The following is a 284,997-nucleotide window of genomic DNA, read 5'->3' on the forward strand; positions in this document are numbered from 1 at the left end:
TACCTAGGAATAAACCTACCTAAGCAGACAAAAGACCTGTATGCAGAAAACTATAAGACACTTAATTATAAGAAATTAGAAGAAATTAAAGATGATATCAACAGATGTAGAGATATACCATGTTCTTGGATTGGAAAATCAATATTGTGAAAATGACTATACTACCCAAAGCAATCTACAGATTCAATGCAATCCCTATCAGATTACCAATGGCATTTTCTACAGAACTAAAACAAAAAATCTTAAAATTTGTATGGAGACACAAAAGACTCCAAATAGCCAAAGCAGTCTTGAGGGAAAAAAACAGAGCTAGAGGAATCAGATTCCCTGACTTCAGATTATACTACAAAGGTACCTTAATCAAGACAATATGGTATTGGCACAAAAACAGAAATATAGATCAATGAAACAGGACGGAAAGCCCAGAGATAAACCCACGCACCTACAGTCAACTAATCTATGACAAAGGAAGCAAGGATATACAATGCAGAAAAGACAGTCTCTTCAATAAGTGGTGCTGGGAAAACTGGACAGCTACATGTAAAAGAATGAAATTAGGACACTCCCTAACACCATACACAAAAATAAACTCAAAATGGATTAAAGACCTAAATGTAAGACCAGACACTATAAAACTCTTTAGAGGAAAACATAGGAAGAACACTCTATGATATAAATCACAGCAAGATATTTTTTGATCCACCTCCTGGAGTAATGGAAATAAAAACAAAAATAAACGAATGGGACCTAATGAAACTTAAGAGCTTTTGCAAAGCAAAGGAAACTACAAACAAGACGAAAAGACAACCCTCAGAATGGGAGAAAATATTTGCAAATGAAGCTACGGACAAAGGATTAATCTCCAAAATATATAAACAGCTCATGCAGCTCGATATTAAAAAAACAAACAACCCAATCAAAAAATGGGCACAAGACCTAAATAGACATTTCTCCAAAGAAGACATACAGATGGCCAAGAAGCACATGAAAAGCTGCTCAACGTCACTAATTATTAGAGAAATGCAAATCAAAACTACAATGAGGTATCACCTCATGCCAGTTAGAATAGACATCATCAGAAAATCTACAAACAACAAATGCTGGCAAGGGTGTGGAGAAAAGGGAACCCTCAAGCACTGTTGGTGGGAATGTAAATTGATACAGCCACTATGGAGAACAGTATGGAGGTTCCTTAAAAACTAAAAATAGTGGACTTCCTTGGTGGCATGGTGGTTGGGAGTCTGCCTGCCAATGCAGGGGACACGGGTTCTAAGCCCTGGCCTGGGAAGATCCCACATGCCCTGGCAACGAACAGTAGCTTCTGCTTTCCGCGGCTAGAGAAAGCCCGCATGCAGCAGGGAAGGCCCAGCACAGCCATAAATAAATAAATAAATAAATAAAAAATACTAAAAATAGAATTACCATATGACCCAGCAATCCCACTACTGGGCATATACCCAGAGAAAACCGTAATTCAAAAAGAGACATGAGGGGGCTTCCCTGGTGGTGCAGTGGTTGAGAGTCCGCCTGCCGATGCAGGGGACACAGGTTCGTGCCCCGGTCTGGGAAGATCCCACATGCCGCGGAGCGGCTGGGCCTGTGAGCCATGGCTGCTGAGCCTGCGCGTCTGGAGCCTGTGCTCCTTAACGGGAGAGGCCACAACAGTGAGAGGCCCGCGTACAGAAAAAAAAAAAAAAGACACATGCACCCCAATGTTCATTGCAGCACTATTTACAATAGCCAGGTCATGGAAGCAACCTAAATGCCCATAGACAGACGAATGGATAAAGAAGATGTGGTACATATATACAATGGAATATTACTCAGCCATAAAAAGAAATGAAATTGGGTCATTTGTAGAAACATGGATGAATCTAGAGATTGTCATACAGAGTGAAGTAAGTCAGAAAGAGAAAAACAAATATCACATATTAATGCATATATGTGGAACCTAGAAAAATGGTACAGATGAACCAGTTTGCAGGGCAGAAATTGAGACACAGATGTAGAGAACAAACGTATGGACACCAAGGGGGGAAAGCGGCAAGGGGGTGGGGGTGGTGTGATGAATTGGGAGATTGGGATTGACATGTATACACTGATGTGTATAAAATGGATGACTGATAAGAACCTGCTGTATAAAAAAAAAAATAAAATTCAAAAAAAAACCCCAAATGGATTAAAGACCTAGATGTAAGCCTAGAAATCATACAACTCCTAGAAGAAAACACAGGCAGAACACTATTTGACATAAATGGTAGCAATATTGTTTTGGACCTGTCTCCTAAGGCAAAAGAAACAAAGCAAATTAAACAAATGGTACCTAATTAAGCTTAAAAGCTTTTTCACAGCAAAGGAAATCATAGACAAAACAAAAAGACAACCTCCTGAATGGGAGAAAATATTTGCAAATGATATGACCAATAAGGGGTTAATATCCAAAATACATAAACAGCTCATACAACTTAGCATCAGAAAACAAGCAAAAAACCAAACAACCTAATTAAAAAATGGGCAGAAGACCTGAATAGACATTTTTTCCAAAGAAGATATACAGACGGCCAACAGGCACGTGAAAAAATGTTCAACATTGCTAATCATCAGAGAAGTGCAAATCAAAACCACAGTGAGATATCACCTCACACCTATCAAAATGGCTGTCATCAAAAAGTCTACAAAGAACAAATGTTGGCAAGGATGTAGAGAAAAGGGAACCCTAGTACACTGTCAGTGGGATTGTAAATTGGTGCAGCCACTACTGAAAACAATATGAAGGTTCCTCAAAAAACAGAAAATAGAAATACCATATGATCCGGTAATTCTACTCCTGGGTATGTATCTGAAGAAAACGAAAACACTAATTTGCAAAGATACATGACCCCAATGTTCACAGTAGAATTACTTACAATAGCCAAGATATGGAAGCATCCTAAGTGTTCATCAATAGATGAATGGATAAAGAATATGTAATGTACACACATATATTACTCAGCCATAAAAAAGAATGAAATTCTGCCATTCGCAACAGTGTGGATAGACCTAGAGAGTATTTATGCTTAGTGAAATAAGTCAGACAGAGAAAGACAAATACTGTATGTTATATTACTGTATGTTATCACTTATATGTGGAATCTAAAAGATAAAACAAACGAATTTCTGAAGAGCTGATTTCTCATCAGAAACTACAGAGGTAAGAAGATAGTAGGAAAATACTGAAAAAAGTGCTGAAAGAAAGAACTACCAACCAAGAATTCTATATCTGGCAAAACTATCCTTCAAAAATGAAGATGGAATTAAGATATTCCCAGCTAAGGAATGAGGGAGTTCATCACTAGTAGACTTTCAGTACATGAAATGCTTAAAAATAAATAAATAAATCCTCAGGCTGGAATGAAAGGTAACTCAAAGACTTATGAACCCCAGTAAAGGTAAGTACATAGGTAAACATAAAACCACTGTTACCGTGGTTCTGGTCTGTTAACTCCTCTTTTTGTTTCCTATATGATTTAAAAGAATAATGCATAAAATAGTAATTATAAGTCTAGGTTAAAGGGCATACAATGTATCAAGACATAATTTGCAGCAATAACAACATAAAGGAGCGAAGCTATACAGGAACAGAGTTTTTCTATGTCAGTGAAGCTATGTTGGTATCAATTCCAACTTCACTTGACATGGGGGTTCAACAACATGGGGGTTATGGGCACAGTTGAAAATCCATGTATAACTTTACAGTGGGCCCTCTGTATCTGAGGTTCCACACCTGCGGATTCAACCAACCACGGATCATGTATTATTATAGTCGTGCTTATTGAAAAAAAAAAAACACATACAAATGGACCCATGCAGTTCAATCCCATGTTATTCAAGGGTCAACTGTACATTGCTATAAACTTAGGATGCTAAATGTAAACTTCATGGTAACCACTGAGAAATTATAATTTGTTGCCACATAATTCTTCACAGTATTCTCTTATTCATAGTTCTGTCAAATTGGTAGTAAGGTCCCCACTTTCACTTTTGATTCTAGCTATTTGCTTCTTCTCTTTTTCTTGTCAGTCTAGCTAAAGGCTGGTCAATTCTGTTGATATTTTCAAAGAGCCAACTTTTGGTTTTGTTGATTCTCTCTGTCGTTTAACTATTTGCCTATTATGTTTATCTCTGCTATAATATTTATTATTTATTTCCTTCTGCTAGCCTTTGGTTTAGTTTGGTCATTTTTCAGTTCCTTAACTCATAAAGTTAGGCTATGGACATACAGGGAAATATTAAGAGAGAACATGATCTTCTAAAAAAGTGGGTAGGAGAGGGAAAGGAGGAAGAAGGGGCATTATACTAATTTCACTATTGTTCCTTTCTGAGCATTAAATGAAACCATCTAAAGAAATGACCGAATTATATAAATATGCAGTTATAAAGGCTACTAATTGAAGAAAAATTAAAATTTCTAGGTTATATGATGAAATACATTGGAAAACAAATAGGGCCATAGTGAAAGATATTTTAAGATATTAACTGGAAAGCACGATGTAAAATAACAATATTAAATCCAATTACATGTAAACTATCAATAAATGTAAATGTGTTAAACTGCCCTATTAAAAGAAAAAGAAATTCTGATTACATCCTAATGCAAAGACTGCTTTTCTGCAGTTAACAGGTGACACACCTAACAGAAAGTGATTCAGAAAAGTAGGAAATTAAAAGAGTGGGTAGAAGTACATCAAAATGTTGCAACTGAACAAAAACAACAATAATAACAATAATAAAAACCAGAATCATGATTTCAATAACAGACAAGGTTGGCCTGAGGACACAATTACGACCAATTCATAATGATAAAGACACAGCTATGAGCATCTATGCATCAAATAATGAAGCCTCAACGACAAAAGAGATAGAAGAAATAGAAACATATCAGGAGTGGGAAATATTAATTGACCTCTTGAAATCCATAAGACATAGAGAGGGGGGAAATATAAAAAGCTTAAATGACATTATTACTAAGGTAGTACAATAGATACATCAGACCTGCTGCCCTGAACACAGAAACCATACCTTCTTTTCAAATACTCATGGAACATTCCCCAAAAGGAACGATGTATTACGCTTCAAAGAAAACCTAAGAAAAATCTCCAAACTAAAAATAGTACAAAAACATACTCTGACCAGGGAAAAATTCTTAAATACCCAAATAAAGAAAGAAGGAATGAAATAAGCATCAAATGTAAGAAGTTAGGAAAAATGAGACATAACTAATAAGCATAGGGTTTCTTTTGGGGGCGACTAAAGTCCAAAATTAGACTGTAGTGATGGCTGCACAACTCTGAATATAACAAAAAACAGTGAACTGTGAACTTTAAATGGATTAACTGTGTAGTATGTGAATTATATCTCAAGCTGATAAAAAAGGATTTAAGAATCATACAATTAGGAAGAAGGAACTGGGTTTAAAAGAGCCAATAAAATAGATTAACCATTAGGTAATATAATCATGAGAAAATAAAGTCCAAATAACACAACATAAGAAATAAAGGTAACATCCTACAGAAACAGAGCTACCCGCTCCTGCAAAAAACAACCCCACTAGGTCTGGATGTTTCCTTAAGGGAAACAGAAAATTAATTTCAATTTTACCTACTTAAGAACATAGAAAAGGAAACTTTCTATGTTTCTTTAAAAAAAATGAGTATAAGATTATACTAAAACTCAAAAAAGTTTATGAAATGTTTAAGATCTTTTTAAAGAACACCTTTTGAAATTTTTAATAAAAATAGAATGAGGGATATGTCTGAATGGAAGACAACTTTGTATGTCAGTCATCCCCCCTAAATTCATCTGAAGAGTAATTAAACAGTCAAAGAAAAATTTTAAACAAACTTTCTCTAATAGTTATCTAAGAGAGCTACTGTAGAGAAACCTGAAATGAACTCCCATTTTTGTGGGAATTTAGAATGTGATAAGGGTGCAATTTCAAATCAGGGTGGAAAGGACGACTTAAAAATTAATAAATACTGTTGGGTCAGTTGGGAAGAATTGAAATTAAGCAATTTACACATACAAGAATAAGTTTCAGCTGGATTAGGGGTATAAATATAAAAATTACACCTGTAAGAAAATTAGGAAAAAATTATAGGGAGTAGATTCAAAATCAAGGTGTGAGGGTATTCCCAAGCCATATAAAAATAATAGATCTCATTGCCTGAAAATTTTAACTTCAGCAAAGTGAAACAGGTTAAAAGACAAATGAGAAAAATAGATGTCACACATAAACGAAACCAAGGAAACGATAAAGACATGGAGAGAGGAAGTAGGTGGAATGTTTAGGAACATAGTTTACTGTCACCCACGTAAACGAAACATGGCTTGCCATGTCAAGTCCCAGAAATGGGTTAAGTGATGGGATGTGGGTGATTATTTTCTTCTCTATGTTTTCCTGAAATTCTCCTTTTGTTTTTTTTAACAATGATTGCGTGTTGTTTGTAATTAATTTTTTAAAAAATTGTTTAACAACGAAAAAGTCTGGCCTGCCTTACATTGTTCACTGGCGTGTCAGCGTTCCACCAGCTTTATTTCAGTTTTATGACGGGGAGGCACGGGGACTTTTGCTTACTTTGTGTCACCACGATACCTATTACAGACTGAGTCCTTACAGATATTAAAAAAGAAATGCTCACGTATTGGATAAATAACGTTGGTCCTGTAGGTGTGGGAGACCTGCGTGCCAGCACCTGAGGGCCTTGCACTTCCTCATTACAGACGTCTCCCCATCCTCTACCCCACTTCCAGCCACATACCTCACTCCATCCGGCCGGTACAAATGACAGGCAGGAATTCATTCCTGGCGCGCGCGTCAGCGTGACTCCCGCGTCTCCACGTCTGTCGCTCGCCTGGGAACGCCCCCGCCCCGCCCCGTCGCTTGTTGTGTTGTCATCACGTGGCCGGGGCGGGTCCTGACGTCAGGGCCAGGGGAGGGACTGCGCAGGCGCAGAAAAGGGGGCGGGGGACTCGGCTTGTTGTGTTGCTGCCCAAGAACCAGAGACGGTCCTGCTGCGGTCGCACCTCTTCCAGCCGCCCGACAATGTCGTCTCACTTAGTAGAGCAGCCGCCGCCCCCGCACAACAACAACAACAACTGTGAGGAAGGTGAACAGTCTCTTCCCCCACCAGCCGGCCTCAACAGTGAGTACTGGGCCGGCGGGCTCGGTAAAGGGGATGGGGGAGGAGGAGCTGCTCGGGCCGCTGCCGCCAGCTCCGCGCGGGGAGCGGGAGGAGAAAGCAGCCCATTGGTCAAGGCCTAGGATGTGCGGATGACTGACAGCTCCCGTCACCTGTCAGGAGGAGTTGCTCCTGTCTTCCTCCAGACCTGGCTCAGCTCCTTCCTGGGGTCTTGGGTGGGGGGCTGCTTGGGTTCGCCGTTGGGAAGGGTAGGTGGGTGGAAAGACGAGGGCGTCGAGCGGATCCCACCTGTGGTGGGCCCCTGAGCGGAGCCAATCGGGGCGTGGAGGGGCGGGCCTTGGGGCGCGGGGAGGGAGGGTGGGCGGAGCGGGCCGCCAAGTGGACGTGGGCAGGGATGGGGACGTGCGGCGGGGACGCCAGGGGATGGACGCGGGCGGCGGACTGAGAGGAGGGGGCGGGCGAGGGACGGGCGGGAGGTCAAGTGTGCGGCAGGCCTTGGGCCAAGCCCGGCTGACCCCACCTCACTGGGTCGGCCTTCCCCCAGGGCTCAAAATGTGAGACCTCTGGTTGCGTTCCTTTGTTAGCACGAGCTGGCCAGGAGAATTATTTGGTAATTTAGTGGTTACTTGTATCACGTGACGGGGGGGTGGGTGTGAGGAGGCTATACTACTTTTTTTTAAAAATGTTTCAGAGTTGCTCAAGTAATTTTTTTTTTTTTTTTTTTTTTAACATTGGGGTTGTGTGTCCTGTAAACCTGCTTACGAACAGCTTCTTGAACCATCCAAGATTGCACAGATCACGGAGTCTGGGGCAATGAATTTTCAGAAACGGGATTAAAAATACATTGGTACACTGGGGCGGTTGAAAGTTAATGGCAGTATCGAATTACGACCAACTACAGTTGCTTTTGCTAACATTCTGGTGCTTAGACATCTTGTTCTAAGGTGATTCCCTGTTGTCTTTAAAGCTCGCTGGAAGCCTTGGAAAGGTTCTTGCCTTAACCTTCCTGTAATTTACCTTTTGAAAGAGGTGGTTGGGACAGTTAGCGTATGGCCAGATGAAGTCGTTTAAAAATCAGTTGGATGCTTAAATGACATTTAAAGGCACTCTAAGATCTTTCATCAGAGGGAGGTGTTCCAGCGTGGCCTAACAATTATTTTAGGGAAGAGAGTTCCTGTCCGCACAAGATGTTTTCATTGCTTATTCTTTTTGCTCCATCTTTTGATTAGGTGATTCTTTAAATGTTGACTTTTAAAAACTTTTAAGTGTCTTATGTTCTAGAATGTAAGATTTAGATATTATTTCCCACAGTAAATTAAGATTAATTTCTGTGTGTTTTAATGTTCTTTGCTTCACATATTAATATGCATTTTAAAATTAATTACCTGTATTTAGAACCATGTGATTTTAGAACGGGAAGAAACTTTAGCGATAACTGTCCACTTTTATTTACTGGTAGAGAAACAGGTCTATTTAGAATGGATAAAAAACAAGGTTCTACTGTATAGCACAGGGAACTATAGCCAATCTCCTGGGATAAACCATAATGGAAAAGATACAGAAAAAAAGAATGGGTATATGTGTATAACTGAGTCACTTTGCTCTACAGCAGGAATTAGCACAACATTGTAAATTAACTCTACTTCAATAGAAAAAACAAACAGGTCTAGAGTGAAGTGTGTTGTCCAAGTTCATGGCAGGCTAGGTCCTAGAGCTGAGGTTTTACTTTCACCCGACTAGTGTTGCTTTCAGGACACTTCTTTTCATTGGCCCACAATCCCCTGATTATGCGTGTTTCTTATTCTCTCAGTGTATGCCACCTAATGTATAGAGGTGACCTGCCTATTGATCTCTTTTTAATGTACTGTTTCTTAATTGTATTCCAGTTTTCTGTGATACTTACAAGTTGGCTGTTTGGTTACTATGTGTACCCGACTTCACAGAAAGCAAAGGAATTTTTCTTTTCCTTTGACCATGTAACAGAAAAATGGGGTTGAGCTCTGTGTGATGGTTTTCCTCCGTGTCCTGACAGACCTCTGAGGTCTTTGATGTCCTTGGCCAATCAGGTACTGCTACGTTTGTATTAGCTCTTACAGAAGTGCAAGAATGCTCAGCCTGTGTGTGATATCAAAATGTTGCTTTGGGAAATCTGCTAGATAGAAAGTATTTTATTTGAGCGAGGGTGAGCTGCTTTTAAATGTTACTGAAAAGCTTTCAGATAAGTGCCATGTTTCATTACGCTCCTTTCGCCTTTTACTCTTTTTTAGCTCATTATACAACACTGGACTGAACAAAACAAGAAGTCTTATTGATTCCTTCAAGTGATTTTTGGGCACTGAGCAAAACAACTTATTCGGGCATCTAATACTATCCAAATTGCTGATAAGTTGAAGTTGTTTGTTGCATAAAGTTGCACAACTCTGAAAAACAGGAGATGAACTCATTGTACAGATTATCTCTGGCTTGGGATTTTATCTTTAGTTCAGGGGTCAAAGTTTTAATAGAAAATTATTGAAATATTTGGAATAATGAAACCGTTCTCTGATTTTTTTTTTAAGTTTATCCTTGTATGGGGACTGTTTGCTTTCATTACAAATTAGTGGACAAATATCTGAACTACTTCCAAAGTTAAAAGGATATTTTCCAGTTGATAGTTTTATTCTAGAGAAAACTATCAAGTTACTTAAGAATATTGGACATTTATGTCATAAAATTCAGTAGGTAATATGAGGAAAATTATGGTAGTAATAAAATTCTTGTTATTGTTTCATGTAGGAAGTGCAGCCTTTTTTTTTCTTTTTCTTTTTTTTTAGTACAGCCTTTTTTATCTTTTTAAATATCTACAGCTATGATGTACTTGCTTCCTCAGTTATGGCAAGAAGGCTTTTAAGGCTATGACACGTGAAACTCCAATGCCTTATAATACTGTTTTTTTTTTAGAAAAATGTTAGTGAATGTTCTCAGTCTGGATTCCAGCATCAGGTACTTGAAATAAAATACATGTTTTGAGGAAAGAAAATAAGACATGATGAAATGTGTTAGCCCCGGTTACGATGAGTTACACATGGAATTGAAAAGTTGGGGAAAGAATGAGAAATACTCTTTTTCCTTTTCTCTCTTCCCCCATTCCCTCACTGTCCTTGCAAGAGGATTAAACTGGTGATTATAAAATTATAAAGAGTAAATACAGCATACAGTCATGAATGCAAATCACAATTATTGGACCAACCTTCACGAAGAACTGTATTACAGAATGTAGAAGCATGCATCTCTGAATCCTCTTAGCAGTTCTCAGACTTAAACTAGAAAATAGCTCCTGTAGTGTGTATATGTATCACCTGGCTTAAGAGAACGATTGTTAGTTTGTAAGTAGTCTTTTAATATAATGGAGCCTCCAGTTTTTAATTTTAAAGGCTTAATTATTAGGAAGGGAATTCACTCAGATTTTTTTCCTGCATTGTATTGCTTGGACAGCACAGTCCTCATGTCTTATTTCCTTTCCAAGTAAAAAGGGACTTCGTGAGGATTGGTAGTGTTAGAACGTCAAGAAATTCTGAGGCTATAAATCAGGAATGAACTAGGAGATGAGAAAAAGGTATGTGCAGTTCAACTATTGAGAAAGATAAGTTTGATTTTTTCCACTTTACTCAAAAGATAAAGCTAGTATATACACATTTTTTTTTCAGATCTAAATTTTTTTTAATTCTTTATTGGAGTATAATTGCTTTAAGTATGTAAACATTTAATGGATATCTATGTCCTGACTTTCTCTGCAGAACTGATTGTTTCCATAGATGATATTACTGGAACAGAATTAAGAGTTAAAGGAAATCTACCATTTTAAGGCTTTTAATGGGTATTGCCAGATTACCCAGCAGAATGTTCATGGAAGTCCTGGTTGTAATAACAGAATATTAGAAGCAATCATTTGGGTGATGATTAACCATTGCCATGGTATATCTTTATGATGGGATGCAGTGCAGTTCCAAAGAACAAAGTAAGGCAATATATATTGACATTGAAAGACATCAACGAGTTGTTAGGTAAGAAACACTATTTACAGAAAAATATATACAGTACAATTCCATTGTTTTTATTTGTAATAACAAAAGCAAAACACAAAAGTATTCTCTGGAAGTCTACATATGAAACTGTTAAAAGCAGTTTCCTTTAGGAGTAGGAATGAGAGGTTGGGAGGAGAGGTATCAATTTTTTTCCTTCACATACTGATGTTTACATTTTCAAGGAATGCATTAATTTTGTAGTAAGAAATGTTTTTAAAAGATACTGAGTATAATTATAATAGTAACTAACACATAGCACTTGTTATGTACTCGGAACTTTTCGTTGTGTTTTATTCCTGTCATCCTCCCAACAGCCCTATGAGGTAGATGTGGTGTTTTGTGGTTTTTTTCCCACTATGTGCAGGCAACCATTCAGTGTGTGTTTTTTTTAAATTGAGGTGTGACATATAACATTAGTTTCAGGTGTACAAAATAATGATTTTATTTATTTTTTCATTCATTTTGAAATGACCACCACAGTAAGCCTAGTTAACATTCATCACCACACAGTTACGAAAAAATTTTTTTCTTATGATGAGAACTTCTAAGATCTACTCTTTTCTTTCAAATATACAATACAGTTATTAACTGTAGTCACCATGCTGTAAATTACATACATCCCCAGGACTTATTTCTCTCCTGACTGGAAGTTTGTACCTTTTGATCACCTTCAGGTAGACACAGTTATTATCCCTATTTTACAGATGAGAAAACTGGAACACAGAGAGGTTACTGGAACACAGAGAGGTTAAGTGACCTGTCTAGGCTGTGACAATCTGATGTGATAGAAGGGGAGTCTGGGACAACTGGACATGATAGAAGGTAGAAGGAGAGTCTGGCTTCAGTCTGTGGTCTGAGCCACTATGCTAATACATGCCCGATAGGTACTGTCTGCCTTGAGTAGAGGTGCCTTCAGTTATGTTACAGAGTAAGGCAATTACAGGTCCTTTTCACTAAGCTTTTCTGGGTGGGTCTCCTCAAGTTCCTACATTGTGATTACTTACATATATTTAATGTAGAAGGTAGAATTTAGATATGGGTTTGGAAGTCCTTCAAAAAAGCAAGGTTTTGAAAACCTGACATTGTTACAGCCTTTTTTCTCTCTGATCAGCTGCTTCAAGTGAATGTTAATTGTCTTTTAGAGAAGACTGGCTTCCACGGAGACCCATCTAGAACTCCTGGTTCCTTAGTTCTGCTTCTGCCAGAGCACCTGCAGCCTTTTATTTTTTTCACTTTGGGCTTCTGTACAAGAACTGGTCCCATTGGTGTAGAATAAATTGGACAGTCCTAGAAAGAGTGGGAGTAGGAAAAAAACAGTTTGTTCATCATATACCTCTCTCTCTGTCGCTCTTTTCAGTTAAAATATTTTGTAGAGCTCTAAATTTAGGGATGCTCGTGGTATATTTCTTATGCATTCCAGAGGCACTCCACAAGTATTTAGTTAAATGACCTTCAGTGTTAGATCTATCTTATTAGCTTTGCTAGTTGAATTTCTTCATCCATTTTGAATACTGCCTAGCCTGTGTCCATTTTTGTGTGTGGACGGAATGAGACCGTGGAGATGTCATGGAGTTGTGTTGTTTGGCAGTACAGTCCCAAAGAATGGGGGGTGATGATGGGACTCTGACAGCCACTGGGACCACCTTGGAGGGGAAGGAGGGAAAGGGTAACTTCACTTCTATGGAGCAAATGCTGTTCTAAGTACATTACAAATATCAACTCTTTTAACTAGTGTATTGATGAGTATCTCCTGTTTACTAGGCATTTTACCTGTGTTACTCTATTTAATCATCACAGCAACCCTGGGGGGAAGGTACTATGTAATCATCTCTGTTTTACAAATGAGGAAACTGAAGCTCAGAATGTCATAGTAAGTGGGAGAGTCAGATTTCCAACCAGGGCTACCTTTGAGCTTTTCCTTTGTAGACGGGTGATGTTGAGTTCACTTCTGGGTCTGGATTAGCGGTAATCTCATTTTAGGGTTTGGGCCTGTTATTCTGATTTACGGATGGAAGACTGTTCTGCCACAGAACTCTCTCTAACACTTCTGCTTGGAGTTTAGAGAAATGGCTCCACCAACCTGCTTGGTTATGTTTTCTAAAACAAAATTTGTTGTAAGGAATGGAAATTAGAAAAAACATACACCACTCTCTTTTTGTTATGAAGTTGTTTTATTGGCTACTGTTGTCAATGCTTATTAGAATGAAAGGACCTTCATGTAGTCAGCAAACTCATGGAGCCAGTATTTTCAAGACCAGTCCAAATTACCAGGGCCCCATCCTTTCCTGTGGCTCCACCCTCTTTGACTGTTCGCCTGAGGCAACGTCAGTGTTGCCCATAGCAGATGCCTGGTTTTCTGCCCCAAACCAACGAGGCTTCATGAAAACCCTAGAAAGTGTGAACTTGTGGGAGAGAAGAGAGAAAAGGCCAGCTTGCAAGGTATGTTTAGTGCATAGAGAAAGGAGAAGTAGAAAGAGGGAGGCATAAAGGAAGGGAAGAAGCTAATGTGTGGGATAGGGATAAAGCTTTTTTTAGGGTTTTTAAGCATTCTCACCTGATTTAGTTAAGAGCCAGCTGCATTCATTTTATGCTCCAGACTTGCACACAAACTGAAATGTTGATGATTGGATTTAAGTTCCCGCTCCAGGAACCTCTCAATTGTTTGTGCTAATTAAGGCACAGTTGTTAACATACTTAGATGACCTTTACGACGTTTCTAAATACAGGTGGAGAGGACACAACTAAATAGCTGAGGTAGATGGAGAAGATACAACTAAATAGCTGAGGTAGACTGGAAAAATATATATATGTAATTAAAATATTAAACGTAAGTACCCTGTCTGGTAATAAAGTAGCTGTTTATTTTTTGAAAAGCAACCAAAAATTTTCAGTAAAGTATTTATTGTATGTAAATTAAGTTTTAACCAGAGAGGAAACTGGCTGAAAGACACATCTTCTAAGATACTCATTTTAGAGGTCCAGCTTCTTCTAAATCAGTTGATTGCACGAGCTCCTTCAGGAACAGCACTATATAGCTTTTCAGACTTTTATTGCTCCTTGTTTATTTTCTTCAGAATACTTTGGCATTTGCTTTGAGGCGAGCCAGAATTCTTATCTGAATTCACCATATTCACATGCTGTGTGCACACGAGAGACTCCTGTTCTGCTGTGGTTAACTGCAGTTATCTGACTTGTCCAACAGGTTCCTGGGTGGAGCTCCCCATGAATAGCAGCAATGGCAATGATAATGGCAATGGGAAAAATGGGGGTCTAGAACACGTACCCTCCTCATCCTCTATCCACAATGGAGACATGGAGAAGATTCTTTTGGATGCACAACATGAATCCGGACAGAGCAGTTCAAGAGGCAGTTCTCACTGCGACAGGTAAGTGAGATCCACGTTTTGGTGGAATTCTGGAAATGGAAGGGTTGCAAGGTTACTTCCCACTAGAAAAAATAAATTGCTTACATCTTCATGTGACAAAATTTACAACTCCCTTGCAAGGTTACTTCCCACTAGAAAAAATAAATTGCTTACATCTTCATGTGACAAAATTTACAACTCCCTTGCAAGGTTACTTCCCACTAGAAAAAATAAATTGCTTACATCTTCATGTGACAAAATTTACAACTCCCGATTTCTTGCAGCATGTGTGTTTAAATCAGATAGCCAATTGACAAGGACATGAGTGCCCACTTTCTCCTCAGATTAAATCAGTTTCCTTAGATTGTGTCGTTTTCAGATGTTTACTAGTTTAAAAGTCAGCGGTATAAATGTTTACTTACAGAATTAATCTAACTTTCTCCCGTTTTCCTTTGTCCTTTCACAGCTCTCTTTCTGCCTCCAATACAGTTACCTCTGTAATCTCTGTCCTCCCTTCTAGATTGTGAGGCTTTAGAAGGCAGGGATCCTGTTTCATCTCCTCTGTACCCTTGACAGTCATGATGCTGGCATACAGTAGACATTCAGGAAATGTTTGAGTCGCAGGAGGTACAAGTTGATTCAGCTTGTTGTATAGCAGTATTTGCACGGTGGAAGCACCAACTAAGGTCTGTAAAGATAGTTAATTTTGAAGGCGGCCATTGCGTTTCCTTAGAGCTCAGAGGAAGTTTTGTTTCAGACCTCGTTTTTCTATATTTGGCTTGGGGAGACATTCTTCAATTAAGGCCTGCATGTGGTGAAAGAGTTAAGGATACAGACACGTATGAGGAGAATGAAACTGCGTTGTTAGTTTATATTTCAGTACAAGCATCTCTTTTTCCAGAGGGACTAGGTATTACATGACATAGTGGTATATTGAACATTCTTAGACCAGTGACAGCCATAGTATTAGCATTCTGGGGTACTGGATGATCTTCTGGCTAGTTAAGAGTTCACTGTTATTGGCCATGTAGAAAATGCAGATACACAGGAAGTAGACTAAGGGGACATCTAAAAATGTAAACAGTGATTATCTCTAGGGGATGGAATGATGGCCATTTTTCTTCTTCCAAATTTTTATACTTGGTAAAAATTGTGTGTGTGGTACATATTATTTCTCATCAGAAAAAGCAGAAAAGGAGAACCAAGAGTTAAATCATGTTCGAAGTGCCTGCGTGACTTATGATCCACCGTTGTCACCAGGGCCGCAGAGGACGGGTCTGACGGCTCTCTGGCACACCCACCTCCCAGTCACATCACTCACGTGTCCCTGTGCTTCGGAAGAGCCGGGATGGCTCTTGTCATGAGCAGAAGCAGAGCAGATGGCTCTTCTCTGAGCAGCTTGCCAGCAATTCTGGGAGCTACGACATCAGTCTGTTTTTTGAGAATCACGTTTATATTATGTTACATTTATGTTATGAGGCTCACGGGTGGGTTTTCTGAAGTTTTCTGCTGCTTATGGGCTTGTTGATAAGCCTTTTATTACATGTTCAAGTACTGGTGAGTCCCTTAACCTGCCGTTCACTTGGTGCTGTCATTGAGCAGAGATAAGATCACCTGCCCGGCCTTCTGGTCATCTTATGTCATTTCTGGTTGCAGTTATACTTGTGGTCGAACACGAATTCATCTTCCCGTGATCACGTTTCAGTTAGGTTTCTGAACATGTAAATCGAGATGTGGCGGGTGCCCTGGGACACTTTCCTGTTCTCCACTTACACATCTTCAGGCTCTGGGTCACTGGTCACGTCTCAAGGGAGGCCTGGAACTCTAGCTCAGTAATGCTCTCCTGGGATGCCTAACACTTGAACATTTAAGAATGTCTTCACAGTTCATGTCATCTGAATTGCCAGCATCTCTAGATTTGAGGTTGTTAAGCAGTGCTTCTTGTAGGCGGAAATGGTTTAGGATTGTTGGCTATTCGTCCCCAAGCTAATTTATGTATATTTTCATACATATTTAAAAATTTAAAAATTATTCCACCAGTATATTTTTGTCACTGTGGTGGTTGTTAGAAGAGATGCCCCTATGTGTTTTGCTTTGTGCTCCAGCCTATTGTAGGAGTTTCCAACCTATTGTAGGAGTTTCCAACCTACACACTATATTCCCACAGGGAGCTTTTAAAAATACCAGTACACAGACCCCATCCCTAGAGAATCTCGTTCTGTTGTCGAGACATGAGAAAATTTTTTTTTTTAAAGAAGATGTTGGGGTAGGAGGTTTTATTTATTTATTTATTTATTTATTTTTGCTGTGTTGAGTCTTCGTTTCTGTGCGAGGGCTTTCTCTAGTTGCGGCAAGCGGGGGCCACTCTTCATCGTGGTGCGCGGGCCTCTCACTGTCGTGGCCTCTCTTGTTGCGGAGCACAGGCTCCAGACGCGCAGGCTCAGTAGTTGTGGCTCACGGGCCTAGTTGCTCCGCGGCATTTAGGATCCTCCCAGACCAGGGCTCGAACCCGTGTGCCCTGCATTAGCAGGCAGATTCTCAACCACTGCGCCACCAGGGAAGCCCAACGTGAGAAAATTGTAAAAGCTCCCCAGCGGATCCTAACATGAGCCAGGATGATAATGCATCCCAAATGGATCAGTCTACCAGTGAGATGTTGAGTATTTGTCTAAGCGAGCTTGGTGCCAGTGGTAAGAAGAGTGTAAAGCAGAGCTGTGCTTCTCTTGGCTTTTTGACTTGGTCATTCTGCTGCCTTGACCTGGTCATGGTTCTGTAAGGCTGGTCCTTAACTTGACCTCTGGCTGTGAATCCAACAGTGTTATGAGCATAATAACAGTATACTGAGGACAACCAGAGTCCCTCGTTCTACTTGGTTCCTGTGCTATAGCCTGAGATTTCTCGTTGAAGACAAAAATTTTCTAAATACAATAATATGGTGGTTTGGTATGGAACCAGTTTTTCACTTTTCCTTCCCCCACTTCAGAATCTCCTACATCAGTTATAATCGTCAAAGACTGGTGATCTTACTTACTTTCCAGTCAGTCTCACCAGCATCTCTATGTATTACCATTGGACACATGCTCTTGACAGCGTTGATAGTTAATATCTATTCCTTTGAGCAGGTTAAGCCTGGAGCATCCTTCATGCCCACTTGAGTTTACATTTGGGGAGCTGGGGTGTGTAGTGAAAGGTCTAGTGACTCGCTGTGGTTACACAAGGAATCATTGATAAAGCTAAGAATAGCACTTAGCACATTGTATTCATCTCTTGTATCAAGTACAGCTTGTGACCATGTATCTTTGTCTAAAACTGTATCTGTAAATTTTTATAGTTCTGGGAATATATCTTGTACTTGTGAAAGGTTATCACTTGCTATAAGTTTATATAATTCACTCTGAAATATCTCAAAGTCAGTATTTCAAAAGTAAGTAAAATAGTGGTTCTCAAACTGTTTGGGCCCAGTACTCCTTTACACTTGTAGTAAGTATTGGGGACCCCAAAGATCTTTTGTTTATGTGGGTTATATATTTTGATATTTACTATATTAGAAATTAAAACGGAGAACATTAAAAAGATTTGTATTCCTTCATTCAACAAGAAGCCTATTACATGTTAACATAAGTAACTTTTTTAAACAAAATTTACCTGTTGTCCATAACCAAAAAAATTAGTAAGAATAGTGGCATTGTCTTACGTTTATGCAAATCTCTTTAATATCTGGCTTAATAGAAAACAGCTGGACTCTCACCTGCTTTTACATTCTTTCTATGTGTATATGCTATTACACAAAATTTAGCCTTTGGAAATTTTCACTGTACACACATGGCAAAATGAGAATGAAAAAGGCAAATAAATCCTGATAGTATTATGAAAACAATTTTAACCTCAAAGACCCTTTGAAAGAGTCGTTAAGAGCCGCTTTCACACTTTGAAGATAGCTGGTGAATTGTTTAACGATGAAAGAACTTTGAGAAAAAGAACCCCAAACTAGAGTTTCTGAATTTGAAGATCATTTTACATTTATTGGAAAAAGAGTAAAAATAAGAAAATATGACAGTCTTGTGTCTTTAGGTAGTATTTCCGTTGCAGATTTATCATTGCAAAGGAATTTATCACCACTGAAAAATTCTAGAACATTTGGGAGTAAGGGTGCTCAATTTCATTTTTTCTTACATGGGGTTGTGGTATACTTTCTGATTTGCTGCTTTTTCAAAGACATACCACTATAACTTTTAATTTTCTAATTTCCAGTAGAGGCTAATTTATTTGACAAAATGAGAATTAAAACTAATGGCTATAAATGTGTCTTTTTCTTCTAGCCCTTCCCCACAAGAAGATGGGCAGATCATGTTTGATGTGGAAATGCACACCAGCAGGGACCATAGCTCTCAGGTGTGTGTGTATGTTTGTTTATTTTTCTGATTTGCATTAGATAATTAGGAAAAATGCAAATCTCTAAGTCTGTTTTGCTGAAATATAGTAAAGAATATGAAGACTTTAAAAAATTGTTTGAACAATGGAATATTACTCAGCCGTAAAAAAGAACGAAATAATGTCATTTGTAGCAACGTAGACGGACCTAGACATTGTCATACTGAGTGAAGTAAGTCAGAGAAAGACAAATATATGATATTGTTTATTTGTGGAATCTAAAAAAATGGTATAAATGAACTTATTTACAAAACAGAAATAGAGTCACAGATGTAGAAAACAAACTTATGGTTACCAGGGGGAAAGGGATAAATTGGGAGATTGGGATTGAGATATACACACAACTGTATATAAAATAGATAACTAATAAGGACCTACTGTAGAGCACAGGGAACTCTTCTCGGTACTCTACAATGACCTATATGGGAAAAGAATCTAAAAAAGAGTGGATACATGTTTATGTATAACTGATTCATTTTGCTGTACACCTGAAACTAACACAACATTCACAACATTTTAAATCAACTATACTCCAATAAAAAATTTAGAAAAATACTTTGAAGCCATTTTAAGTTATTCAGTTTCTGATGTTGGAATTTATGCTGCTGTGGTCGTCGTCATGCTCCTTTACAACTAAGAATTTGGGGTCCTAAAAGAATTGGGAAATTCTTGTCTATAATGTGTCATTCCAATATTCCAGGCTAGTTTCTTGAGTTTATAAATAGAAAACTGAGGCGCATGTCTTATTTAAGGTCACAGAATAAATGAAACGGAAGGTTGTTGTAGAACCAGGTGTGAAAGCTTTTTTGCGTCTGAAATCAAATCAAGCTAGAGACAAAATTCACCTAAATTATGCAGGATTCCTTAAGGTAAAGAAGTTAAATATAGTTTCACAAGGAGTTGACATGTTGGAAATATAGATGGATATAGTATTGAAAGCTTACAAAGGTTTTTATTGTAAAACTTGGGATAAATAAATAATTGTCGTTAATGATTTAGAATGTTCATAGCCAGCCCTTGACTTTATTGATCTGTCAGATCACCTACAAGTGTCAGAGTGCAAATTTTTTTTATATATAAATTTATTTTATTTATTTATTTTTGGCTGTGTTGGGTCTTCGTTGCTGCGCCCGGGCTTTCCCTAGTTGTGGCGAGCGGGGGCTACTCTTCGTTGCGGTGCGCGGGCTTCTCATTGCAGTGGCTTCTCTTGTTGTGGAGCCCATACTGGCTCTAGGCATGCGGGCTTCAGTAGTTGTGGCATGTGGCCTCAGTAGTTGTGGCTTGCGGGCTCTAGAGCGCAGGCTCAGTAGTTGTGGCGCACGGGCTTAGTTGCTCCGCGGCATGTGGGATCTTCCCGGACCAGGGCTCGAACCCGTGTCCTCTGCATTGGCAGGCAGATTCTTAACCACTGAGCCACCAGGGAAGCCCAAGAATGCAAATTCTTGAGAACAGGAGGCGTTGTTTTTTTCTCCCATGTTGAGGTACTTGAAGAATATATGTTGAGTGAATGTTTGAATGAATGCTAACAAAAACTTTGTTTTGCGGAGTTCTCACTGTGCAGTGTCCTGGCTCCCTTTGCACTGGAAATATTTTGCATGTTACCTTGGTTCCACCCAGTATTCTTTCTGTTTAGGAAGCTGCACACTTTCTCCCTACGTTGACTGTGCTTTATTTGTGCTGTTTTCTGAAACCTAGAAACACTATGGGACGGAATACTAATTTATTTTATGATGAACTTTATACCGTAGAGAAACTTGTAGTAGCAAGGCTACTACAGTCAATTTAAACCAGGTTACGTTTTTGAAAAGGCAATCTAACTCCTATAAGAAAAACATTTATATCCTGTAGAGTAAGACTTTTAGTAAGAGAGAAATCAATAGGAATAATATACTTGAACTTCCAAAAAGCCTTTTGCATTGCTTGTTTCTAATTGAAGAAATGCTAATTCAAAAATTAGTTACTTTAGGGTTTGGGAAGGTGGATTTCTTTTTCATGAATTAGAAGGAAGCTTAGGGTTAGGAAACAGTTAAAGTTAATAAAGGACTTAATGGTACTTACTCTTATTGAATTTTTTAGATTGTCTACATGAGGAATATATGACATTTTTAGCCTTTTTAAGAGGAGGAAGGAAAGAAGCTAATATTTACTAGATACATTCCAGGTGCAAAATTTTTTTTTTTTAATTTTTTCCCACTGTAATGTTCTCAGCCCAGTGAAAGAGGTGACATAATGCCCATGAATGAATTGGAAAAAATGAAGCTGTGTCTTAATTAAGTTACTTACCTAAGATCAAAAGCAAGTAAGTGATAGAGTCAGGACTGAAACCAGGGCTGTCTGGGCCTGTGGCCCCTGTTCTACTAAAATAAGTCGATGAATGGGATTGATTTCAGAAGAGCTCACAAGGTCGTGAGAATGAACTAAAGCACATGTCTGGTGAGTCATGGTACAAGGAAGCCTAAGGTGTAATGCCTTTAGGAAAAAGTTGTTCAAACTGGACTTTTAGGATAATGGTCCTCAAGAGTCAGTTTTGTAGCAGAAAATAGACGGTAGATTGTCTCTCAGAGGCGTTTTTCAGTGTGTTTCTGGGACCAAATAGGCCAGCACAGGGTCGGGTGTCATTGGAAGATGATACAAAGTGAAAATGTCTTCCTTTTCCCTCCTGTAAAACTGTGGTTTATCTGTTCTGTGCTATGTAGTTTAATATCCACATTTAGAGACCTAAGAGAGCTTGAGGTGCGGCAGAGAAGGAAAATGTAAGTGATTAGAAGGTAAGGGACTGCCCATGATAATAGGCTGAAATGATCAGAATCTTCTGTCTGAATAGTTGTAGCTGTGGAGCGAGGGTTATTGATTTGGATAAAGGCATGAATATTACTTCATTAGACTAAGTGCATTTTTACCATATTCTGAAATTCCAAGAATCAGAAGGCAATTTAAAGCCTAAAGCTGGCAAATGTAAGATTAATAAAAGGAAGCACAGGGCAGTAGTGAATGAGGAGAGCTTACAATCCTTATTCTTAAGGTAAGCATTCTAAACTGATCTGGGAAGTTTTTGTGTTTTTTTTTTTTTAATAATAGCCCAAAGATCATCATCTTTAAAAATTAGAATAAAATCTTATTATATTTTCATTCTTTTGGAAAGTATGAAATACTAGCTTGTTCACACATTTAAACCTGAATCTTTGAGCAGTTTTAGAAGCGACATTTAAGACCAATGTTGGAAACTGAACAGAAGTGACCTGCAGTGTGTTGAATGAGGTATTGTGTGGCACAGGCTGATCTATAAGTAAATTGTAACAATTTATCGTTTTTGATTTAGGGTATTTTCAGATTTACTCCAGAGAGCCAACTCATGATTCTGAGTAATCTTAATACTCAGTGGAACAAGCTTAATCCTAAAGGCTACATTATGTCATTCAGTGGTATTTGCCAAGTCCAGCAGAACTAAATAAGAATGATAGTACCAGAGTAGCAAAAATCCACAGGGATTTTACTTTCTGTTTGATAGCAAAAGGGACCATCTATGTCTAGAGATTCTCTGAAGCTACCTTCCTGGAGCAGCTGTTTCATAGAGAATTTTCATAACTACCTACAAAAAAGAATGAAAGTTTGAATTCTATCCAAACAAAGTAACAAATCAAAATAATGCTTAGCTTTGAGACCCTTTGGTTTGAGGTCATAGCATTATATTCCTTAAAACTGAATAAATAATGCTGTGTCATTTTTTAGGAATTTCTCGTCCCTGTGGGGTCTGGAAAGAGAAGCTATTGGAAATTTTGATTGATCTTAGCCTGAAACTTTAGGTTATTATCATTAGCAAGGAGAAGGACTTTTTAAATTTATTTGATGTGAAAGATTTCCAGTTCTTACTCTGTATTAAATAAATTACTCTTAAAACTTTTCGCTTAAGTAGTTTTGTTTGTTTGTTTGTTTGTGGTACACGGGCCTCTCACTGCTGTGGCCTCTCCCGTTGCGGAGCACAGGCTCCGGACGCGCAGGCTCAGCGGCCATGGCTCACGGGCCCAGCCACTCCGCGGCATGTGGAATCTTCCCGGACCGGGGCACGAACCCGTATCCTCTGCATCGGCAGGCAGACTCTCAACCACTGCGCCACCAGGGAAGCCCTGGCTTAAGTAGTTTTGAATAAACCTTGGAAAATGTTTGGATAGCAATTTGTCTAAAAATCTCCTTCTAGGGAGTAAAACCTAATGCCTAAGAGTAGGGGGTATAGAGACCATTTGCCTGGATTTGAATAGTGGCCCTGCTACTTACCGCATATAGAAACTTGGGCAGTCACTTAATTTATGTCTCGGATTCCTCATCTGTAGAATGGAATAGTAATAGTTCCTTTTCTTACAGGATTGTTGTAAGGTAAAGGTTAATGCATGTAAAGTGCATAGACTGATGCTTGTCTCTTGATAAATGCTTAATAAATACTAGTTATTTTAAGTTATTATAAATTATTTACTTTCTCAGCCCAACTCCCAGTTATTTTATTTTCTCATTACTTTATATTTGTTAGCATATACTTTTTGATGTTCCCCTTTGTTTTTAATTATGAAAAATTTTGAATGCATACAAAAGTAAAGAGGATATTACAATGGCCCTTCATACACGTATCACCCAGATTCAATGATTATCAATGTTTTCCACACTTCAGTTACACTGTATCCCCAAATATACTTTTTTCAGATTCATATTCTTTTTTTTTTAATTGAGGAATAATTCAAATCTCAGGTTTATATGCTGTGTTTAGACATAACAGTGAAACTCACTCAAGTTTTTTTTAAGACGTTAAATACTCTGATCTTAGATCATTTTGTCAACCTTTTTGGAAAAATGACATCTTTTTACATAAAAATTATTGATGCACAAGCTTACGATTTTTGTATATTTTCTGTCTAGATTTGTCTTCTGTAGTAGGAAGGATCAGTCTTCTTTTTCTCCTTTTTTAAAATGTGAATTCTCCTTTACAGTCAGAAGAAGAAGTTGCAGAAGGAGAGAAAGAAGTGGATGCTTTGAAGAAAAGTGTAGACTGGGTGTCCGACTGGTCCAGTAGACCTGAAAACATTCCACCTAAGTAAGTCAGTACATGGTTCTTTTCAGTGGACACAGTGCATGTAGTGTGGGCCTGCTAATTCCTGAGATATTTTCAGCAAATGCATTTCTGACACCTGCCTCTGCATTTCTTCCCCCAGGGAGTTCCACTTCAGACACCCTAAACGTTCCGTTTCCTTAAGCATGAGAAAAAGTGGAGCCATGAAGAAAGGGGGGATTTTCTCTGCAGAATTTCTTAAGGTGTTCATTCCATCTCTCTTCCTTTCCCATGTTTTGGCTTTGGGGCTAGGGTAAGTATTGGTCAGTGCCTGAAGTTTCTTCCATTCATTTTATTCACAGATTTTATTTCCAGCTGTAAGAAATATACGTGAAAGCAGTTTGTGTTGTTGTCCTTTTCATGTTTCAGCACAAGTGGGATGAACTCAAAAGAATTATTGAAGTCGATTCACTTTTGGTGTATAGGGTTCCCCCGCTCTCTGAAAGTAGAGCATGTCTATGAAACCTTCCGTAAGCTGAAATGGTGTAAAGCGAAGAAGCAATTACCTTAGGACACATCTTGCTAACTGATGCACAACATACATCGAGATAAAGCACAGATGCTCACAGATGCAGTTCAAAGCTATGGGAGCTGGATGCTGAGGTGCTGAGTGTGATTCCTGGGAAGGACGCGCTCTCACTGCTCCGAGTGCGCTTCCTCTGTAACAGCTCACTGCAGAACCATCGCTGAACACTGTTCACTTTTTGCCTTTTTTTATAAAAGTGAAAATCCTCTTCGAATTCCTTTCAGTTATCGAAAACAGGTACTAACATAGGTCTAACCTACATAGCGAAGTAATGAAAAGCAAACTTTCGAAAAGCGGGGGATACCTATCCAATAAGCATTTTTAAGAGTAGAGTTTTTTCTTATTTGAAAATAAGTTGTTCATATGATTTACTACTCTAAAGGTTCATTTTAAAGTGAGCTCTTCTATATTTGATTTTTCTTTTTGGGTCTTGTTGTTGTTGTTTATAAATTTCTCAAGATAAGCTGAGTTTTAAAGTAAATTAATCATTAGTGTATAAAGTTGGCATTGATGTGGGCATTTCTCTTTCCCAAATGGGAAAATACACCATTTTATCGAGTAGTCCTTGAGTGCAACTGGAAAGCTGGTTGGGGTTACTACTGTTTTCTCTTTGTATTGACAGCATTTTTCTTTCCTTCTAAAATTGACCCCACATTTACCTGCAATTCATTAATTTTTCAGGGATTTCTTTTTTTTTTAAATAGATCTTTATTGGAGTATAATTGCTTCACAGTACTGTGTTAGTTTTGGTTGTACAACAAAGCGCATCAGCCATATGCATACATATGTCCCCATATCCCCTCCCTCTTGAGCCTCCCTCCCACCCTCCCTATCCTACGCCTCTAGGTCATCGCAAAGCACGGATCCTGTCTCCCTGTGCTGTGCTGCTGCTTCCCACCAACCAACTATTTTACATTCGGTAGTGTATATATGTCGACGCTACTCTCACTTTGCCCCAGCTTCGCCCTCCCACCCCATGTCCTCAAGTGCATTTTCTATGTCTGCCTCCTTATTCTGCCCTGCAACTAGGTTCATCAGTAACATTTTCTTTTTTTTTACATTCCATATACATGCGTTAGCATACGGTATTTGTTTTTCTCTTTCTGATGTACTTCACTCTTCAGACTCTCAGGTCCATCCACCTCATTACAAATAACTCAATTTCATTTCTTTTTATGGCTGAGTAATATTCCATTGTATATATGTGCCACATCCTCTTTATCCATTCATCCGATGATGGACACTTAGGTTGTTTCCATCTCCAGGCTATTGTAAATAGAGCTGCAATGAACATTTTGGTACATGACTCTTTTTGAATTATGGTTTTCTCACAGTATATGTCCAGCAGTGAGATTGCTGGGTCATATGGTAGTTCTATTTTTAGTTTTCTAAGGAACCTCCATACTGTTTTCCATAGTGATTGTATCAATTTACATTCCCACCAACAGTGCAGGAGGGTTCCCTTTTCTCCACACGCTCTCCAGCATTTATTGTTTGTAAATTTTTTGATGGTGGCTATTCTGACTGGCGTGAGGTGATACCTCATTGTAGTTTTGATTTGCATTTCTCTAATAATTAGTGATGTTGAGCATCTTTTCATGTGCCTCTTGGCTATCTGTTTGTCTTCCTTGGTGAAATGTCTGTTTAGGTCTTCCACCCATTTTTTAACTAGATTGTTTCTTTTTTTGATATTGAGCTCCATGAGCTGTTTGTATATTTTAGAGATTAATCCTTGTCTGTTGTTTCATTTGCAAGTATTTTCTCCCATTTTCAGGGTTGTCTTTTTGTCTTGTTTATGGTTTCCTTTGCTGTAGGAAAGCTTTCAAGTTTAAGTAAGTCCCACTTGTTTATTTTTGTTTTTATTTCTGTTACTCTAGGAGGTGGGTCCAAAAAAATCTTGTTGTGATTTATGTCTAAGAGTGTTTTTCCTCTGTTTTCCTCTTAAGAGTTTTATAGTGTCTGGTCTTACATTTAGGTCTTTAATCCATTTGGAGTTTATTTTTGTGTATCGTGTTAGGTAGGGTTCTAATTTCATTCTTTTGCATGTAGCTGTAGCTGTCCAGTTTTCCCAGCACTGAAGAGGCTGTCTTTTCTCCATTGTATGTTCTTGCTTCCTTTGTCATAAATTAGGTGCCCATATGTGCGTGGGTTTATCTCTGGGCATTCTGTCCTGTACCATTGATCTATATTTCTGTTTTTGTGCCAGTACCGTACTGTCTTGATTACTGTAGCTTTGTGGTGTAGTTTGAAGTTGGGGAGCCTCATTCCTCCAACTCCATTTTTCTTTCTCAAGATTGCTTTGGCTGTTCGGGGTCTTTTGTGTTTCCATACGAATTGTAAGATTTTTTCGTTCTAATTCTGTGAAGAATGCCATTGGTAGTTTGATAGGGATTGCATTGAATCTGTAGATTGCTTTGGGTAGTATAGTCACTTTCACAATATTGATTCGTCCAATCCAAGAACATGGTATATTTCTCCATTTGTTTATGTCATCTTTGATTTCTTTCATCAGTGTTTTATAGTTTTCTGAGTAAAAGTCTTTCACCTCCTTAGGCAGGTTTATTCCTAGGTATTTTATTCTTCTTGTTGCAGTGGTAAATGGGAGTGTTTTCGTAATTTCTCTTTCTGATTTTTTGTTGTTGGTGTATAGGAAAGCCAGAGACTTCTGTGCATTAATTTTGTATTCTGCAACCTTACCAAATTCATTGATTAGTTCTAGTAGTTTTCTGGTGGCATCTTTAGGATTTTCTATGTATAGTATCATGTCATCAGCAAACAGTGACAGCTTTACTTCTTCTTTTCCAATTTTGTATTCTTTTTATTTCTTTTTCTTCTTTGATTGCCGTGGCTAGGACTTCCAAAACTATGTTGAATAAGAGTGGCGAGAGGGATATCCTTCTCTTGTTCCTGATCTTAGTGGAAATGCTTTCAGTTTTTCACTATTGAGTATGATGCTTGCTGTGGGTTTGTCATATATGGCCTTTATTATGTTGAGGTAGGTTCCCTCTATGCCCATTTTCTGAAGAGCTTCTATCATAAATGGGTGTTGAATTTTGTCAAACGCTTTTTCTGCATCTATTGAGATGATCATATGGTTTTTATTCCTTAATTTGTTAATGTGATGTATCACGTTGATTGATTTGCATATACTGAAGAATCCTTGCATTTCTGGGGTAAATCCCACTTGATCATTGTGTATGATCCTCTTAATGTGCTGTTGGATTCTGTTTGCTAGTATTTTGTTCAGGATTTTTGCATCTATGTTCATCAGTGATATTGGTCTGTAATTTTCTTTTTTTGTGATATCTTTTTCTGGTTTTGGTATCAGGGTGATGGTCACTTCGTAGAATGAATTTGGGAGTGTTTCTCCCACTGCAATTTTTTGGCAGAGTTTGAGAAGGATCGGTGTTAGCTCTTCTCTAAATGTTTGATAGTATTCGCCTGTGAAGCCATCTGATCCTGGACTTCTGTTTCTTGGAAGATTTTTAATTATGGTTTCAATGTCATTACTTTTGATAGGTCTGTTTGTGTTTTCTAATTCTTCCTGATTCGGTCTTGGAAAATTGTACCTTTCCAAGAATTTGTCCATTTCTTTATGGTTGTCCATTTTATTGGCATAGAGTTGTTTGTAGTAGTCTCTTATAATCCTTTGTATTTCTGCAGTGTCAGTTGTGATTTCTCCTTTTTCATTTCTAATTTTATTGATTTGCATCCTCTCCCTTTTTTTCTTGATGAGTCTGGCTAAGGGTTTATCAGTTTCATTCATCTTCTCAAAGAACCATCTTTTCGTTTTATTGATCTTTGCTATTGTTTTCTTCATTTCTGTTTATTTCTGCTCTGATCTTTATGATTTCTTTCCTTCTACAGACTTCGGGTTTTCTTTGTTCTTTCGCTAGTTGTTTTAAGTGTAGGGTTAGGTTGTTTATTTGAGATTTTTCTTGTTTCTTGAGGTGAGATTGTATTGCTATAAACTTCCCTCTTAGAACTGCTTTTGCTGCTTCCCATAGGTTTTGGGTCGTTGTGTTTTCATTGTCATTTGTTTCTATGTATTTTTAAATTTTCTCTTTGATTTCTTCAGTGGTGTCTTGGTTATTTACTAGCACACTGTTTAGCCTCCATGTATTTGTATTTTTTACAGTTTTTTTCCTGTAATTGATTTCCAGTCTCATAGCGTTGTGGTCAGAAAAGATGCTTGATATGATTTCAATTTTCTTAAATTTTCTGAGGCTTGATTAGTGACCCAAGGTGTGATCTATCCTGGAGAATGTTCCATGTGCACTTGAGAAGAAAGTGTATTCTGCCACTTTTGGGTGGAATGTTCTATAAATATCAATTAGATCTGTCTGGTCTGTTGTGTCATTTAAAGCTTGTGTTTCTGTATTTTCTGCTTGGATGATCTGTCCATTGGTGTAAGTGGGGTGTTAAAGTCCCCTACTATTATTGTGTTACTGTCAATTTCTCCTTTCATGGTTGTTAGCATTTGCCTTATGTATTGAGGTGCTCCTGTGTTGCGTGCATAAACATTTATACTTGTTATATCTTCTTGGATTGATCCCTTGATCATTATGTAGTGTCCTTCCTTGTCTCTTGTAACAGTCTTTATTTTAAAGTCTTATTTTATCTGATACGAGTGTTGCTACTCCAGCTTTCTTTTGATTTCCATTTGCATGGAATATCTTTTTCCATCCCTTCACTTTCAGTCTTTATGTGTTCTTAGGTCTGAAGTGGGTCTCCTGTAGACAGCATATATATGGGTCTTGTTTTTGTATCCATTCAGCCAGTCTGTGTCTTTTGATTGGGCCATTTAATCCATTTACATTCAAGGTTATTATCGATATGTATGTTCCTTTTACCATTTTCTTAATTGCTTTGGGTTTCTTTTTGTGGGTCTTTTTCTTTTTTGTGTGTTTCTCGCTTAGAGAAGTTTCTTTAGCATTTGTTGTAAAGCTGGTTTGGTGGTGCTGAATTCTCTTAGCTTTTGCTTGTCTGAAAAGCTTTTGACTTCTCCATCGAATCTGAATGAGATCCTTGCTGGGTAGAGTAATCTTGGTTGTAGGTTTTTCTCTTTCATCACTTTAAGTATATCCTGCCACTACCTTCTGGCCTGCAGAGTTTCCACTGAAAAATCAGCTGATAACATTATGGGGATTCCAACATTATGGGGATTCCTTTGTATGTTATTTTTTGTTTTTCCCTTGCTGCTTTTAATATTTTTTCTTTGGATTTAATTTTTGTTAGTTTGATTAATATGTGTCTTGGTGTGTTTTTCCTAGGGTTTATCCTGTATGGGATTCTCTGTGCTTCCTTGACTTGGGTGACTATTTCCTTTCCCGTGTTAGGGAAGTTTTCAACTATAATCTCTTCAAATATTTTCGCAGACCCTCTCTTTTTCTCTTCTTCTTCTGGGACCCCTGTAATTCAAACGTTGGTGAGTTTAGTGTTGTCCCAGAGGTCTCTGAGACTGTCTTCAATTCCTTTCATTCTTTTTTCTTTATTCTGCTCCTCAGCAGTTATTTCCACCATTTTGTCTTCCAGCTCACTTATTCGTTCTTCTGCCTCAGTTATTCTGTTATTGATTCCTTCTAGTGTATTTTTCATTTCAGTTATTGTGTTGTTCATCTCTGTTTGTTTGTTCTTTAGTTCTTCTAGATCTTTGTTAAACATTTCTTGAATTTTCTCAATCCATGCCTCCATTCTATTTCTGAGATTCTGGATGATCTTAACTATCATTACTCTGAATTCTTTTTTCAGGTAGATTGCCTATTTCCTCTTCATTTATTTGGTCTTGTAGGTTTTTACCTTGCTCCTTCATCTGTGACATATTTTTTTGCCATCTCATTTTTTTTTTTTTTTTTTTTTTTTTTTTTTTAATGAATGGGATTGTGTTCCTGTCTTACTGGTTGTTTGACCTGAGGCTTCCAACACTGGAGTTTGTAGGCTGTTGGGTAGAGCTGGGTCTTGGTGCTGAGATGAGGAACTCCATGAGACCTCACTCCGATGACTATTCCCTGGGGTCTGAGGTTCTCTGTTAGTTCAGTGGTTTGGACTCGGATCTCCCACCACAAGAGCTTCGGCCTGACCCCAGGCTCGTGAACCAAGATCCCGCAAGCCGCCGGTTCACTTTGTGCTTCTCCTGTCTCCTTGAGCATCAGAGTCCCCCACCAGCGGCCGGCAGGCGCCCTAGTTGGGGGGAGACTCTAACTCCGCATCTTCCCACACCACCATCTTGACTCCTCCAGGGATGTCTTTTAAATTCTTCTTTTTTTTCTGGATTTGAACAATTGAGGAAATACACTTTTGAAATATTTTAGGAGTTAAACACTTGTGGTTAAATATTTTTAAGACATATCTGCTCTGCTCTTTGAGTATGCCCAGTGGGTCCTCTTCTGTATATAATGTGCAGAAGAAGTACAGCATCTCTTATCTTTCCTCTAAGGAGCTCAGCATATGGGAGAGATGTTCACGGTAATGAACTTGGAAACATATGTGACTTTCCCACACACACCTCCTGCCTTTCTGGGTGCCTGATCTGCTTTTGTGAGGGTGAGCACAGTGATGGCACGCAGCAGAACGGGGGGTATGTGAGAATGCTGTATGGGGTAGGAGTTCACATTCCCCGGCAGCACTGACTGCACACTAGTTCATCTGCCCTCAACAGGTTGGCCGGCTTTTGTACCTTGGAGGAACTCTTCCTTTTATGAATCTTCAGACTGTTTCTCTTGCTGGTGTAACAGTTGTTATAGACGAATGTAGAAAACAAAAGGATTCTAAAAAGTAAAGTTGGTTTTCTTACGTTGGGGTGTGAGGCTGGTTCCATCTTTTCCTTAACTTCCCTTCTGCTTCTGTTATATAAGGGTCAAACACTTGCTTGGCATGGGAAAGTAATATAAGGCCCTAATCCTTAAGAGTTAAACTGTTAATAAGAGCATTTTAAAGCACTGGCAGCTTTGTAATTTGGTATATTACTGTATTTTGTGTCTGAAATATCAGTAGAATTTTTTCTCCACCACAGCGGACCGTCTCAAAGGAGGTTAGCTCTGCTTTACTCTTTGAAGGGATCTGTTCTCTCTGGCTTTGCTTTGTCTAATCACTGCCCCAGTGATGTCCAGTCCTGCCCAATGAGTAAACATAATCATATAAAACCAGTTTAGCTGGCTGATGACTAGCTTTAAGTAAGTCAGTGATGATTTCAGGGTGTTAGGGAGCTGTACACACGAACCTTTAGAGCCTTGTACAATGGCTGAAAATTCTCATTTGTAAGTACAGTTCAGCCTGTGGGCAAGTTGGTATAGAGCTGTTGAAACAGATGAAACATGATATACTGTGTTTCCTTTCAGCATCTACATTGGAAAACGACTCAGCACGCCTTCTGCCAGCACCTACTAAGGGAAAAGAAGAGCCCCTGGGAAAGCGTGTGACTTGTGAAGTGGTGTATTGTCACAGTAGTTTATTTGAACTTGAGACCATTGTAAGCATGACCCAACCTACACCCTATTTTTACATATCCAAGTTCCAGTAACTCTCAAATCCAGTATTTTATTCAAACTCTGTTGAGGCATTTTACTAACCTCATTCCCTTTTTGGCCTGTAAAACACTTTAGAATTTCCTAACAGAGTTTACTGTTGTTTAGAAATTTGCAAGGGCTTCTTTTCTGCAAATGCCACCAGCAGATTATAATTTTGTCAACAATGCTGTTGTCTCCTTTTAGGTACCACCAGACTTAGACCTGCATCATTCATGGTATAAATTTTACTCTTGCAAGATAACTCCCATCTTTCTCTTAAAGCAAGACCAGGTTAGCAAATGATATAAAAGCTTTGTTGTTGGTTTTTTTTTTTTTTTTTTCAAGACAAAGGCAAGCTTCCCTAAGCTTGAATTTATAGTTATTAAAAAAGAAAAAAAACAAACAAAATAGGACACAAGAAAAAAAAATATCCTGGGCAATAAAAACTTATTTTAAACCAGCTTTGGAGCCACTTTTTGTCTAAGCCTCTTAATGGCGCCTTTTAATTTGTAGGAGGCAAGCTATGTAAATGATAGGTATAAAATAGAAGAACTCGAATACATCAGCAGATTTTAATACTAGTATGTTATAATGCTGTCTTTTCTATGGTGTAGAACCTTTATTTCTGGTAAGGAATGTCTCAGGCCTAGAAATCTATGAAATTGCTTTGGGGACTTCTGTGTGCGTGTTTGGTATTTTTATGTTTATTAGCTGCATGTGAATTTTTCGTGGCTTTGATTTTTCTTTTTTCTTTTTTTCTTTTTTCCTAAGAGGCTTTGGAGTGAGTTCCAATTTGTGGTATAAATACAGGCTTCTTGTTTTAGGAAGCATCACTTACACTCTGAAGCCTTTAAACTCTGAAGATAACTGTTTCAGAGTTATTTCAAGCACTTGGGCAACTTTGAAAACCAGACTTGGGTTGTGGGAACAGTTGACAGAGTTCTGAAGAGATGCCATTGGTTTTCTTCTGCTCTCTCCCTTTCTCATGTTTACTGTACAACCTGCCCAAGGCGATTCCTGTGATTGTGCAGGCGCCAGCCATTTCCTTCTCCTGTAGCCATCTTTTCAGTTATGTTCAACTCCTGAAGTTCCAGAACACTCAACAACTTCCTCTAATGATATACCTTTTGGTTCCTTTCTCAAATGTGAAGCTTTAGGACCAAATTGTTAGAAAGCAACAGATTTACCCGTCATTTCAAGTAGGTTTATTGACTTTCTGAACACACAGCATGATTCTGAAGGATACTATTATATGTTTTATATATAAATAATTACTGTTTATGGTATAGGCATTGAATATTTAGAGAACCATTGTTAATTTGAAGGCTAGCAATCTATTCAGTAAATAAGGAGCATCAGGTTGACTTGAATAAAAGCACTCTGACCAGCAGGTTTGCTAGTTTGCAGAAACTACCTGAGTCTTTTCTCTCTCACATGAAGTTTTGTAAAGTTGATGTGTTATAGTGGAAAATAACATACAGATTAAACAAAAAATTAATTTCTGACTCTCGTTTTTTAAGAATGTAGCTGGCTGTCTTTAAGAAAGATGAGATATCCAGATAGTCTTCTGAATTCTTTGACTTTGTTTTTCTTTCTAGATTTTGGTGTCTAAATAATTTTGGACATTTTTTTATTATTCCTTGTTTCTATCTTATTCACACATCTGATAACGTTTGATTTGCCTTCTGTAACCTATTTATTTCAAGTCTTCATATTTCTTTGGGAAGAAAGTAAATCTGCTGGCCCGCTGACTTTGAAAAGTCTGAATAAAATTGGAAAGGCCGGTAAAGTTAGGAGAACTAAAGAGCTAAACAGTTCTAATATACAATTTGTATTACAGTTGGTATCATGGGAGGAAAAAGTAAAATTATACTTAAAGAAAAGCAGCTTTTTACAGGCAACACATTACTCTCTTTTGAAATTCAGTAGTGATCTTGTCAGGTGTGTGGCTGAATTTGGGTATATTTGTGGGGTTTTTCCAACATTGAAAATAAATTTAGTCCTGCCCTTTTTCTTAAAATAGCTCTGAAATTTTGGACTATTACTTAAAACATGAATACATGATCACAGTAGAACTTAATCGTAAGATGAAATCATGCAGTATTTATTGATAACCCTAACATCTGGGATAAATGTTTATGCTCCTACCCAGATTTGTGTTGAATGGAAACAGATTGTGTGATTGGAAAGGAGAATTCGACAACTAACAGTTGACATTTTTAAGATTAATGTTTAGAAAGCTTTACACCTGTTTACAATTTGAGGACGAAAAGGCAGTCTTCATTTTTCTTATGTTTGATGAAAACTGGCTTAAGATATTTGTAAATATAATCAAGAGCAAAACTGCACAAACTTGCACATGGAAAAGTGTGGCAAGTTCCTTTGATTGCAGTAAAAACATCTACTGTTCTAAAACATGAAAACTGAAGACTTAGATGATGAATTTTCAAGTGAACCAGTTGTTGAAATTATCGGAATTAACTGAGCCAAAGTGATTATGCATTCTTCATCTATTTAGTTAGCACTTTGTATCATTATATACAGTTTACAATCCATGTATAACTTGTAGCTACAAACATTTTGTGCCATTAAAGCTCTCACAGAACTCTTTCTGTCAGTACGTTATTTTATGTCCCGTGTGTTGCCTGGGAGTTCAGGGGAAAGGAGGCCTTACCTGTCTACATACACGTTTTCCATAGTTGAGTTCCTCAAATCCTAGAGGGACTGCCAGTGTGCCGATCACGTAGGAGCGGACGATATTCCTGCCCTCCTGAGGCCGCTACACTCGGGAGACAGCCACCACGTGATGTAATTATTTATCATGTATGAGGTACAATGGGGCCATGACCGTCAGAGCATTTGTTCTGCCAGAGGGCCTCAGGGCTCACAGAGGAGGGGGTCTATTGTAGGATGAGTTAAGTGTTCAACAAATGCAAAAGGGAATTACAAGCAGGCCTGCGGCTGACACACGTGAAAATACATTCCGGAAATAACGAAGCTCACTGTGGCTGGAAAACGTGGTGGGTAGAAGGACACTGAAAATGTAGTGAAGTGTCGAACCAAACTGAAGTTTACGTGCCCTCGGTGGTTGAACTTATTTGGTTAGTCATTGGGTTACTTTTGAGGGGTTTATTTAAAGCAGGGAAATGCTTGAAGACTTAAGTTGTAGATGGTTATGAAAGTGAAGCAAAGAGAACCAGAGGCCAGGAGACCTGTGAGTTCTCTGAGGAAGGAATAGGAGCCTGCCCTCAGCTGTAACCCTAGGGATGGGAAAGGTGGGCTGGGGTAGATTCGGGAGACAAAGCCGAGTCAGTGGTAAGGAGATGGTTGAGAAAGGAAGAAGGCATGTGACATCAATGTGACGGTGCCATTAACTGAGAAAGTGAGGACCAGAGGAGGAATGGTGTGGTAGGGGGAGAGAAAGATGATTTCAACTTTGAATACATTTGACCTGGTTTGAACATAACCAGCAGACACTTCTTATATAGAACTAGAACTCAGGAGAAAAGTCTGGAATGGAAATGGAAACACACGCTGAGACACGCATGTGTATGTTTGAAGATTTGGCCATGAGAACAGATGAGAGAAGTTGGCAAAGTCGTGGGGAAGGGCAGCATTTGAAGACTGAGCAGAAGAGAGTGATGTAAATAGGTGAGTGATGTAAATAGTGTGGTAGGAGAACCACCCCTCGCCAAAAAGAGGTGGTAACCAAGCCTGTCCAATTTAGTGGTTAAAGAGGGTGAACTGAAGGGTAGCTCTTGAACTGGGCAGTTGAATCACTGCTGATCTTTGCAAGAGCATTTCTGTCGGAGCAAAAGACGGGTCCCAGGTTAAACTGAATTGGGTCAATGAATGAATAGCAACTAAGGAGTGTTGACTTTTCTTAGTCAATTTGGAGATGAAGAAAGTGAAGGGGAAGATTTCCCAGAGGAGACCGGATGGTAGGATTGTTTGCTTAGGTTGGGATATAGAGAGAGGAGGAATGAGTTTGTAGGCTAAGGAGGAAGTGCAAAGGGAAATATTGAAGACGCGGGGGAGCCGATAAAAAAGTCCTGGAGGGAGTCGGCAGGATATGTTAAGGACTCAGAGGGGAGATTTACCTTGGAAAGGGGGAGAGGGACTTTTGGAATCACTCAAAATTCACAAGACCCAAATACTTAGAATAGGAAATAAAGAGGTAGGTGAGAAGAGGTGGAGATCTGTGAAGAGGTGAAGGAGCAGTAAATTGAGGGAATCCACATCTGACGGGCTCCGTTCTCTCCATGAACACTAGGTCTTTGAAGATGAGGATGGTGGTGGAGGCTGAAGGGGGATGGAACTGTTTTCCATCAATATCTCCTGATCTGAAAGGAGCCGGAACTAAAGCTGAGACTCCTGGAGCCTTTGAATTGCTCTTGGCATCTTTCCCCAGTGTACCTTGATGTTGAGCAGGCTGGAAGCCCAGACCGGGCTCTGCCACCTTTCAGCCTAGTCAGGGCTTTTGAGATTTCAGCTGTCTTGGATTAAACTAAATGATCTCTTGGGACTTTTTAATCCTATAATTGCTGTCAGTAAATTACAGTTCAGTCTAAAAAGCAGGATTGAGAATGGCTGAATGACGAATAGGCATTAGGAACATCTTATAAGTGTTACTTTATATTAGTGGAACAAGAAAGCGTGTTTTTCTGAGCGTCTCCTTTATGCCTCTTGGTAAATGGACAAGATAACAAACCAGAATGCAGAGGAAAAGCTATGAATTCTGGGTGCAGATGAGTGAGGATTCCAAATCCCAAATGATTTACATCTTTAATCAGTAAGCCCCATTCCTGACATTTAAACTTCCATGTATTAGCCCTGGGATGATTTATTGTACCTCTGCTCTACGAGGGGTATGAAGTTCAAAGTCATAATCACTTTTCTAGATTAATTATAAAATTTAATGAAGTTTTTGGAGTGGGGAGAAAAATTTGTAAAGATTACCATGTCATCGACTTCATTTATTATTATTTCTCACTTAGAAACACAAATATAAAGGTCATGAAATGAGCCAGTTTATAAATTCAAATCAAGGGAAAAATAGTTTCCGACAAAGGCCTCATTTCTCCGGCTAAGACAGAAAGCGCTCAGCCATAAGTCAATGGACAGGGCTTCCCTGGTGGTGCAGTGGTTAGGAATCTGCCTGCCAACGCAGGGGACAAGGGTTCGAGCCCTGGTCTGGGAAGATCCCACATGCTGCGGAGCAACTAAGCCTGTGCATCACAACTACTGAGCCTGCGCTCTAGAGCCTGTGAGCCACAGCTACTGAGTCTGCGAGCCACAACTACTGAAGCCCGCGTGCCTAGAGCCTGTGCTCCACAATGAGAGGAGCCACCACAATGAGAAGCCGGAGCACCGCAACGAAGAGTAGCCCCCGCTCGCCGCAGCTAGAGAAAGCCGCGCGCAGCAACAAAGATCCAACACAGCCAAAAATAAGTAAATTAAATAAATTAAAAAAAAAGAAGTCAGTGGACAATGACGAGTCCTATAAATAACTGGAAAGAGCTTTTGAGCTGTTTTCAAGGGTTTTGAATAAGAGCTAATGGATGGTGAAGCTGCTGACCTATTCTTAGATTTTGAAATGCAAATTTGAAGTTTGCCTAAGTGAAATGAGGCTGGAAACTTGGGGTGAGGGGAGAAGGGTTACAGATTACATCAGAAAATATTTGCTTACCACTTAGTAAAAGATACACCCCTGCAGTTCCTAGCATTTTTTGAAATGCTCAACGAACAAAAACGTCTTTACTTCCTCAACCTCGATGAATTTGACTTCCACTTAATATCCTGTCCTCTACTTTCACTACTAGCATGAATATGGAAAAACTGTGGATATATTGAATAAGGAAAGAAACCACAGGTTTTTTTTAAAAAGAGCTCCAAAAGTGATTCTGCTGCACGGCCAAGATGTGGACTCACTGACCCACAGGTACATGGGAAGGATGCCCACAGCTGCAGATCTCTACTGGACTTCAGGCCTATGTATCCAGCTACCACGGGCATTTTAAACTTATGTCCTAAACTCATCTTACCCATCTTTCCTGCTGTGTACCCATCTTCTTAGGTTGTCTGGGAATCACACGAGTATCCCTTCAGTTGCCCAAACCAGAAACTTGCCAATTATTTTCCTTCCCCACTTCGCCAGTCATTCACCATGGCCTGTTAATTCCACCTTCAAAATAGCCCCACCTACTCCTCCCCACTTTCCCCTACCTTAATCCAGGCCTCCCCCCAACCCCCTTTGTTGGGCCACTGCAAGAGCTTCCTGACTGGTCTCCATGGCAGCCAGAGTAATTGTTCTAAAATACAAATCCGATCAGACCACGGTGTCACCCTTAAATGGTTCCCCGTTGTCTTGAGGGCAAAGTTAAAGTTCTCTAAGGTTGCTGCCAGGCCCTTCTTCATCAGGCTCTGCCCGTCTCAGCCTCACGTCTCCCTTGGCTGTACTCCACTCCCTCCCCCAACACAGGTCAGACTGAACAGATCTTCACGCTTTTCTAACTCCTGGCCTTTGTGAGTACGGTTTCCTCTGCCAGGATAGCCCTTTCCCCACCCCTCCCTCTCACGCTTCATTTTTCAGGGCAGCTCAGCGTTCATTTCCTCTGAGAAATCTTCTTTGACGCCTGTCACACACACTCCACAGCCAAGTGGACTGAGTGCCTCTCCTGTAACCTTCCAGAACAGTTGGCATTTACCTCCATTGTGGCACAGTTCACCCTGAAATATGATCGTCTTTTTCCATGTCTTCTGCCCTCATAGACCTTGAGGCCAAGTTAAGCCCTGTATCTGGCTTGTTTTCCACCATGTCCCAGAACTGACGGTGCTTGTCGCCGCATGCATGCTAAACATAGTGAAAATTACCGAATTTTGTTTTCAACACACACACACAGCTAGTTTCAGGCTAGTTTTATTGAATTTACCTGAAGTGGAATAGCAAGTATTTGGAGATAACTTAAGAATTCGGAAGGATTGTACCCTAGGGAAGTTGCATAGAATGGCAGCAGATTTTTGAAAAACTTCATTTTGGAGAGAGAAGAGGAAAATGTTTAAAAAACACTTAAGGGAAAGAGCAGAGCTTGTGGAAACCTGAAATCTGAAGCAACAGGGGTCCAACTGATTATTTAAACATCTGGTTAAACCTAGAATCTTCTCTTGTATCCTAGCTAGGTTGCCTTGTGAGTTCTGTGTTAGAACTGTCACATGCAAAAGCAGCTCCGTGTCATCACTGGTTTTAAAAATGGGATTAGAGCTACCACAGGGTTGGCTTGCGTCATGTTAAACGTGAGACTTACTACTTTTCACCTTGTAACATTGTTTATGGCTTGGGATTGCATTAGATGGCTTGAAATGAGATGGCTGGCCATTGGAGGTGTTCGGACTAAAATTCAGCCTACAGAAAATGGTGTGGCAAGTTTGAGACTTTTTTTTTGTAAAGGTTGTACTCCATTTATAGTTATTATAAAATATTGTCTATATTCCCCGTGTTGTACCATATATCCTTGTAGCTTATTTTGTACATAATAGTTTGTACCTCTTCCTCCCCTACCCCTATGTTGCCCCTCCCCTGCCACTGGTACCCACTAGTTTGTCCTCTCTCTCTGTGAGTCTCTTTCTTTTCTGTTATATTCACTAGTTCGTTGTATTATTTAGATTCCACATATGAGTGATATCGTACAGTATTTGTCTCTCTCTGTTTGACTTATTTCACTTAGCATAATGCCCTCCAAGTCCATCCATGTTGCTGCAGATGGCAAAATTTCTCAAGACTTTTAAAAAAATCAGTGTTTCTAACAAGTTATCTCCACTGCCTGTTGAGGAAAACTGCATCTGGTAAGGATTTTCTTTTTGCTGAGCATTGCGGTTGCTGTTACTTCATAGAGTCCTATAATAGATGATTTTATAGATGAAGGAACCAGGGCTCAGAGGTCTTAGATAATTCACCCATATCACACCATTGATAAATTACAACACTGAGATGCCAATTTAAAGCAAAATCACTTTCCAGGGCTCTTTTTAAATCAAGCATCTGGGGTTTCTTAGTTTTTCTGAAATAATTCTGAAGTGTCCATTTATATCCTGAAAATCACAGCTTCTAACCAAAACATTAGACTTCTGCAATAATTAAATTTTCTTGAAAATACTTGTCAACGGTTCTAATGGTAGATCTAGGAAATAACAGAATCAGATCAAACCCTGGGCAGTATTATCAGAGTGAGTGGCATATTTTGTTATATTTGGCAGCACTAACAATCCTTGTGCAAAGATAGATTTTAAGCTTCAAGCCATCCATTGGGGCACCACCAAGTTCTGCTTCATGAATAAATCTGAAAAAAGAAACCCATACCCATTTCAACCATTTCTGAAAGTTAATTTTCATATCATCTGTGCCTTTATCCATGTTATTATGTTCCTGCCAAAGAATCTATATTTTGGGTGGGTTGTAATTCAGGCTGAGAACAGTGTGAAGAAAGATGGGTGGGATGGGGGAGATGGGGGGGGAGGTCCAAGAGGGAAGGGATATATATGTATGCATATAGCTGATTCACTTCGTTGTATAGCAGAAACTAACACAACATTGTAAAGCAGCTATACTCCAAAAGAAAGAAAGAAAGAAGCTCAGTATCACTGGCTTCTGAAACATGGCCGTGTTAGCTATGTGATTTCATATACAAATCACTGTTTGGGGTGAGTAGTAAGGGGCAAGGGAAGGATAGGTTGGAAGGAAATATGAAAACTTTGGGGGAGCATTTAGCAAGGGCCAGAAATGGAATCTTGAGCTCTTACATTCTTTAATCCTCACAACAGCTCATTTGTTGTTCTTGTGATCTTACAGAAGAAAAAATCTAGGTTCAATAAATGACCCAGATCTCACCTACGTTTTTGCTCATAGAACAACTGCTGAATCCCTTTGGGTTTTAGTCTCTAGCCTGGTGACCCTTAGCTCCAGGTGAACTGTCCTTCCCATAATGCACACTCCCCGGTTGCTGAGTCAACTTTTTATCCTTTGGTGGATGTGATTTTTTTTTTTTTTCTAGTGGGAAAATCAGGTATTCATGCGGTGAGCACAGTCGTAAAGGAATTTCCAATATCAACAAATGCAGTGTTTTCCAAACTTTGGTTTAACCTTGGTGATTTTTGCCATTTAAATGTAAGGTGAATGTGAATTTTAAAAATCATTCTCTGTAAGAATAAAGGCTCTTCAGTCCACAAAGGCACCTATGACCCTTTTATTTCATGCATTCTTTTAACCAGAGAATATTCATGGTGTACATGCTCCGTGCCAAGGACTGCTCTGGGACGCCAGATTAATAGCTGCTGCATTCATTAATGACCTCTGACTAGTGGATGCTGGTATAGTCTGATGCACATGGCGTCTATTAACAAGCTCATTACAAGTGACAGAATCATTGAGAGGACTGGAGAGCCACTCCTCTGAACTAATGAAACTGCTGAACCCCCAGGCACTACATTTTTCTTTTGTTTTCTTTTTAACGGATGGTCATTTATTTTATTTTTTACGATTTTTATTGGAGTATAGTTGATTTACAATGTTGTATTTGTTTCTGTTGTACAGCAGAGACATTTTTCTTTCTTTTTCTTTTTTTTTTCCCAGCCACGCCCCCATGATATTCGGGATCCTAGTTCCCCAACCAGGGATTCAACCTGCACCCCGTGTAGTGGAAGCGCAGAGTCAAACACTGGACCGCCAGGGAAGTCCCTATAGTGGCTTAAAACAAAATCTGTGGTTGTGGAGATGGGGGAAAAGTGGATTTGAGGAATATCCAGGAAGTAAAATCAATAGGTTGGAATGCATGATGGGCTATGTCACCCAAAGATGAAAAGGGTTACTCTTAGGTTGCTACCAGGTGATGGTTCCATTTCCTTAGGGACAGCAAGGCTAGTGGTTCAGAATGGGATTGAGGGCTTGTCAGATAACCCAGCAGACATGTGCACGAGGTCACTGGATAGATGAGTCTGGAACTCAGAGGAAAGAGCTGGGCTGCGGACACAGAGTTTGGTCTTAAACAGCAAAAGGATGGTAGATGGAGCCGTGGAGTAGGTGCTATGATCTAGAGGGATAGAGTGAAAGAGAAGAAGGAAGGTCTAGAAAGAGCCCCAGAAAATGGCAACACTGAAAGATTTGGACAGAGGAGAAGCTAAAAAAGAGGTTGAGGGGCTTCCCTGGTGGCGCAGTGGTTGAGAGTCCGCCTGCCGACGCAGGGGACACGGGTTCGTGCCCTGGTCCGGGAAGATTCCACATGCCGCGGAGCGGCTGGGCCCGTGAGCCATGGCCGCTGAGCCTGCACGTCCGGAGCCTGTGCTCCGCAACGGGAGAGGCCACAGCAGTGAGAGGCCCGCGTACCGCAAAAAAAAAAAAACGAGGTTGAAAAGGAAGAGCCAGGGAGGAGGAGGAAAGCCAGGAGTGGGAACCGAGAGGGGCGCGTACTTATAGAGCCGCGATGCCAAATGTTGTTTCAAGGTCTATTTACATGAGGGACTGCAGAGCATTTGCTGGTTTCATCAACATGGAAACATTGATTGGATCCACAGCCCCACTGGAAGATGGCTGGTGTTGGGGGCTGGACTAGAGAGCTTTGCAGAGCAGGAGGAGGAATGGGGACAGCCCTTTAGGGGACACGTGGCCACGGAGGAGAAGAAAGAGATGGGATGATGACTGGGGGATAGGGACTTGAGGGAGGTTTTTTTTTTTTTTAAGCTGAACAGGTTTGAGCATATTTAAATAGTAAGAGAAGGATGGAGTAGAAAAAGAAGTGGAAGGTGAAGGAGAGATACAAGTGGGCAGGGTTTTGCTCTAGTCTCTTTTTGCTCCATTAAGATCAATGGCCCTGAAAAGGAGGAAGCTGCCTCGGAAGGTCTCCCTGAGACCCTCTCCTCCAAGCCCCTATCGCATAAGGCCAACGTGTTCCCCGCCTTGGGGGGTGGGGCACTTTTCCTGAGCCCAGTGATGCGCTTACCTTCAACACCATTAAACCAACAAATATTACTTGTAAAGCGATTTTTGGGGGGAGGTCGCACCTTGCAGCATGTGAGCGTGGAGCCCTAACCACTGGACCGCCAGGGAAGTCCCTAAAGCGATTTTTTCAAGGCATGTGTGAAACTACATCCAACCTTGCAATCACACCTGGTGTGTAAGTTTGAGAGCACAAGGCAGAAAACTAAACTGGTCTTCATAATCCAGGCAGAGGAATTTGGGGTGAGTGTAGAGGTCAGATCCCTAGGGGATGGAGGAGGAGGAAAGAGGCCACAGATATTCTCTAGCTGAGAGGGACTTTGGAATGTAAATCTCTTTTTCCCAAACAAAATCTCCAGTGAAGTCTGCCCTGCTTGTTCCAGAGACTAAGTGGATTATTTGGGGGGGCACTCAAAGAGATGTTGTATTTCACAACTAGGTCAAAATTGTAATTCAGAGAAAGCTGTACTTACCGGATAACTTGTTTTTCTCCATTAAAAAAAATTAGGCTTCATTTACATAAAGTAAAACTTTTTAGTATACGGTTCTTCGAGTTTTGACAAATGCACAGTCATATAACTCCCATCATAACCAAGATACCCGACAGTTCCATCACCCATCCCCCAAATTCACACATCCTCATACTATTCATATTATCCTCATGTTAAGAACAAATCCTGATTGGAAAACTGGAAACGCCCTCAGTCAATGGTAGTTCTGATTGCTTATCCCCAAAATGATGGGAACAGGCAAAGAAAGTTAACACGGATTTAAAAGTTATACTGGGGTAATTGCAAGTGTTGAATGGAGTTGCAAACATGCCTTTAAAAATCACTTTACAAGCAATATTTATTGGCTTAAGTGATATTATAAGGAGCTCTTTCCAACCTGTTCTAAGCAAATCAAATAGATTTTTTTTTTTTTTTTAAAGAAAGGAAAGCTATATCCACTCTCAAAACAGGATAACATACAGAGACCCATGCAGAGGTGGAAACTGCGGGGCCTTCTGGGCTCTAGTTCAAAAGCAGGCAGTGGAGCTGGAGATGGGGAGTCGCAACCCTCACAGGGGGTGCATGCAGGGCCAAGGTCAGCCAGCTCTGGAAAGCTGGTGTCTGCGGGGCAGAGAACGCAGAGGACGGCCCCTGCGGACACTGCATCATCAGCCCCGGCTGGTAGGAAGCTGAGGCCGTGGGAGGAGGAGCCAGCCTCACAGCCGAGCTGCAGCAGAGGGAGCCGAGCGGGCACCGCCAAGGTCACAGTGGAGGAGACTCCGCAAAACACGCAGGCGCGGAGGCCCCTGTGCTGCGTGCCCAGTAAAGACCTCCGGCCTTGCGGGAGCCTCCAGACCGTGCAAAACGCCAAGATACCTAACGCTAAAATCACGGGGCCAACACAGGCAGCCCTCAGATGATGGGTTCCAGAGGGAATGCAAATGAAAGACAGTGTTTTAAGAACTGCGGTTAAATATACATTAATTTTAAGTGCACATTTCAGTGGCATTAAATGCATTCACATTGCTGTGCAACCATCACCCCCATCCATCTCCAGAACTTTTCCATCTTCCCAAACTGAAACTCCGTACCCATCAAACACTAACTTCCCATTCTCACCTCCCTGTCCCTCCCCCTACCAACCACTATTCTACTTTCTATCTCTATTGATTTGATAATATTTGTCATATGTCACTTAGCATGTTTTTAGGTTTATCCATGGCGTAGCATGTGTCAATTTCCTTCCTTTTCAAGACTGAATAGTATTCCATTGTTTGTTGACGGATGCTTGGGTTGCTTCCACCTTTTGGCCCTTGGATAATACTGCTATGAACATGGGTGTACAAATCTCTGTAAACAGCAGGGTTTTGTTTGTTTGTTTGTTTTTAAAGCGGCAGCATAGCGTAATGATTACAAGCCAGACTGGAGCCAGACAGCTTGGGTTTGATACATGTTATCTGTGGACCTCTCTTCCTGTGCCTGGGTCCCCTCACCTGTACAATAGGGTGATAACGATATCTTCCTTAGAGGGTTGTTGTAATTACATGAGATTTTATAGATACTTAAAATGCTTAGAACAATGCCTGGCACACAGGGCCATGTAAGTATTTATGAGTTTACCTTGAATTACTTATGTTTAGGATCCCCAAGGAGATAAATGAAGGAATAACAGCCATTAAAAATTCTAAAATAAAATATGCAGAAATGAAACAAAATCAAATGGATATGAGAAAAAAACACTTTGAGAGTGAATTACACAGTCACTGAAAAAAGACACGGGATGAATGATAAACTAGAATTAAGGAGAGAATTACTAAGTTGGAAGATGCTGCTATAATATTCACCACAATGCATCACTAAGCGTCAGAGAGCTTTCTCTGTGATGCTCAAATATCTCTTATTTAAAGGCGGGGAGAATTTCACATCTCCTTTCAGCCTTCCTTTACAGCACACATCCTTGGAAAAGTGGAACAGTTTTTCACTTCCTCTCTTTTGCTCTTAAACTCCCTCGGTCAGGCTTCTCCATCACCCCAGCAAAACATCCCTTGTCAAGGTCACCTATGACCTCCATGGTGCCAGATTCAATAGTCCCTGCTCAGTCCTTGTCCCCTGTAACGTCTGATCAGCACTTGATGCTGTGGATCACACATTTTCATCTCTTGGCTTCCAGGATCTTGCCTTCTTGTGTTTTCCCCTCCTACATCCCGGGAGCAGCTTCTCAGGCTTCCTCGCTGGACGCCCCTCCTCTCTTGCCTCTTAATTCCAGCGCACCCTAGAGTAATCCCTGGACATGAGCACCCAGCATCTCATGGCATCTAGTTACTGAAGACTCCCAAGTTATGTCTGTAGCTGCGATCTGGCCCCTGGACTCCAGGTTCATACATCCGTCTGCTTCCCACTTCCACTTGGACAGCTATTAGGCATCTCAAATTTATTGTGTCCAAAATACATTTCCGCTCCACACACAGACACAGACCACTCATTTCTCCTGCATTTTCTTCCATCTGATTAAATGGCAACGTGGTCCATTCAGTGGCTTAGGTCACCTCGTCCTCCCTCTCCGCCCATGTCTCTGTAACACCCCCATATTCAACCCATCAGCAAATCTTAGCCTCTGCGTTCAAAATACATCCCAAATCTAACTTCCACCACTACCACCTTAGTCCAAGGCTCCAAACAGTCATTGCTCTGCTCACTGCCCCACCTTCTCCCAGCAGTGACTTCTTATTTCCTTCTGGATAAAATTTAGAAGTCCTGACCATGACCTCGCAGGTCCTACCTTGCTACCGTGATGCAATGCTCCCCTCCTACGTGCTCACTGCAGCCCACACTCACTGACCATGACATGCGTCCTGCAAGCTGGCTCCCACCTCTCGACCTTCTCATCATGGGTTCCCGGGACTGTGTTGGGAGTAAAATGATTCTTTTCACTGTTGCCTCTCCTTTCTCCACTGGGCCACACATTCCTCACCATCTTGGGCAGGTTCCATAACTTCACACTGGCCTTGGCGATTAGAAGTCCAATCTGATCCCCTTGAAAAACGCCCATCTCGGGGAATTCCCTGGCAGTCCGGTGGTTAGGACTCCACGCTTTCACTGCCAAGTGAAAACTCTTTTTATTGTTGTTGTTTGACAGTAGCCGTCCTAAATGGGTGTAAGGTGATCATGACTTAAATTTTCAATTTTTATCTGGAAATGATTTACGTTAAGTTAGATATATACAACATAGTTAACAATCACTTGTATGTGTGTGTGTGTGACGGGGAGAGAGAGAGAGAGAGAGACTGCATAGGTATAAACTGCCTATTTTTGCTAATTAGCACAGAGAATACAATTGGAATTATTTGAGAAGGAAGGATTCAGTGTCACGTGGTAGCCAAAGCCCAGGCAGTGGAGACGGGAATTCTTGTCTTTTTGCCATTGACTTGGGTTTCGTGAGAGATCATGTAAGTTCTCTGGGTCTCAGTCTCTTCATAGTGAGGATTAAAAGAAATATACATGTAAAAGAACAGGGGCTGACACGTATCAAACAGTTAATCACGAGGCCATCTAGAATAAACAAAGGGAAACAACCAAAAGGTACTGGGCTAGATAACAGCCAAGTTCAGCCCATAGCTGAGTTCTTCACATTATAGATATTGCTGGAAATGGATGGTTTTCTCTATTTTGAAATACAGATAAAATTCACTTTATACATGGGACTTCCCTGGTGGTCCAGTGGTTAAGACTCTGTGCTCCCACTGCAGGGGGCAGGGGTTTGATCTCTGTTTGAGGAACTAAGTATCCTGCATGCTGCATGGCCAAAAAAAACTTCACTTTACACTGCAGACATGTTGAAGAGATACTGTGCCTATCGGGAATTGTTGTTTAATAAAGCAAATGAAAATGTAAATATTTTCAGAGAACTCTACATGAAGGAGTCCCATGGTGAAGTTAAATGTACTTTGGTAATGTAAATAATTAAACATCAGAGAGCTTAGTACGATTGCTAAGTACATATTTTGGGAGAACTGTCTCTCCCTCTCTTTTCCATTTCTTTCTCTTCTTCATTCTTTTCTTTCCCACCCCCTTTCAAAAAGGACTCGATATGCCATTATCAAAGATGAGTATAAGATTAAAAGATGGGACTTCCCTGGTGGCACAATGGTTAAGAATCCGCCTGCCAATGCAGGGGACACAGGTTCGAGCCCTGGTCCGGGAAGACCCCACATGCTGCAGAGCAACTAAGCCCGTGAGCCACAACTACTGAGCCCATGTGCCACAGCTACTGAAGCCCGCGCGCCTAGAACCTCTGCTCCTCAACAAGAGAAGCCACCGCAATGAGATGCCCGCGCACCACAACGAAAAGTAGACCTTGCTCCACACAACTAGAGAAAGCCCACGCACAGCAATGAAGACCCAATGCAGCCAAAAATAAATAAATTAGTTAATTAATTTTGATAAATTGGAAGGAAGATAAAGAAAAGAAAGGAGAAAAATTTAAAGTCAGAGCAAATATTAATTCCCCAAACACATGCTTTGTGAAGATATACTTTTTATTAAAGGAAGTGTGAAAAAAAAATTGGATCTGAGCATCCTAGCACCCAGTGTAAAGGGGGAAACATAATCCAATACGTCACGCACGGTCCAAGAAATTAAAACAAGCCCATCGTGTAATTCTGATTACTGAGGCCTGAAAGACCTTTCCCCCCGGGAAGTATTAAAAAAGGACACAGTGTCCTATCAATACCTGCATACTCAACAGTTATCTCCAGAATAAATACAATACTGAATTTTAAAAAATCAACGAAGCAGCAAACCATAGCCTGGCTTGTGTCGAAGAGCCCTTTCCTTAGATATTGCTGATCTTGTCTTTGTGAGCTCTTAGTTTTTTAATAATCTTCAGAACTGACTCATAAGAAACAAAGGAAAAAGGCTGTGTTGAACTTTTGGAGCCCCAGACTTAACCTCAAAAATCCTAAGGAAAATATTTGATGACTTAAAGTTGATCATCGAAAACATGTAAACTTGTGTATTAAAAATACCATAAACAAAGTCAGCAGATAAATGAGAAACCTGGAAAAGGCTGTTCAACAAATATGACAAAAAGAAAAATTGCCTCTTCTTCTAAGGCAGCCCCCCTCCCCTGTTCCCATTTACATGTAAGTGGATACAGTGGGGAGAAGGGAGGAGCCAGGATTGGGGAAGGGCCATTAAGGAAGATGCTGTATGATAAAGTTTGTAGTTCACAAAATCTTTGTGAAACCCTTCTCTCAGAATCAGCCTTGTGCGGGGACAGTGCTCAGCTTCCATGGTGTTTCTCCATCATGCAACCTGTAACACCCCCCAGGTTCTGGCAGCCCCCTGACCCTGCCTGGCTTTCTTGCTTGAGGACCCTAGAGGTTGGGGATGGGTGGACAGGTCTTGGGTAGTCTTTTTCTTTTTTTTAATATTTATTTATTTATTTAGGCTGCGCTGGGTCTTAGTTGCAGCACACGGGATCTTCGTTGCAGCATACGAAATCTTTTAGTCATGGCATTCGGACTCTTAGTTGCGGCATGCACGCGAGATCTATTTCCCTGACCAGGGTTCGAACCTGGGCCCCCTGCATTGGGAGCCCAGAGTGTTACCCACTGGACACCAGGGAAGTCCCAGTCCTGAGTAGTCTTCACACCCATACCTGGGTGATCTCATCCCAACTATAGGTTTTGGTTTCCAGTTTGACTTTATGTATATAATATCTTTATATGTACTGCCTCCTGGGACTTCTCCATGCGGAGATCTCCTAGTACTTCAAATCCAACATGTCGTGGGCTTCCCCGGTGGCGCAGTGGTTGAGAGTCCACCTGCCGATGCAGGGGACACGGGTTCGTGCCCCGGTCTGGGAAGATCTCACATGCCGCGGAGCGGCTAGGCCCGTGAGCCATGGCCGCTGAGCCTGCGCGTCCGGAGCCTATGCTCCACAATGGGAGAGGCCACAACAGTGAGAGGCCCGCGTACTGCAAAAAACTTAATTAATTAATTAAAAAATGAGCAGAAGACCTAAATAGACATTTCTCCAAAGAAGACATACAGATGGCCAACAAACACATGAAAGAATGCTCAACATCACTAATTATTAGAGAAATGCAAATCAAAACTACAATGAGGTATCACCTCACACCAGTTAGGATGGGCATCACCAGAAAATCTACAAACAACAAATGCTGGAGAGGGTATGGAGAAAAGGGAACCCTCTTGCACTGTTGGTGGGAATGTAAATTGATACAGCCACTATGGAGAAGAGTATGGAGGTTCCTTAGAAAACTAAAAATAGAACTACCATATGACCCAGCAATCCCACTACTGGGCATATATCCAGAGAAAACCATAATTCAAAAAGACACATGCACCCCAATGTTCATTGCAGCACTATTTACAACAGCCAGGTCATGGAAGCAACCTAAATGCCCATTGACAGACGAATGGATAAAGAAGATGTGGCACATATATACAATGGAATATTAGCCATAGAAAGGAACGAAATTGGGTCATTTGTTGAGATGTGATATGGACCTAGAGACTGTCATACAGAGTGAAGTAAGTCAGAAAGAGAAAAACAAATATCGTATGTTAACGCACATATGTGGAACCTAGAAAAATGGTACAGATGAACCGGTTTGCAGGGCAGAAATAGAGACACAGATGTAGAGAACAAACATATGGACACCAAGAGGGGAAAGCGGCAGTGGGGCGGGGGGGAGTTGGGATGAACTGGGAGATTGTGATTGACGTGTATACACTGCTGTGTATAAAATTGATGACTAATAAGAACCTGCTGTATAAAAAAAAATAAAACAAAATTCAAAAAATAAAAAAGTAAATAAATTTAAAAAATAAACAAACAGGGCTTCCCTGGTGGCGCAGTGGTTGGGAGTCCGCCTGCCGATGCAGTGGACACGGGTTCGTGCCCCGGTCTGGGAAGATCCCACGTGCTGTGGAGCGGCTGGGCCCGTGAGCCGTGGCCGCTGGGCCTGCGTGTCCGGAGCCTTGCTCCGCAGCGGGAGAGGCCGCAACAGTGAGAGGCCCGCGTACCACAAAAAAATAAATAAATAAAATAAACCAACAGATGTTTAAATAAATTGTATTAAAAAGGCCATTTTACGTAACAATAAGTGCAACAGGAAAAGAAAGCAGAGTGATGCACTAGATGTGAACGTAGATGTTGGTAGAGGTGTGATTTGGGGAGGAAGATGACATTGGTGTTGATCTTGGTCTATGAGGGACAGGGTAATCGGGCACCTCCCCTCCCTACTCTTCCACGTCTTTGAAGGCACCGTGTTTCCTGACTTCTAGGCCTTCACACAAACTGTTATCTCTGCCTCATTTGCTCCCTTCTCCCCCTTCACTTGACTAAGACCTACCTTTCAGATCACTTCTTTAAGGAAGTCTGCTCACCCTTCAGAACACTGTACTTTGCAAAGTACGTCATGCTAAGCTGCTTTGCAGAAGCTGTGTTCCAAGTACACCCTCACGAGCAAGACATCGAAGGGCAAGTTCCCTGTGTCCACACGCCTACAGGTGGCCATTGTCTATTCTTCTTAATCTTAGCCATTTTGCTATTGTCCATTCTTTTTAACCTTGGCTGTCTTGATAGGCAAATGATAGTATCTCCTTGTTGTCTTAATTTGTGTTTCTTTGATTCTAGTGAGATCAGACATATTTTTATGTGTTTACTGTCCGTTTGAGTTTTTCTTTTCGATTTTCCAGTTTATCTCCTTCGTTTGTTTTTCATTGCCATTCTTATAGTTTTATCATTCACGCAACAGCACATTTGTTGCATGCCTATTCTACGTTATGGGCTGAATTTTGTCCTCTTAAAATCCACATGTTGAAGCCTCCAGTACCTCAGAAATGGACTGTATTTGAAGATAGGCCCTTTAAAGAAACAATTAAGGTAAAATGAAGTTGTGTGGATGGGCCCTAATCCAACATCACTGGTGTCCTTATAAGAAGAAGGGACCGGAGCACAGACACACACAAAGGGAAGACCGTGTGAGGACTCAGGGGAAGATGGTATCTACAAGGAAAGAAAACAGGCCTCAGAAGAAACCAACCCTGCCAACACCTTGATCTTGGGCTTCCAGCCTCCAGAACTGTGAGAAAATATATATCCACGGTTTAAGCCCCCCAGTCTGTGGTATTTTGTTGTGGTAGCCCTAGGAAACTAACACAGCAGTGCTCTGGGCCCTGGCATTTAAGCATTTGAATAAGACAAAGTCCTTGCTCGTACGAATTAGAGCAGGAAGAAATAAATAAGATACATAAATTTATTGTATATCATCTTTTATTGTATATGTGTCTTGTTATAACTGCCGTATAAGCTAAATAAATAACATTTAGTGCTATGAAGAAAATAAATAGGGTGATGTAATAACAAGTGATGAGGGCCTATCAGGAAAGGCTGTAGGAGTTGGAGAAGGTCTCTCGGAGGAACTAAGACCTAAACTGTGCTGAGACCTGAAGACGGGAAAGAGCTGGCCACACACAGGTCAGATGGAGAGGGTCAGCACATGCAGTGCAAAGGCTCAGAGGCACCATGAGTTTGGCTTGCACATTAGTTTCCTGTGGCTGATGTAACAACTCCCCACACATTTAAAGGCTTAAAACCACAGAAACATATCGTCTCCCAGTTCTGGAGTCTGAAATCACATTGCTGGCAGGGCAGTGCACCCTCCATTAGCTGCAGGAGAGGAGCCCTCCTTGCCTCTTCCAGTTTCTGGAAGTTCCAGGCATTCACAGGTCCTCTCCCCCATGTGTGCACCTACCTAATCTCCCCCGATTCTCTCTTATCAGGACACTCGTGGTAGCCTCTAGGGCCCACTGGGTAATCCAAGACAAGCGCCTCATCTCAAAATTCTTAACCACGTCTGCCAAGACCCTTTAGTAGGTAACGTTGACAAGTTCCAGGGCTTAGGATCTTGTATCTTTGGGTGGTGGTTAGTTAGCCTACTATGGCTTGATTGAGGACAAGGGAGAAGGTCTGCTCTGCCCCAGGGAGTGAGGTCTATTGTAAGGACCATGGGACCCAATGGCAGGTTCTAGCTGGGGAGGGAATGAACCGATTTAAGTCTGAAGGCCATCACCCTAGCTGCTGTGGGAAGAATGCATCACTCAGGGGAAAGAAGGGAAGCAGGAGGATGAGTTAGGAGGTTATTGTAGTCGTCCTGGAAGGAGATGGTGATAGAGATGGAGAATGGAGTCATTTGGGATGCACTTTGGAGACAGAGCCAGCAAGACATACTGATGGGTTTAACATGCGTGTTGAGTGGAAGGAGGAATCAAAGATAACTTCTAGGTTTCCAGCTTGAGCCAGAGTGCATAGTGGTCCCGCTTACTGAGGGAGAAGTCTGGGCAAAGAGCAAATAAGGCGGCTGTGGGAAGGGAAGTTCTTTTTTTCTTAATATTTATTTAGTTTATGTATAAGTATTTGTGAGTATTTATAAGTATAGTTGATGTTGTACATTATATATATTATATAATATGTGTTGTATATTATGTACATGTATATTATGTAAGTTACAGGTGTACAATATAGTGATTCACAATATTTAAAGGTTATACTCCATTTATAATTATAATTATTACAAAATATTGGCTATACTCCCCGTGTTGTACAATATATCCTTGTAGCTTATTTTATACATAATAGTTTGTACCTCTTACTCCCCTACCCCTATCTTACCCCTCCCCCCTTCCCATTCCCCCTGGTTTGTTCTCTATATCTGTGAGTCTGTTTCTTTTTTGTTATATTCACTTATTTGTTGTATTTTTTAAATTCCACATATAAGTGATATCATATAGTATTTGTCTTTGTCTGACTTATTTCACTTAGCGTGATACCCTCTAAGTCCATCCATCTTGTTGCAAATGGCATTATTTCATTCATTTTTATGGCTGAGTCGTATTCCATTGTGTGTGTGTGTGTATATATATCTCTCACATCTTATTTATCCGTTCATCTGATGGACACTTACGTTGCTTCCATATCTTGGCAACTGTACACAATGATACTATGAACATTGGGGTGGAGAAGTTCTTTTTGGACTGTTTGGAACTTGAAATGCCCATTGGACATCCAGTGGAGAAGTCAACAAGTGGTTGAAAATACAGGTCTGGAGATGTAAATCTGGGAGTCATCTATGGCAGATGGTACGTACAGCTGTTGCTCTGGTTGAGGTGCCCTCCCTAGAGACCGTGGCTTAAGAAGAGAAGGGGGCCCGGGTTTGGACCCTCAGATGTTCCAAAACTTAGCCAACAGCCAAAGAGATGGACCACTGTCACCAACACACGTCTGTCCTGTTTGAGGGACTGCCCGGTAAGCGCTCATACAAGAACCAGTCAAAGCAAGTAGTTTAACTTACACTCAGATACGGGTAGAGAAGAACCTGGAACGTCCAACCTCTGGAGGAGATTTTGTCATGTCAGTCTGGGGTTCTGGAAGCCTATGGTAGGAGGGGTGTGGAGTCAGAGAATACGGGGGGCATGGGAGGCCCTAGGCATCCTTCCTCTGGTCAGTAGAGCCAGGCTTTGTAACCTTCTAGGTGTGGTTGTATCAGAACGTAAGAGTCACGGGTGAGAGGCAATGCAGTGTGGCGGCCAAGAGCTTGGATACCGGAGTCGGTCTGCTTGGGGAGAATCCTTGTTCTGACACTGAGCTGCGTAGACGTAGGCAAGATAAGTAATCTTTCTGCACCCGATGTATTCTTCTTTAAAAGGGAATAATATCAATCGATTCCACTTCTGGTTATATGTCCTAAAGAACTGCAAGAAGGGACTCAAAGAGATATTTGTACATTCATGTTCACAGCGGCATTATTCCCTATAGCCGAAAGGCAGAAGCAACCCAAGCATTCATCAAAAGATGAATGAATTAAAAAATGTGATATATATATATAACAAAATATCGTTCAGCCTTGAAAAGAAAGGAAATTCTGACATGGGGTACAACATGGATGAACCTTCTAGACATTATGTTAAGTGGGATAAACCAGCCACAAAAGGACAAATACCGTATGATTCCACTGATATGAGGGCCTAGAGTAGTCAAACTCATGGAGACAGAAGGTAGATGGTGGTTGCCAGGGGCAACCTGCGGGCAGGAGAAAAGGGGATTTGTTGTTTAATGGGAACAGAATGTGTATAGAATGTGAACGTCGTGCCACATGGGTACACTCAAAAATGGTTATGTGTACACTTTAAAATGTACATTTAAAAATGGTTAAAATGGTAAAATTTGTTATGTCTACTTTACTGCAGTGGAAAAACAAGGAAGGGGGATAATAATATGTGCCTGGTAGGTTTACTGGGAGGCCTAGCTGAGCTGATACACATAAAGACCATGGAGCAGGGCCCAATGAATGGCAGTTACTGTAACTTTGTGAATACATTCACCTTAAAAAGATGATCATTTTATGGACAGCTGTTCTCAAGAGTCCACCCTCTGGGCACATCCCCTGCATGACCCGTATGTGGCCCTCCAATTGCCACCGTAAATACTGCTGAAGTGTCTCTCATTTTTCTCGGGAAAATGGACAGAATTGTTTAACTAGATCTCAGCAGTTTTTAACCTTAGTTATAAATCCATCCGTTTTGTTGACAAAACTTGAGCCAGGACACAGCTGACAACACTTAGAAGTGCCCCAGCCCCTTGTTTATTGTATGGTCCAGGGAAGCTGGGTCATCCAGGTCTCCCTGGACGTCAGGGGACACATCCCAGCTGGCCTGGAGAGGGCGGAGCCTGGGAGGCACACTCCAGCTTCAAGGCCTGCTGGGTCTGTGTGGTACCCCTCCTCCTGGCTCTCAGATCCTCTTGTAAGGATCCCAGTGGTGGTGTTTATCAGATCATCACAGACACACTCAGAGTCACGTTTAACCAACTATCCGGGCACCCTGTGGCCCAATCAAGTTGACGCACAAAGTCATCCATCACGAATCTCACATGAATCAGCGAGAACAATGTCCTGGTTTACAAACACAGTTCAGGACCTGGAAAGGGAACCAGGCTGAGCTCCATTTTAGGTCCAGAAAGGACTTCAGGGGGCATCCTATAGAACCTAGTGTTTAAGAGCTCGAAGCGCTGAAGTGTTTTGCTCGGATACGCAGAGCTACTTAGTGGTGGAGACCCAGGTGCCCTCAAATGAATGAGCCGTGGCTTATTATGCTAATAACAAGTTAACACATACGGAACCTCACCGTTTTCTGTTCATCTCCTGTATTAATGCATTTAATAACACATGAGCCCTGAATTTGACGGATGGGGATGCTAAGGTCGGGCCACTAAGGGGCAGAGCCAGGAATCAAACACATGCATTCTGGTTCCAGACCGTGTGCCCTTAGCCACCGTGCTAGAAGATCTGGCTGATCTGCCTGAGAGCAGTGCATGGGTCCAGGAAAACTTTTTATGAGGCATGAGCTCAGTTGGAACTTGAGTGGCCACTGTGGGCTGTGTGAGTTTGGCCAGTTTGGGCCTCTATGAACTTTTTGAATTGGATTCCACAGATCCGTCTGTTCTCTAAAAGGAAAAGGAGCGCATTTGCTATTGGAGTTTCATTAAAAGGAGTTTCTGGCCCCTTTACTGTACCGTCAAAAGAGGATATGCTTTCTTGCATGAGTCAACACTGCTGCTTTTCAAGAACATGGGACCGATGCTTATTCTGAAAGCTGTCAGCCGCCCTGTGATGTAGGAAATGAATCAGGCGAAATAGGATTTCAATAACAGGGAAACTACTCAGTTTACTGCCCTCCAGGGACAAACAGGAAGCTCTGCTTCCTTCCCCTACAAACAGACTCACGTAGCCTTTTCTTTTTCCCTTTTTAAAATGAATCTGGAGTTTCCTTCCCACATTCCCGTATATGTTTTGCCCCCATTCATGTTTTACCCATCAATGGTATTTTACTTTTATTCATTAAAAGCACACTGTTTTAGATCAAGTCCCCAGAAGCAGGACCTGAGAGAGAGATTTTTGGGAAAGTGATTTATTAAGAGAGTGCTCTCCAGAAAAAAACCTAAGGGAGAGAGGGAAGCGGGATGGAGAGGGGGAAAGGCTGGGACCCAGCCAGGATGCAGTCTCAAGTCAAGTGTAGGTTTGGCTTAATCCACAGGGTGAAGGTTCTAGAATATAAACCACACTGCAGAGCTGACTCACCTTGAGACAAGGGGTCAGCTGTGTACACAGTATCACTCAGTTCGTGGCCTTGGGGGACTCCCCTCCGTGTCAGCGAAGGGTCATTCTCCAGACCCTGGGGGCTCTGGCTGGCGGTGGTTCTGGCTTGGGCTCCGCTTCACACATGTGGTTTCATTGCTCAGCATCCAGCACCATTTCCCCATAACTTCCCTCCTCCTCCGCTTCCTCCTGTGCATCACACAGCAGTTACCAAATCAGCACGGGCAGAAGCGTGGAGGGGTTGGCAAGACAGGGGAGGTGGCGGCTGCTAGGGAACCAACTCCCAGTGGCCATTTGCTCTGTTCCTAACTCACCGTGCACCTGGCCTGGTGTTCAGTCTGCAGATGTGAAAAATCAGAGTGGGGCAGCAGGAAGGGAAGTTGGAAAACATCTGGTCTGCAGGTGGACAGACCTTGTGGGTGCCATGCTTGTGGTGTGCGTCGAATGCGTGACAAAATCGAGGCTGGGACTCAGGTCTCCTGACTTGAGGATGGGGCTGTTTTCCCAACAGCCCGCTGCCTGTGCTGCCTTCTCAGACCGGCTTCCTATGCTGTCTGCCCCGCCCACCTCCCCCCTCTCCCAGAGATACTATTTGCTGAGTGACAACCCTGGAGAGAGTCCCTTAGTGCACGCTTGGTGTCATCAAAGTATGGGGCACAGGGACTTCCCTGGCGGTCCAGTGGTTAAGACTCTGTGTTTCCAATGCAGGGGGTATGGGTTCGATCCCTGGTCGGGGAACTAAGATTTCACATGACGAATGGTGTGGCCAAAAAACAAACAAACAGACAAAAAAAAAAAAACAACACAAACAAATACATGCAGGTCATTTCATTAAAAAAACAAAGGGATGGGGCACATGGCAAGGGAATGAGAATAGACAGGACAGAGATAAGTTGACATGAGATTCTTCAGATTCTCCGATCACATGTGATAGAGCTTTCTGTAGGGCCTGGGTAACCAATGGAGAGTTTTAACAAGAGGAAAGATGGAATCGGTTGGTTTGGGGGGAAAGTGGCAGTATGGAATATGAACCAAGAGAGAAAAAGACGGCAGACAATTTTTAGCAAGTTAGGCAAGATATGGTTAGGGCCTACACTAAGATGTCTTTCAGCATAGGTGCTGGGGGGAGAGTGGAGCAGGAGAGCCAAAAAGCCAGGGATCTGATGCAAACAACTCCTCAAACTGCATCTTTAGGTCAAATAGGGGGTACCACCGAGAGCGCTTCCTCAAAGTCTCCTGCATGTGTTTCTCAGAAGGAAGGGGTAGGTGATTCCATGGCCAACACCATCAGCGAGGGGTTGTATTAGGTTCGTAGGGCTGCTGTAACAGAGCACCACCAACCGGATGGCTCGAAACAACAGAAATTTATCTCCCAGCGTTCTGGAAACTAGAAGGTCAAAATTCAGGTGTCAGCGGGGTTGGCTTCTTCTGGAGTTTCTGAGAGAGAATCTGAGGGAATTTCCACACCTCTCTCTGAGCTCCTGGTGGCTCCTGGCATGCCTTGGCTTGTGGATGCATCACTCCAATCTCTACCTCCATCACTACACGGTGTTACCTCCTGTGTGTGTCTTCGTCCTCAGCCTAATCTAATGGGGCCTCATCTTAGCCTGATCACATCTGCAAAGACCCTAACTCCAAATAAGGTCACACTCACAGGTACCAGAGGTTGGGACTTGGACACGTCTTTCTGGGAGACACACTTCAATCCACACAGGTGTGTTATGCATACTCCAGTTGAAAGTTTCAGACAACCTCTGGCTTAAGGGGAAGAAAGGGACTTGACCTACTTGCGTAATTTGAAGAACAAGGGCATGGCTCTGCCGTCCTTAGTGCTGCTTCATTGTCTAGAAGGATCTCTCCTGTGGGTGGCTAAGATTACCCTCCACCCACCCTGACCACATCCAGATGTACAAAGGTAATCTCGGAAAAAAGGTCTCCCCGCTAAATCCATGGCCATCTTTCCACAGGAGTTATCCTTGGAGGCAACTTGCCCAAATCATAACAACTGAAGCGGATTATCATGGAATGTGTGTGTGAGGGGGAACTCCCCAAAGTGCTGCTGGGCAACGTTCTTTCTCTGCCTCTGCCCAAGTGAGGGCAAGGGGAGAGCCCCAGGTGTAAATACCAGCTGCTCCCTGGCCATCTTGATTTTGTGGGCAACCTACATGATGGATAGACATTGCATCTGTTGACTTCTGTTCATCTGGCTCTGATGGACGCATCTCTGTCCAGCCTTAAATCTGATCAGGAATCTGGCATTTGTCCCCGTTTCCTCACCTGCCTGCAAGAGATAAGAGCCAGTGGGAGAGGTTGCCTAATGAATGAGCTGAGCTCAGTACCTAGAGGCTGTCTGCTGTCAGTGCCTCTAGGGCCATGACACTGGAGGTGGCTGGCCACTGTTCCTTGCATCATGTCCTTTGGGACTGCCCACCACCCATCACGTTCTCCCTTCACAGGCCTCCTGGGGGTGCGGGGAACCGAGTCTGCTCCCAACTGGCCAGCTCCTACCTCTCTCAGCACAAGCAAGCAAGAAGCTAACAACATCTTGAGGTCCATACCTGGGTCACGGCTCCATACACATCCTGCTACCAACACCGCCATCGCGCTCAGCATCTGAGCTGGAAAACTGCCCTGCTTCCCTCCAGCTGGCTTTTCTTCTATGCTGCTCAGCCTAAGAGTTCCCTGACCATAGGCCAACAGAACTAGGAAAAGCCTCAGGGACAACTAGTCCAGGCCCCTCCAGGTATGGACGGTGGCGAGATGTTCATTTTCACCCTCGTTCGCCTGCGGGGCGATGGAGGAAGGGAAGCCTTGCCGTGCCTTGACCAGCACGGGCCTCCTGGACCGGGATGACCCGCGGCCCCCCTAGATGCCTGTCTTCCTTTTGTCCCAGGTGAAGCAGCCCTCCTCCCCTCGCCCTGCCACTTGGCACTCGCTTTTCCACCATGAATATAAATAAAGGAGACCTCCTTAAAATGGAATCGGGCAGCTCTGAAAGGGGAGCTCTCACACACTCAGCCTAGGTCACCAGCAGGGAGAACAAAACATGAGAATTATTCTGACAAGGGAGGGCATTTTCCACCCGGGGATTTTATCTCCTGTTTTTAAGAATAAGAAGGAAGAGCCCTCCCTGCTCCAGCAACAGCGCTCCAGCCACCACTGGCAGCTGGTGAGAAACTGCCAACAGCCTTGAACTCTCGTTCTCCTCCGATAAACTTTTGCTTAAAACAACCCTCCCCAGTTTCCTCTTGTAACCTTAATGAAAGCTGACCTTCCCTTTGTCTTTTTTGACTTGCCCGTGGGTCACCATAGCTTCCTTGTCCTTCATGGCAATTCCCCCGTTCTTCCCGAATGAACTTCATTTTGCTTTTTCTAATTTGTCAATTTTTTTTTTTTTAAGGTTGATACCACTCACGTTCTCCTCTTTAGGACCTCCCATAGGGTGAAACAAAATATGAATATTCTCACGAACAATATCATCGTTCACAAAATAATAATAATAATAATATGCATCCCCACGTGCCAAGCCCTGTATTTAGTCCTGTAATTTATCTCCACTATTCAGGTGAACACACTGAAGTTCAGAGAGAGGTTGAGTAACAGGTCCATGTGCACAGACCTAGGGTGTGAAAGGACTGTCAGACTTGAACTCCGAGGGGATGGCCTCAGGCCACACAGGTGGTGGGAAAGAGGTGAATATGACTACGGCTCCTTTTCTGTCTTCTCCTGGGCATTACCTGCATTTGTCCCGTTCCTGGCCATCTCCTATAGGCATTTTTCTTAATTAGAAAAAAAAAAAATTATTTTTTCATTGGTTCACTGCTTTTTAATTTTTGAAATATTAATTTTTACCTTCTCGTCCTTAATTTCTTCCTTTTGATTCCCTTAAGTTTCTTTCTCAAATGTAAATGTTCTCAGTGTTATTTTCTAAAGAATCTATCATTGCAGCTTGAGTTTCTCTTTGACCCAAGAGTTAAAGAGAGGGCTCTTAAGATTTCCAAATGGTTAACCTTTCCTGACTAATGACTAGTTGTTTTTGTTTGTTTTTTTCTTTGCGTACGCGGGCCTCTCACCATTGTGGCCTCTCCCGTTGCGGAGCACAGGCTCCGGACGCGCAGGCTCAGCGGCCATGGCTCACGGGCCCAGCCGCTCCGCGGCATGTGGGATCTTCCCGGACCGGGGCACAAACCCGTGTCCCCTGCATCGGCAGGCGGACTCTCAACCACTGCGCCACCAGGAAAGCCCGACTAGTTTTTTTTTGTTTGTGTGTTTTGATGGTGGGATGGGGGTGGGCGGGAAGGTTATTTGTGTAAGTGTGTTTGTGTGTGTTTAGGCGAAACTTGTTTATTTGACCTGCATTAATTGACATCAGCTGTGTGAGGGCATATGTTGAACTCCACAGGAAACACAGAGGCAGGTAAGGCAACTCTCATAGAGAATCAAGTCTCGATTACTTGCATCAGCTTCCAAGGCTTTTTGTTTTCTTTTTTTTTGTTTGTTTTCATTTTTTTAATTGAGATATAATTGACATATAACATCGTACTAGTTTTAGGTGTATAACGTGATTTGATATATGTATATATTGTGAAATGATTACTGCAGTACCTTTAGCTAACATTCTTCACCTCACATAGTTACAAATCTTTTCTTGTGATGAGAACTTTTTTTTTTTTTTTTTTTTTTTACGGTGTGCGGGCCTCTCACTGTTGTGGCCTCTCCCGTTGCGGAGCACAGGCTCCGGACGCTCAGGCTCAGCGGCCATGGCACACGGGCCCAGCCGCTCCGCGGCATGTGGGATCTTCCCGGACCGAGGCACGAACCCTTGTCCCCTGCATTGGCAGGCGGACTCTCAACCACTGCGCCACCGGGGAAGCCCGTGATGAGAACTTTTAAGATCTAGTCTCTGAGCAACTTTCAAATATACAATTACTAGTGTATTAACTACTAGTTTTTATTGCATTGCTGTTAGACATTGTGACCTGTACAATTTCTACTTTTGAAATGCATAAAGCTTTTTAAAAAGAATATATATTCTCTGTAAAAGTAAATAGAAAGCTCTTAAAACTATTAAACTCGACATAGAAAACAAACTTATGGTACCAAAGGGGAAGGGGGGGAGGGATAAATTTGGAATTTGGGATTAACAGACACACATTACTAAATATAAAATAGATAAACAACAAGGACCTACTGTACAGGACAGGGAACAGTATTCAATATGTTGTAATAACTTATAATGGAAAAGAATCTGAAAAAGAATAAATATATATGTATCTATAACTGAATCACTTTGCTATACACCTGAAACAGTGTAAATCAACTATACTTCAATAAAAATGTGGGTACAAAAAAATTTTAGATTAGAGCCTAAAAATAATGAACTATAATACTCTTGAGAAGAAAACATAGGGAAAAAGCTTCATGACATGGGATTTGCCAATGATTTCTTGGGTATGACACCAAAAGCACAGATAACAGAAGGAAAATTAGATAAATCAGACCTCATCAACATTACACACTTTTGTGCCTCAAAGGACAGTATCAACAAAATGAAAAGGCAACCTACAAAATGGGAGAAAATATTTGCAAATCATATATCTGATAAGGAATTAATATCTAGAACATGTAACAGACTCCTACAACTCAACAACAAAAAAACAAACAATACAATTCAAAAATGGGCAAACCATCATCAAAAAATCTAGAAACAATAAATGCTGGAGAGGGTGTGGAGAAAAGGGAACCCTCTTGCACTGCTGGTGGGAATGTAAATAGATACAGCCACCGTGGAGAACAGCATGGAGGTTCCTTTAAAAACTACAAATAGAACTACCATATGACCCAGCAATGCCACTACTGGGCATATACCCTGAGAAAACCATAATTCAGAAATAGTCACGTACTAAAATGTTCCTCGCAGCTCTATTTACAATAGCCAGGAGATGGAAACAACCTAAGTGTCCATCATCAGATGAACCGATAAAGAAGATGTGGCACATATATACAATGGAATATTACTCAGCCATAAAAAGAAACGAAATTGAGTTATTTGTAATGAGGTGGATGGACCTAGAGTCTGTCATACACAGTGAAGTAAGTCAGAAAGAGAAAGACAAATACTGTATGCTAACACATATATATGGAATCTAAGAAAAAAAAATGTCATGAAGAACCTAGGGGTAAGACAGGAATAAAGACCCAGACCTACTAGAGAATGGACTTGAGGATATGGGGAGGGGGAAGGGTAAGCTGTGACAAAGTGAGAGAGTGCATGGACATATATACACTACCAAACATAAAATAGATAGCTAGTGGGAAGCAGCCATATAGCACAGGGAGATCAGCTCGGTGCTGTGACCGCCTGGAGGGGTGGGATAGGGAGGGTGGGAGGGAGGGAGACGCAAGAGGGAAGAGATATGGGAACATATGTATATGTATAACTGATTCACTTTGTTGTAAAGCAGAAACTAACACACCATTGTAAGGCAATTATACTGCAATAAAGATGAAAAAAAATGGGCAAAGGACTTGAATAGACATTTCTCCACAGAAGATATACAAATGGCCAAAAAGCATGTGAAAAAATGCTTATCATCACTAATCATTAGGAAAATGCAAATCAAAACCACAATGAGACACAGCTTCACACCCAAAAGTATGGCTATTATAAAAAGAAAGAAAGAAAGAAAATAACAAGTTTAGACAAGGATATAGACAAATTGGAATCCTTGTGCATTGCATGTGGGAAATGATACAGCTGCTGTGGGAAACAGTATGGTGGTTCCTCAAAAAATTAAACAAGGAATGGTCCATATGACTCAGCAATTCCACTTCTGGGTATATACCTAGAGGAACTGAAAGCAGGGACTTGAACAGATATTTGTACACCCATGTTCATAACAGCATTATCATAGTAGCCAAAAGGTGGAAACAACCCAAGTGTCCACCCACAAATGAATAGATAAACAAAATGGGATATATACATAAAATTGAATATTATTCAATTTTAACTAGGAAGGACATTCTGACATGTGCTACAACACGGATGAGCCTTGAGAACATTATGCTAAGTGAAATAAGCCAGACACAGAAGGACAAATATTGTAGATTCCACTTAAGTGAGGTAGGTAGAGTAATCAAATTCAGAGGCAGAAATTAGGTTATGGGTTGCCTGGGGCTGGGGGGAAGGAGGAAATGGGAGTTACAGTTTAGTGGGTACAGAGTTGCAGTTGGAGAAGATGAAAAATTTCTGTGGCTGGATCGTCGTGATGGTTGCATAGCAATGTGAACATACATAATGTCATCGAACCATACATATAAAAATGGCTAAAATGCTAAATTTAATGTTATGTATATTTTGCCACAATAAAAAAGTAAATACAGGGCTTCCCTGGTGGCGCAGTGGTTGAGAGTCCGCCTGCTGATGCAGGGGACACAGGTTCGTGCCCCGGTCCGGGAAGATCCCACATGCCGCGGAGCGGCTGGGCCCGTGAGCCATGGCCGCTGAGCCTGCGCGTCCGGAGCCTGTGCTCCGCAACGGGAGAGGCCACAGCAGTGAGAGGCCCACGTACCGCAAAAAAAAAAAAAAAAAAGTAAATACAGACCTCTGATATCAAGTTAATGTTTTTTTCAGTTCTTCTATGTCACCATTTTCCTATGAGATGTGACCAAGACAGAACGAGTTAAAGTTTCTAAACTCAACGTGATATTTGCGATTTTCCTTGTTCTTTGGATGGTTTTTACTTTAAATAAGTATATCATACTACTCAAGACCTAAGGGTCTGTGACTGTTATTTCCTCCCATTTTTAAAATAAATACAAAAAAATGTATTTTTTCCCCATTTCCTTTGTTCCTTTTATAGTTTTCACCTTGAATTCCAGTTCGTATGACATTGGATTTATCATCTTTTGGCTTATATTTCATTCACTCCTTCCTTCCTTCAATAAATAACCATGTTCGCCGACTGTGTGTCAGGTTCCAGGTGCTGAGGTAGAGCAGGCAACAAAATAAACCAAATCTTAACCCTCCTGGAACTTACCTTCTAGTGCAGGGTGAAAGAACGTAAAGCGAGATAAATATGAAAACTACGGTCTAGTGTTTTAGGTCCTTGCTATGTAAAGGGTCGCCCACAGATCCAGAGGCACAAGGTGGGAACGGGTTAGAAACGTGGGAACCCACCTTGGATCAACTGAATGTGCATCAGTGTTGTAACAAGTTTCCCAGGTGGATGCATCGGCACATTCCGGATGGAGAAGCACTGCTTACACCCTGATAAATGCGAGGGAGAAAAAGTAGACAGTGAAAGGGGTCGGGAGGCCTCGCTGGGAAGGGGGCCTTGTTGTAGAGGACGTGAGCTCCGCAGATACGCGGAGGAAGAAGCTGCAGCAAACTGTAAGGCAGAGCTAGCAGGTGCAGGAGGCTCCCGAAGAAGCCGACTCGTCCTCACTCGGCCTTGATCCCAGGCCTTTTGTTTTGGGTGTGCCCTGGCGGCGCTGTTTGAGCGCGGCGATTTGGGCGGCGCTGCAAGATCTCCCGGCGCTGGGATGCTAGGAGCGCCGTGCGCTGTGCTAACTCGGGGGCACTGGCGAGTAAAGCTTGCTTGCCCAGGGTTTCTGTCTCTCTATAAGAGCTCTCAAGACTTTCTCTTTAAAATGCAACCCCGCCCCGCCCCTCCCCTTACACTAGCCAGGCTAGTAACGGGAGAAATACCAAAGCAACCCTTCGGGTTTACCCTTTTCTCTCGGCTTCCTCTACCTAAACGTCCCGCCCTAAGTTCCTCCTCTCATCCCTGCTATCTTCCCCTGTTTTTCCACGCCTGTACCATCGAAACTCTTAGAAGAGTCGTCCAGGCAAGTGGATCTCAAACGGGGCAGAGCGAGAGAATCACCTGTGCCTCCACTGGCCCTCAGTTTCGGAGCAGGAAGACGTGGAGTCCGGCCTGGATCCGCGTCTGACCGAGCCGGGCTCCGCCGCCCAGCCTGGGACCTTGGAGCAGTTACTTGGTCTCGCCACCCTGTCCATTCCTCCGCTGTGAGAAGGAGATAACATCCGCCTCACCGGGTTGTTTTGAAGACTGAGAGAGAACATTTGTAGGAAAGCATTTTGTAAGTGACAGACTGCTAAACACACTGGACTAACTTCAGCTCGCGGATTGCGGCTAAATGATTGATGTCTGGACGCCCCCCTGCCCCCAGCCGTCTTCCTGTTTCTTCTGCACTTGGAATTGCCCTCTCGCCAGGTTATTGCACACGACGTACTCGATTCTGCATCTGCGGCCACAGGTTTCCCCGGGTAGGGCAGGCCTGGTGCGGAGGAGAGGACTGATTGGCTGGGCGGGAGGTGGGACGAGCGATGACGCGCGGAGCCCGGGAGACTGCGCCGCGGGTGCGCGGGATGCCGGGGCCGCGGAGAGGGCGGGGCGGAAAGGGAGCGGACTGGTCGCGGGGCTGGGCGGGGTGGGGGGGAAGAGGGGGACAGGGACAGGATGGAGAGGAGGGGGAGAGGGGCGGAAGGAAGAGGGGAGAGGGTGGGGTGGGGCGGGGAGGAGGAGAGGAGGGAGAGAGTGACGGGGTGGGAGGGGCGGGGTGGGAAGAGGGCGGAGGGCCTGGATGGGGAGGGGAGTATGGGGGATGGGGGATGGGGGGCGCCTTGCTGCGGCCTGGTCAGGGCCGGGTCGCCGCGTCCCACTGAGGACAGTGTCCCTGGTGAATCCTCTCTGGTCCAGTAGGGGAAGAGGCAGAGCCTGAGGTGCAGGAGGAGGGGGCGCGGGAGAGGGAAGGGCCCGCGGGGGCGCCAGGCCGGGGGCGGGTTTGCAGCCGCCCGCAGAGCTTTGGCGCCTTGCGTCGCCGCGCCAGGAGGTTTCCGGTCACACCACGTATCTGGGCATGTGGCTTCTTCCCGGGCCGGCTGTTCTCACAGCCGCCGCCCTTCCCTCCCTTGGCTGCTGCCCCGCGTGGGAGGCGAGGGACGTCGGGGTCGTGTCCCCGGCGCTAGTTGGCGGGGCGGAGAGGTGGGGTTTCTCAGTGACCCACAGCGGGACCTCCCGTGGGCGTGGTGCGGGTTTGTGGGCTGTGGAACTGGAGTACAAGGTCACCATGAGGACCCCGGGAGAGGGGTCCCCCTCTCAAAGGGCAGAGGCCCCTTGAAGGGGGTCTGACCTCGGGGTTTGCGAGGGTCAGGGCGGAGGAGGCGTGAGCCTTGAAAGACGGGGGCGATCTGGCCAGTGGAGATGTGGGTGCTCCAGGCCGAGCGAATGCGATGATGGGGGCACGGGCCTGCTGGGGTCGAGGGCTGGAGGAGTGCGAGGCGAGCCGGAAAGGTCCCGGCCCGTCCAGTGCCTGCGGAGTGACCCGCGGAGGTAGCCCTTCCCTTCTGGGCCTTCAAGTCCTCATCTGTAGGTGAGACAGTAGCTCACTGTTGTGAAGATTTATAATGTATGTGAAACTAGAGCAGTTCCCAGCATGGCTCTGCTTAATAAACTTAGTCCTTTTCCCTCCTGGAAGGAGAAGAAAGTGAACTTGTGAGGCTTTGCTGGACATGTTACAAACACAGCTAGGAGCCAAATAGAGTTCAACAGAATAGATGTCTTAAGAGTCAAAAGGATAGGCGCCTGGCCTGAGCCACCGTCTGCTTCTGAGATGCACACCCCTTAGGACTATGGTCTCAACTTGCTTAGGCTTCGTGGGGGATCCTTACCTAGCACGACAGAGGGCGTTTACGGGTACTGATTGTATTAGAATGGACAGACACACACAGCTGGTGACTTTCTCTCTCTCAAAGGGATATAGAACCATCCAGATTATCTTCAGCCAGAATTCCTTGATTTGCAAGTCTATGCTGGGTTCAGGATTCAACGTCATAGATCTGAGAGGCGGGGGATCCCAGAGCTGTCACTGCTGAGCCCTGGGCCAAACCTCTGGCACCAGCCAGGCCCCGTGTCCATGATAAAGCCAGGGCTGGGTGACTGGCCTTTGTGCCTTGGGCTTTGTGGAATTTTGACCTCGCTGAGTCGCGGAGGAGTTGAGAAGGCCTTGGCCAGGAGTTTCCATGACTCAGTTTCTCCACCTGTATCCCGGGAGTGAGAATACCGGCTGTTTAGCTTCCCTTAGGTTAGGTGCCATCTTAAATAGCTCCTCCCACGACAAGGCAGTGGTGGGTGGGACGGTCATTTTTGTGGCATGGGAGTGGGTGCAGCCTCCCAGTGAGATCAGTGCTCTGGCATGGCTGAAGCAACATGGAAGGGCCTGGTGGGGAGGGTGGAAGAGCCCAAAGGGAGGGGAGGAGGAAGGTACAGAGGTGTGGCGGACTTGGCAGGGAGAGATGTCATGACACTCCCATGACAGGGGCAGGGTGGGCTGTGTGAATGCCCTGGACAATGGCCAGGACAGGTGAAGCTTCCCCTTGTGGGACTGTGATTTAGGAAGTAGCTTGAGTAATGGGACAGTCAGGGCTGAGCCACAGAATGTGGCCATAAATGCAAATAAGTGCACCTTCTTTCCTCTCTCCTACGAGCAGTAGTCAACCCAACGCTCCTGAACCTGGCTCCCACCTTCGTTTCCTTCTCCAGGTGGGCTCTGCTTTGATGACAGGCTCATTCTTGGAGGTAAGCTCTTTCCGCAGAGATTTACATAATGGGAGGCTGAGCAGTCAGCTCTTGATGTCGCTGAAATACCCAGTGAAACCTAGTGGCAACTCTGAGTGCGGCCCCTCTTCATTGTGGCCAGGCCATTGTCTCCTGCCCACCGTCCTTCTTAGCATTACCTCTGCCCCTCTCTTCAGCAAGCTCATTTATATCTTTATACCTGCTCTCAGGATACCCCCCTCCCCATGCACACACCTAGAATATTCTCTCCCACTGCAGTCAATCCTTCTCATCCTCAGGGTTTAGTGCAGCCCCACCTCCATCTCCAGTCCTTCCCTGACAGGTCCAGCCTTGCTTGTTCTGTGAGCTCAAATAGCATTCAGAGTCATTTCACGTGTTTATATATGATCATGAGTGCCTGCCACTGTTTTATGTTTCTGAACCTTAGCTCCTTATCTGAAATGTGAGTTTCCTGGTGGCAGAGATGCTACCAGGTATATCTGCATTTATGTCCTTTTGAAATGTTCCCATCAACCTTTAAGCATTTCCTTACTTCTTGTAAGAATAGTATAAGAATATTCTAGGCACATTTTGTACTCTGAGCCATTTGTCCTAGCAGCACCAATTCTTTTTAGCAGAGAATGATTTAGAAACCAAGATTAGGGTGGTAGGTGTGCTTGTTACAGTTGGAGTGTTGCAACTCCCGTGCTTTCTCAGTGGACAGAGCTAGGGATATACACGAGGATACATTTGTATATTTGCATCTGTACATATATATTTATTTCTGTATTGAAAGGTACTGGTGAAAAGAATGAGCTCACACCAATACCTCCAGTTCCAGTCTGGCATCAAAAGATTCATTCTAGTTTTCTCCCTTTCTTTATTTGTAACTCTTTTCTCCAACAGGGAGAAATCTGGTTTACATTATCTGTAATATGGCTACTTACTGATCACCCCCTTTTTATGTAACTGATTCCCATTGCCACAGGTACCCCTTCCCTCTATGGATGGCATCCTCACCCCCTTGAACTCCAGCACCTCACTCACACACAGTTGCCTTCCTCACCCTTTTCAGGATCTGATACTCTGTGCCACACCCCCTCCTTCCTGCTTGGACTCTGTCCTCCACATGCTTGGGTTTTAACATCCCACACTGGGGCACTCCTTAATACCCCCGTGGGTTCTCCCACCCTCCTCAGTGTCTGGGACCTCACACTGTCACCCCCTGAACCTGAAGTCAAATCCAGCCTCTGTACCCCAACACCAAATTGAATCTCGGAGTTTTGGGTGAAGTAGAAAAGAATAGCTTTATTGCTTTGTCAGGCAAAGGGGGCCGCAGTGGGCTAATGCCCTCAAAACCATGTGTCCTGACCTGGAGGGGGTAGTGAGGAGATTTACAGTAATGGTTCAAAGAGGGCATGATCAGCTCATGGACACTTTTCTGATTGGTTGGTGGGGAGGTAAGTGGGAGTCGGCATCATAAACCTTCTGGTTCCAACTGGGTCTGGGGTCTACATGCTTGTGGGCAGCATACCATTGTCAACCGTTAACTTCTCCACTTAGTTGGGGTTTCAGTATCTGCAAAACAGCTCAAAGATATTGTTATGTGTATTCCTTGATGGGGAACCAGGACCCTGCCCCGAGGCTGCACTATTGTTTCTCTTGACTGTTCCTCCCTTGTCTCCCAACCCCTCCCTTCCCTGATCAACAACTGTTTGAACCTGCCTATTGGAACTCAGGGAAAGTCATGGAGGCTGAGTGAAGCAAATGCCTGTAATCAAAGAAATGGGGGACAAGAAGGGCTTTTGTGCCCAGGAGCCCCACAGGGTCTTGCTCAGTATCAAACTTAGCTGCCCTTCTAGCCTCATGCAGATGTCCTTTCCACCTGCTTGGGGTGAAGTGGAGGCCCGACATCCCAGTCTAAACCCCTCCAACCCCCATGTGGACACCTGTTTTTCTAGGCTTCACCCAATGGCTTTAGGACCAAGTTATTCAGGAATGAAAAGGTAAGAGGAAGAGGCACATGCTAAATTTTTAGTCTCAGATTCCTCATCACTAAAATGAACTTAATGTGCCCATCTAATACAGTTCTGCTACAGTGAGAACTACATGAGATAACATACAGAAGTGCTTCCTCAGCACAGAGCTTGCCAGCACTCAGTGTCAAAGGCCATCATTATTACTACAAATTAACGTCCCCCTTGTTTTGCATCATTTGGCAGGAATACAATGGAGACCTATAGAAGAGAATTAAGCAGGAGGAATGGGTGCCAATGGCAGATGTATCAAGACGGGGGGACTGTTGCCTCTTTCTTAAGAGAATGAAGACAGTCATCATATCAGCTAAATTCAAGTATGTAAGTAAGGAGAAGAAATGGGGAGGAAACATCCAATATGTTGAGTGGTTATCTTTTTGGTGGGATTATTTGACTTAACTTTTTTTTTTTTTTGCGGTACGCGGGCCTCTCACTGTTGTGGCCTCTCCCGTTGCGGAGCACAGGCTCCGGACGCGCAGGCTCAGCGGCCATGGCTCACGGGCCCAGCCGCTCTGCGGCATGTGGAATCTTCCCGGTCCGGGGCACGAACCCGTGTCCCCTGCATCAGCAGGTGGACTCCCAACCACTGCGCCACCAGGGAAGCCCTGACTTAACATTTTTTAATGTGTTTTCCAAAATGTATTCGATAAATATTATTCAGGCTTAGAGAGAAACATTTTAGAGGGACTCTGCTTAACTTCAACATAACTAAATGAAAACTGCTCTCAGCCTGAGTGGTTGGTTGTGCCTTTTTCTTCTGCCTGGTAGGTTCTGGAGTCAAGAGTGCCTGGATTCAAACTCTGGCTCTGCCATTTACTAGCTGGGTGACCATGGGCAAGTTAATGAACTTGTCTGCGCTTTTGCTTTTTGTTTTGTGAAGTGAGGAGTCTTACAGTGCCTAATTCAGGGTTACTTGACAATGAAATGAGTTAACGCTTCTAAAGCACCGGCCCAGGGTAAGCACACAAAAATGTTAGCTTTTAATGTCATTATTATTCCATGGGACAGAATGTAGTGAGTAGTTCCTCAGATGTCTCAGAGGAAAGAATAGCCTCAGCTATGCCTCCCCCCGAGTGAGTATCTTGTGACTAACCCAGAGACCTCAGGCAGCTGAGCCTCCCGTGGGACATCAAGCAGAGGCAAGGGTGACAAATTAAAGCCGGGGAAGTGTTTTCCTCCCTTCTTGGATGGGACCCAAAGAGATCAGTTTCTTAACTGATGCAGCATCCTGACATTAGGACACTGGGACTGGCACCCACAGGACAAATGACACAGCTCTGTCTGAGTTGATGTCCAATTTGGGATTCACTCATGCATTCGCTTGTCTAGCTGTCAATTTCATATATATTTATTAAATGCTTGCTGTGTGTCAGGCACTGTTGTAGGCAATGTAGTATACAACCATTAAAATGCAATTAATTAAAATTACATTTAAAAATTAAAAATGCAATTAATAAGGGATTCAGACATCTGTATACCCATGTTCATAGCAGCGTTATTCACAATAGTCAAAAAGCGGAAGCAAACCCAAGTGGTCACTGATGGGTGAATAGATAAACAAAACGTGGTATATACATACAAAAGAATATTATTCAGCCTTGAAAAGGGGGAAATGCTGTCACGTCTACAACATGGATGAACTTGAAGACGTTATGCTAAGTGAAGTAAGTCAGTCACAAAAGGACAAGTGTTGTCTGATTCATTTGAGGTGCCCAGGGTAGTCAAGTTCATAGAGACAGAAAGCAGAATGTTGGTTGCCAGGGGCTGGGAGGAGTGGGGAGAAACGAGGAGTTAGTTTTTAATGGGTAGGGGGTTTCAATTTGGGATGATGAAAAAAGTTCTGGAGACGGATGGTGGTGATGGTTGCACGACAATGTGGATGTACTTAATGCCACTGAACTGTACACTTAAAAACAGTTAAAGTGGTAAATTTTATGTTGTGTATATTTTACCACAATTTCTTTTTTTGCGGTACGCGGGCCTCTCCCTGTTGTGGCCTCTCCCGTTGCGGAGCACAGGCTCCGGACGCGCAGGCTCAGCGGCCATGGCTCACGGGCCCAGCCGCTCCGCGGCATGTGGGATCTTCCCGGACTGGGGCACGAACCCGTGTCCCCTGCATCGGCAGGCGGACTCTCAACCACGGCCCCACCAGGGAAGCCCTACCACAATTTTTAAATGTGAAAAATTATAGATATTCCACTTTAAATAGTGGAGTAAAGAGTAGAAATTACGTTCATGAAAAGATTTCCCTAACAGGTTTAGTTTTTACAATTTGTTTTCTTTTAAAATTTCTTGGAGACTTCACCAAACAAGCTGTGTGGATGGCAAATAAGCACGTGAAAAGATGCTCAGCATCATTAATCATTAGGAAAATGCAACTTAAAACCACAATAAGAGATACCATCATACACCTATTCCAATGGCTAGAATTAAAAGGATTGACCGTACCAAGTATTGACAAGAATGTAGAGCGATTGGAACTCTCATACTTTACTGGTGAGAATGTAAAATGATACAACCCCTTTTGGAAAACAGTTTGACAGTTTGTTAAAAAAGTTGAACATATTCTGCCATATAATACAGCCATTGCACTTCTACATATTTACCCAGGAGAAATGAAAGCATACACTCATACAGACAGGAAACAACACAAATGTCCATCAGCAGATAAATGGATAAACAGACTGTATTATATGCATACAGTAGAATACTGCTCAACAATAAAAAAAGGACGTACTACTGCTGTTACATGGATGAATCTCAAAATAATTACACCGGGTAAAAAAAGCCAGGGAAAAGAGATCATATAGTGTATGATTACATTTATATAAAATTCTAGAAAATGCTAACTAATATATGGTGACAGAGCCAATCGGTGGTTGCCTGAAAATGAGAGAAGGGTTGGAGAGGGCAGGAGGAAGAGATTATCAGAGGACAACAAAGAAATCTGAGGGGCTGATAGATAAATTTATTATCATTTTTTAAAGATTTATTTATTTATTTTTTGGCTGCATTGGGTCTTAGTTGCGGCACACGGGATCTTCATTGAGGCGTGCGTGCTCTTCATTGCTTCTCTCTAGTTGTGGTGCGCGAGTTTTCTCTTCTCTAGTTGTGGTGCACAGGCTCCAGGGCACGAAGGCTCTGTAGTTCATGGCAAGCAGACTCTGTAGTTGAGGCGCGCAAGCTCAGTCGTTGTGGCGCTCAGGCTTAGTTGCCCCGTGACATGTGGGACCTTAGTTCCCTGACCAGGGATTGAACCTGCGTCCCCTGCATTGTAAGGCGTATTCTTTACCACTGGACCACCAGGGAAGTCCCTAAATTTATTATCTTGAGTGTGGTGATTCTTTCACGGGTGTGTCCATGTCAGAGCTAATCAAATTGTATACTTAAATGTGTGCAGTTTATTGTATGTCAATTATACATTAATGAAACTGGTAAAGCCAGTTTAAAAAAAAATTGTAATGCACACAAAAAATGCAATAATGGGCAGGACGATGAAAATCATAGAGTTCTATGGGGCTGTGCATGCAAGCGGTAGAGGCCGGGTGGGGCTTCACAGAAGTGACCTGAGGACAAGTAAGTGTTGTCAGGCAAAGCGTGGGATTGCGGATGGTGTTTCACATGGAGGAAGAAATGGGTGCGATGACCCACAGGCAGGAGAGAGCCTGAGCTGAAACTCCGTGTGGCTAGAACTCAGGCCGTAGGGGGCAGTAGAGAAATATGAGGCCAGAGAGCACAGCAGGGGACCAACTATGAGTGTAGATTTTCTCCTGGAGTCAATGCAGAATGACTCCAGGCAAGCAGAGGGTTATCACTTGTGCAGTTTAGAAAGATGCTCTGGCTGCAGTCTGGGAATTGAGCTGGGGAGGAAGCAGAGTGCAGGCAGGAAATCAGGTATTAGGTAAGGAGGGCTGAGGACGTTTGACTGGCGGGGAATGACCCCAGACTAGAGCTGCTGGGATATGCCACTTCCCTTCAACTTTTCAACAGCCCTGAGAGTTAGGAAATTTTATCTCAGCTTTGCAGAAGAGGAAACAGACTTGAAGCAGTTAAGTAACTTGGTTACGGTCACACAACTCCCGAGAAGGAGATCTGGGGTTTCCGGTCTGATGGGTTCTGAGTCCAAAGTCCCTAATGCTTACAGGCTTCTCTCTAATTTTAATAAAAGGCATCTGGGATGACTCTCCCCTCTCTTACTGCCTACTTTTCTCACCCTCACCCTCACTGTGGTTTGTTCCATGAATGTCTTCCCCTGGGAGGAGGCAGGGTGCCACGGGAACATGTAACAGAGGATGTAATGTCATCCGGGCAGTCAGGAGAGGGAGGCTTCCTGGAGGAAGGGACATGGCAGCTGAGCCCTGAAGAATTGGAAAGAGAGGGAAGAGCTAGTAAAGGAACATGCTGGGGGAGTGGGGCATGAGAAGGACAAGGTGTTCTAGAATGGAGAGAAGAGCATGTGGGAATAAACTCCAGCATGGCATGCTGGAATAACTGAGCTTTAGAGCACCTGAGTGATGGCGTGAGAGGGAGAGAGGCACATCCGACAGATTTTTAGCTCTCTGTGTAGCAATTTAGAGAATGGAGCGGATGGGAGGGAGACCAGTAAGGTGAACCCTGTTGCTTTGATGGTGAAATCCTGCTCGCCAGGCATCTGCTTGTTGTGGTTACCATGGAAACATCAGACCGCAGACCCAGAAGCCTCTAGTCAGCCCCACTTATTAAAGATGATGAGACTAAGTCCCTCAAGATGGAGAAGAGGTTTGTTTGCCAGCTTTCCTACTGGCAGCATGGAAACCTTTTTTTAATTTTTAATTTTATTTTTAAAATATTTATTTTACTTATTTATTTTTGGCTGCGATGGGTCTACGTTGCTGAGCTCAGGCTTTCTCTAGTTGCAGCGAGTGGGGTCTACTCTTCGTTGCGGTGCGCGGGCTTCTCATCATGGTGGTTTCTCTTGTTGTGGAACATGGGCTCTAGGTGCACGGGCTTCAGTAGTTGTGACACGCGGGCTCAGTATTTGTGGCTCGCGGGCTCCAGAGCACAGGCTCAGTAGTTGTGGCGCACGGGCTCAGCCGCTCCGCGGCATGTGGGATCTTCCCGGACCAGGGCTCGAACCCGCGTCCCCTGCATTGGCAGGCGGATTCTTAACCACTGTGCCACCAGGGAAGCCTGAAACCTTTTTTTAAAAATATGTATGTATAGTGATAAAATATACAACACATAAAATGTATCATTTTAGTCATTTTAAGTATATGGTTCAGTGGTAGTACATACGTTCACAATATCCATCACCACCATTTATCTCCCGAAATTTTTCATCTTCCCCAACTGAAACTCTGTACCCATTCTTATAACTCTCATTTTCCCTTCCCCCAGCTCCTGGTAACTAGTATTCTACTTTCTGTCTCTCTGAATGTGGCTACACTTAAGTACCTCATGTAAGTGGAATCATGCAATATTTGTCTTTTTGTGACAGGCTTAGTTCTCTTAGCATAATGTCTCCAAGGTTTATCCATATTGTAGCACGTGTCAGTATTTCCTTCCTTTTCAAGGCTGAATAGCATTCCAGCGTGCGTATGTATCACATTTTGTTTACCCATTCATGTTGATCGATATTTAGGTGGCCCCACCTTTTGACTGTCGTGGATAATGCTGCTATGGACGTGGGTATGCTGGCAACCTCCTCTGTAGACATGGATTATTGGTACTGAGTGAAGAAGACAGCCTTTTGCTGATGAGTTTTGAGTAAAAAAAGAGAATAGAGAGAAAAGAATAATGTTTTCCCTGAAAGTCAACCAGAAGTACCTTTTGTGCCTAGATATTTTAAGGACTCGTTCTAGGCAATGCCCTCCTTTGCTGTTGTCTTGGATACAGTGCGTTAAGTCTGCACGTGGTCCATCTTGAGTTAACATGACAGACCTGGCAGAGCAGCTTCCGTTCTGGAGGCAAAGATTCGCCTTGGGACACTTCTCCTGAGGAATTCTTTGGGCTTCTAGGAAAACTGTCAGAAGGCCTACTCGTTTACTATGTCATCTACAAGAATATAGGCTTCATGATGGGAGGATCATGTCTATGTGATTTTAATAACTAGTAAATCAACACCTAGTACACTGCCAGTCACTTAAAGAATATTTGTCGGATGAATGTGTCTTCCACTGATTGAGCCCTCCATGCTCCTGGACAAGTCTTATCTCAAGGAAAGAGGCCACGGGAATAGAACCAGACTCAGGAGCTTACCCAGGCTCTGATTCTGTCTGATATGCCATGTGGTCTTGGCTTGTCATTTATACTTTCTCATTGCTCAGCTGGTGGAAATGACACCTGCTTGGACTCACCTCACCAGGTGTCGTGAGCACGGAGGGGATCATATACATAAAAGTGCCGTAGGAACGACATCATGATCGTGTCTAGCCTTGAGCTGTCTTCAGGGCATCAGCCCTGCCTTGACAACAAACCTCGCGCCTGCGGGCACCTGCCCGATCTCAGAACCTCCCCACAAGCAGCCCTCCATCCCAGCTTCCTATTTTTCTCATTGTATCACTATTTTCTCGGTCTTTTGTGCTTGAAACTTGAGTCCCGTCTAGCTCTTCCCTCTCTCTTGCCTCCCCTGAGTCTAGCTGCTTCTTTCCTTTACCACCAGCCCTGGTCAGGAGTCCCTCCCTACACTCTGACCATTGCCAAAGCCTTGACCAGCTCCTGCCTCTTGACTTTGCTGCTGCCAGAGACAACCTCCAACATGTAGCTCTGACTCCATCATGCCCCTACTCAAAAATGACTGAAGGATGCTCACACACACTAGAATGGCGACTATCGAAAAAACAAAAAATGACAAGTGTTGCCGAGGATGTCGATAGATTGGAGCCCTTGTGCCCAGTTGGCAGGAATGTAAAATGGTGCAACCACTATGGAAAACAGTACGGTGCTTCCTTAAAAAATTAAAAATAGAGCTACCGTATCATCCAGCAATCCCACTTCATATCCAAAAGGATTGAAAGCAAAGACTCAGAGAGAGATTTGTACACCCATATTCGTAGCAGCATTATTCTCAAGAGCCAAAAGGTGGAAGCAGCCTGCCTGTATCCATTGACAGATGAGTGGATAAACAAATGGGGTATATACACACAGTGGAATATTAGTCAGCCTTAAGAAAGATGAAAATCCCGTCACAGGTTATAACATGGATGAACCTTGAAGATACTGTTAAGTAAAATAAGCCCGTCACAAAAAGACAAATACTGTATAATTCCACTTGTATAAGGTACCTAGAATAGTCAAATTCATAGAGGCAGAAAGTAGAATGGGAGTTACCCGGGGTGGGAATGGGGGGAGAATAGGGTAGTTGTTTCATGGGTGCAGAGTTTCAGCTTTGCAGGCTGAAAAAATTCTGGAGACCCATGTCATAACAGTGTGAATATACTTAACGCGACTGAACTGTACCCTTAAAAATGGTTACAATGATAAATTTTATGTGCTTTTCACCCCAATTTTTAAAAAAATGACTGATGGATCAATTGACTACATCTGTCCTCTGCACTCTGGTTTTCAAGGCCCTCCCATAGCTGCTCTTTCTGCTGAGCTCAGCTGGATGTGCCCTGAGCATCCTCGCCTCTTTGCCTCGGCATCCACTGCCCCCTCTGGCAAGAACACTGATGTTCTCTCCTCCCTGCCCTGTTGAAATCCTTCCTGTGTTTTAAAAACCCAGCTCAGGTGCTCCGCTGTGCTATTTCTGTGCACCGTACGTGCTGTAGGTACTGAACCTACAGCATCGGCGGGGAAGTGTTTGGGTGCATTCCTTCCTTTGCTCCCCTGACTAGGCCGAATTCCCGAGGGTGGTGGTTTGTTCCAGCACAGTGTGGTCCAACCAGCAGTAGGTGGTTGCTGGTTTGGGGGTGGGTCTCCTTGCTCCCCCATGAGGCCTTTTCTGACTCTCTTTCTCTGTCCCAGCCTCAGGTGCTGACCTTATCCCCTTTCTGGGCCATGAGTTCTTGAAGGGCAGAGCCTGGAGTTTATTCTTTTTTAAAAATTTTGGCTGTGCTACGTGGCTTGTGGGATCATAGTTCCCCGACCAGAGGTTGAACCCGGGACGTCGGCAGTGAGGTTGCGGAGAGTCCCAACCACTGAACCTCCAGGGAATTCCCTGGATGTTTTGAAATACCTATGCATTGTGAAATAATCACCACAATCAAGCTAATTAACATATCCTGCACAGCATAAGGGATCTTAGTTCCCTGACCAGGGGTCGAACCTGTGCCCTTGCAGGGGCAGCGTGGAGTCTTAACCACTGGACCACCAGGGAAGCCCCTGGAGTTTATTCTTTGCATGGCCCACAGTGCCTTGCCCGGTGCCTGGCTCGGAGGGGCTGTACAAATGTTTGATGGTTATAAAAATAGGTGAGAATCCCCAGCCGTGGGCTTGGTCGCCTCTCTCCCTGATGGGAAGCTGAGAAGGAATTGACCGAGCCGGCTTTCTCCTGCCCTCTATGAATTGGAAACCCTGGGTCCTAGCTGTTCTGCTGCTTCAGCATTTCTTTGTTCGGGACCGAGTTCAGCGGCCAAGACTGCAGAAGAAGGGAATGAGGGAGTTTCTCAGCCATCGCAGATGATTGTACTTGTTGCATGTAGTGCCACCAGCCAAAGGCCTTTTCATTAGACCAGACGCGTTTGGCTCTAGGCTGGCCGGGTTTCCGGTCACCGATGGACTCTGTGTAACGTCTCAGCTGGATTTGGCAGACTTGGCAATCCCAGGGGACGTGGCTGGTCCACTTTGGTGGATTTGCACATTGGCATCTGCAGGCCTGGCAGCTTCCCGTCACTTCTGCCTTCTCGGAAGCTCGGAAGCAGGGGAGGTGGTTCCATCCACTACCTAATGGCAACCAGACTGCCGTGTACACAGAGGAGCAAGATGAGTTAGGTCTGGGTTTTCCTGGAATAGTTGAGGAGATTGTGATTTTATTCATGGGAATGGCGATGAAGTGCTAAGTGTAACAGTTAAAGGTAATGTCAATGTTTTATCCTTGTGAAGGTTTTTTCCTGTAAATTCACTAATTAAGAAAAATCTTTGGGACAGTGACTTGCCCTTATTTTTTGTGTGAGCCGTGGGGAAACTGAGACGTAAGATATTCCAGCTGGGACACATTTTTCCGCTTCTGAACGTGAGGAATTGCCTTTAAAACGTTAGACGTAAGATAGAAGGCTGATGTTAGCTTATTAGCGGGCAGCCTTTTGAAAGCATCCCTAAGGTCCTTTTTAGAGAACAGTGGGTCCCACGCAACCATTTCTTATCTTCCAGTTTGTCAGCACCTTGATCTTGTTGGTGATCCCTGATCCTCAATTCCCGATTTGAGCTGAGACTTTCGTATAAATCATGCCTTTCAATTTTTAGTATTGATATTTTCTGATGCATTGACATCTAGGGCTTGCTGATCCTGGAGAGACTGTCCCTTCCAGTCTGGGCAATTTCTAGAGCTAGTAAAGACATGCCTGCAAGTGCCCCTTTCATAAGCAATCCAACCAATCCAGACCCCAGCCCTCCAACCACCTTCTTCATCTGCTCTCACCCTCTGAGCCAATGTCTGCCTGCCCTAATCATCCCAGGGCCAGGTGCTAGACAACTAGGGACGATGCCTGTGACCCAGAGCCTGCTGAAGTTATTCAAACTAGCCCATCCTAAGCCTGCTTCCCCTGCCTTGCCTCTCCTGCAAAAACCACAGTAAAGGCTCTTTCTTTCTCATTCCCTCTGCCCCCTGACCGACCCTGGTGCTTCCCCATGTGGCCCTGCGTGGCATGTCATATAGCCTATTTTTAGGGGTGTCTGAGTATAAAGACTTCTTTCTTCATGATGGTCATTTTCGTGCCTGCATGTTTACTGTACCTGATTAAAATAATCAACATACAGCCTTTCTTTGGCTCCAGTCTTGGTAATTCCTGGTGACTCTCAAAATGGGACTCGGCCCCTTGCCTCTGGCCTTGATCCTTTAGCCTGAGAGTAAGCCTGTCATCTAACTCTTCAGGCTCTATATTTTCATTTCTTTCTGGCCAGTGTCAAACCAGACACAACAAGGAATGCTGAACGTATGCTTGGAAGAGAAATTTAGCTTCACAGGGTAGTTTGAGTTGCCCTAGAAAAGCTCCAATCCCCCTAAACTGCACCCTAAAATTTTCCCATCACTAACCCATCCCTTCTCCTTGAGCATCATCTTCTGCTTTCTTCTCACCTTTTAGTTTTGAAATAATTTTCTCAGTTGCTTTTCCCCTTATAATATAAAGAAGAAAGATTGGATCGAAATGGCATAGGGAGTGCATGCATCTGCTTCTTCTCCTATCCCAAATCCCACGAAATGACAGCAAATATATCCTTAATAAGGAGGGCCTCCAAGCTTAGTCATTAGTTCCCCTCTACCCATTTTGGGTAGTGATGTATATTCTCATCAGCACTAGATTTTGATAGGAAAAAACTGAGTTTCAAGTTAAAGGATATCCGTAGAAAAATAGAATAATAATGTAGAAATCATTAGAAGACAAATGCAATCCAATAAAAGTCAGAAAAGAAATACAATAAAGAACAAGAAAGCATGGTAAGTATAAAACATAAAAGATAATCAGGAACAAATTTAAGTACATCGATAATTACAATAAATGAAAATGGGTTTAAATATTGTATTAAAAGTCTCTCAGATTGGGTTTTTAAAAAACGGTCTAAAATTACTGACAGAGAATCTCTCAGACATACACTATTGTTTGAAAAACATATACAAACTAAAAAATTAGCAGTTCGGTCAGACACAGCTGTTGATAGATCCCAAAGCAGCTGTCAGACTGCCTCTTCGGTGCCATCCCCTTGGATGGTTGGAACAGTTAAACATTTACCTTTCCGCTTCCACTGCATCTAGAGGTGGCCATGGGACACATTTGGCAAGTGAAACATATGGAGGCCTATCGGTAGGTTTCTGGAAATCTTTGCTTTCCTGATCAAAAGATCAGATACAGCAGTTCTCTCCTCTTCATCCCACCTTGAACACGGAGATGTAGCAGGTGGACCCCTGGAAGGGTACAGGCATCTTGTAGACACGAGGTCGCAAACGGGAATAAAAGCTCCTGGGAATCATCAAGACAGTGGTGTCACCTAATGTCACTGAGCTTCTGGGCTAACTCTAGGACCAACTCACGTCCAGAATTCTTGGAGTGTGAGTCAAATCAAACCCCCCTTTAAGTCACTTTAAAGAAAGTTTCTAGATGAACGCATTTCCAAGTAAAACAACTGTGCATTGGTATAGGTATACCCGGAGAAGAGGCACAGAGACTACCCAGAAGGTGTCTCACCAAATTATCTATGGTTACCATTCCAGAATGGAATGGGATTGACTCTAACTCCTTCTGTAGTGTTTCACATATTTTCAAGAAGGAAGTATTTATGTATCAATCATGCAATGAACAATTTTAAAAATAAAGAATGAAACCTTAGGTTGAAATTATGGGATTATAGTCAAATACGAAAAAAAATGATGTCACTTTTATCATACAGAAGTAAACATTTGTCCGTTTGCTCTCTTTTTTTCAACTAATATGTTTTAGAAGTTTTAGATTTACAGCAAAATTGAGCAGCTAGTACAGAAAGTTCCCATATACTACCCCTCCCCCCTACAGTTACTTCTGTTATTAACATCTTGCATTGGTATGGTGCATTTGTTACAATTAATGAAACAAAGCTGATACACTATGATTAACGAAAGTCCATAGTTTATATCATGTTTCACTTTCCCATGTTGTACAAAGAATTCTACGGGTTTGGACAGATGTATAGTGACATGTATCCACCTTCAAAGTATCATACAGATTAGTTTCACTGCCCTAAAAATTTCCTGTGCTTCCCCTATTCATCACTCTTTTCTCTCCTCCCACCTCCCTCCATCCCCCACTGCCATCGGCCCAATCTCTGGCAAGCATTGACTTTTTATTGTCTTAATTTTGCCTTTTCTAGAATGTCATATAGTTGGAATCATATAGTATGAAGTCTTTTAGATTGGCTTCTTTCACTCAGTAATATGCATTTGAGTTTCCTCCAAGTCTTTGCATGGCTTGATAGCTCATGTCTTTTTAGCACCAAATAATATTCCATTGTCTGGATGTGCCACTCACTCACTGCAGGACATCTCGGTTGTTCCCAAGATTTGGCAATTCTGAATAAAGCTGCTGTAAATATCCGCGTGCAGGTTTTCGTGTAGACATATGTTTTAAACTCATTTGGGTATAAACACCAAGGAGCACAACTGCTGGATGGTATGATAAGATTCTGTTTAGTTCTGTAAGAAACTCCCAAACTGTCTTCCAAAGTGGCTGTACCATTTTGCATTCCCACCAGCAATGAATGAGAGTTCCTGTTGCCCTGTCAACGTTTGGTATGGTTGGCTTTTTGGACGTTAGCCATTCTAATAGGTGTGCACAACCCTCACTCCCCACTCCACTCATCGGCACGTGCACTTTTGTCCAGTCACAATCCTTTTCCTCGCCTCGACTCCTGGGAACACCTACTCAGCATTCATCACTCAGCTCAAGCATCACTTGGCAAAGAAGCCAACTTCCTGAGCGGGACAGACCCCCTTCTTACAACACAGGTTCTCTCTCCCGCGGAACACCTGTCACAGGTGTGATTTGATTGTGCGGTTTTCACAGTGCCCGTTTCACCATTAGACTGTGAACCCCGTGCGACTGAGGATTTTTCCTGCTGTTGCCCACCATTTTATCCAGTGCTTAATACACTGTCACCCTCCTAACAGGCACTCGATAAATATTTGTCAAATGAATGAGTGACTGAATGAATCACTTCCCTAGGGGATTCTCAATACAGGACTAATTGATCCTCCGGGCTACCTTCTTCTGAGGCTGGCATAATAACACAGATAAAAAATTGCCCCAAAACGTGAGCGACTCTAACCCAGGTGACAGATGAATCTTATTAAACTCAGCAAGGGAGAATGGCTTTTGACTTTGTGGGAAAAGATCCAGTATAATAAAATAATGCTTCTTTCTCCCAGCATGCAACTAGGCTGGAAATATTTTACATCAGCTTGTGTTTTACATCATCACCATTCATTAGAGCTCCAGGGAAGCTCTCAATATTCCAGAGGCTAAAATCTGGACACATTTGTGAGATCTGAATTTCCGCACCCTACATTAGACCAGCAGGAAGGAGGTTCCTGAGTTCGGCTTTGTCTGACTCCTTTCACATACGGATGATGTGACCACGTGATGGGCGCACGTGGGGCCCCTCTGTTTCTCCCAGGAGCTCGCAGCCTGTCTTATGCAGGACAGGGTATATATTAGGAGAAAGTCTGGACCACAGCCTCCTGCTGAGTCATCTGCCCAGAGATTTTGGGAGAATTCCACCGAGGAGGACTTTGAGGAAGCAGAGAATACTTTGGGTGCCTGTTCGTTCTGTGCTCCCTTCTCTGAGATTCCCCACTGCGAAAGGGAGAGAGGTGACCTCAGGCTTTGTCTGGTCACACCTGATGGACCAGAGCGGGGAACCCTGACTGAGCGTGGGTGAATGAGACAATTTTCCTGGAACTGGCAGCTGGCACAGAGGCTCTTCTAGCCCATATTGAGCTCATGAGTCAGAAGGCTATGTGGAGTCACGGCTGGCATGACCATTTCTCCCCTGCACACAGAGAGGTGGGGCAAGCTGATGAGCAGATAGAGGCGGAGAGTCTAAAGCGCAAGAGACAAGAGACCGCTTAGTCCCAGTTCCTGGTTCCGGGCCCTTAAGGGGCCTGGGTCTATTCCCCTCCCGATGTCCTACAAGATATCCCTGCATCCTGCCAATAGAGTCTAACTTATGCTTGAGCGTGTGCCGTATAAACAGTTATAGAGATACGGTGAGGACCTCCCATATATCACCTCCTTTGCAAGAACCTTACGCATCCGATCTCATTACCCTCATTTGACAGATAAGGGAGCAGAGGCTTAGAGAGGTCAGGCAGTGTCCCAAGGTCACACACCTAGCAGGTGGCGTGGAAGCAGATAAGGAGCTGGCATTAGGAACGAAGGTGGCAACTCCAGTGGCTCCTGCCTTAACGACTAACCAGTGGACCAGGAGTGGGGCGATGGCTGGGATGGATATCGTCTCCCTGTCCAGGGAAGCAGCATCATTTCCCTCTTGTCCTGGTTATACCTGATCACCATCAGACCACGTGGCAGAAGGCATCAAATTCATTGCTCTGTGCAAGATTCCTTCTCTGCCCCTCAGCCCCGTCTCATTTCCTCCGCTGACAGGACAGGGTGCAATTTACATTGTAGCCTTCCCCGGCAGATGCCTGTTTGTCCCATCACTCAGGCCAGGGGAGGTCTGTGCTTCATGTCATTAAGGGGCTGGCGCATTTCCCATCGGGGTGCCTGGGAGGAGGGAAGAGGAAGAGGTATGTTCTGGTTGTAGAGCAGCAATCTTTTTGCTTTTCCCTTCTCACAATTTGTCTGCTGGTTCCCACCTCAGGCACTGCATTCTCTCAGGAGCCAGGGCTGACTGTGCTAGAAGTTGCCCTTGTGCAAGAATAGCCCAAGCATGGTTTCCATGGGAACATCTCAGAAGGAGGATGCTAGGAATCCAGGCTTTTTGTGGCCTTGGATAAGCAATGAACTGGTTGCTTCTGAGAAGCCCAGAGCTTTCCCTTGGCCTTCTCTAACACTGTGTACAGTGCCCATCCCCCACCCCCGTCCCCCCGCCACATACAAAAAGCGAGTGAAGTGAAAAATTAAGTCAATTCACCCTTAAATTCGTAGGAAAAAAATAAACTTTTTGTTTACTTAATAATCCAAGTGTGTGTGGGTTTAAAAAACTGAGTGGTCAAACCCACTCAGAAGTACAAAGAATCCTAGTAGAGAATTCTAACCAGGGATCGCTGAAGTTCCTGCGGTGGACTGGGGGACTCTAGCTTCCCCTTGATACCTTGTCTGCTCAGTCACTGCCTGATTAAGTAGTCTCTGCCATGCTGCCCCTCAATGAAGGACGCATTCATCCATTCATTCCTTCACACATCCCACCATCATTTACGGAGCGCCTACCCCTGGTGGAGCCAGGTGCTGCGCCACCAGCTGTGGACACAAAGAACACTTAAGGAACTCACAGCTTAGTAAGGAAGACAAATAGTGGGCAGATTATAAATCACAGTTGAGTCCAGACCTGAGGCAGGAGGAATTCAAGCAGCTGCAGCCCCACGTTATAACTCAACCATTGAGATATTATTGTTAATGGTCAGCCCTTAGCTTTCTGCCCTGGCGACTCTTGAGTACTTGGGTCCTATAGTTAGAGGCGAATGGCTTTTCTCTTTCTAGACTGGCTTCTAAGGATTAGTACCTGCCCTGGAGCCCCTGTGGTCCCCAGGATCCGCTTTAGCTGACTTCTCAGATGCTTTATTTTATTTTGTTTTTTTAATAGTTAAAAAAAATTCTTTTTCAAATTCTTTTCTCATTTAGGTTATTATAGTGTATTGAGCAGAGTTCCCTGTGCTATAGAGTAGGTCCTTGTGGTTTTGTGTTTTTTTTTTTTTGTTTTTTTTTTTTTAGAACATCTTAAATTTTTAATCCTTTCTTTACAGGTCACCTAGACCACTTTTGATTAAGAAAACTGTAGAAAGTTAGTAACTGCCACAAGCAGACGCCAGGCGGTGGCACATGTCAATTTTCCATAGAGTCCTGCTTTGTGGGGTGTCTGAATGCACTGCTAGGCATCTCTGCTCACACTTGCTGGAATCAATCGCGGCAGATTTTAGTCCACAGGTCGCTTTTCCCCATATTTCTTTGTAAACTCTTCAGCGTTCTTACAGAATTTTTTACGGTCCTTAGAGTATTCTTCAGCTAGGTCAGCCCGGAGCGGGTGCTCGGGCTGGGGGTCGTTCACCAGTGCTATGAGGGACTGGATGACTTGGTCAGTTTTGGTTGCTGGCTTCCAGTTTTCAGCACTAATTACCGGCAGACAGACCTGCCCCTTTTCATCAATGTTCGGGTGATAGATCTTCGTTTTAAATGTGATCTTCGGTGGTTTGAATGGGTACTCTGCTGGAAAGTTGATTTCAATTCTGAAGGCCCCTTTATCATATGGAGGGTTGTCAGGAACAATAAGCCCTTGCCAAGTCAATAAATTAGCTTCATCAACCTGGATGTTACGGAAGTTTTTCATCCCACATTTGCGGATTTCTTCAAGCTCCTTCATCAGCCTCCTGCTGGCCGCCATCTTGGCTCTGGTGCTGCTGCTGGCCCAGCTGGTTTTGTGTTTTAAATACAACAGTGGGTACATGTCAATCCCAGACTCCCAATCTATCCCTCCCCCTCATATGCTTTAGTATAGTAGGGAAAGACCGTGGGCTTTGAGGCCAGGATCTGGGGTCAGATTCCAACCCTGTCATTTACCCACTGGGTGACTGCTGAATCTTGGTTTCCTCATTTTTATTTTTAAAAATTTTGTTAAATTAATTTTATTGAAGTATAGTTGATTTACAACGTTCTGTCAACTTCTGCTGTATAGCAAAGTGACTCAGTTTTATATATATATATATATATATATATATATATATATATATATATATACACACACACACATTCTTTTTCATATTCTTTTCCGTTATGGTTTATTATAGGATATTGAATATAGTTCCCTGTGCTATACAGTAGGACCTTGCTGTTTATCCATCCTATATGTAATAGTTTGCATCTGCTAATCCCAGACTCCCGATCCATCCCTCCCCCACCCCCTCTCCCCCTTGGCAACCACAAGTCTCTTCTCTATGTCTGTGAGTCTGTTTCTGTTTCGTAGATAAGTTCATTTGTATCATATTTTAGATTCCACATATAAGCAATATCCTATGGTATTTGTCTTTCTCTTTCTGACTTGCTTCACTTAGTATGATAATCTCTAGGTCCATCCATGTTGCTGCAAATGGCATTATTTCATTCTTTTTTATGGCTGAGTAGTATTCCATTGTATATATGTACCAACCACCTCTTCTTTATCCATTCCTCTGTCGATGGACATTTAGGTTGTTTCCACGTCTTGGCTTTTGTAAATAGTGCTGCAATGAACAGTATCTTTTGGAATTATAGTTTTGTCTGATATACGCCCAGGAGTGGGATTGCTGGGTCATATGGCAACTCTATTTTTAGATTTTTGAGGTTTTCTCATTTTTCAAATGGACTATCTGGGGGGATCCCTGGTGGTCCAGTGGTTAAGTCTTCACCTTCCAATGCAGGGGGTGTGGGTTCAATTCCTGGTTGGGGAGCTAAGTAAGATCCCACGTGCCTCATGGCCAAAAAACCAAAACATAAAAGAGAAGCGATATTGTAACAAATTCAATAAAGACTTTAAAAATCGTCCACATCAAAACCAAAAAATCTTAAAAAAATATACTCTCTGGTAGAGATTGTCAAGAGGTTAAATGAAATAATATCTGCAAAGTGCCTGGCATAGCGTTTAGCATATGGAAAGAGTTAAATAAGTATCAGTCCCTTCCTTTCTACTTTTTAGAATCCCACCCCCTCCCACCCTGCTGCACTTATTGCCACCTGTTTGCCTGGCCTGCCACTGGAAACAGCTGCCATTTGGGACCCAGTATTACTTGCCAAACTGTACTTTCCTTTTACTGGACCCCATAGCAGAGTGGTTTCCACGAGTCCCCTGGCCGGCCCCATAGATAGACTGCTCTCTGTAGCTTAGAACTCACGCCCTTCCCCTCTGCCCCTGCCCCATTCCCTTCTTCTCTATTTCATTGTAAGAGGATAGGCAATGCATGGGGCTCCTGTGAAGGAACCTGAAGAAATGAAGAATGTAGGGAAAAGTATACTGAGAAGCCAGGTCCTCTCAGCAGAAGTAAGTCGAAGTTCTCCTCTCTTGCAAGTTTCATTGCGTTGATCATTTATGTTCTTTCAATTCCCTGAAGACCTGCAGTGCCCCACTTCTCTTTGTATTGAGTCTCATCTATTATAAGGCTTTCAGCTCAACATTTACAAAGTCAGTATCTTGAGCGAAAGCACAGGCTGCGTTGAGCATCGCTCCTGGTCTCTGAAAGGGCGTGGTGTTTGGTTGGGGCTGGCTGTCTGAGCAGGCTGTGCAGGCAGCCTCCTGGGAGGTGTGAGTTGAGTGACGTCTTCTCCCCCCAAATATCTCCGCTTACCAGCTGTTGGAGCGCCTGAAGTTCCAAAATTAGACGATTGCTTTTTTTACTCCCCTTATTCAAATGTCCCAGTTCCTGGCAAATGCAAGTAGATGAAGTAGTCATGGGATGGCCAGTGGGGCCAGCCTGGGGTCGCTGGGGACATGCGGGAGCCGGGACAGATTTGCGGACTTGACCTTTTCTTTGGTGCCGTTCTACTAGCCTGAGACAGCCAGCCGAGAGCGTGGGCCTGAAGAGCCAGCAGACTCGACAGGAGGGGAGGAGGGGGATGTAGAATCAGGGCAGGATCGGTTCTGATGTGGAAACCGTTTAAAGAGATGGTGTTCATACTTGACCATTCAGGGGCAGAGGCCGGGGGAGGGGGCCCAAACTCCACAGAGGTGGCCTATCAGTGTCTCGAGACCGGGAAGTCCAGTGTGAGAAAAAACAAAGTTAGTGTGAGAGCGCCGAGCCAGGACGGAGGGGACAAACTCACGCGCTACGCTGAGGGTCCCAAAGCCTAGGGGAGGCTGCAGGTGGGAAGGCTGAGCAAAGCTGGAGCTTGGATGGGGACCAGCAGAGACCAGATTAGATTTGGGGGTTGCAGCAACACTCCACCTTGGGATTTGGGTTGTTGTGACCACTGCTGGGTGCGGTGGGCCTTAGGATGGCTCCCCCTGGGCCCTGGGAGCACAGCTCAGGGGCTGCATTGTGGGACCCTGGGCTGGCTTGCCGTCATGAGTCCCTATGGGATACTAAATAAAAAAACAACAAAAACAAACAAACAAAAAACCATTGTCTTTGTCCCCAGTTCCTGGCACAGATCTTCAAAAACCCTTCGACTTTCCAGGAAACTCCCTGGCGGTCCAGTGGTTAGGACTCGGTGCTTTCACTGCTGAGGGTGAGGGCCCGGGTTCGATCCCTGGTCGGGGAACTAAGATCCCATAAGCCTCGCAGTGTGGCCAAAAAAAAAAAAAGAAAAATAAAAACCTTTGGACTTTCCAGATGATGGAAGCATCTTTTGTTATTTATAATGACTGCTCCCCCCTTTTTTTTGGTCGTGTAGCCTGTGGGATCTTCGTGCCCCGCCAGGGATCGAACCCGTGCCCCCTGCAGTAGAAGCTCGCAGTCCTAACCACTGGACCACCAAGGAAGTCCCTGTAATGAGCCCCTTTTAAACATACCTGAGTTTATGTGGACAAGGTGACTCATGGCGGGACCCCTACATAGCTTCAGGATGGAGACTGGTGCCAGGAAAACCCACCGCATGATCGGAGGGCTGGAATTCTCACCCAACCCCACCATGCACCTCCAGGGAAGGAAGAGGGGCTGGAGACTGAGTCTGATCACGTGGCCAATGGCTTCGTCAGCCAGGCCCAAGTATTGAAATCTTGACAGAAACCGAACAACAAAGCTCAGGGAACTTCCTGGTTAGTGAACTTGTCAATATACCAATATATCCCCCCAGTGGGACAGAAGCGGCTGCACCTCTACGTCCCTAGACCTTGTCCTAAGTGTTGCTTCTAGTTGGCTGTCCCTCAGTTGTCTCCGTTATAATAAAATGGTAATCATGTGTATAGTGCTTTCCTGGGTTCTGTGAGTTGTTCTACCGAATTATCAAGTGGGGGAGGTGTTGTGGGAACCCCCAAATTTGCAGCTGGCTAGGCGGAAGCATGGGTAACTTGGGGATACCTGAGACCGTGGCTGGCGTTTGAAGTGAAGGTGGTCTTGTAGGACTGAGCCCTTAACTTGTGACGTCTGTGCTAACATCAGTTAGTGTCAGAACCGAGCTGCATTGTGGGAAGCCCAGCTGGTGTCAGGACATAGCCCCTTCCTCTGACGAAAGATGAAAGCTGTATTGGTATAAATGTGAACGTAATCCAAGCTGGATTCGCTATTATAAATCCATTCTTATGACAGTCATTTTTTCCCATCTGACTCTTAAAAAAAAATAACATGAAAACCTTCCCATCAGCCCCAGGCACTGAGCCTAGTGTGTTCAGGGCACGTCTCGGAGAAGCTGGGCTTCTGGAGCAGCTCGAGGATGGAGCATAGCCAGGTGCCCAGAGGGACAGGGAAGGAGGTAGGAAGGAAAGACATCATCATGTTGTACTAGGGTGATTCCTTATCTCCCGTATTCCTGTTACAACAGCCTGGACCCATGCCCTCATCATGGCAGCCTTTTTAGTCTTTGGGGACAACTTTTAGACACTATTTGGTGCTATCTTTGCTGGGACTCCAGCAAATGTCTAATCTACCAGGGGAGTGAAGCATTATCCTGGTTTAAGTCTAAGAAAGAGGTGTTCACAAAGATTTAAGAAGTTTCCACCTCCCTCTTACAAATTCTACCTTCTTCCAAATACAACCATGTGGCTACACACTAAGTACAGAAGGGAAGTTGGAGCAAATGTCATCAGGATATGAATTAACTTGAAACCTGGAGTTTCCAATCCCAACTTGTCTGGCGGTCTAATTGATATTCCACATAGTCCATCACCAGGCGCTGGGCAATCCCTGCCCCAAACCAAAACTCTAAGTTACCTAAATGGGGGCGTGCATTCTTCCCCCCTCCCACTGAATTTGTTTGCTAGAGCTACCATAATAAGGTACCGCAAACGGAGTGGCTTAAACAACAGACATCCATTGTCTTCCAGTTCTGCAGGCTAGAAGTCTGAGATCAGGGTGTCGGCAAGGTTGGTTCCTTCTGAGGGATGTGAGGGAGAATCTGTCCCATGCCTCTCCCCCAGCTTCTGGGGTTTGACATTTTGGATTATAGATGCAGCACCCTGACCTCTGCATTCATCTTCACGTGACGATCTCCCTGTGTGCGCGTCTGTGTCCAGATTTCCCCTTTATATAAGGACACCAGTCATATTGAATGAGGGACCCACCCTACTCCAGTACGACCTCATCTTAACTAATGACATCTCCAGTGACCCTATTTCTAAATAAAGTCACTGCCTGAGGTCCAGGGGGGTTAAGACTTCAGCATATGAATCTTGCCGGCGGTGGGGGGGGGCACAATTTAACCTATGACACCTACCTTTACTCTTCCTTGTTCACTGGAGGCTCTAACTGAAGCAGGAATGTACCCAGCAGCCAGAAGCCAAGGTGGGTGGGGGCTCAGTGAGCTGGGGATGACGGGGCAGAAAACCGTATGCACATCTCTGGTCATCCACACGCATCCTTCCTCAAAGAAGCTCAGCAGGGATTGGCTTCAAACGTCTGAATTATTAGACTTCCTTATGAATAGTGTTGCACTTTAGCCGTTCTCTTTGGGACCTGCCTCATCTCCAGTGACTTTTCAGATACAATGTTTCCTTTGCTCTCATGAGGAAAGTCACCTCCTGTAATCCAGTGTCCCCTCGCTCCTGAATTAGAGCAGGTTCTTAGTGATGAGCAGCATAAATTTTCTCTGGGTAATTTAAGAAGAAAAGGAATTGAGAAAAGGATGTTGGGCAGGTCATTGGCTCTCTAGAAAGGATGGTAAACCAGGCCAAGGCTGTGCTTCTGGAAACAAATCACACCACAGTCAGAAGGACCCAGCATGCGCTCTGCCACTGGGCTCGGGCACCCAGGAGGCATGTCCATCCTGGATGTTAGCTGCCTCCACTGCTCCTGGAAACTCTATCTAGAGCCTTTTTTTCCAGATTCGGAGGTATCCCTGAGCCCTAAAGGATAGGCACATCTGCACTAAAGCTTTCTAAGGCCACCTTCATGACCAACATTTTCTGATTAACTGTAGATTCCAATAGTCACCTCCTGACCCGTGAAAATTTGGCTCTGCTGGGGTCCTGAGAGAAGCAGACACTGAGATGAGTTAAGAGTGAAAACGTTTAACGGATGGCCAACAAACACATGAAAAGATGCTCAACGTCACTAATCATTAGAGAAATGCAAATCAAAACTACAATGAGGTATCACCTCACACCGGTCAGAATGGACATCATAAAAAAATCTACAAACAATAAATGCTGGAGAGGGTGTGGAGAAAAGGGAACACTTTTGCACTGTTGGTGGGAATGTAAATTGATACAGCCACCATGGAGAACAGTACGGAGGTTCCTTAAAAAACTAAAAGTAGAGCTACCATATGATCGTGCAATCCCACTCCTGGGCATATACCCTGAGAAAACCATAATTCAAAAAGACACATGCACCCCAATGTTCATTGCAGCACTATTTACAATAGCCAGGACATGGAAGCAACCTAAATGTCCATTGACAGAGGAATGGATAAAGAAGATGTGGTACATATATACAATGGGATATTACTCAGCCATAAAAAAGCAAAATTGGGTCATTTGCAGAGACGTGGATGGACCTAGAGACTGTCATATAGAGTGAAGTAAGTCAGAAAGAGAAAAACATATACATTAATGCCTGTATGTGGAATCTAGAACAATGCTATAGATGATCTTATTTGCAAAGCAGAAATAGAGACACAGATGTAGAGAACAAACGCGTGGATACCAAAGGGGAAGAGGGATGAATTGGGAGATTGGGATTGACATATATTTGCCACTGGGTAAGAAATAGATATCTAGTGAGAACCTACTGTATAGGGAACTCTATTCAGTGCTCTGTGGTGACCTAAATGGGAAGGAAATCCAAAAAAGAGGGGATATATGTATACGTATACCTGATTCACTTTGCTGTACAGTAGAAACTAACACAACATTGTAAAGCAACTATACCCCCCCCCCCACAGGAGTAACACCTGTGGGAGGAAAAGGCAGAAAGTGGGATGGGGTAGGGATGGGTTCAGTCAGACCACGATACAGAATTGTCCCCTCCAGCCTGATGGGAACTCTGAGCAAACGCCTGCAGAGGAGTGATGGGTGGGAACGGCTGGGGGCTCGTACCGCGTCATGCTCGGTCACTGTCCAAGCCACCCCAGGAAGAGGGTGGCCTTGACGCCAAAGCGGAGGTGGACTTAAAGATGTCTGTCAGTTAACCACTTACCTAGTGGTTGGCCCAGAGCTTTGGTCCTAAGCAAAGGGAAACAGCCATTCAAAGATGTGGGTCAGGGCTTCCCTGGTGGCGCAGTGGTTGAGAGTCCGCCTGCCGATGCAGGGGACACGGGTTCGTGCCCCTGTCCGGGAAGATCCCACATGCCGCAGAGCGGCTGGGCCCGTGAGCCATGGCCGCTGAGCCTGCGCATCCGGAGCCTGTGCTCCGCAACGGGAGAGGCCACAGCTGTGAGAGGCCCGCGTACCGCAAAAAAAAAAGGATGTGGGTCATGCATAGCCATGCAACTCTCAGAGTCTGCCTCCGCTCCAGGCAGTACTGTACATGTAGATGGGGCATCTTTACAGAGGAAACACATGTCAATATCATACATTGGCTTCTGTCATTTTTCTTATTCTATGGGTCTTGGTTCCACTTCCCCAATGAGATTGTGACTGTCCAAAACTACAGACTAATCTGACTTCCTCAGCATCCCTGACAGAGCCTCGCCTGAGGCTGAACACGGAGTAAAAGCTCTAGGAACATTTTCTTTGTTTTTTCTTTTTTTAATTTTTTGGTCGCGCTACGTGGCATGTGGGATATTAGTTCCCCGACCAGGGATAGAACCGGTGCCCCCTGCATTGGAAGTGCAGGGTCTTAACCACTGGACCGCCAGGGAAGTCCCTCTAGGAACATTTTCTGATCCATCTAAGGTGGCTTTCTCACTGCTTCCTCATCCCGTCTCCACCACGGCCCCCGCCCCATCCCTAAGCACTGCAATTTGAAGGCTCCGTTAGAACAGGCCATAAGTAAAGCCCCTGGCTCACTGTCAGGATGAATTTCTGACAGACAAGTGCTTTCCTGCCCATCTCCCTCTCCAATCATTTATTGTTCTTGTCACAAATTAAAAAGAAAAGCAGGCAGCGCTTAAGAAAATCTGTGGCCCCACTCGACACCTCCCGCGCAGAAAAGCATTTGACAACCGGTTCCCATGGCAACGGGCTTTCTTTGAAATAATTCCTTGTTCGGTGCGCCAGACCCCCGCCTTTCTCTTCTTGGGAGTAATGGCCAGCATTGAAAGTGAGATCAGAGAAGGAGAAAACAATCCAGATGAACAGAGCCCACAGGCCGGCAAGAGGGCTCTCGCGGCCCAGGAGGGAAGAACCCAACGCCTCCGTCCTCAGGGCCATGCTGGTGCTCACCAAAGCGTTCAAAGATGCCAAGGATGAGGTCTGAAAAAAGCTGACAGCAGCATCAACAGGCACTATTTAGAGCTACACAACTGAGCAGAGTTCTCTACTTTTGGAAAAGGGCCACGTTCGCACATTCTATGCAACTGTGCCTGCCCCGGAACCTGCTTGCTTCCAGATTTTTTCTTTTTTTTGGTTCTTTGGTGCCATGGCACATGGGCAGTGCTTTCGCCTCAGAGGAGAGCTGCCCCTGCCCTTGCCCTTCATCCTTATGCCCACTGTGCTAAGCAGTGAGACCCAGACCTGACTTCTGTTGTAGGTTGACTTGTGGTCCCCCCAAATTCCTATGTTGAAGTCCTAGCCTCCAGGACTTCAGAACGTGACTGTAGACTTTGGAGATAGGGCCTTTAGAGAGGTGATTAAGTTAAAATGAGAACGCTGGTGTGGGCCCTAATCCAAGCTGACTGATGCCTTTATAGGAAGAGGAGTTTGGGATACAGAAGAGACACCAGAGATGCACCAGCACTGAGGAAAGGCCATTGTGAGGACTCTGTGAGAAGGCAGCTGTCTGTGGGTCAGGGAGACAGGGCTCGGGAGAAACCAACCCTGCCTGCGCAGTGATCTCGGACTTCCAGCCCCCAGTCTGCGTGTTTTGTTGGGGCAGCCCAAGCACTCAAATACGACTTGCCCCTGGGCTGCAGAGGCTCCATTTGTCAGACTGGGACTCAGGAAAGTCAGTCTAAAATTATCTGCTTTACATCCCTTTCAGAGGGGGATGGGCTCCACCAAGAGCTCCAGCAAGCTCACTGCGCTCACCACGCGACCTCTGATACACTTGTGTCTTGACGTGTCTGAAGGTCTCTTCTCTCACTGGATACCGTACTCTGTGAAGTGACTGATGGAGGCCCAGTGTCCACTCTTTACAGCAAAGGAAGCCGGACGGGTCTAAGTGATTCAGCGCGGGAGGCTGGGCCACCTAAGTAGTTGTGTCCTTGCTTCTCCATCCACCCACGTTTACAGTATTTTAATGTATATGAGATCCCGGAATGGGATGCTTTGAGGTTGGGATGCTATCTTCTTCCATTTGTATCCTGGCCACTGGGACTGTGCTTAGCATGAAAGCACTTAATAAAGATCCCTGAATAGTTAATGAATCTTATTCTGGCCAAGAGAAGGAAGCTTTAGGATTTAAATCAGAAGAGAAATCTCTGGTCTTTTGTTCTTTTCTTTCTTTCTTCTTTTTTCTTTTAGACAAGGAGACAAAGGCTTAGAAAGTGAAGTGACACAGAAGCAGAACCAGGACCCAAACCAAGGTCTTCTGAATCCAAGTTCTGGGGTTTTCTGCTCTGCCATTCACTGAACTGAATACACAGCCAACTGTGTGTGCACCCATGTCAGGAAAACAAAGACAATACCTATATTTTCAGGTAAGCACAGTCTCTTTTTTTTTTTTTTTAAACATCTCTATTAGAGTATAATTGCTTTACAGTGGTGTGTCAGTTTCTGCTTTATAACGAAGTGAATCAGTTATACATATACATATGTTCCCGTATCTCTTCCCTCTGGCGTCTCCCTCCCTCCTACCCTCCCTATCCCACCCCTCTAGGTGGTCACAAAACACCGAGCTGATCTCCCTGTGCTATGCGGCTGCTTCCCACTAGCTATCTATTTTACATTTGGTAGTAAGCACAGTCTCTTAGGTTCAGCATTCAAGTGTGAATCTACTTATTATGTTTCAAAGGACCTGGTATTATTCCATGTACATCCTGGTATTTGCCTCTTTCATCTTTTCACTCCCTTCATTAAAATTCTCAATGGCTCCCAACTGAGTCCCAAGTACAGAGACTGCACATAGTAAGCATTTGATACTTTAAAAAAATAAATTAATGAATAAATGAAAGCAGAGATAATTCTTAATTCCTCCCCCTGGCATTCAAAGCTCTCCATAATCTGGTACCCTAATTTTCAGCCTTCATAGACAAAATCCTTTGCTCTAGCTGGCTCAGTTTCCTCTCTGCTCCCAGAAGAATGCATCATTTGTAACTCTGCTTTGGTTGTTCGCCCAGACTCAGATCACCCTTGTCTCCCTTATTTGTCCATCCTGAAGTAGCTCACATCTTCAAGCCTAACCGAAGCCACCCCTCCTTCTGGCTTGGTGCACAAATAAGGATTTGGAGTCTGGAAGATGTGGGTGGAGGAAAAGGAATCTACAAAGCCTTCTGAAATAGAGGTGCAAGTTAGGAAGAAAACCTGGAAGAGACAGAAATGGAGGGATTGCAGTTGCTTTTGCCACTCAGAGAAACTATAACCTCGATCAAGTCACAATCCCGGTAGCTGCAGTTTCTTCATTTATACAATGGAGCTTTAGACTAGACGGTCCTTAAGACAATTCCAGCCTTAACACTCTGACTTCCCATCAACCCAAACAGCTGCTGTCTCTCTTTGTAGGGTCCCCAACTCTTTTCTCTCCTCTTCCCCAAGGCCATGTATGCACAAAGCAAAGCCCTGCTCGCCAGAGACCTTGACCATCAGTCACCCCCTCTTTTCTGTCTTCAACGTCTTCCTCTCTAATGGTTCTTTCCTACCAGCATTGAATGCGCTGAAAGTCTTTTCCATCTTCCAGAGAAGGAGGTGGGTTTCCACTTTTGTCCATGATGGAATATCTAGTACCAGACTTACTTTCCTGCCGTAAACACCAATTCATTAGACAAACTATATTAAAAAAAATGTTTTCAGACATTAGGGAATAGGCAGTGCAGAATTGTGATTCCCAATAGAAAGGAAACAAATGAGATGAGCCCTAAGATTGCTTTGGCTTTCTGCCTGGAGACACTTTCCCGATGATGGTACAAGAGGTACCCAAGCAGAGCCAGTGGTCTCAGTGAGTTGAGGGGAGGCCAGAGTAGCTGGAATTTGCCAGACAGAGGATCAGAGAGGAGGGAGCCATGTAGAGAAAGCCCTCCCGAAGTCAGCGCTGGGGTCCCCTTGAATCTTTGGCTGAGTACTTAGTTATGCCCACATAGGAAAAAACTCCGCATCACCAGGCAAAGAAAACTATAATTCCCCAAATGGAACAATTCCCAGAGCTCATGTAGGGCTCGGAGATGTTTGAGTTATGACTAGCCAAAGGAGAGAAACCCCTCTGAACACCTGGATCACTTAGTAAAGACTCCAGAAGGGTCACACATTAGTAGTAGGGCTAAATCAGCCCTATTTGACTTCCCCTAGCAAAGCTTAGAAACAAGCCAAATGATGCAATCAGAGGATGCAAAGCTGTCTCACAAATAACTGTCTGCTAGAGCTAACTTCTATGCCCTTTAAAGGAAGAGGACAAAGTGCAGACACCCGACAACCTAATATTCACGACGCCCAGCGTAAGGGTTAAGTAGTCAGGGTTCAATCAGAGAAGCAGGGTGAGTGGGAGTCATATATATAGAACATGAATTTATTAGAGGAACTGGCTTACACAGTTGCAGGAATTGGCTGAGCACACCTGGAGTCCATAGGGCAGGCAGACAGCCAGGGAAGAGCACAGTAGGCTGGAAGCATGGTGGGGAGAAGAAAGAAGAGAATTTCAGATCTAGTCATTGTTTGGAATCTCTGAGCTCAGCGGAGGCCCGAGACCTCTTTTTTTTTTTTTTTTTTGCAAGGTGATTCTCAAATTTATATGGAAATTCATAGAAAGAATAACCAAGACACTGCTGAGGAAGATAGATGTGATAGAACTCACTCTCACTCTACTATAAGACTTTTAGACTGTATGGTATTGACATAAACATAGACAAATTGACTGATAGAATGGAAGTGGAGAGCTAAGAGCAGGCGCATTTATATAATTTATGACAAAGGTGGCACTGTAGAGCAATAATAAAACAGTATTTTTGAATTGACCCCTGCCTCACAGCCTAATTAAAACTATATATATATATATATATATATATATAATATAATATAATAATTCCAAGGGGACTTTAAGTGTACGAAGCCCTCTTTTAAAGGCTTCCAAATGATTAAGTTAGGCCCACTTAGAATACTCTCCATTGTATTAACTTGAAGACAACTGATTATGGACTTGAATTACATCTGCAAAATTCCTTCAAAACGGCACCTAGATTTGTGTTTGATTGAAACTCTGGGAAAGGGTGTGTGTGTGTGTATTACAAAATAGTTGCAGTTTCCCTTCCATGCTCCAACTCCTATGAGAGAAATATCCCTTGTACCCTACCGTAACTGGACACATACTAGAAAGGGAATTCTGGGAACTGTAGTTCAGCCTAGCCAAGGTGACATATCACAAAGCCATCACATTCAGCATCCATTAAAAGTTAGACCTTCATTGAAGCATAACCAGGAGACGCCCGTAACCAGGATAAAAATATAAACAGACACAGACATGAGAGAGATGATGGAATTAATAGAAAAGAACTTTAAAAGAGCCATCATAAGCATGCTCAAAAATTCAAGGGAAAACCTGAAGACAATAAGGAGAGAAATTAAAGATATTAAAAGAAATCAAACAGGACATCTAGGGCTGAAAAAATAAAATGTCTACAGTGAAAAATATACCAGATGGGCTTAGCTGTAGAGTAGACACCAAAGAAGAGAAAAATCAATGAACTTGGAGATGTAGTAATAGAAATTCTCTAAGTTGAAGCACAGAGAGAAAAATATCTGAAGCAAAATGAAAAGGAAGAGAGCCTCAGTGACAGTATCATGTAGTCTAACATATATGTCTTCCCAAAGGAGACAGGGATCAGAATATAATTTCCAAATTTGATGAAAAATATAAATCTGCATATTCAACAAGTTCAGTGAATACCAAGCAGAATAAAGAGATACCACATCAAAGCACATAATCATCTAACTGATGAAAGCCAGTGAGAAAGGGGAAAATCTTAAAGAAACCAGAGAAAAAAAGACACATCATATTCAAGAGAACAAAAAGGAGATTTACTACAGAATTTTTGTCAGAAGCAGTGTAAGCCCGAAGTTAAAGGAATGGCATCCAATGTGCTGAAATTAAAAAAAAAGGAACTGCTAACCTAGAATTCTGTATGTAGTGAAAAGATTCTTTAAAAGTAGAGTAAAATAAAGACATTTTTGATAAAAACAAGCTGAGATAGTTCATTGCCAATAGACTAGCACTGCAAAAAATTGTAAAAGGAGTTTCCTCAGGCAGAAGGAAAATGACATGAAATAGAAACTCAAATGTACATAAAAAAATGAAGAGTACTAGAAATATTAAATGAGTGAGTAAATATAAAAGGCTTTTTTTGCCCCTCATTTAAAAATCTTATAAGAGAACATTGAACACAGAAATCAGAAGGCGCTGGACTTCTCCCTCTGCACAGGATCTCACATTTTGATGTTGGCTGGGCTCTCACCTGGAGGCGTGGGGAAGAATCTATCTTTGAGCTCATTCAAGTTGCTGGCAGAATCTGGTTCTAGGTTGAAGGTCTAAGGTCTATGTTTCCTTGCTGGCTGGTACTCAGGCTCTGCCCTCAGCTCCCTGAGGCCCCCATTTCTTCTCACATGGCCCCCTTCATATTCAAAGCAACAATGATGTATCAAGTTCTTACACTTTGAATCTGCCTGACTTCCCTTTTTATTAATCAGAGAAAGGTTTCTAATTTTTTCTTTCAGTTTCTTTTTAGAGCGTTTTTTTTTTTTTTTTCACAGCACAATTGAGAGGAAGGTACAGAGATTTCCCATATTCCTCCTGTCCCACCATGCATAGCCCCGCCCATTATCAACATTCCTTACCAGAGTATCCCCTCTCAACAGCTCCTACCATTATCAACATCCCCTATATTTGTTACAATTGATGAACCTACTTTGACACATCATCAACGTCCAAAGTCCATTGTTTACCTTACATTCATTCTTGGTATTGTACATTCTGTGGGTTTAGGCAAATGTATAATGAAATGGATCTATTACTTATTTTTATTTTTTTGCGGTACACGGGACTCTCACTGTTGTGGCCTCTCCCGTTGCGGAGCACAGGCTCCGGATGCACAGGCCCAGCAGCCGTGGCTCACGGGCCCAGCCGCTCCGCGGCACGTGGGATCTTCCCAGACTGGGGCACGAACCCGCGTCCCCTGCATCAGCAGGCGGACTCCCAACCACTGCGCCACCAGGGAAGCCCGAAATGGATCTATTATTATAGTATCATACAGAGTCTTTTCGTATCCTGATAATCCCGTGTGTTCTGCCTATTCATCCCACTCCTCACCTCAACCCCTGGCAACTGCTGATCTTTCCACTGTCTCCATAGTTTTGCCTTCTCAAGAATGTCATAGAGTTGGAATCATACAGTAAGTAGTCTTTTCAGATTGCTTTCTTTCACTTCGTTATATGCGTATAAGGTTCGTCCTTGTCTTTTCACAGTTTGATAGCTCGTTTCTTATTAGTGCTGAATAACATTCCACTGTCTGGATGTACTACCATTACTTACCCACTCACCTACTGCAGGACAACTTGGTAGTTTCCAAGTTTTGTCAACTATGAATAAAGCTACTATAAACACCACATGCAGGTTTTGCTGTGGGCATAAGTTTTCAACTCCTTTGGGTAAATACCAAGGAACGTGACTGCTGGGTAGTAGGGTAAGAGTATATTTAGTTGTTTTTTTTTTTTGTTTTTGTTTTCTTTTGGCCGAGCTGCTCAGCTTATGGGATCCTAGTTCCTCAACCAGGGATTGAACCTGGACCCGGCAGTGTGAGAGCGCCGAGTCCTAACCACTGGACTGCCCGGGAATTTCCAAGAGTACGTTTAGTTTTGTAAGAAACTACCAAACTGTCTTCCAAAGTGGCTGCACCATTTTTATTCCCACCAGCAGTGAACGAGACTTCCTGTTGCTCTGCATCCTTGTGGGCATTTGGTTTGTTAGTGTTCTGGATTTTGGCCATTGCAATAAGTGTGTAGTGGTATCTTATTGTTGTTTTAATTTGCATTTCCCTGATTGACATATAATGTGGAGCATCTTTTCATATGCTTATTTGTTGTCTGTATATCTTCTTTGGTGAGGCGTCTGTTAAGGTCTTTGGCCCATAAACTTCTCTAATTTTAAGGGCTTATGTGATTAGATAAGTCCCACGCAGATCATTTCCCTCTTAATGTCAACTGTGCCATGTAACATAACATAATCACAGGAGCGAGATCTCATCATGCTCGCAGACTCCAGGGCATGGGGATAAATGAAGATCACTGATATAAGAACAAAGGCAAGACACCATCACTTGCATTTAGCAGAGACTCAAAATCAGGCTGGGGAGTGGGAAAAGGGGAAGGCTTACCATAAGATCTTATTGAAGGCTTTTGGCATACGGAAGGTGGAGGTGGGCTAATTGTAAGCAGAACATCCCATGTGATTGTTAAGGGTAGCATATTTGGCTTTCTCTTTTTTTAAATTTTTTAAAATTTATTTGTTTTATTATTTTTTAAATTTCTGGCTGTGTTGGGTCTTTGTTGCTGTGCACGGGCTTTTCTCTGGTTGCAGTGAGCAGGGGCTACTCTTCGTTGTGGTGCGCGGGCTTCTCATTGCGGTGACTTCTCTTTTTGCGGAGCATGGGCTCTAGGTGAGCGGGCTTCAGTAGTTGTGGCACACGGGCTCAGTAGTTGTGGCTCGTGGTCTTAGTTGCTCCGTGGTATGTGGGATTTTCCCGGACCAGGGCTCAAACTCGTGTCCCCTGCATTGGCAGGCAGATTCTTAATCAGTGCGCCACCAGGGAAGCCCTGGCTTTCTCTTTTTGTTCCTAAGTTGGAAGTGGAGGCAAAAATTAGGGAAGCTAGCAGTTACTGACCAAGTGCTGACTCTTTGGGGCTGGTTGCTGCAGAAGTTGTGAGCCAGAGATCTATTTTTTTATATATGGTCTGCCCATTGTCATTTTGTATATTCAGTCTTTCAAGGGATTAGTGGAAAGATTTTGGGGGAGCATTTTAGAAATTCTACCTATTGCAGATATCTACAAAAAAATGTACTTACAGCTAACACCAAACTTAATGGTAAGATATTGAATGCTTTCCCTTTAAGATCAGGAACAAGACAATGATGTTCTCACCACTTGTATTCAATATGGTACTGTGGGTTCCATCCAGTGCCATAAGTCAAGAAAAAGAAATAAATGATATCTAGATTGGAAAAGAGAAGTAAAATTGTTTTAATCTCGGATGACATAATCATTTATGCAAAAAAATCCATGACATCAAAAAAAAGTTACTAGAACTGATAAGTGAGTTTAGCAAGGTTGCAGGACACATATCAATATATAAAAATTAATTGTAGATCTATATGCTAGCAACAAACAAATTAAAAGACAAAATGACTTACAATAGCATTAAATATTAAATACTTAGGAATACAATTGATAAAAAGTGTGTAAGACCCCAATACTCAAAACTACAAAATTTTGCTATAAAAATTAAACATGACCTAATAAAATGGAGAGATATACCATGTTCACGGATCAGAAAATTGACTATTGTCAAAATTTTAGTTATCCCCAAATTGATCCATAGATTAAAGGCAATTCCAACAAAATTCCAGAAGGCTTTTTTGGTAGAGATTGAGAAGTTTGTTCTAAAATTCACATTGAAATGCAAAGGATCACAAACAGTTAGAATAACTCTGAGAAAGAAGAACAAAGTTGGAGGACTTACACTACCTGATGTCAAGACTTATTATAGTGTTATAGTAAATAAGATGGTCAGTATTGGTGCCAAGATAGACAAATAGATCAACGGGGCAGAATAGAGTCCAGAAGCAGATGCCCACATATATGGTCACTTAATTCTTGACAAAGATTCAAAACCCATTCAGTAGAGAAATGATAGTGTTTTCAACAAATGGTGCTGGAACAGTTTGATATCCATATGCAAAAAAGAAGCAAAACCTGGAAGAACCAAAAGAGAGAAGCAGACAAATCCACAATTATGGTTGCATATTGTAACACCCGTCTCAGTAATTCACAAAAGTAGGCAGAAGATGAGCAAGGAAATAAAAAAAGTGTACAACTTTTTCAACCAACTTGACTTAATTAAAACTTGCAACCTACAACAGTAGAGTCCACATTATCCTCATGTGCACATTGACCATTTAACCAAGATAGACCATATGTTAGATCACACGTCTTTGAAACCACGGGGTGTATTCTCTTACCACAAAAGAATTAGAAGTTAATAATAAAAAGATGATTGAAAACCCACATATTGGAAACTGGACAACATAGTACTAAATAATTCAAGAATCAGAAAAGAGATCATAAGAGAAATTAGGAAATATTTTGAAATGGCTAACAATAAAAAAAAAATCAAAGTTTGTGGAATGCAGGTAAAGCAGTTCACAAAGGAAATTTATAGCTTTCAAGGCTTATAGGTTGTTATCTATATTCCTGAACAACTGGCTATAAATCAGAAGTTCCCACGTCCCCCTTTGGGTTCTATTAATTTGCTAGAGCGAATCACAGAATTCAGGAAGCCTGCTTACTCACCAGAGTACCAGTTTATTCCAAAGGAAATTAAAGGATGTGAATCAGCAGCCAGATGAAGAGATGCATGGGGCAAGGTTCTGAATAAAGGAGCTTCTGTGGAGCCCTGGGGTCCAGCATGGTGGCACATGGAAGCATTCTGGTTCCACCTGGAGCTTTCTAGTACCCCTGCTTTTTGGTTGTCTTATGGGGCCTCATTACAAAGCCATGATTGATTAAATTATTGACCACTGGTGATTCAACCTCTAGCCCTTCTCCCCTCCCCAGAAGTCAGGGGGTGGGACTGAAAGTTCCAACAGTCTGTTCATGATCGGTCCCCCTGGCAACCAGTGCCCCATCCTTAGGGGACTTCCAAAAGTCACCTCATTAACACAAACCCAGTTCTGGTGAAAATGGGCTTGTGAATAACAAGACACCTATTTCACCTTTATGGCTCTGAAGCCATTTCAGGAACTGAGAACAAGAGAACAAATATTATAACAAAAGATGCTCCCTTTGCTCTTATTTCTCAGGAAATTACAAGAATTTTGAGAGCTGTGAGCTAGGAACTATGGCTGGAAGACTGAAATATGTATTTATCGTAAATCACAATATCTTTAACTACTTTGCACCCCTCAAAAAACTAATTCATGTTTATGAAAAAACCATAATGAAAATATTTAAAGTATTATGTAACAAAATTATGGGATATAATTAAAGTGATACTTGGTTATAAATTTCTATGCTTAAATACATTTTTAAAAAAAATCATGGGGCTTCCCTGGTGGCGCAGTGGATAAGAGTCCGCCTGCCGATGCAGGGGACACGGGTTCATGCCCTGGTCTGGGAAGATCCCACATGCCGCGGAGCGGCTGGGCCCGTGAGCCATGGCTGCTGAGCCTGCGCATCTGGAGCCCGTTCTCCAAAGCGGGAGAGGCTACAACAGTGAGAGGCCCGCGTACCGCAAAAAAAAAAAAAATCATGAAACAGAAAAGAAGAAACAATCTTTAAGAAGCTGGAAATGAAATGGTATATTAATTCTAAGCATCATGAAAGAAATAATAAAAAAAGAACAAAAATTACTAAAATAATGATGGAGAGGATGAACAAGTCCAAAAGCTGATTCTTTGAAAAACATAGATGGAATAGCTACACTTCTAGGAATATTAACCCAGAGATAAAGAGCAAAAACACAAACAATAGAATAAGGAGCCATAACTGTAGAAGCATTAATAATTAAAAACATCTGAATAGAACACCGACAAATTTATGCCAATACATTTTTTAAAAACTAGATAAAATGGAAAAGAATCAGAAAACTGAACTACTAAAACTGACCTCAGAAGACCCAAAACCCAAAGAGTTCAATAACCTGCCAACCACTTCCAAATATTTCTAGGTTCAGCTGATTTTAAAGGCAAATTTATACTAAATCTTGGCTGAACAAGGTTTCTTTATCCAGTGGTTTAAATATGTTATTGCCCTTTTGGCCTTCATGTTTTCTTAAGAGATGTCAGCAGTACAGTTAGCTCTCCATATCCGCCTGTTCTGCATCCGTGGATTCAACCAAAGGTGGATTGGAAATATTCCAAAACAAAAAAATCCAGGTAGTTCCAAAAAGCAAAACTATTTACATAGCATTTATATTATATTAGGTATTATAGGTAATTCAGAGAAGATTTAAAGTATACGGGAGGATTATATGCGTAGGTTATATGCAATTACTGTGCATATAAGGGACTTGAGCATCACGGATTGGTCCTGGAACTAATGCCCCTAGGATACTGGGGGAAGACTGTAATTCCTATGATTACGTCTCTCTATGAAATATGCCATTTTCCTCTGGCCACTTTCAAGATATTCTTGGTTTACAGTAGTTTATCTTTTGTTACAGCAGCTTGACTACGATGTGCCTATATGTGTTTTTCTTCATACTTGTCTGGGGTTGTCTGTTCCCTTGCTTATATTTTGTTTCACCCCTTGTCTGTTTCTAGGTTTTCATTTCCATTGCTCAGTCCTTTGTTTCTGGTGTAGGTTGGAAGTGTCAGGAGTTGGGGTGGGGGGAGGAGGCACGAATAGCCCTCTTGGTCTCTCTCCTTATCCCTCAATATGTATCAGGGCCCATCCCTGTGCCCTGAGGACTTCGTCTACTTTATAAACAGATTGCTCAGTTCAGGTTAACCTGCTCACTCCTGGCAAACACCACAGCCTGCCTGGTCACTGAAGTGGTACACGGGCCCAGACCCTATCCCTTGTAGTACAACTCGGATGGATTTCTAAGCCAAAACCATTCTCGTTACAGGTGGAATACATTTCAGGCCCATGCCACCGAGTGCTCTGAAGCACCAAACAACTACCAGCCAGGCTCTGGTCAAGGAGGACGAGCTCCCCCGTAGTTCAGCTGCTGATAAAATCTAGGGTCCCGGGGAGGAATATGACCTAGGGATTCCATGGTCCTGCCAGGTTGCCCTCTCAGTCATCAACTAAAAGCCCATCCAAGGCCCTGAATATGGCCTGGGGAACCTCTGCAGGCTGGGTCCTCACCCCACGTTGCCAACTGTAGCCATAAACCCAGGCCAGTGACAGGGCTTGGGAGTCCAAAGGATTACTATCTTAGTTTTAGACCCATAAATCACCTTGAAATTGGAAACAGCCCTGGAAATTCTGGATTGGTTGATAGATGTTTTTCCCAAGATGGCAACACACCCAGCCCTAGACATTTACACTTGCCTCAGGCCTATATAACAGCTTTCTACTTAGAAACTTTAAAATGTACACTAGCCACTATTTGGGTATTTTTTTTTAATTGAAGTATAGTTGATTTACAATGTTGTGTTAATTACTGCTGTACAGCAAAGTGACTCAGTTATACACATATATACATTCTTTTCCATATTCTCTTCCATATGGTTTACCAAAGGGTATTGAATATAGTTCCCTGTGCTATACAGTAGGACCTTGTTGTTTATCCATTCTATATTTACCAGTTTGCATCTCACTAGCCACTATTTGGAATAGCAGGTCCCCAAGCTCAGGAAATGTCATTAAAGGCTAACACCCTTGAATGGGATATTACCAGGGAATGCATTATTTTGACCAGTCAGCAGAACTCAGTGTCCCTTATTTTTTTGTTTTTTTTTTGTTTTTAATGTGCTTTTTATTTAAAACAGTTTTAGATTTACAGAATTATTGGATAGATAGTACAGAGAGTTCCTGGATATCCCACACCCACTTTCCTCTATTATGAACAATACGTACATTGTTACAAATGAACCAGTATTGATACATTATTGTTAACTAAAGTCCACACAGCATTCAGATTTCCTCAGTTATTCCCTAAATTTCTTCTTCTGTCCCAGGATCCCATCCAGTATACCACATTACATTTAGTCATCATGTTTTCTTAATCAGCATCCCTTTTTTACCAACCCAGTTTCCAATGTTTTACATATGTTCATTTACAATACAAGGTTTACTCTTGTAGAAGGAAATCCTGCCATTTGTGGCAACACGGATGCACCTTGAGGACATTATCCTAAATGAAATAAGCCAGACACAGAAAGACAAATACTGTATGATTTCATTTACATGTAGAATCTCAAAAAGTCAAACTCACAGAAGCAGAGAGTAGAATGGTGGTGACCAGGGGCTGGGAGGTGGGGGAAATGGGAACAAGTTGGTCGAAGGGCACAAACTTTCACTTAGGCAGGATGAATAAGTTCTGGAGAGCTAATGTATAGCATGGTGACTATAGTTAATAATACTGCAGTATGCACTTGAAATTTACTAAGAGAGTCTGTCTTAAGCGTTCTTACAACGCACACAACGGTAACTATGCGAGGTGATGGATGTGTTAATTAGCTTGATTGTGGAGATCATTTCACAATGTATACTTACATCAAAACATCACACTGTACTTCTTAAATATATACAACTTTTATTTGTCAATTATACCTCAATGAAGCTGGAAAAAGAAAGTTTCCTTTTGCGACAATTGCTTGTTATTTCAAGAAAGCTTCATTTTTAGTAATTGAGTTTGTTGGCAAAGCTGTTGAGCCAAAGCCAGGAGAGGCCCTCAGTGGGGCTGCCTTTAGGCCTGCAGAGCAGGGGCAGGTCTGGGACAGGATGGGACGGGGATTGGGTGGGGGGGGTGGGGGGTGTTGAGCTTCCCAGCCCTTCCCTGGGGACATCCTGCAGTGGCTCCCAGCCTGAGCACTGCAGTCTGGTAACTCCTCCCTCTGGGAACTTTTCCCTTCAAGGGGGCGGGGCCGGGGTGTGGGCAGATGGGGAAGTCTCAGCTGCCGCTGAAAGCAGCCCAGACAATAAATGGGCAGCTCCAGCTGGTGGCCTGAAAGAGACACTGAAATCCTACACTGTTTTTTTCTCTTATGATAGAATTGACTTTGGCATACACTTCTGGCGTTCCTCTGGTTTTTAAGAAAATGTCCATTTGGGATGTCAAGGACCACTCTGGCACTGCAGAGAGTTGGGTAACGGAGGGAGGTCTGGACCAGGGACAACTCCAGGGCCTGCTAGAGTGAGAAGGCTAGCTTCGGAGAAGCCCATTGTGGGACACCATCTTCCACCCCAGGAGAGCTTCTGGATGAGTGTTAAGTCTTCCCTGGGCAAACTCAAGAAGATCCTGGTCCACACAAACAGGTGGGGGATGGGAGAGATGTCTGCCCTGATCCTGGGCCTTTAGACCGTCCAAAGATTATGCTGATCAGACAACAACAACAAAACACACCCAGAGTGAGTTTGACAATACTTGTCTCAGATCCTCTTAACCGCACTTGTACGCTTCATCTCAGGTTCCACTCCTTCAAAACTCTACCTTCCAATGCTCTAGCTTAAAAACTCTGCTTTTCCAGTCTTGCTTGTAGGTCTCCCTTGAACATGGTTTGTATTCATTAGCTTTTTCTCCCTATTTCTTGGGATAACACCCGGCCAGATTCCGTCCTAAATGCCGCATCCCCCAACCCCGAGAACATTAGTTTCTTTGCCAATGCTCTGTCCAGGCTTGTCAGGACCAAGCCACAGTGGGTGGTGCAGCAGAGTGAGTGAGGATAGCAGGAGGATAGTGCCAGGAGGGAGCAAAGGCGTTTGCAAGTGGGGAAGTGATGACGGTGAATGAAAGAGATGCTGTCACCACTCTCCAGTCTCTCCTGAGGTGAGAGAGACTGAGCAGCTTCCACTCAAGGGACTTGAGGGCGACAGACCACCAGGAGGACCAGAGTTCAATTAAGGAATATGGTGACAGGGTATTCTGCAGGGACTTTGATGATGTAGGCTAGTTTGTTTAGGACCTCGTGGAATATCCAGTTGGCACGTTGGAGGGTCTTAAAGATCAACAGTGGGAAGAGGCACAGTGTAGTATGGACATGAGGGTAAAGGTGGGAACAGATGACCAGAGAGTCTTGGGTTTAGGACGAACAGCAGAAGACAACAGAAGGAGAGGCTTGGCCTGAAAAGGTGGGCGGCCCCTGGTGAAAAGTTAACTTCAGCAGTAGGTTATGTAATCTTGGAAGCCTCGGTCTCCAGGGTCAGGACCAGAGACAGATTAAGTACAAGGGGAGACCAATCTCCCGGAAGGTTTTGCTCAAGTGATTGGGAGAGACTGCTGGGTATTCCTCCAGACACCCATCTTATAATGGGTCAATCTGCACTGTGTACGGCCTCTGAGGTATGCTCCCTCATTGCGCTGTAGAGAAGAGGAAGAGAAATTTCGAGGGCCAGAGGCAAGAGAAATTTTATCCCCTCTATACACCTATATAGTGAAAAATGATTTCATCCAAGAAATGCAGTATTTCACCTTTAGGTCATTTCACCCTTAGCAGAATAGAGGCTGGTGAATGTATCTGTACGGTTACTTGCCTAAGCAAATGAGTTGGAGGTCTCCAAGGGAACTGGCCTCCGTCTGTCGTTTCTTGTATTTTAAAGGGGAGATCAATGACGGGTGGACTGAGCTCTCTCATCCTTGGAAACAAAGCCCAAGTATTCCCATTCCAGCATTTTGCTCTCAGGTTTTCTAGAAGAGTTCAAGACCTTTTGGTTTTAGCTTGATTTTTTAATCTTACCTCTCAATTTTTTTTTTAGTAATGAAATCCCTTCTTCAAGCATAGTTTATACAGAACCACAACACATGAAGCAGAAAAAACTCATAATTTTATTACCAGCATGTATTTATTTTATAACTTCACATTTATAACACTTTACTTTGCATACTCTGACTCCATGAGAACAACAAGGCCATTTTCATGACTACAAAAAACAATCAGGGTGTACAGAATGACAGTTGTACCACTTTGGTTGAACAGTACTGAAAAATATAACTTAGATCAATGATCACAAATGGTACCTCTTTAAAGAAAATGTTTTTCTTACAATCTCAGGGTATTCTTCAGTTAAAATTATTCACGATCGGAGAGAAGAAGTTATTTCTTATAATCACTAACAATAGTCAACAATGGCTGGAAAATTTATCACAAAGATAACAGACAACAAACACTCAAACTTACCACAAGAGCCAAAACGGTGTCTAATGCAATGTTGTCACAACCTCACAGGCAGATTACATATTTACTTGTTACTGCAGGACTGTTAGAAAAGGAAGAGAGCATGCATTGGCCGGACAGTAAGCATTGTGAAAATAATAAAAAGAGTCTCGATGTACTGAGGGCTTTCTATGTTCCAGACATCACACTAAGTGCTTAAAAGGCATTATGTCATTTGATCCTAGCAGCAACCCTATTCTATTGTCCTCCCATTTTTCTGATGAGGAAACTGATATTTCCAGAAGTTAAGCCACTTGTTTATTGTACATACAAAGCTATCATGATGCTATACATCAGTTGTGTTGGAGCCTTGCCTAGCATTTAACTGAATGATGCTCATTTATGCTTGAAGCACACTTGACGTCACAGGACATGCACGGGCCTGGTTTAAACACCTCTGACATGCTATGGCTTCCTTAATCTATGAAGAATTAAAATAAGCTTGGATGTGTGCTCACATATCGCCCAGGGAACCTTTTTTCCAAGGTCTGTACAAAATGAGTCAATGTGAAAACAAAAGCGAGCCTGTTGGTAAGTGCCAGTGTGTTAAAATTCGGATATCAACACGCTTGTGTCTATCTGTTATTTATTAGAGATTTAAAGAGTTTAACATACATTTTCAAGATAGAACTGCTGAAAAATCCCTGCAGAACTACAAAGCACAATTTGAAAACCGTGATCACGGTGGAGAGAGGATTAGCCAGTGTCAGAGAGGTCTGGACTTCCGTCTGGGCTCTGCCACCTGATAGCATTTTGATGTTGAGCAGACCATGTAACCCATCTGAGTTTTTTCCCTTCTCTTTTAAAATGAGCATAATTATACCACACTGGGGGTGCTGTACACATAAAATGACATATGTGTGAAGTGCCCGGAACAGAGCAGGTCCTCAGTAACTGTGAGCTCTCTTCCTCTCCTCTTTGCCCTTTGTTGCCACTAAAACTCCTCCTCTCTATCCAGGCTGGCCTGAATCCAAACATGGCCTGCACAGCCCCATGCTCCGTCAGGCCATCCTGTGATGTCTACCCTTTCTTGAGGATGTCCCTCAACTGTGGACCTCTGTGTCCTCAGGGCCCAACACACTGCCTGGAACCATCTATCTGACACCCAGCAGAGAAGCGGGAAGTGCTTCCCAAGTAAGAAAAGAGAGAAACCTAAGATAGAGATGTCGTGCTCATTTGGCAACGATACTTCTCTTGGCTTCTATTGGCGTCGTGAACTCGTTTACACATAAGGTTATTTAGCTTTTCATGCTCGGAGGCTATGTCCTCCCTGAGAGCAGGGCCAGGCTGGTAGGTTTATGACCGTTACCTCTTTGAACACTGCCTCACGTGGCTTGGTACTCAGAGATGTGTACTCGGTACTCTTGCTGATGTGAGAAAGGAAAACACTTGGTAATTCAAACAGCTTGGATTTTTACATAGATGACAAAAGATTTTTTTTTTTCTCACATCATTTCTTTCTTTTGGTCTATTGGCGGGTATTTAAAGGAAACCTGGTTCAGATTCCTTTAGGCGTACTATCTCGTATTTGGAATTTAATTTTTTGTTAATTAATCATCTATGTAGGGTCCAAAAAACTCTCAGATATTTTTTTTCTTAGAAAGAAGAATCAAGACCGGGCTTGAATGCCTTGATTTCAACTGCATAAATTAGAGAAAAAAAAGACTGAGAAGGTCTTAGCCTGGTAGAATGGCTGTCTCTCCCCGTGCCGGCTGTGGGTCCCCCTGTGAGTTGGGTTTTAGTCTCCGGCCCCATTATCCCAGTGGCCGTAACCATCTCCATCTTCCGGCGCTTCAGTATTCTCATTTTCAAAAGCAGCTTCTTCCTCCTCTTCTTCGCGGATTACCTTCATTAAGTCCAGGAAGCTGGGAGGAGGCCCCTGGTCTCTCAGCTCCCTAAGCCTACACCAGAGGATCTCACTGAGGCTCGCCCCGGCCATGACCTGCTCCAAGCGGACCTGGTCCGCGCTGTTCCTTGGGATGGCCCGCTTCTCCACAGCTCTCCGCAGCAGGGTTTCTAACCGTAACACGTACGCTGAGACTTTCTCTCCTTCCTCCTGATAGGTCTTCAGGTATTTCACCTGGGAGGTCCTACGACTCTCCAGGCTTCCAAACACTTGCTTAAATGCTTCCAAACACTCTTCCACACTTATGGACGGATTGTCTGCCTGGATTATGTGCATGAGGTCCAGGGCAGGGCCGCGAAGGCTTTCCACCAACCATCTTTTCTTTTCTGCCTCTGCTACCGGCCACTCTTTGACTATCTCGGTGGCCTGTTCCAACCAGATTTCAAAGGGCTCTTCCTCTGGGGCGGGCACAGCGCTCCCCGAGAACACTCTCAGTTTCCGGTACCTCATGGGGAGCAAAGGCTGAGGGGCGTGTGCTATTGCCTGTCCCAGCAGATGGGCCAATAACTCCGGTGAGACACAGGGCATGGCCACTGGAGACACTCCCTCATGCCCAAGCGCTCGGAACATTCCCGAGACCGTCTGCCCCTCTTTCTCTAGAAAGAGGTTCAATCTTTCAAGAAATTCAGTGTCCTGGTTCGGGGTCTTAAAGATCACTTTCCAGATGCCCCCCTTTCCCTGAACCTCGCTGGGGATCACGGAGACGTCGGTGTCCTCCAGAAGCTCTACCAACACAGCATTGGCATTCTCCTGCCTCCTGAATATTTTGCCAAGCACTCTATACCTGCCCAGAGACTTTAAAGTCTCCTGGAGGACCTCCTGAATCTCGGCTTCATTGCAGCCCACGGGTATCCCCATGACCATCAGTGATTTCTGATCATCCACACTCATGATCCTACACCAGTCCTCCAACAGGGCCAGCGCCATTGCCCCAGATACTGACTCGCTTGAACTCTATGGCTACAGATTCGTTTGTGGGGTAGATGGGCGTTGCCTTAGAATTGAGAATATCCTGGATGAACTTCTAAACTTATAACCCACCAGTGAACGGGTCCTAGGTCCTAGTTTTCTGTACCAATAACCCTTACTGCCCAGTGGCAAGAGCTCGGCACTTTCCGCGGGGTCTCCAGACCTGACCCAAGGTGGGTGGTTAGTATCTCAGTTGTGACAGGACCACGGCCTGTGGCTCTGCAGCCCAGTGGCTGCTGCTTCTCTCACGCAGCCACATGGTGGGGCCGCCCCCTCGGAAGCGTGTGCAAGAGCTGTTTTCACTGCCCTCTGGGTCTCTGCTGCCTCACCTCTCTCTAGCCAGTGGGGAGTCGCCTTCACTCTTGCACCCAGAACTCCTGGAGGGAAGTCTCCCAGCAGAGTGGCTTGGGCTCCTAGGGAAACAAGGCTCAGGTTTACCGCACAGCCCTCTCCTTCCCGGGAAGCATCAGTACCTGGTTAGGGATGGAAGTGGGGGGTAGACCAGGGATTCTGCCTCACATTGTATTTGAGTCTTCTTTGCTTACAGTGACATTTTCGTTCTCTTGGGGACCCTCCTGCCATCAGGCTTCCCCACCATATGCTCATCAGGCATGCCAATTAATGAAGCCCCAGTTGTGGACAGGACCAAGATCTGTCCCGCGTGAAGAATGAAATCAGGAGAAATGACTAGATACCTGGTTATGCGTTCCCGAACGTTCCATGACAGCCACGGAGCTTATGTATTCTGCTTCTAGCACAGGAAGGTGTCACCCAGCTCTGCACAGTGGTGTGTCTGGGTGTCTCTCAGCTCCAGCCAAGCCAAGCCGCCCTGTATACATATAATAATAGTGTACTTTTATGACTCGGTAATATCCAATGTGAAGACTGTTAGTGCACTTATTCAAAAAGATGACAATCCTTTACAGTTTAATTAAATCTACTAAACAATATTGAGTTGCTTCATTCCTTTGATTAAAAAATCTGATTAGGGGCTTCCCTGGTGGCTCAGTGGTTGAGAGTCCGCCTGCCCATGCAGGGGACACGGGTTCGTGCCCCGGTCCGGGAAGATCCCACATGCCGCGGAGCGGCTGGGCCCGTGAGCCATGGCCGCTGAGCCTGCGCGTCCGGAGCCTGTGCTCCGCAACGGGAGAGGCCGCAGCAGTGAGAGGCCCGTGTACCGCAAAAAAAAAAAAAAAAAAAAAAAAAATCCGATTAGGAAACACTCAAACTTTTAAAATCAATTTAATATAGGTTTAGAAATATAACATATAATATACTTTAATATAATAACATAGATACAAAAATTTAATACAGGTTTAACAATTTAAAAGAATCTCAGAGCCAAATAAACTTGGAGTTATGAATTAATTCTCTTTGGTTATGCCTGGCTATGCTTTGCAAATGCATAACTAGGGGTTTCTTTTGCTATAAATGTTAAGTTAGTAACATGATGCTTTCTTCATAGCATCTGAACTTGAATGGGTCATTTGAGGACAAAGAAAAAAAGAGGAGGCAAGTCTGTGTCCAGCCGGTGGAGACTGGGTAATGTAAAAAGGGAAGAGCGTCTATCGCCCGTTGCTGTCGTGGAGTGTGTGTTAAAGGGCTATGACCATTCTTCCCCTAAAAATCTCCATCAGTCCAAATGGGGTCCATATGCCACAGATGCCAATCTGCAGCTACAGCGGCAGCTGCTGCAGGCACATCTCCCGAGTCCTTCTGGAAGGTTGAAAGGAGGGTGCATGCCAGAGGGCGGGGAGGGCAAAATGCTAGAGAGCGTCCTCGCCCAGCAGCTCCAGGGATCTGAGTCCAGTGACACCTCCCTCCATGCCTCACGGTCCTCTTCTAATTTATGGGGGTGACCTTCCTCCCCATTATAATATTTAGGGGAAACATGAGAAGTCATAAGGCATCAGATACCCAGGAAGAAACATCTCCAAGGTCTACATAACTGTCACGCTGAAGTTAGGCTACCTTTGGGTGGCTTCTTCCTCCAAAGGCAATCTCTACCTGCAATGCAACCTTCAAATAAAAAGACGGCAAGCGAAACGTCCCTGATACACAATAAGGCCAGGATTGGAAATATTTGGATATGGGGGGAAAAAATGAGAAAATCTTGTCTTTTCTCACGTAAAGATAGGATAAGTTGGAAAAGGAACCAGACATTCAGGCGGAAGACCCCCCTGGAACTGTTGGATCATTTAACTAGATAGTTACCTTGGACAAAGCATCTCAATCTCTTTCCTACCCTGGAACCCTAGAAAGTGGTTATAAGGAAGCACTCATGTCAGGGGGATACTGGGAGTAGGAAATGATGTAATTCGTGTAGAAGTCCTTTATTCAAATGCAGAGCACATCTGGTGCTAAGTCCCAGTGCCTGCCTTTGGTTCCCTCATCCCCCTGCATGCGGACATTCCTCTCTCCTTCCTCCTCTCCTTCGTATCCGTAGACTCCTGCCCACCTATCATGGTGGGCTTATCTTCAAGCTGGGATTGGTTGTCCTCCAAATTGAACTCCATTCGCCGAACTATCCCTCATAATTGTGGAGGAGGGCAGGGTGTCCGCATTTAATCCTGCCAGAGGCAAGGGAGGACAATGGTACAGAATATTTGGTTGCTCTGCCCGGCGCGACGCTCCTGCGGTCAACAGTTTCCCAGCCCAAACCCGCCCTGGCTACTGAGCATGCCCAGAGCTCCTATTCGAGCCAGCCAAGGGATGTGCATCATTTCTGCGGGGTTTTGCCACTGTAGAGAGAGGGGCGGGGCTGTAATCCACCCTGGACAGGGACTGAGACATGGAAAATACACGGGGATAGGAGTAAGCAAAGGAGGACCCTCAGAGGCCGTGTTACTGTCATACATCAAGATGCCTTCTGATGCCACCAACCCGGTGGCTGCGGCCGATCTGCTCGCGCAGACACAAGTCCCCATACATCTTTCCCCTTCTCGGCCTCGCACAACTCAAGGCAGTCATCACCCCATCTCCTTTCCCTGCCCTGGACGCACGCGCACTAACGCCCCAAGCGCTCGGCTTCTGGCAACCTAGGAAACCCCGTGGCTCTGGCGCAGTCCTCTACAGGGGCGGTGGAACGAGGTGGGGCGCCCCGGGCGCCGAGAAGGGCTGGAGATTTGGGGAGTGGGCTTCAGTGTGTATCGTCCCCCCTTCTTTGGCGGGAGAGCGGGGCGGAAGGTACCAAAGGAAGACATTCTGCTGGGCCCTGCTTGGCGTACTGGCACAATTACGGTAACCAGCGCCCTCGGGCAATATAGCGGGCCTGCGTCCTACCTCACTCTACACCTAAGGCGCCGTGCTGGGCTGGAATTTGCAGACTTCACACTTTGCTACACTCGCACGGACCGCAGACCTCGGTCTCTCTCTCCACACCCACCCCGTCCGTATTTGCTACGCCCCTGTGTCTCTCCCCGCCATGCTGCGCGCCCCCCTACCACCGTGAGTGCAGTTAAGTGAGGACCTTGTTTCACTGCTCCCAGTAGCCCACCAAGGCCCGTGGTTAGACTGAAGCTTTGGTGTCCGCGCCTCGTATGGTCCCCACGTTGCCGCGCAGCCTGCGCCATGCCTCCCCCACCTTCAGCGCCGCCCCTTCCTCTGTCCCCCACGCCGGTGTCCTGGCGCCTGCCAGTGTGTGCCCCTTTCCCCATCCATCATCTCACAGCCGGGGTAAGAGGGAGGGAGCGCTCCCCACGGTGAACCCTCACCGCTGGCCCACCTCCGCAATGCGGTGGGGGAGAGGCGCCTGGGCCAGGCAGGTCTGGGAGCGGGGCGCGGGGGCCAGGCACTGCGCCCCACGATCTTCGCCCCCGCGTGCCCTGCCCCATACTCACCCTGGCGCCAACAGCGGTCAGCGGGCCCTCAGCTCCGCATCCATTAGCCGGTGGTCTGGCAGCTTCACTTCCGGAGCGCGGGGCTCTCGGCTGCGCGGCCCTCCCCTGCCTCCCCGCCTCTGCGCTCCCCTCCCCGGAGCCCCGCCCCGCCCCCGCCCCGCCCGCGCCTCCCTCCTCCCGCAGCTGCCGGGAGCTGGCAGCCTCTCCGGTCTCGCTGCCGCAGCGGCCACCCTCCCAGACCCAACTTTGCTGCTCGCCAGAGCTCGCGCGGCGGCGGCGGGGGGCGTGGGCAGGGAGGGGAGAAAGCGGGGTCAGGAGGAGGGACCGGGAGGGGTGGGTCGCTCGCTCGCCAGCCCTCCTTCCTTTCTGTACACCTTGCGGGAGGCAGAGAGCGGCAGCCGCGGCAGCAGCCGTGGGCTTGGTGCATAGAGACAGGCAGACTTAGGGACCGGCAGACGGACTGACGGACGGAGAGGACCCTCCCCAAGCCTCCCCACGCCATGGCCGAGAGGAAGCAATCCGGGAAGGCGGCAGAGGACGAAGAGGTCCCTGCCTTTTTTAAAAACCTGGGCTCAGGCAGCCCCAAGCCTCGGCAGAAATTCTGTGGCATGTTCTGCCCGGTGGAAGGGTCCTCGGAGAACAAGACCATCGACTTCGACTCGCTGTCGGTGGGCCGGGGCTCGGGGCAGGTGGTGGCTCAGCAGCGGGACGTCGCCCACTTGGGCCCGGACCCGCAGCCGCCGTACTCCCGGCAGGGCCGGCGCGCCGGCGGGGAGCCATCTGTTGAATCGGGCCGGAAGGTGGAGATCCGGCGGGCCTCGGGCAAGGAAGCCCTGCAGAACATCAATGACCAGGTTGGTACGGGTGGGAGGCGGTGTTTGAGACAGAGGATGGGGCGTGGGGATCGCCCCTCCCTCGCCCCCTTTCCAGTTCGGTGGAGAACCGAGGATCCCAGCGTGCCCACCGTCCTGCCCTGCCTCGAGTATTGCTTCCCTGCATGTGCATACGCACCCCACCCTACCCGGCCCTGCGTGCAGGGTGCCGAGGGGCTCGGGCTCGCTGGTGGGCGGCTGTGTGCCCACAAAGGCTGCCCGCGCCTCCCTGGGCCTGGGAAGGAGGGGGTGGGGGTAAAGGATGGGCCTATCTCCGGCTGGGGGGGGGGGGCGGTGGTGTCTCATGGTTGGAGGGGGAGGGGATGGGCCGCGGTTCCATTCTTCTTAAATCCTCCCGGGCGGCTTCCAATTGCAGCTGCGGCTGGCTGCCCCACCCTTTTTCGATGCAGCTCCGAGCGTGCAGTGGAGGGTTCGCGTACAGGCCGGCGGGCTCCCCGGGGGTCGGGAGGGGCGGGGGCCTCGACGGCTGCTCCCCGCCGCGCCCCGCGAGCTTTCCCAGCGCTTCTCCTCCGGCGCCCTCCGCGCTCGCGCCCCAAGCTCGTAGGCAAGGACCATGGTCAGCGCCTCCCCGGACCGCAAGGGAGAATCTATCTCAGCACCCTGACTCCTGTTCGCACCGCGAGAAGAACCCGAGAGGCAGTGGAATCACGCGAGGAAACCGCGACGCTCCTAAATAGCCCATGTGGAGAACAAAGTTCCGCTAAGTATCTCAGCAAGGGTTTCCCAGAGCGTTCCCCCCGGCCACTATTTGGGAGGGGCTTTGGGGATGGGGACTGCGTGGATTATATTCAAAGGGTGAAAAGAAAAGAAAAGGGAAAAACCCTCACATTTTGAATAGACTGTCACAGATGGATTAGACCCCCCTATACTATGTTAATGAGGAAACAAAGAAGACCAATTTGGTAAACCTAATTTCAGAAGATGTTTATCTCTGGCAAATATGTACAGTGTGCATTTTAAGTCTTCTTATACCACGTGTTTTTTTCTTTATCAGGGTGACCTTCATACTTGTGCAATTTTTTTCCCCTCAGCCTTAATTTCTAAGTGATAAATTACAGTGTGAAAGGTTTCAGCACTTGTTTGCTGTTTATCTCCCATGCCCGTTGGTGAAGACAAGAAATCAATGATTGATTATTTATTGAATACCTATTGTGTGCCTCGCTTTTCTGGGTAAGGTGAAGGTTAGCTATTAAAAGTTCAATGTGATTTCTTCTTAAGGGTCTTCCAGAGTAGTTGGGCGTGGTCTGTACCTATCCACCGAGTGACAATAAGTGCATTTAGGTTGTAGGCTTACAGTGAACTCATCAGAGAACAACTAAGGGTTGATGACAATGGTTTGAACACGTTACTGTTTCGGGATGTGGCACAGTGTTTTGCAGCTTTTGACTTTTATAGGATCAGTTCTAGGAGAGACAAACCATTTGCTGTCACTTTCAAATGACAGCTACTTAATTGATTACTTAATTGATTCCTCCTCCCTCAGCTCTGTCCTCTGATTTATGCACATGGGAAGGAGGTACCTGCTACCCATATTTCACTATGAGTCAACTGGGAGAACTTAATCCAAGAAGTCATTTTGTTTCAAGTGATCAGACAATCAAAGTAGAAGTTCCTAATAATGTGACTTATACTGAAAGCTGAGTGATGTGAAATACACTGGGTGAGGGCCACACCCAATGAGTGATTGTATAGCATGCTGGCTGTGTAATACCCTCATCTTCAACTAGTTGTGGTGGTAATTCTAATGTCCTAAAGGAAGCAGAAAAATGCCTTGAGATAAGGAAGAAATCATCTAAAAAATGGCAGATCAGAGGGCAGAAGTGGAAAGTGACCGCCTTTCTAATGATGGCAGGGAATTAAAACTCAAGTTTGAAAGGCAGAGTTTCACTGGTCTGAATAACACATCTCTTTTCCTGCCCATTTAGAAGCTTGGATATTTGATCATCAGAGCTGCTTGTTTGAACGCTCTCTGAATTGAATAGAAATTCTAAATTGTAGACCTAGGGCACGTGGAGGGGGAGATTTGAAGAGGAAATGCCCAACCAATACCCCAGGCAGCTGTAGCCTCTGCAAACCCACATTTGCTTTAGGTATCCAGTTACTAGTAACAGAGTGATTCTGGCTTGGTTTTTCGGCAGCCTTCCCTGGATTTTCATTTTCAATGTTGCCTTATCACATAACGGCTGTTCCTGTGGGATTTTTTTCATTCACGACTAAGAGCTTTTACCAGGATTGGTACATTTACCAGCATCAGTGTTTGAAGATTTCATGTCTATACAAGAGAGAAAAGGAATTTGGGGTTGTGTATCTATCTATATCTATGTATATAGTAATGCTTATTTCCAAAAGCATGGTTGAACCCACCACTTTGACTGAATTGAGTAGCCATTACTTAGTTTTCAGCTAACGAGCAGGGTAACTACCAGCATTCCAGGGCATTCCTATCTGAAGTCCTGGAACAGAGAGAGGTGGAGAACTAGAGTGAGTGGATTCTGGGTTCCCTGACTCAAGCCTCCCTCCTCCCCTGAATCTGTACTTACATGTGTCGTTACTGTATGGCCAGAAGTGGCTTTGTCCCCCTGTCACTCTAGAGGTCCTGCTGTTCTTCTAGCAAGGCTTTGGGAAGGGAGGGTGCAGGCTTCCTTAGCTCAGACGCCACATGGCTTGTGGGAGATGAGGGGAGGTTGACCACCTGCATTTGCATTTGCAGGTGTGAACAGGTTGGCACCAGAAAGCAATGGGTGTGGCTTGGGCTGGGTGGGTAGATTGTGGTGAAAGGAAAGAGCCGGTGTAGTGAATGTGAATGAGGAAGCCTATCTCATTACTCTCTTCTTCCTTTGTGTCCTTGGGGACGTTCACCTTGGGCTGCAGTGAGATTAAGTTGATCACTACCCGTGAAGGACTCTGAGCCTTTTAGAATAGAGAGCAGCATGGTTGGCCTAATTCTCCTTGCTGGTGGCCAGGGGTCCCTCGGCCTCCCCTCTTCTTCCTAGGAATTCCCTCCATTCCACCTCGGACACAGTTTAGCCAGAACCAGCTGTGCAGCCAGGGATACTGGATCGTGAGCATCCCTTCCAAAGGGGTTCCCAGGCTCTTTTCCCAGCAGCAAACAAGCTGCATAGACTAGAGTGTCTGGGGAGTGATTCTCCACTTCCCTAGGGCAGGTGCCAGTGAGTGAACTCTACAAGAGGGCTGCTGAACTTGACAAAATCCCCAAGTCTGTAACATGTTTTCTGATAGTCCCTTCCATTCCGTGCCCCCATCCCTTCTCCCCAGGTTGATTATCTTCCCAGCCCTAGATGCCTAGTGATTCTGCTGCCCTCTTACTGTTCAATGCCACTCCTACACCATCCTGATGATGATGCTTTTTAGAAAAAGCATCTTTCTTTCTCCAAAAGCAACGAGTTCTGAAATCACTCTTCTCCTCTCCCCTCCCCCCACCGCCACACCTTCTCCCATTCAAAAATCTCTTCTTGGGACTTCTCTGGTGGTCCAGTGGTTAAGACTTCGCTTTCCAAAGCAGGAGGTGTGGGTTCGATCCCTGGTCAGGGAGCTAAGATCCCACATGCCTCGCGGCCAAAATACCAAAACATAAAACAGAAGCAATATTGTAACAAACTTAATAAAGACTTTAAAAATGGTCCACATCAAAAAAAAAACAAACATCTCTTCCTCATGTTAATCTTAGCTAGAGAGAAACCCCAATGATTGAAGGCATCCATCTCTTATGTGAGTAACTGATACACAAGTTGTCCCCAGAGATACTTGTTTGATAATAGACTAGCCTGTTCAGCAAAATAGATGTCTAGTTAGCGGGATGTGTGGTAGAGATTTGGCTAGGAGCCTAGAACAAGGGCATTAATTTGATATTTTAGAGGCCACATCATCTCAAAAGGGGAGAAACAAATATGAACATTCGTGTGTCCAGGATTCCAAAATACCTAGGACCCATCTGGGTTCGAAGGAGGAGGGGTACTTGGGGAGGAGAAGGAAATCGTGATGATCCATAATTATTGGTTACTCTTGATTTCCCAAATGATCATATAATTAGTTACATTTTAAAAGGTAATTGTGGTGAAATACACATAGCATAAAATTTACCTTCTCAACCATTTTAAAGAGTACAGTTCAGTCATGTTAAATATATTCATACTGTCATGCAGCCAATCTCCAGAACTTTTGAATCTTGCAAAACTGAAACTCTGTGCCCATTAACTCCCTATTCCCATCCCCCCAGCCCCTGTCAACCAGCCTTCTACTTTCTGTCGCTATGAATTTGACTCTTCCAGGTACTTCACGTAAGTGGAATCATAGAGTTTGTCTTTTTGTGATTGGCTTATTTCACTTAGCATCATGTCCTCAGGATTCACCCACGTGGTGCCTGTGACAAGATTTCTTTCTTTTTCATGGCTGAATAATATTCCTAAAATCAGTTAAATTTTAACAAGTTCTTGATGATTGGAAAATTGGTAACTCAATTAATTGATCTGCAATGATCTCATTGTGAGAGGAAGTGAGAAGAGTTACAGTTGGGATGAGATAGACTCACCCAGCCTGGGGCCCAAGGCCTGAGTGGAAGAAAACTCCTACCAGCTGAACAGCCTCTTCCATTTTCCTTCCCTTGTAGCTTGAGGGTGGAGAGGAGAATGCTGTTATTGGACCTCCAGTGACAACATCTGGCCATGACCTCTCGAACATTGCGTGGTTCACAAACTTGTGGACCATGGAAATCAGGCACGGGCTGGGCATATTCCCACCCTTGGTAAAGACAAGCTAAGTATTCTTATGGGTCCTGTGGTGACAGTGCTCCTCTCTACTCCTTTGAGAAAGAAGGCAGAGTCAAAATTCATCATAGATTCACATGTGTCCTACCATTGAATGTCTGGGCTTGAAAGAAACCTAATGATCACCTCACTTTAGAGGTGGGAGAAGTCGATGCCCAGAATGACAGTGCTTCACCCTGTGCAACTCAGGTGACAGTCCCACAACTAGGACTGTCCCTCTCACTGCCCAGTCCCACTGCAGTCCTACACCAGTAAAACCTTGTTATTTACGTAGCACTGTATAACCCTAGAATGTATTTGTGGGAAGAGCTGAGCTTCACGTTCTACTACTCCACCATCTTGATTGCTCCCTAGAATGTACATTTACGTTCTAGATCCTGTATTTTAGAATGTGTAGGATATATTATTTTAAAACTTGTCCCCAAACCTTCTGATATAGGCATTACTCCCTTTCTGTAAATAAGGACACTGAGAGGTAGTGACATTTCCTGACCTATTCCAAGGTCTTGTTATTTAGTAAGTGCTGGAACTAGGATTTGAACCAAGGTTTCCTGACTCAGTCCCTTATTTCTTCTTGCAAGACACCATTGTATGACTCAGTTCCACTGCAGAAATAGTTAGTGAACTCAAAAGTACAATTTAGTTTTGTAGGCAAAATATTTCATATCCCATTAAACTTTATGTATTCTATGGGGTATGCCCTGTGTTAAATGCTTTATATGCATTATATTTTTTAAAAAATTTTATTGCAGTATAGTTGATTTACAATGTTGTGTTAGTTTCTACTGTACAGCAAAGTGAATCAGCTATACGTATACATATATCCCCACTTTTTTGGATTTCCTTCCCATTTAGGTCACCACAGAGCATTGAGTAGAGTTACCTGTGCTATACGGTAGGTTCTCATTAGTTATCCATTTTATACATAGTATCAATAGTGTATATACGTCAATCCCAATCTCTCAATTCATCCCACCACCCCACCTTTCCCCCTTGGTATCTTATCTTATTTATGCTAAGACAACTCTATTAAGCAGGTACTACTGTTATCCATATTTTGTAAAAGGAATATCTGAAGGTAAAAGAAACTTGCAAAGCAACTTGCTAACTAAAAGCCAGAGGCAGTATCTGAACCCAGGTCTATGTGACTAAAGAGCATCTTAATCATTGTGAGGTACTGAATTGCTTTCTGCATTAATTATTCTTTTCTCATTTTATCTCCAAAGAATTAACTATTGTAAAAATAGTTCTGAGTAGGTTCTGAGAATCTACTTTTTTTGTTTCCGTTTTGCAATGTATTCTTTGAAGCCATTTATGAAAGAGACCTTTGATCTGTCTTTATGGATGTGCCCTACACTGCTGATATTCTGTCCATCATTTTTTTCAACACAAGACATGGCTTCAAATATCACTGGGACAGAGGCCAACCCTGACAGTATGAATGACATGCTTTTCTAAGATTAGAGCAATGTGATGACAATGTGATTTTCCCACTTGATGTAAATCATGAACTACAAACAAATAATCAGGGAGTCAGTAAAAACACTGGCAGGTGTTTTGAGGGACACTTGAGTTGGGTTGGTTGCAGCCCATGGCCAAGGCTGGTAACTTAGGCCAAGAGCTGCAAACAAATAGTGCCTTGAAGGGAAAACACCTGGTCTTGAAAGTGGCTTGGGGCTTGCTTTTGAGACATACAGACAGCTTGCCTGGGCCCTGATTCCAAGGCAGCTCCCTTGTAGAAAGAATTCTGGGCTAGGAGTCAGGAAGCTCAGCTTCTAGTCCTGGCTTTGTCTTCACAAGCTGTGTTACCTGCAGTCACCTGCCTGGGGCTGTCATTGGGCCAGGCCTTAATCTCCTTCTCCCATTTCCACTAAAGGCTCTGAAAGAAAGCTGTACTATCCCTGGTTGTTCTTTGTTTGTTTGTTTGTTTGTTTTATAGAGGTAAAATTCATGTAATAAAATTCTCATTTTCACCATTTTAAAGTCTACAATTCAATAGCTTTTAGTACATTCACAATCTTATGCAATCATCACTACTAATCCCAGAGCATTTGCATCACTCCAAAAAGAAATCCTGTATCTCTTAAGCTGTCCCTTCCCAATCCTCCATCATCCCAGCCTGTGGCAACCAACCATCTACTTTCTGTCTCCATGGGTTTACCTGTTTTGGACACTTCACATACATGGAATCATACAGTATGGCCTTTTGTGTCTGGCTTCTTTCACTTAGTGTAGTGTTTGCAAGGTTCATCCACATTGTAGCATGGATCGGCACTTCATTCCGAACAGTATTCCATTGTATAGACCACATTTCATTTATCCATTCACAAGTTGATCGATACTTGGGTTGTTTCCACTTTTTGGCCATAATGAATAATACTGGCATGAATATTCTTTTAAGTTTGTGTTTGAACATATGTTGTTGGTTCTCTTGGGTGTATACCTAGGAGTGGGATAGTTAAGTCGTATGGTAATTCTATGTCTAACTTTTTGAGGGACTGCCAAACTGTTTTCCACAATGGCTGCACCATTTTACATTCCCACCAAAAGCATGTAAGGGCTTCAATTTCTGCATGTCCTGCACAATGCTTGTTATTTGCTGATTATAGCCATCCTAGTGGGTATAAAATGGTATGCCATTGTGGTTTTGATTTGCATTTCCCTAATGAATAATGACTTTGAACATCTTTTCATGTGCTTATTGGTCATCTGTATAGCCTTGGAGAAATGTCTATTCAAATCCTTTGCCCATTTTTAAATTGAGTTGTTTGTCTTTTTGTCATTGAGATTTAGGAGTACTTTATATACTCTAGATACTAGCCCCTTATCAGATAAAAGGTTTGCAAATATTTTCTCTCATTCTGTGGGTGTCTATTCATTTTTGATAGTGTCCTTTGATGCACAGAAGCTTTTAATTTTAAGTCCAATTTATCTGTCTTTTCTTTTGTTGCTCATGCTTTTGATGTTATATTGTCCCTGGCTGTTGTCAAAACTGCTGGATCAAATGAAATCTGGCAAAGAACTTCCAGGACCTTGTATCCTAGAACCGTATTCATGTAACTAAATTCTGTTGTTTTCTGGGAGCTTTGAAATTCATTTAGAATCGCACTTGCAACAGCACAGTATCCTTGAGTGCTTTGTGTACTGCCTAAGTCTGATCTTTCTGTCTCACAATCCTGTTCATATAAAGAAAATGCTTTCGTGTGTGTGTATTCGCACATATATGTGTTTTTATGTGTAAATATATTTATATATTTTTTAATGAAGTAGAAAATTTGTTTTCCAAACCAGTGATTTGGGAGTGGTAGGGATGGTATTAGGAGGGCAGTGACTAACAAGCTGAATTTAGGAAAAATAACTTTGAGAAACTAATTGAATTCACTTTTTATTTTGTTCTATTTTTTAGAAATAACATGACAAAGTACGATGTTTATTGTGATTACTCTGATACGCAATTTAAAAAAAAAGAAATCATTGATAATCTTATTAGCTAGAAATAACCACTGATAGCATTTTGTATATTATACAGCCTTTATACTCCTACCAAAAGTGAGTGAGAAATACTGTTTTTCAGCATCCCTGACATCACTGGGTATTATAGTTCCTATAGATATTTCTCAAATTTATAGGTGACAAGTGTTATCCTGCGTTTTGCAGACTTTCCTATTAACATATTCATATTTTAAACACTGATATGTAAAAAATCATATATTAAAATGGATACATTTTAAAATCACTTGTTACACGTTTTTTCCTAGTTTGCACCTCATTTTTTTGACCTTTATTTTTTGACATCCAAATTTAAATTTTACGTAGTTCAGTCAGTTCATCTTTTCTGACATGTTTTTTTTTAACTTTCAAGATTTATTTACTTGTATTTTCTTTTAAAACCTTTTTGGGTTTTGTGTTTATTTACATTTAAATCTGACAATTAATTTTTGTCTATAACTTGAAGTAAGGTATAACTTAATTCTCCAAATAGCCAGTTTTCCTAATGGCATTTATTGAAGAATTAGTATTTCTTTGCTTATTTTTTATATACTCAACTTCTTATGTATGTCTGCATGGTTTTTGTCTTCCTGCTCTGTTTCATTGGTTTGCCTTACTAATTTCGTAGTGATTCGTAGTGATTCAATACTACTTCAGTTACCGTAACTTTTTTTAAATTGAGGTGTAGTTGAGTTACAATATTATATTAGTTTCAGGTGTACAACACAGTGATTAAAAATTTTTATAGATTATACTCCATTTCTGATTATTATAAAATATTGGCTTTTTTCCCTCTGCTGTACTGTAACTTTTTCATATCTTAATTTTCTTCATATTTTTCCATCATTCAACTGCATTTTTCATGAAAGATATTTTCAGTGGCAGAAACCTGATATGATTTTTACCACAATTATATTCAATTTATATATTGAATTATAAGAAATATTTATTTTTAAGATGGTAAGTCTTTCTACCTCAGTTTATATCATGTCTTGCCATTTTCTCCTGAAACTTTGCTTTATTCCTCTGAAATTTTTTGTTACATTTATTCCAAGATGTTTAGTAGTTTACATTCTGGATGACTCTTGAGTTTTAAATTAATTTATAACGATTGCTTTATTGAACTCAGTTCGCATTCTAATAGTTTTCAATTCATTCTTTTGGGACAGTTTAATTATCTAATATTAATTTTATACCTTTTTTCTAATGCCTTTGTTTATTATTTCTCTTCCTGGTCTGATTACCTTGCATGGACTCCTAGAACTATGTTGAATAATGGTGGGGTTTTTTTAGGGTTCCCTATTTGATCTCTGACTTTAATGAGAATTGAATGAGTTGGGTTTATTACTTGCTGCAATGAGAGAGACCACACACCATAGGGAACCATGGGGCATCTGTAGGAGGGCATTGGAGAGAGATCTGGGCTTTGGTGTGGTGTTTTGGTGAGGGCCCAAGGAAGCGAGCATTCCCTCTGGACTGGGTGCTGTCATAAGGGGGTGACACTTCTGTGATTACGTATCTCAATAACTCTTATCTCTAAGGGCAGATTAGACTGAAGCTGTGGTTGGTAACTAAGCAGTGGGCACCCATATTAATTCGGATGGGGGATTTTGTTTGGTATTTTGTGACTTGGACAACGTTCATATTTTATCAGGTGTGATTTTCTGGAGGGGTCTCGTCTTTATTTTATTTTATTTTATTTATTTTTTTTGTTTGTTTGTTTGTTTTTGTCATCTTTATTTTAATGCGTCGTGGTGGTCACCGAGTGGCCTCCTCTGATACTGACGCTCTGTGAAATTTACATTTGACAAGAGATCGCTCAGGCCTTGCTGGGAGTGCCAGGCCATCTCTTGACAAGTATTTTCTGTTTCTTAACATACTGTTAACATCAGGGCTTGGTGTGATAGAGTCTATTCTGTAGTGTTTTATGTCTGTTTATATTGGAGAGATATCTTCCTGTCCTCCACTGAAGGTGCCAAAAAGAGTTTCCTCAACTACCCCCCTCCCTCCCCCCAGGAGGTCGTATCTCTCGTTCCTTGTTCTGCCGTAATTTTTCATAAGCTTGATATTTTTTCCTTGGTCTTTATCTTCAATTCAGGTGAGGTCCCTTCAGAATTCATGTTTCTAGCAGATGAGTGTGTGTGAACAGCCTTTGGCCTCATTCCCCGACTGTGTGTACCAGTTGAATCTTTATTAAGCTTAGAGTTTGAAGATTGATTCAAACACTAACTTCTTGTCCAATTCCCATTTTCTGGTGCCGAAGTTGCAGACGTTGGCTTTCACTCTTCCGTTAAATTTCAAAAACAATTTTGGGGAACAACTTAATGACTGCCAAACTTTTATGTTGCCAATATAGGGACACCAAAAAAAAAAAAGCCCAGCAGAACTCCGTAGTATCATCTTACAAAATGGAGAACATTTTTGCACTAAAACTAATAAAGGGAAAAATAACTCTTGAATTTAAACATATGCATAAATTGAGCTTTATGAAAAATTATACGTATTGTCCTTATTCTTCTCATTTTGACTTAGATTTGTGAACACCTTGCCCCAGGCAGCCTGGTATTGGCTGCCAGGCCAGCGTTGGTTGAGGTGGCATTTCTCTTTCTAAAAAAATATATTTATTTTATATTGGAATAGAGTGGATTGTGTTAGTTTCAGGCGTACAGCAAAGCGATTCAGTTATACATATACATGTATCTATTGTTTTCCAAATTCTTTTCTCATGCAGGTTATTATAGTATATTGAGCAGATCCCTGTGCTATACAGTAGGACCTTGTTGGTTATCTATCTTAAATATAGCAGTGTGTACATGTCACTCCCAAACTGTCCATCTATCCCTCCCCCCAACCCTCCCCCCCTTGGTAAGGTGGCACCCCTCTTACCTGTCTGGCCTTTCCCGCACAGTCTCTTTCCAGAAGTTTCTCACCTCTGTGGGTTAAAAGAGACATGACCTCTCCCAGGCCAGCATCGGCAATTGCTTTAAAATGCACCTGGGATTTGTTTCAATAATGTATGGGAAGACATATGGACTTGGAAATGACTGCCATGAAGGAAGAAGTCTTTATTCTCACAGATTCTTAGAAGCAGGAGACAGAGCATTCATGCAGGGCTACCTGGGAAAGCACCAGAGCCAGTCAGGAGGCAGTGGGAGTGAGGGGAGGACAGGGGTAAGAGCCATTATTCTGATTTCTGGGAAGAAACAGGCAAGGCAGGGTAAACAGGATTGGCTAAGTTTGGATAATTTTAGTGGGTCCTGGGACATAGGGGCTGTCTCTAGTTGTCTGATACCTGATTAGGAAAGGTGACGTGGCCCTGAGTTTAAGAGCTTCAGAAAGGTGGCAGGTGGGGTTTTGCATTCTGGATTGATTGGTTTGCATATGAAAGGTGCACTCCCAGAAAAGTCTAGGAATCTAGGAACTGGCTAGCCCTGGGAGGAGCAGTCTCTCCAGGGTCAACTAGGCCCCAGATGTCCAAGGACTAGAAATACAGAACATAAAAAGGCATGATTAATGTAATAATACTAGCTGGCAATAGTAGACCTAAGATTATTACAAGATTCTGGCCTTACGTATGTGTCTGTCGGTCTTAGATTTATAGAATTATTGGGTGCTTCTGTATTTGTATGGTCTTCATTATTTTAGTTGGAATGTTCTATCCGGGGTTTCTGACCTAATGCCTTTTTTTTTCTACTTTTTTTGGCCTGCGTTGAGTCTTTGTTGCTGCGTGCAGCCTTCTCATTGTGGTGGCGTCTCTTGTTGAGGAGCACGGGCTCTAGGTGTGTGGGTTTCAGTAGTTGTGGCTCACGGACTCAGTAGTTGTGGTTTGTGGGCTCTAGAGTGCAGGCTCAGTAGTTGTGGCACATGGGCTTAGTTGCTTGGCGGCATGTGGGATCTTCCCAGACCAGGGATTGAACCCGTGTCCCCTGCGTTGGCAGGCGGATTGTTAACCACTGTGCCACCAGGGAAGTCCCCTAATGCCTTTTTAAGTCTAGAAATCCATAATCTGACTTTTAGTTCTTTAAAAAAACTTTTTTTTATTGAAGTATAGTTGATTTACAATGTTGTGTTAATTTCTCCTGTACAGCAAAGTGATTCAATTATATGTATGTGTATGTGTATATATATATATATATATATATATATATATATATATACATTCTTTTTCATATTCCATAATCTGACTTTTAAAAACCTGATGCATGTTCAGAGTTATAAGACACCGTCACTAAAAGCAATAGAGCCAAAACCTGTCCATCACATTGCTGGGCTTTTAATTTATAAATGAACTACATTTCTTACAGGGCATATGATGATGCCAAAATTGGTAGTGAAGATGACTAGAAAAAAAATTAACTGCAAAAAGCTATTATCTACAGCTCTGTTCACGAAATACCCTCCAACTGCAGTGACAGAATTAGCAAAAACAGGATTTCTGGGAAGGATCAGCGTTACCTCCTGACCATAAATCATTCAGTGAGCATGCTGATCACTGCACTGTGGTCCTTAACTTAACAGTAATACACCAGCAGAAGTATATCTTTAAAACGTTAGGGAATTCCCAGGCTCTCCAGTGGTTCAGACTCCACGCTTTCACTGCTGAGGGCCTGGGTTCGAGCCCTGGTCGGGGAATTAAGATCCCGAAAGCCACGTGGCATGGCCAAAAAAAAAAAAAAAAAAAGTTATTCTTGATATAACCTTCTACTGATCTGCAGCGTTTTTGGTCATATCCTGATTAGGTGAGGACTCTGAAATTATCATGCAGGATTCAGGAATTAAGTCCTGCGTGGAATTATCTAAGTTTGGAGCCAGATAAAGCAAGGCAGAGACATTTTACGAACTTCTTGGGCCCAGTAGGACTCTAGATTGCTTTTAGAACACTTAAGTATTTGACATTATCACCAGCTGGTTCTGTTTCTTTCCTTTTGGCCATTTAGTTAGGTAAGAAGATGTACTTCTGTGAGCAAACCAGTCTGGTGTTGTGTTTCACACTCAGTTCTTAAGGTTTCCTTGAATGTCACTGGAGAATGTAGTATGCAGAAGGTTAGGAGAGTTTTCCATGTTATGGGGAGTTTTTGATTATACCAGATGATGGCTTTGAGCAAATCACCTATTCCTTTAGACCTACTTCCTCATTTGAAAAGTGGACATCAACATAGTGACCCTATGGGGTTACTGGGATGACTGAGTGGAATATTGTATGTAAAATGCTTGGCCTGTGTAGGGGCTCTGCAACCTTACGTGTTACTGTAAAATGAGTCTGAGATGGATGTGTGTATAAATACTTAAAGCACCATTTGATGAGGTCCGTAGCAAAAGTATGGAGGTATTACTTGGAGCGCCATGGTGGGAAGAGTTTATTTTCATTTAACTGATGGCCACAAACTGCAAATGGACATTCAACCCTTTTGAGTACAAAGACAAATGCTCTACGTCTTCTTCTCTCCATTCCAACCTTACACACTCTTTCCTTCTGCCTCCTCTCAGTGGATGACTCCACTCTATTTACTGGGAGTTAGTGAGAAGAGCAGATCTTCAGGGAGGAACCCACTTATTTTCTCACCTTCCATCACTGGGACTGACTTCCCTTCCCCTCAGCTCACAGCAGAAGGAAGGTCCCTACTCTGCCCATGGCCATCTGCTCACATATGCCCTGAATACCATCGCTTACCCCCTCTGGAAACTGTCTACCCCTATTGCCATCTACCGGCTCATTTCCATCAGCACACAAACATCCTTTAACACCTCCATTATAAAACAACAGAAGTAAAACTCATGAAATCCTCTCTTGACCCCATAATCCTCTCCAGATCCTGCGATTTTTCTACTCTTTTCTTAGCAAACTTTTCTAAAGTCTAATTTATATTTGCTGTTTCTGTTTCTTCCTCTCCCATTCACTGTTGTTAAAAAATGAACTTTATATATATACCAACAGGAATATATTATTAAGCATAGAGATAAGGCTAAAACCCACTTTGACCATTCTCCCCATCCTGGTCCCCTCCCCTGACCAGAAGTAACCAAGGTTTATCCATTCCTTCGTATCCTTCCAGCCCCTTTCCTACGTATTTACATGTGCGTGTATCCTTGGAGAAAGTGTGTAGTAGTATTTGTGTGCACGCGTGTGTGTGTGTGTTTTACATAAAAGATACCACTCTATATTGGCAGCCTGTTCCTTTTTTCTCTCTGTGTTTCAGAGGTCTTTGTTCATGTATATAAATTATGTTATTTCCCATAAACTCACATTCTTTAAACTGCTGATGCCAATAATGATTGCTAATATTTATCGTGTGCTGACCATGTCCTAAGCACTATTGTAATTGTTTTACATGGGGTTACCTATTTAGGGCTTTCAGTGACGCTGGGGAGCAGGTATTATTGTCTCCATTTTAATGAGGAAATTGAGGCAGAAAACAACTAAGTAATTTGCTTAAGGTTATGCTTGCTCAGTAAGTGATGATGTCAGGATATAAAATCAGGCATATGGCTCCAGAGTCTGTGCTCCTAATCATGACATTGTTCTAGAGTATGCATGTCATGGCATATTGAGCCATTTTTCTGTTGTTTCCAGTTTTTATTGAGAATAAGCAATGCTTCAGGGGGCATCCTGCACGTGCTTGTTTGTGGGGGATTGTGAGTGTTTCTCTGTGGTAAACCCTGGATAGTGTAACTTCTGGGTCCCAGGTAAGCACATCTAACATTATTATAGATACTGTCAAATCACCCTTGAAAGGGACTGTCCTTTTCACACTCCCATCAGCCATATAAGAGCATACCTGTTTCCCCATGATCTCACCGACCCCTGATACCAAATTTTACAAATTTGCCAGTGACATAGGTTAAAAATTGTATCTCAGGGCTTCCCTGGTGGCGCAGTGGTTGAGAGTCCGCCTGCCGATGCAGGGGACGCGGGTTCGTGCCCCGGTCCGGGAAGATCCCACATGCCGCGGAGCGGCTGGGCCCGGGAGCCATGGCCACTGAGCCTGCGCGTCCGGAGCCTGTGCTGCGCAACGGGAGAGGCCACAACAGTGAGAGGCCCGCGTACTGCAAAAAAAAAAAAAAAAAAATTGTATCTCATAATTTTCACTTGCTTTTGTCTGAGTGCTAGTGGATGGAGCACATTTTCATATAGTTACTGGTCATGTATAGAGTTTCTTTTGTGAACTGCCTTGTTTATAATCTTTACCCATTTTTCTGTGGGAATATGTGTCTTTTTCTTTTGGGTTTCTAAGAGTTGTTCATGTATTGGGGATACCACAACTCACCCTTCAACCCACTCCCATATGACTTCTACACCTGCTGAAACTCGTCAAGAGCATAACGTTTTCCATGCAGTAGATTCAATGGACCCTTTCCTGTCATTATCTTACCCTATAACCCAGTGGTTTATGAGGGTGCCCATGGTAGTGTGTTTGAGGACAATTTGGGCAAGTAGAGGGAAAAACGTGACCAGTAGATGGCAGTAGCACACAATGAGCTTTTGCGGGCGGAACTTTGACAAGTGGCTAGAGAGGGGAAGTCCCTCCCAGCAGGAGCCCTTCCCGGGACAGAGGTGTGGCCTGCCACCTGAAGGGAAAAAGGGCGAGGGAACTCGTAGGGAGAGAGGGGCGTCATACACGGTGCGGGTAGGAGTTTATGATTCTAGGTAATGTTGCTCAGTGGCACAGTGTGTGTCTGCATCAAAGCCTCAGAAGGGCGGTACCACTTTGGAGTCTTTTATAGACACAAGGTTTTCAAAATCTATTGCTAGCAGATGTTGGGTGAGGTTTTTCAGGATATGCAAAGCAGGCAGGCTTCAAATGGCTAAAAATAAGCTTACTGGGGCTATATTTAAAGCTATTGGATGTATGAGAATTTGAGTTTGGTGCTGGCGGGCTTTGAGCCAACCCTCCCAGTGTACTGTGTAGAAATAAATAATATAGGGGCCAAGATATAGGGACCACCTTGAACCCATTTATTTAATACTCTCTTATTTGAGGCACTCTTCTGATTTCTCTGTTGCTACACTCCCCTGGTTTTCCTCCTAATCACTAGCCTCCCTCTCAGTCCTCTTTGCTGACTCACACTCTTCTATCTGTCCTCTAAATCAGCCCTTCTCAAGCACTGATGATTTTACATTCTTAAAAGGTGCGCTTATGTTCTTAAAAATTATTATTATTATTATTTTGGCTGTGTTAGGTCTTCATTGCTGTGTGTGGGCTTTCTCTAGTTGCGGCGAGCAGGGGCTACTCTTCATTGGGTGTGTGGGCTTCTCATTGTGGTGGCTTCTCCTGTTGCAGAGCGCGGGCTTCAGTAGTTGCAGCACGTGGGCTCAGTAGTTGTGGTGCACAGGCTTAGTTGCTCCGTGGCATGTGGGATCTTCCCGGCCCAGGGATAGAACCCATGTCTCCTGCATTGGCAGGCGGATTCTTAACCACTGCGCCACCAGGGAAGTCCCCTTAAAAATTATTGATGACCCTAAAGAACGTTTGTTTATGTAGATTGTAGCTCTCTATATTTACCATGTTCGAAATTAAAGCTGGGGATTTAAAAACATTTATTAATTCATTTAAAAATAGCAATAATAAACTCATCAGTTAGCATAAATAACATGTTTTACATGAAACAAGTGACTCAAAGAACCTTCTGATATGTCAGTTTCATTTTCTTCATCATCTTTAAATGTAGACAATATGGCTATGTGGTTAGAAATTGAGTCATCTAATCTTTTTTTAGAGCTAACAACCCATCTGTAAATATAATAAAAGTATTATAAATAAACATTCTTTTATTTTAGAATAAAATAGTATTCTAAATAATAACAGTTTGAGATAAAATTTAGAAAATAGTTAAAAAAATTTTAAACATTATTGCAAAACAAGCAACGAAGTGTACTTAGTTCTAGTTGTTTCCACATAGGCTCAAGAAAACTTTGGGATTTCAAAATAACTCTTTATAGAATGATGATGAGACTACAGAGATTACAGCATGCATAACTTGTGATAGCTTCGGAGTAGAAGCCCTGAGAAGAGAGTTAATCTCTGAAAACACACAAATTTATAATGTAAACCTGCTACTATATAAATTCTGCATGTGATTATCCCGTTTTTTCCTGCACCATTTTTTGAAGAAATTATTCTTACCCTATTGAGTATTCTTGGCTCCCTTGTCAAGTATTAGTTGATCATATATCTGAGGATTTATTTCCAGGCTCTAGATTCTGTTCCACTGGTCTGTTTTTAATGCCAGCACCATACTGTTTTGATTACTATAACTTTGTAATATAGTTTGAAGTCAGGAAGTGTGATACCTCCAGCTTTGTTCTTCTTTCTCAGGATTGGTTTGGACATTTGGGGTCTTTTGTCATTCCATACGAATTTTAGAATTTTTTTTCTATTTATGTGAAAAATACCATTGGAATTTTCATAGGTATTACATTGAATCTGTAGATGGCTTTGGGTAGTATGGACATTTTATTTGTTTTAATTTTTTATTAAAATTTTTTTTAATATGGACATTTTAACAATATTAATTCTTCCAATCCGTGAACACAGGATATCTTTCCATTTGTATCTTCTTCAATTTCTTTCACCAAAGTCATACAGTTTTTAGTGTACAGATCTTTCATCTCCTTGGTTAAATTTATTCCTAAGTATTTTATTGAATGGAATTGTTTTCTTTATTTCTTTTTCAGATAATTCTTTGTTGGTGTACAGAAATACAACTAATTTTTGTATGTTGATGTTGTATCCTGCAACTTTACTGAATTCCTTTATAAGTTATAATAGTTTTTTGGTGGAGTCTTTAGGATTTTTTAAATATAAGATCGTATCATCTACAAACAGATACAATTTTACTTGTTCTTTTCCAATTTAGAGCCTTTCATTATTTTTTTTCTTGACTAAATGCTCTGTATAGGTCTTCCAGTGCTAGGAGGTATTGAGTATGATGTTAGTTGTGGACTTGTCATAAAAGGCCTTTATTATGTTGAGGTATGGCATCCTTCTATATCTAATTTGAGAGTTTTTATCATGAAAGGATGCTGTATTTTGTCAAAAGTTTTTTCTGCATATATTGAGATGATCATATGGTTTTTAACCTTTCATTTTGTTAATGTGGTGTATCACATTGATTGAGTTACAGATGTTAAACCATCCTTGCATTCCTCAAATAAATCCCACTCGAACACGGTGTGAGATTCTTTTAATGTGTTGTTGAATTCAGTTTGTTAATATTTTTTTGAGAACTTTTGCATCTATGTTAATCAGGAATATTGGCCAGTAGTTTTCTTTTCTTATAGTGTCCTTAAATGGCTTGTTATCAGGGTAATGGTGGCCTTGTAAAATAAATTTAGGAGTGTTCTTTCCTCTTCAGTTTTTTGGAAGAGTTTGAGAAGAACTGGTGTTAATTCTTCTTTAAATGTTTGATAGAATTCACCATGGAAAACATCTGCCCTGGGCTTTCTGTTGTAGTTTTTTGTTTTTTGTTTTTTTGTTTTTTTTTGCGGTACACGGGCCTCTCACTGTTGTGGCCTCTCCCGTTGCGGAGCACAGGCTCCGGACGTGCAGGCTCAGCGGCCATGGCTCACGGGCCCAGCCGCTCCGCGGCATGTAGGATCCTCCCAGACCGGGGCACGAACCCGCGTCCCCTGCATCGGCAGGCGGACTCTCAACCTCTGCGCCACCAGGGAAGCCCCTCTGTTGTTGTTTTTGACTACTGATTCAATTGTCTCACTCATTGGTCTGTTCAGATTTTATATTTCTTCATGATTCAGTCTTGATAGGTTCTTTGTTTTTAAGAATTTATCCATTTTTTCTAGGTTGTTCAGTTTATTGACTTACAGTTGTTCATAGTAGTCTCTCATGATCTTTTTTTAAAAAATAAATTTATTTATTTATTTATTTTTGGCTGCGTTGGGTCTTCATTGCTGCTCACGGGCACAAGCAGGGGCTACTCTTCATTGTGGTGCGCAGGCTTCTCATTATAGTGGCTTCTCTTGTTGAGGAGCATGAGCTCTAGGCGCGCAGGCTTCAGTAGTTGTGGCTCGCGGGCTCTAGAGCGCAGGCTCAGTAGTTGTGTCTCGTGGGCTGTACAGTGCAGGCTCAGTAGTTGTGGCGCACAGGCTTAGTTGCTCCGTGGCATGTGGGATCTTCCCGGACCAGGGCTCGGACCCGTGTCCCCTGCATTGGCAGGCGGATTGTTAACCACTGCGCCACCAGGGAAGTCCCTCTCATGATCTTTTGTACCTATATGGTGTCAGTTGTAATGTTTACTCTTTAATTCATGATTTTATTTGTTTGAATTGTCTCTCTTTTACACTGAGTTTCCTGAACTAAGGGTTTGTCAGTTTTGTTTATCTTTTCAAAAAACCAGGTCTTAGTTTTGTTGATTTTTCTATTGGTTTTCTGGTCTCTATTTCATTTATTTCTGCACTGATATTTGTATTTCCTTCCTTCTGCTAACTTTGGGCTTAGTTTGTTCTTCTGTTTTTAGTTCCTGAAGGTATAAAGTTAGGTTGTTTATGATTTTTTTTTAATGTAGGTGTTTATCGCTATAAACTTCCCTTTTGAACTGCTTTTCTACATCCTGTAAGTTTTGGTATGCTGTGTTTCCATTTTCATTTGTTTCAAGATATTTCAAAATTTCCCTTTTAATTTCTTCTTGGAGCCATTGGTTGTTCAAGGAGTGTGTTGTTTAATTTCACATATTTATGAAGTTTACAGTTTTCCTCGGGTTATTGATTTCTAGTTTCATACCGTTGTGGTTGGAGAAGATACTTGGACATGATTTCAGTCTTTTTAATTTGTTAAGACTTTTTTGGAACTATCATATGAACTATCTTGGAGAATGTTCCAGATCTGCTTGAGAAAACTATGTATTCTTCTGCCACTGGATGGAATGTTCTATATGTGTCTGTTAGGTCTATTTGGTCTCAAGTGTAGTTCAAATCCAACATTTTCTTGTTGCTTTTGAGTGGATGATCTATCCATTGTTGAAAGTGAGATATTGAAGTCCCCTAATATTATTGTATTCTTGTCTGTTTCTCCCTTCAGATTTGTTAGTATTGTATTTGCTTAATATATTTAGGTGCTCCAATGTTGGCTGCACACATATTTACAATTATATCCTTTTGATGACTTGATCCCTTTATCATTATATAATGACCTAGCAGGAGGGTGAAGAATTTATTAGAGGTGAGATAAGTCTGGTGGCAAAATGACTAAAAGGGATTAAGGAGCAGCAGCCAGAGGAATAGGATGAATTGCAAGCAAGAGTGGTAGCACGGTAGATAGAGCACTGATAGAGCCATCTAGAGCTGGAGGTGAGTCAATTATTTTATTCTGGGCCTCAGTATAATGAATCTACTAGCTCTGGAGCCAATAAGAAAAATAGAGACAACCCTTATTCCATAGCATCATTCGGATTAACCAAGAGGATTGTAGACATACAGCGCCTGGTATTAGCAGATGCTTAATCGATGGCCTATTATGTTAATATCAAAAAAAGTTAAGTTAGAGAAGGGAGGGAAGGAAATTTCAGAAGGTGCAGGATGGTCAATAGTGTCTAATGCAGAATAAAATAAAGTAGGATGAAGCCTGAAAGGACCCACTGGTTGTCTGTTAGTTGCTGGGTCTTTGTGGGAGCAGTCTTGGTGGAGGGTGGGTGGCAGCTGCTGTGTGCTGTGAGGTTGGGGAGAGTGGGAGTGAGGTGGTGGGGGTAGGTAAGGGGATCACATTTGGATATCCTTAAGAAAGACAGGAAGTTTGCTAGGGAGGCAGGCACAGGGAGGATCCTTGTGTGTTCGTAAGTTCATCTGATTTTTGTAAGATGGGAACCCTGATTGTATGTATTTGCATAGTGAGAGGAAGGCCGCAGTAGGAGGGCAGGACTGATAGAGAGTGGGGAGTGGTTCCCTGATAAGGAGGGAGGGACTGGCTTCAAGCAGAGGTAAATGTGGGGATGATCACATTGCTTGGGGATGATCAGCGCTTTCTCTTGCAGCTGGGAAGAGACTATGTGAACCCAGGGATAAGGCTGAAGGTGAAGAGAGGCACTTGAGGGAATTTGTCCCTGGTGGGCTCAATTTTCAAACAAAAGGGGTGGGAAAGATGTCTTCCAAGGGCATATGAGGTCAGAGTGGACTTCAGGAGAGGAGTGAGTTTTGGAAAAAGCATTTTTTATTGAGATATAATTCACATACCATAAAAATTTTACCCCTTTAAAGAATGCAATTCAGTGGTTTAAGTTTATTCACAAATTGTGCAACCATCTACCTTCAAAACATTTTTATCATTCCCCAGAGACACCCATTAAGTAGTTACTCTCTATTTCTTCCACCCCCAGCCCCTGGAAACCATGAATTTGCTTTCTGTCTCTATTGATTTGCCTATTCTGGACCTTTCATATAAATGGAATCATACAATGTATGGCCCTTTGTGACTGGCTTCCTTCCCTTAGTTTTATGGACTTCACTTAGTTTTGTGTCCACTCAAAATTCATATGTTGAATTCCTAATCCCTACTGGAATGGTATTAGGAGGTGGAGCCTTTGAGAGGTAATTAGTTTATGAGGGTGGAGCTCTCATGATGGGATTAGTGCCCTTCTAAAAAGAGAAGGAGAGCTAGTCCTCTCTCTCTCTCTGTCTCTCTCTGTCTCTCTCTGTCTCTCTGTATCTCTGTCTCTGTCTCTGTCTCTCTCTCTCTTTTTCTCTCTTTCCCGTGTGAGGGTATGATGAGTAGATTGCTATCTGTAAACCAGGAAGAGAACTCTCACCGAAACCCGACCATACTGACATCTCCTGATCTTGGACTCCAGAACTGTGAGAAATGAATGATGCTTAAGCCACCCAGTCTATGGCATTTTGGTATAGCAGCCGGAACTTGCATAATATTTTCAAAGTTCACCCACGTGTAATATGTATTAGTACTTCACTCCCTTTTTTGGGGGCTAAATGATAGTTCATTGTATGGATATAGTACTTTTTCATCAGTTGACAGGAATTTGGATTGTTTTCATTTTTTGGCTATTATGAAAAATGCTGCTATGAATATTCATGTATAAGTTTTTGTATGGACATATGTTTTCAGCTTTCTTAAATATACAGCTAACAGTTGAATTCCTGGATCATATGGTAACTCTATGTTTAACTTTTTAAGGACCTGCCAAACTGTTTTCCACAGTGGCTGCACCATTTTACAATCCCACCAGCAGTATATGAGGGGTTCCAATTTTTACACATACTCGATAACACTTTTTTTAGTGGTTTTGATTATAGCTATCCTGCTGGATATGAAGTGGTATCTCACCATGCTTTTGATTTGCGTTTCCCTCATGACTAATGATGTTGAGCATCTTTCCATGTGCTTATTGGCCATTGGTATATCTTCTTTGGAGAAATATCTATTCAACTCCTTTGTCCATTTTTTAGCCAGGTTGTTTGTCTTTTTATTGTTGAGTTTAGGAGTTTTTTTATATATTCTGGATACTAGCCATTTATCAGATACATGATGTGCAAATATTTTCTCCCATTCTGTGGGTTGTCTTTTCACTTTCTGGATGGTGTCCTTTGATGCATAAAAGCTTTAAATTTTGATGAAGTCCGATTTATCTATCTTTTCTTCTGTTGCTTGAGCTTTTGGTGTCATGTCTAAGAAACCAACTTCCTAATCTGAGGGCACAAATATCTACCCCTATGTTTTCTTCTTAGAGTTTTATAGTTTTATCTCTTCCATTTAGGTCTTTGATCTGTTTTGAGTTCATTTTTGTATACGTAAATATGCATGTGGACCTCAGGGTGACCTAAGTCTGATTGACAGGAGTTTACAATCTGCTGATTGCACTTATTTCTCACCAGAAAGGAAAGAAATTCCATTAATTATATGATGAGTTTTCATGGGGCCTCCAGGTCTAAAGAGGAATTTGAATTTGAACTAGGGTCTCGCAGAGGAGAGGAAAGAGCAGTTGTCCGTGGTAATTAACACACCTTATATAATCCCATAGCTGTCGGATCAATTTTTTCACTCTCTGCCCGCCCACGGTAACCTTCAAAGAAGCAAGGCGGGCAAACGAGGAGAGAAAGGTCCATCCAGGAGTTTGTCACTAAGCGTGTCTGAGGCGACGTGCTCATAGGCTGTCAGGGTGGGGATATTCTGTCAGCCTTAATCCACCACTCCCGCTTTCCTGAAGGGCTTGCCTCCTTGGTGCCCATTTCACCACATCCTTCTGATCCTCTCTGGCCACTCCTTTTTCGTTCTCACTGGCAGATTTTTTTTTTTTTAATTGAATTAGAAATAGCAGAACTGGCCCCTCTTCTTCCCATCAACCTCACCTTCTCCCCAGGTGGTCTCATGGTGTCCTCTGGCTTTAATGACTATCTTGGTCCATTCAGGCTGCTATGACAGGATACCATAGACTGGGTAGCTTATAAACAACCGAAACTTATTTCTCACAGTCCTGGAGGCTGGGAAGTCCAAGATCAAGATGCGGCAGATTCCATGTGGTGTCTGGTGAGAACCTGCTTCCTGGTTCATAGGCAACCGTCTTCTCACTGTGTCCTCACATGGTAGAAGGGCGAGGGATCTCTCTGAGGCCTCTTTTATAAGGGCCCTAATCCCATTCAGGAAGGCTCTCGTGATGTAATAACCTCCCAAAGGCCTCACCTCCTAATATCGTCACCTTAGGGATTAGGTTTCAATACATGAATTTTGAGAGGAAAAAACATTCAAAATGTAGCAATTAGCATCCATGACTACTGGCTCCTAAATTAAAATCATAAGGCCTGACTTCTCACCTGAGTGCTTTATTTTCACTTGGATGTCTTAAACACATCTCAAATGACCATGCCTCAAATGGAAATCTTCCTCCCCCCCAAAAATAGAAATCTTGACCAGCTCCCACATTCTCACACCCCCATGTCACCCTGCTTCTCCCGTGGTCTTCCTGATATCAATCAATAGGACCATCATTCACCTAGAATCAGGCCTCAGATCTAGGGTTCACATTTGAGATATATATACATATATATATATATATATATTTCCCCCCCCCTTTTTCTGGCCATGCAGCTTGTGGGATCTTATTTCCCTGACGAGGGATCGACCCCGGGCCCTCAGCAGTGAAAGCAAAGAGTCTTAACCACCGGACCACTAGGGAATTCCCACATGATATTTTCCTTGCCCTTAACTCCTATGCAATCTGTGGGTGACTCCTGCTGACAGTAGCAACAAGAGTGGGTACGAGGAGGTAAGTGGTCAGACTCTGGCCAGACAGCAGATGCTAGATTCCTGGCTCTGCCATTTACCGGTTTTGTGTCCTGGAGAAAGTTCCTTAATCTCTCTCTGTTTCCACCCTACTTCACAGGGGTTTTGTGAGTATTAAATATAAGTATTATGAGGATTAACCTGAGCTAATACATGTAAAGTACTCAGAACAATGCCTGGCTCAGTAATTACTAAAAAAGTGGTAACTGTTAATATTACCTCCAAAGTCAATGACATATATGTCCATTTCTCTCAGTGCTACCTGCCCCACCCTAGTCTCAGCTACGATCAACTCTCCCCTTCTTATGGATTGCCTCCCAACAATCCTTTCACCTCTGAAGCTAGAATAATACAGAAAGTATGAATCAGATTTTGTTGCTCCCTAAGACTTTTCAATGGTTTCCTTACAAACATAGAATAAAATCCAAATTTATTTCTATGGTCTAGAAATTTCTCTATATGTGGCCCCTACCTATTGATTTAACTTCAGTTGTACAAGGTAGATATTGCTGTGTAACAAACTACCCCAAAATGGAGTGGCAAAAAACAACAATAGCAATTGTTTTTGTTTTTGTTTTGTTTTTGTTTTTGTTTTTGGCTTCACTGCGCAGCGTGTGAGATCTTTGTACCCCGACCAGGGACTGAACTTGTGTCCTCGGCAGTGAAAGCACAGAGTTCTAACCACTAGACTTCCAGGGAATTCCCCAACATTAGTTTTATTATGCTCATGGATTCTGTGGGTCAGAAATTTGGATACAATAGAGCAGGAATATATTGTTTCTACTCTACAATGTCTGGGGATTCATTTGGGGAAACTTGAATGGCTTTGGGTGACTTGAACAAAGGGATAGCAGCATCTGGAGACTTCTACATTCATGTGTCTGGCACCTTGGCAACGACGGCAGAAAAGCCACGCTCAGCAGGGACTGTCCATTGAAATTCCTGTGTTGGCCTCTCCGTGGCTTGAGCTTCTTTACATCATGATGGCCGCAGGGTAGTGGGTTTCTTACATGGTGGCTCAGAACTCAGGACATGGTATATGATGAGCTATACTTGGAAGGCAGATGGCATCTCTTCTCACATACTTGTTGGTCAAAGCAGTCACAGTCCCACCCAACTTCAAGTGGAGGGCACACAGACGCCACCCAGAAGAGGAGGATGTTGAAGAACTGTGGAAATGTTTGTTTTTATACTGCCACACTCACCTCTGTCTTTCTTGATCACAGTTCTCCAGTCAGACCAGACTCCTTTCTGTCCGAAAAACATACCACCTAATCCTAACCTCAGAGCTTTTCCATCTTTTTGTTCTCTCTGATGTGAACTCTCTTCTTATCTTCACTGTCGATTCACAGAATGAGTCTGAAGCTTTGCTGCCAGAGATGAAGCCCTCAATTCAGTTCCCAGGCACCACATTCTGACTTCTGCCTGTGGAGTCTGTTCCAACCTCTGCTGCCTGAGGCTAAGTCCAGAATTTTCCCTCCAGAGGCAAAGACCTGATGTTTGCCTTTGTGACTAAATCTCCGCTCAGGTGTCAACTCCCCAGAAAGCCCTTCCTAGACCGCTGCATCTAAAGGGCCTCTCCATCTTTCTATCCTCTGTTTACTGCATTGATAGTCCTTACCACAATCTGTAGTTTTCTTGCGTATTTGTTTCTTTACCTGTTTATAGAATGTAACTTCCATAAGTAGAGGAATACGTTTTTTTCATTACTGTATCTTTTGGCACATAGGAGGCACTTAATATACCCTTGTCGAATGAATGAATGAAGGCTGGGAGGGGTCAGAAGTGAAGATTTGGAAGTCACAAACATTTAAGTGGTTATTGAAACCATGGCAGAGAAAGAGGCTCAGGAGATACCGTCAAGGATCATTGGTATTTAGGATGGCGTAAGAGGAACCCACAATGAACATTTAGAAAGAAAGGCCATCAAGAGAGCCAGAAGAAAGATGTCAAGGGAGGAAGGGAGGGGAATTTGAAGAAAAATGGTAGAGGCAATAATGTTAGGTACCACAGGGAGGCTAATTTAGATGAAGACTGCAACATGTTCCTTAGGTTTATCAAGGAGGGGGCTTGTTGCCAGAGCTCTTTCAGTGGAATCAGGGGAAGAAGCCACATTATAGTGGCTGAGAAGCAAATGGGAGTTGAAGTTGAGGAAATGGTGATCATGCCACTTAACAGCGAGGGGAGATCAATGACAAGGAAATAGCTGATGAGGAGCACACAGCCGAGCGTGGGGGTGGGGTGTCGCGAAAGGATGAAAGATGTTTCCAAGCTGAAGGGAGCGAACAGCAGAGAGAAAGAGATGGAGATCCAGGAGGGAGGGAGACAGCATGGATTCAGGAATAATCCTGGAACAGGCTGACCTCTTCCAGTGAGACCATGGGGAAGGGGAAGAGATGGGCGTGCACGATTCTCTCCCAGGAACACTCATTCCATTTGTAATTCTTTGTTCGGCATCTGCCTTGCCAGCTGGACTGTGAGTTCCATGAGGGCAGGTTTGAGTGTGGCCCGAGAAGATGGTAAAGGTCATGAAAGCTGCTGAGACACGTGAGGGGGTGACCAAGGCAAGGACAAGTGCAAGTGGGGGCTCTTCTGGGATTATCTGTCCCAATCTTTAAGGCAGTGGGAGTTTTCTCTGCCTTCCTTCCACTGCATCGGTACAGGAATATTGACTTTTAGGGTTGCTCCAGGACAGGAAGTTTGCAGGGTAAGAGGAATAAAAGGATGCTGCTGCTGAGAGCTGTTCGCCTGATGGACCGTGGAGTCTAGCTTGGAAGGAAGAAGGTGATTCAGCTATTGATGTTGTGGTGGGGATGAGGGCTCATGTAGCCCTGAGAGGCAACGGCTGAAGATAAGGGCAAGCCAAGGTTGCTGGGATCAAGAAGGTGCATGAACTGAGGGGGGTGTGTGTGTGTGTGTGTGTGTTTCACACAAATTTTAAATCCAAATAGGATTACGATAGGAGTTGCGATAGAAAGAATATTGCTGCTATAACAAATAGACTCCAATATGTAAAATGGCTCAAGCAGAAGAGGAGTTTATTTCTGTATCATGTAATAGTTCAAGGTGTGTGTTCTTCATCTGCAGGCAAGGATGGACACAGGGTTCCTGCTGCATGCAGTGAATTGGAGACTTGGGCTGCTGATGGCTCTACCACCTAGAACACATAGCTCCCAAGGTTGTCTGGGGGACCATCATCCCCGTCAGCTAGAAGGAGGAAAGAGCTTGCAGGAGCATAGAGGGAGTTCTCTGTATCTCAAGGCCCCCAAGATACAACCATAGTTGTCAGCCAACCACGTTCAGTTGGCTAGAAACTCTGTCTTATCTAGTTGCGGAGGATAATGATAAATGTAGTCCAGGTGTGTGTCCTAGAACAGGGGTCCCCAACCCCCAGGCCATGGACCAGTACCGGTCCACACAGCAGGAGGTGAGCTGTGGGCAAGGGAGCGAAGCTTCGTCTGTATTTACAGCCACTCCCCATCGCTCGCATTATCGCCTGAGCTCCGCTTCCTAACAGATCAGCGACGGCCTTAGATTCTTACAGGAGCGCGAACCCTACCGCGAACTGCGCATGCGAGGGATCTAGGTCGCACGCTCCTTATGAGACTTTAATGCCTGATGATCTGAGATGGAGATGAGTCGGTGATGCTAGAGCTGGGGAGCGGCCGCAAATACACATTATCATCAGCAGAGAGGTTTGCCTGCACAGAGGCCATAATGAATCAATTGCTTGCAGACTCATATCAACACCCTATCCGTGAGTGGCAAGTGAAAACAAGCTCAGGTTTCCCACCGATTCTGCATTATGGTGAGTTGTACAATGATTTTATTATATATTACAAGGTAATAATAACAGAAATAAAGTGCACAATAAATGTAATGTGCTTGAATCATCCCGAAGCCATCCCCCACCCCGGCCACCCCTGTTCCGTGGAAAAATTGTCTTCCAGGAAACCGGTCCCTGGTGCCAAAAAGGTTGGGGACCGCTGTCTTAGAAGGAGAAGGAACATGGATTTCCTCAACAGCTGGCGGCCTCTGACACATTGCAGTGCCACAGAGAGAAAGACCGATCCAGTGGCTTACATCCTGAATAAATGTGAGAGAGGTCTGGAAACAGAGATGCACAGGGCACTGGGTGCACTGGGGTGGGGCTTTTGTAACGTGATGAGAGGGTGATGGTCTGGAAGTGACATTGTGGGGAGGACAGATGGTGTTCAAAGGAGTCAGATTGATCTGGATTTGAATGCTGGGTATGTTACTTTCTAGCTGTCTGACCTGGACCCAGTCATTTAACTTATGTATTTAACTTCTTCCAGCCTTGGTCTCTCCATCTGTAAAATGGGAGCAATAGCACAGATTTCACAGTGGTAAATGGATAATGTAGGTGACAATTTCTTGGCACTGAGTAGCTGTTTCCTAAGTTATTTTTCTCCTTCTACTTACTTAAGGCTCATCAAAGTCACAGACAGAGGGAAAACTTTGTTCAAACAGTTGCCAGAGGTCTGTGGCTGGCTAGAGCAAAGTTTACCTGGATCCAGGTAGGTAGATGTGCCATGGTTATGAATGAGGAGGGTCTCGCGGTACATGAGGGACAGTAGCTGGAAGTCAGCCTCAGTGTGAGGGAAATGGAAGGGGTGTGGCGAATTGCACAGAACACAGGGCCCCCTCCAGGGCAGCCGCTACCCTGCTCCAGCCACCTGTGTCACCTGGGGACAGACACTAGAGTTGCCTAGAGCTTCTGAAGGTAGAAGTGTGGCTTTTTCATACAAAGGGTCCTGATGTTTCAATGTTGGCTACAAATTCAAAATCAATTAAAATCACTGCGTAGTCAAACAAGATGTGTCTCTGGGCTGATCTAGCCCTGGGGCCACCAAGCTGCAACTTGTGGCGTATTCCGTGTCAATTAAGGCCAGTTATAAGCCCTGGTCTCCACATCGGTGCCGCCCACGGCAATAGCCGTAAGCACAAGAGGCTATTTGAATTGAAATTTCACTTAAATGAAGTAAAATGTAAAATTCCGTTTCTCAGTCGTACTAACCACATTCCTACTGCTCCATTAGGCATGGGCGGCGGCTAGCGGCTACCGTGTTGGACAGAGCAGGTATAGAACGTTCTCTCATTACAGAAAGTTCTTTTACAAAGCACAGGGCTCTAGATGGAAGGGGCATGAAAGGCGATGTTGTGTCAGAAGTGGTTCCCTTTCTTAGACGTAGACATGCGGCTGTTTTATCTGCGCTAATTTGTTAGGTGTTGTCACATAGCCAGGATGCGGGTCAGAGGAATGATTCGTGCAGTGTCATCTTGTCTCACGCTTCTCAGGGCTGTCCCTTTGGTGACTTATGGGGACTTGACAGTGTCAGATGGATGGAAAATCCCACCTCTCCACCCCGTTTCTAGCCACTCTACCCTGAGTGTAAGGGATCCACCCCCTGCGTGAGGAGGAGTTTTATCTCAATACCCTTGAGGCAGAACTCTTGGTTCCTCCAGTGGGAAGGGGCTATGGTCTGCACCAGGATGAATATGGAAGGTTGACTCTTAAACAGAGGTTGGCACTGGTGCTTAGTTGAGCAGGTACCATCCGTCAAATGATTAGGCTACCTGGAGTCACTTTGCAGGCAAAATGGGTGGCAGTGGTGGCATTTGGAGGGAGATCTCTAGGATGCAAAGGCCAGTGGTTCATCAGTTAAGTACAGCCCTGGGATGGGATCTGAGACTAGGGTTCTGAGGAGTACCATCTGGTAGGTAGCAGGCAGCTATTCCAGGGGAGCTCCGCCTTTTTTCAGGAGGTCCTCCCATACCGATCATCCCAGTCCCTGGACCTCACCAGGCTGGGGTGCAGCCTGAAATCACCTGGAACCACTATATCTTCATGCTTTGATGGGAACCACAGCCTGTCATGTTCCAAATGGCAGCATCTCTCTCAGCCACGAATTCGCTGGTTGGACTCAGACTGGTGTGGGCAGACACAATTGCCACGGGAGAGCTACATGACGTTGCAATTTAAACAGGCCTGGAGGAAGCTGTCAGAAGGACCCTGCCATGGTCGGGGAAGGGAGAATCAGGCATTCAGTCAGGTGTTGCTGTCTGAGTTGCTGAAGGTCCGAAGGCGCAGAGAGGCTAAGTCACTTCCCTATTGTTCATGGTGAGGCAGAGGATGAGTTGGATCGTGGCCAGCTGTCCTGCTCATCGCTGTCGTTCGGAGGACCAAATCAACCTTCGCAAGTCAGCGCGGAACACTTCCCGGGTTGTCCCAGTAGGAACCGCCGTTGAATATTAACCTAGGTAGGCTGAAACAGAGATGTAAGCCAGCTGCATTTTGGCCAATCAGCTGTGGATGTGCGTAGGCGGAGAGGGCGGCTTAAGCTGGCGATGGCCATGTGTCCTGATACTGCATGCTGTGTTTTGCATTATGACTTTGCAGCCTGACAACATATTTCGCTGCATGTTTGCTAGGAGAAATGACAATGGCCTTGATGTAGTCTTCTCCACGATTCTGCTTTTGAGGTCACCATATGAATACCCAGATCTGGCTTCCCCAGCAGATGAGGACTCAGGAACTGATCTGCACTGTGTCTCTCAGCTCTGGTCTTGACCCCAAAGGGGGGTGAAAGGGAAGGCCTCAAACCAGTGGCTCCCTGGGGGTCATGAGTTTAGGATTCAGATCCCTGCGGTTCTGATGATAACCTCGATCATGACCACTTTTGGTTCTGTAGGCAAAATGGCCAAATGATTTGATATAGAAAAAAAAGAGAAAAAGAGGAAAGAAAAAAAAGTGGGAGGAGGCAGGATAAAGAACATATATCCCAATACTGGATTGAAAGAACATTTCACAAGGTGACCTTGATCGTCCTGCCTTTGCCTATCTGAACTTCCCACATGCCGACCAAGAAGCATATTTGTCACACTGGAGGATGCCAGTGCTATAAAGAAATTCTTTGTTCAAGCTATTCTATTCCATATCCATTAAGGAGAAGTGTCTGGAGATGCATCCACAGATTCTAGAAGTTTCTGCAACATGGAGAGTGTCTCCCAGAGAAGACCTAATCCATCTATGAATATAAGGTGGTACTGGTAGCAAGTTAGGGCATCCAGGCCTTAGTGACAGGTCCACAGACTCTTCTACTAGGAGAGAACGGTTGTCCTGAGTGCCCGTCGGTCCTCCTGGAAGCTTTCCCTAAATGGATGGGGCCTAGGACAGAGCCTGGTTATGAATTTTGTGCCTTAGAAGGTTGTTTTAGACTCAAGTTCCAGTGTAACTGTATTTTATAACTGGGACATCTGTTCAGGGAGCTTATTCATTTATCCGCCCTTTACCCACCAGTCCATCCATCCGCCATCCATCATCCACCCATCTACCCACCCATCCATTCTTTCGGAATTTGTTGTGTGCTAATTGTCTGCAAGGCACTACAGTGGGTGCTGCAAAAAAGAAAGTGTCATCTCTGCCCTCAAAAAGCTTATTTTCTAGGAGAAGGAGGCAAAGTATAAAGAAATAGGTGCAGGAAACTGTTTCGGGTGCTCTGTCAGAAGTCTGCACAGGGCCCAACGGTGCATAACAGAGAGAGCGGTCAGCTCCACTTGGGGGCTCAGGAATGGCTGCACAGAGGAGGTACAGGAGTCAGAGAGGGGATGGGTGTGTTGGGGGAGATAGAGATGTGGGTACAGACACAGAGGCTACAAATAGCCCAACACCTTCGCGGAAAGCAAAGAGTTTGGTGTGGTTAGAGCACGGGGTGTGAACTAGGGCAGCAGAGAGAGCTAAGGAAGGCAAGAGAAGTAGGCAGAGGTTGGATTATTCACAAAGCCTGGACACGATGCCAAGGGTTTTGGCCTTTAACACACAGGTATTGTGGAGCCATTCTAGCATTATAAGCAGAAGAGTAACATGGCCAGATGTGCGCATTTGAAAAAGTACTGGCTTCAGGACAGGATAAGACCCAGAAGCAGGGTCCCAGTTAATTAGGCCTGTGATAGATGGTGACACCTCAGACGAAGACAGTGGCCTGGGATGGAGAGGAGAGAGAAGGGGAGAGGAAGGGCACCGCCTCCCCCTCAGTCTCTTAGGCCACCAGGATTACTTTCTTCCTATTTCAGCCCAGTCACTTTAAAGTGGCCATTTGACTAATTGAACTCCATTTCTCAATTCCCGAGGAGCAGAGGGGAACTCCTGAGCCGGGTCGACCAGTGCAGGCACTCCAGTTCTGCCCGCAGTTGGACTGCAGGGCCCGCACGAAGTCAGTGTTGCCCGTGGGTGTAGACTCTGGTCTAAAGGCCCACGTCCCCGATGGAGAGTCTGCTCACAGCACAGCTTCCGTTGGCCGTTTATCCTTCTCTGACTTCCTTGTCTGCTTGTGTCTAGTGAGGTCTCATTCTGTTTCTGGAGGGAGGCTGGATGTGCTCAGAAGTTGGAGTGCTCCATCTTTGGATGGGTGCCACTCTGGGGGCACAGAGCCCCCAGCCCAGGCCTAAGGCAGAGGGGCACACTTTTCTGGAGACGGTCAAGCACCCGTGCATTGCCCGATGGCCTCGCCGTGCACAGCACTTCGTCGTAATGCAAGGAGGGGCCGTGCGTAGGGAGCTTGTGAGCTCACCTCCCAAATTCCCTTCGGTCTCCTTGGGCCGGTCCACAGTGGATAATAATCTCTGGCTAACCTGAAAACAAACATTGGGTGGGCTGGACAGAGAGGAAGGAAGAAGGGGGGAAAGGCAGACCGATCTGATTAAGGGGAAATTCCGCGTTTCTTGAAATCTTTACAATATCCAACTGGACTACTTCCAAGAATTCACAGACTGAGCTAATAAATCGCCCCAAAGAGGTCTCTAGGGAACCTGTTTGAAAAAATAGTCAAGAGGCATGGAGTGTTTTTGAATCAGTGAGTAGTTTTCAGTGTTGGAACATGGCTGGATTCTTTTAAGAGACTTAAACTCCTGAAATATTATTTACATTCCCTGGGAACAGAGTTCATCCTTTTTCTCGGCCCTTTTTGGAACTGACACAGCTTCTGAATCAAGGAGGGCCCAGGCTGACGATGAGGATCCGCTGTGTTTTCTGGGTGTGGGTGAGTCCGAGCCTGAGGTGTGGGCTTGGAAAGAGGAACCTGACTGCAGTGCCCAAGACTGGCCTGCAGGTGGCGCTGAGAGTTAGGATGCTTTTGGAGGAGAGATCCTAGTGGGAAGGGAATCCGCTCGCTCTGTCATGGATAACTGGAAGCCAGCCCACAGGACTCAACCCAATGGGGCGAATTCTTGATATCTGGCATTTTAAAAACCAGATTTACAGCAGGGAGGCAGAGGTGCTCACCTAGGCTGCGGGCTGGCTCAGCGGGGCCGGGTGGCAGGAGGATGCCTGCATGGGGTCGTTAGGAAGGCCGCGCCATCGGTTTGCTCATGCACCTTGTGCTTACTGAGTGTTGTGAGGTCTGTCCTGGGTGGGGTGGAGGGCAAGGTCACTTAGGGAGTTTGCAGTTGAGAGGGAGAAGCGAAATTCCCCAAGTAAACGAGTACACGAAAATACTTCCAACTTGTGATCATTGCTGCTGAGATGCTGCTGAGACAGGGAAGAGTGGCGACTATGTGGGCTGACTTCAGACAGGCTGGGCAGCAAAGAGCACCCTGAAGAGGCTATTGAAGAGTGAGGAGCAGCCGGCCCTGCCACGAATAGGAGAAGAGGAAACAGAAGGAGACCAGGGGGCTGCAGAGTGGGGGAGGGGAGGGAGCCCAGGAAGAGTCTGGGGAGGAGAAGGTGGCACTGAGAGTTTGCATTTTATTTATGGAAGCAGCTGATCAAGCTCTTCCCCTGTCAGTCACATGTTAATCTATCATGTTTCCAAGGAGAGGAAAGTTGGGCCACCGAGAGAAACTGAATCCCGTTGAATGATGCGGAAAGAAAGAGATGGAGAATTAATCTGGGGACCGGGGAAGTGTCTAAGTGAGGCACACGGGTCCTGATTGACTGATGGAAGTTCTCGGCGCCTCGAGTGGCAGCAAACGGGGTGAAGAAAGAGACCACAGGGACTTCCCTGGTGGTCCAGTGGTAAAGAATCCGCCTTCCAATGCAGGGGACGCGAGTTCAAGCCCTGGTCGGGGAACTAAGACCCCATGTGCCACAGGGCAACTAAGCCCACGCACCACAATTACTGAGCCTGCGTCCCTCAACTAGAGAGCCCGCGTGCCGCAAACTGCAGAGCCCACGCGCCCTGGAGCCTGCGCACCACTAGAGAGAGAAAACCCGCACGCCACAACTAGAGAGAAGCCCTGGCGCCACAACTAGAGAGAAGCCTGTGTGCCACAACAAAGAGCCTGCGCCTCAAAGAAAGATCCCACATGCCTCAATGAAGATCCTGCAACTAAGACCCGATGCAGCCAAAAAAAAAGAAAAGAAAGAAAATAAATAAATAAAATTAATTAATAATTTTTTAAAAAATGATACTGAAGACCATCTCCACCCACCTCTTTCATGGCGGGTCCTGGTTTCTGCTAAACAAGCATTTTAATCATTCAAAGAACTAGCCCCTTGGGCTTGGGCTCACCACACAGACCTGGATTAGAATCCTGCTGTTGCTCTTGAAAGAGAGATTTCTTTGAGCTTTACTCTCCTGCCTGGAAAATAAGGATATGGAGACTTACCTAGTAAGATTTCGGGGAGGAGTGAATAAGATGTATTTAAAGCACCCAGTGCTGTACCTAGACTATGGTAGGTGCTCAATGAATGTCAATTTCCTCCTTGCTGACTGCATAACAGTGAAGACAGATAAGTAGAAAGATAGTGATGATGATATTAATCACTCTTTCATAAGGTGCTCGTACTGGGGGAAGAGCAGGACCATCGATGTACTTTGAGGAGGGGGAAGTCCCGGGTAGGGAGTGAGTCCTGCATTTTAGTTCATATTCTCCCAGCTCCCTCCTCTGTAAAAGGAGGGTAGTGGTGGTCTACAGGCCAGAGTTAGACTAGTTTAAAAACATTCTTGGGGGACTTCCCTGGTGGCGCAGTGGTTAAGAATCCGCCTGCCAATGCGCAGGGGACACGGGTTCGATCCCTGGTCTGGGAAGATCCCACATACCACGGAGCAACTAAGCCTGTGCGCCACAAATGCTGAAGCCCGCGCACCTAGAGCCTGTGCTCTGCAACAAGAGAAGCCACCACAATGAGAAGCCCGTGCGCCACAACAAAGACCCAATGCAGCCCCAAATAAAAAAATAAAAACATTCTTGGGCCTTATCTCTGGAGATTCTAATCAGCAGGTCTGAGCTGGGGCCCTGGATGATTCTGACACAGAGGCAAAATCACTCCAGGTGATTAAGACCCAGGAACACTGGAATAAGTGTCTCCAAGACCCTTTCGTAGTCCTGAGTCATCATCCATCACACTAGACAAGGACCAAGGGGACCAGAACCACTCTCCTCATTTGCCACCAGAGGGCGAGCGTGAGGCACGATGGCCAGAGCGAGATGCTGTCTGTCTCGGCTGTGACCGAAAGAGCCCAGGGAAAATCTGTAGTCCCACAGAGGGTGCTGTGCGAGACAGATAAGGCAGGGGTCATTTGGGAGGATTGTGTGCCAACTGGAGATAAGAGGAGAAAGCCAGCGTCTACTAGATGCTGTGAAGTGTACGCTTTCTTCTGTGCCTTGATGTCGGACAAGATTTGGACGATGAAACTTGCTACTTCGTGCAGTAAGGACTTCATCAGGACGCTTCAGAGCCCCAACTTCCAGTTCCAGCAAAATCAGCATCTGGGGCTTCCCTGGTGGCGCAGTGGTTGAGAGTCTGCCTGCCGATACAGGGGACACGGGTTCGTGCCCCGGTCCGGGAGGATCCCACATGCCGCGGAGTGGCAAAAAAAAAAAAAAAAAAAAAAAAAAAAAATCAGCATCTGGCTCAGAGGGCCAGTCACTCCCGACCCTCATCTGCCCCCACTCTGTCCCCCCCGGTAAAGGATGCACCCACTGGAAAAGGCAGTGGGCAGGCTTGGATCTATTGGTCCTTGGCTGTCCTTCTGCAGACTCTGCCCCTTCAGAGTTACATGCACAAAACAAAGGACCGTCATGGCCTGATTCCAGCTGCAGAGAAGCAGGCATCACTTCCCGTTTGGTGTCCTAGTCGATGCCCTTAGTTTTTGGCAAAGCAGAATTCCAGTCCTTTCTCTTTACCATCTCATTAATTTTACGTTCTGCAGCAGGCTGCATTGGAGGCCACAGCCCTTGGCGTCTGTACTGCAGCAAAGTGGGGACTTGAAATCTTCTCTTCTTTGCCAGCAGTTTATATTTGGACTTTCCCTGCTCGGTGACATCCTCTAGGTTCCACTTCCACAGAGGCCCAGGGGGCCACAGAAGCAGAAATGGTTACCCTTGCTCCCCAAAGGGGGAAGAAGAAACCAAGGGCAGTGGCAGGGCTGGTCTGGGACTGCTGCTGAGGGAGCTGAGGAACCGAAAGCAGCCCAGTCACCCCGGAGTGCCTGAGTGACAGTACCTCACCTCCCGCCCGCAGTTCCTGGCAGGTTGTAGCATGGGAACACCTCAAAAATCCTGACTGGACGTCATCACTCCATGCACCCCATCCTCCTTGAGCCCCTACGCTGTCGGGCCCCATATTAACGTAAGAGATGAGTAAGACTTTTGAGAGTTCCTAGACTCCACGAACTCAAACTTTACATGGAAGGAAAACCGTGCTCACCTGGTTATAGGTGAAGGTAGTAGTGTGTTGATGGAGGAATACAATAAATGGCATAATATGGGCACATGCAAGGAATAATGGGAGGGTGGAGAAAAGAACGATTGAAGAAACTGATGCTGAGAAAAAATGACTAGAGAGGCCTCGTCTGATGCTGGAGTTGTTTTAGGATTCGATGCTCTCTCCCCGTGCATTCTCAGTCTTGGTGGTACGTGGCAGTTTAGTTTCGCGGAGGCATAGCTTAAGATTCAGGTAGCTACACCTATGCGAGGAATAATAATAAGCTGCATTCTAACGAGGTCCTCATGCAGTTTCAGAGGACAGGAGTGGGCTGCCCAGGAAGGAGGCCCCAGCAAGGTGGCAGGGCTAAAAGAAAGGCCTGAGCTGGGGATGTTGCTGACAACCAAACTCACCTCCGTAGGGATGTGAGTCTTTTTTCTTGTAATAGCAATTACAGCATTTGTTTATGTACCAAAAGTTGAGGGTCCTGCCACAGATCAGGCAGTGTGCTGGTCACTGGAAAAAGAGGAATACAAGGCTCTTAGCTTCTGGGAGACATACTTTGATAGAAGAAATGGACAAGTCATTACGATGCAACAGGATGTGTGTTACAGCAGAGGTGAATACAGGAGGCTGTGCTCAATGCTTTGGGGGGTGGATGGGTGCAGATGCACCCGGTGAGGAGGTGACATTTAAGCTCACTCTTATTTATTTATTGTTTTGGCCGCGCCGTGCTGCCTGTGGGATCTTAGTTCCCCAACCAGGAATTGAACCCACGCCTCCTACAACGGAAGTACAGAGTCTTCACCACCGGACCAACCGGAAGTCCCTCAGCTCGCGCTTAGAGGAAGTGTTGAGGGAGCCGGAAAAGGGAGCAGCATCCGCGGGCCTGGATTTGAGAAGGCACGCGGCCCGGAGGGCACTGCGTGTGTGTCTGCATGCACCCCCCTGAGCCTGGGTGTGGGGTCGTGGGTGCTGAGAGGTGGGAGATGAGGCTCCAGAGAGACTGTGGTCGGTCAGGTGCAGCCCTGGGAACTCACCCCTGCTGCTCATGGATCACGAGGCAAGTTCTCCCTTCCTCCAGATCAGCAGGATGCCCGGGATAGAACCATTGCATTAACCCGCTGTTCATCACTTCTTGCTTTTTCTGGATGCTGGGGGAGGAGTATGGGAAGTGGGGAGGCAGGGGCTCTGGGAAGGGGTCATGAATGTGGACTAGGCCAGCTTATAATGCTTTAACTTTTTTTTTTTTTTTTGCGGTACGCGGGCCTCTCACTGTTGTGGCCTCTCGCGTTGCGGAGCACAGGCTCCAGACGCGCAGGCTCAGCGGCCATGGCTCACGGGCCCAGCCGCTCTGCGGCATGTGGGATCTTCCCAGACCGGGGCACGAACCCGTGTCCCCTGCATCGGCAGGCGGACTCTCAACCACTGCGCCACCAGGGAAGCCCATAATACTTTAACTTTTTAAAAATTCAGAAAAATCAATGCCCGAGAATCGGTTCATCTATATAGTTCAGGGACAATGATTTTTAACTTTACAGGCAATTGTCATTGAGTGTTTGCCTAAAGACAGTGTAAAAATACTGTATATTAACAAGTCAATCAATGCAGAGTGGGTGGAAAAGTCTCCCCCACGTCCTTTGCTTTTCTGCATTGCATTGAGTGGGAAGTATGCTAAAAAATGCAGATTGCTGACAGTTTTTTCCTTGGTCAGTTAAAACTATTTGGAATCTTCTATGTGCCAAATACTCTTAGGCTCTACTCAGAACAGACAAATCAGTTTACACCTTACATCTTTAGATATTTATGAGTGGTAATGTCAGTTATCTTGGACTAGGAACCTCATATGAATGGGTATAGAAACAAGGCTGATACAAATAAGATGGACATAAAAGCTCCTGGGAGCAAAATATTCAAGGGCAAACTGATAACTAACAAGGTATAGTTAAAGCTGTTATGAGCAAGCAGTTCAGGAGCAGAAAGACAGAACAAGAATATAAACAAATAATGGAATTAGAGGTTATTTTGTTTTACATTCATTTGACTCATTATTTGTTTGCCAGGTAGTATTTTCCTTATGATTTAATAGGACACGCGTCCCCCTGCTGCCCTCTCCCCCGCCACTGCTAGTTGGAACCTACAGTGGGTTTTCTCGGGTAGGAGGGTGCATTCTATGCTTTCTCAGACTTGTGACTTTGACCCTTTTAGGGTGACACCAATACTTGCTGACTTCAACTCACTTGGCTCTTAGCACATCACGTAGTTGGAGAGGGAAGTGCTCCCTTTTTATTTTTAAGATGCACAGCTAATTGGAACTGGAATGAAATAACCAGCCGGGAAGCTTGCTGCAGGCCTCACAGCCCCTTTCTGGGACTTCAGAATTTACAGGAATAGGAATGAAAGGGTGCATTTTACACCTTCTGGAAGACAAATAACCATCCAAAGTGGCCAGATGCAGAAAGACTTTGAAACATGGGCCCATAGTAGCCTCAGGATTATTTTGCATTTATCTGGCTAATCTTTGCTGATCAGGTGTGAGCCAATTAGATTCTTTGTTTTTCTTTTTCATGGTTGCCTGAAGGCCTAGATTATGTAGGGATTCTATCTATTGTTTGATCTCAAGCAGAGAAGCCCAAAGCTGTGGGCCAGCCCAGATGTTTGTCATTGTACCTGTCTGGGCAGCTTTCCAAAGAGATGACCTTTGGTAGATTGCTCGGGATCAACTGGTCCAGCTTTTTCCTTCTACAGGGATTCTGAAGTAAGAGCATCAGAGCAGGACTTGGACAGAGGCAAGGGGTCCCAGCCGGCTCAGTTGCTAGCCCAAGAAGAGAGGCCTTAAAAGCTGCTGTAAGTGTGATAGGATCTCTGGCTGGGGAGTCAAGTCTCCCCGTGTTTTAAACTCAGATTCTTGGAGGTTCTCTCCATGACTCAGGATCCCTTGCTTTTCAGGATATAAGCTCGCCTTTTTTTCATTCCTCCTGCTTCTCCAGTTTATCTCCCGGCTTCCGGCCTCATTATGTGAAGTATGGGCCCGCCTATAGCAATGCAAATCCTTTGGGCCCTTAGGGCGCTGCAATCCCAACAGTTTCTCCTCAACAAAACTGCAGGCAGCAGCAAAATGCACTCTCTCCATCATACCCCGAAATGGGTGTAGGTGAGCGTGACTGTTAAAGAGGAGACCCGGGCCCTAGATTGGGCCTTTTTCGGTCTCAACAGGCGGCTGCTGCTTCCCCCGCTGCCCCTAAGTTCCTTGCGACCCCAAGGCACAAAAGGACGTTTCAGGGCGGGGTTTCCATCCCCAGCAGCGGGCTACAGTCTTCCCCGGCTGCCTTCCTTCCCTACTCAGAGCAGTGAGGGCTTCGGACTTTCCTTTCCAGCTAGCTGCCAGGCCACTGATGCCCGAAGCCCGGCCTCCGGCTCCACTTCCTGTTTGCTGCCTCACCTCGGGCCCGCGCTCCTCTACCCCGGGGGAGCCCAGTCCGGCGCCGGCCGCCCGCAGGCCCGCGGCCAGCTGCCCCTCTCCGGGGCTGGGCGTGGCCGGCGCGGCCGGCGCGGCGCCGCGCGGAGACTCCCCGCCCCGCTCCCCTTCCCTCCGCTCGCGGCCATCTGAATTCCCCCTTCGACTCCTGGGCGGAGGCCGAGCGAGCCTTCGCGAAAGGCGACGGCGGCGGGAGGAGTACTTGGGCGCCCCTCCCGGGCGGCGCGGCGCCGGCCGGCCGTGCAGTCGCGCGCTCGCCGCCAGCAAAGCTATTGGCTCGGCGCAGTCACCCCACGCGGGCTGCAGCGGCGGCCTCCGCGGATTGGCGCGCGGGCGAGCATCCACCGGGGCGCGCGCGAGCGGGTGCGTGCTGCCTAGGCCGCACCGAAGCCCGCCGCCCGGGCCGCACCGAAGCCCACCGTCGCGGGGCGCGGTTCTCCCTGCCCATAATGACCACCCCTCCGCTGTCCCTGCGATGCTGATGCTGCATTTGGGGCCGCTGCCAGCCCGGGTGGCCGATGCACCAGTGCAAAGAAAGGGCGCGAAAGGCGCGCTCCCCGCTCGGGCGCACGCACCGACCGCCGCCCTCGGCCGCACACTGCAGCAATTCGCGCTCTCGCGCCGCACCCCTCCCCGCCTGCACTCATTTGCATATCCCACGATTGTGGCCAATCAGGACTCGTCTATCTCGAAGCGGACGGGTTTGGCCTGAGAGGAAAGGGAGTGGCTGGCGGCGCATGCGCCGCGGTGGCCGACTTGAACCGAGGCTTTTATTGCTGTAGTTTATTTCCACCCCCTTCCCTACTGCTCTGTCTCTCTCTCTCTTTCTGTCTCTCTGTCTCTCTCTCCCTCTCTCTCTTTCTTTTTTTCCACCCTAGCTGAGGCAGTGTTGGAGGAGAGGAAGAAAGGGAGACAGAGGATTGCATTTATCCCTTAACATTCCTGAAAATTTCTATCAGCAAGACCAGCTAAGCGGCTGCACATTTTTCAATCCTGCAAAAAATACCAAGTCTCTTTCCGGGCAATTTTTGTTTTAAAGCTGCCCTCTTGAAATTAATTTTTTCCCAGGAGAGAGATGTCTTATCAGGGGAAGAAAAATATTCCACGCATCACGGTGAGTTTGGTACTTGTGAAATCTGCGATCGGCCAGCAACCTTTTGTGGCACAGAACATATAAGGAATTTTTTTTAAAGGAGGGGGAGGAAGAGAGACCCAACTTTTTTTTTTTTTCCTTTTTTCCCCTTGTTGCTAAAGAAGGCGATCGTGATGGGAGACGCAATCCTATAGAATTGTAAGCCATATAGTTTCTAAGGCATTAAAATAGGAGCGTGAGTGCATTAAGGTCGTTTTAGGTAGCGCGCCAGATCCGCTGTATCCTTTTATTGTCAGAGCGAGATGCTGTAGTGCTGGCCTGCGGGGTGTAAGCAAATGGATGCCAGATTGAATATGCATGGTTGAAGCTCGGATATTGTTCTCCCGGCTGCGTGCTGCGATGCTGGACTCCAGGAGCTGGACTCCAGGAGCTGGATGGGGAGATGGGGAAATGGATTCTCCCTGTATCTCCCGCCACCCACCATAAAGGGCTTTCTGGAGCCTTCCTCCGGTTCCTCAGAAAAAGGAGCGGGCTTTAGCTCGGAGGCGTAATGACAGCAGAGGGATGCTGAAAAGGGCTGGGTGTACCGGGATCCTGTGGAAACGGGAAGGAAAAACAGGGACGCGGTGATGAGCAGAGGAGGGGGGGAGGTAGGCGTGGGCTTTTTGTTGACCGGGTCCAGTTTTTGGTGGCCCTCTCGGCTTCCTCGCCCAGTGGTTTGGGGCTGGGACCCTGGCGGCTCTGGGCTCGCTTTCTTGTGTCTTTCTGCCCCTTCTGCAGCCGGGGAGGCGTCCGTGTTGGCGCATACAAAGCGGGCTGGGAGGGTGGGCGTTGGGGAAAGCGGGCTGGGAGGGTGGGCGTTGGGGACAGCGCCGAGCCGGGCTCTGGGAGGTAATGGCGCTGCGCGACGCGCGGAGCAGATGGCCCGGCCTCGGCCAGACAATGATCGCAGAGGCCGGAGATGCCGGCGCAGCTCTGGGGCCTGGGGTTGTTAGTTTGTAAATCACGAGAAGCTCCAAGCGATGACTTTGCGATGCTTCGGCGATGAACACAGGTTCTTGTTCCCGCCGCTCCCCCGCCCCCATCTTCTCCCCGTCTTTTCCCGGAAAAGTCTCGCCAGTCCTATTTCTCTACATCCCCGAATGAAATCCCGGGGAGGGAGGAAAGCGAGGGAAATTCATTGTTATGTAATGATGTGCAATCGCAATGGGCCAGCTGATTGCTGGGTAGAACCCAGGGCTGAGGCGGTGACCGAAAGAATTTTTGAAAAGTCCAGATGTGTTTAGGGCTGGGTTTGAGGGAGTGCTTTCGCTCTGGTTTCCTCCTTAGCCACGGGTACCCCGACTTCCACTGGATGTACAAGGGCACACCCATCCGCAGGAGAGAGATGTGGGAGCACATGCACAGGGGAAGGGGCGTGTGCTCGGGAGGATTTATAGGATGAGCTCTTCTACAGCGGGGGGTGGGTACTAGCTTTTTCTTGAGGGCCAAGGACCCGAGATCCCAAAGGGCAGAGCGCCGGGGGACCCAGCGTTATGTGTTCCTTGCACTGCAGGAAGGAATCTGGGGGGTGGGGTGGAGAGCAGATTTGCTGCAAGCCACAAGTACTCTGCTGTCTTCGTGAATGAAAAAGGCAGTTTCGTTTTGACAGTGTGGGGAGAAAATAATTCAAAAAGCAAACAATCAACAAGACTGATTTTTTAGAAGAGCGCCCCCTCTGCCCTTTAACAAAATCTGGTGGCATTATCGTAGGACCTATAGCATGGTTTCCTTTCCTCCGTCAGCACGGCCAGCCTGTTATGTAAGATGCCACTCGAGTGAGCGGGCTGTGATGTTTCATTTTTTTTCTCAACAAGATGTTGGCTCGGGGATTCGCATGATGGCTGGAACAGGTACTGCAGTGACTAAGGGGAACAGGTGGTGAAGGGCAGGGCTTCTCTTTGCCTCCCAGGCGATGTTTATCCCATCAGAGCTGGATTCTGCGGAAAAGGGGGAGATCATTGTAGACAGATAAGTGCACTGGATCAGGTGACCTTGGGCCAGTGGCTTAACATCTCTGAGCCTCAGTTTCTTTATGTGTCCTTGAGACAAGAATCTAGCTCCCATCACCTCACAGATTTGATTTGAGGCTTGGGTGACATGGTTTACAGGACAGGATTTTGTAAAGGTCTTAACCTTTGCCTTATATAAATGCAGGAATCGTTGCTGACTATTTATTCCCATTTGACTTTCCAAACCCTACAGCAGGATGAAGGTCCCTACAGTGTAACAATTAAAATAATCTTAGTGTTTCTCATGATGTTAGAAAAACAATAAATACTTTCTAAACCCAGGGGTGTGTGCATTTCTGTGTAGAAGTATCTTTTTTTCTAGGTCTCTAGTAGCTTATATATACTTTTAAAAAGTTGCTGTAATTTCTTCTTGGTAGGTGCTAAATATAAAGCACTTGCTGAGAATATTATTCTTAACTGAATTTTGAGTTAACCATTGTCAAAATGAACGCCGTTCTTTGAAGTGGCATAGCATTCCATCAACAGCACTTGGGATAGAGATGAATCATAATGTAACATTTCTGTTACATTCTTGGCTCTTATATGCTGCTTGTCATATATTTTTTGTACCAATTAAAGTATCAGTATTGTGTACAGTCAATAATAGTGTTAGATTTTAGAACTTGCCATCTCACCTACTTTATTCTAAAACTTTACCTTTTTCTTAACAGCTTAATAGTTAAAATGGTGCACGTTCGAAGTGGTTTTTTCCCCCTCTTTGCTACAATTGTGATTTACCTCGAGGATAAATGCAAATATAAAGAACATACTGAATTGAAACATTGCTATGGATGAACAAAGTGTGTTTGTGTATAGTATCCCATGACAACAGACTTTTGGTTAAATTTTCCCGACACAAATCTCAACAAGAATCGACTTCCGCTACATGTGGGTGTATTATTTTTTTCAAATGAAGTTTAGCCTAAAGCCATTTAAAGTGATTGCCTTCTTTATCTGAAATCTTTTTACTGATCTTTAAAGGAAGATTGTTAGGCTGTTTTTTTCATTCTTTTTCTTTTGTGCTTGTAGGTCTAATGGAAATAGATGGTTGTTGTCTCTGTTGTGTTTTTTTTCTTTTTCTTTTTCTTTTTTTTCTCTAGGATAAGCTTTGAGCTTTGCCAGTATGTTCTGACTCATCAAGTGATGAGTAGATTGCCAAATACAGATTCACCTTTGTCACTGAGTCTTTCCAAAATGGGCTCATTTTGAGCATCACTTTTGAGCAGTGAAAATGTGGTCTTAGCTCATTTATCTTACTACCAACTGTTTCTCATGGATCAGTTATGAATTGTGACCTTACTACTTCTTTGTTTCAGAGTGATCGTCTTCTGATCAAAGGAGGTAAAATCGTTAATGACGACCAGTCATTCTATGCAGACATATACATGGAAGATGGGTTGATCAAGTAAGTGTAACTCAATATTGCCACAAATTTGGGTACCTTGCAGTGTTCCTAAGCATTAGCTACAATTCACACCCGTAGTATCAAGCTGTAGTGATTTAGAGACTAACTCAGTATCTGTTTAAGCCTAGTTTGATTGGTGGTAATTAGTGAGTTTGAAAACTCAGATTCAGGGAATTCAAAACCACAATTAAACGCACACCCCATTTCCTTACGTGTTATGTAATTGACTATTTTTAACCGAGGTGACACATCTTCTTGTTGCCACATACTCAGGTTATGATCCATTGACTATATTAAAGGTTTTACTAGAATGTACTTGTGTGGGGTGGATAGGACAATCAAAGGACACAAACGTGAAGTACAGCCTCTTCTATCATGACAGCACATCTGCCTTCTTAATCAAGAATCCAAGTTGTTGCGGGCAATGGACACCAAATTAATTACTACGTCACAGAGACAAATTACTGCCTCATTCCGAGGGAATTTTAGGTTTCATGTTTTAAGTGGCAACTAACACAAATGGGACTGCCCTTGTGTTTATTGTGTATTGTGTTTCAAAGGAGAAAACAACAAAGCAGTTACTGAATTAGGGTATTTTTGGGTCCTAGAGGGTTAAGTGAGCTGAGAACGTCTCAATATCCTCGTGCCCTTCCGACTGGGACAGCTCAGAGGGCTCTGAAGAAATAGCACATCTGTTTAAAGACAAACACTGCTGCAAATGACATCTTTTAAATAAGCAGCATTTATCAAGGGCAAGCAGCAAACCAGTCCAGAGGAGTGGAAAATTGTAGTGGACGTGTCTGTTGCCTGGAAACTCACACCCTGATTTACGATCCTAAAAGAGGTTTTAACATTTCCACATTTAATGTTTTCTCCATGTGTGTTTGCTTGTGACAGTCTCAGCTCCAGGCTCTGAAATACCATGACTTTCATGTTCCATTTTCCCCCAAGTGGAAAGCAGCATGATCTGGTCTGTAAGACTCTGGCCTAGAAGTGAACAAGCCTGTGTGATATTTTGAGTCATCACGAATTTGTTTTAGAACTTTACCAACTCCCCCTTGATTACTTTTTCCTTTTCCAAAAACTAGCATAAAGAGGTAGCAGAGATATTTTTTAAAAATTAGAAATGAATCCTTGTTACCCAACTTAATGAATATTAATTTTGCTGCCTTTGTTATCTGAGTTGCTGATCACATGCTTCCAAATTTTTAAATAGTTGCAATCATAGTGTTTACTTCTTATTATTATCTTTGCTTTGTTTTGTTCTATTCCCTACCCTTCTACTCCCCATTTCTCTTAGTTGGAAAGGATATGGTGAAAATAAATGTTTGTAAAGTGCAACCAGGTCTGGAGAAAATTGTTACAGGATAATTAACTCAACTGAGTGTGTTGTAAGGAAAGTATAGTGATATTTTATGTAAATATCTCAGGGCTTTGTTATCATTTGATCATATGGGTTTTCTGGTAACTAAGCCTCTTTGATTGGCCTCTGATGCCTTATTTAGATTTTGTTTTCTAGTATGCTCTGCATTGCCTCTTGAGGGTAGGGAGTGAGGGGTGCACAGATTATGAATGATAACAATAATCTGAAGAGTCTTTAGAACATAGGGAAGGGTTGTTTATGGCGTGGTGAAAATGTCTGTCAGATCCCGTTTGATTTAGGACATTTCTTTACAATCATTGTCACCTACCCTGTTTATTTAGGCAAATAGGAGAAAACCTGATTGTGCCAGGAGGGGTGAAGACCATTGAAGCCCATTCCAGAATGGTGATCCCTGGAGGGATCGATGTCCATACCCGCTTCCAGATGCCTGATCAGGGGATGACCTCTGCTGATGACTTCTTTCAAGGCACCAAGGCAGCCCTGGCTGGGGGAACCACCATGATCAGTAAGACAGCTTACAAAGAATAATCTCAGGGCTTGGGAACCATTATCGTTTGAAAATGAGTCTGTGTTGTTTGAGTCTTTCCTTCTAAAGGTTGCGGAACTAAGCAGTGGACGGATCTACCACGTAAGGGGGTGAGGGTGGGCCAGCCTTAGTCTCATTTTCTGTCCAGCCCCGAGGTTCTCCAGTTGAACTTGAGAATACGCTTCTAGAGAATTTTTGTAGGATAAAAGAGTGGCTTCTTGCTTTCTCTGCTTGAGAACTTCTGTCTTCCTTAACCTGAAAAATGTGATTTGATTGTGGTCACTTTGAAAACACAGCATTTGGAGTAATCTTCAAAGCTATGAGTTTTGAGCCTTTGCTCCTAACTATTTGATTTTGACTTTTAAAGAATTCCTGAGTGTGTATCTTCTTGGAATGAGGCCGGGGTACAGCAAATGAACTGTTGAACCAGGAACGTCAGTTCCACTGATAGAAAAATCAAGTGGAGGGATTACTTCCTGGCTTGGGTTTGACATAAATGGAATTGGGCAGTCCTGCTTGCAGAAGCACCCACACATATCAGTTGTTTAGATATGAAAATTGCTGCTGTGAACAGCTGGGTGCCCTGTAAGCATCGCTCAGTTGGATTTATGCTTTTCATTCAGCTAAATCTAAAGTATATTTCCTAACAAATGTGAAGGGTTTGCTTGTGAATGGTAGGTTTCCAGCATGCCTGTTGATTGTCCCTTTGGCAGATATCATTTTGAGTTTGAGGAGGTAGGCAAGTTGCACAGTGGCCCACCAGACACACTTTTTTTTTTAATTTTTATTTTTTTATTGAAGTGTAGTCGATTTACAATGTGGTGTTAGTTTCAGGTGTACAGCAAAGTGATTCAGTTATATATCTCTATGTATCTATTCTTTTTCATATCCTTTTCCATTATGGTTTATTACAGGATATCGAATATAGTTACCTGTGCTATACAGTAGGACCTTGTTGTTTATCTATTTTATATATAGTAGTGTGTATCTGTTAATCCCAAACTGCTAATTTATCCCTTCTCCCTTTTCCCTTTTGGTAACCATAAGTTTGTTTCTATGTCTGTGGGTCTGTTTCTGTTTTGCAAATAAGTTTATCTGTATCATTTTTTTGGTTCCACATATAAGTAATGTCATATGATATTTATCTTTCTCTGTCCGACTTCACTTAGCACGATAATCTCTAGGTCCATCCATGTTGCTGCCATTGGCACTATTTCATTTTTTTTTAAAGATTTTATCCAGGAGTGAAAGGCAATATACAGTCTGTCTTAAAAGCTTATAGTTCAGTTCAGAAGAGGGTCCAAGTGGAAAGAACTTAGCTCTTTCTGCTTTAGAGAAAAACCTATCTTGCTGGTTACTTTTCAGAATGATGCTCTCTTTACGTGTAACTTTAGGGTCTGTTTCTAAGCTTCCTCTTGTCTGCCCTACCACCCAGAAGAACGCTGCTATCCCATTCTAGTTCGAGCTCTTCGACTTTTTAAATCACACACTCACCTCCTTGTGTCCTTTCTGGTCTTCGGGGTGTCATCACTGATCAGAAAGAGCATCCAAGTTTAAGCCTTCCTGTTGCCGCCTCTTTCTTTCCGCACGTATTACCTTCTAACCTAGAGGGTGCTGGTCTTGGTGGTGGCGGTGTTGGCATCTGCACACCCCTTGGGACTCTGGCCTAGTGTTGGCGCCTGCTGTTTTGTCAGTGGCATCTGTCAGGACTCACTGGCACCAGTGGGCATTTCCGCCCCTCCTCCAGGGCCAGCCGTGGAGCCACACTGGAGCTTGCAGAAGCACAGATGGCCTGGGTGTCAGCCTAGAGGACCAAGCCAAGGTTATAATCTGCCTCAGTTTGGAGTCCCTGTGGGGGTCCTGTAGGCCTGTGCCTTGGTCGCAGAGTGTTAATAGGTCACAAATCATATTTCCTAAGGGAGCGATCAGTGACATCTATCATTGGGCTGAGGGGCAGCCCTCCGAGGTGGAAATACCCCCAACCAGGGCACTAACTTGCTGTGTGACCTTGGACAAGTCACCTCGCTTTTTTGGGCTGCTCATCTGCACAGTGAAGGATTTGCACTAGATGACCCTGGGTGCCCTTTCCAGTGCCCACGTTTGGCAATTCACTGAGCTCAGAGACAGAGTTTGCCTCCAATCTGATGCACTTCGCGCCACGATGCATCAAAGCCCTGCTTTCTCTCCTACTTACTTGAAAGACCCCATCCTGCATTCTCGAATGTGCGTTTTCGCTCCTCAACGCCTGACCGGTTCTTTGGCCCCTTTCCTGCTTCTTGTCCCTTTCTGCCTTCCCTCCCGCCACCACCGTCACACGTGGGCGCATCCCTTCCTGCTGACACCCTGACCTTCCCTTTGGCCTTCTTTCTCAGCGGTTGTGGGCATCTTTCCCTTCCTGCCAGGTGGGTTCCTTGTGTGCAGCGACCAGGGATGTCTCCACAAGTCCTGTACCTGTACCGAGGGCCCAGAATAGGCAGCGGATGACCTTATGGCAGCTCGGAACGAAGGAGGAGGGAGAAATCAGACTGCCTGCCCCTCTCACTTGAGCAGAATGCAAGCGTATTTAATTAATTAATTAATTAATTTTTTGCGGTATGTGGGCCTCTCACTGTTGTGGCCTCTCCCGTTGCGGAGCACAGGCTCCGGACGAGAATGCAAGCATATTTTAATGCAGGGGTGGTGACGCAGTCAAAGAGGAGGGCGATTTAAGGAGATCTCAAAGGACGAAAGTAATCAGAGGTAGTGGCGATGTGGTCACAGTGGTCACACCCCAAACTCCACTGCTTGTGTATCCTGAGAAAAATATCTACTCCTGCAAATGCCCACCTGTGGCTACTGACCTCTATAGAATTCCCACTGCCTGCCCTTCCCTCGGGAGATAACGTGGCAATAATACAGATGAGGAAATCAGGCTTCTTCTTCCTGCTTGCCAATAATGCGTTCTGCATCGCTTTAATTGATTCCGTGGCTGCAGCCCGCTTCTTAGTGGGAGCCGTGCAAAGAGGCATAGCTAGCTTAGCGGGTCGGGACCTGCGACCTGCTCCTTCGGTGAGATGGTAGCTTCTTTAATGAGTATTGAGGCCAGAACTAAGTATTTCGGGCACGTTGAAGGGATTCAAGTGAGAACGTACAGAAACAAAAGCCACTGAAGGAAATTGGCACCATACCACCTGCAGCCCCTCCCTCCCAGCTTTCTGAGTTGCTCCAAGCCGTGTCACCTGGTGTGTCTTCACCTGCTGCTTGCTGTGTGTTTCCCAGGTCTCGGGACCTGGAGGCTCCGTTTCGGTCTGAAATGGCACAGCCTGTGGTGGAACACGCAGCTGAATATTCCCAGTTTGGGAACGGAGGTGACACGTCAGCAGCAGAAAATAATATTATTGCCATCAGACAGAGCCTCCCATTGAGAAACGTACAACGCTATCTTTGTAAGGGGCCGTCCGTGTGGGGCAGAGGGAATGTCCTTTGCCCTTCCCATCCAGTGATGCATGGGCAGAGGCTCTAGACATGCTCCCTGTAGGTGGCATTCAGACCAGCTGAGGGGTCACGGAAGCGGCAGGGGTGCTGCTTGGAGAAAGCGCTGCTGGCGTCCCCGGGGACTTTATGATCATCAGAGTTGTTGAGACCCCAGCGTCTCCAGGAAGCAGGCGGGAACAGTTAGTTCCATTTTAGAGAGGGGAAGCCAGAGGGCAGGGCACTCACCCCGCGCATCAGCGCAGGCGGCCGTTGTGGAGCGCACACCTGCGACTGTGACTCCACCACCTGCCAGCAGTGTGACCTTTGTTTTAAGCCTCGGTCGCCTCACCTGCAAAACGGGGGAAGTTGTTACAGAGATCGACAGCGGAGGCATCAGAATAGTACCTGGCCCACAGTTATCACTCAGCCGTGGTGGTTATTATTGTTCCATCTCACACCAGCTACCAGCAACCGCTGGTAGAGGCCCCCTCTGGATCTCAACTCTCTCAACGGAGGCAGAGAAAAGAGGCTCCAGCTGTAGGGTCTGACCCGAACATTTGCTGGGAGCAGGGGTCCTGCAAGCATGGTCAGCAGACTGGGTACCCTGGTGTTACTTGGGGTAACGCCTCCTAAAACATTCAGCTTCCTGGGCCCACCCAACCCCTTGAAGTGGAGAGTCTGCTGATGGGACCTGTGAATCTGTACTTGAATCTGGTGATTGTCAAGTGCACCTGGGGAGCTGTTGGAAAGTCTGGATCTCGGGGGTCCGTGCCAGATCTACAGACTCTAGATCGCTAAGGATCGGAAGCCACTGCTCAGCGAAGAGAGCCTGAATGTTCCTGCTAACCTGAACTCAGGGCTTTCCCTAGGGGTGTGGAGCCCCCGGCACAACACACCCAAGGGGGCTTCTTCCCCGCCCTGAAGCTGCTGTACAGCAGAGACCAGGACGGGACCTGAGCACAGACGAGGAGAGGACAGCCAGATGCCTCGGGGCTGGAAGGGGCTGTCTCTCCTGAACTCTGGGCTTGTCACTTACCTGCTGGATGTGGCTCCCAGAGGTACCCCGATTCCCGCACCCAGCCACCCCCAGTCAGACTCACCCTCGTCTTTCCATCTCCTGCTGCTACCCCAGCGCCCAACCCTGGAGAGGGCTGCCCTCAGGGTCAGGCTGACTCAAACCCACGGCCACCTTGTGCCGAATCAAGTTAATTCTGTCTCTGTATTATCTCTTGGCGTGTTATCTCTTCCTTTGCCAATCCAGACCTTTGTCGTCTCTACTGGATTTTGGCCCCAGCTTCTGAGAGTCTCACTGCCCTGATCCCTACCTCTGCAGCCCATACATCACCTTGCAGCCTGGGCTCTTCTTGTGGACCGATCATGCTACCTCCATTCTCAGCGACCCCCTCTGGCTCTGAGAATGCAGCCCAAGTGGCAGAACCCAATCCTGCTGTCCCAGCCGAGACTCACATTGTCAGTTACCCCAGCCAGGGATGCCCTTCCCTTCTTTCCTCTGCCTCTGGAAATCTTCGTTACCCTTCAAGGGCTAGCTTAGGTGTTACCTCCCTCCCGAAGCCCCCATGCAGCCCCCTCTGCCGTAATCTACCACTTATTCTGTGCACCTCAGCCAACAGTGGGTCTTCATGGCCTGGCCCTCGGGACATGCGTCCTGTGTTACAGTTTGATCAAGGCTCCTCTGCCTCTTTCTGTTAACGTTCCCCGTCCAGCAGTGTCTCACTCCTGAGACACTGACTCCATTGATGCCTGCGGTTGAATGAATGAATGATTGGATGAGTTTATATGCTCATGGGACTTGGTGTCCTGCTTCATCTGAGTGTGATGCCAGAGGATCGAAAATCCTGGGGTGGGAGGAGGGTTTACACGTCTGGTGTTAATTGCGTTCATTTCCACCGAAACAGCTGTCTCTTCAGCCGTGCCCTGTTGCGGCCGCTCCAGCCCCCTGGTCACTGCGGTCCAGTCAGCTGTTGCAACGGTTGGAGGGGGAGAGAGGCAGGAGGGGAAAGCCCAGAGCTCGAGCATCGGCCTGAGGTCGTGAATGGGTATTTCTCCTTCTGTCTTTTCGGCAGGTGGTGGGGATGCTGGTCCCCCCATGAAGGAGCTCTCTCTCTGTGTGTGCACGGGGTGGGCCCTGAGTGCCACGGTGGACTCAGCAGTCATCCCCGAAAGCCCTCGGGCTTCCTAGAGAGCCATGCCTGCGGAGGCAGGAGGCCTAGATCAAGGCTAGGTGACTTCCCACAGCCCCGGTGGCCGGGCCTTCCTGGGGAGACGTGTCCTCAGAGTGTCCCTGGGGCACATCCACTGCTTGTCATTTCTCCGTCCATGTGGCATTTGGGTTTGTTCCCCCGCCTCTGACGGGTCCACGTGTGAACACACACACACTGTAATATGAATGTGTCTGTAATCGATACTTTGATTATTCCCTTTGCATCATGCATTTGACTCGGGCTAGAAAGTGTTTACAAAAAACCCTGACCACGTCAGACGAAAGTCTCGAAGTCCAGGACCCAAGTTGTCGCCACAAAATCTGCCTGTGGGCTGGCGATTAGAAAGCGACGTTATCTGATGGGCTGTGGGAGCGGCCTCTTTCTGCTTGCCCCTCCTCGCGTCTCCCCAGTCCCCACTGGGGCGAGGTCACACGTTTTGCCTACGGACACGATTGCCTTCTGCAAGCGGACGCCATAGGACGGGGCCTGCTCAGGCGTCGCCGTGCAAATCTTGGCCACAAATGGCTGGACTGGAAGAATCCGGGCACTCCCTGGGATACTTTGGGCCGACCACCTAATACCTGGTACCGAGCAGAACAGAGGAAGAGACTGAAAAAGATGAAGCATGCTGGGAGGTAGCACCGCTCTTCCGGAAGGGCCAGCACGCTCTTTACTAGACGCTCTTCTCAGGAAGGAGGCCGTTGGGTTGGGCTCCAGCCAGCCTCATAGTCTAGTTGGGTTTAGGGTCTGCCCGGCCCTTCCAGATCAGGGACATTTGTGTTTGGGCCCCTGGCCCTGTTTCATGGACATTGTGGCAGTGATCCTAACCCACTCAGGGTGTCTTTCCTGGCTCTGGCCCTGGGAGCTGGTGGTCACAGCTTTGGAAATCACCCCAGCCCACAGAAGGGTGGGCTTCATCTCTTAAGACGGCATCTGGGGACTTCCCTGGCGGTCTAGCAGTTAAGACTCCAGTGCAGGAGGCACGGGTTCGATTCCTGGTCGGGGAGCTAAGATTCCACATGCTGTGCAGTGTGGCCAAAAATAAAAAGAGGCATCTGCATCCTCCATGATCTAGTTCTGACATGGCCCGTGGGTGCTGTGTACAGAGCGTGGAGAGTCTCAGTCGTGGATGTTCCCAGAGCCTGTTCTCTGGCTTTCTGTGGAGCGGGTTATTCTGACTGTTGGGAATGTCTTGTCAATCCTGTTGCCCAGAGTTGCTCTCCTTCCTGAGAAGAGCGTCTAGTAAAGAGTGTGCTGGCCCTTCCGGAAGAGCAGTGCTACCTCCCAGGATGCTTCATCTTTTTCAGTCTCTTCCTCTGTTCTGCTCGGTACCAGGTATTAGGTGGTCAGCCCAAAATATCCCAGGGAGTGCCTGGATTCTTCCAGTCCAGCCATTCGTGGACAGGGGGATGTGGATGTGATGGGCTCCAGCAAGGTCTTCCTGGCCTTTGATGTGAGGGACGGACTTTCAGCTGTCAGCGTCGCGCAGGCTCAGGGTTCCGCATGGCTAGTTAAGAGCCTGCATGACACACACATGTCCAAGGATACCCTTGTTCCCTGTCCCGGCTGAGTGAGCTGGGCGAAGACTTAACAGAGCGCAGAGATCTTGTCGTATCCGTTGTTATGCGACCCCCAGCAAACATGGAAGCTGCCCATGCTGGCTGCCTAATAATCAGCTGAATGCGTCTGGACCAAAACCTGGACCCCATTGCTCTTCCTCTTGGGATCTTTAGCATTGTTGTCCACGGGTCACCCTCTTCTCACGTGATGAAAATCTTACACGGGACCCCGTACCTGGCAGGTAAGACTAAGGAAAGCAGGGCAGCTCTGGCTGGAACGATGGGCCAATGGGAGAGCCCAGATCCTCTCCCGCTTTTCCCCTTCCTCCCGCTGTTGGCAGCCCGTCTGCCTCTGGGGAACCCTAGGGCTTGGGGAAGCACACTTGGAAAGCCCCCATTCCACCACTGCCTCCCCCCCATTGCTTACCTTCCCTCCAGAGCCTGGCAACACGACTGGTCCCTGCACAGCCTCTGTGCTGAGTTGTAGGGGAAAAGTAAGAAGAAGGGACATACCCACTTAGTCACTTAGGAGAACGCCTAACCACACTGTACGTTTTCAGTGGTTTTGTTGAAGGTGATTTCTGTTCAAGACAGGAACTAGCACGGAGTGCCCCATTTCATTTCCCCACCCAGCTTGGTGTCCGTCTGCTGTGCTTCTCGTAAGAGCGCCTTTTCGTAATAGGTGGACGTTCTGTCCTTTAAACAGTTAATGATGTGCAATGTTTTAAAGGGATAGATGACTGTCTTAGGAAGGGGTTGGCCTAGGGATGTGTCCGTAGCTCTGGGACCCATTACTCCATGTGGGGCCCTATCCCCTGCTTTCCCCCTTTCTCCTCTTTGCAAAGACCTCCCTGTTGCTTCTCTGGAAATGATTATTTATTTCCCTGGGCTTTGAGGGCTCTGCCTTCAACTGTCTGCCGTTGTTGGATGAAGCCATTTACCCAGATTCCTTGCTTTTAGTCTTCTTAACTGCCAGGGGAATGACCCAGGGGAATGACAGTGAGTAGAAATTAGAGTTCTTTCTGGTTAACCCATATGGGATCCGGCTCTCTTTGAATGTGACTAAATGTGCCCCTAATGATAGGGAGGATGCAGCGGGGTAGGGTCTCTGTGGCCAAGGCTGACTATCCTGTGAAAGGAATTTTGCGATGAGCCAATTACAAACCTCAACTGCACGCTGGAATCCCCTGGGGAGTTTTCACTAAGCACAGAGACCAGAACTTCTGACTTGACTGTTCTAGGTGGGCCCGGGTATTGGTAGGGTTTTGAGTTTTGTTTTTTAATACTTATTTTATTTTTTTTTTGCCACACCACGTGGCACGCGAGATCTTAGTTCCTTGACCGAGGATTGAACCCGTGGCCCCTGCAGTGGAAGTGTGGAGCCCTAACCACTAGACCTCCAGGGAGGTCCCCTGGGCATTGGTAGTTTTAAAGCTTCCAGGGGGTGGCCAGGGTTAGGAGCCGTGGATCTAGGTGCCTAGTCCAACAGTTGGACTTCTGTTGAAACTGAATGAATGTCTGCCAAGGTTTCCTAAAAGCCAGAGCTGCCTCCTGCCCCCAGTTCCCTGCTGTATCCTGTCCTCTTTGCAAAGGGACAGGGATTCCACTGGTGTGACCTGGGGTGGGTGAGTTCTGTAGCAAGGTGCCCTCCAGAAGCTTAGAAAACAGGGTGGGGCTGAGCTCAGGTCCCTGAAAAGGGCCCCCTCCTTCAGTTGCTGTCCTTGGTGTCCTGGAAGGTTTTACTTAGCTGATTGCCTCACAGGGCAGTGGTTAGGGCTTAGAGTGGGGGGTGAGAGGTGATGAACAGGACAGGGCCGGATAGTGGGATGACAGGGGGTGCTGACGGCAGAGTGGAGCTGGGATGTGGACCCAGCCCTGTGGGCCACCTGCTGTGCTGGTTTCCCTGAGAAAACCCTACTGTCTTTAGGTTGAATCAGTAGTGTTTATGACCTAATCTCCCTCTAATGATAGGTCAGAACTGGCATCCTTCCTTGTGGGGAGACTGTGAGGGAAAAATCAAAAGGGCCTGGTAATAACACAGAATCATAGACTTTTAAGGCAACCATTCATATCTTCTGTCCCAGCCTCTCTCCCTCTCTCAGCTGGGTGAAACTTACTGGAGCATGTTTCAGAGGGTGAGATTGCAAGGAACAGGGCAGGACAAGGATGGGAGAGCTCCAGCAATCAGAAGGTCTAAGTTTAATTTCCCTTTCTGATACTTTCTGTTTGAGTGTGATCATCTAATATATTTCTAGAGGCAATTTCCATGTCTACAAAATGGAGACAATAGATTCCTATTTCTTAGGGTTATATGCAAAGTAGGTGAGACTGTTTGTGCTATACTATTTATTTTTTAAATTTTTTTATTTTTAAAAAAATTTTATTTATTTATTTACTGTGGCTGTGCCGGGTCTTAGTTGCAGCATGTTTAGTTGCGGCATGCGGGATGATCTTTAGTTGCAGCATGTAGACTTCTTAGTTGCAGCATGCAGACTCTTAGTTGCGACATGCATGTGGGATCTATTAATAGTTTCAGGGATCGAACCCGGGTCCCCTGCACTGGGAGCGTGGAGTCTTACCCGCTGGACCACCAAGGAAGTCCCTGTGCTATTTTATTTAAAAATGATGATTGTGACACATTTGGCACATGTGTGAATCAGTTGATCAGTTGATCTGTCTACCTATCTAATCTATGATCTAGCCATCTACTGTCTCCGTATCAATATCTCAATGACCTAAGCTATCATCATCTATCATCTATCTTATATATCTAGTCTGTATATCTTGCTGTTTGTTATCTATATAAATCAATATGATCTCTTTAATCCATCTATCTAATGTGATAGCTATCTATCTATCTATCATCTATCTCTCTATCTATCTATCTACCTATCTGCTGTTCATCACTCCTGATCCAAGGATGCAGTCACATGCCAGCTGATTCCAGACGGATATCTCCCTTTTCTGCCACTTGGGGGGGATCAGGAAGAAATTCAGGCTTCTTTCATCTTCAAGCCCATAATGGAGTTCATGTTTCCAACCCAGCAGGAAAAAACCGTCATCTATAAAAAGCCCTTTAAAATGTCTTCTTATACAAAAAAAAATTTATTTTTTTTACTTTTCACTTTTCTTCCCCTTCCAAATAATCGCTAGAGAATTTGGGGCTTAAATTTCTTGACAACACACTTGATGCCACAGATGCAAAGCAGTGTCATCAACAAGTGGCTGATCTAGTCAATAACTCTTACTAGGTTTGAATTTTTAGCCAAAAAATGAGTTTAAACGGGGCCAACTTTATCATGAGTCGTTACTGTGCTGTTGGACGCCTGGGCCCCTCGTTTCTCATGGTGGATTCATTACAGTGTCTGCATGGAGGTTTGCATTCTCTGCACAAGCATCTCCCTTCCCACAGCCCTGGGCTTGCTGCGCTTCCAGGGCACGGCCTGGGGTCACTCCTTTGGCAGTGTTGGTGACAGATTCTTCCCCAGGGGCTATTTTGTCTAAAAAAGCTTCTGGCCATAGAGGGCCTCACACTCAGAGACATGTGGCATGAGAGTCCTGTGGGACTCAGCTCACTCCTCTCTGGGCAGACGCGGCCAGGGTCCTGTTCCTCTTTTGTAGCATCAAATGAAGGGACTGTGTCAGACCCCTCAGAGATGACAGCGCTGGTCCTGACCATTGGTGACCAGTTCTGGTAGAGACAGACAGCTGCTTTTTACAAAAATTTATTTTATTTTATTGAGGTATAGTTGATTTTCAACGTCCTGTTAGTTTCAGGTGTACAGCACAGTGTCTTATATATATATATATATTCCTTTCCCTTATGGGACACTACAAAATTTTGATTTTAGTTCCTTGTGCTGTACAGTAAGTCCTTGTTGGCTATCCATTTTATATATAGTAGTATGTATATGTTAATCCCAACCTCCTAATTTATCCCTCACCCCCCTTCCCCTTTGATAACCATAAATTTACTTTCTATGTCTGTGGGTCTATTTCTGTTTTGTAAGTAGGTTCATTGGTATCTTTTCTTTTTTTTAAGATTCCACATATAAGTGATATCATACGATACTTGTCTTTGTCTGGCCTAGTTCACTTAGTATGATAATCTCTAGGTCCATCCATGTTGTTGCAGACAGACAGCTGCTCTTGCTTCGACATTCACATCTCATACTTCTTTCATACAGCTGGGAGTCTTTATTATTGTTATTTATTTTTTGCCTTTGTTCATTAGCTCCACAAATCATGGGGGTAGAAAAAGCAGGCAGAACAGATCCATAGTTAAGGCAAGGAGAGAGTTTAGTTAGAAAACTATGTCCTGAGGGGTTGACAGATAATTTGGGGGCCCCTCTGAGCCCGGTGGAGGCGGGTAGACTTAGTATTTTGGGGGAAATGCAATCTTTGCTTCAGAGTTTTAAATGCAAACCCAACGGAGTGTCCCAGCAACAGGTTCGGAATTGGTGGTGTGTTTTACGTGTCATTTTACACAATCAGATGGGGGCTTCAGCCCTACGCGTACGATGGGCATTTAAGTTATTGTCCAAATTGGATGCACTTTTGAGAGTGAAAGGGCTGCTGCTAATTGTTATCCCAGGACAACAGCATAAACCAGGTAAACCCAGGTATATGTCACTCTTCTTCCGAGGGGCTTGCATTTAGTTCTCTTGTTCTCCGATGAGCTCGGAAGGGGAATGACCCAGTGGCTGCTCTCCGGACCCCTCCACTGACCTGCAGGGAGTCATAGCGGGGAGCTGCCTGATTCCATCCTTTGCACAAGAAACAGTAGAAGAAAGTGAGATGATTTGGAGGCAGCAGATAATGGATACCATCGATTGGAGTCTGTGCCCCAATACAAGCCCTGTACACGCCATTTCTAATCCTCACGTCAACCCTGAAGACAGCTGGGCTTGTCCTCGTGCCATAAATGAAGAATGGGAAGCCCAGAGATGCCAGCTGACTTGCCTAAAGCCACAGAGCTTGCATGTGTTAGGGCTGATCCACGCTCTGGGCTCGTGGCACTCTCAGACCACAGAATAAGGAGCACTGTTGGCTTTCGAACAATCAAAGAGCATGCTTATGGGAATTCCCTGGCAGTGTAGTGGTTAGGACTCTGCGCTTTCACTGCCGAGGGTGCGGGTTCGATCCCTGGTCGGGGAACTAAGATCCCACAAGCCTCGCGGCACGGCCAAAAAACAAACAAACAAACAAACAGAAAAGAGTGTGCTCACAAACGCTGCCCGGTGCCCAGCATCCAGGTGCTTACAAATATCCCAGATGCGGTCGCCCACCTGCAGTTTGCGATGGGGCGTTGGGCTCTCCAATCCCCAAGAAACAGAAAGATTTTGGTGCTCAAGCTTAATCTTGTCCTTCAACCCAACTTTTATTTAAAAGTGATTTTTCTGCACTGTGAAGGGAGAAAGTGATCACATAGGGACTGTCTGTCACCAAGCAGGAGGCTGCGTTCAGTGGGGGAAGATGCTCACTGAGATGCTGGTGTGCCGAGTATCTCTGCTCTCCCAACAGAAGCACTGGATTGATGGCCTTGATGTCCCCCTGCATCCCAGGGGGGGGGATTTGGCCAGCAATCAAAAGGAGTAACTCATGCCGTGCACTCATAAACTGAACTTAATCCCTCTTCTGGGAGGCCCTTTCCATGCATGGCTAGATTGTGCTACGCAAGCTGCTTCCAAGGTCTCCTTGCCCGGATCTGGTTTTTTCCCATTTCCCTGAATCGCTTTGGCACGGCCTGCTATGAGGTCCATCGGATTCAGCTCTTTACAGTCTGGCTGGGAAACACCTCGGGCAGATGGCACTCTTTGAGGAGAAGCAGGGACAGGGCAGATCAAACAGTTGTTCAGAGTCGGGGTTGCTGCTCTGTGCATTGTTTTTTCCTTTATGGAGATCATCCAAGGAGAAGCATGAGGTATAATGGAAAGAATTTGAGGCCTCAACTTCTCGACAACACATCTTCACGGAGCCGGGAATCAGGAGACCTTAATTCTGACCTCGACCCTCCTGCTTATTAGCTCAGGCAACTTGCGCCACATCTCGGTCTTGGTTTTGTCAATTGTCAGAAGGGCCTGGATCGACCTTTCTGTTTTTTTTTTTTTTTTTTTTTTTTTTTTGCGATACGCGGGCCTCTCACTGTTGCGGCCTCTCCCGTCACGGAGCACAGGCTCCAGACGCGCAGGCTCAGTGGCCATGGCTCACGGGCCCAGCCGCTCCGCGGCAAGTGGGATCTTCCCAGACCGGGGCACGAACCCATGTCCCCTGCATCGGCAGGCGGACTCTCAACCGCTGCGCCGCCAGGGAAGCCCTGGATCGGCCTTTCTTGCCTAATAGGGTCGCTGGAAGGATTTGGTGAGATGGCAGGTATGACGTGGCTTGGGCAGGTTATACAGGAGGAGAGGTAGGCCCTGCAGCCCCGTTTTGCTCCTGATGGCCAAAACTTTTTACCATGACACCTGGATCCTGAGACGTTTGAAGGGCTAACTTTGTTTTGTGGGGATTGGTTTCAGCAATCATTTCTCATTTCATTATACACCTCTTCTCTTTTTCTTCTTTCACTGGGAATCAATTAAAATGGTCAGCATAGCTCTGAAATGGCATTTTCTTTGACATTACAGAGGTACATCCTCACCAACGCCCGAATTTCTTTTCTGACCGAAAGCATTCATCTCTGTTTATTGGAGAGTTCCGCCACCCGCCTCCCCTCCGGACTCCCCTTCACGAAAACATACTTTCCATCTTACTTTGGAAAAGGAGGGTTCGCTTTGCTGAATTTTATATCCTGCTCAGTGGGATGTTCAAAATATCTGATCATGTTCTCTCTTTACAGTGTAGAAAACGGTGCTTTTAATGAATGGTTGGCTCAAAGGACAGGTAAAGGTTCAACACACAAATCTTTGTTACTGGGGGATGGATGGGAGTCCGACACCTGATCCCAAGCTCCGGGTGCGGGCTCTGTCTGGGACACAGAGGTGGTTTATTGAAGTCTCCTCATTTTGCAGTGGGGAAACTGAGGCCCAGGGGTTTCTGCACGTCTGTGCCCTTTCTCCCTAGTGCACGCTTATATCTGTGACTAGCGCTGTTTATGTGCATTTTAGTTCGCTACCAACAACGAGCTCTGGCGAGAGAAGCTTTCCCACTGCACAAAAACTCAACTCTCAGAAAGAGCTTACTTTCCAGAGGATAACTGAAGATGGTCTTATCATCCCTCTTTGAAATGTGAATTTTCATTACATGGCAAGGCCTCTTAATGAAACACAAACTGGAAAAGCTGATCAATAAAAAAGAAATAGGTTCTGCTAATGTCGGGGGTTGGAAAGTTCTCACTGTATTTTCTAGATCCTTCCGCTTTTGCAGAGGGGCTTTTAAACGTTTCCATCTTAGTTCTGAGAGAGTCGGGGATCCGGAAGCCACGTGCTGTGTGACGTTTCTGCCTCTCTGACATAAATCCTCTCTTTCCACTGTCTCCTTGCCAGTTAAAAGCGACCTCTAGCCACTGATGGCTTTTCCATCCATGATTGTGCCAGAAAAATGTGACTTCTCTGATAATTTTCCCTCTTCATGGATTGGCTCGGCCCTTTCTTCTTCATTCTCTTTGCCCTTAAGGCAATTTGCAAAAAAGCCGTCTATTGTTCTTGCTTGTTCTTAGGAATTGCATCAAGAAAAGATGCCGAATAACAGAGCCTTAGCAGTTTAGCCTTCATTCATTCATTCTTTCATTATCTATTTATGTATGAATACACGTGTTGGCCTACACAAACCATATTGACTCTTTAAAAATTAAAAAAAATTATATGTAATTTATTTACCATAAAATCCACTCTTTTAAAGTGTACAATCTTTTTTTTTTTTATTTTTAGGGTATTCACAGAATTGTGCAACCATCACTCCCATCTAATTTCAGAACGTTTTTACTACTCCCCAAAGAAACCCCGTATCAGTTAAGCAGCTGCTTTTGCCATTTCCCAGCCGATGGCAAACAGTAAAGCAGAACGTTCTCTATGGATTTGCTACTCTGGACATTTCATATAAATGGAATCATACACCATGTGGCCTTTGGTGACTGGCTTCTTTCACTTAGCATCATGTCTTCAAGGCTCATGCATGTTGTAGCATGTATCAGTCCTTCTCTCCTTTTTATGACCAAATAATATTATGCTGTAGGATATACTATATTTTGCTTATCCACTGATCAGTTGATGACATTAGGGTTTGTTTCCACTTTTTGGCTTCTGTGAATGAATGATACTCACGTGTGGACAAGTTTTTGTGTGGACATATGTTTTCATTTCCCTTGGGTATATGTCCAGGAGTGGAATTGCTGGGTCGTGTGGTAATTCTATCTTTAACTTTTTGAGGAGCTGCCAAACTGTTTCTCAAAGTGGCTGCACCAGTTTACATTCCCACCAGCAGTGTCAGAGGGCACGAGTTTCTCCACATTTTTGCCAACGCTTGTTCCTTTCTGCATTAGGATTGTAGCCATCTCTAGGGGTGTGAGAGGTATCTCATTGTGGTTCTGACTCTAGGCTTTATTTCAAGGCCAGTCCGCTTGTTCGCTTACCCTTAGTCACCCTTCTCTCGATCCCTGATGTGAGAACTTGGTCTTGAGTGTGCTTTCCTAACCCTGCATGGGGACATCTGATGTGAAAAGTACAAGGATGTTCGTAGAGATGAGAGAGATTAATTGAAATTAGGGCTCTCTGCCCCCCCCACAGAGGGTACTCTGGGATTCACTGTCTCTGTCCCTGTCTGGCTGGAATGGCCACCTCCTTTCCCTTCAGGCCCCGCTCTGCTCCTCCAGACGCACTGCTGTCTCACGATGGGCCCCAGAGTGAATCCTGTTTTGTGGTTGTTTACGACCACCCTTCATTCTGCTTTATGGTGGGTGGGCAGGTAAATGGTCTTGTGCCATGGAGGGAAGTGGCTGGTGGCCTTGTAGCCTCTTTGCTCCAATGTCCTTCTTCTGACAGCTTCTGTAGCCTGCCAGGCTGGGGCAGTCTCAGCCAAGGACCGGGGATCTCCCAGGCCCGTCTGTTCCTGCCTCAGATGGGCATCCCCCCTCTCCATAGGCCACGGTAATAAAACTAATCACATCCTGCATTTATAGCTTGCAGAGGCTTTACTCACAGCTGCTGTCTCCTGGGACCCTCCCTCTCCCTCTGTAAGATCGATAGGGTGGAGAATATCCCCCACTCCCCATGAGGAAATTGCAGAATAGAGAAGTTAAGTGACTTGACCAAGGCCACCCAACTCATACAAGGCTGAATGAGGACTCAGACCCTGGCCGTCTGGCTCCCTGGACAGCATGTGTCCTGCTTGGCGTGTTGCTGGGGGCCTCAGGTGTGATGCATAGTTTCAGTATGTGCACTGGATCTCAGGCGACTCCATCCTTGCTTTCCGGATGCTTCTGACATAGTGATGAACACCTAATAAAACTGCGAACTGAGAATGGTGCTGGGTGCCTGGGGCTGCACTGATGTGGGTGGGGGGAGGGAGATAACAACGGAAGGATGAGGTCCTGCCCAGTGCCACCACAGTATTGCTCTGTGTAATCTCTGTGGTTTCCACCACTATGAAACCCTGTTCTTTCATCCATACAGTCATTCACTCATTCTGTTGGTCTTTAGTAGGCCACATGGTAGGTCCTGGTCTAGCCATTAGAACTGCAGATATGGGCTCTATTCTTTTTTTTTTTTTTTTTTAAAGATCGATTTATTGGGCTTCCCTGGTGGCGCAGTGGTTGAGAGTCTGCCTGCCGATGCAGGGGACACGGGTTCGTGCCCCGGTCCAGGAAGATCCCACATGCCGCGGAGCGGCTGGGCCCGTGAGCCATGGCCGCTGAGCCTGCACGTCCGGAGCCTGTGCTCCGCAACGGGAGAAGCCACAACAGTGAGAGGCCCGTGTACCGCCAAAAGAAAAAAAAAAAAGATTTATTTATTGATTTAGACTGCACTGGGTCTTAGTTGCAGCACGCAGGATCTTCTTTGCGACATGTGGACTTCTTAGTTGCGGCATGTGGACTTCTTAATTGTGGCACGTAGACTTCTTAGCTGCGGCATGCAGACTCAGTTGCGGCACGTGGCCTTCTTAGTTGAGGCATGCGGGTTTCTTTGCTGCGGTATGCATGCAGGATCTAGTTCCCTGACCAGGGCTCGAACCAAGCCCCCCTGTATTGGGAGTGTGGAGTCTTACCCACTGGATCACCCGGGAAGTCCCTGGGCTCTATTCTTAAAGAAGTTGCCATCTACTGGGGAGACCCACAAGGAAAGGATTATCATAAAATATGATCATTTCTAGATGAAGGCTCAGGGGCAATAGAGAAGAAGAAATCTTGACAATCTGCCGGAGACGGTCAGGGGGAGGTTTCCCTGAACAGGTCTGAGACTTGAGAGCCTTAAAGGACCATCATGATTTTGCCCTGGAGTCTGATTGTGGGGTGGGCAGCAGGAGGGGGTGTCCTGGCAAAAGAGAGGCATGGGTGAATGGACTGAGGCATGTGGAATTTGGTAAATAAGAGTCTGGTATGCTTTAGAATGTACGAGTACATTAGTTTTGCTGGGTATAAAAAAAAGTTTCGGAGGGAAGGGTGTAGGGGGGAGTCTGGAGGGAAGGTGAGTGGGAAGGGTGAGGGTTGTGGTGAGGGCCTGATACCCATGTGTGTCATCCTGTGGGTTGGGCGGGAGTGGTGCTCCCTGTTCCCTGAGGTTGAAGGTGAGCCCTAGTTACCTATTTTTTTCCAGCTCCTCTCCAGTCCCTAGCCCCTTCTGTTTACCGTCAAAGTTCAGCAAGAACTCTCACAAACAGTGCCAAGAGATTCCGACTGTGAGAGTATGTGGCCCAGCATGCAAGGGGGGATTTAGGGTGGAGGAATCTCCTTCGCTAGAGAGACGGGTCCTGGAAGTCTGGAGGCGGGTGTGACAGAGCCTTTGTTGTGCAAGGGCAGTTCTTATGGAGTGTGATTCTTCGGGGCAGGGAAGTTCTAGTGAGGTACATGGAGGGAAGGGGTCTTGGACTCTGAATTTGGCCTGTGGTGGTTTTTTTTTAAAATAATTTTTAAATTTATTTTTTAAAATAAATTTATTTATTTTATTTTTTGGCTGCATTGGGTCTTTGTTGCTGCATGCAGGCTTTCTCTAGTTGCAGCAAGCGGAGGCTACTCTGTTGTGGTGTGCAGGCTTCTCATTGTGGCGAGCAGGGGCTGCTTTTGCTGCGGAGCACGGGCTCTAGGTGTGCGGGCTTCAGTAGTCGTGGCACATGGGCTCAGTCAGTAGTTGTGGCTCGCTGGCTCTAGAGCGTAGGCTCAGTAGTTGTGGCGCAGGGGCTTAGTTGCTCCGCGGCATGTGGGATCTTCCCGGACCAGGGCTCGAACCTGTGTCCCTTGCATTGGCAGCCACATTCTCAACCACTGTGCCACCAGGGAAGCCCCCTGGCCTATGGTGTTTGAGTTCTACCTTCACTGCTGGACAGTAGTTTCCATTTTCAGAGGAGTCACACGTTTTTTTTTCCCTTTCCTTCCTTCCTTCCTTCCTTTTTAAAAAATTGTAGTAACATATACATAACATAAAGGTTGCCCTTTTAACCATTTTTGAGTGTACAGCTTAATGGCATTAAGTATATTCACACTGCTGTGCAACCATCATCCCTATCCATTTCCAGAGGTTTTTCATCTTCTCAAACTGAAACTCTGTACCCATTAAACACAGACTCCCCCTACCTCATATAAGTGGAATCATACAGTATTTGTCCTTTTGTGACTAGCTTATTTCCCTTAGCATAATATCTTCAAGGTCCATCCACGTTGTAGCATGTGTCAGAATCCCATTCCTTTCGAATAATATTCCATTGTATGTGTATACCTACATTTTAAAATCTACTCAGTGGACATTTGGATTGTTTCCACCTTTTGGCTATTGTGAATAATGCTGCTATGAACGTGGGTATATAAACATCTATTTGAGTCCTTGCTTTCCATTCTTCTGGGCATGTACCCAGAAGTGGAATTGCTGAATCATATGGTAATTCTGAGCCACAGTTTTCTGATCTGTAATACGATGTTTCAAGGTTACTGAGGTGACTTAAATTTGATAGAGGGTACAAAGTCCTGAGCATGTGCCTGGCTCATAATAAATGTTAAGTCCCTTCCTTCCTGAAAGGCCCCTTCCATCCTTTCCTGAAAAGTTTACCTTTTAAAACAAAGCCATTGAAACTATTTTGATGAAAAATTTCTCTCCAAAGTTAGTGCACAGTTCCTTCTAAGTGGAGGAAACAGAACGTAATTTAACCTTGCTTTATGGCCCAGGGTTATTATTTTGAGTCCATGTCCTAGCACTGTGCTCACCTTCAAAGTGGTGGGCCTTTGACAACTCCCACAAATGGTCTCTAGCTGTTGGAAATATTTGTCTCTGTTTCATCATTCTCCACCTCCTCCCTTCCTGTCCTCTCTCACTTCCTGGTGCTGTTAGTGTACCTGACTGTGGTTGTCGCCCTCCCCCATTTAAGTTCACATTTCAAGCCTGCCTTCTGCCTGGGGACCAGATGATTGAGATCCTCATAATTCTGTGAAAGTAGGAAGATACAGACCCTGGATGAGAATCTATAACCACCCCTCCCAAGGGCAACTTATTTTGATCGCATGGAGGTCCTTTATGGACATTTGGTGGAGTTTGAGTGAGGGGGTCAATGGCCAGATTTAGATACTGAGGTGTCAGTGCCTCTGGGAAAGTCACGCCAGGGAGGAGGTGAAAGCCAGGTGAGTACTCTGCCAGGACTGAAGGGCAGGTGGCCAGGTTCCATCTGGACAGTCTCAGAAGGCTTCCTGGAGGAGGGCGAAATGGACCTATTTGGGGAAAGAGGAGGTGAAGAAATGTGTGAGAGAACCTGCCTCCCTCCTATTGAGAATCAAGGGAAGCACAGAGCTAGGAAATGGGCCACTGGCTGCCCCTCAGGCTCCAGGGCCACCAGGCTTTGAACACGTCTTCACTGTAGGACTGATCATCTGACATCTGACCATCTCCATCCTAATCCCCTCACTTGTCAAGTCTGGCATTTACCATAGGAAATATTAGTGTTGTCTTCATTTGGTCTCTTTTGGTATCTGATATCTTATGTGTTTCCCAAAGGCATTTTGTTCAGTTGTGGAAAATGTGTTGAAACTGCTCTCTCTTTGCCTTGAACCTGCATCTTGCATGAGGTCCCTGGGCTGTGGAATTTGAGCAGGAGCGCTTGGGCTGGCCCAGCAAATACTTCAAAGTCTCCCTTCCTGATGAGTAAGGAGCCAGAATGCCCGTTATTATCACTGTTATTTAACATTGTTCTGGAAGTCTTAGCCAATGTAATATGACAAGAAAAGTAAGAAGTACAACTGTTGGAAAGGAAAAACAAAATGACTGGTATTTGTTAGATGGTTTACCTTAAATATTCACAGGAATTAACTGAAGAAGATATTGGCTCTAAGAAGAAAGTTTATTAAGATGACCCAGTATAAAAATATGTATTCAAAATTAATAGCCTTCCCATATAACAGAAATAACAAATTGGAAAATATAATTTAAAAATCCCATTCACAATAGCAACACAAAATATAAAGTAACTAGGAATTACAAGAATACATTTTTATGTTTTGGTCCTAAGAGAAGACTTCAATAAATTTAAAAAGTGCTATGTTAATGAATAGAAAGACCTAATACTTTAAAGAAGCAGATTCTTTAGAGATTAATTTATACATTCAGTGTGATTCCAACCAAAACTTCAAAATGTGTTTTGTTTTTGTTTTTGTTTTTTTTGGACACCTGACTGAAAGATTCTGGAGTTCTGGTGGAAGAATTAATATGTAATAAGAACTAAGAAAAATTTTTAAAAAGCATAATGAAGAAGGGGAGGAGACCACTACTGGCTTGATATTTAAAAAATTATAAAAATATAATAATTTAGGTGGTATGGTACTAGCTCCAGAAGAGACATATACATCAATAGGGAAAAAAAGGAAAATCCGTTAAGTGCCAGCTGTATTTAAGTATTTAGTGTATGAAAAAGATAACATTTCAAACTCATGGTGAAACTGTAATACAGTTGCAGTATTATGCTGGAGTCGTTAACTATTTGACAAACGAAGAGTAAGCTCCTCAAATCATATGCCAGAATTCCTTCTAGATTTGGGGTTAGAGTTAAATTTAAACAACAAAGTCAAAAAAGAACCAGAAAAAAATACAGCCAAAGAGTCATAGGAAATATTTCATCAAAGGCAGAAATCAGAAAAGATGGAGACACTTGACTACATAGAAACTAAAACCATTATCAGAGTAAAATAGTTAAAAGAAAAACAAGAAGTAGGAAATTTTATTTGCAATATATATATGACATAGGGTTGATACATTTAAAATATGAAATCTTAACATTTTAATAAAAAGATGAATGCTTTAATAGCAAAAGTAAAGGGTATGAATGAGGTATTCACAAAAGAAGACATAATTCTACCACTAAATTTATGCAAAAATATTCAACCGAAATATTAATAAATACAAGTTAAAATAACAATAAGCTAAGTTTTTTCTACTAAATTTTCAGATGTTAAAAAGAGTTCTAACATCCAGTGTTGTGATGAAATGGGCACTCATAGACTGCTGGCAGGTGTTTACATTGGTATGGCCTTTCTGGAGGACAGTAAGGCACTATCTAACAGGAGCTTTAAAAACTTATGAGCAAAAAATATTCATACCCCTTGACCCAGAATAATCTATGTGCAAGCATTTAGTTCTTTGTTTCTTTCTTTTTTAAAAAATAAATTTTATTTATTTATTTATTTTTGGCTGCGTTGGGTCTTTGTTGCTGCGTGCAGGCTTTCTCTAGTCGTGGTGAGCGGGGGCTGCTCTTTGTTGTGGCGCGCGGGCTTCTCATTGCGGTGGCTTCTCTTGTGGTAGAGCACGGGTTCTAGGCGCACAGGCTTCAGTAGTTGTGGCACGCGGGCTCAGTAGTTGCGGCTCGCGGGCTCTAGAGCACAGGCTCAGTAGCTGTGGCGCACGGGCTTAGTTGCTCCGCGGCATGTGGGATCTTCCCGGACCAGGGATCAAACCTGTGACCCCTGCATTGGCAGGCGGATTCTTAACCGCTGCGCCACCAGGGAAGCCCAAGCATTTAGTTCTAAGGATGTTCACTGCAACATTATTTATGAGAAAAAATTAGAAACAACCTAAGTGACCAAAATAAGTGATTGGTTAAATTATGGCCGCTTCTAGGACAAAATATTATGGAGTCATTAAAAACCAGTGTAGGAAATATTTGTTAATATGGATATGTTCACAATATATTGATGGAGAAAAGCAGGCCTTGATCACTGTGTCCAATTTGATTCTACATTTTTTTTAAAAGTTTAGTGAAAAACAAAGAGTTTAGTGAAGTACAATTTATACTATAAAATTATGATACTATTTTCATAAAGAATATATATGTGTGTGTATAAGTGGGTAGGAATAAAGATTTTATAGGCGCACATCAACATATTAATAGTGATTTTGGGTGACGGAATAATAAAATTTTTTTTCCTCAATTTTTTCTGGTTTTCCAAGTTGTTGGCATTTAAGTGCTTTCACACTTACAGGAGTTTTATAAAAAGAAAATTCCCTTGGAGCTGTCCTTTTCATCTGGGTTGCTGTCTCTTACCCCTGTCATTCCTGGGAAGGAAGAGAACGTAATGTGAGGAAGTATTTGAATTTATGTACAGCCGTGCGGGTGGTCTTTGGGTAGGACCTGAACTCTCCACCATCGACACAGTTATAAAGTGTAATTAAGGCTCCCTGAACAACTGGGTCCCTTATCAAGCTTAAACCTTGTTGTCCAGATACACTGGCTGTTAGTCAGAGTCTTATTAATCGGGGGAAAAAAGACCCATTGAATAGCCAGCCCTCAGCCCCAAATGGGGAGCACATCATGGTACAAGGGCCATGGTTCAGACTCCAGAGATGTTATGTTATGTTTTTGAATTCAGTCCAGGTTCCTAGGAGGAAAACACCCATCAATTATGTTGGCTCTAGATAGATCCCAGTCAACATATGACATCACCAGCTCTTATTTCCCTGCCCGCCTTTATTTGGAGGGGATGCAGGGAGAATTGTGCAACGTTGGAATAAACAGAATAGAGCCCAAATTCCTTGTGCTTTTGTTTCTGGGTTGAGCTCCAGTCTGATAGCTGCTGTTTTCTTCACCATAAACAGTGAGGCAGTGTCATAGCGGCTTTGTACAAGGGAGGAATCATTGTCCAGTTGCTAATTAGAATCCACTGTTTACCACAGTTCTTGTTTGAACTAGGCGCTCTCGCCTTTATTATGTTATTTGGTGTGTGTCCACACGTGATGTCATGCATTAGAGTAGGTGTGAACCTCACACTACTTCAGTCCATATTTTCACGGAAAGATTATTGTCATTAGATCATAGGGTTTGTTTGTTTATCTACTTCAATAGGAGTGCAAACCTGACCCTGTTTGATGAAGTTGCTCGTTGTTCTTTCCTGTTATTGACAATGACCTCGGGCTGGAGCATTTTGACAGAGTTCTTCACATTACGTATGTCAGTATGTATGTTTCTGTCGGTCTCTAATTAGGAAGCTGCAAGTCCTTGAGTTTCTCCCCGGGTTCCCTTCCCAACAAGGAACCAGCAGGAAGGAAAACAGACCCAATCTTAGCACGTGAAAGCCTTGTGGTGTGACTTTTATTTTTTCATGATGTTCCGGACAGCCCTGTAATCTCTTATTTTTGGCAGGCCAGTTCAGAATCTGTGGTCTGGTAGTCCCAGGCAACCAAAAGCTGAGACAAACAGAGGAAGTGTCATTGCTCACATGTTTCCCCAGCCACCTCATCTTGGCCTGACACAGCCAGCTGCCACCCCTCTTCGAGGTGGAGCTGTTCAGAGCCGAGTCTGTCCTAGCCCCAGACGGAGACCCTTTTGGTTGTCCCCCCAACCCCTAGGGTCCCCCCTCCCTCATTACTTTCCTGCATGCTTTCCGTAATTTGTTTCTAGTCTGGAATTTATTTATGGCAGACTTTGTGGTGAAAACTGGGAAGTCTCTTCCATTTTTTTAAAGCAGCCTGGAGTGGGACTTCCCTGGTGGTTCAGCCGTTAAGAACCCGTGCTTCCACTGCAGGGGATGCAGGTTCGATCCCTGGTCGGGGAACTAAGATCCCACATGCACGTGCAAAGATTGGGTCTGTCTGTTTTTGGCTGTGCGGTGTGGCCGAAAGTCCACAGGAAGTAGGATAGGGAGCTCACCTCCTACCCCTCTGCCCCTATCATACGCATGCAGGCACACATGCATGCATGCACACACATGCACACGCATGAACACACACACATAGGCATGCGCATACCCTCTGGTCATCATCCTGGTACCCAGGGCCTTGTGTCTGGTAAAGGATGCTAATGGAAGGGGGTGTGCTCAGAAAATCTGCCAATCCTCCGGGCCTGTGCTTCCACCTCTTAGGGAACCCACCTCCTGCACCTCCCTGCATGGAAAGGGAGAGGGGAGAACAAGGTCATGCATCCCAGCCTGGAGTTACCATAGCCCTTAGGGTTTTGAAAATACAAATAGTTTCAATATTCTAAAAGCCTGCGGAGATTCACACTGCAGTGATGTTTCCAGGGTAAGATCAGGTTTCTTTGCTTGTGATCGGAATGACATGGACTCTGTTAATGATGATTAGTTTGTGTTTTCTGCTCTGCGTGGCCGTTTTTCTTGCGTTTGATTCCTAATGCAAATGGATACATTTCTTCATGCCTAAGACATTCCATTTGATAGGAAGATTGTTTCCATCATGCTGTCCCGGGGTTGGGAGCCGGGTGGGGAGGGTGATTCCCTGGGAGGTGAAAAGTCTATATTTATGTCTTGACAGAGGGTCTCTGTGACTCTTCCTGCTCTAGCATTTACTGTCTTTTATTTTACGACCCCTGCCTACTTGCTGTATAAACAGGACAGATTTGTTTTCTTGTTTTAGTCTTATTTAGTTTTATGCAGAAGACTGTTCAGCTAGATGAACACTTCAAAGTTCCAGTCCTTTCTTGTGGCACCGGGAACCTTGGACCTTCTCTCAATAACGTCTTTATCTGCTCCCTTCCCGCACTCTGTTAACCCCTCATGGGTCCTCCACCTGACCCTGACTCCCCCCCGCTCCCCCCTGCCCTGCCCCTGCCACCTGGCGCGCCAGCAGCCCTGAAGGGTGCCCTCAGCCTCCTAGATTCCGTGCCCCTGCGACGCCTGAGCCCTGACCCTCCTCACATTCTACCTCAAAGCACGATCGAGCCTATGGAGACTGACTTTGTGCCAGGACTTAGGCCAAGCAGCCTTATATGCTCAAGATGATACTATTTTACTTTCAATTTACTTAATGAATGTTTGTATAAGACCTACTCTGCCAGGCCACTCATATACGCCTTTTGGAAACACCATTTCATAACAACCATGTGAGGAGGTACTGTTATCTCCATCTCACAGGTAAGGAAACTGAGGCCCAGAGAGGGTGAAGGATCCTGAGTTGTATAGCTAGTGGGTGGCAGAGCCCGGGTGCCAACTTAAGCAGTCTGACCCCAGAGTTCATGCTTTTGACCCCTATGCTATGAGGTAGCCATGGTTGCTATACTTATTTTGCAGATGGGGAAACTGAGGTAGGGGGGTGGGGGTTTAAGTAACTCGCCTAAGGCCCTAGAGATAGTTAGTGGCACAGCCAAGATTCATCTCCAGACAGGAGAGCTTGGAGCCGGGGCTCTGAACCTGTGCACGCTCTGTGGGGTTTCCGGCACATTCAGTGTGGACAGTTATAGCCCTGGAGACCATTCCCACGCAAAAGTTACTGGCTCTAAAAACTTACTGGTGCTCTAACGTTTTTTTCATGAACACGAGTGTACTTAGCCGGTGGAGTTGAGGCCCAGTTGTCCGACCAGGGCATTTGAGAGCCAGCCAGCTCGAGGGCCGGTGAAGTCCATGAGAACCCCCAGGACTTCAGACGGCTTAGAGGAATTCCAGGATCCAGACACGTGCCTGGAGCAAACTTTGTGTTTCTCCCACCGGTAGGTGGGTGTGAGGTGGCATAAAGCTGGCTTGTCTCCAGGCTGAGACTCAGAATGCCTGTCTAATTACAGGAAACAGAGCCCCCTCCAGCAGTTAGCCAACGATTTCAACATCTCTTGGAGAAATTCTACATGAGCCTGGAGTTGGAAGCTTTGATTTCTAATGAGTTTGGCTGGAATTTTCACCTTTGGCTTTTCTTGCCTTCTCCCTGGGCCACGATTTCATCATCCTGCTTCGGAGCTGGCATTTCCTATTAAGTGTCTGTCTGTCTGTCTGTGAGCCCACATGGAGCTGAGAGAAAGCACAGCTTCGGTCCCTGCACTTGGGGCCCAGGGGCCTGGGCTGCGGCCCTGCCTCTGTCTTGAAGGCCTAACAAGGCGCCCTTAGGGGTATCATTTTAGGGCTCCGATTGACAAAGCTAAGAGCAGAGATAAGGGCACAGGAGAACTAAGATGGTGGCCTAGGCATTTCATCATATCCTGGTTAAATTGTCAGTAACCTCTTTGTACAGCGGGTAGATCTGCTCTCTTATGTATTACTTAGTCCCCTACTTGGGTCTTGGAAGGTGGCCATTTATCTGAAACAGAGATGGCCTAGAATAGTGAAAAGAGCTTTGTTTTTTACTCCCTTCAATAGCAAGCAAATAAAGTGAAAATACCAGCACTGCCTGGGGTGACGTTCCGATGCGTGGCTAGAGGCGGTAGGAAGTGATGATGCTTTGGAATGCAACGTGGTCATCTGTATTATGAACTGTAGGAACTCTGACTCTAGGACCCTCTCCAGAGAAAACCGTTTAACATAAGGTGAAAGTTATTTGCGTGAATATGTCCATAGAAACATGACGTATGAGAGAGGAAAATTGGAAGCGCTCTATAGGTTCAACATAGGAGAAAGGTGAAGAAAGTTGTGATAGATTCTCCTGAGAATAGTTCCCATAAAAAATGGAATTACAAAGACTCTGAGACAACATGGTATTAAGAAAAAAGCCACAGTTAAGAGTGAGTGGGCTTTTGGTTACACCCACATAAAACATATGTACATGACAGTTGTGGAATATGATATAGAAAAAGATGAACAGTTATGATTAGGATGGTGGGATTATCGGTAATATTTTATCCTGTTATAAAACAAGTAAAGGAAACAGGACAGATTGTGGATTCAGACCTGGGATTAATTCTGGTACTGGTACATCACTTTATGTGTCTTTAGTGACTTTTGAAACTTCCCTGGTACTCAGATTTCTCATCAGTAAAAAGATAGAACCATTTCTCAGGGTCTCTGGATCTGAACCTTGTCGTAGCCATTAACAGTCTCTTTAAGTGGAGTCTGCCGGACTTGCTTATATCAATAAGCAATTAGTAAAAAAACTCGTGGGCAATTAGTGCCATCGTTGTGCACGGACCATGGAGTCCTTTAAGCACTCCTGGTGGTCAAGCAGTGCTGCAGATTTGTTGCCACCTTTCGCGCCTTGATGACGCCTTGCCTGCAGGCGCTACTCCGCACATCCACTTCAAGTGAGCGGAGAGCAAACCATCGAGTCCACAGAGGCTGGTTTTGAAGTAAAGCCCTGTCTGGCAAAGTGACTCCACTTCCTTCCCTCCCCATGTCCACCGGTCGACGCTGGTGGGCCCCTTCCTGGAAGGCTGACCCACACGTTGTCTACAGATGGGCTCTCAGGCTCCCCACGTCTGCTTTCGATGAGTCGAGGAGAGGATTTCTGCGCATCATTGGGTTGATAAATCCTCTTAAAGGATTTACACGTTATAAATGACCCTTCATTGCCACACGTAGATTTCATTAGCTCAGCCTTTGATCGTACATGCAAGGAGGCCGTGGGCAAGCTATACCAAGCCTCAAAGAAAAAGGTTTTACAAGGTGCTGACATTTTGACAAGCTCTTACCTGGCGCCCCAAATTGAATTTCAATGACCCACATTGGCTGTATCCCCTCTGCCCACCGGGTTCAGTTCATTAGCTGCCCACTTAAGTGAAACTGCATATGTTTTTGATGATAGAAAAGGGTTTAGGTTTGGAAAGTTGAGGTGCGTGCTATTCGTAGATATGCCAAGAAGGTGTTGGTGAGTAAAGGCTGTCAAACAAGGCGGGTTGGGATTCGAGCTCTGCAGGCACGTCCCATGGCCCCCATTTCCTCATCTGTGGTGCAAGCATTGTGAACCCACCCTGCCTGCCTGGTTTGAGCATCACACAAGATAAGGCATGTGAGAGCACTTGGTGAACCACTACAGAGCTATACCGAGGTGAGGTTGATATTGTGGCTCTCAAATAAATACAAACAGTGGTACGAAATTATAAAATGGTATGACATTAGAAAATGATTTAACTGTCCCTTTCCTATTTAAAAAAAATTTCTGGAGGCGTGTATATGTTTCCCTAAAGTGGGAAGCTTTGGTTATGCTTTGTGCTAAATTGTGAAAGTGGAATGAAGCCAAGAGGCCTTTCCAAGATCATCGTTAGAATCAGAACTAACACTGGGTTTGGAATCTGGGTCTTCCCTCTGCCCTGCTCCGCACCTTTCCTTTCTCACCCTCTGTCTCCAGCTCTGATTCCTGGGCTCCCAGGGTTACTACCTTCCAGCAGCCTGGGAGCAAGGGGCAACCTCATTCCACCAGGCCCAGGCCACGGGAAGGGAAATCTGGTGGGCAGGGGGCAGGGGCTGCAGGTGTGGGGAGCTCCAGGTGCCCGCTTGCAGCTTTCTGGATGCGCAGCTCTTTTGGGGCAGCAGGAGCCACCCTTACAGGTGCTGCAGCATGGGGGTCCCACTCGCTTCTCCAGCTGCTGGTCACAGGGATTTGCTGGAGACCGAAGAGGGCCCGGGTCCCCAGATCCATCCACCAGTGAGTGCTGAGCCCAAGACACAGGAAGAGTTGAGGCACAGGAAACTTGCAGAGTGCTGTCTGGAAGCAGGGTCCGTGGTGCTGTGGGTAGTCACACTGAGGTGGTGGGGACGGGGTTGGGATGAATCTGGAGCGTGTTCAGGCAGGGGATAGATAGGGGTGCAGTGGGTGTGAAAGGGAGGCTGGGACATGGGGCGTTGCCAGCGATTCAGCCCTTTCCGGAGCTTGGTGGGAAGGGCAGGGCAGGAAGGGAGCAGTAGCCCAGGGATGGAGCAGAGTCATTCCTATATGTACCTTTTATTTAATGTTGATTTAAAAATATTCTTTTTAATGGACTTCTTTTTATTTATCTATTTTTGGCCGCACTGCGTGGCATGTGGGATCTCAGTTCCCTGACCAGGGATCGAACCCATGCCCCCTGCAGTGGAAGCACGGAGTCTTAACCACCGGACCGCCAGGGAAGTACCCTTATGTGAACCGTTTAATGTATTTTTTTCCCAAATAGATTTTAAGTATTTCAGGAGCGTGGTTTATTTCCTCCAAAGCTGGCTGATCATAAGATCACTTAAGAGGTTGTTTGTTTGTTTTATAAATACATTTTCCTGGCTCCTGCCTCGGCCCTTATTCCCCCCAGATCTGGCTTAACGATTCTACCAGCGATCACTGGACACTGAACGGTTTCTTATGGCTCGACTTACTTCATATGAATATACTCGTTTAGTTTTAAAAACAAGATTACATTAAAGGAAGTTCGGGAAAGAGAGAAATTAGGGGATGACCCCAGTGCCTCAAGGTTCGAGCAGTTAGTCTGCCTGCGATTGTTAGGCTAATGACACAGTTCTCTTCTCTGTTTATTGAATTATTGAACTACTTGCTGCCCTTATAAGAAGTAATTCTCAATGAGCCACCCCTCCCGGCTTGCTTTTAAGCAGGAGTGGCTGAACAGGGGCTCTGGAGTCTCCCATCTGGGGTCACAATTCACCTGTGCCAGCTAAGGCCACGTTATGGCCCACCTTCCAGAGTTCTGCCCAGGGCCTCGCAGGGCTGCAGCCCAGGTGCCGTGACGTTGCTCACCTCCTGCAGGCCGGGCCCTCTGCCCCGTGCGCTCTAAGTAACGTGAGCAGCTGACTCAACCTCACTGTCCCTCAGCTCCTTTAACTGAAAACTCAGGCCACCATGGCTCCTCCTGCAGGGGTCTGGTGTGAGGATCGAGGGGGATAATCCAAGGAAGATGCACAGCTTAGTCCTGGACACATGGGAAGTACTTGATGAATATTCATTATTTTTGCCATTCCTCGCATCTTCAGAGTCCGTGAATGACGCTTGAGTTTGTTGTTCCTTTCTTTGGCCAGGGCTAGCCTAAGGCTGGGGGCCCCTTGCCGGCATGCATTCGGGAGGGCTGGGATGTCCCAGTCGCTGTGGTGAGTCTATATGGGGGATGGAAGGGATTGCTGTGTGTGACAAGGACTTTGGTGGAGGGTAGGGGTCCTAAGCTGGGTGTGTGCATTCGCAGAGTCCCATGGCTGGGCCCCTGGGAGGAAGAGTGGTCCAGTCCTCGAGATGGCCGAGGCCTTGCTTGCTAGAGGCACGTGTGATGTTTGGTCTCTCCTGTGTGCCAGTCTTCCTGCTTAATTAATGCTTTGGGGGACACAGAGAAGAGAATACGAATGGTAATTGGTCATATCTGACCAGCACCTGGTAGACTACGTCGTATTGAGCGCTCACAAAAATGTGGTGAGGTGCATTATTATCGCCGGCTTGTAGATGAGAAAACCAGGCACAAATTGTTCTAGGGGCTTCCCTGGTGGCACAGTGGTTAGGAGTCTGCCTGCCAGTGCAGGGGACACGGGTTCGAGCCCTGGTCCGGGAAGATCCCACACACCGTGGAGCAACTAAGCCCATGTGCCACAACTACTGAGCCCACGTGCTGCAACTACTGAAGCCCGCGTGCCTAGAGCCCGTGCTCGGCAACAAGAGAAGCCACCGCCATGAGAATCCCGCGCACCGCAACGAAGAGTAGCCCCCTCTTGCCGCCACTAGAGAAAGCCCGCGCGCAGCAACGAAGACCCAACGCAGCCAAAAGTAAATGATAAATAAATAAATTTATATAACAAAAAAATGTTCTAGATAGTTCCAGCTCTTAGGAAAATGCTTCCTTGCGTTGTGGGAGAAGCAGTATATTTGTGCAAGGCGAGTAGTTAGCCCTGGAAGCACGTGCTTTAGAGGCGCCTTAATGCTTCACAAAGGGATTTATGTGGGAGTTTTCCTTATGAAGGAATGTAACTTTGTCTACCTGCTGGTCTTTTTCAGCGTGTTCCTGTAGCAGGCACTCTTCGGAGTAGTTCCCATATTGACTCATTTACACCTCACTAGAATTCTGTGGCTTAGGTACTAGTATTAACCCCATTTTACAGATGAGGAATCTCAAGTCCACGGAGGCTGAATATCTTGCCCACAGTCACATGCTGAGGAGGTGGCAGGACTGGTCAGGAGCTCAAACATTACCTCTCCTATGTGTCCCTCTCCTATCCCCAGGCATAGGTGCTTTCTCTTCCCTTTCTGCCTTTTTTCAGAACGAAACTGTCAGGCTGGGCTCCCCAAAGGCTCTTATCTCTCTACCAACAAAAGCCATTCCCTGCTGACTAGGGCACCTGGCATTTCGCTGAGTAGACGCCAGCCCCGAAACTCAGCGGCGGTTTGTGTTGTTATCTCCCTGATGGTTTGCTTTTAATTCAAGTCCATTAATTTATCTAAGATGGAAATGGGTGAGGCCAACGCGCGCGCGCACACACACAGTTAAATGCAGGGCCTGGAGAATGAGGCAGTGCTGATTCTGGAAGGGGAGGCTGGTGATGGGCAGTTCTGATAGTTTCAAGAGCGGCCCCAGGGAGCGCTGGTGGTGTGTGTACCGACTGCAGGAGATTCTAGACCTGCCCCTACAGGGATCTGTGGGTGAGGCTTCGGAGAGGCAGGGGGAGGGCCCGAGCGGGGACCCGGCAAGGCTGACCGCCCCCGCATCTTTCTCCTGCTTTACCTGCTTCTCCCCGCAGCAGACCTGGAATGTTGTTCTCCACCTCAATTCCAGAACCGGGACTGCGGTGGTGATTTTCTACCATCTCTGTGTTCTGAGTACGAAGGGCCCCATGCAAATTGATCAGAAACACTAACCGCTGGCTTTTAAAAAAATCTGGGGTCTTGGATTATGTCAGGGCTGACTTTCTAGGTGTGATGTTGTACTCAGGTCAGCAAGACATCACCCCTGGCTGGGGGGGTGTCACTGGGTGGAGGGTCTGAGCATCTGTCTGTATCGTTTCTTACAACCGCCTGTGAATCTACAGTTACTATAAGACGTTTAAACAATAGGGTCTTTTAAATGCTACAAACTCCAGAGAGGTCCTAGATTTGAATTTTCCAGGAGCAGCATGTTTATGTGGTGTTAACACTTTGCCGATATCCAATAAACGTAACAACAGGGTACCCAAACCACTCAAGGCAATAAAAAGGAAGGAAGTGCTGATACATGCGACGGTGGATGAGCCTTGAAAACGCTATGCTAAGTGAAAGAAGCCAGACGCAAAAGACCACATATTGTATGATTCTTTTTATATGAAATATCCAGACTCGGATAGCAAATTAGCGGTTGCTTTGGGCCGGGAGTAGCAGAGACGGGAGGGTGTGGGGAGGGGCAGTTGACGGCTATGGGGTTTCTCTTTTGGGCGATGTTCTACAATTAGATTGTGGTGATGGCTGTGTAACTCTGACGAGACTAAAAATTGAACAGTTGAAATGAGTGAATCGGCTGGTATGTGAATTATAGCTCAGTCAAGCTGTTAAAAAAAAGGAGGGTCCTTTGACAGTTTTAAGAGACGTAATAACAGTCCTTTGGAACGAGCTGGTGTCTTCTAACTACAAGCACTTCTGGACGCTGGTTGGAACCCCTCAGTTCGGGCCGCCGTCCTGGGGCATCTTCTTGGCTGTCTCATAAACCAGGTTCACAGGCCTCCTCCTGAAACCACAGTGGTGTTTCCGATGGCTCATCCCGAGGGGATGAAGACTCGGCGTGTGCCAGATGTTTTGCCAGGTGCTTTCACACGCTTTCTTGAACTTCTTACAGCCCTGCACTCAACGGTAGTTGTTTCATGCCCGCGTTTTACGTGTGAAGAGAGGAGGGTCCCAAGGAATATACACAGCAGGGGGGTGAGGCAGCAGGAGTCAGAATCAGAACTTGGGGTTCACCAACCCCAAAGGCCATCCTTTCCTGGTCCGATGCCAGGCTGGGTTGATGAGCTGTCCCTCACGTCTTACAAAAGCGGAGAGAAGTCAGCTGTCAGGCAGAAGCCAGGCTCTCGTAGGGACAGATGGCTTAGGAAAGTCACCAGGGAAAAGGCCTGTGAGTTCCATGCAAGTCATTTCCAGGCTTTGTCCTCAGAGGAGAATCTCTGCTCCCTCCGGAAATGAGTATGATGCTCTGCCCTGTTCCCTGGAGCAGCTCTTCCCGGGAGAGCTTCTATTTAAAGAGAACTGTGGGAAAACATGTGGAGGCTTTTCGTGGACACGTTTCTGAGTGTCATTAGCCCTTGGAGGAAATGTGTTTCTTTCCCTGAAGCCCTCAACTTTGCCTGTGTCCTGAGTGTTCAAGGGTTCGTAACTCTAGGAGCTGCTTTTGGATATATAGAGAACCAGATATTTTTGGTCAGTGATAATGCTGTTGTGTAGTAAACAGGACTCTGATGGTAAAGTGGGCATGAGTGAATGGCGGTTTGGCAGAAGAAATCAGTGGGAAAAGATTTGCCCTCAGTTACTGATGCTCAGAGTGGAAGCTCCCAGGGAGCTTATTAAAAAGTTCAGGTTCTCAGGTCCAGCCCAGACCTACAGAATCCGAAAGTCTGGCGGTGATGTCAAGGAACCTGGGTTTTTGGGGGTTTTTTTGCGGTACGCGGGCCTCTCACTGTTGTGGCCTCTCCCGTTGCGGAGCACAGGCTCCGGATGCGCAGGCTCAGCGGCCATGGCTCACAGGCCCAGCTGCTCTGCGGCATGTGGGATCTTCCCGCACCGGGGCACGAACCCGTGTCCCCTGCATCGGCAGGCGGGCTCTCAACCACTGTGCCACCAGGGAAGCCCGGAACCTGGGTTTTAATAAGCTCTCAAGATAATTTTTATACACCCTGAACTTCAAGGAGCATAGCACCCAATGATCTTACCTATGCTTGGAGTTGAGCAGGAAAATTCTGATTGTGTTCCCAGGAGGGCATGTCCTGATCTTGCAGGGTGGCGTGGGAGCTGGAAGGGAGCATTCATTCATTTGTTGAAAATAGGTATTGAGCACTTCCTATGTCTAGGCACCTACCCCCTGCTCTGAGGGAGTTTACATCCCAGCGACAGGGGATGGGAGGGGGAGAATCAGAGAGTAAAGTACGGAAACGATGCAGAAACTACTGCACATGGGGGTGCGACCCTGGGATGGTGACATTTAACCCAATCAGAGGGAGAAAAACGAGATGCCCAAGGAAAGAGCAAGGTGAATGGATTTCCAAAGAAAGAGCACTGCTTGTGCAAAGGCCTGGAGGTCGGGGAGTTGGGCAGGTCAAAGAGTGAAGTAAGGCTGGGGTGGCCTGAAGGTGGTGAGCAGGGGGTAGGTGGCAGAGATTATGTTGGAGAGATGAGGAGGGACCGATCTTCAGGACCAAGAAAAGGAGTTAGAATTTCACTCTAGAGATGGTGGACAGCTACCAAAGGCTTTTTGGAGGAACCAAGAAAAGGAGTTAGAATTTCACTCTAGAGATGGTGGACAGCTACCAAAGGCTTTTTTGAGGAGGGCAGGTGATGAAACCAGGGGCGTGACTAGGGAGATACTGCCCAAACTGTGATTGCTACAAAGTCAGGTTTTCATCCTTTTTTTCTTTTTCTTTTTTTTTTTTCTTTTTGCCAGGGGCAGGGGGACACAATTTAAGAAGAAAACTTGAAATCACTTTGTCAGAGTTTCTATGTTAGTATTTTACAGATGGAACAGACTCGTATTAGAAGTGTATATGCTCATTGCTTTTGTTAGGTAACATTATATGTTATATGTATTACAATACCAGCGATGTATTTACCCATTTAATTACATATACTACTACTTATAAAAAGTAAATTTTGTCAAAAGAAAATTCAGCCTAGATCTCTGTATTTTCAAGCATATGAAGCCAAGCTCAGCTGATTACAGTTGAGCAGCGTCTGCAAGATTTGATCCACTTCAGAAATCTGAGCTCACTAGCATTGCCTGGGCTGGCATTTTCTTAGCTGAGAACTGCTTACCTGAGTGTAGAAAATCTAATATTTAGAGGAATGATTCATTGCTTTAGGCATCAAGAGTCCTGGGTTTCGTCTTCTTGGTTATGTAAGTTTGATTCAACCTTGGACACGTCATTTCAGTTTGTATTTCAGTGTCTCTGTGCAGAAGATGAGTAATAATAATCATGGTAACTGGGCAAGAGCTCTTCAGGACCTAGGAGAGACAACATGTGCAAAGGCCATGTGGCAGAAGGGAGGAGGCTGAAAGATGGCCTGTGTATTTGGAGATCAGAGTGCAAGGGGTAGGTGGTCCAGGGTGATTTGTAGAGGTAGGCAGGGGCCAAGCCAAGATCTTGAGGACCTTGTTGGGAACTTTCATTTTTATCTGAAGAGTAAGGGGAAGCCGTTGGAGGATTTAAATTGGGGAGTGACACAAGGTTGACATGCCGTCTCATTGAGTCCTCATAACAAATGTATGAGGTACGTAATATCCCTATTTTAAACCAGCACAGAAACTCAGGGTGGTGGAGATTAAGTGTCTCACCTTGCTGGTGGGGGGTGGAGGCAAGAAAGAGACTCAGGGGAGCCCGACTCCAGAGGCCTCTGTCCTCCGTATCAGCCTACCTCAATAATAATATAACAATAACCGCAGTTTTAAAATGCTTTGAACTCGTAGGATGAAAGATCTCCCTTAAATTACAAAGTGGTATTATGCCGCAGAAATCCGAGTGGTGATGAGAGAGTGGATATGCCGGGGAACTTCTAAAAGGCCCAGTCTGCGTGGCTCCGGTCCAGCATCCTCAAGTTCCTTGCCATCTGGTAGGGGGCGTCTCACGAGCCAGCTATCAACACAAGGAAGGGCTTGCCGGCTCTGGCCAGCCATCTGACACTGCCATTGTCCGTAAGGACTCATTGTCCTTGAAATGTGCCCGAGCTCTGTGCTTTCAGCGGTTTTGAGCTGGGAAATCAGATCAGGGCAGGTCGTGCGTGGTTTCACTGGAGGAGTCGTGCCGTGCCAAGTTTCTGCTTTCTCCTTCTTGGGTAGTCGGCTGGCTTAAGTGGATTCTTAGAATCTGGTTGTAGAGATCACCATCTCAATTTTGAACCCAAGAAGCCCTTGTTCAGGGTCGAAATGGGGAAACAGCTGCTGGCCCGCAACCCTTGAAGCTCCTGTTGGTGACGACGCATGTCTGTTCCTTTCTAGTTGACCATGTGGTTCCCGAGCCTGGGACCAGCCTGCTGGCTGCCTTCGACCAGTGGAGGGAATGGGCCGACAGCAAGTCCTGCTGCGACTACTCTCTGCACGTGGACATCACCGAGTGGCACAAGGGCATCCAGGAGGAGATGGAGACCCTGGTGAAGGACCACGGTAGGTTGTGCTGCCCCGGCGCCTTCTGGGGATATTTCCTTCTCAGCCCACGAGCTGGCTGAGCCCTGAAGGAGAGCTTCTGGGAAGAGTGCTGATCGATGCCTTCTGCATCCCCGTGCCTGCCAGGAGGGAGGGCTTAGGCTGCAGCTCGTGCTCATTGCAGGTGGCCAGACAGCTAGTCACAGCTTACTGGTGTGAGCGAGCTGTGTGCGCCAGCCAGGCTGGAGAGTTGAGGCTGTGAGAGTGATTTGCCCTCAAAGGGTAACATGGATATCCCAGGGAGGATTCTGGGCGGTCTTAGGAGAGAGCCCGGGACCCTGAGTACAGGACTTGAGCAGTCTCTTCCTGCAGACCCAGAAGAATCAGGGTAGATTTGAGGGAGATGAGGCTCTGGGACCACCTGTGGGCTCTGGCTTTGTCCGTAGGACTATTCTTGGGGGGAAGATTCTAAGCACTGGGTTCTGAAAGATTCCCAGGGAGGCTGGAGGAAATCTTAACCACCTCAAGGTGCCTCTGGGACCTTCATGTCCACAGGAACCTTGGGGGTTTGGGTGGTGTTACCAGACCACATCATCTTTGGGCGCCTCCTTGACCTTGGCTATAGACTGGAGGTCACGTGGGGTAACATGTTGACCTCTTTGGATCCTAATCGTCCAGGAAGTATCTACGCTTTAGGGTTCTGGGACTGCTAAGCTCAGAAATGCCATGAGCTATGAGTAAAATCTAGGCATGGATCTGGTAGCTATCCATAGATTTGGTAGGAAAAGCCTAGAATAAAAATCTGGAGTCTTGGGTTTATCTGTCTGCTTTTCCAGAAGCTAGCTAGTATGACCTTGGGCAAATCACTTAAATTTTATGAGTCTCAATTAGGAAAAAAAATCTCACATGAGGCTATTGGGTTAGATACCTTAAGATTCATTGCAGCATGAATGAATCCTATGTGACAGCAACTAGGTAACCCTTGACCTTTCCCACTTTTGAGAGTACCGACACTCAAATGGATTCAATACTTGTAATAAATTTACTCCCCATCAGCCTGGAGGGTTCCCATAGCAACTGTTGCCTAGCAGGGGACAAGGGCGGGGATGTCCTGAGGCACTGAACCAAGGCAGCTTCCAGCATCCCCGACAACTTGAATTAAGCTCCAAGCCTAGCAGGTTGTCAGTACAGTTGTTTACCATTGTGATGAATGTTGAGCAGGGATGTTTGGTCTGGTGCCTCTGGCAGCAAGAACCCTAAAATGCCAGGGTGAGAACTGTGACATCTGCTTGTCACACTCACAGCCCTTTTCTTGTTAAAAAAACGTTTCTTAAAAATCGGCCTGAAAGGCAATCGGTTTACCAGAGAAACGACATTTATTATAGCTCTTCATCTGCAGGATCTTCTAATTCATCTTCTTGTTAAAGTCACAACCGTTAGGAACAACTTTTATTTTTAACTTTTCACGTTTAATTGTGGTAAAATACAACATAGCGTACACTTTACCATCTTCATCATTTTTAAGTGTGCAGTTCAGTGACATGAAGGACATTCACATTGTTGTGCCCATCACCACCATCCATCTGCAGACCTTTTCTCATCGTTCCAAAATGCAACTCTGTACCCGTTAAACAATAACTTCCCCTTCGCCCTCCTCCCAGCCCCTGGCAACCCCCATTCTACTTTCTGCGTCTATGAATTTGGCCTGTAGGTGGAATCCTACAGTATTTGTCCTTTTGTGACTGGCGTATTCCCCTTAGCAGAATGTCCTCGAGGCTCATCTCCATAGTGTAGCCTGTGTCAGAATTCCCTTCCGTTTTAAGGCTGGATAATATCCCATTGTGTGGCTGGACCACATTCTGTTTATCCATTCATCCACAGACACATTTTGCTTCCACCTTTTGGCTATTGTGAGTAATGCTGCTGTGAACATGGGTGTACAGATACGGGCAATTTAAAATTTTGATACAGTTTTAACTTTAGAGAAAATTGTAAAAATACTATAAAGAATCCTTATGCACCCTGTTGCCAGATTCGCCCGTTGTTCACATTTTACCACATTCGCTTTATCATTCTCTCCCTGTCTCCATCTCTGTCTCTCTTTGTCTCTCCCTCTTTCTGTCTCTCTGCATACATATGCGCAATATTATTACTTCCTTATTCTCTTCCAGATTATTGGTTTATCTGTTTGTCACGTCTCCACCTCTCTGTTTTGTCTGTCCACTAGGGGTAAATTCCTTCCTCGTGTACATGGCTTTCAAAGATCGCTTCCAGCTAACGGATTCCCAGGTAAGAAAAGCCCGCTCACTGGCATTCGGTATGTTCGGACCACTGCTGTTGTCTTGAAAGCTGCCTCCAGTGAGTGCTCACGGGAAATGGCTGGTGGGTGAAGCCCCGGATGTAACTCCCTTTAGGGAGGGTACGAACCCAGTGCCCTGGTCCCCCAGGACAGGTGTTCCACCAAGCTCTGGAATCAGCCACCTGCCGTGGGCCAGTGTGGCCGAGAGGTGTTCCCCGACCCTCTTCAGCAAACCTGGTGCAGAGAAGGTGTCACCCGAGAGCTTCTCCTAATTCAAGCCCTTTTAGGTTATCCTGCCTCTGTTAATTATCTGTTAATTACCACTGGCCTCGAGAGTGTCAGAAAAGCCGGCCTTAATAGAAGCGGCGAGGGGTCCCTGTGCTGGTCCCTGTGGCTGTCAGGGAGGTGTTGTACTTGTGACCAGGAAGACAGAGGTCCCTGTCTCTGATCCCACCCCCTCCCTCTCTCAGATCTATGAAGTCCTGAGTGTGATCCGGGACATTGGAGCGATTGCTCAAGTCCACGCGGAAAACGGCGACATCATCGCAGAGGTATGTGCTTTCTCTTCCTCACCTCGACGTGACCCACAGGGTGAGAGGCAGGCTCGAGAGTGGAGCAGCTTCCGTAGCTCAGCTCCGGTGGGGAAAAGCGGAGTGACCCAGTAGGACTGTACAAACAGCCTCACTGACAGCGTGAATGTTGGGGACGCACGTGCCGCTCGGCATCTTCTGTAGGACCTGTAGCCTTTCCACAGAGAAGTCCTTCCTCTCAGCGCTGTGACGCGGCTGCCTGTGGATGTCCACGTATAGATATCTTACACTGTAGCCCAGGGCTGGGGACACATTGGCTTTCGGCATCCCAGGGGACAGCTGCACATATTTGGGAGGCTGTAACTGATCTGTCATAGCTCGGGCAGCAGTGGAAGCAGGGTACCGTGCCCTCTCTTCGTGGGGTCTTGGGATGAGAGCTAAGTGGTCAGCGTGCCAGTTTTTTTTGCGGTACGCGGTCCTCTCACCGTTGCGGCCTCTCCCGTTGCGGAGCACAGGCTCCGGACGCGCAGGCCCAGTGGCCGTGGCTCACGGGCCCAGCCGCTCCGCGGCATGCGGGATCTTCCCAGACCGGGGCACGAACCCGCGTCCCCTGCATCGGCAGGCGGACTCTCAACCACTGCGCCACCAGGGAAGCCCCAGCGTGCCATTTTGAGGTCTTGCCCGAGTAATTTTTACCCACGTCTCAGCAGTCAGAGCCATCTAAGGTCCAGCTCTCCCTGAAAGTCTGCTTTTCTTTAAACATTGCAGGAGCAGCAGAGGATCCTGGATCTGGGCATCACGGGCCCTGAGGGACATGTGCTGAGCCGGCCCGAGGAGGTGAGCGTCTGTTGGACGGAATGCATGAATCCTTGTTCTGGGGTGGGCGCCACCAGAGCCACAGAGAACCCACCTCCTGCCTGTTGAGAATTGGGCTTCTCGGGTGCTGATTTTGGTCCCTCTGAGAAGTCACATCACCCCCTGAGAAGTGTCTACACGGGCGAAGTGAAGGGTTAGACTGTGCTGTGGGGTAAAGCAGCATGGCTTGTTTAGCCTAAAGACTCCTCTTTCTGTCTCTAATTCTTCAAGCCCTTTCTTGGGTAGACAGACACAAACAGCTTTTTATTAGCATCCAGCAGTTGGGGTTTTGTGGTTCATAAGCCAGGGCCTTCAGAATCTTACCATAACAGCTCTTCTAAGTGTCTAGAAAGCAGAAGGGGGACCGTAAGTTTTTCCATGGTAAGTCTGCACAGGGTATAACATAATCAGCAGAGTGTGGTAGACAGAATCTTTCAAAATCGAGGAGGGAAAACTCAGAGCAGGGTTCTTGCTGGCCCCGACGTTGAGAGTCACCGTCCTGGGTGGCGAGGGTTGTGAGTGAGAAGGGCGTGCTCACATCTTACGGGACAGAGAACCTGTTTTTCTAAATTAGAATCTGTGGCCTCTGAATGCTTTTCAGGCTCTTGAAGGAAAGGCTCAAGGGCAGGCGTTGGAGGACTCGGCAGCTCTGAGCAGAGGATGCTGGGGGGTCTCATGGAAATGAATAGATTTTTGTCCTTCCAGGAAAAGAGACAGGCAGAGGGGGCAGATAAACTCATCACGGGAGTGGATGGTGACTTAAAATTAGGATTTTTCCTCCTGGAAACAGGTGGAGGGAGTTGCTGGGTGAGAGGGGTACTTGCACAGATACTCCGAAGATTCCTTTCTGTGCCTTTGTTTCCCCTTCAAGGCTGGCCTCGGTGATCATTTTAACCGCATCTCCCTGGATAAAGCTGTGGGAGTGGGAAGGGCGGCGCAGGCATGACGGTCCCCAGACCCATCCTCCTTGGAGGTGGCTGGCCCTGCGTTCAGTCTTGAAACAGTTTTGGGATCGGCCTTGGAGCTGCAAGGTCTCCAGGAGGGGCAGAGGGCTACCTTTCCCTTCTTTTCCTTGTAAGCCCCACTGGGAGCTAGCATTTCCTGAGCACCCAGAGGTGCCAGACACTGCGTAACAGCCCACATTTCAGCTTTAGAGCGTCCTGTGAGGGCAACGCAACACAGCCTCCTTCTCACAACTCCAGGGGGCGCCATTCAGTCCATTGCACGGCTGGATCCAGGGGACCCATTCCATTCTGCTGCCTGTGTGTGGTGCTGCCCGGAGGTGTCCTGCAGTGAAGTGTGTCTCGTGTAAAGAAATCAGGGGGGTGTGAAGTTTAGCATCAGAGAGCTAGAAAGTGCAAGCCCTCCCGACCCCTCAGTGTGTACACACACACACCCCGGAACCCAAGCTCAGTGGGAAGCCAGCGGGCCTGTGCAACCAGGTGGTGACACCTGGGGCTGGGCTTCATTGGAAAGTGGACTCTCACCTCATCCGGTGGCTGGGCTGGATCAGCTGGGAAGAGGAAGAGGGTGTTGTCCTCTGAGAAGAGCAAACGCCCCTCTTCCTGATACCCGGGGCTCCTCGTGAGAGCCGCGCACTTGTTTCCATTTCAGAGCCTTCCCTGGGGCTTGCTTCCGTCTCTCCCACCCTCTGCTTTGCATCCCCAGGTCCCTGCAAACCCCACATAGAAAGCAAGCCCGCCCTGGGTTTACTGAACAGGCCAAAGCTATCAGAGGAGAGGGGTCCTCGTTGCTATTTTGACCACAAACATCACACCTGTTTTTCCACATTGAGGCCCGGGAGACTCCTCTTGTAGCCGCTGTTGCACTGTGAACTCAGAATCCCCAGCCGTAGATTGGGAAGGCTCCTTTAGGGGCTGGCAGAGCGGCAACGCTCCAACACGGGGAGCTTCTGGCTCCTCGGGAGGGTCCTGCGGTCTCACGAGAGGCTGCTTTGGGGACTTTCTCTTCTGTCTGCTTTCCACGGTCACCTGCCTCTCAGCTGATTCAGAGGCACCGACTCTAGGCCGGGCCCAGCGTGCGGTGCTTCCCCTGAGCAGGTGCACCTCTAGGTCAGCCCCGTGAGCTGCCAGGCGCCAGCCACCCCCTTCTCCTTTGGCTGCTGGGGGTGGTTTTTTAGTTCATCGCCAGGGATCTGTTAACAGCGTGTTAAACCCTCTGTAAGAGACAAAGAGGATAAAACATGCACGCATCCTGAGGGAACTGAGCTTTAGAGTCCGGTAAGGGGATGTCGCCAGTGCGCAAGAAACGGTTAAGAACATACAAAAATGTGGTTCCTTCCTGGTTTTATAGCCATCGCCAGCATCATGATGGTTAACTTGTGCTTGAACCACACAATACCTGTTCTTCTTTCTGCTGGCCTTTCCAACCCAACCGTGTGAGACTGCCAGTCGGATTTCCCCCAGTTTTCAGCTGAGAAGATTGAAAAGGAGACGATAGGGGATGTGGACATCTAGAAACCTCCTGTCCGTCAGTGGTACCCGAGCACGTGTTATGATGGAGGCCTGTGGGGGACATAGAAGTGGGTGAGAAAGTGGTCCCTTCTGAGAGGGATTCCAGACAAGCTGGGGAGGGAGGGGGAGATGCAAAGTAAGTAGGGGTGTGGCATGTGATGGAGTTCTGAGCCAGTTACAGCTGTAAGACAGGTGTCTGGGGAGTTCCCCTGTGGCCTAGTGGTTAGGATTCTGGCTTTCACTGCTGTGGCCTGGGTTCAGTCCCTGGTCGGGGAACTGAGATCCCGCAAGCCATGTGATGTGGCACAGAACACACACACACACACACACACACACACACACACACACACAAGACTGGTGTCTGGGAGGAGAGTGGGGCACTGGAGGTAAGGGTGACAGGATTCTTGATGGAGGAGGGAGCCTCCTTACTGGGCCTTGAAGCATGGGACGGCTGGGGTATGCAGACAGCTGGGGACCTGGGCCGCAAGGGGAGTGTCGTGTACTGACACTTCTGTGCGTGCCTGTATAGGTTGCTTTGCTCCCTGGACCTTGGGGTGGTCCATCTTTAAAACCAGAAACCAGGGCTCAGGTGACCCCCTAAATCCCTGACAGCTCTGTAAGGAGACAAATACAAAATTTTGTGTTTAAACTGTAATACCGTTGTCATAATATTGAAGCCAGAGTTCACTGTGTGTGAGACAGTTTATGTTAACAGCGGAGGCATACACATGGGCACCAGAACGGTACACGTGGATCCTTCCATGGTCTGGGTGAAACGTGGAGACGTGGGGTTTACATGACCTTCTCTCTCCGCGAGGTGACCTTAGAGCCTCTGCCCTCACGGCAGTTGCCCGACTGCGGGGTGGGGAGGGCTCAGAGCTCACCTTCCAGCGGATGAGCCAATCCAGACAGGGCCCTGGGGCCCAGATTCTCCCACCAAAGCAGTCTTCACAGAAGCCAGTGCTCCAGGGTAGGGCCCCCTAGAACTGGCACTTCTGCTCCATTTACTCCCTAATCAGCATGACTGTGCATTCTGGTTCACCCGGGGTCCAAACCCGTTGCCCCGTGAAGTTATGAATAGCGCCTCTGTTCGCTTTCAGAAGAGTCTGGGTTGGGACAGTGAATTTGGGCAGTCACCTGCACCCCTGGAAGCCATGCAGATTCTAGTGGCGTCCTGTTTGCATTTCACCCTGTGGACTTTTATGGTGACCGCAGAGATGCAAGACGTCCCTCCTCTGTGCTGCCTGGGCTAGAGGCCCTTGTGTTGCAACTGGAGCCCAGGAGAGCGGAGGCCGATTGTTCAGCTATGCCAGGAATTAAAAACACTTGGATGTTTAATGAGCTTTTTCAAGAGCTGTTTGGTTTGCCTTTGCGTCTCGAGACATCTCGCTTCACATAGTTGAAGCCCAAGAGACCAAATGTGAAGGATGTCCTCGTATATTAAATCAGATCACCCCTTAGCGCAGTTGCGGAACTTCAGCTCTTGGCCGAGCTGCCGTAGAGACTGGTTAGCTAAGACGATTCAGTCCAGAGCTCGGTCATTTCTTATGAAAAGTAGCAGCTCTTTATGGAACAGCCTAGCTTTAACCATTAACCCAAAATGAAGTCACTTATTTGCTCAGTAAACATTTTTGAGCACCTGCTGGGTACCAGGTGCTACCCCGGGAGAACTGCCCAGAGGATGCAACAAATCAAGGAAGACCCAGTCCCTTGCCTGGAAGAGTTGAAGCCAGCCTTTTTGCCAGGAATCGGGAGGGAGCAAAAGGCTTTCTGAGGTCCTCTGTTACATCGTCTCACTTGCCCCTTCAGCTGCTCATGCCAAGCACACACTGCTGATTCCCCTGTACGGTATAACGGTCTCAGAACTAGTCTCACCTGATCAGTAATCCCTTGGGGTTATTTAGCAGTAATCCCTTGGGGTCTTTGGAACATCATTCGCTGAAGCATCATGCTTAAAGAATCAGGTTTCTGGTTAGAGCAGCCCTCCCGTCTCGTGCTGAAGGGTGTACCAGTCTGTGGCTGGCGATGATGCGGTTTGCCTATACAGAGGGGCCTTTGGTTTACACAAATCTGCCTGCTCCGTTCCCAGAGCCCTGTGAGGTCGCATTGTCTCTTAGATGATGCTGGCTTCATTTGTGGGCGTGGGACAGAAGCCCAGCTCAAAAATTCATCACTGAATGTTTTGACTGGAGACCATGCCCCGGGAGTGAATGCACCAAACTGGGAGCCATTGGTTTCCAAGCATCGTGGTTCTCCAACACTAGCAAGTGTAAACATCACCTGGGGTCCATAAGAGCCACATTTCTGGGTCCCACCCCCAGAGTTACTGATCCTATGGGTCTGGGGAAGGGCCCGAGGCACCTGAGAATCTGCATGTCTTACAGACCCCAGCCGATGCCGACCACGCTTAGAACCATCCACAGGGGCCAGGAGGGAATTGCCCCATCCTTTCAACCAATCAATACTGAGAGACACTGGGCACGTCACATCCCCCGCCTGCAGTGCCACTCAGGGTAGAGCCCTGAGGACACAGGGGTCTCTGGTTCACCGTGGCCTCTCCCGGTGGGAGGAGGGTAGAGACGGGCTCAGGGGACAGACTGAGTGTGGGTGCAGTTCTCACGCTTGGATGCTCTACTGCAGGTCGAGGCCGAAGCCGTGAACCGTTCCATCACCATAGCCAACCAGACCAACTGCCCCCTGTACATCACCAAGGTGATGAGCAAGAGTGCCGCGGAAGTCATCGCCCAGGCCCGGAAAAAGGGTAAGTGCCGCCTGCGGTCTGACTGCGCGCAGGTTCCGGGGGGGAGGGGAGGGGGGAGGGGGAAGGCTGCTTTTCCAACCCCTCCTGCCAAGTGGGTCGTTCTGCTCTCCTCACGTTCCAGCATTAACCTAATTACAGCTGGGCACGGCGGGGAGCTCCAGTTTCTCGCTGTGTTCCGGGGCCGCGGCCATGTTGGCGTCTATTTAAAGCCGCGCACAGCGCAGGGTGGGTGGACGGGCACACCCGCCTCCTGCCCCCACTTCCGTAGAAAAGTTGGAGTTCGTTTGACGCAGTCTACATGGACCAGGCACATACACAGATGACGTCAGTCCATGCGCCGCAGAATCCTGGGGAACCTTCTATGGCTAAGCGCCGTTCCCCTCCGTGGCTGGTAGTGATTTCCGCTGGGGTGTGTGAGTGAGTCTCATGGGGGCGTAGGATGGGGCTTTTGCCCTGGCCGCCCTCGTGTCCTGTTCTCCTTGTGCTGGAGTGGCTCTTTGTAGATTACAGCGACATATTCTGGGCTGAGGCTGGTCCTCTGTTCCAGCGGGAAGGTTCTTGGAAACTAATATACTAAGTGCTGCTTCCAGGAGACGTGCTGTGAGCACCTTAATGCATTATGAATGCAGCACTGAACCTACTGAACCTGCCTTTGACTGTGAGTACGGGTAATCGCAACACGTGGTCTGTGCTTGGGAGTGTAGCTAGCTCCACTTACAGAAAGAAAGCCTGATCCTGTGTAGTGGACTTGGGGTGGGTCTTGGCTGGATCAGAACACGAGTATCATAGAAGAGTTCTCCCTCCCTCCCTCCCTCCCTCCTTTCTTCCTTCCTCCCTCTTTCCCCGTTTTATTTCCCAACCCGATTGCCTCTTTGCATTTCTCCAGCTCGGTGTCTCCATTTCTCTCTTGACTTTCTTCTAGCTTTCTCCTGGTCTCTGTACCACTTTCTTGGTGTCTCTCTCCCCCTCCCCCCCGACCCCTCATTCTTTTTTGATTCCTTTATCTCTCCCCATGTGTCTTTCTTTCTCTGTCAGCAAGGGAGCACTCTGACCCCTCTGGTTTGTTTCTGGTTCTCTGTGGGGTGTGATCCACGTGGATCCGGATTTTTTCACTGGTGGGTGAGTTGGTGCAAGACTTAGAACAAATTGCCCAATGACCGCTGAGTCAGCCTGTCCCAGGAGCTGATAGCCTCTAGATGGACCCAGCAATGAATTCCTAGCCCCTGTTCTTTGCAACTCCCCTGGGGCCTTTGTCCTTAGGCTCTTCATGAAATGGTTGCTGCGATACCAGTTTTTTGGAAACCTGCCCTCTCCTGGCAGCTCGAAGGAACTGCCTTTTTGAAATTGAACATTCACTTAGAATCAGCTGAGTTGTTTCTAGGAGACAAGTGGATGATTACTGTCGGTGACCCTCCCTCACCTGGGCCCTTTATCACCCAGGCACACATCTGCAATACGGGAATCAGCCTCAGCGCCCAACGCTAATCACAGAATCGCTGCTTCCGTGTAGCGGGGTGGGGTGGACAGCTGGCACGACGTGTGCAAAGGGGAAGTTGGGGGCAGCTTATTTTAGGAACCGTACCATACCCAGGTGAAAATAAGAGACAGAAAGTTAAGCGAATATTTTAATATAGTTTTAATATAATTAAACATTCAGTTTAGCAGAGTTGAAACACCGAGGCCATGTTTTCCAATTCGGATTCTCACTTGTCTGGATTTCAAGATGGAGGTGTCTCGGTTCTGGGGCAGGTGGCACTGGCCCTGCTCTGGGGCTGCAGAGGGAGCTCTGGGTTCCAGGCCTCCCTGCCGGCAGTACTGAGGCTCCTTTCTCCTTTCTGCGTCTCAGTTTTCCCAACTGAAGACGCAGAGCTGGAGTCCAGGCCCTCTCAAATAGCTGCGACTCAGCACCCCAGGATGTCGTTCTGTTGTCTTTATGACTTAGACCCTGTGTGTGTATTGGGGGCTGAGCACCAAGAAGGGACCACTTCAGTGGTACATACATATACATACAATACAACATAAAGCTGTATCGAGCGTTAGGGCTCTGGGATCAGTATCCTGTCCTGGATCAAATCCCAGCTCCACGAGGCGCTAGCAAGTGATGGTGGGCAGGTGACTTACCCCCTCTAGGTCTCATTTTCCATCTGCAGGGGAGGATAGTCGTGGTGACAAGGCAAAAGGATGATGCTTAAATGAGATAATGCACGTAAGGGCTAGGTAATAACGGTACCTACTACTATGATGATTAAAGAGTGAAGGGCTGGTTTAACTTTGGGCTTGTTAGAAGAGCAAAGCAAAGATGCCTCTGACCTGGGGCAAGGATTTTCTGCTGAGGATTGTTTTTCTGCTTCGGGTGCCTTCCTCTGGACCCTGGAGGCAGGTATGGGACGCTGCCAACACGCTGTGGCTCCTTTTCTTCCCCTGTAAAATAGAGAGTTCCCTTATTTATTCCACAAACTTTAACTATGGGATACTTAAGGCATTTGAGCTGGAGGTGAGGAATGGGCCCAGCCCTGTTAGCTCCTTTACTAGCAGTGGGAGGGTGCAGGAGCAGATGGTCACATGGGAAATAGTTTATCAAAGAGGTGCGAGCCAAGTATGGTTAGAGCACAGAGGAAGGCGCCACTGTTCAGACACGCACTGCAGCCCCCTACCCGGTCTTAGAGGGGTCAGGCTGTGTAAAGCGACTCAACATCTCTGTGCGCATGTGAGCTGTTGAAAAAGCAGAACCCCATCAATGTCTAGAGCAGTAGCGTCTCCCCTCACTGGTCTCCACGTGCCTCGCACCCAGAGACCTGCAGGTCCTAAATCCAAGACAGGAGGTGTTTAGGTAAGTGAAGGTGTGAGATAGAGCGTGAGTGAGGACTGTTTCCACGGGGCTGCATTGCCCGTGCTGCTTCCTTCATTCTGCGTCCTTCCACAGGACAGCGTGTCACCAGCCCCACTCTGCAGATAAGGAAATGAAGACACAGCCAGCAGCACGATACCTTGGGCAGTTTTCACTCTTCAAAAGAACTTAGACACAGGTCGATGTAATAGGCTCATGTCACAGAAAGGAAACTGCAATGCGGAGATTGACTATCTTGCCCCAGGTCATCCAGCCCGTGGGAAATTAGCTCCAGACTCCGGGCCTGCTCTCTTTCCACTGAGGATCCAGTGTCGGGATTTCTCGCGAACAGGCACCCTCGGTCTGCATTTTGTCCGCGTGAGGGTTCGAGCATGGCGCTGATGCCTTCCGTGTGTGAGTGGTGGCGCGTAGGCAGTGCCTGATGACCTCATCCCGTGCACACCCCTCCCCCTCCTCCCCCCCTCCCCACCCCCGGAACCCAGATGCAGAAACGTTCACAACCCAAACTTGAGACGAGACTTCCTATGCCCTGCGGGTCAGTGGGAATGGTGGCGGTGTAACGAGAAGCACATGGTCACGGGCCCCGTGAGGACTGACCCAACCTGGGGGACGATTCCTTCGTGTTAAGTTAATGCACAACCTAGTAATCTTGAACCCAGAGAGTGGCCCATGGGTTGGGCTGTGAATGTTATAAAATCTCACCAAGATCTGTGTTGGTCAGGTCTCTGGAGAAACACAACCCATCTCGCGCTCGCGCTCGCGCTCTCTCTCTCTCTCCCTCCCTCCCTCCCTCCCTCCCTCTCTCTCTCTCTCTCTCTCACACACACACACACACATTTTAAGGAATTGGCTCATACCATATGGGCACCGGCAAGTCTGGAGTCTACAGGGTGGGCTGGCAGGCTGGAGACGCGGAAGAGTTGCCGTTGCAGCCGAATACCCTCACCTTAATGGCAGATGCTTGCAAGTTGGGAATTCAGTTCAGCCACTTGCAGGGTGAGACTCTGGGTTCAGTTTTCAGCTGGTTTAGCGCTGAGGGCACTGGAGATGAGGATCTCTTTTGGGGCCGATGTAGAAACGTTTGGGTCATTTATGGGACCCTTGAGCTGGGAATTTGAATCCCTGAGTCATCCTTGCCTTTCCCCACTTTGTCCAGTGTAATTAGGAACAACCAGCTAATCTTGTTATACTCGGTTTGACAGAAATGTTCTAAGGTGTCAAATACACAGTTACCCAGAACTTTGCCTGTTTTAAGTACCGGGTGTGGTGTTTTGTGCATTTCTTTTGCCCCATCATGCCATGTACTATCAGTGCTCTCTTAACTAGTGGGAGTGGAGTCATTAGTACTTTAAATCACATCAGATTAGAGAGCCAACTTCAGAAACCCCAGAGCCAGTTCAGAAAACTTTAAGATTCTGTTCTTTTAGAACCACTCTTGATACCAAAATCTGACAGGGTTACCCATGGACAGGTGCCAGGGTGTTGAGTTCTGGCCTGAGAGGAGAGGGAGAGTGGTGTGTGTGTGTATTTGTGTAGATTTTTGTTTTTTGTTTTTTTGGCCGTGCCAAGGGGCCTGCGGGATCTTAGTTCCCTGACCAGGGATTGAACCCAGCGCCCCCTGCAGTGGAAGCGCAGAGTCTTAACCACTGGACTGCCAGGGAATTCCCAGTGTTTGTGTAGTTTCTCACTGTGCTTTTGTGGCTGTGTTTTGAAATACACACACACACACACACACACACACACACACACACGATTTTCCGTTGTTTCTGCTCTGGATTTGTCCTCTTGCTTCTCGTTCATGGGAAATGACTAACCGCCCGGCCGGAAGCTGTCAAACATATCTAACCCCCAGCCTTCCTTTATTCTTCATGAATGCACTCAGGCCCGTTGTAAATAAACACCACCCCCAGCCCTGCTGTTCCCAGCCATCCTAGGGAGCCTGCCAAAGGCCGGCCTGGGATCATATCCTTCAGTTTAGATTTTCCCCGCAGAAGGAGAGCAGGAAGGTCTAACTGCCACGAAGAAAACATCAGAAGCGTGTTTGGAGGAGGGCAGAAAGGCCAGTGAAGCCTGTTTGGTGGTTTATTATTATTAGTGGTAATTATTTCCGGCATGCAGTGCAGTGGTGTCTGCGGCCTGACCGAGGTCCAGGAGCCCATCCATGGCTGTCTCAGGTACAGTGTTTATAAAGCGGGCGGAGGTGGAGGCCTCCTCAGGACGGTGTAATTCCTGCCCTGCCTTTGGGGGCCGAAGAGAAGAAAACGCAAAAGACAGCAAGGACCTCTGAATCCCTGAACAGGGCAAAGCAGGAATGAGCTGCAAAGATGGCTTTCTCCCTGACTTACTTCACTCTGTATGACAGACTCTAGTAAGTCAGAAAGAGAAAAACAAATATCGTATATGAACGCATATATGTGGAATCTAGAAAAATGATACAGATGAACCTATTTGCAGGGCAGGAATAGAGACGCAGACGTAGAGAATGGACATGTGGGCACAAGGGGGAGGGGAGGGTGGGACGAATTGGGAGATTAGGATTGACATATATACACCACCGTGTGTAAAATAGACAGCTAGTGGGAACCTGCTGTATAGCACAGGGAGCTCAGCTCGGTGCTCTGTGATGACCTAGACGGGTGGGATGAGGCGGGAAGTGACAGGGAGGTCCAGGAGGGAGGGGATATATGTATACATAGAGCTGAGTCACTTTGTTACACAGCAGAAACTAACACACCGTTGTAAAGCAGCTATACTCCAATTTTTAAAAAAAGAAAGATGTCTTTCTCCTTCTCTAAGTGCCCACATCTTTGCTTGGCCCCGGCCCAGGAGTCCTGGCTCTGCCTTGGTCTAAGGAGGCAGGTCTGGTCAGCAGTGGCCTTGAATTCTGACCACGTCTGGGTTTTGCATAGGCCGAAGGCCGAGTTCATTCCCTTGCGGCGAGGTGCGTGGGCCGGGGCATGGAGGGGAAGGGCCCTGTCTCCTCTACCGGCTCCTCCACCCAAATCTGACTTGTATTTTGCAGAGTAAGATGAAGGCCGAGGTCAAGGGCACTCACACTTGTAGGATTCAGGACACATTCCAGGAACCAGCCCCTCCTTGTACTCAAGTTTCCAAAGGCAGGACTGAAGTGCGGATTCAGGGAGAGGGTGAGGAATATCAAATTACGGGAAATCAGGAAACTACTGATGCTCGTGCAAGGATGTCCAAAGACTGGCAGCCACTCTTTTTCTCCAGGCAGTTCTGTCTCTTGATTGGTTTCATGTCCACAAAGCCAGGAAACCTTTAGGGTTGCGGATCCTTTGTTTTCCTAGTGACTCGCCCAGACCTCACCTTCATGCTCAGTCAATAGCCCGTGGGACCTCCAGACTTGGCTGGCTTGGAAGAGCTACCCTCAGGTCAGCCAATTCTGGCCGATGCTCCAGTCGAAAACTGTGGCCCCTGGGGGAGCTGGGGCCTGGTCAGCCATTTGCATTTCATAGACGTGTACCTGCAGCAGCCGAGGCCTTCTTGTTGCGGGGTTTTACTCCTTTGGGATGAGCTAGAGTGGTTTTTGCAGCTGCCCAGCAGCTCCTTGACCCCGTCGTGCCTGGGAGGCTTTGAGTAGGTCAGGAACGCTGGGGACCTTCCAGGTGATTCTGAGCATTACCCTTCTCTTCCTGGGGCTTCCTTCAGAGGGAGGCTTCCCCTGAGTGCTGGAGCCCTCCCTCCTGCTTGGGGATTGTCACCGATTTCCTCAAGTGAGCTGCCTGCCGGGCCTCTAGGGCCTCTAACACTCCCTGGCGGAACAGAGCGTCCTTTGTGAGATTCCTGAGGCTGGGGTCAGGGTAGGGGCCAGCTCCCGGAGCCAGCTCTCAGGGCAGCGGCTGTCCCAGAGTGGGTGTAGTGCTGTGTTACCAAGAGATAAAGTCTTGGAAGAGGCCGCGGAGAGGAAAGGAGACGCATTCCAGACTGAGGAGTGTTTGGCCTTGAGGGCCCTGGGTTTGGAGAAAAGGGCCCACTTGGCAGGACCACTGTGGGGGCGGGGGAGCCCTTGGTGGGAGCAGGTAGAAGAGGTGAATTCCCGGTGGTGGTGAGGCTGGCCTGGGATCAAACTCCAGCTCTGATGCCTTTACTTAATAAAATATCTCACCCTTCAATCAGCTCAACACACATTTACTGAGTCGCTTTCCTCAGGGTATCTCCATCAAGTGGAAAAATCAAAAATTGATTATTATTTTTTAAAAAATTGTATTGGCGTGTAGTTGATTTACAGTGTTGTGTTAGTTCCAGGTATGCAGCAAAGTGATTCAGTTATGCATATAGTCATTCTTTTTCAGGTTCTTTCCCCATAAAGGTTCCTACAGAATACTGAGTAGAGTTCCCTGTGCTGTACAGTAGGTTCTTGTTGCCTATCTATTTTATATATAGTAGTGTGTGTATGTTAATCCCAAACTCCTAATTTATCCCTCCCCTCCACGTTTCCCCTTTGGTAACCATAAGTTTGTTTTTGGAATCTGTGAGTCTGTTTCTGTTTTGTAAATAAGTTCATTTGTATCATTTTTTTAAAAATTAGATTCCACATATGAGTGATATCATATGATATTTGTCTTTGTCTGAAAAATCAAAAAATTTAAAACCGAATGATTATCGGATTATTGGAGTGGAGGACGGGATGGAGTTTTTGGATGATGGTAGAGAAGAGACCAGTGTTGTTGTGAGGCCGGCCAATGAAAGGCATGAGATGCTTCAGTGAGAAGTTTGTTTCTATCCTTGAAGTCAGAAGGGCTCCTTGGGAGGATTTTATGCAAGAGAGTGACACGGGAAGATTGTGTTTTAGGACGATCACTCTGGAAGAGCCATGGAGAATGGATGAAGAGGTGGGGAAGGAGGTGAGCTGGGGAGAAATGAGGAAGTCCTGATTTTAAGGGAAGGTATGCAGAGTGGAAAGGAAAGGATGCATTTAAGGCATTAAAGCATTGGCATTCGATGGATATAAATGATTCCCAATTTTCTGGCTTGGACATGAGTGGATAGAGAAGAGGACGTGATTTAAGCATCAGGAAATCAGCATTCTTTCTTGACAATATACTGCATTAGGCTAGGCTTCTGCAAACTCTGAAATCTCAGTAACGTAAGTGTGCAAAGTCCTTTCCTTTGCCCTCTTACAAAGTCTGCTGTGAATCTGGGGACCCTCAGGGTGGTGACTCGGGCATCCAGGCTGTCTCTTGGGCAGGTGTGGAGAGATGCGTACTTGCTCTCAAATGCTTCATCCCACTGATGTCACGTATTGTTTCCTTTCTCAGCTCATTAACCAGATCTGGACACTGGGAGAAGGGCTGGGAGACACTGGGAGAGCAGGGGGCATGTTTTGGTGAGCAGTGAGGTCAAGTGTGAGGTGCCCTGCCTCACCCCAAATAAGAGTCTAGATGGCGCTCGGGATTGGGTGTTCGAATGCAGTCTGAGCTGGAGATTGTGAATAGATTCGGGAATCAACAGAACAGGAGGTGGAAATGTTTGGGATCCCCTAGCGGGAGAAGGTTGAGTTACAAGAGCAGCGGTAAGGGGGAGGGATTATTAGGAGGTTGGCATTACCATACATACACTACTAAGTAGAAAATAGGTACTCAGCAAGGACCTACTGTACAGCTCAGGGAACTCTACTCAATACTCTGTAATAACCTGCACGGGAAAAGAATCTGAAAAAGAATCGATATATGTATAACTGAATCACTTTGCTGTACACCTGAAACTAACACAACATTGTTAATCAACTCTACTCCCATATAAAATAAAAATTAAAGAAAAAGAAGGGCTTCCCTGGTGGCGCAGCGGTTGAGAGTCCGCCTGCCGATGCAGGGGATGCGGGTTCGTGCCCCGGTCTGGGAGGATCCCACATGCCGCGGAGCGGCTGGGCCCGTGAGCCATGGCCTCCGGGCAGGCAGTGAGTCCCAGCAGTGGTGGTTTCCTCCCCGCTCTTTGCACAGCGCTCAGCTCTGCCCTCTGTTTGTCAGGGACCGTGGTGTATGGCGAGCCCATCACCGCCAGCTTGGGGACTGACGGCTCCCAGTACTGGAGCAAGAACTGGGCCAAGGCTGCTGCTTTTGTCACCTCCCCGCCCCTGAGCCCCGACCCGACCACTCCGGACTTTCTGAACTCCTTGCTGTCGTGGTGAGTGTTGGCGACTTGTTCCGTTCTTGGTCTTTCCTTGCACCAAGCTGACCGGCGGGTTCCAACATGGTGGGCAGAAGCAAACTTGTAAACAGAGACCTCGTTCTCCAAACTCGGATTGCCAGACGGCAGCAGGGGGTTGTCACCCTGACGCTTTTGGGGGCAATTCTGGGTAAAAACCAGGGCCATCTTGAAAGTCAACCAAAGGGGATGAATGAGGTAGCAAAAGGGTTCTACTGTGGTGCAGTGTCACTCGTAAGATACCTCACAAACTAGACGTAGATACACAGCATTAGAATGAAGCTTCCGCGTCAGGCCATAGCTTCCCAAATTTCCTGTCTCCTGAGGGGAAGACAGTTAAGTCAAAAACTTTCAGTGGCCTGGCCCATTGAAAAGTACATTCAAGGGGCTTCCCTGGTGGCACAGTGGTTGAGAGTCTGCCTGCCGATGCAGGGGACATGGGTTCGTGCCCCGGTCCGGGAAGATCCCACATGCCGCGGAGCGGCTGGGCCCGTGAGCCATGGCCGCTGAGCCTGCGCGTCCGGAGCCTGTGCTCCACAACGGGAGAGGCCACAGCAGTGAGAAGCCCGCGTACCACAAAAAAAAAAAGTACATTCAATGATGATCTGAGGTCAAAGATTAGTGAAAAGCCAGTGGTATGTTTTCCTTCCAGTGGAGATCTCCAGGTCACTGGCAGTGCCCACTGTACCTTCAACACTGCCCAGAAGGCCGTAGGAAAGGACAACTTCACCCTGATCCCTGAAGGCACCAATGGCACGGAGGAGCGGATGTCCGTCATCTGGGATAAGGCTGTGGTAAGGGGCGATGGTCTCACACAGGGGGAGGGCCCTGGGCCTCATGCAGGCCTGGAAACGGCAGTTGAGAGAATTCTAGAAACTGTAACTTGTGTGGTAATATTTCTTAGGTTTAGAAATCTAAGACCACTCCTCAGAGGTCATTTCTTCCTAAGTATCCCATATGTATTTGTCACCATTATCGTCTGTGGACCAGTAGAGACTGGAAAAAACCAGTCTTTACCATATGACTCTTTCGATCAGTCCAGAAAAAGCTTCCTTAGCAACCTGGTGACTTAGTTAATCCACTCGTGGAAATGGACTCAGTTTCCTTAAAATGGTCTTTTGGACTCTCTGGGCTCAGCCTGCTTTGAACATGTCCTGACCTTTAAGGAATCTGTGGGTTTTTTTATTTTTACTATTTTAAAACGTAATAACAATAGGTTTTCTGTTTCTTAATGAATTTTTTCAATTATGTAAACTGTGTATCGTTATTCCAAAAAGAAAATAAAAATCACTTATGACACCCTATTTCAGATACAACTGCAATGAACGTTTTAGCAAATGTCTTTCATTTTTTGCCAGTGAGAGATTGCACGTGTGTGTGTGTGTGTGTGTGTGTGTGTGTGTGTGAGTGTGTGACTGGAATACTATTTTGCAGCCTATCTTTTAAAAAACCTATAGCATGAAAACGTCTCCACATCCTTAAACATACTTGAACAACTTGGTTTTTAAGAGCAGACCATTCCATCTTAATGCTGAACTGTAATTCATTTGTAATTCTTTGGTTGGTCACTTATGTTGTTTCTGATTTTCTTACTGGGATGAACACCCTTATAGCTACATCCTTGGATTCATCTTTAATGATGCTTGTAGGAGAAACTTCTAGAAGTGGTAGTGCTGGGTCAAGGGGTGTGCATATTTTTAAGGCTTTTGATATATATTGTCAAAATTCCTTCCAAAAAGATTGCACCAATTTGTATGCTGCCAGCAATATGTGGCATTACCCAGTTACTCCTACCAGGTCTGAATTGGTGTTATCATCAAAAAACCCAAAGTATCACCGATTTGATTGGTGAATGTTGTGTCTCATTGTTTTACATTCAGTCTCTTCAGTGACTGACTAAAGTGTATATTTCTTCTGTATGTTTTTGGCCATTTGTATTTTTCTCTCCCTCTTACTACCTGCTCATTTCCTTTGGCCATTTTTCTGTTGCATTTAGAGCAGGTTTCCTAACTCGGAGAAATGCATTCATCTCCTCAAATTCTGCACTTAAAGGGACATGAGGCGCAAGTGGTAGAGACGAGAAGGTGGGGGGCAGGACATGGGGAGTGTGATTGGCACCCAGGGTTTGCTGCGGGACGGGCGGCTGAGACTCCCATGTTGGCTGGCCTACAAGGTCTGTGCCTATATCTTTGAAGAGGGCATAAGCCAAATGATGTTTCCTGAAGAGGCCCTGCAACCCCTTCAAATTTTTTTTTAAACTTTTTACTTTGAAATGATTATAGATCCAGAGGAACTTGCAGAGATAGGACAGAGAGGTCCTGTGTACCCTTCACCCAGTTTCCCCCATGGTTACATCTTACATAATTAGAGTGTGATATCCAAACCCAGAGGTCGACAGTGGTGCAACGTGTGTGTATAGTTCTGTGCCATTTTGTCATATGTAGATCCATGTAACCATCACCTCAATCAAGATAGAGATGTCCTCCGTCACCACAGAGACCCCTCTCCTACTGCCCCTTTATAGTCACACCCACCCCTAACCCTTGGAAGAATCTCCGTCTCACCCCTGGTCTGTCCATCTCTATAACTTGGTTATTTTGCCAATGTTGCATAAATGAAATCATACAGTATGTGACCTTTGGAGGTTGTTTTTTTCACTCAGTATGATGCCTTTAGTATCCAAGTTGTTGTGTGTATCAAAAGTGTGTTCCTTTTTATGGTTAAGTAGTATTCCACCCTTCAACTTTTTAGTCTGCTTCTGTTGTGTGTGTGCGTGTTGTGCATGTGTGTGTTGTCCTCCTCAGGTCACTGGGAAGATGGACGAGAACCAGTTTGTGGCCGTGACCAGCACCAATGCAGCCAAAGTGTTCAACCTTTACCCCCGGAAAGGCCGCATTGCTGTGGGATCCGATGCTGACCTGGTCATCTGGGACCCTGACAGCGTGAAAACCGTCTCTGCCAAGACCCACAACAGTGTAAGGCCACGTAGACCCCGTCCAAACGAATTACAGTCACAGAAAGGGACAGAGGCAGGGAGAGTTCTCAGGATTTATGAAAAGAACTCGCTGTGATAGGAAAGAACTCTTCCCCAGGATGTTATAACTTGCAATTTACTGAGAAAAAATAGCTCTTTCCTTTTCGTTAGTGAGGTCAATAAGACTGTTAATCTTACCACTTTGGAGTACGATGGCCTCTCTCTGGATAGAGGTCTCTATCTATGGACCTTCAGAGCCTCCAGCGTCATGCCTGCACATCAGAAGCTTCTAGAAGTCAGGCAGCATTCCATTTTAATAGTTTGGTGCAGCACCTCTCATGGCGTCCCTTGGTGCAAGGGATCCAAATAAAACATTCAAATGTCCACTCCCGAGATGCCCACTGGGCACTTTTATTCTTTGAAGCAACTGTTTTCTCATGTCAGTGTTGTCGTCCGAAAGCCTAAAAGGCAGATGCTCTTATGTCCTAAAGGAATGAATTGACTTTGAAGAAATAGAAGAAATACTCTGGCAGCCGTTCTGATTAGGAGTTTAGGATCTGCAGTTCTGGGGTGTCTCTTGCCTTTCGGTCTAGACTGCGGAGATTGGGGATGCCCTGTCTTGTTAATGGGACCCTGGGCAGGTGACCTCATGTCATGTCTCAGGCTCGTCAGCTGAGAATGAGGAGCTTAGACGAGGCCCCTGGGTGTCCTGTGATTCTGCGAGGTCAGTGGGCATTAGGTAGAGGTGTAGGTACCATTGGTTCTTCGTAGAAAAAATTGTGTGTGTCTGTTTAATACTGAGAGGCCAAGGACAAAGGGAGAGCTTTGGAAAAGAAATGGACCTAGGACAGAGTGTTTTATGTCAGAAACCCGTATGACTCTTGAAGTGAATTCTTAGTGAATGAAGAGGCTCTTCAAGTTCAAGGTCTAAATTGAAAGCCTGCTCAATGGGGAATCTGATTCTAGATTGCCCACCCCAGGTGGCCTGGGCCAGCAAGTCCCGACACCTCCTCCAAGGGCCAGCTCAGGGCTGGGCTTCTGGCATTTCTCCAGGACAGCACTGGACTCTTGGCCAAATCCCGGTCCTCTTTCTCCTTTGGGCCGAGGGGCTTGAGGTGCCCTGGCGCCCGTGGGTGCCAGGATGGTGGGTGCCTTTAGGGAAGGCTGCTCGGCTCTCAGTATTAATAGTTGGCTCTTCCCTTCTTCCACACTGGCTGGCTTAGCTACGCAGCAGAGCCTTACAGCCGCACCAACTTGTGACTTAGATCATAACCTCCCGGGGGTCCAGAATTGGCTTCTTTATGGGCAGGGGTCCTAGGGACCTGCCTGGTGAACCTATCTCTTCCTATGCATTTAGCATCACAGCTCCATTTACCCTTTCATTTGGCCTTCTCAATAAAGGGATGGTATTATTATCCCAATCGGGAAGATAAATAAACGGACCCTTAGAGAGCTTAAGGGACCAGTCTAACATTACATAGCTATTTTGCGGTGGAGCCAGAATTAGAACCCAAAATTGTCCAGGGCTCTTCCCTGCCAGACTGCGTGTGCAGCCTCTTGGTCAGGGTTAGAGGGACAACATGCTCCTCCTCCCTTCCAGAGTCCCCCTCCCCAGAGGTAATGGAAAGGGCAGACCGGACTCATCGTGTAAGCTGCAGATGACCTAGCTAGGGAGCCTGCGTTTGGAGTTCTTAACCCAGCGCAAGACAGGATGTAAAGGAGTGATGATTTGAGAAGACAGATGCTGCTCTCTGGACATTCAGTAGCACTGCCCTGGCTTTACCCCCAGGCAACCCCATATAGGAAATCATGGCTTCTAGAAGTGCCTCTTGCCCGTCCTCACCTGTTTGAAAGAGCCCACACTAAGCATGCTTGCGCAGCTTTAATTATCTGGGAGAACGCGAGCAAGAGCCTTTCCCCGTGTGGTACAGTGTTTCCTACCATGGGGCTAGTTAACTTTAATTTGGAGTAGCTAGCTAACTCTTGTTGACAGCGCTGTTGCTAAGTCTCTGCTGGATTTGGCAAGCATCCAGCCAGATGAGTCATTTTAGGAAACCTATGTGGATAGAGGTTAAAAATGTCTCTACGTGGTAAGTGATGAAGGCTCAGTGCCTCACAGTTGGACAGAGTAGGCTCTGAATGCCCCGAGCTGTGATCTGACCATTGAACTTGTTAATTTTAAGTCACTTAGAGTCATGGGACTGGTTCCCCCATCTTTGAAGACTGGGAGGTGGCCCAAAGCTCTTCTGGGCACTGTGGTCAGTCATTTATAGGCAACTAAACTCAATGTCTGCGTCTTAGGATGTCTTCCGACACTAAAGGGCTTGCAGTCTTGTTGGGAGAGTGCAATAAAAAACCAGACAGTCGATCAGGGATTTTCTAAATGCCTACCTAGTGCTGAGTAGTGGGCTAGATGCTTTTGTTCCTTTTATTTCTTGTGATCCTAGCATCATTTCTGTAAGGTGGGCCGTGTCCCCTCATAGATGAGGATGCTGGATCTCAGATCAGTGCAAGGGATTTGTCCAAAGTCACTCAGCTGGCCAAGAGCAGACCTGGGATGTGGGCCCCAAGCCGATGGTACCATGGCCAAAGTTGTCTCCATGACTCCAGTAGGCCACAAGAGGAGCTTGTATAGACAGCCGTGCAGGAACATGGAAGAGATGGGGCTCGATTCACCCCTTAAAGGATGACCCTTTCTAAGGTCATTTCAGAGTGGACCGAATTCTCTGCTGGTAATCTACACCCATATGATGCTTCTTATGTTGTCCTTTTCACATAAGCCTTGCACGGGAGGCAAGTGAAAAAACTGAAGGTCTGAGGCAGGATTAATTGGATCTGCCTGGAGTCACACAACTCCTGAATTTCACCAGATCTAAGATGTCACTGATTTTAAGATATTCCATTAGTTTAGGCGCTGCCGTGAAAGAAAACGTACCCAGGAGGAGGAGTCTAATGCAAGACTCCTTTAAAAATAGTGCTGCCGAGGGCCAGCTCGTTCTGAGTTTGGGATAATGAGATGTGGATCTGCCAGATAGAAAGTGTGGCAAAGAATATTGCCTTCCTCGACCTTGGCCTTGGATGCAGAAAGGGCAAAAATGGCTCCTCTGAACTGAGTCAGGCAAGTTGGTGGTCTGAGTCCTGCATCCAGCAATGGTCCAGAAAAACCAGAGGCGGAGACTTTCTCATAAGACAGCCCCGGTGTGGTCATTCCCCAGGCCAGTGGGAAGAGCTGACCCCAATTCCCTGGAAGGACTTGGTTCAGCCTGGGCTGACACTGACTGTGCAGCTCCACGTGCTGTGAGACACATTCTCATTTCAGGGATGAGCGTCTTAGAACCGATGAAAAGCTTGGGGGGGACACACTTCGGTCCTGGGAATTTGGTCCCGGGAATCCACGTGTAGAGACCCCTTCCCTCCCCCAGGTGCCTCTTTCCCTCATTCCTTCAGTAGCTTCCACGTTACTCCTTTGAGTCTCTGAGTAGGGCTGCCAGCCCCCTGTTGCCCTTTTCTGTCAACACCACTGGTCGAATGTGAGCTGTAGAGCCAGCCTGGGGCTTCTCCATTCTCATCAGCCTCTGCACCAGGCAGGGGTTGTTACCCTGAATAGCAGTGCGACAGCTCTAGTCACAGACGGACTCTTTAGTGCTGATAACCTGGTCTGAATCTCCCCAGAAGCCCAGCTGCTTTTTATGGATGGAGCTGCCTATTAATTCTCCAGGTCCGGCCACGTGTACCTGTGAGCAGGGCAGGCGTCTGGAATCCGGGGAAGAAGCAGTGGAGGAGTTGAGGCTTTACCATTGACTGTAGTGCCCCTATTTCCTGTTGTCACAGCAACAAACTCACTCAGAGACCCCACATAGTTTCCAAGAGGGCACGTGGATACGTCCCCCTTTCACCGTGAAAAGCTGGAAACTAAAAGGATGGCTGCCTTGTTGGGAAATTAAACCTCAAACATTTTATCAAAGGCCTGTCTCTGGAGTTACCACAGTCCTTTCATTTAGGAACGTCAGCTTGACCACATCTCTTAAGAGATTGGAAATCCAGGCAAACCAGTGGGAAAACCTACTCGTGGATGGCTCATTTCAAGATTAAATTTAGAACTTGGTCAGAGAAGGCTTCTTGGGATTTTAACCTGATTGGAGCTTGAGTTAGTAAGAACAAAGTCACCGCTAATACGAGGCATCATTTTCTTACATTCGTGTGGCATTTACAAACCCTCCTGCTTTTCCATACGATTTTTCTGTTCAATTATTTTTACCCCCCAATTTTTTTTTTTTTTTTGGTGCCGAAACCCAGGAATGAACAAACGCAAATTTTTGAGAGGTAGGAAAGATTATTCCATGTTCTAGGCAGAATTAAGACATAGAGATTAAGTCCTGTTGGGTGGCCAGTCAGGAGAGGGAGTTCATCTCTGGGCTTTTTTTCGTCCGAGTGATGTTGGGTCATGGGTGCCGCCAGGTCGATGAGATCTCACCAGGATGGAGGGTGGATTCTGAAGTTTACTGTGTTCCCTTCCTCTAGTCTCTCGAATACAACATCTTCGAAGGCATGGAGTGCCGTGGCTCTCCCCTGGTGGTCATCAGCCAGGGGAAGATTGTTCTCGAAGACGGCACCCTTCATGTCACCGAAGGCTCTGGGCGCTACATCCCCCGGAAGCCCTTCCCTGACTTTGTTTATAAGCGTATCAAGGCAAGGAGCAGGGTGAGTACCTCTGATCTTATGAGTGGTTCCTATCGTGGATTAAGTTCAGTTGCAAAATCACTAAGCACCTTGAGTCAGACTACTGAGGTATATACAGAGGATTCATAGATAAGGGAAACACAGTCTTTTTATTCCTGGAGTTCAGAATGCCAGCGGAGGAGCCAGGCATGTCTGCAGCCAGCCAGATTGAAGTGAGACTGCTGTCATGAGGAGTGTGTGATGAGACTCAGAGGAGGGAACCGCTGCTGCGGAGTCTTTTTTTTTTTTTTTTTTTAATAAATTTATTTTATTTATTTATTTTTGGCCGTGTTGGGTCTTCGTTGCTGTGCGCGGGCTTTCTGTAGTTGTGGCAAGCAGGGGCTACTCTTTGTTGTGGAGCACGGGCTCTAGGCACACGGGCTTCAGTAGTTGTGGCACGTGGGCTCAGTAGTTGTGGCGCACGGGCTTAGTTGCTCCGTGGCATGTGGGATCTTCCTGGACGAGGGCTCGAACCCGTGTCCCCTGCATTGGCAGGCAGATTCTTAACCACTGCACCACCAGGGAAGCCCTGCTGCGGAGTCTTAAGGGAAAGTGTCATGGGGAGAGGGCATTTTGAGTTGGATCTTGAAGGTTAAGTAGAAGTTGGATAAGACAAAGAAGAGAGACAAGGGAATTAAGTAGAGAGAATGTTACTAGCATGGAAAATGTAGAGAGTATTCAGGACGTGGTGAACGGTCTCCAGCACTGGTGCTTGGGGACTGTGAGGCAGGGAAGGGGTAGGGATGTAAAGGAATTAAAGGGACAGTAAGATTGGTAAGTATGGGGCCAGGTCTTGAACGTGAGACCAGATCCTCTTCACAGCATGTTTGGCAATTCCTGCAGGGTTTAAGGTGAAGTGTCTTGGGAGAAAATAGGAAGAACTGTTTATCAGTTTTTATATGACCCATGTTGGGGTAGCTTTGCCCTGGAGCCAGGGGCCCTGCCTCATGCTGACATCTGTCCCTGCTGTACCCGACCACAGAAAGCCCTCCATCCCCAAATGTCACCGGCCCATCCTGGCACCTGTTCCTTCCCCATCAGGAGGGTTGCCAGGGAGGCGTCCTCTGTGAATGTGGCCTGAGTCGAGGGGCTCTTGTGTTTTTGCAGCTGGCAGAGCTGAGAGGGGTTCCTCGTGGCCTGTATGATGGACCTGTGTGTGAGGTGTCTGTGACACCCAAGACAGTCACTCCGGCCTCCTCGGCTAAGACGTCTCCGGCCAAGCAGCAGGCCCCACCTGTCCGGAACCTGCATCAGTCTGGATTCAGCTTGTCTGGTATGGTTATGGTTTGGTCAGGGCCCAGTTCTGCAGGGCTGTGCTCCGTGTTGCTGGTGGGTCTGGGATCACTTTTGAGAAGGAGAAGTGGTGGAAGTGAATGATGGACCTATTCTTCCCAAAGATGTAACTCACCAGAGATGTAATTCATAGCAGATGACGGGTTGGGTTTCAGAATCTTGACACGAGTCTATATCACACATAATGTCATGATGGGTACACTGTGTGTCATACCCAGGATATTAGAGGACATTTTTTCAGCGCATCATGTCCATTGTGGAAAAGGGTATTGTGGTGTTTTAGGACTCTCTTCTCCCCGACGTATGCAGTATACTGTAGTGGTTCAGCTTGTGGAATCTAGAGTTTCAACAGCTTAACTTCGTAGCCCAGATTCGAACTGTGCCTCCCGTCTCCTCACCTATAAGATGGGTATAATGTTAGTAGTTACCTCATGGGGTTGTTCTGAGGATTAGATGACTTCATACACATGTAAAATGCTTAGAATCAAGCCATTTGATAATTGTTAGCTATTTGCCTGGATAAACTATGTGATGTCAGGGGAGGTGAGAGGGAAGAGTCCAGATTTTAGAGCTTCCTTACTTGAACTTCAGTATTTCATTTGGCCTGGGATTAAAAACCTACTTTTCTAGTTCCTTGAGTCACAGATACGTATCTAAATTTTTATGGTGGGTTAAAGAAACAGTAAAGCAGATACATTTTTTTTTCTTGTCAGATATACTGGTTTTTAGAAAGTTGCCATATACAGATTACCCATTTTCAAAAAATTTAAAAATAATGAAAATTAGTTTTCCCGTAAAGTAACATGGGCATGATACAGTCTGTGCTGTCTTTCACCAGGCCATTGAAATATAAAGACCATCATGACGCCTGTCTTTTTTTTAAAAATTGTATTGAAGTATAGTTGATTTACAATGTTGAGCTTAATTTCTGCTGTACAGCAAAGTGACTCTGTTATACATATATATTCTTTTTCATATTCTTTTCCATTATGGTTTATCACAGGATATTGAATATAGTTCCCTGTGCAATATCTTAAAAAAAAAACAGACTCACAGACATAGAGAACAGACTTGTGGTTGCCAACGGGGAGTGGGGTGGGTGAGGGATGGAGTGGGAGTTTGGGGCTAGCAGATGTAAACTATTATATATAGGATGGATAAACAACAAGGTCCTACTGTAGAGCACAAGGAACTATATTCTATATTCAATATCATGACTCCTATCTTTGATTACACAGAGGATGGATAGTGTTAGGGGAACAGAATGCACCTCTGGAAAAGCCACACTCGATTTGATCACTGAGAATAGGGACAGGATGTAGTCTGAGTTGCTCAAAAACCTGAAATATAGTGTCCTTTTACATATAGTTCTACTTTTTAGGTATGGGATCCAACTAGCTTCCACAAGGATGGCTTTATTCAGTGTGTGATTCCTAGGCCACGTGAGGCCCATCCTTTTTTTGTAGCTTATACTTTTGGTGAGGTTTTAGAAGGACAAAGAATGGGCCTGACACTTTTTCTCCCAAGCTATGTTATTTCGTTACAAAACAGAAATAGAGTCACAGATGTAGAAACCAAACTTATGGTTACGAAGGGGGAAAGGGAGGGGGGAGGGATACATTGGGAGATTGGGATGGACATATACACACGACTATATGTAAAATAGATAATCAACGAGGACCTTCCCTATAGGTCAATACTCTGTAATGACCTAGATGCAAATAGAATCTAACAGAGTGAGGTATGTATATGGATAACTGACTCACTGTGCTGTACAGCAGACACTAACACACCAGTGTAAATCAACTAGACTCCAATAACAATTAATTTAAAAAACCCAAGCTATGTTATTTCGGTTTAGAGCAGGGATCCGTATAGCTTTCTCTGACCCTCATCTTCTCTCGTCTCCAGGTGCCCAGATTGATGACAACATTCCCCGCCGCACCACCCAGCGCATCGTGGCGCCCCCTGGTGGCCGTGCTAACATCACCAGCCTGGGCTAGAGTTCAGGGCCGCCGTGCCGTGCCGTCGGCTTAGGGATGGGGGATGGGACACCTGAGGACATTCGGAGACTTCCTTCCTTCCTTCCTTCCTTCTTTTTTTTTTTTTTAAAGAGCCTGTGATAGTTACTGTGGGGCAGCCAGTTCCTGGGGCTCCCTCTCTCGGGCCCCCCGCACTCCGTCCCTCACCCGGAGTCACCAGTTTTGGTCACCCACCTCCCTACACATCTACGAATATCACACCTGCGTCTCTCCACCAGGCCCGTACACAGAACTGCGTCCAACACTCAGACATGCGAAACAAAGCAAATCACAGTGAGGGTGTTGCTCATCTCCAGCCTCTGTTGTGCTTGCATCATCTTCCTTTTCATTCGAGGGGAGGGGAAGATAAAGTGAATTGCCCAGAGCTGCCTTTTTCTTTTTAAATATTTAGAAAATTTTTCTTCGTGGGGCTGCAGGTGGGGTGGGCAGGGGAGGGGGGGGAGAGGTTTGTTTTTCTTTAAATACTAAATTGGAAAGTCTAATGCAATATTAATACAAGGGGTTTGAACTGGACATCCTAATGATGCAATCGTGTCACCTTCAAGCTGATTCAGGGTGGTGGGCAGACTCGTCATGTCCCTCCTGAGAGGCTGTACAGCGTCCACACCGCCATTCCATCATCTTCTGGGTCAACTGTTAATAAAGGGCAGGTTTTCTTTCTGGCCTAGATTTTGCTGCAGATGAAATCTTTGGAGGATTCTCTTCTCCTCTCTTCACCTCTCTTCTGCTTGCACTCTCTCTTGCTTCTTCATTCATGGATATTTTCACGTGTCTGGCTTTTCTTTGTGTTTCTTCCAGCCTTCGTCTCTGACATGCTGTTTTTGCCTTCTATCCCCCGTGGTCTTTTCCAGTGACCAGGTCCGCCATTTTACTGTGGCCCCACGAACCTGCCTGGAAAGATATGAGCTTTGTCATCGCAACCATCGTAATGTGCTATCCTAGTCCATATAAGACCAGCGCTACCCACCCACGTCTCCAGGATGTGCGATTGAGTTTGAGATGCTTCCCAGGTGCAGAAAAGGGCCAGGTTATCCACACTGTCACACGCGGGCCCAGGATAGACCTGACAGTGCCGAGCTGTTGAAGAAGTCTGAGGCTCTAGGACCTGAGAGTTTTTCCTCTGTGCAATGCCAAGTGGCTAAAGACAAACAAATCTGTAAATCAAGCCCAACACCCAAGGGAGCCAGTCAGCCTCAAGCGAACCACCAGCTCAGAGGTGCTGAGCTGATGCTTTTACCAACTAGGTAGTTTTGGGGATGCCAGAGCACACTGGGCTTCTCACTTTGGAGGAAAAGAAATTTGTTTTCTTGTCCAATTATTTAGAAAGACATCACGCAACATAGGGAAGCCTGCTAACCTCGGGAAACCCATGGGAAATTTGACTTAAAGACCATTTCAGTTGGCAAGAGGAAAAATCTGTTTTGTGAGTCAGAGCTCTTGTGGGGAGAAAACCTTGTAAATTTGACGAGTGGCCCCTTAGAGACCGCAGGCGACCTTGTGTCCACACCCCACCCTCTCCTGGTCTCGGAGACCCTTTCCACTCGCTGCCTCGTGCTTGTCCCTGTCTTAGCTGAGCTTTGTTGCATCTCCTTCCAAGCGTGTTTACAGGTCCTCCCAAGCCACGTTATGTTTGCAGGCTTTTATAAAACCAAATCTGCTTTTGTAAAGCGTAACATCAAGAAGCAGCTCATCCCATCATGACACTCGTCTCTCCACATGTTCTGCCTTTGGGGTTATGGCTGGGGTTTCTTTTGTTGTTGTTGTTGTTGTTTGTTATTTTAAAAGTAAATTGCACTTTTAAAGAATAATTGGTTAACTTAATATATTTGCTTTTTTTCTTCTCATCTGCCCTTCGAGGGAATTTGAACCAGTCGGAAAAAAATTTTGTTTCAATTCTGAGAAACGCTTGCAGCTCTCTTCTCTTCACTTGAGTCTTCCTGTTTTTCCATGATGGTCATTTCGGTTGTTTCGATTGTTTCCTTCAAACAACTTAAAACCTGAAGATTTCCGCAGGCTGTGTAAGCATGTTTACCTGTTGGCTTGCTTTGTGTGTCTGTTAAATGAATGTCATGTGTAAATGCTAAAATAAATTGACCGTGTCTCAGAACTGAATAACTGCAGTGACCTGATGCTCTAAACCAGTGTAGGATTTAATCATAGATGGTTTTTAATCCTTGGAATTGTGATTGTGACCCACGAGTGGAGGAACTTTCAGTGCTAAAGCTGATTATGTGTGTAGCCAGAAGAGTACCTTTTTTTTTTTTTTTTGTTACCACTGTCTTAATGGCAAAATAATTATGGTAAAAAAAAACAAGTCTCGTGTTTATTATTCCTTAAGAACTCTGTGTTATATTACCATGGAACGCCTAATAAAGCAAAATGTGGTTGTTTCCGGGTGTGTCTGTGTTGAGATGTTCAAGGAGGAGGCTGCTCGGCCCGGGCCTCCATCAGAACTTCCCTTTCTGGAAGATTCTGGATGCCTTTGGCCTCGTTTTGATGCCTGTGTCAATTCAAGTGTTTTCACTGAGTGTTGCGGGTGGTTTTGTCCAGGCCACTGAGGTCTAATTCTGGGCGGAGCCCTGAGTCTCAGAGATTCATAGACTCTACCCCAGGACAGGCCAGGGGAGCCTCCCGAATCGAGCTGCATACGTTAAGTCGGGAATTGTGTCACCTTCAAGCTGATTCAGAACTCCGGTGGGACCGTGTGGGTTAGTGTAGTGACCCCCGGGATCTGTGCATCCTTGGAGCTCGTGCACTCTGGGAAATCCTCAAGCCACATGGTGGGGCATGGAAGATAAGAGACTGAGCTATATGGGCCTGCATCCAGAGTCCAGTTAAGGAGCTTGCAGGAGGGAATTCCCTGGTGGTCCAGTGGTTAAGACTCCTTGCTCTCACTGCTGGGGGTCTGGTTCAGTCCCTGTCGCGGGCCAAAAATAAAGGAGCTTGCGGGAAACCAGGACGCAAAGCACACGTTCCTCTACCCTCCAGGCAAGTGCCGAGAATGCACATCGTGGGCGGAGGGTGAGCCATGCCCACCCCTGCCTACCGGGTGCTTGGTTCCCATAGTTACCTTGTTAACTGGCATCGGTATTATTGGTTCGCAAAACTGCACGAAGACGGTGTGTGCTTGGGGGCTCCCCTGGCCCATCATGTGGTTGATGAAGTCTTTTACTCTTTTCTCTTGTTTTCTATGCAGCCCGATGCAAACAGGATAGAAGGAACAAATATATGCACACAGATACAAAAATATGCACACTCTACCAAGCTTTGATGAACAGGGTGTTTGAATTAAGGGAAAATAAGAGCAGGAAAAGTAAGAGAAGGTCGGCGTTTGGTTGGTACAACACACTGCCATGAGGTGGTAAATTTGTGAGGGAACGCGGAGTGTTCTAGCAACAAATAGAAAAAAAAGAAAAACATAGCCAGAAGACTGTATAACATCTATAGTGACCCGAAGAGGAATTAGTCCTTCCAAAAGAATACAGAGATTCCTGGTCCGCAGCCCTGAGGGCAGGTCCTGGTTCCCCGCAAGAGTCCAAGGGCCGTCCACACCTGCTGTGAGGCTCGCCCTCTGATGGAGAGGCCCGTGAAGATGCTGGGAAGAGGCTTGTGTCCATCTGAGGAGGGAATTGAAGGCAGGTGGCCAGAGAGCAGGTACTCTAAAGTGGGGAGTCCCATGGGTGCCAGGTGGCTGAACAACGGGGCCAGGTATATAACTTTGGTGGTATAATTTAATCCAAAGACAGATGTTAGAGCATCTAGAATAAGTAAGTGGAGCGCATATCCTTCCGGAAGTGTTTTTGTGCTGAATTGATGGGAGTTGAAGGTTATACTGTCTGGCAAGTTTCTGCAGTACACGTCCTGTAAGAAAAGGCAGATCTAAAATGAAAATGATCAAATTCAGTATCGAACGAACAAAAAGAAAAACAAAAGAAAAGGAAAGAAAAGGCAGATCTCCTTTCCTATGAACTGAGATGGGGTTGTTTTGGCGGTGCTACTGATTAGGTATGTATGTTTGGGAAAGCTGGTTCACATCTCTGGGCCTTATTTCCCCTCTCTGTGAGAGAGGTGATGTTATCTACCCAACCTAACTCCCATAATGGACAAGCCATAAATCAGATACGGTGCAGAGTAGAGGAACAGGAAGCTGTCGGGAACGGTGTCCTAAGTGTCTCTCCTGAAAGAGAAAGATTAGCTGATGAAGACTGATGACTGCAGAGACCTCAGAATGATGAGACATCAGAGCTGGTGTCAGTCATTAAATAAAAACATCTGTTGAAGTCACGCTGATAATAGCAGAGGTTATTATATGCCAGGCCCTGCTCCAAAGGGCGTTTCACACATTAACTCAGTCTTTGCAGCAACCCAGAAGAAGGTACTATGACTTATGCCATCACACAGATGAGGGTACAGAAGCACAGAGCGTCAGTGACTTGCCCAGAACCAGGCTTTGGCCCCCGTTCAGTCTGGGGCCAGTGGCCAGATTTATACTCATGGTGATTCCACTCTCTCTTATGAGAAATCTCCTGCTTAGAAGGGGGTGGGAAAAGAGAGATGGGAAGTGCCAGAGAATATGACTGTGCAGGTAGTGAGGGAGACTCATGGAGCAGAATGGTGGACAAACGAGAGATTTGCAGAAAAGAACGATGATCTCACGAAGCCCAACACAGATTTGGAGCTATGTGGCCTTTAGGTAAGAAGAAATGAGAGGCCTAGAAAATACACAGAAAGCCAGGGGAAAAAGAGTTTAGAGAAGGGCAAAAAGGGTAAGGGAAAACAACAATTTGAGGCCACTATGTTTTATATAACAGATGTGGGGAAATCGTGTTGATTTGGTGAAAAATTACAAATGTGTGTATATGCAGAGATGAACATATGTGTATAAGTTTTATAAGGATCTCAAAAGAATGAATAAAATAGTGTCTATTGAAAATACTTTGGGGACTTCCAGGGTGGTCCAGTGGGTGAGACTTGTGCTCCCAGCGAAGGGGGCCTGGGTTCCATCCCTGGTTGGGGAACTAGATCCCACCTGCATGCCGCAACTAAAGATCCCATGTGTCTCAACTAAGACCTGACGTAGCCAAAATAAATAAATAAATTAAAATAGATCTTGAAAAAAAAAAAAGGAAAAGAAAATACTTGAAGAGGAGCAAAGGGACCTAGACGTGGGAGCACGTTGTCGTTTTCTGAAGATTGATGTCAGGAGAGGGATGTTGCAGTCGGATGGGGCAGGCAGGTAACACCCCCGCCCTTAGCAGCAAGGAGCGTAACCTCTGATCAGGGCTTTGGACTTTGCGGGGCTGGACATGACATGAGGGGCCCTTGGAAGGAACACTGGGAGGGTCGAAGGTCAAACAGTATGTCAGATAAAGTTGTATGGTTCAAATAATTTATTACATTGAGATTATTTATGTGATTAGTTTTGGCAGCTAAGCCTTGTCCGTGCTGTAGTTACACAAACGGTCCACATCCTAATAAACTTCATCCCGCAGCCCAGAACCTGGTGTGTGTGATGGGAATGGGGCTGGGGGGAGGGGGGTGTCAGAGAGAAGTGTTCTGACCTCCTCCAGTGATGACCTTCAGCTTCATCTTGGGATCTGGGGACACCAGGAACCCTGGATAGCACCCGAGGGTGGACCCCTCAGGGCAGAAGGGGGCAGGAGGGGAGAACTTCCTGTCTGGCTGTTCACAGGTCTTTAGGGTCCATCCCTCCTCAGGAAAGACCAGATGTGCAGTGGACTTCACACTGAGCTTACATGTCTGACGGTTATTCCCCTTGAGTGTTCCTGTCATTCCAAAGGTTTGCTGTTTCCATCCCTCAGCAATTCAGGGGGCCTCTGGGGACCTCCTGAATAAGCCTAGTAAAAGGGGTCAGCTTACTGTGGTGTTGCTCTCCCCCAGCTGGAGACACACATCTTTTATCTTTTCCTACATGTTTAAGTGTTAGGTGAGAAAGCACAGAATGTAGTCAGGGACCACTTTGTCTTGCAAGGGAGCAAGGAGGAGACGGGCCAGCCACCTGCTGGGATACTCTGGGGGGCCAGCAGGGAAGTGGGCTCCCAGCTTTAACTTCCACTCTCTTTTTGACCACCCACTTTTTTTTTTTTTTGCTGTACCTGGGACTCTCACTGTTGTGGCCTCTCCCTTTGCGGAGCACAGGCTCCGGGCGCGCAGGCTCAGCGGCCATGGCTCACGGGCCCAGCTGCTCCGCGGCATGTGGGATCTTCCCGGACCAGGGCACGAACCCGTGTCCCCTGCATTGGCAGGCAGACTCTCAACCACTGCGCCACCAGGGAAGCCCTGACCACCCACTTTTTGATGTCATACACCTTCAGTCTTGTGACTTGGTTGTCCTCCAGCTTTTAGCCTACCCCTAGCATCCCACCAGTGCCCCGTGGTGGGTGTTTTCACTCTCCTACTAGTTCCCTTAATGTCCTCCCACTGTTCCCGTTGAACAAACTCTGGCTCTGGCTCCCCAAGCACGGCAGCCCTGCCAGCCAGCAGCCCCTGCACTGCTGTGTTGATGTAGAGCACCAACTGCAAAGGGCAGACACAGCCCCACCAAGGTGAAGGACTCCCTGCCTATTGCTTAATTCCTCCCTGGCAATCCACACCATGTGCCAGGTCGTGAGGAATGTGAATTCGTGACCAACCCCCAACTGCCTGGCCTCCTTCCAGGCCACGGCTGAGTTCTGGGAGGCCCAAGGGCTACTGTGCAACATGGGACTGTTGACCTGAAACACACTGCCAGATATTTCTCCAGCAAAGATGGGTTTATTTGGGATCTGCAGAGAATTGCCCTTAACCGTCTGTGACCACGCTGAGCCATGTGCAAGTTCCCGTGGGGCAAGGGAAGGAGAACACTTTAAAACAAAATTTAAATAGAGGAAAATGAAGTTGGGAGGCTCTAGTAAACAAAGAGTCGGTGGCTTTCATTGGCTGAACTCTTGCCAGGGAAGAAGAGTCTTTCTTCTTCCTGTTGGGCCCTGTGATCATCTCAGGACGTGAGAGCTCCCCCTTCTGGTGGCCCAGCTCTATTTAATGGAGATTTCCATCTGTTAATTTTTTACAGGACTAGGGAAAGCCAGTTCCTCGTACCTCATCTTCCTTTCTTTTCTCCGTTTTCACCCACTTATTGTCCTTCTGGGCATCTGTTCTCTTCTGTGCGTCTTCCCCTTGACCACTGCCAAGCTCTCTCTCTCTATATGCTTTATGGTCAACAAACTTACTGACATGATTCCATAAACACCCATCTTCAGGGAACATTCATCCCTATATCTTTGTCTTCAAAGAAAACCTGGTCCCCCTTTCTGAGGACAAAGTTTTGTCCTTAGTCTTTTTAGGTGGAGCTTCCTCTGCGTCTAACTTCCCATATTCTTCAGGTGGTGGGGGGTTGATGACCTTGCTGCTCAAGCCTCAATACTTCTTCCACGCTCGGCCATCTGGCTGCACTGCCCCCTCCCGTGCTTCCTGCTGTTGTCTCCCGATTTGGAGACATTTGGTGTCAAACCATGGCACAGTTTCGCTCCCACCAAACAGGAGGAGTTACTTCAACGTCCGTGTAGATGACCCATCCAGTGTCCTAGACTTTCAATTTTGTGATCCAATCCCCGCTCTGCCGTAGCTACTATCTACTCCCCAGGCCGTTGCATTTCCCCGAATTGCTGTACTTGCTGCAATCGCATCCCTCCTCTGACCAATCCTCTGGTCCTTTTGGTTGACTTGTTCAAATACCACCACTGCTCCCGTTTTCTGGCAGCACCAGGCCCTCCTGTCCATCATTCCACCTGTCTTCTCCCTCCACCGGTTTCCTCCTGCCTTCCCTCCCTATCCTACTTAGATACATCGTTTCATTCATTCTCTGGTCAACAACCAAATCCCTTGACCTTTGTCCTCTCATTGCTTCTTCTTTGTCAAAATTCAAACCTAAATGAACCCAACCATTCTCCTCTCTAGCTTGGGCACGAACCCCAGAGTTACATTAGAGGAAATCGCACAACTAGGCAGGTTGCTATCCTGAGAATATCGTGGCACTAACCCCAGCTGTACACTGAGCACTGACTACTTCCCAGGAATCCTACCATCCTGCTGCCCTACCTTCTGTACCTCAAATCTCTGTCCCTCTTGTCCCCATGTCCGCCCCAGGAGGTGTTCTTGCCTCTCACTTCACAAGGAAGGTGTAAACGAGCAAGCAGAAACTTCTTCAACTCTCTCTTCCAGATGAATAAAGCTATCTGCAGCTATACCCACCCACTCTATCCTGCTCCCTAATCCCACAGCTTATCCAAGTCAGTCCCTCTACCTTTGCCAGATGCTCCCACCATCTCAGAAAACTCTCTCACCTGTACCTTCAACCTCTCTCTCTACTGGCTAATATTGTCAACATCGAAACACGTTCAAATATCTTTTTAAAAAAATCACTCCCCTAACTCTATATTTCCATTCAGATACCATTCGATTTTATCCCCTCTTCAGAGCCAATTTTCTTGGATGAGGTATATAGATTTGTTGCAGGAATGGGGATCCTTTCCAGGGCCTGAGAGTGGGCTCTTGTCTAATATTTGGAAATGAATTGTCCAAGGAGACACACGTGCCTTGACAAAGCAAAAGATTTTATTGGGAAAGGGTTTCCCGGGCAGAGAGCAGCAGGGTAAGGAAACCCAGGAGAACTGCTCTGTCACATGGCTCAGTCTCAGGTTTTACGGTAATGGGGTTAGTTTTCGGGTTGTCTCTGGCCAATCATCTTGCTTGGTCCATATTTGGTCTGACTTAGGGTCCTTCCTGGTGGCGCTCACATCTCTCAGCCAAGATGGATTGCAGCGAGAAGCACTCTGGGAGGTTGATAGGGGTTGCAATGAATCTGTAGATTGCTTTGGATAGTAGAGTCATTTTCACAGTGTTGATTCTTCCAATCCAAGAACATAGGATATCTCTCCATCTGTTTGTATCATCTTTAATTTATTTCTTCAGTGTCTTATAGTTTTCTGCATACAGGTCTTTTGTCTCCTTAGGAAGGTTTATTCCTAGATATTTTATTCTTTTTGTTGCAGTGGTAAATGGGAGTGTTTCCTTAATTTCACTTCCAGATTTTTCATCATTAGTGTATAGGAATGCCAGAGATTTCTGTGATTTAATTTTGTATCCTGCTACTTTACCAAATTCATTGATTAGGTCTAGCAGTTTTCTGGTAGCATCTTTAGGATTCTCTATGTAGAGTATCATGTCATCTGCAAACAGTGACAGCTTTACTTCTTCTTTTCCGATTTGGATTCCTTTTATTTCCTTTTCTTCTCTGATTGCTGGGGCTAAAACTTCCAAAACTATGTTGAATAAGAGTGGTGAGAGTGGGCAACCTTGTCTTGTTCCTGATGTTAGTGGAAATGCTTTCAGTTTTTCACCATTGAGGATGATGTTGGCTGTGGGTTTGTCATATATGGCCTTTATTATGTTGAGGAAAGTTCCCTCTATGCCTACGTTCTGCAGGGATTTTATCATAAATGGGTGTTGAATTTTGTCAAAAGCTTTCTCTGCATCTATTGAGATGATCATATGGTTTTCCTCCTTCAATTTGTTAATATGGTGTATCACATTGATTGATATAAGTATATTGAAGAATCCTTGCATTCCTGGAATAAACCCCACTTGATCATGGTGTATGATCCATTTAATGGGCTGTTGGATTCTGTTTGCTAGTATTTTGTTGAGGATCTTTGCATCTATGTTCATCAGTGATATTGGCCTGTAGTTTTCTTTCTTTGTCACATCCTTGTCTGGTTTTGGTATCAGGGTGATGGTGGCCTCATAGAATGAGTTTGGGAGTGTTCCTCCCTCTGCTATATTTTGGAAGAGTTTGAGAAGCATAGGTGTTAGCTCTTCTCTAAATGTTTGATAGAATTCGCCTGTGAAGCCATCTGGTCCTGGGCTTTTGTTTGTTGGAAGATTTTTAATCACAGTTTCAATTTCAGTGCTTGTGATTGGTCTGTTCATATTTTCTATTTCTTCCTGATTCAGTCTGGGCAGGTTGTGCATTTCTAAGAATTTGTCCATTTCTTCCAGGTTGTCCATTTTATTGGCATAGAGTTGCTTGTAGTAATCTCTCATGATCTTTTGTGTTTCTGCAGTGTCAGTTGTTACTTCTCCTTTTTCATTTCTAATTCTATTGATTTGAGTCTTCTCCCTTTTTTTCTTGATGAGTCTGGCTAATGGTTTATCAATTTCGTTTATCTTCTCAAAGAACCAGCTTTTAGTTTTACTGATCTTTGCTATCGTTTCCTTCATTTCTTTTTCATTTATTTCTGATCTGATTTTTAAAATTTCTTTCCTTCTGCTAACTTTGGGTTTTTTTGTTCTTCTTTCTCTAATTGTTTTAGATGCAACGTTAGGTTGTTTATTCAAGATGTTTCCTGTTTCTTAAGGTAGGATTGTATTGCTATAAACTTCCCTCTTAGAACTGCTTTTGCTGCATCTCATAGATTTTGGGTCGTCATGTCTCCATTGTCATTTGTTTCTAGGTATTTTTTTATTTCCTCTTTGATTTCTTCAGTGATCACTTCGTTATTAAGTAGTGTATTGTTTAGCCTCCATGTGTTTGTATTTTTTACAGATCTTTTCCTGTAATTGATATCTAGTCTCATGGTGTTGTGGTCAGAAAAGATACTTGATACAATTTCAATTTTCTTAAATTTACCAAGGCTTGATTTGTGACCCAAGATATGATCTATCCTGGAAATGTTCCATGAGCATTTGAGAAAAATGTGTATTCTGTTGTTTTTGGATGCAATGTCCTATAAATATCAATTAAGTCCATCTTGTTTAATGTATCATTTAAAGCTTGTGTTTCCTTATTTATTTTCATTTTGGATGATCTGTCCATTGGTGAAAGTGGGGTGTTAAAGTCCCCTACTATGAATGTGTTACTGTCGATTTCCCCTTTTATGGCTGTTAGTATTTGCCTTATGTATTGAGGTGCTCCTATGTTGGGTGCATAAATATTTACAGTTGTTATATCTTCTTCTTGGATCGATTCCTTAATCATTATGTAGTGTCTTTGTCTCTTCTAATAGTCTTTATTTTAAAGTCTATTTTGTCTGATACGAGAATTGCTACTCCAGCTTTCTTTTGGTTTCCATTTGCATGAAATATCTTTTTCCAACCCCTTACTTTCAGTCTGTATTTGTCTCTAGGTCTGAAGTGGGTCTCTTGTAGACAGCAAATATATGGGTCTTGTTTTTGTATCCATTCAGCCAATCTGTGTCTTTTGGTGGGAGCATTTAGTCCATTTACATTTAAGGTAATTATCGATATGTATGTTCCTATTCCCATTTTCTTAATTGTTTTGGGTTCGTTATTGTAGGTCTTTTCCTTCTCTTGTGTTTCTTGCCTAGAGAAGTTCCTTTAGCAGTTGTTGTAAATCTGGTTTGGTGGTGCTGAACTCTCTCAGCTTTTGCTTGTCTGTAAAGGTTTTAATTTCTCCATCAAATCTGAATGAGAACCTTGCTGGGTAGAGTAATCTTGGTTGCAGGTTTTTCTCCTTCATCACTTTAAATATGTCCTGCCAGTCCCTTCTGGCTTGCAGAGTTTCTGCTGAAAGATCAGCTGTTAACCTTATGGGGATTCCCTTGTGTGTTATTTGTTGTTTTTCCCTTGCTGCTTTTAATATGTTTTCTTGGTATTTAATTTTTGACAGTATGATTAATATGTGTCTTGGTGTATTTCTCCTTGGATTTATCCTGTATGGGACTCTCCGTGCTTCCTGGACTTGATTAACTATTTCCTTTCCCATATTAGGGAAGTTTTCAACTACAATCTCTTCAAATATTTTCTCAGTCCCTTTCTTTTTCTCTTCTTCTTCTGGAACCCCTATAATTCGAATGTTGGTGCGTTTAATGTTGTCCCAGAGGTCTCTGAGACTGTCCTCAGTTCTTTTCATTCTTTTTTCTTTATTCTGCTCTGCAGTAGTTATTTCCACTATTTTATCTTCCAGGTCACTTATCCGTTCTTCTGCCTCAGTTATTCTGCTATTGATCCCATCTAGAGTATTTTTCATTTCATTTATTGTGTTGTTCATCGCTGTTTGTTTCATCTTTAGTTCTTCTAGGTCCTTGTTAAATGTTTCTTGCATCTTGTCTATTCTATTTCCAAGATTTTGGATCATCTTTACTATCATTATTCTGAATTCTTTTTCAGGTAGACTGCCTATTTCCTCTTCATTTGTTAGGTCTGGTGGGTTTTGATCTTGCTCCTTCATCTGCTGTGTGTTTTTCTGTCTTCTCATTTTGCTTATCTTACTGTGTTTGGGGTCTCCTTTTTGCAGGCTGCAGGTTTGTAGTTCCTGGTGTTTTCGGTGTCTGTCCCCACTGGCTAAGGTTGGTTCAGTGGGTTGTGTAGGCTTCCTGGTGGAGGGGACTAGTGCCTGTGTTCTGGTGGATGAGGCTGGATCTTGTCTTTCTGGTGGTCAGGTCCACGTCTGGTGGTTTGTTTTGGGGTGTCTGTGGACTTGTTATGATTTTAGGCAGCCTCTCTGATAATGGGTGGGGTTGTGTTCCTGTCTTGCTAGTTGTTTGGCATAGGATGTCCAGCACTGTAGCTTGCTGGTCGTTGAGTGAAGCCGGGTGCTGGTGTTGAGATGGAGATCTCTGGGAGACTTTTGCCGTTTGATATTATGTGGAGCTGGGAGGTCTCTTGTGGACCAGTGCCCTGAAGTTGGCTCTCCCACCTCAGAGGCACAGCACTGACTCCTGGCTGCAGCACCAAGAGCCTTTCATCCACATGGCTCAGAATAAAAGGGAGAAAAAGTAGAAAGAAAGAATTAGTAGAAGAAGAAAGAAAGAAAGGAAGGAGGGAGGGTGGGAGGGAGGAAGGAAAGAAGGAGGGAAGGAAGGAAAAAAAGAAAGAAAGAAGATAAAGTAAAATAAAATAAAGTTATTAAAATAAAAAATAATTATTAAGAAAAAAATTAAAAAAAACAAAACGGATAGAACCCTAGGACAAATGGTGGAAGCAAAGCTATACAGACAAAAATCTCACACAGAAGCATACACATACACACTCACAAAGAGAGGAAAAGGGGAAAAAATCATAAATCTGGCTCTCAAAGTCCACCTCCTTAATTTGGGATGATTCATTGTCTATTCATGTATTCCACAGACGCAGGGTACATCAAGTTGACTGTGGAGCTTTAATCCACTGCTCCTGAGGCTGCTGGGAGAGATTTCCCTTTCTCTTCTTTGTTCTCACAGCTCCCGGGGCTCAGCTTTGGATTTGGCCCCGCCTCTGCGTGTAGGTCACCGGAGGGCGTCTGTTTTTTTCGCTCAGACTGTTCGGGGTTAAAGGAGCCGCTGATTCAGGGCTCTGGCTCACTCAGGCCGGGGGCGGGGCACGGAGGGCAGGGCGGGCCTGCGGCGACAGAGGCCGGCGTGACGTTGCACCAGCCTGAGGCGCGCCGTGCGTTCTCCCGGGGAAGTTGTCCCTGGATCCCGGGACCCTGGCAGTGGCGGGCTGCACAGGCTCCCCAGAATGGGGGTGTGGAGAGTGACCTGTGCTCGCACACAGGCTTCTTGGTGGCGGCAGCAGCAGCCTTAGCGTCTCATGCCCGTCTCTGGGGTCCGCGCTTTTAGCCGCGGCTCGCGCCCGTCTCTGCAGCTCCTTTAAGCGGCGCTCTCAATTCCCTCTCCTCGCGCACCAGGAAACAAAGAGGGAAGAAAAAGTCTCTTGCCTCTTCGGTAGGTCCAGACTTTTCCCCGGACTCCCTCCCGGCCAGCCGTGGCGCACTAACCCCCTTCAGGCTGTGTTCACGCCGCCAACCCCAGTCCTCTCCCTGCGCTCCGACCGAAGCCCGAGCCTCAACTCCAGGCCCCGCCCGCCCCGGCGGGTGAGCAGACAAGCCTCTCGGACTGGTGAGTACTGGTCGGCCCTGATCCTCTAGTGTGGGAATCTCACCGCTTTGCCCCCCACACCCCTGTTGCTGTGCTCTCCGCGGCTCCGAAGCTTTCCCCCTGCGCCACCCGCAGTCTCCGCCCGGGAAGGGGCTTCTAATGTGTGGAAAGCTTTCCTCCTTCACGGCTCCCTCCCACTGGTGCAGGTACCGTCCCTATCCTTTTGTCTCTGTTTTCTTTTGCCCTACTCAGGTACGTGGGGAGTTTCTTGCCTTTTGGGAGGTCTGAGGTCTTCTGCCAGCGTTCAGTAGGTGTTCTGTAGGAGTTGTTCCACGTGTAGATGTATTTCTGGTGTATCTGTGGGGAGGAAGGTGATCTCCGCGTCTTACTCTTCCGCCATCTTCCCGGAAGCCTCCGGGATTGTATTCTTGCTTTCTCTGATAGTTCTTTATTAGTGTATACAAAAACAACAGATTTCTGTGTATTAATCTTGTATCCTGCAACTTCACTGAATTCATTTATTAGTTCTAATAGTTTTTTTGTCCATTTCCTCTAGGTTGTCCCATTTGTTTGAATGTAACTGTTTGTACTATTGTCTTATAGTTTTTTTTATCTCTGTGATACTTGTCATTATTTCTCCTCTTTCTTATTTTGCTTATTTGAGTCTTTCTTTTTTTTATTGAAGTGTAGTTGATTTACAATGTTGTGTTAGTTTCAGGTATACAGCAAAGTGATTCAGTTATATGTGTGTATATATATACATTTATATATGTATTTCAGATTAGTTTCCATTATAGGTTATTACAAGATATTGAATATAATTCCCTGTGCTATACAGTATATCCTCATTGATTATCTATTTTATGTATAGTAGTTTGTTAATTCCATACTCTCAATTCCTCCTTCCCCGCCCCATCCCTTTCCCCTTTGGTAACCATAGCTGTCTGCTTGTAGAGAGGTGAATCTCCACCAAACCCAGGTGTCTGTGGGCTCTTCCAATACAATAGAAAATGAATCTAGTTAGGTCTCAGTCTAGAGGGGAAGGCAAATGTATAAGCAAATAATTGTGATTAGTGATGTGACAGAAGTCCAATTTTCTGGGCCTGTTTTTTATTCCTCAAGAATTTTCTATCCGTTCTCAATGACTCATTTGCAAATCTGATATTGGGCCACTTATTGAAATGCTGTAATGTTCATAAAGGGTTACTTCATGGGGATTATTATTTCTCTGTCTCTTCCTCATTCCCAGTTCTCCAGCGTTTCCTCCACACCCCACTTGGACATTTCAGCTTCTACCCATTTGAGTGGGCATCCTCTTCTTCAGGTTCTTACTTAGAATGGTCCTTCACCTGATGGCCTTTAAATGCTTAATTCCACTTTAATAAGGGTCCTGTCTGCTCTTGCTGTGTCCTTTCCCTCCTGGATGGCAGGGCTGTGACAAGATGATAGGCTCGGTTGACAAAACGTTTGTTGAGGAATTTGGAAGGAAGCCTATTAAAAACTTAGCTCTGGGGCTTCTCTGGCGGCACAGTGGTTAAGAATCCATCTGTCAGTGCAGTGGACATGGGTTCGAGCCCTGCTCTGGGAAGATCCCACATGCCCCGGAGCACCTAAGTCTGTGCGCCACAACTACCGAGCCCACTCGCCTAGAGCCTATGCTCCGCAACAAGAGAAGCCACTGCAATGAGAAGCCCGCGCACCACAACGAAGAGCAGCCCCTGCTCGCCACAACTAGAGAAAGCCCGCGCACAGCAACAAAGACCCAATGCAGCCAAAAATAAACAAATTTATAAAACAAATAAAAAAACTTAGCTCTGGCAGGTTGCACAGGTTTTCCAGTAGATGGCAGCAGTGCATGAGCTGTGCAAACACCAGTTCCCAACCCTTGAAACAGAGCATGAACAGAGAAAGTCAGTGAATGACCCGTTCCTAAACAAGCGCCCAGTGAGCTCCCTAATGCATGGGCTACGTTCTGTCCATGAAGAGACCGAGGGATGGCTCCTTGTTTGGAGAGTTTTATGTATTAATGCAAAGTGGGTGTGTAGATTTTACGAATCACTAAAACAGTTGACTACTAGGGGTCAAAGTCTCAAAGTCCCTCATTAATAAGATGGTCTTCCTGTTAGAGGTGGCCTGTTTTCTAATAGTTTACAGCCAAGTTGTCAACTAACTAACCAGATACAATAGGATTGGGCTCTTCATTTCTTCTTGTAGGCTGTTTTGGTGTTTCATGTTGATGTACTGTAGTCAGAGTCAGTCTCTCTCTCTCTCTCTCTCCCTCTCCATACTTCATCTTATTCCTTCCCATCCCGTTCCCTCTCCCCATGCCCATGTTTGGCTGTCCTACTGCTTGATGTACAGGGGTATGAGGATACACATTGCCATTTAGGGTATCCTGGAGACATGGGCTTTCCATTAGAGAGTCATTTGTTGGAGAGGTGTTCTCTTTACGTTTGTATTTTAAGTGAGTCAAGGTGTTACGAAAACTGGGATAGGTAATATATTAGCTGCTTATATACCACTGATGCAAATTCATTTATCTGTACTAATTAAGGCTTAGCACCCTAAATGAATGGAACATGACAAGTAAGCTTTTAAAAAAACATAGAGTAATACATGTTAAATGTAAAAAAAAAAAACAAAAAGGAGGAAATACATTTTGGTATGTATATTCATATAGTCCCCCCCACCACTGCCAAACTGATATCATTCTGTGTATACTGTACAGACGTAGTTTTTAGTAATATCATTTTAAATGACTGGCTAGTTCTCGATTCTAAGGAAGTATAATATGTTTAATCCCCTATTTTTGGGTAGTTATGTTGGTTTTCATTTTTTCTATTATAATTAATTCTTTAATGAACATACTTGCAGATAAATATTTGTATTCATTCATGATTATAGCCTTAGTACAAATTGCTAGAAGCTGAATTCTTTAGTCAAAAGGTATGCCCATTTTGAGACGATAAGCATCATCAAAGTGACCTTGAGAAAGTGTGTATGAGCCCTCGTGTCCTCTCTAACACTGAATATAATAACTTTTTTTTTTTTTTTTTTTGCGTTATGCGGGCCTCTCACTGCTGTGACCTCTCCCATTGTGGAGCACAGGCTCCAGACGCGCAGGCTCAGCGGCCATGGCTCACGGGCGCAGGCGCTCCGCGGCATGTGGGATCCTCCCAGACCGGGGCACGAACCCACGTCCCCTACATCGGCAGGCGGACTCTCAACCACTGCGCCACCAGGGAAGCCCTGAATATAATAACTTTTAAAATAGTATTGCCAATTTGATAGTTGAGAGTATTCTATTTTTTGTGTTATTTGTGTTACTGTTTCTTATCTTTATTAACCATTCGTACTTATTCTTTGTGAACTGTATATTCATGTCATTTGTCCGTTTACAATTTATAGTGATTTTTCCTCATTGATTTGTATAAACTCTTTGTATGTGAATTATATTTACCCTTTTCCTGTAGTGTATTTACAAATATTTTCTCCAATTTTACTTGCTTTTTTTTTTTTTTCTGTTTTGGTGGCACCAGGTGGCATGTGGGATCCTAGTTCCCCGACCAGGGCTCGAACTGGTGCTCCCTGCAGTGGAAGCGTGGAGTCTTAACCACTGGACCACCAGGGAAGTCCCGTCACTTGGTTTTTAAAAGTTAAAATAAGTGTTAATTTTTTAAAATTTTATTTATTTTATTTTTGGCTGCACTGGGTCTTCGCTGCTGCGCGCGGGCTTTCTCTGGTTGCAGTGAGCAGGGGCTACTCTTTGTTGTGGTGTGCGGGCTTCTCATTGTGGTGGCTTCTCTTGTTGCGGAGCATGGGCTCTAGGCACATGGGCTTCAGTAGTTGTGGTGCGCGGGCTTCAGTATTTGTGGCACATGGGCTCTAGAGCTCAGTCTCAGTAGTTGTGGCTCATGGGCTTAGTTGCTCCGCGGCAGGTGGGATCTTCCCGGACCAGGGCTCGAACCCGTGTCCCCTGCATTGGCAGGTGGATTCTTAACCACTGTGCCACCAGGGAAGCCCCAAATAAGTGTTAATTTTAATTTTAAAATAGCTTTATTGAAGTGTAATTGACATAGACTGATAAAGGTAATGACCAAAAAGACAATGAACATTTCAATTACCCTGAAAGTTTCACTGAACCCATGTAATTCCTCTCTCTGTCCCCTCCCTGCCTCCTATCCCTATCCCCAGGCAACCGTTAACCTGCTTTCTGTCACTATGAATTAATTTGGATTTTCTAGAATTTTTATGTAAATGGAATCATGTGGTAAGGATGATTCATTTTACCTGGCTTCTTTCTCTTTGTCTGGCTTCGTTCTCTCAGTATAATTCCCTTTATTTTCATCCATGTTGTTGCGTATCTCAAGAGTTCATTTCTTTTTCATCGCTGGGTAGTATTACATCACAGAGACAGGTTGTTTATTCATTCGCTTGTTAATAGACATTTGGATTATTTCCAGTTTATGCCTATAACATAAAAACTGTTATGGACTTTCTTGTACAGTTGGACATATGTGTTCATATGTAGATACCTAGGCGTGGAATGGCTAGGTCACACGGCACGTTTGACTTTTTAAAGGAAATTGCCCAGCTTCTTCCAAGTGGTTGCACCACTTTACGTTTCCACCAGCAGATGAGAGTTCCAGTTGCTTCCTCCCCTAACTAATACACAGTATGGTCTGTCTTTTTAATATTTAAATTGCGTTTCCTCAATGACGCATATGCTTATTTGCTGTCTGTCTATCTTCTCTGGCACTTAATATTGTTGATATTTAAGCATTTAAAAATATTCTGGATTCAAGTTCTTAGGTATTCTTTCCCAGTTTATGGATTGCCTTTTCATTCTCCACTGAATTGCCTTTGTACTTATATTAAAAAACAGATGTCCATCTCTGTGTGGACCTATTTCTGAACTTTATAGTCTGTGGTGTTGACCTATTTTTCTGTCTTGACTCCAGTGTCCCACTGTCTTGATAATCAGTCTTGAAATCAGTTAGTTTTAGTTCTCAAACTTAGTTCTCCTTTTTCAAAGTTGCTTGGGCTATTCTGGAACTTCTGTATGAATTTTAGAATCAGTTTGTCAGTTTTTACAGAAAAAGCCTGATTGGAATCGCATTGACTGGATAGATCAATTTGGGGGAGAATTAACATTCTAACAATATTGAATTTTCTGACCTGTAAACATGGTACATCTCTCCATTTATTAAGGTCTTTATAGAATTTCTATCAGCATATACATTTTTATTTTAATTATATATATTTTAAAATTATATATATATATTTTCTTTATAATAGTTTTGGAGTTACAGAAAAATTGTGAAGATAGTACAGAGATTTCCCATGTACTCCACACCCAGTTTCCCCTAATATTAACGTCTTATGTAAGCGTGGCACATTTGTCAAATTTAGTGAACCAATATTGATATGCTATTAATAATAAAGTCCATACTTTGCTCATGTATCCTTAGTTTCCACCTGATGTCCTTTTTCTGGTCCAGGATCCCACCCAGGACACCACATTATTAGTCGTCATGTCTCCTTAGGCTCCTCTTGGCTGTGCAGTTTTTCAGATTTCCCTTGTGTTTGATGATCTTGATAGTTTTGAGGAGTACTGGCCAGGCGTTTTGAAGAATGTCCCTCAATAGGGATTTGTCAGATGTTTTTTCTCATGATTAGACTGGAGTTATTGGTTTTTGGAGGATGACCACAAAGGTAAAGTGTCATATTGTCTCTCATCACATCATATCAAGGGTATATACTATCGACATAGCTTATTACTATTGATGTAAATCTTGGTCTCCTGATTGAGGTAGTGTTTTTCAGGTTTCTCTTCTGTGAAGTTACCCTTTTTTTCCTTCATTACTTACTGTCCCCTTTGGAAGGCAGTCATTACAGTAAGTTCCCTACATACGAACCTTCAAGTTGCGAACTTTCAAAGATGCAAAACTGGATCGTTTGAAAAAACTGGATTGTTTTTTCAAGAAGGTAGATAACATTAAATCCAGCAAGGAACCAGAACCTGCGCCATCAGCATCAGGCGTGAGTGACATTGCAGCCTACCCTCCCTCTCCTATCGCTGACGATCCTTCAGCTCTACCATCTCCCACCTCCTCTCCCTCCTCCAGTCAGTAACTCTTCTTGCCTGTTCACTCCATGCCAGCCCCTGGATGCCAGCTGTTGTTCTGTACTACTGTACTTTCCAAGGTACTGCACTGTAAGATTAAAAATGTTTTCTTTATTTTTTTGTTTCTTTTTATGTATTATTTGTGTGAAAAGTATTATAAACCTATCACAGTACAGTACTATATAGCTGATTGTGTTAGTTGGGTACCTGTGCTAACTTTGTTGGACTTAACGAACAAATTAGACTTACAAACACACTCTCCGAACGGAACTCGTTAGTATGGAAGGGACTTACTTTATGCACATTTTGCACTGAAGGAGTGAAGAGTTATGCCCCACTTCTTTAAGGGCAGAGCATGTAGATTTTTAGTGACACATCTTTCATGTTTGTCAGATTTATCCCTAAGTACTTTGTATTTTTGATGTTATTTTATATGAGATTGTTTCATAGATTCTAAGTTCCAATTTTTCATTGTTAGTGTTTAGAAATACGGTCATCTTCGTATATCAATCTTGCAATCTTGATAATCTTGCTTATATGTCCCAGTAGCTTTTTGTAGGTCCTATTTGATTTTCTACCTAGACAACCAGGTAGTCTGCAAATAAAAACAATTTTGCTTCTTTCTTTCTAATCTTGTTGCCTTTATTTTTCGTGCCTTATTTTTTAAAACATTTTTAAAATTAATTAATTAAAAATTAATTAATTAACTTTTGGCTGCCCTAGGTCTTTGTTGCTGTGCATGGGCTTTCTCTAGTTGTGGTGAGCGGGGGCTACTCTTCATTGCCGTGCACAGGCTTCTCATTGCGGTGGCTTCTCTTGTTGCAGAGCACAGGCTCTAGGCACTCGGGCTTCAGTAGTTGTGGCGCACGGGCTTAGTTGCTCTGCGCATGTGGGATCTTCCTGGACCAGGGCTCGAACCCATGTTCCCTGCATTGGCAGGCGGATTCTTAACCACTGCGCCATGAGGGAAGTCCCATATAATTTCCTTTCTTTTATTTGCTTTGGGTTTAATTTGCCCTTCTTTTTCCAGTTTCCCACAGTGAATCTGAACTATTTCTTGTTTTCTAATATAGGCCTTTAGTGCCATAAATCTTACCCTAGTTACTGTTTTACTTTCTTCTTTTATCCATGAGTTATTGAGACGTATGTTAGTTTCTAAATATTTGAAGATTATCTAGAGATCTTTCTGTTATTCATTTCTATGTTAACTTAATTGTAGTTAAAGAACATATTTTATATGACTTAAATAACTTTAAATTTATTGAGAATTGTTTTATGGCCCTAAATGTGGTCCATCTTGGAAAATGTTCCAAGCACACTTGAGATGAATGGATTTTCTGCTGTTGGGGGATGAAGTGTTCTGTAAATGTCAGTAGGTCAAGTTGGCTGATAGAATCATTCAAATCTCCTGATGTCCACAGCGATAATCTGTCTACTTCTTACATTAACTCATCCCGGTATGTTAGCTGAGAACAATTTGATCTGAAATTGTAGAACAACATTCAAGTGGAGCCAGTAACATTCTTATTTTGTTTTCCACATTATTGAGAGACCATCACTATAACATTTTCCAAAGTGACTTCCTATAAAATACTAGTCTGATGAGATGCTCTGTGCAAACAATGTCCTATAAGGTCAAAGGGTTATGGAACATTTGGAAAGTTAGAATCCACATAAGCACATAAAAGCCTGTTTAATGTGGTTAGTCATTTCTCAAGTTTATTTGACCACAGCTCCATTTCTACACTTACTGATAAAATCCCTCAGTACTAAAATTATTTAGAACACATTTTAAGAAATACCAAATACGGCTATTGTGTTCACATAGTTATTCTTTATCATGCTAGGAACGTGTTTTTTAAAGCCTATTTTTAGAAAGAATTCTCTTTTTTTTTAAAGAACAGATGCCAAACTGTAACAAATACTATTGGGATGATTATGTGATTTTTCCTTTTTGATCTATTAAAGTGACAAATCAAATTAACTCAGACATATTATTTTTTTATCAGAAAACTGATATCAATGTGTTAGAATTTTATTTAGACTTTTTGGGTATATTTTTGTAATTGAGATTGGTCTATTTTTTATGTATATGCTAATTTGGTCAGATTTTGGCTTTAGGGCTATGATATGTTCTTCAACTAATTGGGATTGTTTCCTTTTGTTTCTGTGTTACAGAATAGTTTACATAGCATAAGAATTGTCTGTTTTTTGAAAGTTCAAAAAGACTTGCCCATAAAACTGTCTGTGCTGGGCTTCCCTGGTGGCACAGTGGTTGAGAGTCCGCTTGCCGAGGCAGGGGACACGGGTTCGTGCCCCGGTCCGGGAAGATCCCACATGTCGCGGAGCGGCTGGGCCCATGAGCCATGGCTGCTGAGCCTGCGCGTCCGGAGCCTGTGCTCCGCAACGGGAGAGGCCACAACAGTGAGAGGCCCACGTACCACAAAAAAAAAAACAAAAACAAAACTGTCTGTGCTTAGAGCCATAACTAGGTTATAAATGTACGCAATTAAGGGAATGTGATTTGCTTTGTATGTAAAGACTGGGGGATTATTAAATGCTTGATGTATTGAAGAGGCCTCCTTAAAGTAATAGAGCCCCTTGACATCCATTCCAAGAAAAGATGGGCTCCCTCTGTGTTATTTGACTTAGGGTTTCCCTTTTTCAGGAAGCTAAGACTTTAAGTAAAAGGTGTAAACTGTATGTTGACTAGAACAGAGGCCCCTGGCTATATCTTTACCAGCAACAGAAGAAACGATGTTGTTTAAACACTTCTCAGTCAGGACAGGATAACTTGACACTGGCCCAAAGTGAGTGAACCTGAGAGAGGTTGATGGGAACAGAGCATTCCACTAAGCAAGGGTCTCACCATCTCAGAGACAGCAGGTACAGCACAGGCCCAGTTGCCTACAGTTCCCAGTTATCAATGTCAAGGTAGTACCGTGTCATCACCCAACGTCAAAATGCTCTTCTCCACGGGCAAATCAATTCCTGTTGCCTCTTTCTTAGGGTCCGCTCTGTGTATCTGGTAATTGAACCATGAACCTGGAGGGAGGAGAAATTCACTAGCACCGCACTCCAGGCCAGCAGCTACACTAGTCCTGGGAATCCCTCTCTCTGAGGAAGCCGAGTTTAAAGCTCCTATTCTCATGGGACTTTGAGGCGAGGAAATGAGATGCCGCTGGGCTTCATGTGAACTTGGCTCCCCTCCTGCTCTCAGCGATCACACGCCTCTGTGTCTGCTGCTTTCGGCCCATGGAGACCAGTCTCCTCGCTGACTTCCCTGTCCACTTTGCTTTGCAGGTGGCTTTGGCTTGACACAGACCTAACCTTCATGATCTGACAGTTTGATTCCCTGCAGATCAAGGGTCTGACTCTACGTGTCCTGGATTCCAAACACGGAGGTCAGGGCTTTAACTGGCCTAGCACGATAAAGGTGCTCCGGGGCCCACCCTGGTCCTGTCCTCCATGATCAGCGATCATGTAGTGCATGATATAGTACAGTGTGGCCACCTACAGGAAGAATAACACAGATCCCTGTAAAATGTTCTTTACATGGCCCCCACGTTGAGGGTGAGCAGAGGGCTTCCAATATCAAAACTTGAACAAGGAGAGAGAAGGAAAATTGAAAGGCCACCATTGTAGCAGAAGTACAGGGCAATTCCTCCTCCTTCGTCCTGCTTCGCCTACCTGCTTAGCATCCTGCAGATTCCAGGGTGGAGGGAGCACAGCGCAGGGGGAAGGCAGACTGAGACCAGGGAGTCTGGATTGAGCGGCCTAGTTCAGGTTGAAAATGTTCCACGTGGAGGACCTCAGACAGGCAGACCCTCATCCCTCCAGCCCCCAGGGTGATCCAGTTATATTTAGACAATTGGAATATGGAGGAAACTCGGTTCCCCTCTAAAATCTGTCAATTAAGTATAGGATCTTTTGTTTGCTATACATAAAGCCTCTTCTTTATTCTGAGAGTACATGCGTGTGGGGAGCGTTCAGATGTCCTGTACATTTGCCCAAATGCACTAAGAAAAAGAAATGCTTTCCCTAGACACAGGACGACAGCTGTGTGCAGTCAGGCCAGCGTCTGCATGAGTCCAGACCAGGCTGCCTTGCTTCATACCTTTAAGTCACTTTGCAGAATAACAGGCAGGCCTGTGCCTGGTGACCAGTTTCCCGTCTCCTGATGCTGTGCAGGTTTTTAGGCTGTTTTTTGCCTCTGATGATAGCTCCACTCGCCTCGTTGATTGCTCTGGTCTTTGAACCTCTGTAAGCTGAATTTCATACCTGCATTTCACCAGACTTGTGGTGTGAAAGTGGTCACTTTAAAACAGACACCAGACTTTTCTAACTTTGTATCTCCCACATGCTGGTCTGACTGAAAGTTAAGCTTCCTTAAATTCTCCCCCAGTTATTTCGGGGAGTCACCTGTGTTTCCCCACATCCTCTCTGTCTCTGGTAGAGGTCCCATGCCTTTGTTTCTGGCACTGCCACACGAATGCAGTGTCACTGGCTGCCACTCTGAGTGCCACCTGGTGTCAAAGATGCCTGGTAGTGGTGACATGGTGCGGGTACAGGTGGAGGAATTGTCTTTTCCCCAGTTCCATCACACTTTGGGTAGTGGGAATTCAACAACAGAAGTGGTTCTCCATCTTGGCTGGACCTTGGAATCACCTGGGAAGCTACACAAATTCGGATGCCTCTGCCCTGGAAATCAACATTCTGATTTAATTGGTTTGAGGGAATAGCCTGGACCTTGGAAGTTTTAAAAGCTCCCCAGATTCTGACATGGTCAAGGTTGAGAATCACTAACTACCTTGCTACCTAAAGTATGGTTTGCAGACCAGGAATATGGGTAGGCGTTAGCAGTGTACAGAAATGCAAAATCTCAGGCCACATTGCCCCACCCCCCCAACCCACTGACTCAGAATCTGCATGTAAACAAGCTCCCAGGAGAATTGTGTGCAGATGAACGTTTAAGAAACACTGGCTAGGACCCTGACTGTAGTCATCCAATGTTATAAATTAGCGGGCGGTGATCAGAAGCAGTGGCACCTGCTGAAGAAGCACAGGTGTCCTTTTAACCTGAATGTGTTTATATATGTCTTTTTATGTTGAGAAGTTGCATGAGGCTCTCTGGTACGGAAGAGTGGCTGCTCAGAGCTGGAGAGATGACTGAGAATTCTTTGGCTCCTGACTCTGCAGACCTCTGGAATTGTTATAGGATGAAATGCGTATCTCCCACCCCCCATTCATAAGTTGAAGTTCTAACCCCCAGGACCTCAGATGTGACTATATTTGGAGAGGAGGTCTTCAAAGACGTAGTTAAGTTAAATGAGGTCATTAGGATGGGCCTTACAACCCAGTATGACTGCTGTTCTTATAAGAAGAGGAGATGAGGACACAGACACATAGAGGGAAGACCACCATCTACAAGCCAAGGAGAGAGGCCTCAGGGAAAACCAAGCCTGCCAACACCTTGATCTTGGACTTCCAGCCTCTAGAACTATGAGACACTATAGGTCTGTTGTTTAAGCTGTCCAGCCCGCGGTGCCTTTTTATGGGAGTCCAGCCAACTAGCACAGGGCTCCTCAGAGCTTCGCAAACTCCCTCTGCCTGCAAAGCAGTGTTCCATCTTCCTTCCCACCCTCTTTGTACCTGAATCCTTACAGCTGAACAAGCGGTTTGCATGCTTGTCTCATGTTCCTAGGAATTTCAACACTTGGTTGCGATCCAGCAAACCCAATTCCTGCAGATTTTTCATGCCCTATCCCTAGGGCCCTCCCGCTTTCTTTCAAAAAACCATCTCCTGCAGCTGCTGATGCCTCTGACTTTGCTCCAGGATGGATCATAATTGGTCCAAGGGACTAGGTGAAACAGATTTCATGCCATCTCCTCTTGTCCACATTTCTCCCCAAGACGGCGGTTCGTAAAAACGTCTTCCCCATTCCTTGTAGCCAAATTGGAAAAATAAAAGTGCTCCATGCATATCGGAAGCTGTTAATACTCAGCTCCACAACGGCCCCCAAAACGCCTTCCCCAGTCCCTGTTGCTAGCTGCTTCCCAGGTAAGGGCTGTCAGTGGAAGCCCTAGCGGGAAACCGGATACCAAGAGCTTCCTGTTTCTGGCTCAGGAAGCAGCAAGTGCAGCTGCAGCTCGGGGAGCAGCTTCCTGATCTCTGGGTAACCCCCAACCCCTCCTATTTTACGTCTGCAGTGATGCCAACACACTTGTAAGCAATACGTTGCGTTAAATTCCATTCTACTCTAACGATGCAGGGCGATTTCTGTTTCTCTGTCTGGGTATTGACTGACACAACATGCAGGTGAGCTGATGCAAACACACCCTGATCAGGCGTGTGTCTGGATGGGGTCCGGGGGGAAGGGGTCACTGGCTTCTCAAGCCAGTTTCTTCTCTGCTCTACTCAACCCCGAGCGCCTTGGCCACTGTGGCTTCTGTAGCACAGGTATGACGCTTGTCTGCCATCAACTATCATGGCTCTTACTAACGTGTTTTGCATGTGACTGACACTGGCTCTGTGCCTCAGCTCCCTCCTTCACCCATTAAAAGCGTGGTTGCGACCTCTCTGATACCTCAGTCACCTCTTGCTTCAGGCTTTTCCGGCCCCGCACATGCAACGTGCAACATTGCTGCTCTAACTCTTCCAAGCCAGCCTCCACACAGAGTCTGCCCCACTCCCATCCCTGGAAGGAGATAAAATTCATCTAAAAATCCCAAGTGTATTATTCTGGCTTCAACCAGAGAAGCAGAACCCATAGGAAAAGGGATCTAAATATGCAACAGGATAAAGGGTCAAGGGATTGTTACAGAGACGGCCTCCACAATCGTGGGAGCTGGTTAGGCAGTCTCTCTGAGGCCGTGGTCTCCACGCATGATGCTGGAGCTTTAAGTCCACGGGACACGGAGTCGGGAAGGGAAGATGAATGTCAGGGGCAGCCTGGAAGGTGCAAGCATGGCTGGAACCCCTGAGGATGGACTGAAACCGTGTCAGTTCTTGTTGCCTCTGACCTTGTGGTATGAGTGTCCTGCAGAAGGTGGAGACTTTTTTAATGCAGCTAAACACACACGCCTGGCCCAGGAGTCGGAGAGGTGGAGGGAGGCTCCCGGGGAAGGAAGAGCTGGTCCAGGTCCAGCCGCTGCTTCACGCCAGTGAGATGAGTCAGCAGATCCTCAGCAAAGTGTGCGAGCTGCTGTTTCCCCTCTGCTCTGGGACCACTCTAACCGGAAACACAAAAGAAAGGCAGTTGTGGGAAATGTAACTCAGCCCAGCCAAGGTGACACATGACCAAGACACCACCCCCAGATGAAATGGCCTTCGATTTCCTATTCCTTTGGCAGCTTCAAGACATCTTCTAGCCAGCCTCCTCCTTGAGATTTTAAAACCATCAGAGCTTCTTGAGCTAATAGGCACAATGCCAAAGGGCTACCCATTTTTCCTACGGAGTTAGAATAATTTGCAAAGGATAGAAAGTCAGTGTTACAAGAAAGCAGATGCTCATGCTCATGACTTAGATGTTTACTGTCTATCAGCATGACTCAGTTGCACGTTTAGAGCACTCTTTGATGGGGATTATAAACGTTATCTGTAAAAAATGCTGGGTGAGCTGCCTGAGACGAAGTATGACTGTCTTTGTAAAAATAAAAAATTACTTGTTTGACCTAGCTGAATCAATAGCTAAACCAATTATATTCAAAATTTAATTTTAATTCAAATAAAAGCAATTTAATTGAAAAAAATAAAACCATCAGAGCTCTTTCTCTGGGATTATTTAAAATGACACCCCCCCCGCCCCGCCCCAGAGCTATGAGACAGAACACACTACCTGGCTCTGGTCCTTTTGCTTCTCAGGGTCAAGTGTGGCCCTCACAGGTCTTTGCTGGTGTAGTGGCATATTTGTGGGGGAGGAGAAGAGCAAGGGGCTATAACAGCTGATTTTGACTAACTGGCAAAATATATTATCCTCTTCACCAACAAGAAATATACTCTCATCTTTCTCAAACTCAGCCTTGGGACGTCCCTGGTGGCACAGTAGTTAAGAATCCATCTGCAATGCAGGGGACACAGGTTCGAGCCCTGGTTGGGGAAGATTCCACAGGCCATGGAGCAACAAATCCTGTGCGGCACAACTACTGAGCCTGTGCTCTGGAGCCCGCGAGCCACAACTACTGAGCCCGCAAACCACAACTACTGAGCCCACGAGCCACAACTACTGAAGCCCGTGCACCTAGACCCCGTGTTCTGCAACAAGATAAGCCACCCCAACGAGAAGCCCGTGCACCGCCACGAAGAGTAGCCCCCGCTCGCGCAACTAGAGAAAGCCCGCGCGCAGCAACAAAGACCCAATGCAGCCAGAAACAACAACAACAACAAGAAACTCAGCCTTGCATTCCGTGCCGGGAGGAGAGTCCTATGCAGCTCAGGCCTCTAGATTCCTATGCCTTTTGAAAAAATTTGGTTTTTTCAGCTTTTATTGGTGTCAAGTTATGCATGCTGTTGTTTTGGACTTTAAAAGGTACCACATTCCACCAGGTTTGTTAGAAAAAGTAGCAGTAGCCCCTTGGTCCCTCTCCCAGAAGCAATTCTTTTTATTCCTTTTAGCTGATAATTTTGGGATTTATCTCAATAACTCTAAAGAACATGGCTTTATTGGTTTTTGCTTTTTCTTTTTAGTTTTAAGCTCCATGGAATATGAGGATAAAACTATGTTTTCCCAATGTAATGATGGTTTAAGCGGTATTATTTTTTTTCATGAGCTTACCACACATATAACCCCTAAGCCACAATTGTCTAAATCTTCTCTCATGATATTCAGACTCATCAGGTATTCTATCAATTTCATCTTCCTGAGGAATAGTCACCCTGAAACTTCTGATCGTCTCCAGTTCAGAATGATTTTCCTCTGTACCTGAGGCACAGCTATTATCCTGAGGTGTCCTTAAATCATATTTGCGGGGGATTTCCTTGTGTTTAACTTTTTGAGGAACTCCCAAACTCTTGGACCTCAGAAGCACTCTATGCATCTCAAAGAAATGTTATGAAACAGAGACTCCGTTACACAAGTGAAGAAAGAGCTGAGCAGATACACAGGATAGGGAAGCAACCTAGAGACTGGTGACAGCAGGACCCAAGATTTGTTGGGGAAGAGAGTCTCATGCATTTGGTCTTTCAACCTCCACTCAGCTGTAGAAGGATGGGCGTTGGGCCTGGAACACTTCCTACCAAGAGGAAGCCCACATAGCCCGCGCAGGGCTTATGCCTTGTGCGGGAATGTCTTCTCCTGTTTCATTTTCAGTGAATATTCCTTTGTTCTACTTAAGTGTGTGCACCAAGGGCCTTCAGTTAAGCCCTCAGCTTTCAGTCTTTCAAACTCTCTGGGGGACGGACTGTGGCATGAGAGGGGTGCACATAAGCCATCTGCCCTTTGTTGGCTGCCGGGGGGACCCACTGGTCATGAGGGACCATTGAGCATGATTGGAGCTGAACTGGCTCTGACTGTTCTCCATGTAAGTAAAGCATTGTTCCATTCAGTGCTTGAGTATGTTGTGTTTTTTGATACCAAGATGCAGTGGGAAGCAGTGTTTGGAGTTCTCCCCTTGGGGATGGATAGCCAGTGCATGGTGTTCTAGTCAACGGCATTGACTAGTCCCCGGTGCTCCTCCCATGGTCCCTTACTCCAGCCTCTGTGATGGTCTTCCTTTTCCGTGATCTTCCTTGGTCACATAAGAAATGAGCTTTGAAAAATGTGCCCTTTTTGAGGGCTGACCGACTTTTTTGGTCTTGTAGATAGGTGGGGCCCCTGTCTCAGCCTACGGGTCCCTAGCTGGTCACAACTTCACAAGAAAATGCGGGAGGTTGCTTGATCACATCAAAGCTACTGTGTCTCAGAATCGTCCATCATATGGAGGAGGAATAGGCGATTGTCTGCTGACCCTTCCAATCTTCTGTCCCTCACTAACCAGTGCCCACCTCTTGAGGCACTAACTCCCTCATGTTTCTGGGTTGTAGTATCTGATCCTACTGAGTGGCCACTGGGGAAGCCAGAGTTTCCCTGGCTCCAGCTGGCTGAACTGGGCGCTGGAGTTTTTGAATACTGCTGTGATAAAAACAACAAAGCTGTGATGAACCCTGGTGCTCACACCTGGTAAAGACTGTGATAATCAGTAGGGTTAGAAGATAAATCAGAGGTGAGAATAGAGTAAAATATTTGCAAATCATCTCTGATAAAAGACTAGTATCTAGAATATACAAAGAAATAATAAAATTCAATAATGAAAAGAAAACCCAGTTTCAAAATGGGCAATGGATTTGTTTTTTTTTTTAATTTCTTTAAAAAGAATTTTAACTTTATACTGGAGTATGGTTGATTAAGAATGTTGTGTTAGTTTCAGGTGTACAGCAGAGTGATGCATATATATATGTTATATGTATACATGTATCTCTTCCTTTTCTAATTCTTTTCCCATTTAGGTTGTTACAGTATATTGAGCAGAGTTCCCTGTGCTGTACAGTAGGTCCTTTTTGGTTATCTATTTTAAATATAGTAGTGTGTATATGTCAGTCCCAAACTCCCAATTTATCACCCCCCCTCACCTTTCCCCTTTGGTAACCATAAGTTTGTTTTCTAAGTCTGTGAGTCTGTTTCTGTTTGTAAATAAATTCATTTGTATCATTTTTTAAAAGATTCTGCATATAAGCAATATCATATGATATTTGTCTTTCTCTCTCTGACTTACTTCACTTAGAATGATAATCTCCAGGTCCATCCATGTTGCTGCAAATGGCATCATTTCATTCTTGTTAGTGGCTGTGTAATATTCCATTGTATATGTGTACCACATCTTCTTTATCCATTCATCTGGTGATGGACATTTAGGTTGTTTTCATGTCTTGGCTATTGTAAACAGCACGGCAATGAACATTGGGGTGCACGTATCCTTTTGAACCATAGCTTCTCTGGATATGTGTAAAAATGGACAGAGGATTTGAATGGAAATTTCTCCAAAAAATATTCACAAATGATCAATAAGCACATGACAAGAGGCTTGTTATCATTTGCCATTAGGGAAAGGCAAATGAAGAACACGAGATACCACTTCACACCTGCTAGGATGACTATAAACAAAAAGTGTTGGTGAGGATGTAGAAAAACTGGACCCCTCATACGCTGCTGGTGGAAAGGTAAAATGTTGTAGCTGCCATGGAAAACAGCTTGGGCATTCCTCAAAAAGTGAAACATAAAGACACCATGTGGCCCAGCAATTCTACTCCTAGGTGTTCTCCAAGAGCACCGAAAGCCTAGGTCCACACAAACATGCGTACACGAATGAACATTATTCATTCCTAATAGCCACAAAGTTGAAATAACCCAAATGCCCATCAGTTGATGAATGGATAAGAAAACGTAGTATAGCCATACAATGGAATATTATTCAGACATAGAAAGAATAAAGTACTGAAACATGTTACAGCATGGATGAGCAATAAAAACATTACAGGAGGTGAAAGAAACCAGACAAAGGGGCCAGCTATTATGTTGTTTCATCTATATGAAATGCCCAGGATAGGCAAACTCCTAGAGACAGAAAGTAGATTAGTACCATCGGGGACTTGAGGGTGGGGGGGGAGGGGGAGGGAGTGACTCCTCCTGGGTACAAGGTTTCTTTCTGGGGTGATGAAAATGTACTAGAATTAGTGGTGACAGTTGCCCAAGTTTTTGAATGTACTAGACCACTGAGTGGAACACTTTAAATGGGTGAATTTTGTGGTATGTGAATTATATCCCAATAAATATTGTATGAGAGAAGAAGATGAAGTGATGGGGCAGCAGCCAGATTGTATGAGCAGAGGAGTGCTGTGAACCTTTGCTGGGGTCGCTTTGTGTAGGGAGAAGGGCAAGTGGCTGAGGCCCAGGGGCAGCTGTCTGCGGAGGTGCATAGACTGGGTCTCAAATAGGGCCTGAAGTTATTGCAGTCCCCTTTAGTCTATACTGGTTGTTCATTTGGATGTATAACCCCTTGAAAAACTTAGTGGGATTCTGATCTGTCTGATTCAAGAATGCCGTTATGGGGCTTCCCTGGTGGCGCAGTGGTTAAGAATCTGCCTGCCAATGCAGGTGACATGGGTTTGAGTCCTGGTCCGGGAAGATCCCACGTGCTGCAGAGCAGCTAAGTCCCTGCACCATAACTACTGAACCCGTGCACCTAGAGCCCGTGCTGCACAGTAAGAGAAGCCACCGCAATGAGAAGCCCGTGCATGCAATGAAGAGTAGCCCCTGCTCGCCGCAACTAGAGCAAACCTGTGTACAGCAACGAAGACCCAACGCAGCCAAAAATAAATAAATAAATCTATTAAAAAAAAAAAAGAACGCCGTTATGTGCCAATAGCCTCACCCATAATCCTTCTTTGGGCTCATTTTTTATTTTTATTATTTATTTTTTCCATTGAGATAGGTTTCTATTTAAAAACAAAGACCTGATTATCTAGAAACAAACGTAAGATTTAGGAAAAATGAACACAATATAATGCAAACAATATTTGATACTAATAGAGCGACATCAGTAGCTCCGTAGATGAAGTACTCAGAAAAACAGATAAGCAGAACACAAGACCCTACAGATAAATGAACAAAGGACATGCCCAGACATTTATTTTAAAAAAATTTCCCCAGGTTTATTGAGATGTAATTGACACGTAACACTATGTAAGTTTAAGGTGTACATTTGACACATTTCTCTATTGCAAAATGATGACCATTTTGGTGCTACCATTAGCTCACACCTCCATCACGTCACATAATGACCATTTCTCTTTTGGGGTGAGAATATTTAAGATTTACTCTCTTAGCCACTTGCAAATATATAATAAAGTAGTATTAGCTATAATCACCATGCGTACACAGGATCCCCAGAGCTTGTTAACCTTATAACTGAAAGTTTATACCCTTTGATCAACATGTCCCCATTTCCCCCACCCCTCCTGCTCCTGGGACTGCCAATCTATTCTGTTTCTTTGAGTTTGGCTGTTTTAGATTCCACATATAAGTGACATCATACTGTATTTGTCACAATCATGGGATAGTGGTGTGACCCAGCTAGACTAGTTCGGGTCAGTACAGGGGCTAAGAGCCTGCAGTGAGGGCAGGAAACACCTGCTGAAGGGTAGATACAAAGATTGTGTCAGTTTCAGAGGTAGAAATCTTGATTATAGCACTGATCAAAGCAGGGCCCTTGGTTAATAAAAGATTTCTGGAGAAAAGGTAACTTTGAATTAGACACCTGATTTCTCAGCATCTTTTAAGACTAAAAATTAGCATTTATTTAGTGCTAGGCACTGTTCTAAGCACTTTGCACGTATTTACCCATTTAATTATTACAACACAGTATGAGATATTTTGTAGAGTAGGAAACTGAAGCATAAAGAGTTAAAATAATTTGCCAAAGTTTATACAGGTACAAAATAGCTTTGCTGAGAGTCAAACCCAAGCTGGCTGTCTTTTTTTTTTTTTTTAATTTTTATTAATTAATTAATTTTGGCTGCGTTGGGTCTTCGTTGCTGTGTGCAGGCTTTCTCTAGTTGCAGTGAGGGGGAGCTACTCTTCATTGCTGTGCGCGGGCTTCTCATTGCGGTGGCTTCTCTTGTTGAGGAGCACGGACTCTAGACGTGCGGGCTTCAGTAGTTGTGGCACATGGGCGCAGTAGTTGTGGCTCGTGGGCTCTAGAGTGCCGGCTCAGTAGTTGTGGTGCACGGGCTTAGTTGCTCCGCGGCATGTGGGATCTTCCCGGACCAGGGATCGAACCCGTATCCCCTGCACTGTCAGGCGGATTCTCAACCACTGCACCACCAAGGAAGTCCCACAATCTAGGTATCTATAAATCCTACAGTCTTGGGGCTTCCCTGGTGGCGCAGTGGTTGAGAGTCCGCCTGCGGATGCAGGGAACACGGGTTCGTGCCCCGGTCTGGGAAGATCCCACATGCCGTGGAGCGGCTGGGCCCGTGAGCCATGGCCGCTGGGCCTGCGCGTCTGGAGCCTGTGCTCCGCAACGGGAGAGGCCACAACAGTGAGAGGCCCGCGTACCGCAAAAAAAAAAATCCTACACTCCTAGGCGCTGCGCTACTTCAATAACATTAAATAAACTTACCAATTAATTTTGGAAAACAGGAAAATATGTTTGACTTTATTAACTTTATCAGATGGATTTTACAGTTTAATACAATTTTTTTGTAGTTTTGCGGAGACCAAGAGGCAGCATTCTCTTTGTCCACCAGAGGGCGCTGCCAGCACAATCCCCGACTTCACGATTCTCAGCATCTTTCGTGGTTTGAACACATTGGGTCTGTGCCATCATCTACTGATGACAGTAGCCAGCCTCACCCAGCTGTCCATCTTTGACAAAACTCAAAGATGTTCAAAGCACAGACAAAGGAATTGTTACTTCCAAATAGTGAAACAGATGGAGTTCTGCTCATTGTAGCGTCCTGTTGTGGCTTTTCTCAAGGAGAGGAAACCAGTGGAGAAGGGCAGAGTTGTCTGAGTCATCGTGATGATTCTGGGGTCCTGTGAGGGGGATCCCAGGACCAGAGCCCAAGTTGGACGCCTCACAGGCACACACCAGGCCGGTGTGATGTGATGCTGGCAGACCAGGGAGTGGTCTCTCTTCAGGAGGAAAATGTTGGGACACATTTGGAGCCAAGAGTGGGTCCTTTGACTAAGAACCCTGAGTTGCCAATTAAGAAAATCAGCTCTTAATGCCTGTGCAGTGACTCAGGTGGGGAAGAAGTTTCCTTGATAAGCCAAACAGGAAGGGATTTGTTAGGGCTGCCCTGCCCTGTTGCACATAGTTGAAGAAGCCACAGATGAACTGTTCTGTTGGCTTTTTCCTCTCTGCGTGTGTGTACATGACAATATTGTCACCCGGCAGGTGGTCTGTGAAAAAGCTGCTACACTGATATTAGAGAAGCATGAAAGCAGAAATTTTCAATACTACAAGCACACACACACATATACACATGGCACCTACCATGTACACACGCACACACACAAAAGAGGACAGCTCAACAGGGGCACTTTTTCTGATTTTTTTTTTTTTTTTTTGGTACGCGGACCTCTCACTGTCGTGGCCTCTCCCTTTGCAGAACACAGGCTCCGGACGCGCAGGCTCAGCGGCCATGGCTCACGGGCCCAGCCACTCCGCGGCATGTGGGATCTTCCCGGACCGGGGCACGAACCCGTGTCCCCTGCATCGGCAGGCGGATTCTCAACCACTGCGCCACCAGGGAAGCCCTCTGATTATTTTTTATGGCATTTACCATCACTTTATAGGTTTGGGAATATATTACCCAGAGAAAGTGAATACTAAGGCAGCTTGCAGGGACTTTAAAATCCTAGTGCAAACTTTCCAAAACGCTTGGGATTGGAAAGGAGCTGAAAAGACATGTTCTCCAACCACTTTTTGATGCTTGAATTATCTCTGTGACAACACTCCCCAAAGGGACTCTGGCCTATGCTTGAATTTCTTCATGGTGGCTCTTACACCTGCCAAGGCATCCCGTTCCATGTTGGGTGCTCACCTTTCATTTCTATCCACTGGTCTCAGATTTTTAATGATCACTGCCAGTATTTATTGAACACTGGGAGCTGGTTAGGTGTTCTTTTATTTTATCCCCTAAAGCATCTCTATGGGCGTATTAGATAACTCGGCTGCCATAACAAAGTGGCACAGCCTGGGTGACTTAAAAACAGAAATTTATCTTCTCGCAGTTCAGGAGGTTATAAGTCCAAGGTCAAGATCTGCCTAGTTCGATTTCTGGTGAGAGTTCTCTTCCCGGCTTTTCGATGGCTCCCTTCTTGCTATGTCTTCACATGACCCTTTCTCAGCGTGTGTGCACAGGGAGAGAGAGTGTTCTCTGGTGTCTCTTCTTACAAGGATGCTAATTCAGTGGATCAGAGCCCCACCTTAAGTACTTCTTTAGTGGCCCCATCTCCAAATACAGCCACACAGGGAGTTATGGCTTCAACATATGAATTTGGAGTACACAAACATTCAGTCCATAACAGTGGGGTAAAAATCTTTATCCTTATTCTACAGAGAAGGAATCTGTAAGGAATTGTTTTGCTTTTTCATGCAATGAGTGTCGTGATTGGGATTGAAACCAGATCTACCTGACTCCAGAGCTGGGGCTCTTCCCACTATGCCGCATGGCCTGATGTTCCTTATTCTTGGATAGAAGCCTGGTGCATCTTGGCCTTGAGACAGTGATGAGCCCTTGCCATTCACTGTCCAGCCCAATTCACCAGTGAAGGAGACTTGATAAGGGTTTGGGACCACGGCCCTATCTAGAAACAAAATATGCATTCTTCTGGAGTGGGATCAAAGCAGAGGCGCAGTGGCCAAGGTAATCAAGGACTCAGTATACGCGTTTGAGGGCTGCCATAATAAAGCACACAGGTTGGTGTCTTACACAACAGATGTTTATTTTCTCACAGTTCTGGAGACAAGAAATCCAAGGTCAGGGTGTCAAGGCTTCTCCCGACGACTCTCTCCTTGGCTTGTAGAGAGCTGTCTTCTCCCTGTGTCCTCACACGGTCTTCCCTCTGTCTGTGTCTGTGTCCTAATCTCTTCTTATAAGGACTACGGTCAGGTTGGATGAGGGCCCACCCTAACAACCTCATTTAACCTTAATTACCTCTTTAAAGGCCCCATCTACAAATAAAATCATATTCGGAGGTACTGGGGTTAAGGACTTCAGCATATGAATTTTGAGAGGGGCACAATTCAGTCCCTAACATGCAGGGTGCTGTCCACTCATCCCCAGAGTCCTGTCCAGCAGAGGGTGCTAATGCTTGCCGTCCAACTCACAGGATACGGCCGGCCAGATGGTCAGCCTCCCTTGAAGAATGCTTCCAGAAACACAGCTTGTTTCTCCTGGGAGTACCCCAGTTCAATTGTTACCCCATCTCCTTCCAAATGGCGGGGAAAGAAAAACAGAGACAACGTCTAATGTAATAAAACAGAGTTCTCTTTTTGAACGCTGGGGTTGTTTTCCTGTTCCCAGAAAACATTTTTTCTCTGTTAGGTAGCATCTCTGTCAGTATTCTATTTGCTTTTCCTCCGAGCACTTGTCTTCTGCCCCCTCCCATCTGGCGATTACCAGTGAGTTACATAAATTGGTTTCCTTACCTATCATTACGCATAGGAGTAGCTCGCCCTGGTACCTAGGATACAGGCTGTCCTCTGGAAAGGGCACAGTTACGAAACCAAATCATACCAGGAATTTAGAAATATCTGGAGAAAGATACAGAAGCACCCATGAGCTCAGCACGTTGAAACAACTCTTTTCACCTTGCCTGTGGCTTGTGGTTTCTCAGTCTCATGCTTATATATTTTGTTCAATATCTGTGAGGATCCAGGCACGAAAGCAGGAACTAAATTGTCTCCACAGAGAAAATTTAACATAGAGAATTGGCTAAACAGGAGTTGGAGACTTGACAAAGCAAAAAGGGGAAGCTGAGGCAACATAGAGACAGTAGTTGTAGGGAACAGCTACCACTCCTTAGGGGAGTGGGGCAGGGAAGGGAATGGGGTGAGATGATCAGAAAACAGGATCATCTTGGAGGGGGAAAGGTCTCTGGGGAGCTGGGACTCAGATCTCCGAGGCTCTGAGGTGGCACAGGAGGCTGGTTCTAGAAACTCAGAGAGAGGCTGGAAACAAAGCAGCTGCTCCTTCCACTGCTGGTGCTGGAAGGAACAGACAGCACACAGGAGGGAGTGTGGCCCTTTTCCTCCTACAGCCTTCTCATCTCCCGCTACTGCCCCCTGTTGGCAGAACCTAACAGGAAGCCTGCTGAGGCTAGAATTCCAGTCCTAGCCTCGCAGAGCACAGCACAGAAGTATGAATTTGGAGCTGAGAGATCAGAGCGTAATATTAGAGTTCGCCTCTTTGGTCCTCAGCCTTCATATACACAGCTTTCTACACACATCCCAACTGCTAATGACAGTAGTAACAACTTTATGCTTCCACCCAATCAGATGCGACTATATTTCACATAAATGAAATATAGGAGGCTCTGACTCTCCCCTTGAAAGGGAGACATAAAGCCTCAAAAGTAGCTCTCTCTAGGAGTCAGTCATGGCATTCATCTCTGGGTGATGTTTATTACTCCCCAAGTTCAGTTAAAGGCCCCCTGGAATATTCGGTCACCTAAGTGACAAACCAACAGTTAACCACTACCAACAATCCTTGTATGAAATATAAAGGGGAAAGTCAGAGAGAAAGAAAGATCAGTCAATATATACCACACACACAAAGCACAAGAAAGGGAAAATGTGCGTGCATAAGCTCCTGGAGTATTTGTGTTTTCATTTGTTTATAAAGCTGTAGTTAATGTTTAAACCTTTTTTTCCAAAGCTACAGACAAGCAAAGGGATAAAAGGCTAGAATAAACTCTGTTGTACCGGATTAGAATTGGGGACATCAGTAAGAACTCAGGTTCACTAAATATTTGTAAACAGACATATGGATACTAAAACGATTATGATGTGTGTATACACGTGGGTTAGTATACATACACATCACTAGGGTTTGTCCACTGAGAGTGCCTAGAAGCAGTGAAACCCCAGTAGCAATGAGCACACCCAGTGCCCAGATCTTGATTTCTACATACTATTCTCCAATAAAAAGAACCAGAATTCTTTGAAGGAATGGCTGATTTTAGATCTAAGTCAGGAAAAATATAAGATAAGCCTGGAGCATCTTGTAGTGCCAGAAAGTAAGGAAGTGATCAAAACCCCAAAAGATGAGGGTATGTCAAAGGGACATAGGAGCCAATCTGAAAGGGTTCCCTCCGGCCAGAATGGAACAATTGGAGCTACAGGATATAAGGTAGTATTGAATTATAACCCAAAGTGTAAATGAGTCCATTTACACTGAAGGATCTGAATCCTCAGTGGTCTTGTCTTGGTTTAGTTGCCATAGTTTTCCATTAACTATTACTGTTGGGCAGGGAAATATGAAGAGAATCTTAGAGAATCCACTGGAGCCACTGGGTTCCAGAAATGTCCTCTTTTCTCTGCTGTGTAGAAGTGACCCACTGACTTGGAAGAACCCTAGCTGGTTCAGGAGTGCCCTTTTTGCTGTTGGTTCAGAGGCAGGAAGACCCCAACATAGTCATAATGGGACCATTGTATTTGTCTCTGGGAGAAGAATGCCTTTCCTGAGAACCCATGTCTTCAAACCAGCAAAGCTTACAGTGGCGAGGATGGAAAACAGAAATTCTGCAAGGGTACTGTTGAGTGTGAGTGAAGAGAGTTACTCTCATTTTCACCCATAGATTCTGGGACTCAGGTATTCTGATTATGAGGGAAAAAAGCATCAGTACATGAGTTGCAGATTCAACATACATACTATTTCTTTTAAGGTAGAAGCCCAGTTTTTCAGGATGTTGTCTTTTTTTTTTTTTTTTTGCGGTACGTGGGCCTCTCACTGTCTCACTCCTCCGTTGCGGAGCACAGGCTCCGGACGCACAGGCTCAGCGGCCATGGCTCACAGGCCCAGCGGCTCCGGGGCATGTGGGATCTTCCCGGACCCGGGCACGAACCCAGCCTCCACTGCAGTGACGCCCTATGCTTAGCATTCATACCAGGCACGTATATCTCCATACCCCATGCTTATTCTCAGAGATCCATCCATATACCTCTTTATCACCAGACCACTCTAATCACCAGTTTTCCAATCCTGTTCTCTCTATGTCCCTGACCACCTGCCAAACCATCAGCCCCTCTCCAGGTATCAGTGTAGACCTGTGCCTCTGGTTCCCTCCCCAAAGAGAACAACAGAGTTCTTACTGGAGTTCTTCCTGCTGCCTTTCAGGGGCACTCCTGATTGGGTTAGTAAGCAGTAGGCCATTCCCGCTTCATGTCTCCTGCAGGACCATCTGAGACAAGGGTGGGGGCTTTTCTCTCCTCAGTCAGTGAGTCCTAAGCGACTCCCCGTGAGACTGTACACGTGGACTGAATGAGAAGAGATGTCAGGGAGTCTGAGACACCTGCTCATGCAATTTACCTGTGCCTTCTGAACCTGCTTGAGCCTGATTGTACCATTTCTACCTGGAAATGTGCATCTCTGATCTCAAGCATCCCTAACATTATGAGGCAGGGTATCAGGTAACACCGGTTTGTGATGGGACACTCAGGTCCCATGACCCTGTGATATCCCATAGCTAAGTATTCAGTGCCTATCGGGCCCAGTAGAAAGCCAGGAGTCATTTCTCAAAAGGAGAATAATTGTCTGTGGATGAGGGCCAGGCTTTGCTCCTAAACCTTGAGGCTCTGCTCTATGATTCCCCTACTGAAGCTTCTCAGAGGCTTCGTACCGCATTGTTAGTTTCCATAGAAACCTCACGCATCGTGGATATTCTGGGTCATAAGGCCCAAATGACAGAGGAGCTAGCTGTGGAGACTGGGCCTGCTACAGGTACCCTTTTGGCCTCTGGGCCCCACTCGAAACCCGAAGCCTGATGCGTCAGAATAGCATATATAATGCAATATGTTTCCTCTAAAATAAAAAAAGACACACCAAGCATTATCACGTCTTTTTCCGTGGTAAGAGGTGAGAGGAGCAGCATCTTGTTTTCACTTCGGAAGGGACATCCCAGCTCTGTTGAGACCACAGGGCTCATCTCTCAGCCTCTGGCTTGCATCTGTTTTCTTATTAAGGCATCTTAGTTGCTATTTCTTTCTTTTTTTTTTTTTTTTTTTTGTGGTATGCAGACCTCTCACTGTTGTGGCCTCTCCCGTTACGGAGCACAGGCTCCGGACGCGCAGGCTCAGCGGCCATGGCTCACGGGCTCAGCCGCTCCGCGGCATGTGGGATCTTCCCGGACCGGGGCACGAACCCGTGTCCCCTAGCATCGGCAGGCGGACTCCCAACCACTGCGCCACCAGGGAAGCCCTTAGTTGCTATTTCTTGTGCATCAGGGCCGATCTGCATAATGTCAATATCGTAGACCAGTATGATATTTGTGGGGCATCAGGACCATCACTATTTCTACCCTCTGGCGACGTTTGAAGGTGTTCTGTTGGCTCTGCCAATGAAAGCAGATTGCTTCCTATGGTCCGTGGTGTAGAGAAAACCAGACATCTGCCATGTAAGCTATGAATTGTTCGATTGGCTCCAGATTAAGTTTCTGCACCTAGAGCAGCAGCTGTGATGGAAGCCGGCACCTGCTTAAATTTACAATAATCAACGTCCTCCGAGATCTCTCCTTCTCCCGACAGACCAGCCAGTTCTGTTAAACAAGAACGGGCATCACCACTCCTCCTTTTGAGTCTGATCGTGGCCTTGTTTCTGCACGTTCCTCTCAGGATGGAGTATAGCTTTAGGTTTTGTATCCTAACAGAGAGGGGAGATCTCAGGGGCTCTTCTGACCACAGTAGCTCTCATCCCAGGGGTCAGGAGCCAATATGGGGACTCTTGCAGTTGCTGAGTGAGCTGTTCTAATTATACATTCAGGAAACGGAGAAACAACTCTAAGGATAGTCCTTGGACCTACTGGGCCCACTGTGATGTAGATTGGCGCTAAGACTTCCCCTGCCTACTGACTTTTATAAATAACCTCCCCCGACTTTGATTAGTGGATCCCAGAGAGGTTTTAGGTCCTTAGAAATAATCATCTATTCTGAACTCACGTCTTATAATCCCCGAAGTCCAGGGATCCTCCTTTCCCAGTGCACAGTCACCATTAATTAGGGTCACATGTCCTTTGGGAGGAGTCTTGGAGGAGTATATAACTGTGACCATGTTGCAGGGTCCTTCCTTAAGGTGACCTAGTCTCTTCAATCAAGGGTCTGTGAAATTGTTTGAGTGTAGAAACTAAAGTAAAGGTTGTTCATTGCAGTGAATCAAGTCAGGTTTCTGATCACGGGATCTGGAGCTTTTCCTTTTATATGCACCAAGATCTCTGTTAGTGGGTTGCCCATTGATTCTGTCCCTAGAAACACTAATCAGTGAGCCACATTGGATCAAAGACCTGTACAGATCAAAAGCTGCTGACTTGCCATGTCGCTTCTGCTGCCTGTCACTCTAATTGCGCCCACGTTGTCCCTGGCGGGTAAGTACTGCCATTGGCCTCTGCTGTTCTCAGATCGCGTGATTCACCTGCAATCCGGGAGCCCATCTCTGCAGAGGCATCGTCCACTGTCACACTGGCATCCAGGAGACAGCCACCAGAGAGGCTTGTGAGGGTCCCGGTGTTTGCTCACTGCTGTAATTCTCAATGCCTTAGTGAGGAAGGGTCTCCTGAGCCCACTTGGGGAATGTTGAAGGGGCGCAGATAGGTGCGCAGGTTACGTATGATGTCCCACTGTAACATTTCTACCTCGAGAACCCTTTGAATTCCTTCCTCTAAATCGTGCCAGGAAAGTTCTAGAATCCCAATCGCAGTAGACTTAGGCTACGGCTGAGTCCACATTTCAGCCAAGCAGACTGTTAGAACCATTTCCAGTTGTAGTAGCGGACATGTGAACCCCTGCATCTCTGGTGGTTTGACCTATATTAATACATTTACCCCAGTCCTGTGCTCTGCTCTGTCCTCTTGGTCTGAGATCCTTACAGTCCGCTCCTACACACATTACCAGGTTTCTGCAGCTATAGATTAGCCCAATCTTGAACTTCGTTTGAAGCCTAAGCTATTTCCTCCAAGGTGAGGTTTTGTGTTTGAGCCTCTAGAATGTCCTGAGGAGAATTTAGCATTTTACTTTTCTTACTTCACAGTTTATCATCAGCTTTTCCTTTGTTGTCTGCTTAATGGTTGCTTTTAATGGCTGTTTTCTTGTCCTTTATATTGACATATACTTTTCTAGCCTATTTTCCTCCTATTGGGAGTTTAGGTTGTTTGCAAAAAAATAATTTTTAAGACATTCTGAAATTGAATACACAATTGCTTCATTATATGCCCTGAGTCTCGTTTTGCTAAGAAAGAAGTAAAATTAGGAGGAAATAACCAAGGTGAAATATTCTATTAAATGAAACTAAGCAAACATATGCGGAAGTTTAGTTCACCTTTAGTTTCCTGACATGAGAAATAAGTGGAATCAGAAAAAATAGAACATCTTAGACCAAAGACATTGAAAGTTGAGATGAAAAACAATCCAAGAGACGGTTCCATTGTTTTCAAATACTTTTCCCATTTAGGTTATTACAGAATATTGAGCAGAGTTCCCTGTACTATATAGTAGGTCCTTGTTGGTTATCTATTTTAAATATAGTAGTGTGTATATGTTCATTCCAAACTCCTAATTTATCCCTCCCCCTGCCTTTTTCCCCTTTGGTAATCATAAGTTTGTTTTCTAAGTCTGTATCATTCTAAGTCTGTATGTAAGTGATATCATATGATATTTGTCTTTCTCTTTCTGACTTATTTCACTTAGTGTGATAATCTCTAGGTCCATCCATGTTGCTGCAAATGGCATTATTTCATTTGTGTTAATGGCTGAATAATATTCCATTGTATATATGTGTACCAACCACATCTTCTTTATCCATTCATCTGTTGATGGATACTTAGGTTGCTTCCATGTCTTGACTATTGTAAATAGTGCTGCAGTGAACATTGGGATGCATGTGTCCTTTCGAACCTGGGCATATAACTGGAGACACTGCAGTTTGATGCTGACTCTTAGTAATGGAGCACAAACCATGAAGTTAAAAAGTTATAAAAAAAATGAAAAAAAAAGTTATAATTTACATTCTTGTGGAAAACAGACATTCCTCAACCTTGTCATTCTGATTGACAATTTCTGAGAATTACCTGGATGATAAATGTTATTAGTTATAAAAATAATATAGGGGCTTCCCCGGTGGCGCAGTGGTTGGGGGTCTGCCTGCCGATGCAGGGGACACGGGTTCGTGCCCCGGTCCGGGAGGATCCCACATGCTGCGAAGCAGCTGGGCCCGTGAGCCATGACCGCTGAGCCTGCACGTCCAGAGCCTGTGCAACGAGAGAGGCCACAACAGTGAGAGGCCTGCGTACCACAAAAAAAAAAAATATATATATATATATATATATATATATATATAAAACCATGGATTAGAAAGTCCTTGTTTTTTTTTTTGCGGTACGTGGGCCTCTCACTGTTGTGGCCTCTCCCGTTGCGGAGCACAGGCTCCGGACGCGCAGGCTCAGTGGCCATGGCTCACGGGCCTAGCTGCTCCGCGGCATGTGGGATCTTCCTGGACCGGGGCACGAACCCACGTCCCCTGCATCGGCAGGCGGACTCTCAACCACTGCGCCACCAGGGAAGCCCAGAAAGTCCTAGTTTTGAGTCAGTGCAGGAAGGCTCTCAGAAATGAAAGCTTTGGTACTTTGACCTTACAGCAGTGTACGACTTCTGGGCAACTGTATACCCTTTGAGTCACACCATCTCTAACTTCTCCGATTCCTTGGGACTGGGCTTCTGCCTCTATTTCCCTTCCAAAACTGGGTCCCTGTGCCAAGTTCCTTTTAGCTTGGGCCTTGACCCTTGCTGATGTTGAGCGGCTCCTTTCTCCTGGGGCCTTGGTCCAGCTCCCTGGGTGCCCCCAGTTACTGACTGGGCTCTCTTGTCCATGGAACCAACGTGCTGCAGCTGACTGTAACCGTGACCCTGACTCTTCAAACTGGCTTATCTATTGCTGATGCTTGCACAACCGTGCCTGATTTTCTTTGCTGTTTGATTACTTGTTTGCCTTTACGGGTGTAATTAGACAGTTTCACGCACCATAATTCCTGTTTGAAAGAGTACTGAATGTGTTGAGAAAAATAAACTACCAGGGGTGAGCATCCTAAGTGAGGTCCCCTAGAGCTGTGGTCCCCAACCTTTTTGGCACCAGGGACCGGTTTCGTGGAAGACAGTTTTTCCACAGACAGAGCGGGGAGGGGATGGTTCAGGCTGTAATGCGAGCGATGGGAAGCGGCGGATGAAGCTTCGCTCGCTTGCCGGCCGGTCACCTCCTGCTGTGCGGCCCGGTTCCTAACGGCCTGGGGACCAGTACCCGTCTGTGGCCTGGGGGTGCGGACCCCTGCCCTGGAGCGTGTAACCTCATAAAACATGGCGCCTCACTACCTCCCTAGGAGGGTGGATCCCGTGAACAGGAGGGCCCCAGTGGTGGTTTAGGGAATGCAAACTGGTGCAGGGGCTGGGACATCAAAGGACCTTTAATGAGGACTTTAGAGAGTGTGCTGTGGGCTGTGTGATGTAACTCGTGTCCCTCCACTGTCTTTTTGGTGAGATCTTCAGTAGACTCCGTTTCATTATTAATGATTTGTGTGAGTGGATTCTCTTGAGTGAGGGAAATCCAGCATATGGTCCAATCCCAAGCATTCAGAAGATGCTTGGAAGCTTCTAACTGTATACCCTGTGGCCAGGACTGAGGCTCACTAAGGGTCTATTACTTCCTTCTTTCCATTATTTATGAAGCGTGTTCTTGGAAACAATCCAGAAAGCAGAACACCTTGAGTGAAATCCTTGTAATTTTAGGAGAACGGACTAACTTATGTACTTGTTTTTTTTTTTTTTAGGTGTCAAGAGGTCTTTATTGAAATAATAGCACAGTTAGACTTCTAATACCCTTTCCACTTGTATGCAATAGATTAAAAATGCTTCCTACATACAATGCACAGACAGTCCAATAATAGAACCAACTCAACTGCATTTGAAATACGTGAAGTAGCCTATTTAATAATTTAAAGTAAAATTACCATACAGTATGAAAATAAAGATACATAAATGTTAGGATCTGTGCTGTCGTAGCAATAAAATCATGATTTTGCATTACACAAAACAGTGCAAGAAAAACAAATCCAAGTAAGCTTTTGGAGTGCAAAGCTACACAAAGCTACACAATGGCAGAATTAAAATTTTCCATTTTAAAGTAGCACGCAGACATAGTGTTTCAAACCACACTACGGTCTATGGCAAAGTTTTTATTTTTTATTTCTTTTGCGGTACGCGGGCCTCTCACTGTTGTGACCTCTCCTGTTGCAGAGCACAGGCTCCGGATGCGCAGGCTCAGCGGCCATGGCTCACGGGCCCAGCCGCTCCGCGGCATGTGGGATCTTCCCGGACCGGGGCACGAACCCGTGTCCCCTGCATCGGCAGGCGGACTCTCAACCACTGCGCCACCAGGGAAGCCCAGTTTTTAATTTTTAAGAGGAAAAATGTTAGCTGGTAAATTTACTGTACTCTAGCTAGCTCTTGAGTCTAGTCCTAGGCAATGAGAGATGTTTAGAAGCTCCGTCAACATTGCTTCTCGCCAGGGCAGCAGTGCTGTTCTACATCACTGCAGGTAACACCTCGCTTCTGCTGCCAGGAAGCTCTCCCTGCTCGCCCTTGTTTGCTCCCTGGCAAAGGACTTGGAAGGAGAAAGTGGTGTCTTTAGAGTCAATCATGCAATTCCAGTGTTTGCTCTCTGTCCCTCCTCAGTAGTTTACTCCCCGACCCCTGACTCTTCTCTGTGTTTCTCTCTCACATCACCCACTTCTCTCCCTTTATGGAGCTGATCACAATTTATATTTGTTATGAATACCAGTCATTCTTTTTGTTCATAGTGGGAGCTAGTAGGGGTTCATGAAAGTTTTGAGGTTACTGGGACGAGAGAAATAACTGGGTTTAAAATCTCCTCCTTGGCCAAGATAACAATCCTGGGGTGTCTTAGTTGGTGTCCATTAGGATGACTAATCAAATAGCACACTAACACTTTCACTTTACTGTCGCAAATATGTTTGTCTCTACTAATTCAATTTCCAGAAGCAGGCTTCCAGGAAGAGGCTAGAATCAATTCCTTGGTGATTCCCCAAGAACTGAGTGAGCAACTTCTTGCACCTGTGCTCTCTACTTGGAGGGTGACAGTGATGTCTAGAGGCTTCTTTGAAGGGTCACCACAGTTAAGACTATGGGGAAGAAAAATATGCCGATGTCTTCATTTGAAAAGCTATAAAATTTTGAAAACAGTTTTTTTTTTTTAACATCTTTATTGGGGTATAATTGCTTTACAATGGTGTGTTAGTTTCTGCTTTATAACAAAGTGAATCAGTCATACATAAACATATTCCCATATGTCTTCCCTCTTGCGTCTCCCTCCCTCCCACCCTCCCTATCCCACCCCTCCAGGCTGTCACAAAGCACCGAGCCAATATCCCTGTGCCATGCGGCTGCTTCCCACTAGCTATCTACCTTACTACGTTTGTTAGTGTGTACATGCCCATGACTCTCTCTCGCCCTGTCACAGCTCACCCTTCCCCCTCCCCATAACCTCAAGTCCGTTCTCTAGGAGGTCTGCGTCTTTATTCCTGCCTTACCCCTAGGTTCTTCATGACATTTTTTTTTTCTTAAATTCCATATATATGTGTTAGCATACGGTATTTGTCTTTTTCTTTTTGACTTACTTCACTCTGTATGACAGACTCTAGGTCTATCCACCTCATTACAAATAGCTCAATTTCGTTTCTTTTTATGGCTGAGTAATATTCCATTGTATATATGTCCCACATCTTCTTTATCCATTCATCCGATGATGGGCACTTAGGTTGTTTCCATCTCTGGGCTATTGTAAATAGAGCTGCAATGAACATTTTGGTACATGACTCTTTTTGAATTTTGGTTTTCTCAGGGTATATGCCCAGTAGTGGGATTGCTGGGTCATATGGTAGTTCTATTTGTAGTTTTTTAAGGAACCTCCATACTGTTCTCCATAGTGGCTGAACCAATTCACATTCCCACCAGCAGTGTAAGAGTGTTCCCTTTTCTCCACACCCTCTCCAGCATTTATTGTTTCTAGATTTTTTGATGATGACCATTCTGACTGGTGTGAGATGATATCTCATTGTAGTTTTGATTTGCATTTCTCTAATGATTAATGATGTTGAGCATTCTTTCATGTGTTTGTTGGCAGTCTGTATATCTTCTTTGGAGAAATGTCTGTTTAGGTCTTCTGCCCATTTTTGGATTGGGTTGTTTGTTTTTTTGTTATTGAGCTGCATGAGCTGCTTGTAAATTTTGGAGATTAATCCTTTGTCGGTTGCTTCATTTGCAAATATTTTCTCCCATTCTGAGGGTTGTCTTTTGGTCTTGTTTATGGTTTCCTTTGCTGTGCAAAAGCTTTCAAGTTTCATTAGGTCCCATTTGTTTATTTTTGTTTTTATTTCCATTACTCTAGGAGGTGGGTCAGAAAGGATCTTGCTGTGATTTATGTCATAGAGTGTTCTGCCTATGTTTTCCTCTAAGAGTTTGATAGTTTCTGGCCTTACATTTAGGTCTTTAATCCATTTTGAGCTTATTTTTGTGTATGGTGTTAGGGAGTGATCTAATCTCATACTTTTACATGTACCTGTCCAGTTTTCCCAGCACCACTTATTGAAGAGGCTGTCCTTTCTCCACTGTACATTACTGCCACCTTTATCAAAGATAAGGTGTCCATATGTGCATGGGTTTACCTCTAGGCTTTCTATCCTGTTCCATTGATCTATCTTTCTGTTTTTGTGCCAGTACCATACCGTCTTGATAACTGTAGCTTTGTAGTATAGTCTGAAGTCAGGGAGCCTGATTCCTCCAGTTCCTTCTTTCGTTCTCAAGATTGCTTTGGCTATTCGGGGTCTTTTGTGTTTCCATACAAATTGCAAAATTTTTTGTTCTAGTTCTGTGAAAAATGCCAGTGGTAGTTTGATAGGGATTGCATTGAATCTATAGATTGCTTTGGGTAGTAGAGTCATTTTCACAATGTTGATTCTTCCAATCCAAGAACATGGTATATCTCTCCATCTATTTGTATCATCTTTAATTTCTTTCATCAGTGTCTTATAATTTTCTGCATACAGGTCTTTTGTCTCCTTAGGTAGGTTTATTCCTAGATATTTTATTCTTTTTGTTGCAATGGTAAATGGGAGTGTGAAAACAGTTTTTTTTGAAGGACACCTGATGAAGCCACAGGTGTGCCTTTCAAAGTATGGGAGGAGCTCCAGAGCTTTGAAGCCGACTCCAAACAATACAGGTCAACATGTGGAAGGTTTTTTTTTGAATGCCGTCTGTCCAGCGCTGTTGATGTCTTCCTTGCTCCTGCTGTGAGGCTAAAAATACAAACAAAATGTACCTCTTTGCTCTATGGGCTGCAGAATGGCAGAGATCAATTGGAGTACATCCCTCTAAGTGTAGGGAAACTAGAGGGCCACAAGTGCTAATACTTTGATTTTAATCCTTAGCCAATAACAGTAATAGTTGCATATTTCTGTCTACAGTTGGTAAGGCTCTGATGAAGTACATTTTTCTTGCTAAAAGCTCATAGCACATAGCATTGTTACTAGTTTGTTAGTAGCAAATGGGCTTTCTGGGGCAGATAAATGTAAGAGTTCTTTGCACTAATGTCAAAGAGAACTGAGGCCCTGTGTTTTCCGTTAACGCTTGTATTTTGGAAATCTTGGAGCTCCTATTGCAAACCCAAGTTTGTTTATAAGAATCAGACCTTCAGGGAATACTTGATCTCAGTTTCTTGGAGATTTAGGTAGACCCAAGTCACATAAGCTCAAATGCTTAATTCACATCGTAGACAACGAAAGCGAAGTCGTTAAGCATCTGTGAGAAAGTGATACAGTTAGGAAAATGCAATGGGAAACTAACTCCATATTACCCAACAAACCATAAAATTAGTACCGGTGGGTCGGCAGGAAACGCAGTGTTGGTCTGGATTTAATGCCGTCTCAAGAAGACATTTTCAATCCTGCAGTAAGCTTAATTTTTATTTCCCCTGATAGAAAATCCATAGTCTTGTGACTTCTTTCTTGGTGGAATATAAAAATACAAATAATTGTTGGTGTGGATTACTTGACATTTCAGGGAGGCTTGCACAAGATTCAGAGCTTTGATTCTAGTCCTTGGTAACATGAATGATTATTCAGAAGTTTCTCTGAATGCTCGAGATAGCTAGCTTTTAAGTGCAAGGAATATGTTTGCTAACCACTTTTGTGTTGGTATTAAAATGGTCAAACAGCTAATATTGAATTGTTTGCTCCTGTAGTTCCCTAGAGCTTACAAGTAGAACTAAAATTCTCGTTCTAGAAATCCAGACCAATGTTTGAGAATTTCCATAAGTACTAACACAAGTCAGGGGTGAGTTCTAGTTAGAGTGTGTGAATGGACTGTTCCCTTGCATCAGCCACGAGTCTGCTTTGCTCATAGGAAGTACATTCACACGGGATAACTGGAATGGATTCCTTACCACTTAAGTGAGACCTGAGAAATCAATGTTTGGAAGTTTCTATCCTTGGAAGGTTTAATGCTTGAATATGGTTACAGCTGAAGTGCAATGAAACATACTAACTGCTTCATTGACACTTACGCTTCCCATAGGACTTGTAACACTTGGACTTGGGGGTCACTTATAAATGTTAATTATTGGGGAAGGGTTTCTCTCTATGGCCTTTCCAACTTGATAAGCGTTGATCAGAGTCAAGGATACAGACCGGGCCACATTTGTTCTTATGTGGATCCCCTGTGTGTTAAAGGAGTGTCCAGTGTGAATTCCATGACCTTTCCATGAGAACCTGTTAAAAGCACAAAGATTCTGGTTCTGAGCACTGATAGCAAGGTCAGCACCTTCCTCTGTCAACGCTGTATGGCCAGGGTGGAAATGCAGCCAAGTTTTATGCTCATGAATTCATGCCCTTCACTACTCACTTTGAAGTGTTTCCTAAAGATATGACAACTGCTACTACATTCTTCTTAGCAGTTGCAAGGGAGGGGTGACTCATGAATTGCATTCCTTCTGGCCTTAGGTAGCATGAAGCATCCAAACGGTGCTTTTCGCTTTCCAAGATTAGAATCGAGACACTGGAGATTGTGTCTTTCAATTTTTCTTTCTGAGAACTCATTCTAATTGCTTCAAGTCCACTCCCCCAAACAGATTAGCATCCTGATTGTGATGTCTGCACCAACTTAATGAAGTTTTCATCATTTTATTGAAAGCAGGTTAACAACAGCTATGCTGAGCACTGACAGAAACCTCCAGAATACCCAATACTAAACTGCAAATCCAAGAGTTTGTTCGTGACTGTTCCGTATAAAATGTCAAGGAAGCACACCAGCTCCTTGCTTCAAGTTCTATTTTTCGAAGCAAAATAGAGCAGCTCTATAAATTCCTAAAAAGGGGGAAGAAAAAGGAATTGAAAGAGCCCATAGAATGACATTCCCTGGCTTCCCTCAAAAATAATGGGCTCTGATAGAAATGCCCAGTCATCATTTTCAATGCCTAGGATGCAGACTAATGAAAAACAATTTAAAATGGGAATAAAGTTGGTTTACACTATTATATTAGTTTCAGATGTATAACATAGCACATGACATTTATTTTATTACTGGAAGTTTGTACCTCTTCATCACCTGTTTTCCCCCTGCTTCCATGGCAACCTCTAGTTTGTTCTCTGTATCCATGGCTGTTTTATTCCATTTGTATGTTTGTTTTGTTCTTTTAGATTCCACATATAAGTGAAATCATATGGTATTTGTCTTTCTCTGTCTGATTTATTTCACTTAGCGTAATACCCTCTAGGTTCATTCATGTGGAAAACGGCAAAATTTCATTCTTTTTTGGCTAATATTCCATTTTATATATATATATATACACACACCATATCTTCTTTATCCATTCATCTATTGATGGACACTTAGGTTGCTTCCATATCTTGGCTATTGTAAATAATGTGGCAGTGAACATTGGGGTGCATATATATCTTTTTTGAATTAGTGTTTTCGTTTTCTTTCTTTCTTTGGATAAATATCCAGAGGTGGAATTGCTAAATCATATAGTAGTTCTATTTTTAGTTTTTTGAGGAACCTCCATACTGTTTTGCATAACAGCTGCACCAATTTACACTCCCACTAACAGTGTACCAGTGTTCCCCTTTCTTCACAACCTTGATAAAATTGTTATTTGTAGACTTTTTGCTGATAGTCATTTTAACCAGTATGAGAGTGCTATCTCATTGTAGTTTTGATTTGCATTTCTCTGATTATTAGCACTGTTGAGCATTTTTTCATGTGCCTGTCGGCCATCTGTATATCTTTGGAAAAATGTCTACTTAGGTCTTCTGCCCATTTTTAATTGGGTTGTTTGCTTTTCTGATACTGAGTTGTGTGAGGTGTTTATATAGTTTGGATATTAATCCCTTATCAGTCATATTATTTGCAAATATTTTCTCCCATTCAGTAGGTTGTCTTTTCGTTTTGTCAATGATTTCTTTTGCTGTGCAAAATCTTTTAAGTTTAATTAGATCCCACTTGTTTATTTTTGCTTTTATTTCTTTTGACTTAGGAGACCAATCTGAAAAAATATCACAGTCATTTATGTCAAAGAGTGTTCTGTCTGGGTTCTCTTCTAGGAGTTCTGGGATGCGTTGGGGCCGCTGCCTGGGATGTGAGTTTAATCTCGGGAGTGTGGTGGCTTAATTCTCCCTGAAACGTGAAGGAATACACACCAGCATCTCATATCTATTTCCTGTGATTAAAATGGTAGCTGCATGAGAGCCTTAAAGCAAGGAAATGAAGGTTTGTCGGACAACAACTCCTCTTCCAGTGAGAGCAAGCATCAACAAAGGTACATCCGAACTACTTTTGTTTTCTCCTGGGGAGTTCTGAATAATAGCATTTAATTTTTTCCCAAACTTTGAAGCATAAGCAGCAGCTAGCAACTGAACATGAGTCCAGTTCTTGCAAACATTTTGCAAGTACCACCCTGACTCCATAGTGGATGAAATGAAGTATTAAAGTATGTAGCAAACTAACATGCTCTCCAGTTGTACTAGTCACAGGTATTAGTAGACCCTAATTGGCTGACCTTTTTTTTTCTGCGGTACGCGGGCCTCTCACTGTTGTGGCCTCTCCCGTTGTGGAGCACAGGCTCTGGACGCGCAGGCTCAGTGGCCATGGCTCACGGGCCCAGCCGCTCCGCGGCACGTGGGATCCTCCCGGACCGGGGCACGAACCCGTGTCCCCTGCATCGGCAGGCGGACTCTCAACCACTGCGCCACCAGGGAAGCCCTGGCTGACATTTTTTATCACCAGGCTCCACATGCAGAAACTGTCAATCTTGACCTTCTGTGTATCTTTAGAGAAGCAACACTGGCTGCTCATCTGGAATTTGCAAGCAAACTTGTAGTTGTGCTCAGAGTTCATAGCAGGTGAAGTAAAAGGAATCTAGTCACACGAAATCTTGCAATTAGTACATTTATCTTGGTCTCTTTTTCGTGTTGTAGGTTTTCCTTAAATGTCCAGTAAACACTGATTGCTTGCTTATATCTAAACATGAGGCAATAAAATGATTGATTTGGAGGTGACCTGCTAACCAGGTGGGAGGGTAAGAGGTCAGTCGTTACATAAGTGCCCTTCAAATGGTGTCATTATCCTTAGTTGGTGGACAGCCAGGCAGATTGTTCATTTTAATTAAAAAGAAAAGGGCTTCCCTGGTGGCGCAGTGGTTGAGAGTCCGCCTGCCGATGCAGGGGACACAGGTGCATGCCCCGGTCCCGGAAGATCCCACATGCCGCGGAGCGGCTGGGCCCGTGAGCCATGGCCGCTGAGCCTGCGCGTCCGGAGCCTGTGCTCCCCAACGGGAGAGGCCACAACCGTGAGAAGCCCGCGTACCGCAAAAAAAAATTTTTTTGGCCACGCCGAGACACGGTGTGCAGGATGTTAGTTCCCCAACGAGGGATCGAACCTCGCCCCCTACAGTGAAAGCGTGGAGTCTTAACGACTGGACCACCAAGGAAGTCCCTCATT

The 284,997-nt window shown here is 45.1% G+C and overlaps 4 protein-coding genes and 2 long non-coding RNA genes across 10 annotated transcripts; 3 read left to right on the forward strand and 3 right to left on the reverse strand.

The window, feature by feature from the left end:
* Positions 1–6,922: 6,922 nt before the first annotated feature.
* Positions 6,923–32,625, forward strand: BNIP3L (BCL2 interacting protein 3 like). 3 transcript variants are annotated; one of them, XM_060015192.1, is made up of 6 exons: positions 6,923–7,181; positions 14,445–14,628; positions 18,927–18,999; positions 24,015–24,118; positions 24,237–24,386; positions 31,997–32,625. In XM_060015192.1, exons 1-6 carry the CDS (start codon positions 7,082–7,084, stop codon positions 32,043–32,045), a joined length of 660 nt encoding a protein of 219 aa, XP_059871175.1. In that variant the 5' UTR covers positions 6,923–7,081; the 3' UTR covers positions 32,046–32,625. The 3 variants fall into 3 exon arrangements, with proteins under 3 accessions (XP_059871175.1, XP_059871176.1, XP_059871177.1); XM_060015193.1 differs by having other exon boundaries at positions 24,237–24,336; XM_060015194.1 differs by lacking the exon at positions 6,923–7,181 and adding an exon at positions 13,571–13,681.
* A 25,137-nt stretch (positions 32,626–57,762) lies between these two features.
* On the reverse strand, positions 57,763–66,142 carry LOC132427566 (uncharacterized). Its single transcript, XR_009519934.1, has 4 exons — positions 65,712–66,142; positions 65,003–65,092; positions 58,989–59,104; positions 57,763–58,210 (listed from the first exon to the last, which is right to left on the reverse strand). It is a non-coding gene; the product is annotated as an uncharacterized lncRNA (long non-coding RNA).
* Positions 66,143–66,633: 491 nt separating this feature from the next.
* Positions 66,634–114,334, forward strand: LOC132427565 (uncharacterized). 2 transcript variants are annotated; one of them, XR_009519932.1, is made up of 5 exons: positions 66,634–67,221; positions 68,339–68,426; positions 70,628–70,762; positions 95,966–96,141; positions 114,158–114,334. It is a non-coding gene; the product is annotated as an uncharacterized lncRNA (long non-coding RNA). The 2 variants fall into 2 exon arrangements; XR_009519933.1 differs by having other exon boundaries at positions 70,628–70,758.
* On the reverse strand, positions 86,000–86,680 carry LOC132426792 (ubiquitin-conjugating enzyme E2 L3). The gene has a single exon (XM_060013594.1). It carries the CDS (start codon positions 86,660–86,662, stop codon positions 86,198–86,200), a length of 465 nt encoding a protein of 154 aa, XP_059869577.1. The 5' UTR covers positions 86,663–86,680; the 3' UTR covers positions 86,000–86,197.
* PNMA2 (PNMA family member 2) lies at positions 110,338–117,565 on the reverse strand. Its single transcript, XM_060015195.1, has 3 exons — positions 117,450–117,565; positions 114,306–114,439; positions 110,338–114,023 (listed from the first exon to the last, which is right to left on the reverse strand). Exon 3 carries the CDS (start codon positions 113,566–113,568, stop codon positions 112,474–112,476), a length of 1,095 nt encoding a protein of 364 aa, XP_059871178.1. The 5' UTR covers positions 113,569–114,023; positions 114,306–114,439; positions 117,450–117,565; the 3' UTR covers positions 110,338–112,473.
* A 246-nt stretch (positions 117,566–117,811) lies between these two features.
* On the forward strand, positions 117,812–233,578 carry DPYSL2 (dihydropyrimidinase like 2). 2 transcript variants are annotated; one of them, XM_060015197.1, is made up of 14 exons: positions 117,812–118,303; positions 163,459–163,547; positions 165,252–165,436; positions 202,080–202,244; positions 204,451–204,512; positions 204,993–205,073; positions 205,821–205,889; positions 211,022–211,142; positions 219,981–220,137; positions 220,811–220,952; positions 222,963–223,133; positions 227,654–227,833; positions 228,959–229,124; positions 231,056–233,578. In XM_060015197.1, exons 1-14 carry the CDS (start codon positions 117,950–117,952, stop codon positions 231,145–231,147), a joined length of 2,034 nt encoding a protein of 677 aa, XP_059871180.1. In that variant the 5' UTR covers positions 117,812–117,949; the 3' UTR covers positions 231,148–233,578. The 2 variants fall into 2 exon arrangements, with proteins under 2 accessions (XP_059871180.1, XP_059871181.1); XM_060015198.1 differs by lacking the exon at positions 117,812–118,303 and adding an exon at positions 159,747–160,112.
* The last annotated feature ends 51,419 nt before the right edge of the window (positions 233,579–284,997 follow it).

The sequence above is a fragment of the Delphinus delphis genome, chromosome 6 (assembly GCF_949987515.2).
Source record: "Delphinus delphis chromosome 6, mDelDel1.2, whole genome shotgun sequence".
Lineage (NCBI taxonomy): Eukaryota > Metazoa > Chordata > Mammalia > Artiodactyla > Delphinidae > Delphinus > Delphinus delphis.

Coding starts and splice junctions, on each gene's coding strand:
- BNIP3L (XM_060015192.1), top strand. CDS start 7,082: ATGTCGTCTCACTTAGTAGAGCAGCCGCCGCCCCCGCACAACAACAAC. Junction 7,182..14,444: donor CCCACCAGCCGGCCTCAACA/GTGAGTACTGGG, acceptor CTTGTCCAACAG/GTTCCTGGGTGGAGCTCCCC. Junction 24,119..24,236: donor CCTGAAAACATTCCACCTAA/GTAAGTCAGTAC, acceptor TTCTTCCCCCAG/GGAGTTCCACTTCAGACACC.
- LOC132426792 (XM_060013594.1), bottom strand. CDS start 86,662: ATGGCGGCCAGCAGGAGGCTGATGAAGGAGCTTGAAGAAATCCGCAAA.
- PNMA2 (XM_060015195.1), bottom strand. CDS start 113,568: ATGGCGCTGGCCCTGTTGGAGGACTGGTGTAGGATCATGAGTGTGGAT.
- DPYSL2 (XM_060015197.1), top strand. CDS start 117,950: ATGGCCGAGAGGAAGCAATCCGGGAAGGCGGCAGAGGACGAAGAGGTC. Junction 163,548..165,251: donor ATGGAAGATGGGTTGATCAA/GTAAGTGTAACT, acceptor CTGTTTATTTAG/GCAAATAGGAGAAAACCTGA. Junction 211,143..219,980: donor CGCCCAGGCCCGGAAAAAGG/GTAAGTGCCGCC, acceptor TCTGTTTGTCAG/GGACCGTGGTGTATGGCGAG.